The 270,837-nt window shown below is 38.1% G+C and overlaps 4 protein-coding genes across 12 annotated transcripts; 1 reads left to right on the top strand and 3 right to left on the bottom strand.

The window, feature by feature from the left end:
• Positions 1-38,993: 38,993 nt before the first annotated feature.
• Positions 38,994-47,239, bottom strand: spry4 (sprouty homolog 4 (Drosophila)). Of its 2 annotated transcripts, none has more exons than XM_015349414.2 (2): positions 47,128-47,239; positions 38,994-42,912 (listed from the first exon to the last, which is right to left on the bottom strand). In XM_015349414.2, the coding sequence occupies exon 2, from the start codon at positions 42,878-42,880 to the stop codon at positions 41,912-41,914; it is 969 nt and encodes a 322-aa protein (XP_015204900.2). In that variant the 5' UTR covers positions 42,881-42,912; positions 47,128-47,239; the 3' UTR covers positions 38,994-41,911. The 2 variants fall into 2 exon arrangements, with proteins under 2 accessions (XP_015204900.2, XP_015204899.2); XM_015349413.2 differs by lacking the exon at positions 47,128-47,239 and adding an exon at positions 45,243-45,390.
• Positions 47,240-75,802: 28,563 nt separating this feature from the next.
• On the bottom strand, positions 75,803-78,858 carry fgf1a (fibroblast growth factor 1a). The gene is made up of 3 exons (XM_006631866.3): positions 78,611-78,858; positions 77,646-77,749; positions 75,803-77,526 (listed from the first exon to the last, which is right to left on the bottom strand). Exons 1-3 carry the CDS (start codon positions 78,777-78,779, stop codon positions 77,332-77,334), a joined length of 468 nt encoding a protein of 155 aa, XP_006631929.1. The 5' UTR covers positions 78,780-78,858; the 3' UTR covers positions 75,803-77,331.
• A 10,767-nt stretch (positions 78,859-89,625) lies between these two features.
• Positions 89,626-172,528, top strand: LOC102697225 (rho GTPase-activating protein 26). 4 transcript variants are annotated; one of them, XR_011191157.1, is made up of 26 exons: positions 89,626-90,233; positions 130,240-130,335; positions 131,609-131,670; positions 132,331-132,402; positions 134,482-134,583; positions 135,419-135,529; positions 135,648-135,752; positions 137,130-137,259; positions 138,351-138,451; positions 140,625-140,719; positions 141,330-141,408; positions 143,195-143,231; positions 143,857-143,922; positions 144,017-144,091; positions 146,956-147,043; positions 149,567-149,625; positions 151,013-151,118; positions 152,722-152,881; positions 153,733-153,877; positions 154,398-154,554; positions 158,038-158,167; positions 160,492-160,539; positions 163,529-163,564; positions 165,848-165,958; positions 167,315-167,406; positions 168,682-168,773. XR_011191157.1 is itself a non-coding variant. In XM_015349451.2 (25 exons), exons 1-25 carry the CDS (start codon positions 90,080-90,082, stop codon positions 168,768-168,770), a joined length of 2,376 nt encoding a protein of 791 aa, XP_015204937.1. In that variant the 5' UTR covers positions 89,629-90,079; the 3' UTR covers positions 168,771-172,528. The 4 variants fall into 4 exon arrangements, 2 of the variants coding, with proteins under 2 accessions (XP_015204937.1, XP_015204939.1); XR_011191158.1 differs by lacking the exon at positions 160,492-160,539 and having other exon boundaries at positions 89,627-90,233; XM_015349451.2 differs by lacking the exon at positions 158,038-158,167 and having other exon boundaries at positions 89,629-90,233; positions 168,682-172,528.
• A 681-nt stretch (positions 172,529-173,209) lies between these two features.
• Positions 173,210-244,900, bottom strand: nr3c1 (nuclear receptor subfamily 3, group C, member 1 (glucocorticoid receptor)). Of its 5 annotated transcripts, none has more exons than XM_015349456.2 (10): positions 243,725-244,900; positions 239,614-240,787; positions 192,973-193,136; positions 188,603-188,629; positions 184,056-184,172; positions 181,420-181,698; positions 180,451-180,595; positions 180,112-180,242; positions 178,985-179,142; positions 173,210-178,787 (listed from the first exon to the last, which is right to left on the bottom strand). In XM_015349456.2, the coding sequence occupies exons 2-10, from the start codon at positions 240,771-240,773 to the stop codon at positions 178,635-178,637; spliced, it is 2,334 nt and encodes a 777-aa protein (XP_015204942.1). In that variant the 5' UTR covers positions 240,774-240,787; positions 243,725-244,900; the 3' UTR covers positions 173,210-178,634. The 5 variants fall into 5 exon arrangements, with proteins under 5 accessions (XP_015204942.1, XP_015204944.1, XP_015204941.1 ...); XM_015349458.2 differs by having other exon boundaries at positions 239,614-240,782; XM_015349455.2 differs by lacking the exon at positions 243,725-244,900 and adding an exon at positions 242,941-243,697.
• Positions 244,901-270,837: the final 25,937 nt, after the last annotated feature.

Genomic DNA, 270,837 nt, shown 5'->3' with positions numbered 1-270,837 from the left:
CGTAGAACTGTGCTCAACAGAGCTTGTGGTTCTACATTCTACACTCAAAACCTTTACAGGGATGAATGTGAAGAGAAAAGGTTTAAAACTATGAATAATATAATTTAAAGGAACATTATGGGAACTGAATGTCTCATCACAATCAACAAGGAAAACTAAAAAAAGCTACAAATTTAAAAAGCTACAAATACTATTGGATTTAATACTTATTTGTTGTGTATTTAATGCCTCATTGTATGTATATACATAATTGCAAAGATATGCAATTGCTCAGCACGGTACTTTGGAATCTTTCTCATTTTTGAATCACTTTTACTTGAAAAATAGTAGTACTTTAGTACCTGTTCTTCCTGAAAACTGTTAGTGTAACCAGAGCCATTGAAATATGGAAATACCAGATGTCTGCAAAAGCGTGGCACAGATGGTTTAATTCTTTTCAACTGTAAAGACTTTCAGTATAAACAGGCTGCCTGCCTGGCTGATAACATCTTCTCTGCTGAATTTCCTCTGCTGAGGAAAGCTCTGGTCCTGTGGTAAATGTGGGGAAGGTATTATGTCCTCCTTCCTGAGGCCATCGGCTTCTCAGACCTTCATTACTTTTGGGGGGTGGGGTTTAAGGAGCAACAATGTTTATAAAAAATAATTGATATCTACACCACATTTCCATTAGAGATAACTAAAGCTTTGAACCTATTGATCAGAGCTAAACCTGTGGTTTTTGTCCTGTGATCCCTAAATTCAGTCACCATTTAAAATTTAAATATTCTGCTAGGCATTGCCTGGATAATTGAGTGATATTATAAAATGATAAAATGCTCACAAGCCCTTTCTCCCTGATGCATCATTTAAGTTGCTTCTCCAACAAACAGTAGGGGGCAGAGTTGTCCTCTGCTTTCCTTGGGTTTTTAAATTGGGAATGATGGAATCTGCAATTGGATTATGCAACATTGCTCAAGCAAAGTTTCTGAACTATCAGTGTTTATTCTGTTTCTTAACACATGCAGGTGTGTCAGTAAAGTAAGGAAAAAAGGTTAAACAGCTGTTAAATATTGAATGCCCATATTAAATACCAAACACTCTTAATTAGAGAAACTGAAAAGGTAAGCATTTTTGCAACACATTTTCATATCTTAAACTGACATTTAGATGTATGACCATGTATGTCATTGCAAATAAATGATGGCATTGCATAAATACTAGCGGATGTATTGGAGATGACTTTGAAAAGAAGAATTTAACCTAGCATATTTTTTCCCCTCGATTAAGAGTTGTGAAAGGTTATTTCATTATGAAAAAAAATTGTGGAGAAGAACATCACACCCTTCCCCTAATCCTGCTCTTGCCCTTTTGTTAATCTCTTAGCACTTCCTTTTGGTGCAAGATGCAGAGTGCTTCAGTGTGAATTGGGGTGTTTTCACTCGGGGGGGGGAGTCCAGGCCTGTCTGGAATGGCTGCTTGAGGCATGATCTTTCACAGCAGGGAGGCTCTGGCTAAAACAGCATGTTCATTTCTTGGGCTCTGATTCACCTTGGATTCTCACTGCCCTGTGCCTTCCATGTGAATTCCATCTGCACTGACAGGATGGGCTGTCGATGTTGACACTCCACACTCCTCCTGTAATTGCTAGAGTGATAAGAATGACTGAGGAGTCATGTGTGCCAAGACTGTGGCTTAACTTCTTAAATTTAACAAAGAGAGCCTGGTTAGGGTGTTTAACCCTGTAGTCTTAACTATAGTGTTTAACGAAGCTCTTGTATAAGCCTTCATGTGACAAGGTTTTACTTTGCTGTTCATCATTTAAGGTTTTTTCTTTTGCATTGTGGGAGTTTGCAAATGCCGATTCAATGCAAGGGCTGTGTTACACTACTGCGTGCCAGCTTGCAGCACTCTGATTTATGTTGACATTTTATCAAAGTGGTGAAAATAAAGAATGTTAAAGGTAACCTTTCCAATCCTCAAAAAGCAGTTTATCCTGGCGAGAACGAAAGCCTGTCCTGAGAGTGGGCCTGTCTGTTGTAAAGGGACAATTTACAATGGTAAAACAAATGTAGCTGGCACATCTCTGGGAGGATGGCAGACTACCCAATGAGAGCCCTCGCAAATACATGGAGAACAATCAAATTCACCTGAGCTGTGAGGCAGTGTCCTGTAAGAGAACTTTCTGCAAAATGAAGCTTGTGTCGCATGTATATAGAAAGTATGAGAGAAATACATACACCTTTTAAATCTTCATTTTTCAACATCACACTAATGGATCATACATTTCAAGCATTGCCTTTAAGTGTTGCAGAATGCAAGACATGTTTTTGTTAAAAAGTTTCCTTTACTGTACGTTCCCCAAAGGGGCAAGGTCATTTTTGTTTGTGTTGAGCCTGTAGCAAATATTAGCTCTTAGTTGAAGCCTCCATCCAATTAATTTTTGTTGGTGCACTGAGCCATCTGTTTTCAAAGCGATGAGTTTATCACAGTTGGCGTCATGGATTAGGTTTGGCCTATTAGCACGGAGGTAATGCCGAGTTGGGGAACAATTAAATTTCCTACCTTCAGCAGCACCCCTCCCCCCTGCACCACTGTCTCCCTCAGTGGACCAGATGGTTAACGGGTTGTGCAGCTGCGTTTTGTAGAGCTAAGACTCTGAGACGTCATACATTACTTCCGCGGCGCACCGAGGGAAGCTGTCTGTATCTGCAGCCGTACAGGGCTGACTCATGCTGTTGAGGGACGCGCAGCGAGCGGGGGAGAGCTCACTTGGGGGGGTTTCAAACCTGGGCCAATCTGTCATCCTCCCTTTGCCGATATCAGGCTCCTTACTACAAATGACCTCATCACAGCCTCACTCCGGCTTGTCTCTCTCTCACTGTTTCTGTAGCTGAATGACTGAGGAAATGAATGACCGTTTTCTTCGGAACGCAGATCGGCACAGCGTCACACTTATTGTGTGTGTGTGTAGAATCTGCCTTTTTCCCTGGGAGCAGCTGGTCTGAATGGTTCTGAAATGAGTGGAGGGGGTGATCTCATCCTTTATCACACACGTAGGCAGCAGTCCTCTTGTGTGTGTGCTCCTTCCCAGTTCACTGAGGTGCTGTGTGCGAGAGCAGTCCATGAATCAGGTCAATGAACTGCGGTTACGTGTTCGGTAGTTGCTCCGTTGTGCGAGATCAGCCCTGCAGCCGTCGGCCGACTCGATTCGTGACGAAAATGAAGGAGTTTATGTAAAAAAAATGTAACATCTTACATGTATATTCATATTCACATTTTAAACATTACTGACACACAATATAGCAAATTATAACATGTTTATTTGAGAATCTTAAGAAGAAGTGATAAGAGGTCCAACATTTGGTTGCTGGTAAATTAGATGTGTTTTGAAAGAAGCAATAGTATTGACTTCAGTTTGTTCTACACTCCCAAAAACATTTGTGTTAAAGTGGCTCCTGTTTTCAGGCTCCGCTGCAGTCTTTACCGATAAAAACTAAATGGATTAAGCTCTTTTAGTCTGTCCGAGTAGGACATTCCTTTGAACCTGGGAATGTGCTATATTATTCTTCTTTACACTGATTCCAGAGGGACTAAATCTCAGTTTTCTTAATTTATAATCCCTTGATTTAAATTTTAACTTAAAAAAAATTGTCTACATCCTAATATTCTGTTTATTTTTCCATTGTGTTCCCACATTGTCTGAAAGACAAATCAAGTGTCAATAAAATTACTTGTCTTTTTTCATAAGGTGCTTCTTCAACTTCAGTGTTTTCCATTCTATGTTTGTCATCCGATTTTGCTACCTACATATCAACATTAAGTGACATCAGTTTAATGTTTACCCTGTCTCGAATTCTAACTAAATCAGTTTGAATTTCCTGTTGTAGCCTCTGCAGTGTTTGCTAATGCCCCTGTTTTGTTAACATCGGCAAATTCACTGGTTTGCTCAATCTACCAGAATCTAGGTCACTGATAGAAGTCTGAATGAGCAGTGTCCCTAATACAGATTTCTATGGACCCCTTTAATGCAAGAACAAAATGTATATGGGCAGAACATCAACATTTCTTCAGCTAATACAAAATCCTGGACAGCAAGCAAGGCTACTGGTTGGTAAGAGAAGGAATCCTATCTTGACGTCATTCTCCATTGGTAATAGCACAAAAAAGAAACCATTACATAATAGAAACCTGCTCAGGTAATTAATGAATTCAGTTTCTAAAAATTTTAAGTGTTTCAGAAATTAAGAATAAATGCTTTTAAACAAAGCCTCCGCGCTGTTAACAGCACCAAGGTTCTTGAAATTCTCGCAGTACAATAACACATTGCGCGCTTTGCTTAGAATCGAACCCGACTCAGGTATTTAATGAGTCATTTAACTGTGTTTATGTGAAGAGTCAAAATCTGAGCAGTGCAGCCTGCTCCTGCTTGGATACTCAGTGTTCCTCCTGCTTGCCAAGTCAAACATGTCCGTATGGTTTACACTGTCACATCCTGCGCTCATTTCCATAGCTGGTGCTATAATTAGTTGTTTGCATAGTTTATTGCTGGGTAGTGATCTAAACAGAGTGGATTGGAAAGTTATCAAAAGTATGCTGAGCCTCCTGTGCATGAGTAAAGCTGAGGTGGTTCAGGGTGTAGAGTGGTAGTAACCCACTTGCCGAACAGGATGGAAAAAACAATGCCTGAAATAGTTTAGCGTTCACACCCTTGGGCACCTCCTCTTGAGCTCAGACAAATAAATGTCAACATTAGTTTTATCCTATTTATGCCACAGAGGGGAAAAAATAGTTCACCCAGCCCCACACGGCAGTGCCATTAAAGTGAACTGCGTTCAAACGGAGTAAATGATTAAGTTGCCATGCATACAGTATGTGGTTAAAGTCAAATGTACAAGACCTTGAAAACTTGCTCAGACCCTTCCTGTGGCATCCCAGCTTGTTAAGGTACACATTGATGCGTACCTTTTTTTAAGTGAATATTTTCTTTAAAACCTGAATGCTCAAACTGAAGATTTCTAAGGGGGGAGATTGGTTACCATAAATGTCAACAAAAGCTATAGCAAAAAAACTGAAAGATGTGGATCGCATAAGTATTCAAACCCATGAGCTCAGTATCTAGTTGAAGTACCATTGGCAACAATTACTACAGCAAGTCTTTTTTTACACACAGCTGTGCTTTTTTATGTGTTCGACTTGGCAGATTTGCTCAAACTCTGTCAAGTTGCTTGGGGATCAGTTATAGACAGCAGTTTTGAAATCTTTCCACAGATTCTCAATAAAATTCGAGACTTGGACTGGGCCACTCAAGGACATTCACTTTCTTATTCCTAAGCCACTCCAGCCTTGTGTTTTGGATCATTGTGCTGCTGAAAAGTAAATTTGTTTCCCAGTTTTAGCTCTGAACCAGGTGTTGCTCTAGGATTTGCCAGTAGAGTTCTCCATCAAGATTTCTGTGACAAGCCTCCCAATCCCTGCAGATATGAAGCAAAACTTTAACATAATGCTGCCACTACTATGCTGACCCGTGGACATTTTCATTTCCATCTCAACCATTAAACTCTGTAACCCTTTCAGAGTTCCTGTTGGCCTGACAGTGGCATCCCTGACCAGTTTAATCCCTGCCTCACTGCTCTGTTTGGAGGCACAGCCTGATCTAGGCGGTGTTTCATTCACCATGCTCAAAGTGATATTCAGACTCTTCAAAATGTTTTATACCCTTCTTCTAATTTGTGCCTTTATAAATCTTTATCTGAATTGTTTTGAAGATTTATGGTTGAATCTTTACTTAAAAGTCACTACCTGACTGAAGGACCTTACAGAAGAACATTTACTTATTTTGAATTCATGTAAACTGCTATTACTGCATACAGACAGAATTCATTCAACAGAATTGTGTTGCTTGTTAAGGCCATTTATTGCACATAAATTAATTAAAACTTGCCACCGCAAAGGATCTGGCTGTTTATGCAATCCTGTCTTTTCTCCCCTTTTAATCTGTTATAATCTAGCTATTTTCTTCTTTTTGCTTTTTTAATTGAATTATTAGAGTTGTGTATATAATGACAATTTGTGTACACAATTGCTGTTTCACAGAGGTGTGACTGTATACAGGATGTTTTGCATTGGAATTTCTCATTAGTATAATATTTGCCTCCTCTGAACTTGCCTTTTGGTTAACATTCAAATGCCAGTACAAAACATCAGTTTCTTTCTTTCTCACAAAAGAGATGACCTGTCCCCCATGCACAGAAAGTTCACAGAATCAGAATTTGTGTTGTCTTCTGGCTCAGACCTCTTTGCTGAAAAAAATGTTTAACTGCTATTTTAAACCACTTCAGGTTCACCTTATAATCAAACAAATTTGATTTAAAGATGTAAAATATAATAAAAATATTTTTTGCTTTAAATGTGCCTTGAAGATTCCCGGAAACCAAAAATGATCACTTAAAATATACTCTTTCTGACAGAAAAAAAGAAACTGATTCATAAGATAAATGGAAAAAGCTGTAGAAGATAAAGATGTCATACGTGTGTGGAAACTAACACGGTGTCTAGGCCTAATCATAATTTAGTGTGGGATCTTATTGCACAATTTTATCTGATTGCCATGACCTGTTTTTTATGCCCTTAAGTCCAGTTTGAAGATGTGAAAAACTCTCTCTGTGTACCGTAATTCTTTCTCAGTCTCTGCTGTATTTCACACTGGGATTTTAAAAAAAAATCCATTGCACCTTTAAACCAAAATTCAGCACCCTTAAATTAATGTTCTGATTTAGATATTGAAATATCACTATTTGTTATTCTTGTTATTAACACTGGGTTTCACTCACATTGTTGGCTTGCCTAGTGTTGAATTTGAGAATCAGGAGTCTGCTAGGTCAGAGGTTGTAGTTCCTTTGCTTTCTCTTCCTCCTATCTGTGACAGAGATGCCCCTCACTGGACTGAAAAGTTCTGTTGGCCATATAAAATGTGTAGGCTGTGGGCTGACTTTATAGTTGGAATTCCTTGAATGTTGTTTGGTTTACTATATTAAGGTGAAGTAGAAGACAGTATACTTATGATTGCTTCCTGGGAAGTAAATGAATGTATTTGAGGAGCTTTGAATTTCAATCACTTTTATTTAAAGCTCTAAATAAAGTGTGATGGACTGTTATCCTGTCATGGGTGTACCCTACTTTGCGCCTGCTGCTTGCTAAAATAGGTCCCGGCACCTGTGACCCTGTCTGGGATAAAGTGGTTAGAAAGTGGAAAGTGGGTGGGCTCTGAGTTGAAAAACAAAATGTGTGAATGTTTTGCTAAAGCCAAGTGTACATTTCCTTTTTGGGTATTAAATTCCTTACACTTATAGTATATAGTGCACCAGTATGCACACCAAACATCAGTTATCAGTGGGGAGGAGCACAGAGTGATGAAGCCTGTTCATAGATGGGGATTATTAGGGGCCAGGATTGATAAAAGGTCAATGGGAAATTTGGCTAAGGCACCCCTACTCTTTTCAAGAAATGCCCTGGGATTGTTATTGACTGCAGAGAGTCAGGACCTTGGTTTTACATTTCATCTGAAGGCCAGTGCCTTTTTACAGTATAGTGTCCCTGTCGCTATGCTGGGGCATTAGGACTGCAGGCTGAGCGCCTCCTACTGGCCCCACTAACACCTCTTCCAGCAGTAACCTTGGGTTTCACAGGGGGTCTCCCATCCACGTACTGACCAGGCTCACACCTGTTAAGATTAAGTGGGTTGCCAGTTGTGAATTGCCGGGTGATATGGCTGCTGGGTAAAACAGCATTTTGGGCTAAGAGTACTCATGAGTTCAGTCAGAATGGAAAGGAATGACCTCCCTCTTTGTAAAACACAAAGGGATTTAATTAAAGAATACTACCTCTGGCCATTTCATTTTCATTGTTATTGCACAGACAACGTGTCTTATATTACCTCCAAAGATAATTTAGTTATTATTTGCATACATTTGAGTGGAAAGTTCTGTGCCAGTATCAAAAATGATTTTGACTTGACTCTCTCAAGACGGTATATATGCCATACCACATCTAGAGGGGCTTGCTTATATAAATAAAAGCATACACAAGTGTATTTTCTGTGACACATTTATTCTCCTTCCCACCGGCAATAGAGAGAGCTTTCTAGACCGTCAAAGTAAAAGACAAGCTAGATTTTGCATCACATATTTTGACTTCTTGGAAACATTCTTTTTCCATTACGTGTCAGGAGAGGAGCTGTTGTGCGCGATATCTCTGTGAGCAATCTCCTTCTGCATTTTGCTGCCGATTTGGAAAAAACTAAAAGTAGGCCACACTTCTTCATTGATTTTTTTTTGTGTATGGCTAATTTGTTTTGTTTTTTAAATAGAATGGAGAAAATGTACGAGACAACTCGATGAGTGAAACAACTGGCAGAGCTCTAGGTTGACATGCTGGCACTGAAGCCAAAAGATTGAGTAACCTAAACTGGTCATGAATGGTTCATTCTCTGCGAACTGCCTGAAGTGCTTCCTCTCTGAAGTGGTGCAGGTGCTGCAGGCCGGCAATGCAGTGTGTTTGCTGGCTGGGGGGAGGGGATGTGTTTTTAGAAGTGGAAGCAAAGGTGCAGGAAGAGTGAGGATGTGGAAGCTATTTACAAAGAGTAAGGGAGGTCTTGTCATGGAGCTTCTTGTGAAATAGGAGCCTTTGTTCTTTTATTTTTCCTGCGTGAGAGTCCTCATTGATCAGAAAAAAAAAGTTATTAATTGCCAGTGACCCCACTTGAAAAGGTGGCGATTATGCAGGTCCCTCAAACATGAGAGTGAGGAGGGGGTAACTGGGAAAGGACCCGAAACCTAAGTGGTCATGTTTAAAATCGGAATTGACCTGAAAGCTTTAAATTAGCTTCAGATAGAGAGAGAGGGAAGTTGTTGGTTTTTTTCAAGGCAGGGAGTCCTTATCTTATGGAATAAAATGTGAGTTGATCTGATTCAGTCGATTGAAATCTCGGCTTGCAATATTTTTAATATGCCCTATCAAGAGTTTACTCATCTGACTGTTTTGTAAGATCGTACTAAGTGTATATGGGAGGGATCCAAATGTTTTTGACACAAAATATTTTTCTAATTAACAAAATAACACAAAGTCCAGGATAGCTAGAATATATTTTCTAACGTATGCGTATTTTACAATGTTCCAGGAAATATAAGAGGAATATTGAAATTCCTGGATTCTGAAGCTGCTGAAAATTGTCAAAAGTTACACAAGTGAGTTCCCCTTCAGTAGAAGTGTGAAAGTGACCTTCATGCTCACAACACTCTGAAACAACATTCGTTGTGTGTGCCATATTATAAGAGAGAAGGGGCATTTGTGGGTTTTTTTTTTGTCTGCCTGTGTGATAAATTAGATGTCCTGTCAGAAAGGGTGGCCTTTAAGGGAGTATTCTGTTGATTCCACTTTGACAAAAACTTACCTGGTTGTGAGGTGCTTCAGCTAGCTGTCTTCACTTCACTAGCTTTTGAAGGATTTGTCAACCCTAATAGTACTAAAAATAAATTCTCCCTAACAGGAAGCAAATGCTGTGATTTCTCTTTTCATCAGAGCTGATGGATACGTTACAAATGGCCTTTGATTGGCATCGTTTGGGTTTGAAGTCCAAGTTCATTGAAGAACGAACAGAATGGGTTCAGCAATCAGTGTGGTGCTTGCCATTATGTCGTGTGTGAGGAAAAGAAAGACTTATGTTGCTAAAAAGAAGATGACTGTGGCGTGTTGTGGCCTATTATTAGTACTTCCTGTCCTTACCGGATAGTTATAGAGCACACCACAAGCACAGGATCTCTCTCACTCAGAGACAGGCTGTGTAAATCATCTGTTGTCTAATAGGTGAAGCAGGTGTGAAACTTTGCCAAGAAAGGTTAAGACTTTTAATCAGTTTCCGCAACTTTATTCTTCCAAACCACATGGTAGCGCCTTGTTCCTGCTTTGAAATGGCCAAGTCAAGCGTACTAGCTTTAGTGTAATGGGCTTAAGAGGCACTCTGAGCCATGGAGACTTCACAATGGCTTCTTCTGATAGGATTGTTCTTCCTGGGGACGATGGCAGGTGGCTCAGTTGGTTCTCTTTATTAGGACAGAGAAGGTCTTTAACCCCTTTTAGGCTCTGACATGAATTGCAGGACTGAACAAATAATACTTTCCCAACCGTCTGGCACAGGGGAAGACAGAGGAGAGAGAAAAATGAATAGGCTGTTTCCAAAGCAAGATTTATTCATACACAGCTGTCCAAAAGCAATGCTGTGCTTATCTGTGGGAAATCTGCAGTGAATTTTAGTCTTTCCGTGGCTTGACTACTTTTTACAGATTTTTACTTTTTCTGAATATTCCATCATTTGTATCATGCGCTGTACCGTATCTTTCTTATGGTATAACCTGGTGAAGTTTGAATACCAAATATTTATTGCTCTAGTACCATTTTGTCTCTCCCTTCAGGTGCTAAGACTTTCTCTTGTTTGTCATTGTCCTGGTTCTGTAATACCACATAATTCTCATCCTAAACCTGATAGGGGTCCACTGTAAAAGTATTCTATAGTTTTACATAATAAAAGGAAAATTGATTCTGAATACTTCACCTAGTATTATAGAGGACTTAGGTCTCTTAGGTGTATAGTTGTAGCTGTATCCTTCAACTGGGTAAGTGACTGTGGTGCCAGTGACAGAGAAGGGCCATAACGCTCAGACCCACAAAGTTTATTTTGTACGGTAAAAAGTGCTTACACTTTCAGAGAGCTCTTATAGTGCCAGAGGTTTGTAAAGAGCAGAATGTTATTGTGGATTTTATTTAAAGAAATACTTAGTGGTGTGGAAAGTGTGAATTTCGGAAATTTATACAATGTATTCTGTATGATAAATAGAACTTGGCTCTACTTAGTGCTGTTTAGATTAAGGTATTATGTGTTTTTAAGAGGTTTTATCAAGACATTATCCAATACATAAAGAAAGGAAGTGTTTCAAGAAGGGTCCCCTTATTAACACCAAGTAAAATGGCATGAAAAAGCTGGAGAGCATGAGAAGAAAAGCCTCAGCACACTGCTCATGTAATGAGGAAGAGGTTTCAGAATCAATGTCCTTGTTTGTCTCCTATGGCCAGTTGCCTGACGTGAACCCTCTTGACACTGTTGTGATTCATTCTTGATCATTTCTATGTAAACATCCAGGACTGTCTTGATCCAGGCTCTGCAAGATGAAAGAAATGCAGGATTATCATGCTGTATATATAATACACTCTGCAGATGTTACCAAAAGTGTGAGCACATATGTGGGCATTCAGCTAACTATGGATACTCTTACTCACAACTTCAGCAATGTAAGACTTTTGAATAACTGAACTTTTTAATTCCACTATTTAAAATCAAGGTGTAAGAGTCATTGTGACCAAGCATAGCATATTATCCCCCCCCCCCCAGGGTAAAACTATACCAGGTAAAATGGAAGGTATTTTTAAGATAATTGTTTTCGTAGAATTGTCGTTCATTTGGTGGGATGCAGATCCCCTCTAATCTGACATGCTTGAAATTCCTAATTTCTCACACCCACCTTCAGTTTCACTGGGGAGTCTCCATGCTTTGTTCTGGTCAAGCTGAGAGAAGCTTTGCAAAGGTTCCAGACCAGTGACACATCAATTCATGTACGTACAGACTTAGTCAGCCGCGTCTTCCTGGTGAGGAGAGTTTGTGGTGTGCCTGTTTAAGTTTTAAAAGAAACTCACACAAGATGGTGTAGTTTGTTTGTTTTTTTTTTTCCTTTAATTTCATCCACCCCAGTTCAGTCAACATTTGAAGATTATGTAAACACTGAAGGGCCAACTTAATTACTACTCTATGCTATAGTTTTTTAAATACTTCCCTTCAGCGTATTTCCACTCCAAACAATTATATTGTATACACCATAGATGGCAATAACAGCTGTTTCTCTGGTTGTTGTCTTGTTAAGTCAATCAACACATATGTACCGCATTTCAAGACAGCTAACTTAATTAACATTTGATTCTTTCGGTTTCCTGCAACGCTGATCTGATTGCCACAAGTTACTTGCCACAGTCTTTGATGTCTTGAATTACGCAATATTCTTAGGAATTTTAAATTTTGACTTTTTTATGCATCTCTGATGCATACTTAATGCATTGTAGAGGTACACTACTCAGGCTACTACAATGAATCAATTACATTTTATCTTAAACACTACCAGTTTGGGTGCCTGCTGGTCATCATTAAAGGCAGGAGAGGAGCACAGAGTATGTCAATCCACCATTTTGAAATGGCCTTGTTAGAGAGTTGTGTTAATCTTGTCTTGGACAATAATACAAAATTCAGTTCATTGTCTTGCATGTCTCTGAAAACTGTGGGTGAACTTTGTTTGTGCACTATCCTTTTCCTGTTATCAGGAAATTGAGGCTATTGCCTAAATCCATGTATTGGTTTAAATGTCCTTTCCTAGAGGCTCACCCGTGTGAGATGTGGTGCCTTCAAGCAATCGTTAAGAGACAGAGAGACAGCTAAGCCCTGAGTCATTCATTTGTGTGTGTGAGCTGTGCTCGTTGGGGGGGTTGGGCTGCGGGGGAAGTTTGAGAGATATATGAGAGAAGTTTGATGTGAGGGAAAGGTTGAGTTAAAGTTGTGCCATATTTATCCTTTCCTTCAAGCTGATGCCCTTCCCTTCTTACAGATTGCCCTGAACTATTGACAGTTTGCAAACTGCTTTTGTTGTCTTTTGGGATTGTGTTTGCAGAGCTGCAATAAAAAGGACTTAGAAATGGGATCCAAAATGGCGACAAAGGGTTAAATACAACTAAATACAGTCTCTAATAGTGAGATTTGTTTTATTTATTCTTTCAAACAAAATGGTATGCCAGAGGAAGGCTCTGTGTAGGGGACACTGTAATTACCTTTAACTATTGAATAGCTAAGACAGATGGAATTGAGCTGAAATTATTCCAACCTGTTGAATTCAGCCTGGGCCCCGGGGAAGCAAATTAATTGTTTCAGTGCAGCAGTTGTAAAGGTCTGCTGCAACACCCAGTCAGTGCATTCTGTGTGGCTCATAGCTTGCCCAGTGTGTTTTGCACTGTTATTAACGCTGCCACCCAGCCTCTAGGCTTGTGCATTCCAGATTATTGCTTCCAGGGCGGAGAATTGGAGTTGGGCCTTGGACCCTGAACAGGTGGGGGAATGCATACCAATTTAGGATGCGTTCCTCTTTGAAGGCCTTTCTGTGCCTGTGGCTACAACCCCTCACAATGGCCTTGTGTTTGGTTTCCGTCGTTGTCTATGCAAGACGTACAGGCCCTGGCCAAGGGCAAGAGAGTGGAAGACACCCCCATCCCTGAGGCAGTGAGGAAGCTCTTATGGTTAAACCAGGCTGTACACATCTGGAGTGCACAGGTGCTTGTTGCCTCAAGATCAGGCAAGCTACCTCTTGAGCTGGGATTGTGTTCAGAGGCTAACTATGAGTTTCCTCTCACTCATCTTGGCCTTGGGAATGTAATGTTTTTGGTGAGAGGTAATGCTTTCTAATGTATTTGAGGAAACGGGAGCCCCCAGAGAAAAGCCACATGAAGATAGGAAGACCATGCAAACTTCACACAGAATATGCATGAATCTGGGATTGAACCTGGGATCCAAGGATTGTGAGGCACGAGGAGTTATAGGCACGCCATGGACAAAGGGAGATGATTTGCTGAATTGTGTTTTATGAGAATAGTTGCCTGAATGAGTTGAAAGGTTATGGATTTGGCCTGGCCTCAGCAAGCCACCCAGTCAAATTTAAATTAATTAACAATCAGTTTAGGAATATTTTCTCCTTGTGTTTATAGTTCTCAATGTGTACTTTTGTGATCATACAGTATGCGTGTACCAACACTGTTGTGTATGGGCTGCATATAAATACACACGCACAAGCACATTAGTGTATTATTTTCCAGCCAGAATTTATCATGAACTTCATCAGCTGGTAAATAGAACTACCGGAAACACAAGAACACTGTATCAGCTCATTATCTTTTCTCCTGTTTATTCTTCAAATTTTATCAGTCACATGAGTTTGCCTAATCACATAAACACTGCTCTCACTCAATGTAACGCTGTTCTGTTAGAGCCCCATGTGGATTGAATGAGACAAATTTATATCAGGTTTTTTAGAATTTATCAAAATTCCATGATAAAGAAACAAAAACAGAAGCACAATGCTTTCAGCATGTCTCTGTTTTTTAAAAAAAAATTAAATGGAAATTTGAAAAGGAAAACACTTTTTCCCCTACAGAAATAAAATAGGATAGAGCTTACCATTGTACTTGCACTCATCTGAAATGCTAATGTCTTTAATTTGCTTAAAACATTATTGGTATAACTCTGATCTGTGACTTGTGTCCATAGATCTGTGGTAGAGAAGCTGAAAGAAAGTGGTGTTTAGCCAGAGGTTGTCACACTGAAACTAGGCTGAGCTAATGATTAATTCAGAATGAGACATAAAGTAGGGCCCTTGAGCAATGGCCTTTTGTGTTGTTCAGATCCCACATATAAGACCATCTCGCCTGACTTCAGTATTCTGCTAAAATCATTGCTCTCTTGAAAGATTTAGTGTTTTAATATGCACTAAATTTCAGAAGAACAGGCAGGATAAGGCATTGCACTCACATGGTGACAACATTATCTTCGAAAAAGGGTTTTTCATTTTGGGCGGACTTATTGGAAAAGAACATTTTGAACCAAAGAGCAGCAGGGCACCACAGCAGCAGTGCTGTGTGTGAAGGGCTTCTTTTTGTGAACATTTGTCTCCATTGGCACATTGCTTACGGAAATGACTTCCTAGACGGAATTAAATGTTTTATTAAACAGATACGCGAACGTTTTAAGATGACTTTGCGATAATGACGGGAAAAGGCCCACTAATTGAGCTGCATGTGATTCTCATCTTTTGAGTTGCTTTCCCTGTCATCTGTAGCAGAGCGATTTCTTTTAACAAGCTGAGCACTGGCTCACTTCCTCTTGACTGACAAGCTGTGCGCTTGTATCAGTAAATAAAGAGTGGTTGTAAAGTTAACTACAAGACAGGTCTTACAGGAATCCCTTCTGGCACTTCCTTCTCCTTAACAACCATAAACAAAGGTTAAACAAGCCCTACTGGCTCCAGCCGGTATCCCACGACAACAGGCGGGGGTCACGTTGATGATACTGGACTGCTGAAAACTCTTGACTGGAAACATGTGTGGCCATGTGGTGAGGAGGCAGTAGGGGCTACTAGCCGCGAAGAAAACTGAAATTGAAATTGGTAACTAACACAGGCAGACATGTTTATGAAAGGTATTAAAATCATTCTCACTTTGTTGTTCAAGTTTATAGTAAAATGCAGTATTCTTTGAAACTGCACCACTTCATTTATTGTCTCCATTGCTCCATCCATCTATATATTCTGCTTCCTTTATAAAATTACATTCTGGTATAAGGGCTTTGCTCTTATTTATTTATTTTTTGTACTTCTTTCATGTGTCTAAGATGTTTCTCCCCCAGTCTGGTGCCCAGTTTAACGCTAACACAGAGTGTCAGTCTCTCAGGGCAGGGCGTTCCTAAGCAGACCATAGCAGCTTCATGTACAGCAGCACAATTTAAGGAGTGACTTAAGCACCTTACCACAACCTCCAAATGGGATTATTAAATAAGAGAGCTTAACACTTTATGGCCTCTATGTTTTTGTGTAAAAAAATACATGTTTTCCTGCACGTACAATTTACTAATTTTGACTATTCTGATGTTATTAGGTCTTCAAATGATTGTTTTATACAAGGTGATCTTATATTGCTTTACTGGATACATAAAATTATATATATATATTTCAAGGATTGAAATACAATCATAGAATAATGATTCAGCTAAAAACAGTGACCCAAGAAACATTTATGTGTGATGAACCTCAGAAAAGAAAGAAAAGTTCTTTTTTCATTAATGCAAAGGAAAACTTTGCAGTGTGTGTACCTTGAAAGTTTCTGAAATTCATTTTTTGGGAGACAAACATTGGCTAGTGTCTACCTCCATTCTGCAGTCTAATGTCTTCTGATATAACTTTGTTTCCAGTAGTAAGTCCCACCAGGAAATAAAGGGTTACAGACGTCTCTCATGCAGACACAGCCATAAATATTCAAATTTGGAGGTTTCTTCCTATAGCTACACACTAATAACCTTTGGAAAATATATAAAATAGACTGTGCCAAAATACTGTAGGTAGATTAGAGCATTTTCAAAACAATGACACATGCCATATTTTATTGAGCTACTTTTTAATCTCATTAGAAGCGAAAACCTACTGTATGACAAAGAAGAGTTGCAGCTTAACTATTCAGAGTAAATTTGCCTTCTCTTGATATGATTATTTCCCTGATGTCTGCACACAGTTCTGCATGTACAGTACTATACAGCATTGCTAAAGCGTGACCCTTGAGGACCAGTTCCACAATCAAAGCAGTGCGTTTTACAGACGGTGATGTAGTTTTCCATTTTCTTAAGCTGGGCAATTGGTGTTCAACTTGTTAAATTTATGAAATGGTTCATACAGTATCATCATTCAAAATACAGAAAGTTCTGTGATTAAATAACTAAATTGTGGTTTAGACAATTCATTTTTGCAGACTCATTTGAAGATGAACTATAAAGGAGCACAAGTGTATAAAATACCTCTTGATTAATGTTTGGCCGATCTGTTCACTATTGGGATTAGTGTTAATTGTTATTGGACTGTAATTTTCAATTTTATGCTAAGGTTAAATCCTCAGACAAGTTTTGAAAAATAAGAGAGAAAAAAACTAAACATTTTGCTGTTGTTTCGAAACACAAGTTTTTCATTTGGAAGGAGTGAGAAGGACCAAAGCAGATGGTATTTATAGTCTGGTGTTCTAACCAAAATTATCAGTGTACCACAAAATAACTTCCTCAGTCCTCACCACAAATAACAGGATGCCTTCAATTGTGCGTATTTATTAATTTCAGTGAGGAATCGCCGCTTTTAAAAATAGCTTTATTCCCGCAGTACTTTAAGTGGTCCCTACTAACTTCCTTTTTATTTTTTTTATTTTTCTGCACACTTGGAACTTTTTCCATTTAAGAAAACAGGCTTCGGAATGCCCAAAGCAGTAAGGACCCGAGAGTCTACAGGCTGTCTAATGTAAACGCTACAGTTTCCCTGACCTGCCGTCTGGGGTCCATTAACCCTCCATTCTCACAGGTCAGAGGTCACAGTACATTAATGGGTGAGGTGGGGGGTCCTTTCTGCTTGGCTGGCCAGCATCACCACAGCCAGTGTTGGCCTCTGCTCTGCTCTCGAGCCAGGTGGGCTCACATGGCGTTTTGTCATTTGTCTGCTTCTCTAAACTGACTGACGTGGATTTTTCTTTCCCTGATCCTGCTGCACCAACAACCGGTGGCTTGATTACAAATGTTTGTATTTCCTAAACCCTTCAGTCTGAGGCTGGACCCCCATCTGTCTTCACCGCACTGCAGAGCCCCAGCGTCATTTTGATATCTGTTCTCTCTTGCCATTTGTATGATGATCACCGGGCATGTCTTGCTGCCAGTTGTATTTTTACTTTTAATTTGCCCAAATATTATAAATCTCATATATGAGTATATGAAACTGACAGAAAAGGGAAATTGTTCCAGAATTGTTTTTTTTTTTTGCCAAATCAAAGCCAGCTTTTATGCAAACATTTGATACTGTAGTGTATTTCCCATAGTTGAGTGTGGTTTTCACTCTTTTTTAAATTCAACAATCTTTTTAAGGAAATGTTGGCACTATTTTACCATACAACAAGACTGGCATTGGATTTGTTACATACAAACCCAGACAGGCAGCCTGGACATTTTTTTTAATAATATAAATATAATAATAATTATGTTCTATAATGTATCCCTCACTTTTACACTGATTCCATTTTTTAATAGCAAGCTAGGCATGGAACTGGACATTGTCTTCTGTGTATGCTTGAGGGACTCTGTATCATTTAATAGCTTTTGTGTTGCACAATCCCATTCTAGAATCATGAGAGTATGTTTATTCTTCCTGCTGTCACTTAAGACAAAACAAATACTAAATAGTTGGATGTTCTTTATTTTTCCTACTTCATATGGTTAGAGAGGACTTCTTGGAGCCACAGGCATAATAAAATTTTCTGTTTGGCCAGGGAATGGCATCATTTACCACCCCCCTGTAATAGTTTGGTTTGTTTGTCCCACAGAGAGGATGTAGTGTTAAAACTATGATGTCACAAGTCATTAAAAGAATCCTCTGCGAAGATTTAAAACCCTTAGAATAGTAATCTGTGTATTTAAACATTATGGAACTGGTCTGTATGTCTGTGATTAAATAAAGGGAGACAGTTATTACAGTCTAGTCTGCTGACAAAAATGTTAATTGGATGTCAGTGGTAAATAAAGGGGACACAGAAAAAAGGCACAAATGCTGAATAATTTGAACTCCAGTCTCTCTCTCTTTTGCTTTGTCATGTACAACTGAGTATCTGAATTTCTATATTTTGCACACAAATTGTGTGTATTCCAGACTACGCTTGGGAAAAGGGGACATTTAATGATAGGTCATCGTGAGGCATTTAAGTTCCGAACTTTTGTTTCTGTTGCCAAGACGACAATTTTTTTTCCTCATGGTAAAAATAACCTTCTCTGTAAAAACAAAGTAAAACATGTAATTCCTTTACCAACAGATAATTATAAAACAGTTTGCAGTACAATGAATATCTGTTTTGCCTTAATGCTGTATTTATTTATAAACGTATGAAACTATCAAACATACTCTTTATTTCTGGTGTATGTTTTGTGCCACATCCTGTCAGCTGACTGAATTTCCTTTCATGCGCAGCATTGCTGATGTCATTGCTGGAGCGGCTCTGTGATAGTTTGTGTCACACAACTAAACAACTTGCCTCACTCCAGGCCTCACGCCGTACTATTTAGCCAATTATTTGTGACCTTTGGTGCTTTCTTCTATAAGTAGCATTGAATCACATCTGTTAGCTGCCTAACTGGAATGTTTTATAAAAGAACAGGTAAAGGTTAATTCCATGCTGAAAGGTAAAGAGAAGAAACACAACATTTCAACATTTCATGTTGACGCAGCTTCTTACTTAAATATTTTATGCATATTACAGCTCAGGTTGAGATGCTGGGTAGATCTTTAACTGTCTAGTCTTTATGTAGGCTTTAAATGCTTTTATATCATTGAAATGTTTATATAAATATTTAAATGCTTTAATATCATTCTTTTATATAGCATTTTTGGTAATACACCATACAGATGACAGATTATTCCAGAATATGTGTTCAGAAATATAATTCAAGAGGAATAACAACACACAAGAATGACATGTATTGAAAAATGTTTATTGCGTGTTTTAGTCAAGGTACATTTTGCTCAACTTGCTTGTCTGAGGGCCGGCCTCCTGGCCACGGGACAAGACTGGGACACCCTGCAGAGTGAAAAGCGAACCAAGAGAGAGCCGCATAGGTGGAGGAAAAAAAGTATGAGAAGGAGAGCAGGGACGTACATGTGGTATTTATAGTTGTTTTTAAATGTAGGACATGACAACTGGCATGATTATGATTTATGACAGCTAAAACAAATTGAACTTGGCTGCTGTCATCCCTCCTGAACATTCGTTGTAAACTCCATATTTTCTGTCTGTTGCAATGTTACACCACCTTCTGTGAGGGAACAACTGCTGGAGAAGATATGGCAAGTGTTTGATGTTGCAGTTCAAATTTTAAGATATGAAAAAAAAAATGTTTTAGAAAGTCTATGGTTTGCATCATTCCAGCCTTTGGCTTTATAGCAAAAGCACTTTGCGTTGTCAGTGTTATTCTAATTGCAATGGAAGTGCACTGCAGAAGAGCCAGGCTTATTTATACCACAGCAGCACAGGGATATCCAAAAGCTTGTACCAGTCCGACAATTTACTAATAAGGAAAAATAATGAAAAATTGGCATACTGCACAAAAAACCCCACCTAAATATGTACCTTGGCAGTGGTTCAGAATTCCTCTAGGACTCATGTTTTTGTTGAAAACAGTTGTGCGGTTGCTTTCTGGATCAGTACCATGGTACAGTCTGATAAGAAACTCCAAAATATTCATCAGAAGGTTCTGTTCTTTTGCACAAAATTGGAGACATAAAGGGGCTCTTGTCCAGACACTGGCTGCATTGCTGAAAAAAAAAAAGCTTTGTTTTCTTTTCCTAAAATAATTCATTTTTACCAGTCACCTTTGATCAGCGTCTGAATGTATAATCATGAGATTAAAAAAGCTTATGTAAACAGAGAGAAGTAGGAGTGGTAGCTGATATCTGGCTGTGAAAGAGTGGCATCTCTGTTTTCAACTCTGCTTGGTGTTACAGCTTGTAATGTTTTTATCCCTTCAATGGCTGAAAGTCTCACTGTTAGGACAGTGAAAGGTAATAAATAAATAATGATAGTGCTGTACGTATTCACCCTGGAGCCAGGCATCCTGCTGACTTTATTAGGTAACCATAAAATAGACAGCCTGGTCCTGGATATGGGTTAATTATTTCCCCGTGTTAAAATTTTAGAAGGAGCAGGGGTCAGATTGCTTTTACAATTACTTACTGTGCTTAGTCTGACAAAAAAACAATCTGAGGGAATAAGCTGTATGGGCTCACATAGTTACCCCTGTTCAGATAGGATACTAAATTATGGAATTTGTTTGAGGGAGAATGATGCATAAAGCACTAAAATCAGGCCTCCAGCTTAGTGCCCTCTCCCTGATCATGATTTATTTATTTATATATTTTTTATTAGGGCTCATAGTAGCTCTGCTCTGCCATCTTGGTCAGATGGAATGAAATCTTTTCTGAAACTGAAGTGTAAAGGAGTTAAATGGGCAAATGAAAAAACTGCTTCATTTTTTTGTCGTAGCCAGAGCACTTCATCAGTAAGATGAGGGGTAAAGACTGCTTTCGATAAACCCTAGGCTAGGCAAAAAGAAACAATGTTTCATTTAGGAGTCAAACTGCAGTAGGTCTCAAAATTGTTGGGAAAACACAGAACTTGAACTATTTTTGGTCAGTGAGGAGCTTAGTACACATGCAAGAAACAAACCATAATAGAATACACTAGTGTTCAGTAACTATACATAACAAGTGGCCATATATTTATCATCAATGAATAAATGTGGAATATCTAATTAAGACACATTTACTAACTGTATGTTCAATATGAACTCAATAGGAAATCACACTGAATTAAATTGCATTGGAATTAAAGGCGTGTACTGTATTACCACTAACTCTTAGGTCTTGTAATACCGGAAGATGCTCATGTGTGGTCCTCTATAATAGCACTTCATCTCACCTCACAACTTCACAACACATTTCAGTTATGAGCTTGTCCATCACTTTAATACTATAGCCAGTCACCGAGCGGTCTACATCATTAATTACACAGAACCCCACAAAAACTTTAAAAGTGCAATTTTCCTATTAAGAGACACAAGAGATGGGAGGGCTGATATTACTTACACTTCAGAAGACTGGCCTGTCTCATGTAAAAGATTGTTTCTCATGTAGCCTGAAACAGGACTGTAGGCAGAGGTTGCATTTAATAGTACAAGGGTATTCTCTTTCTCTCTAAAATACTTGCAGGATTGCTTCTGGTTTCCACTAATGTGAATTCACATTTTCAAATGAAGGCATTTTTCCACTTTTGAAGCAAAAGCCATTAACCTGGATTTAACTCTTGCAAGCCCTTTTTCTTAGGAATATAATAGTGAGTGACTTTCTGAACTAACCCCTGACTGCCCTTGGATGTAATTAGATCCACAGGGAAATCAGAGGTCACTTTTTGCAGCGGTGTAGGATGTCAATCTATGTACTGTGGGGATGAGGCGTCTGGGTAGCAGAGCTTTTACATACAGTAATTAAGCTCCTAAATTAAGGTCCTTGTTGCTAAAATGAATTGACCTGTCCTTTCAGTGTTTCCCCTTCTCTCGGTTTTACACTTAGAAGACTCAACCTGGTCTGGCATGTTTCAGCTACATCCTATTCATTTCTGTGAGGTGTCAGGAAAGTCCTTGTGCCAGCCTTAAATTAATGTGGAAGCTTACTAAATTGTTTAGAAGAAACATTTTTCCCTTCAGTGCTTGTCTGACAACCCCACATGGTGGTGCACAACTGCTGGAGTACCACTGGGGCAGTTTCAGCCAGGTCCTGTTGGGTCCATTTGCAACCGACCAGGAATCTTCAGGCTTGCAAGGATGTCAGTGACTGACATACTGTATCACTCCTCTAGTCAATCCTAACTCTCCCTGCCGGACCTGGGGAGCCAGAATGGATGCACAGGTGGGCACACTGGTACTGGAGGAGTTGAGTCTTCTCGTCTCCTTCACTCCTGAGAGGTTTCAGAAGGCGTGTCGAGTTTAAAATCATTGGCAATTCCATGTGGGGAGGGAGTACAATAAAAAGAGGTGGTTTAAATGTTGGTTACATTCCTTTTCCAGGCGTTTTGTTACCTAATGTAAACTTTAAACAAATCAGCAGACCTCTGTGTTCTCATTTCTTGTCATATATTTTGTTCTGACGTAAGTTCATAGATTGTGGATCTCAGTGTTGAATGAAGTTATAAATGTACAGGTGAATGCCTCTGACGCAATACATCTCAAGAAGAGAGATGTTCGGAGACATTTAGGAAACGCTAAGTAACGCTAAGTGAAGCTAGGCTTTCACTCAGGCCTTTATTACCTTAGTGCTCTCAACACCAGAACAGACATGATGCCTTGGATCTGTACGGATGGTTTGGTTTGAAGTACCATCCTGCTGGAACTGCACTGAGTCATAATTTGTATAATAGTCCAGAACTCAACTTCAAACACGAAGCTCTGTGAGAGTCTGGTAAGGTGGCAACAAACAGGGCATCTGAGACACCACACTTTTTTGTTTTATGTAGACAAGCACAGGGGTTTGCATGCAGATAGCAAAAACATAAGTTTAATAACTATAAACACGAAATAGGAAATGTTGAGAGAAATGGCTACTTATAGAAAAGACTCAGGTGTTTATGTTGACAGATTGTTGACGTACACTAGAAGCTATAAAAAATAAGCAAACAAAATAAAATAAGCTTTAGTATAGAACGTAAATCAAGGTGATTTTATGTAAAAAATAGTCTAATGCACTAGTATATCCTCATTTAGAATATTGTCTACAATTTTTGTTACCATGTTCATAGTAAAGGTCTTTCTGCTCTTCTTGATTCAGTCCAGAGAAGAGTTGACATTCTAGTGTGTAAGGCGCTGTCCTACATGGATAGGCTGAAGGAACTGAACCTTTGCACTCTTGAATGGCTTGAATAGAAAGATGTGAGAGGATTTGATAGAAAAATTAAACGAATGAACATGAACCAGGGGACACAAGTGGAATCTACATGTATTATACTGTAAACAAGCGCCATCCTTCGGATGAGATGTAGAACCGAGGTCCTGACTCTCTGTGGTCATTGAAAATCCCATGGCATTTCTCGAACACAGTAGGGGTGTAACCCCGGCGTCCTGGCCAAATTTTCCATTGGCCATTACCAATCATGGCCTCCTAATAATCCCCATCTGTGAATTGGCTTCATTACTCTGTTCTCCTCCCCACTGATAGCTGATGTGTGGTGAACGTTCTGGTGCACTATGGCAGCCGTCGCATCATCCAGGTGGGGCTGCACATTGGTGGTGGTGGAGGGGAGTCCCCATTACCTGTAAAGCGCTTTGAGTGGAGTGTCCAGAAAAGCACTATATAAGTGTAAGCAATAATTATTTATATTATTACATGCATTTAATATTAATATTATTACATGCATTTAAAACTGAGAACAGATTACCCTTCTTTATCCAAGGAGTGGTTGGAGTATGCAAAAGACTGCCCAGATACCCCAGCCTCTTTCAAGAAATGGGTGAACGAGATCCTTGGATCAACTTACTCCTAACTACCAAATGAATTAAACTTGCCAAATATATATTATAAATTATGCTATATCTATTTCTTATCTTTCACCACAGTATCTTTAATATAACATGGAAAAAAATCAAAATTATTCTTTTTAAGTTTTTGGAATATCTGTTGTTTTTTCTTTTGCTATGATATAGAAACTGTTCCTCAGACCAGCTGACTCTGGTTTGTTTTGGAAGCCACTTAAACACATAACTGGGAGCAGAATATTCTAAGAAACCCACCTGCAATAAGACAGACACCAGCAGGAACAAAGTGGTTGTGGTATTCCTTAAATGACTTTAGGAAACAAGAATAAAATTCAGGAAAAGACAATGTCATGTTTCAGACACTTGGCATTGTACAATACTCCAATAGCTCAGAAGTAATTTTTCCAAGAGAATGAGAAAGAGAGAGGGAGAGGGAGGAGGAAAAATGTCTTGGTTTTCCACCATACAGTATTTCCTTAAATGCAGTTTTGCTGGATTTCCCAAGGGAAGCTTGAGGGTTAAAAAGGCCTGGCATTGCAGAGTGTGTTTGGAAAACAAGGCTGACATTGCATTCCGCTGGCTCCAGCTTGACTCCATCCTGCTGGTAAGAGAGGACAGAGACCACTAAAAGCTTCCTCCTCACTTCATAACAAACAGCAAGAGGCCAGGCCCTCGGGCTTTCCTGTGTCCCACACGCATCCCACAAATAAACACAATCGCCTTTTTTTCTCCTGATGGAAAAAAAAGAAATCACGACTTAAATTAAGAGTGTACAATTTAGAGTTAGTAAACAGTGCTTGCTCTCGCTTACTCCTCCCCTTGCCCTCTCTCTTTCTGTATCTCCACATCTCTGCCTCTTAGCTTTCCTGTCCTCCTTTATTCTCATGTTGCTGTCAACCACTCTCCCCCCACACCCTTCTCATCATCTGGTTTCATTCTGGCTTCATTTAATTTAATGCAATCATCTGCGATTCACATCTCACTGTCAAATAGTCACACGAGATGTACTCATTTGTATTTCAGTCTTGAATGTAAGATATTGCCTAGCTGACATCTAGCAAAGGGTAGAATGAAAGTCTCTACTAAAGAAGGGCACGTCTCAAAAAGTATGTAGAAAGCTTTGTTCTAAAACATACTGCGTTTTCGTTTGTTTGTTTTTTTATTCCTTGTTCATCCAAAATCTTTGCAAACCAGTTTATTAAACCAGGGTTCCCCAGGGTTCTGTGTTAGGTCCTTCTGTGTTTACTATATGTATGCCTTCAGCAGTTTAGCTTTTACTTTACAAGTTCTGAAGTTTGAATTTTTTTTTTTACTGAGAATGCTGTAGTTATTTCTAGCAAGGCTCACTATCTCAAGACAGACGGTTCTGTAGGGGATTATGAAAAGTCACAAAATCAGTTAAAAGGGTGCAGTGGTACTGTAGGCATACTGAAAAAAATCTGAGTTTGTTTCATAAAGCTCTTGATAAAATAGTGTGGCAAGCCTTTTTGGTATGAACAAAAGAGGCTGGGCTAGCAGTTACTGGCTGACTTGTGCGAACACTTTGGGAATATTAATGGGCAGTAAACAAAATAACTGCCGCATTAACCTTTAACACCACTGTAGAAATAGCCTTGGTAAATTAGACTACACCCTGAGACTGTGGCTGTCTTCCAGGCAGCAGTGTTGGGACTGGTCCTTCATAGTCAGGTCAAGTGAAGCTGGCAGAGGGGGAAGGTCACAGTCACTGGAGATCAAGAACAGCACAGACCGGATTCCTCCAAAATAGAAAACGCAGTGAGTCTAATCTGTAGAGGAAAACGGAAAAATTCGTTATCAAGGACAGTCTAAAAAACTCTAATATTTCATCCAGTTATTGTAACTCTATGTATAAATGAGATTTTATTTCCTTTTGACTATTAAGTAGTTCTATTAATCAATATGATAAGAATCAGTTTAATATTTATGTTAGAGATTTTACGTACAATTATTCTTAAATTCTCAAGAACTTGTATCTCTTTTATTTACCACGGAGAGGTATCTTCCAAAATAGTAGCTGACAAGGCCTTTTTTCTTAGTTTGGTATGTTATTGGGTTATAGTGGCCAGACAAGAAATGTGACTGCTGGGGCGCATGTTTCTGACTCATAGGTTGAAGGCAAGAGCAGACCAGACCCCCAAATGTGTCAGTTCAGACAGCCACAAGATGTCATGGAATATTAGCTCCACTGAGCACGTACGAAAAGACGCAGTTCACTGCCACCCACATCTCTGCTTCAGCTGTAGGTCCCTTATCTGACCCGTTAATAAAGGAATTCTCTAATAATTTGATAGGCTGGTAAATCTCCACACTAAAAGCACATAAAGGAGTGGATCATTTGAAGGGGGCGTGGTGAGGTCTCTTAAGTGAAGCCCTTGCACTTTCCCTCCTGCTTGGGTAATCTGTATGTCCTGAAACTAATTGGCTGTAGATAAAGTGACTGTCATTGACAAATGACCGCAGAGCGCCCAGGCTTTGCAGAGGCCTGCCATTACTCTCTGTGGACCGCAGGTTCCTGGAAAAGAAAACATGCAAGCTGAGCTAATGACTTATTCACATGTGCAGCATGGAGAAAGAAGGAGAGAGGGGCAGCGGGAGGCAGAGGGGTAGCGCATCCAACAGTGTGGGCATCTCCCTGCATGCGTGCTCGCACTTTCCTGCCCTTGCTCTGGGGGAGCACTGGAGGAGCCCATGCAGGAAACGTCTCAAGCACACAGCTCGCTGCCAGGAGCAGACGTTGTTTGTTTAAAGAAAAGCTCCCCTCCTATTAGCAATCACATTGTTTATGCCTTTGCTAATTTAGGCCAATCGCTGGGTATTATCATATAGTAAAAACTTCCTCTTTCCCTGGTGTTCATTTCCAATACCTCATCTGCATCTGATTTCTTTGGAATTTATTTAATATGTACTGTCAGTTCCTGCATGGGAAGATCACCATCCAGTGGTATTTACTTTAATATTTAATCAGTTTATGTAATACCAGCTTTATTTATTTTTGCACCGCTTGAGGCCCATCGCTACCCCAAGGAGCGTGCAGTTTGCTAAGCAATGGAGATGACACGTTTTCACCACGTGTTCACGGAGCTCTTAACACCAAAGTCCCTAATCAGACTTTGGATTGTAAGTGGTAAGAGTCTTAGGAAAACAATAGTTTTCCGAGCTCTGTCAGTTACACTTTTTCTGTTTTCTGCTTCTCAAATCTTGCCAGGTCTGCAGAGGCATATGTACCTACTTTGTTCCTGTAAAAACAGATTCTTCCACCAGAGTGCATGTACCTTGGTGGTCTGTCAAGCCTGCATGTTTTACACTCCTGTTCTCCTGTTTCACGCAGTGATGTAGTTTGAGCGAGCTCAGAGGGGAAAGGGGTAGTGTAAAGATGCCAGCTCAGTCTCCACTGAAACCTCCTCCTACTGGTGCTAAACTGGACACACCTGTCTTCATTTGCTGCTTTAGAATCCCCTGGAATTTCATTTCACAGGTGAAAAAGGGGTGCATTTGATTGGCCCTTTGGTAATACGACATTCCACAGGATCAGCAATAAGGATATAACAGCAATCAGGTGGATAGGGTAGGGAGTGTGTCTGCTCTCCTGCAGTTCAGAGAGAGAGTTTAGATAGAAGTAAAATATCTGATCCTGTAGTGTGTTTTAACTTCAGCAGCCACCCTGCAGTTCTAATTTCCAGATATAGCTTGAAGGGTTTAAGACAGTTAATGAAAGACACCTGCCAGTGTTTTATTGGTTATGGAGAGGATATGGCTAAGGGATGTTAAATCCAGAGTTAAGTAGTTTGTCTCTTGTGTATTCCTGAGTTTGTTGTATTCTGCATAGTCTTTATAGAGTTGTTTGAGTAGTAGATAAATATTATTGGAAACTGGTCACTGAGGCTTAAGCTACAGTATGTCAGGTGTGGCAGTAGGTATCTGTCGATATGAGGAATAAATATCTCCCTACTAAAGGGAAAGCCTGGCTGTTATTGAGGGGATGAACCTGGTTCAGTGTGTCAGGGGGTTCCTGGGTGTGTTATGGATAGGTTTGTTTTTTGAGGAAGAGTAATGCAGTTTGACAGGAATTGGTCAGTTCTGGCTCCTCCTGGGGGATTACAGAAGACTTGCAGAGTCAATCCATGGTAGATGGAGAGGAACAGAAGGTATTTTGTTAGTTGATACCTCTTCACTGGACTGGTTTCTGTGACTGAGCAGGCCATTGGTACATCTTAGGAGCCCAAAGCAGTTCAGCAAGCTGAGAACAGTGACAGACTGCTGAAACATCTACTGCTAATCTTGGTGATATGCTGTCTCTGGGTTACACATTGTGGCAAGGGGGTTGGCCCTCACCGCCTTCAAATTTTAGAGAGAAACTTGTGAGGTCTTAATGCTGAACAAGTTGTTTGGATGGCAGATAACTATTTGTTTTTAAAGGATATGAATTGTGTTCCCATATTCAGGATGACACAGCACCCCTGTCAGAAAAATGCATTATGGGTTTTTTTTCTGCCAGTAAACAGACTTTATAAGTTCATGCTCACGCTAGGCAAAAATCTGTTATTAATTTGATTTGACTGGTTCAGCCAATGATCCTTTCCTCTGTTTTTTTTTTTTATTGTGACAGATGGGGTTCCTTTGTTTGCCGTGGGATCTCTTTCTCTCCTTTGTAGCCTTTTAAAACATTCTTATATCAGTCAATGCAAGCATACAAGCTCTGGCAGGACTGCTACAGTTTGTAGTTTACAGATTAAGTAAGTTGTCTTATTTGATGTTACTTAGCCAACACATGTGGAAGCTGAACAGACATAATTCTAAATTAAATGATTTAGCCATGTGAGACAGAGCCTTTTCTTTGGATATTTGGACAGCTCTTATTTGCTTATGGTGCCTTTTACAAAAGTATATGTGGACGTTTAGACCTGCACCTTCTGTTGCAAAAAAAAAATGAGAAGGGTGCAAATAATTGCTTACACTTATATTGCACTTTTCTGGTTTACTCCACTCAACGTGCTTTACAGGTAAGGGGGACTCCCCTCCACCCTCAATGTGTAGCAACAAATGGATGATGGATGCAACAGCAGCCAAAGTGCACCAGTACACTCACCACAAATCAACCATCAGTGGAGAGGAGAACAGAGTGATGAAGGCAATTCTCAGGTAGCAATACATAGGAGGTCATGATTGGCAAAAGCCAGTGGGAAATTTAACCAGGGCACTGGGGTAACACTCCTACACTTTTTTTAGAATCAACCTTTGATTTTTTTTTTTAATGACCACAAAGAGACAGGCCATCAGTTTTGTTTTATCTGAAGAACAGCATCTTTTTTTAAAAAAAGGGTGATGCAATAAATATTTACTAATTGGAGATAACTTCTGATCTTTTGGCAAATATGACTTCTAAAACAAACCCTGTAGAAAAACCTAACTAAACCATATGCCAGCAATTGAGATTTCACAAAAAGTTTACAGCATAGGCCTGTATTGGGAATTCTTTGCATGAACTTTACCTGTCTTTATTGGCAACAGGATGATGGGGAAAAACAAATACTGGATTTCAAAGTTTGGGAGAAAAGGTTTGAATGATGTAATATTACCACTAAAATAAAATTTTTTAGGCAAACATGGTTGGAATACGGGAGACCATTGGGCAGAGCAAGAAATCAATAAACATGACAGGAAGAGAGAAGAGTATAGATGCGAAGAGAGGGAGAGAGAGTAACAGAGAGATAGGAATGTCCATGAAACCTGAAACAGGAACTCCAGGGAGAGGCAGACCTTCACCAAGTGGAAATTCCTTCATGCATTATTAGTAGCTGCTGCTGTTACATAAATTACACCAAGGCCGAGACCCACAGCAAGAAATCAATTCCTTCCGCAGCTTCTACTAATCAAGTGATTGATTGAATCCAGAAAAGGGGGTGAATGACAGTTCGAGCTGCTGCGCTTATGGAAGCTTCCCTGCAATTGGTCAGAACACATCAGAGGATTGGGACTGTGGCGTTTTCCCATCAGCCCTCACTGCACACACTGATGGTGATGCAACTTAATCTTCACTGAGGTGGGCTATGATCGCACAGAAAACCCTTCAATACAACCCATACCTAGCTCTGTTGTTTCATATGCTGTGTAAAAGGCATATCTTAGGTCCCCCTCTGCCACTAAAAACACTTGCACTCCAGAACAGGAGATACTGAACTGGGTGACCAACGGTTTTAAAGACTTTCTCTCTCGCCTGGATGAGGACCTTGAATGACAAGCCAGTTTCTGCTGTATTATGAAGTAGAGTGAGAGTTCTGGGACTCTGTGGTAGCTTCCCAGTGCAGCTGTTCACTGCTGCAATCACTGATGTTGGGTAATAAAAATATGATGGTAAAATATACAAATGAGCACTGCCATGGGAGGAGATGTTCTATGGTGTTTTAGAAATTGAATGCTTAAAATATTGTCAAGTTAATGCAAGCGATTTCATGTTTGTTCAACACATAAGCTCCAAAGTGCAAAGTATTTAGATAAATACATAAGGCGAATCATATTAATGTTTTAAGTGGTACATATCATCATTCATATTTGCTTCCATATTGTTTTACTTTATATTTGGTTTACTTTTGTACATTAAGTACTTTCAGAGTTATGAACAACTGAGCTTTTATAGCCTTACCTCCTCATTTATGGTTTTGTTGGAGACAATTAAAAAATGTTTTTGGGTTCTAGTGAATCTTTGCTCAAAAAGACAAAGCTTTGCAAAGCTGCTATTTACCCAGTGCAGGCTTCACTAATGAGAGTTATTGTGCACTGTGCCTGGAAAGGAAAGGCAGAGAGTATTTTGCAAAGAGGATATCTACATTTTTCTTTTACCAAATGTTGAACTAATTCCAGAGAATGACAGCTTAGTATTATGTTCGATTTTCAAGGAATATGCAGTGTATAGACAGTATGAAAAAAATGTATTCATGTGATCCAGGCCACAGAAGGAGACAGGGTTCAGAGCTTTGTACTGCAGTACAGAGGTGTCTTTGTCTCAGTGCTGCTGCCTGGCAGGTGCTTTATTCTTGCTGTGAGCTCCTGTATTGAGCTGAGGGCAGGAAGGACTTGTAATCAGGCGGATGTGTACCCTCTCCCAGCTGGCTCCAGGCCCCCCTGGGAAGGCCATTTTAATCAGCAGGCAGGAAGGACATTATTGATCAGGCTCTTATAAAGAAAGGAAATCCTCTTCAAATTAGCCGGACTTTATTAAACTGCTTTGCTGTGTTTTCTGATGCATTTCTTACCAGTGCAAGGAGAAGGGGGACAAATCAAGAGAGTGACAGGGAAAGATCAGTGCAGTAACCTGGCCTCTCTGGAGTACAAGACTATTGTATGAACTTGCAAGTAGGCACCTACAGTGACCTGCTATGTCTTGCATGTCACTGTGGCTTTAAAACACGGATCCTTGCATCCAGCTGACTCTTGTATCCAGGGCCCCTGCTGTGATTAAGTCGTAAATTTTGAGTCATTGACTCATTGTCACAAAGCTGAAAACATGATTATGCTTCAAACCACATGGACAGAACTATTTGCTATTTGCTAGGGCTACAAGGATGATCTGAGATTAGTGCAAGGACAAAAAGGTTCCCTCTGTGTGTCTTTATTCTAGATTTGAACAAGGAGGCAAACAAGGCTGCTCTAATAGGGATTGACAGAAAGGTCTTGTGTGAGGGGCAGAAGCTAAAATAGTATCTCCCAGGTGTTTGGGAATCAGATAATATCCATGCGATCACTGTGTAGTTGTCATGTAACATATTCATCAATATTTACTAAGTAATATTACACTAAGTAATCCAAACATAGTTTTACACAAGTAAACTGTAAAGATGATCATGATTGGCCCATGCCATAAATGAAAATGTTAGATTTGCTATATAAAATGTTCATTTGTTGCACTATTTAATTAAAATTTCTCTCTCTACCTGTGAGAGTCACTTGCATTTGATTTCACTGTCCCATCAGTCAGTCTACCTTAACAACCCTTCCTTTTAAATTTTGCTTGTCCTGCAGTGCACCGACTTACTAAAAATGTTGCCGCTAAAATCTTGGTTCCTGCTGCCACAATCAACGCAGTAAGACCCAGGGCACAAATCCCACTGATGGAAAAAGGAAACTAGCCTTGAGGCTGTTTTCTGATTTCTGCATATCCAAACTGAAAGTCTATTTGAGTCCGTGGAAGATAGTGATTGCCAATCTACTGAGCTAGCTTAATGTGTCCACATGAATTTGTGATGCTCGCCAAATTTAGGAATTGTGAGCAGTGAAGGTCAGAGTGTGTCAAAATGATCACGCTCAGTTCAGTCTCCCTCAGACATTATTTAACCGCAGTTTACAGTATTTCCCTGCCTCCCTCTAGCCATCAGGGACACGCTGCCTGATGTTTTGCCAAACTCTATTAAACATACCCCTCCCCAAAGAAGAGAAAAGAGCTTGTGAGACCTCTTGGAATTGTTGCCTGCAAGGTTCAGTCATCGTTCTCTTTTTATTTAATGTGTTCCAGAAAATAAATGAAGGATGGATATTTAAGTTAAAAACCTGAAGAAGGGTTGTATTAGAGGTCGAAAACACCAGCTTTTTTACATATCATATCATGTAACTGAGTTTTTCCACTGTCCTCATTTGATGCGTGTGCTGTATTTGTGAATATATTGATGTATGGTGCTTATATGTACATTTGTTATTGTGCAACATTGCTGTTGTAAGACGGGTGACAAGAATTCTGAAAGTTACCTCAGCTCTTTTATGGAGATGCACAATACCATTCACTTACAGGTATCTTATATATCCTGTTATTTCTCAATTAGCTTAATTTATGAGTTCAAAAATCAATTCCCTGTTAGCTCTTGAGTATTTACAAAACATTAGAACTCCTCTTGAAGTTGAGTCTTACAATACCTATCAGTGTGAGGAATGCTAGTTTCTGTGGAGCAGCCGATAGACTGTTGGTGTGCAATTTAACAGGAACATGTTATTTTAGACCCCATTAGGAAAAACTCTATTAAACTGCATGTATCCATAGCAACGGGTTCTTATCAGCTCTTTGGTGCTGTAGGTTACATTGACTGTTCAACTCTGTTCCCTCCGCCACAGCAGTTCAATTGTAGCAAGGACCTTGGCTCTGTAAGGCAGGAAAGAATAAGCACCGCAAAGCACAAAGCAGCCCTACACTGTATTTTTAGTTTTTTGGACAAGTCTTTATCCGAATGTTGATATTTTTTTCCTCATTGAGTTATCACTATTAAAAAGTAACTATATATTATTTTCAAGTATATAGCAGCAAATACGCAAAAGAAAAAAAGCTGTTTTTTTCCGAGTACAAAGTTTGCTTTTCACTTCGAGACACAAACCAGAAACGTTTTTTGGATCTTATCCTGAACTCATTCAACCCCAATGAAAACTGTTTTCATACCCCAGAATTAAATAAAATGTCTAATAATATGGCACATAGTCAACCACTTTTTAACCAAACAGTTTTTAATGCCTAATCTCCTTGCTGCATTCCATTTAATGTCTAAACCTGTATTTTAGACACGAAAAAGTGGCCACAACAATACAGTCCATTCACCTCCAGAATCCTCACCTTTGTACTCTCTTACAAACAGCCAAGTTACTAAGCAACAAGCCTTGCAAAGGCTTTCTTAAAAATATTAAAGCGCACAGTCTAGTAAATGGATCATGTTCTTTCTGCTTGGAAAATTGGACTGAGGTCTTTTATAAATAGCTTGCATCTTTTTGATAAGAACGCTGCTATGAAACTCCCCCTAGCCACAGTCCCCAACTACACCGGCTTCACAGTGCAGTTAAAAATTGCACTTCCTTTGTGATCCTCTGAAATTTGGCACTCCTGTGTTCCTGCAATTGTTTGTGCCACTGGACTTCCTGTAGCTATTTGATAAATATGAGCTGAAGGTCAATGGACAAACTGGTGTGAGACCCTCTATGAAATGAACAGAAAAAGTTCCCTCCCCATTTTCTGGCTTCTTGTCACCTTCATATTATTTATTTCTTTTTCTTCTTCTTCATCTTTCAACAGCTCCTTTTTCTTCTTAATTAATCTCACATTCGTATTTCCCTTCCAAGTGAGTATAATGTGTAGAATTTTAAAAGCACTGTAAGATTACTGATAATGCAATTTATGATTTATTTTTATACAGTGAATGAACAGTACTGGCTGACATTAGTTTATTGCAACTACCCTGGCGTTGCCTTAAAACTATGTAATGGAACATTGAAAAATTATGATCATTTTCTTTTGTGAGGTTTATTCATGATAGAGATTGAGACACACTGTGAATTCTAACCTTCAGAAGTCTGGGAAGACAGTCTGTATGTGAAATTTACAGTTTTCATTTTGTAATGTTCACACTGATAATTTGGTCCCTATAGTTGACTATTGGGCTTAGTTTTACAAGCTGAGTGCCTTATTTAAAAACATTGAATGACAAATATTGACACTGCTGGCTGCTTGTTTTTATTTCAGGATAGACCCTAATTTGTGGAAATTTTTCCAGGTGTGACTTTTTCCAGAATTCCTTTGCAGAGGCCTGTGAGTGTTGCAAAATGGCAGCTCATTGGCCTAGCAATTAGCCTTGCTGCCTCACGCTACATAGGTTTGATTACCATCTAGGGTATTTTTTCGTGTGGAGTTTGCGTGTTCTGTCTCCTTCTGTGTGGATTTTGTCTGGGTGCTCTATTTTCCTCCCATTTTCCATATACACGTTGGTTTGCTTAACTGGTGTGACTGAAAATGGAATGACAACTTTCCAGAGACTAGTCCTGCCTTGCTCCTGCGTTTCAAGGATAACTTGCAGGTTACCAAGCCTTTTAAGAGAAATGAATGGCTTTCAGATATTAGAAAGATGGACTGTTGCAAAAGTGATCCACACATACAGACCTGAGAGATGTAGCTAGACTGCAGCTAGAACCATTCATACAATTATCCATCTCCAAGCATGTTGCAGAGCACAGAAAATAATCAAGTGACCTAATAATTTCTGGCTAGAAGAGTAAGTGATTGTGAAAGGTTAGTTTGGTTGCTTGTCTACAATTAAGTGGTGAGCCAATCACAATACATGGATTTAAAAGGCCCCCACCACCACCCAGATGACCTGGATAACTTCTTCTATTTAGTTCTGAGGCTCTGCCAAATGAAATCACTGAATCGTGACTAATTTTGTGAACTGTGTACTGGTTTTGTAATGTGGACTAAAGTCAAATGTCAAAACCTGTAGTCCAGACATTCACAAGGGACAGGAAATCAAATTGCAATGCTTCAAAGCTCTGTACGCCAAGCAGGGAGTGTAGAGGTCAGAGTAATGCGGCTTCTTATAAAAAAAATGAATTAGTTAAACATTATTGTGGCATATTGTGTCCTGCACTGGAAGGAGCCTTGCTTTACAATGTACTTACCAGGAATGCACTGAAGTTGAGCAAGCTGAAGTTTTAATCCAAGTGGGTGTATTACTTATGGAGGTATTTTTTTAGCCAAGTTGGTTCAGCTCCAAACTTATTCTGCTGCGGAGGAAGAGCTGGGAAGGTGGAGGGGCTTGTTGTTTTTGTAGCGCAAGTACATTGGTGTGTTTTATGTATTTTAGACGTGGGGACGCTCTTTTCAAAATGGATTTTATTCCCGTCTTTCCTAAACCCTGAAACATGCAACGCATAATGCAGACATGGCAAAACCGTTGTGTTGTAAAAGAGCAAGAAAGGAAATGCCTGATTTACCCATACGAAAAGGAACAACAATATATATTTTTCTACGTGTATGGAGGTGGTTTATTAAAAGGAATTTGGGAATACTGAAATGGAAAAAGAGAACTCATTTGTAATTGATTGTGTATCAGACACGCTGTTCACAGAAATAGGAGGAAGATACGAAGGAAGATAAAAAATTGTGGAGAGGCACGAAAAAGGGAAGTGATGTCAGACAGGGGTCCTTTGTTTCAAGCTAGTGATTGGTAAGTTGCCACAGTGTAGTGAATGAGAAAACCTGGCTCCATCACAGATTTTTATCATGACTGGCAAAGGCTCAGCAGTAGTTCCTTATTCAGTGTGGAAATATGGGCACTCAGAGTGCCCTGTGATGCCCTGTGGAGCCTTCAACCCATTCCAATGTAGCTGTGCTACTTAACAAATTCCTGTTTTTTTCACTGTTTTTTTTGACACATTTGGTTTGCACATATAGTGAGGTGTATTAAGTGATGGGAAAGGGCTCTGTAATTCCCAAAGCTGAAGTCGCTGTTACATTCCAGAAGAATTTGCACAAACTGGGCCTTGAACCAGCATCTTGCACTGGTTCAAAAGTTACCTCCTGACATCAAAACAATCAGATTCCAAGTTGTCCAGTTCCCAGATGTTCGTCATTTTCTTTCTTCAGATATAACAACTGCAACGTAGAACACTTTGCCAGATGTTGTAATACTTACAATACTGGTGTATCATGCAAACACAAAGGAGATATATAGTGTGTTACATGGGTCAGAACCCCTTGGGCTCAGATATCTATTTTCCTTCTTGATAAATTATGTTCTACGTATATATGCATTTACTGTGGTGATATGCACGATACTGGAAAACAAATGTTTAGTTCAAGGTCAACAAACTGTTTGCAAGGTAGAATTGGAAAGGCCCAGATTTCTGGTCTTCACTAACAAGACTTTATTTAGCTAAAATTTCTCTCCACAGCGCTTTCCTACCACAACATTAGAATAGCAGAGTTTGAAAATCCTACCACTATAAAAGGAGTCAGTTGTTCCACAGAATTTCTGTCATACTTCTATTTTTATGAAGGTTTTGTGTCTTTACAAAAAGAACGTTTACAGGCTTTGGCCAAGCCTATGGGCGTTTCAAAGTTCCCAGAGCCAAAACAAACATCCCCCAATCATAAACTTTGTTTGTGTGCGTGCCCCATTTCCTAGTGTATCCCTGAGTGTGATTGTCAAGCTCATACAGCTTTTTGAAAAAGTGAGGAAGGGCTGACAAAAACGCCGTCTAAGGCTCCTCTTATAGATCATACAACTGAAAGGCAGGCAGCTCTTCAGATCTCACCTGCATTAAAGAAAACTGAGCCACAAACTCAGTGCTGGAAGCATGTTCTAATAATGTTAGGAAATGAGCTAACCTGCTCAATCATCTGCTTCTTAGCAGTCACAGATGGATTCACAATCACTATGTGCCTCAGGGCAACAAGCACAGGTGGGGCAAGGAAGGTTGAGGGTTGTGTTCCTGCCAGGTACAACAGAGACTAAAGCTGTTCAAGACAAGTGGAATTTTATTTAGAAAGGGAAAAAAGACATAAAACCCTCTACCCCACCACCACCCACCCCCTGACCACCCGCACACCTCCTGACCCTATTTATCTCACACGGCAAAACAACACCTGCATCACAGCTCACTTTCACATATTTTTATTTCATAACAGAAGTGGAGATGAATGAAGTTCAAAGTCATACCTGCAGCACCAGCATGCTCAATATGGTGTTAGTGTGTATCTGGTTTGCTTTGAATAGTCAGAATAGGACGAAGTCAAAAAGCAGAGGAGATTACAGGCTGTTGTGTGATTAATGACTTGAGTTGTATTTTGCGGCAAACATTTGGAAAGGAATGTGAAAATAATTGTGCAGACCTTACAATTTCTTTTTTTTTCTGCAAAAAATATTAGGTCAAGGCCTTTTTCTGCATTTGGCTGGAGTGTGGGGGTTTCCATTTTTTGGTGTATGAACAAAGTTGCCTAAACTGAGAAGGCATATATCTATATAAACATCATTAAGTATAATTTTCATAACCAGAAAGTTTCCTGCTTCCACCTCCAGCTCATAAAAATCATATTGGGATATGATTTAATTGAGAAAGATCACACAGTCTGGTGGAAATAAACATAGCAACTACTGAACATGTTAATGGCACAGAAAACTTGATCTGCACAGACTAATGATACTCTCCTTTCTCCCCACTGAAGCTGAGTTTGCTAGATTCCTAGACCCCTCCCCCCCCCGGCCTAAAACAAGCTAAAATAAATATCATATGGGGGGGGGGCAAAACTGCAGAATTATTTTGATTTTGATCAATAACTGGTTTCACTTAACACAAAGTGAATCTTTGTCACGGCTATCTGAGGTGTCCTGCACCTCTTCTGAATGCTGACAGACTACACATTACCAGGAATGGTTCTCTCCTAAACACATAGTATGTTTCTTAGTACATTGCCAAGGTCTGGTTATATTTGCACAAGTACCAGTCCTCAAGGTCAAACCATACTATTGGAGTTGCTCCTGGAGCAGGGCCATTCTAATCTAGGCACTATATCCAAGCTAAACAGTTTTTTCAGAAGTGGGGATGTCTGTAGTCTGGGCTGAGGATTGTCTGTAATTTAGCCAGACAAATAAGTGCACAAAAATGCTCACACATATAGGTCTATGAAATCCTAATGTAACAGACAATGTGGTAAATGAATGTTGACTAATTCAAATATGTGGACATTCTTGAGAAAGAAAGGGCAGTCTGGGATATTTGATGAATTTGCTTGATTGGTCATGACTGTGTTGGTGTCCATTGCATTTTGTGTAAACCAAATGATTACAAAGAAGCTTTTGCCAATGGATGTTGGAATACTTAATCCACTCGTTGGTTTCTCAAAAACCTGCTTCTTTATGAAAGAAGGGATTGTTGATTAAGAGACCATTATAGATCTATAACTACTCAAGTGAACAGAACTAGTTATGCTCTGCTAGAAACCATTGAGATTCACCAGTAATAGTTTTGTAATGAAGAGGTCCACAATTATAGAAAAGTATATTAAATGTTTTCATGACGTCCATGAATCTGTTGATATAGATGAATGGCTAGTGTCAAAAACATAACATATTATGTTCTTGACATTCGCCAGTGTTATAATCTTTTTTACTTCAAAAATCAAACCATATTCAGCTAGAAAAAAAGTGTCTAGGGTTTCTATTGCATTGTACTGAAAATAAATACGCAACACACCATATTTAATAATATATATTTTCTTATTTCATTGTACATTCTGTTTTTCAACATAAGCTTTTTAAAACATTTCTTCACAAACAATAGTAGGCATCTAAAATAAATACTATATAAAATAGAACTTCAAAATAAATATCTATAAAGGAAAACTTTTATATGTGAGTTTTTCTGTACAAGAAATAGTATAGCTTTTTCTCTCGACATTTACATTGCTAGGACAGAATTTTACAAGCCAGTTGCAAGGAAGTATTTTTGAATGGGCAAACAACCTTTGTAATGCAGTTCTGACGGCTTCACAAATGCCACAAAGCCTTCTAGTGAGTTTATTCAATATTCTTTGCAACTTTCAGAAAACATGCTTTAATCTTGAATTTGCTCTGGAAAATTGATCATTTCATCATCTGGGGACTTTTTGACTTATGAATTGCTCATTGAACTTGAAAGAGGCTGATGTTCCGTTTTTTAAACAAACGTGGAAGATGCAGACCATCTGACTGAAAAGAGAATTTGTATCTGATAGACCCTGCCTTGCTGGGTGTTGGGGGGGCACAGATTGGGGCTTTATAGATTTGAAATGTTTATGTAATGCAGCTGTATTTTGTCAATCAAGCCTGGGGTATTTGTCATGCAGCACTGGAAAATGTGACAATGAGGCCAAACAGAAATGGAAATCAGTTGTTCCAAGAAAGCTGAAATTGTATTTGTTTAGCAGTTTCCGTGAATATAAGGTTTCGGAGGTGGGAAGGAACTAAGAATTAGACATGCCTCTTCCAAGGTAATGAGGCATGAATAGCATAAACAAAGAGGTATTTTTATTACCCAGCACCGTTTTTAAATCAAGTGCTGTTAGAGATGGAAAGAGCGGTCTTGTTTTCTTAGGCTCACCAACCTTTCCTAATATTCACTATATTGTACCATGCAATTTTACAGTACATTAAAATTACTATGTTAAAAGGTTTAGGAACATACTGAAAAAAAAGTCTTTAGAACTATATACAAAAAAACACCACCTGCATAGGTCATTTCTTTAAAAAAAAAAGAAAAACTTTTGCAATTTCTTTAGAGGTGTTTAGCTTCTATTTTGGCATATACTTTAAAAATGAATTACAAAACGGAGCACTGCCACTCCGAAATACTAATGCCTCAAACATTCAAGAGATGGAACAGTGGTTTTCTCTCATTTTGACACGCTTTCTTCGGTGTATAAATACAAACATTGGCCTGTACAAACTGCAGGAGCCAGTACAGGGTAAAACGTTCTCCATTAAATGGGCATATGGAGAGACAGTATCCCTTAATGTCAAATAGGATCATTCTGCTATAAGGATACCGTACCTTTAAGAGCAATTAAAATCAAATCAGTTACCAAGTGCACCTTAAAAACTAAAATATCCCTTAAAGTAAAAAGAAAAGCAACATACTCCTTTGGCTTGAACCCTGACATACTATAGGCACTAAAACAGACTTTCTAAAAAAAAACAGGATATTTACAGCAAAACTTTAAACAATGGATACAGTTCAGCAGCAGGGGTTACAATTTGGTCGGTAGTGAAACAATGTGGTAGACATGGAAATTTATTTAGACTAATGTGAAACAGACATCATGTTCTTGTTTCTTAATACTGTGCTTGCTTTCGTTATTAGAGTTGTCTTGATCTGTAGAGGTTGCGCAAGTAACATGAGCAATTTAAATAAAGTGGTGCAGATTTACTATGCTTCTCTCTTTCTTCTTAGGAAATTGCAACCATTGATGATTTTTAATTCATTAAAGAAAATAAAGTGTAACATTTTAACGGATTCTTGAGCACGTCTGATTCGTCTACAATGCAGCCAGCTCTTCTCCTGGTGCAAAGCCTAGTAAATCAAGTCCATTGAATTTATCTTGTCTCCTTTATGAAAGCCATGTAAAAAAAAAACTCTTCTAATGACGAGTAAATTAAATCATCCCTGAGGAGTCTTTTCACTATTAAAACCATAAACAGGATTTGGCTTTCCACTTTATGACAAGTTTAGGCTTAAGGGGAAATCAACAAAGGCAATTTATCTGTGAAGGTTTTCAGAAGGACTCCATACTCCAAAATAAGGACTCTTTCAAACTCAACTGACTCCTGTCTCTCCGTTATGAGCTGCATTTATCTCCCTATAACATATGCGCTTTATTTATCATGACGCACAATAGTCTCCCATTAGATTCTTCCTTTTATTATCTATCACAAGCTTATAAATACACAGGACCCTACAGCTGATGCATAAGACAGGTACATTGGTCTCTGGACAGATTGCGTTTCTACAGAGTCGGCAATCTAAAATTATATAGAGATTGTCATAAAGAGGAGATGCGGGCAGTGTTGAGTACTTCTAATCACACACAATTCACACCAGCAAAGACTTTTGTTAATTCTGCGTTTGCTTGGGGAACCTGCAGGAGGGCAGTCCAGCAAAGTTTTTAAATCAAATTCCGGGACAGTCTTGCAGGCAGCAGGTGCAACCCCCAACCCCCTCCCCATTTCAATCGAGACAGTCTGGCTTCTTTTCAGCTACTGTGGGTTTGTTACTTTGCAGGCTTATTTAAAACATACTAATATATCATATCCTTAAGCTACAGAGACGGGTCTCATGTTGATGGGTAATAAATAGTTGAAAAATGCAGAAAGTGTTCAAAAACATAACTTGTGCCTTTCGCTTTTTTTTTTTTGCGTTGGTCTTTGTAACACGTTAAAGACGTACGTTTAAGTAGGCCTTTAAAGCCAACAGCTCTTGAAGGTTTTTTTTTTTAAATCTTCTAGCATAATAAGAACGTACAGTTTAACCCTTTAAGTACCATATTTGCTACCATCCAGCGGAAGGAGACAAGCCTTTATAGAGGCGGAAGCGTGAGGGATTCTCCGATGCCGAACACACCGGACAGGGCACCGGGCTCCATCAGGAGGGATTCCCCTGTCCGCTGCTGGCTTTCACCTTGGCCGCCTTGCAGGCCAGCGCGGGGGGTTTGCAGCGGCAGCCGGGCCGGCTGGCACTGTCGTAGCACTTCTGCGAGAGTTTGGCGCAGCCCACGGCTGGCAGGTAACACGCCAAGCATGGCAGGACCAGGGACAAGGCCCCCATGAAGGACCAGCGGGCACAGCAGTTGGAGTGGGAGCAGGAGCAGGGCCGGTCCGCGCAGGAGCCCTCGTCGTCGTCGTCGTTGGTGCAGTGGTAAAATATTCCCTTGACAAGGCACATGCACGTGGCCGAGTCCACGAGGTTCTGAGCGGAGCACAGGTACTCCTGGTTGCAGACCCAGCAGGAGGGCAGGGTTCTGGGCAAGGTGCATTCCGTGCACTTACACTTCCCACAGTCCTCGCACAGGGGTGCATGCTTTTTCGCGGCCTCCGGCGGGGCAGGGGCCTTGAGGTCCAGAGGCTGGGGGGCCAGAGACTTGGGCTGAGCGTTCACAGACCTGGGCGGGGAGGCGTGGTCCGCCACGGGGGGCGGGGCGGCGTGGTCCAGCAGCCTCTGGTCCGACGAGGTGCTGCTGCTGCTGCTGACCGAGCTGGGGCGCCCGCCGAAGGAGATCCAGGGGTGAGTGATGTCGTGGGGATCGCACCTCTGGTGGTGGTGGTGGTGGTGGTGATGCTGCTGCTGCTGCTGGTGGACCACCAGCAGAGACTCATGGGTCCCCCTCAGGCCCTTTTGACTCGTCGGCTGCTCCACCACCACTGCCGGGCTGTCGATGTAATCGTTCTTAATGTGCGTCGCCTTCATTTGGTCGATAGGGAAAATGGTCAAAGGATGCTGTAGCCTCCCGTAGGGGACTCTGCTGTCCAGCAAAGGTTGTACCATAATGGAAGAGGAGACTCCAGGGATGTGCTGTGGAACCCTTGACTCCATCTGTTGTTCTGAGACCTTCATATATCACGCACAGCGCTCAGCATCTACAGAGCCTGCAACAAGAGAGTAAGCCATGTCACACATGCAGAACCCAAACCAGGCGGTTGTCAAACTTCGCTATTGAGCAAGCCAGTGTAGAAACAATTTACTCTCACAGGACATGAAAATATCTTTGTAGTACAGACATTCGCAGATTTTAAGATCTGAAATGCAAATCGAGGTATTTTTCCAATTCAGTTTTGTTAGTTTCAGAACGCAGACGCAGGCCTCAACCTCGTCTTTAATAAAAAGGTTCATTAAATGTAAAAGTACTCTCCCTTACGTTGTTCAGTCAATTGGCAACGATTATTTTAAAAAACAGCACGTACAGACGTTGTAAGTTACGTTATCTAAAGAAGGTTTAGAAATAAATGTGTTTTTTGTAAAAAAAAAAAGTTAAATTGGTAACGTATTAAAAAAAGTCGCAAGAGTCTGCATATTTGCATTATGGGTCGTTTACATTACACGCCATGTTTTTCTGTTTAAAATATGGCGTTAAAAATATGTATATGAAAAATTACAATTATTAGCTTAATGTTCTGACTGTTTAGCAGTAGAGTGTGTATAAATTAAAAACGGTTTAAAATGTGTCAAGCTATATTATGTGTGCTGGAAAGGGCTTACCGTAAGTCATTACCTAAAAAGAATCTTCAGACACAGACCGAATGAAGGAACTATCTTTCTTCTGCTGCTGCTGCTGTCTTAATTGGAACGATTTAACTAAGAAGTATTGTTCCAGGACAACGCTATTTCCGTCACCGATTGCGGTTGTCAATCCAGATGTACCTGAACTACCTTAAGCGTTTATGCGATTCTCATATCTTCCTAAAGAGGCTTCCTGCCTCTCTGAAATTGAAGTGGAAAAAGTGCTTTGTTTGTTTATACACCCCAATTTTGTGCTAGTGGGTCCTCAACAACCTTTCATGGAATCTTTGCGTTGTTTTGGTCTTAAACCTCGGGACTCCACCGTTTAGTCATATGCAAAAATGTAAAAGATGAAAATAATGAAATTTCAAAAAGTGTTTTTCAAAAGTAAATCGAAAAGAGTTAATCAAACCGAAATTAAGCGTTTTCATCACGTCTGCAAAATTGTATTGCTATATTTAGCATTTTTTGGTCATGCTTGTCTATACCAATACAAATATAAATCTTAAATAGTGCAGAATTCTGAATTAGTGGCGAATATAGAAAAGCTATACTTTGGAAGATTTGTATGTGAATATTTAAAACTTGTTTCAACTGACAATTTAAATAGCAAACCGGTGACTGAAATAGAGGCCAATATTTAGTCTTGATCATCGTCCTATTATATCCATAAACTTATGGAATGTAAAGATTTGCGTAAAATGTGTTTTGTTATTCAATTACAAAAACGTATCCTCTCAGTAGATGTTTTAATAGTAAATATTGTTAAACCTCGAAAAGAAATTCTCGGTGGCACAACTTATGGAAAAAAATACATTTTGAAACACTAATAACCACTTTGCGCTATACTCTTATAAAAGCTTTAAATTAAACATGTAAATGGTAGACTATAACATGTACTCCATGCGATAGCGTAAACGTAGGGCAAAGAGTATTAGTCTTCAATTCGCCGCCTTTTGTCGAGGGGAAAAAATCGTAGATTTCGTAGAATCGTAGAATCGTAGAGGTTATAATTTTTTATACAAAGAGCTAGATAGAAGAGAGAATAGTTCGTATTCATTTAAAAAACATTACGAGTATCTCTTTAATGTGGCTTTCTGTGCATTCCGCATTTTGACTCATGCTGTTCAGAGAGCATAAAGAAAGGTCAGCAAGAAGACGTACAGGTTGGATTCAATAAAAAGATACGTATTTTTTCCTTATTTATACGATTTGGGATTTCAACACAAGAGAAACGACAGCTCCACCTGACTTACGCTTCGTCATAAACGACTATAAATACTGTAGATGAGAATAATGTAATGTTATCCCCAATAACATGCAAATGGTCGACTACGCCAGGTTCTGTGGGTAAAAAAAAAACCGCTCAGGATCTTACCTCGCAAAAAAAAATGAGGTTGATAAAGAGAAAGTAAAATGATTAAAGATGTAACAGAGCTTCCCATTTCGACCTGCTTGTTCATTCATCCGTGTATAGACAGTTCTAGGAATGGTAGATTCCATAGTTAAATGTTGACATAAAGCGCAAATAAGGAACAGCTTGTTCCAAATGCCGGGCGATAGATATTTAATTGAATACAAGAAACTAGAAAGAATCTGAAATGTTACCTACAATACTGCACTTTGAAATAAGGTTAGTTATCATCTCTCTTTTAAACCCTAGCGCGATTATTACCAAAAGATTTAAGAATACACTTACTTGTTAAAAAACAACGCATTCCCTTATTTGGTTGCTATGTATTCCAAAGTTATCGGTCCAAGTTAAAACCACCAAGAGAAACCCGCGATCGCAGTCGACTTGACCTGCAGTGCAGCGAGGACTCGGGCTTTTTGCTACGATGTTGCAACTGCTTGGGAAAATGGCTTTTTTATGAATGGGAGGGTGATTGCCATACTGCGCAGATGCGCTTTCAGATTTTTTGTGAATGGGAGGGCATAGCGTTTCAGCGCGCAAGTGCGGGGGCTAAATTTTTATGAATGGGAGGATCCGGATTTCATGAATGGAAGGATTGGGATCTTTCCTTCACAAGGGCAATGTCAGAGCAGATTACATGAATGGGGCGGCTATGTACCTCACGCCACGCTACTTATTTATTTATGTATTCAGCCTTTCATTCAACCCCACAGGAGCCTTTTGACCGATAATGTACGTTAATTTCCGGAAAACGAACGCGGTGTATTCAGGACGTTGTTAAACCAAATTAAACAATTAAATACATCAGCATGCTTTTGCGCGTTATTGTGTTCTGTATACATGCTATCATATTGAATCATGTCAAGATGTCTACAACGCTGTATGTGCATTCATTTGGAATTTTGTTCGCGTGCTTTTCCGCTTGAGTTTTTTTTCCCCCAATGGAAATATTTTCAAAGATTGTATCGATATGAAAAAGTATTTTATTCCAAAACTAAACGTACCGGCCTACCAAATCCTACCTCACAGGCAGCAGTTTAGGTTTTGCCAGAGTGGCAAACGCAATGCAGGACTGCAGAGCTGTTATATAACATGATCTAGAAACATCAAATCACTAGACGCGTGTAACCTGTCCGTTTCGCTGGTTTTAAAGTTGGACTGAATTTCGCAAGAAAACAAAATATTGAATTAATTCCTAGTTTGCGTTTTGGATGGACTTTAAACTCCTCAGAAGCCAATTGCTCTCCTCTTTAAACTTAAGTAGGTCAAATAAACTCTTTACATTAGGAAAGACGAATGGCTTGTACACCTCTCGTGTCATTTTAGCAGAGCCATTAACGAAAACCACGTTTTCAGCCTGCTGCACTTGATAAGCCATAGATTTTTAGTTCCCAATTGAGGCAAAACAGTTATATGCAGGTGCAATGGACTATTTCTTCTAAAAGCAGACAAAGCTGTCTTTCAAATAAAAACCACATGTCCAATTTAGTCTATAACTTAATTGCAAACCGTTACATTTCTATTATTGCAATTTAACTAGGGTAATCGCTTCTACCTTCAAAAGAGTTGTCTTCCCTTACATGCACTTTTGCAGCGATGTACTGTCATCTCTACGTGAGGTCCCCCGTTTCCTAAGCATTTCAAAATCATTCTGCATCGCTCTGAAAACTATTTCAGGCAGGCAGCTGGAACTGGAAGCGACTCTGCGGCTCACAAAAGAACAGGATGTTGTTGATTTGTAACGAAACCACACAGAGGAAATGACTGTAAATTTCCTTTAAAACATCCCACTGTCTACCCCCTCCCCCCAAGGACTATATCGCGGGTTAGATATTTCATTTGGAGAGTAACTGTCAGACGATCTTTTTAACTAATGTCAACGTTATTTAAGTTGTCACCTCACCTTTTGTTTTAAAGCTGCGGGTTTTGGGGGGGCTTAAAACGCAGGTGCAACGATTCCGATTAGGAAAGTAGCAATTGACAGCAGGGATTTCAGCTATCAGTTCTGAGAGAAAAGGCGAAATCTATAGAGGTTTCGCAAGAAGTTGCTTGATTCCCCGTTGCGAAATATCTCCTTCACAGTACTGCGTCCGAAATAGCGTTGAAATTTAAGGTGTTTTGTTATAAACCTAAAAATACGTATATAATTCTATAAATTAGGAAGTCTTACCACAATCTGAGTATTGTAACTAGGCACACCTTCTGGATTTCAAGGAAAAGGTCTTCGCTGTAACAGCTTTGGATTGTAGAAAAAGTGCCTTTAATGCTCCCAAACAAACCACCTGAGCTCATCCACCTTTTTTTTTTCTTCCTGGAAGACCCGGGTACTTTTTTAAACAGGAGGTGTCTGTCAATCACAACTCCAAAGCCAGATGGGCGGAATGGGATAGGCCTCCAATGAGGAGCGAGGTGTGAAAAAAACCAGCCCCTGTTTGGTCGCCCCAGGCAGGAGCCCTTAATAAAGTTTATTTAAACCCCCTTTTTTTTCTTAATCTGAAGCCCTGCAATGTTATGACAAATAAATTGTTGAAAAGAACACCAACAAAGCATGTTTCTGTCATTAATCATATCATAAGAATGATAACGAGACCGATTTACTTGTAGGACGCTGTATTTGAGCATAGTTATGGAATAAACAGTTACAGAAATCGCTACCTGAGCCATCGGACAAACGAGGTGTCTTGTCTTGTGGAGCAATACGCAAAATGCAACAACACAGGAAGCTTATTAACGCTGCATTTTCACACGGCTTAAGCTTCCTTTTGATCAGCTGTTGCTTCACGCAAAAAAAAAGCCTTCACCACTTTTTTTACGTTCCAGTATTTATCGGCCTCAGGACGTTCATTGAAACGACCCGCGGAGCAGGCCGGTCATTCTCTATCCAAGTCGGCGGCCTATCTAAATCAATAAATCCAGCCTCTTTGCGAGCGTTTCAGAGCTACAGGTTAAACCAAAGGTTAAAACAACTGATTTGTTTAAACGCGGTGTGATCTTAAAAAGAAGATCCGACTTAAAAATAGTGAGAGCCCTTTAGTCTTTTGTGAAACGTATGGATTCTGAAGCTGTTGCATAAAATTCTTTTTTTTTTTTTGCTCCTTATGCAACATTGTCTATTCATAGTTGATGAACAGCAATTGGGAATGGGATTAGGACTTGGGTAAACAGTGCCTTGTGTAGCAGGGACCGTCATCAAAGGCAAGGAAAGCTCTTCAGCTGTTTGTTTGTTTTTCAGTCTGAATAAACCTTTGTAGCTCCTATAAGCTTTTTCACACCATTCACGTGCTGTATGCCTCACTGAAGAGAGGTATCACCCTAGTACATAGCTGCTTATACATTCCATGCTTGTGATACACCAATTTTGGGTTTACTTTTCTGCAGCTGTCTGTCTCCCTTGCATGTGCTCCAGTTCTGCACACAGTTCAAAGCAACACTGCTGAGTGGAAGATTTTTTTAATATCCTCAGCCAAGCATAAACTTGTGAAAGGACTGCTTTTTTTCTCACTTTCTCTCTCTCTGTTGAAATGTACTACAGAAAGCACCAAATGACAAGCAACAGTGCCAAGGAACAGGGAAAGAGAAAAAGACATAAAAAGTAATGTTGAAAACAAAAATACACAGGTTTCTACACAGTAGTAACTGTGCTAGAAGAAGGAAAAAGAAACAGACCGCACATTTGGACTTTATAACTAAAGGTATTTTATTTGATAATTTAGAAAATAATGTTGTGCTAGCAAATGCTTTGCTATTGTTAGTGAAATAAAAAACAAGTAGGAAATTATATATAAAAACATCCAAGGCAAAGTCCTTTTCCGCCTTTGATAAGAAACCATAACAGCCTTGTCTTTAGCTATACTTTTAAAAGGTAATTTCCACTGAATAAAAAAGATCTTAAAAGTAAGTCAAGTAGTTCCAACTCTACAAATATTTACTTCCTGGTCCTGCAGAAAGAGAGGTTTTCAAAGTTTGTCAGAAGGTGTGTTTGTGTATTTTGCAGGGGTGTTGGGGGGGGGGGAGGGGTAGAAGGGGGCCGCAGGTTGTTTCCACTGAAATTTGTGCCCTAAAGGTGCTTAAGATTTGTGGAAAAAAATAATTTCTTTAAAATTCCCTACAGATGGTATTTGATATTTATCATATTTCGTAAGGTGCACTGCAATGAGAATATGTGATAGATGTGGGATAAAGTGGATTTGTTTTTCAGATGGAATTCTAATGAGCTCTTCTAATCTTCTAATGTTTTTTAGGAAGTATAGAATTCTTACACATCTTTCTCTGCTTAGAATTTTTGTACAAATGCAGCACTCTAGGTATTATGTCAGTAGCTCATGATGTGATTGACATTTTAAAGAGTGAGCAGCAAGTTTTATTGATTGTGTGGAGCTGCATTTTGGTTAAGAACTTGAACTGAAAACATGTGATTCCATAAATCCTCCATGTGCTCAGGATTTTTGAGGTGAGTTAAAATTGACACCAAATACATTTGACATCAGGATAAATAGCATTCAGAAAGACCCAATTTTAATGAATGCAAGGACAGTGAAAGATATGATCAGGCCCTACCTCAGTAATGCAGATCATCGGGTCTTCCTTATCATGCTTTGGCATGATTCAATAACTGTAATTCTCCATCTGTATGAAAATAATTTGCATTCTTGGAGAGTGTTCAGGAGCAATGTGTCGACACCTGAGAGGCTAAATCATCATAGAACATCTGAGGTGGTAGCAGGGAGGGTGGTGGAGTATTTTGTTTACTGATGAGTACTGTTTTGCTCATGATAGGCCTGATGGAGTACAGCTTGTGTGGAAACTTTGTGGTGTGCGTTATGCTGACTGTTGTGTTCACAGGGTGGTGATTGAGGGCAACCTTGCTGTTCAGAGGTTGCTGCAGTCCTTGAGCCAACAGTTTTTCCATTTCTGCAAACGGCTTTCAGAAGTGTCAATTTTCTAGCAAAGTAATGCAAGACTGCCTAGTGCTAGACTATCAGTCTCTACAGGAAAAAAAATTGGGATCTTGTTTTCCCCTTCACCTGATTCCAATACAATGTCTGTGGGACCAACACACTAATGCCTTTGGCAAGAAGAGTGGCAGAACACCTCACAGCGATCTGCCCAGAGGTGATCAGATCTATCCATCATCACTGTCAGGACTCTGTTAATGCTCTGGCATATCACCATGAATTTGAACTTTCCAATGTTTTCATCTGCACAGTGTGTCACATTTCATACAGAAAACTCTTCAGGAGTTTTGTTCACATTTTCTGTGATTGTGATTGATATTTGAGCTTTAAATATATTATTAAATCAGTTAGACCTGAGTGTTGCATTTTTTGTGCTTCAACATACTAAAAAAAGCAAGATCTGATAGACCAAAAACACTATATTCTTACATTTCTTACCTCATTGTGTTATTAAGTTTCACAGTCACACCCATGTAACTTTTATTTTCCTCTTAGCTCTTACATGGAGGAAATTAGCCAACAGCAGAGGATATTGGATATAACTGCTATTTAAAATGAAAAGTGAATTGATGCTAAATTAATTAGGGTTTGTAAACTCTAGATCTATAAACACAACATTCCTCCCAAATATACATGGATTTTACAGTCTGGAAGAGGCAAAATCAGTTTTTCTGAATATTCTCAGTTCTTTAGAATAAGTTGTATATTGTTAAGATTCTTTGGTTTCTGCATATTTTACTGTGCACCTAGTTCGAGTGTCAACATATTTTCTCCAAATATGTGAATGCAACACACATTTGTTTGTTTATTTATTGTTGCAAACAATTGAAAGAGAGCAAACTAGACCACAAAGACCAAATAATTGTACCCAGACATGACAGGTTTGTGTGAATTCCCTGGAGTTCTAGAATCAATCTACAAATAAAAGGATAAGACAAATTGTACTTTGTGATAAAACAAATCACAAGTGGAAATATCCTTTAAAACATTCTCTTGTGGTAAGTAATTAATTAGAGGGTCTTAAGATGTTCCAACAGCTTTCTTAAAAAAGGCTTTGATCTGTCAAACTTTATTTTGTCAACTGATTATTTCATTGTGTTACGGAAAGGATGGTTCTCTGGAGTAAAACACCTGGAGATCTTTTGAGAATATTTATGATAATTTAAAGCAGTGTGTATTCTAGTTCACAAACAATTTTATGTTTTCTGAGCAGGATTAATCCAGTTTTAAATATGGTATTACTGTAAATTTGGAAGGATATAAACTTACCCGTTAATTAAGATAAACTTAAATTCCTCCAGAGATTGAGCATCGGCTTAGTTTAATTCTCACTTTGAATGATCTCTTCTGAAAATTATTTTCATGAGGGAAACTCCTTGGTGGAGATCTTGGGCTGTCTTGGAGCATATACTATATACAAGTTAGCCACTGGATTGACGCTGCCCAGTCTCCCCTGCAGTTGCAGAGAAAGTAAAGCCTACAAAAGAAAAAAAAAAGACCTGTGACTTTTCTTTAGGAGGGAAGACTTGTTTCTAGTGATGATGCAGGACCGTGGGTGAACTCTCACCCTAGAAAAAGACTGCAAATGAAGCATGTCCAGCATCATGAGGGTCAGGCTCGATCCAGAGCACACACATTCTGTGCATTCCATTCACTGCAGAGCAACCCTCCCATTTGTGAAAACTTTTTTTGGATACTTACAGTTTTGTCTCATATTGAGAACTTAATCACAAAGCTCCAAATTTAACATGAGGCCTGAGCGCTCTAGAAAAACTGACTCAACATTAATTATGTCAGCTCTGTGACATACTGTACAATATCAATACAAATGTTGTAAAGCACCGCCAACACCTACAGGCAAATATTTGGTACTGTCAGGAACAGAAGGCATGGCCTAGCAGACCAATTGGATTTCTTAATACAGACTTCCTGATTTGTCTGCTTTTCTCTCCAGCAGTTTGAGTTCTTCTCACTTTGCTAAAGAATTGGTAGGCTGTTTCTTTTTGTGCAGTAACGTTTATATTTACCCTCGCTAAATTGCTCTGCCTACTCTTAAAAGCAGTTGTCTCCAAGTTCCTTCCTGTTGTGCTGGGAAAATAAGTGCACAAAAGCTAGCCTGGCTTAACAAAAGTGCTGCCTTCTAACATCAATTATACAGCCCCGAGATCACAGTGTTGTCATTATCCCTTATAGAAAATTCCGTCTTTGCTCAAGGGGTCTTTAGTGTCTAGAAATCTTCATTGAGATAAAAGTATGATTCCAGCTGACCCACTAGGAAAGTGTAATCCTTTTTCTTAATTCATGTTTCACCTACATAGTCACAATACTGTAGGAACTACCACCTATTCTGCTGTATGGTAATGCGTATATTCATCACAAAGGAAGGACACTTTACTTACAATGCAGATATAAAGATGTGGATTCTAAAATTCAGGATTCTGCACAAGATAGAATGCTAAGCCTTTTCCCCAATGTGTGGAAGTGTTTAAGTAGCCTAAAAGAACAGAATTATAATGCTCGATTCCTGCACTCCTCCAACTTATATGACAATTTATTTAATATCCTGAATTGCATATAAATATTGCAGTAATGGGTAAATGAGGAAATAGTGGTAAAAGCCCTTATATGCATATTAATCAGCCATATTAAGGAGAGAGACCGGAGAGTCAATGACATTTATTAGCATATGATCATTGACACTGTACTCATTCAGCAGGACTTGGCTTATACTTAACCAGAAAAGAGAGATCAACACATTGCCTTAAAAATGCAGATTTGTTCAGAAGTAAAGAGCTGTTTCAAGCTGTAGATGACCAGAGCATACTGTATATTGAAATCAACCTGAACATCCTTAGAAGAGGAAACAATTTTTCATTTAAAGTGATGATTAATGAGCAACTCAGGACATTTAGATGACAACCAATAGACTGTAAAGATAGGAGTGAAATTGAAGGAGATTCATATTTATGACATTGCAGTGCATAGCTTTAAAATACTTCCATGTTTACATACAGGCAATGGTGTATAGTAAATTACAAAGCTTTTGCCATTTTTAATGTCAGCTTAATCATTATTATCAAGTTTTGTGGTGCAGACATCTCTGTCCTCTTACATGTAGTTCACAAATGGAAGTTTCTTTTGTTTTCACCTTCTGTACCTTCTGTGTGAGCTAATTGTTTGCAATCATCAGATTTAAGAGCCCAGCAAGTGGTAATAACGTAAGAACAACTTCAGTACTGCACCCCCACTCTCATCATTGCCTTCGAGCAAGAAAGCCTTTGATCTGGGGCTAATGAGCTGCCAACACAGGCTTGTGGGCTGCTTCCTGAGGCCAGCTGGGAGCCGGCAAGTTTGGACACCTGAAAAAACACGTAGAAAAAACCCACAGCCTCTCGTTAGAGCATCACACCTCCTTGGCATCAGCTTTTACGGTGGGACATCACATGGAGATAGACTGCTGACAGCAGTTCATACATGAGAGTGCCATTTGTCTTCTGTTTAATGTTGATTCTAGCATCACAGGCACATGTGGTATGTGAGCCCTCTAGCTTCTAAAAATGTGACTCACTGCCGCTATTTTAAAGGTTCCCTTGCTAAATTAAACTATGAAAATATTTCCTATGTCTTTCTTGCCAATTTTGAGTTTCAACCTTTTCCCTCAGTTCCAAAGAGAAATGTGTTCATCTGTTAACATGTGTTGCTACATGCAGCTGAGTCTGGATGTGCATTTGGGTTTCATGCTAAGTATTCAAGGAAGTTGGGAAGCAGTGAGTTGCTTGCTTCTTTTAAACCACACATATTTTGCAGCACTAACTTCAGGTGAAACCATGAGTCATAATTATTTACTTTTCCCTTACTTTGCACTGTTGGGACCACATCTTCCCCTTCATCTGTATTTAACAGCTGTTGCAGCACATTTCTAGAGTGTGATTGTGGTATAATCCATGTCTGAAAAAGAAGGGCCATAGAAGATTTAAAATCATAGGTCATATCCCGTAATACATGACGTATAATTATATTTCAGAATTCAGAAATACAGCATGCTATTCTCAATAATACACAAAAATCCAGAGCTAAGAAGATATACAATAAACTCAATTGAAGTAAAATTTTTGAAATTGTCACCATTTCCCACAGCCTCTCAGCCTTGCATTTCACAGATCGGTCAGTGACAGTTTATTTTGTTCACCTTATCAGCCAGGTAAAAGCCTGGGAAAGTGGGAGCGGATATTTGTTCTCGTCTGTGATACAACATTTCCCTTTATTGAGGGAGAGCTTGGGAAGGTGGGTAGCCAAATAGCAGGGCCTTTGATGGATAAGCTAACTGTATGATATGGGACACTTCCTCTACTGAATGGGTCTCTGACACATGACGCCTGAAACAACAAACCCTATCCCGGCTCTGTGCCAGAGTGGCAAATCACCTTTCCTTGTTATTTGTAAAAAAGAACAACCAGGTCAGACTTTCTTTTCAGTACAGCGCCAAGTTATATAGTGCCCATGCTTTGAGAATCAGTAGTAAGACATCAGTTGACTCTTATTCATGAACAACTTTACCAGTATCCCAGCATGGTTTGCAGAGAGACAAAAAAAGCGACTTAATGTTTTGACCACTCATCAGTAAACACCAAGAAGAAATTCTTGTCGGTACATTTGGACCCCTACATCTTACTGTGCTGCTTTTGTGCTCTACAATGTGCTGGCAAAAACAGCTGTAGGGTTCACGTTTTCTAATTCAGGAGGACTGTTGCTTAAATAATTATTTCCCTAGATTTGCAGGACTTAATAATTTGTGCAGCACATGAGGCCTCTCCTAGTGCTTTTGTGTAGTATTTAGATAATACAGTGATCTTCAGAGGCAAGAGTCTTTCTCTGGCATCTCTAATAGCGAAGGAATGTGGAACAACGATGCTTAACACTTCCTGTTGTCACTGCTGTGTCTCATGCCTATTAATGAACCATAAAGTAATAAGCCAGAAGGTATTCAAAGAATGTTGAGGGATGTTCCATTTGTTTCCAACCCACTTGCTATGAACACGAAAAAAAACCAACAACAAACAAATTTAAGGGAACCAACCACAGTCATGCCTCCAAAACTGTGATCACGACAGGAAACATGAACAACATTTCAAGGGAATTGCAATAATATTTCCACGTCACCACATAGGCCACTGTGGTGGTACCCCCCAGTGTGCTTGCAGAACACTGAACTGGGCTTCACAGCCTGTCTGACTGGCCCTGTTCTGCCTTTCTGTTGCATGAACTTGCCTTCCTGTGAAGGTTCGAACTCTTCATAAAGTGACAATCTCATCAAAGAGAAGAGGCTCAATAAAGTGCTTTTTTATGACTTTCCTTCAAAGAGCAGTCGAGTTCAAAGCACGGAGAGAAAGAGAATGGAAAGATCAGAATCAGACAGCAAGAGTGAGATGAAAAAAGAGCAAAAATCCTCAAAGGGGATTTGATGTCTTTCATGAAAGACTCTGCTTAACCCGTCTCATTTTGTATTCTGTTCCACTGCCATTTGAAAACAAGGGACTTTCTCACTCGCCATAGCTGAGCACTGTGCTACATGTAATTTGTGTGTATCGTGTCCTTTGTTCTGGAGAGCAGAGGAAATACCAAACATCGTTCCATCAGAAACTAGGATTTTGGGAGGGGGTCATTTTCAGTTCCTTAAAAAACAAAAGGTTACAGCACACTTGCTGACACTACAGAGAACTTTCAGTCTATGTACAGTTGTATCAATTGTAAAATAGTTTTAGCTATCTGCTGCTATGGATTTTGGATATGGATTGGTATGTAGGCATGATGTTGCTTATCCTAGCTGAAAAAATAGCGTACAGTAGGTCTGATGCACAGCTATGTACAGTACAGAGGAATAATATCACGTCCCTGCGTTGTTCCTTCCTTTTAATTCAAGTTTACAAATCTTTAATCCACTGTTAATGCTGAACATTGGCTTTTCTCTCATTTTCACTTCACCAATGTACCTTATCTGAAGGTATAAATATGGAGAACTATTATTCTTATTTGTTATTTTGTAGTCACCTGAGGTTTTTTTTCCACCTCACATACTTTAATAATGTTTCAACCTTAGTCAGCTTTTTCACTGACTGGTTACAAAATGGATTGCAGTTACACTTTGTATAGAGGACATCTCATCTGACAGCACAATAATAATCCCTGTTTTCGTAACAGGAAATGAAGTAGCAAGTCCAAAGAAGGATGCCAGTGGTTCTAACCTGAAATTACCAATACGTTTAACTAATTATTTACTTGACTCTTGGATGATTTCCTTTCACATTGCATAAGACAAACAAAACAGCATATTTAGAAAAAGTCCTGAAATCTACAACAGTACATCTTTCCTACCATAAATCAGACAATTAAGGAAACTTTTAAGACATTACCTACCATTTTGAACATGATTGAAGAACTTGACAGAAGGTATGCAAACATTTCTTTACTGCTATTGGTGATGAATGGACCATTAAAGCCCTGTCAATACTTTGTTCTGTGTGCGATCTATATTAGTAATCTTGTTTACTCATAATATATTGTATTTTATTCAATATGTAGTATGTTACTGCCTTTCAGTAAAGCTCATTAGACTTTTATCTTACACACTATCACCTTAACATTTTTAAACTCCCTTTCACAAATTTACTCTCGTTTGTTGACGTTAATGTATTTTTAAGTGGCCCATCATATAATTTTTTAAATAATAATAATAATAATAATAATAATAATAATAATAATAATAATAATAATAATAATTGCTTACACTTATAGCGCTTTTCTGGACACTCCACTCAAAGCGCTTTTACAGGTAATGGGGACTCCCCTCCACCACCACCAATGTGCAGTTAAATTTGGCAAATAAAAATAGAATTACCATTAAAAATTAACAGCAAAAAACTACACAAGCCCCTAACAGTTGAGCAAAGAACAGTCATGTAATCTAATATGTGCATGTGACTCACACAAGATCAAGACCACAGTTCCAAGTAAGAATTGGTCTTAAACCCCTTGAGGTAGCAGATGTCCTTTTAGAGCAGATTGACAGGAAGTTTTTATATTTCATCTGGGAATCTCAGGATATTCTTCACTATCTGTAAGACTGACCACGCAACTTCCACTGTGGGTTCAGAACAAAAAGCCTATCAGTGCATGACAGATGGAGACACTTTATACAGCATTTATTTGTGATGGCTGTGCTTCAGTAGTTTCCCTGCAACAGTGCAACATAGAAAAACAAAATCAGTCTCATGTTAATGATCTGTATTTTACATATTGCTATTCATCGTACCATTCAAAACAAAGTAAAACAAAGCAAAACAAATCCAATTAAAAAAACAAAAGCAAAAAAAATTAGAAACACACAAATTCACCATTAAATACAACAAATGCCCTCAATTTAGGCATTTCACACCATATTATATCAATGTTCATTTTAAATTGTTCAAGTTAGATTGCGTTGTTTCCTTATATGAAACTGATGGCAATGATATTTCATATTCTGTATATGAATATTAATAATATTCTTCATAGTGCACTTCCTTCTAATGTTTAACGTATAACTCATAAGGATGCTTATTATGTCAGGGTTTTTTTTGCTTTTGTACTACTAAGCTAGTCTTGTGGGCAAGCCCTTTTTTACTCATTTTGGATCAGAGCTGTTATCTATCTTTGCCTAGTTACTTTCATCCCACACAGCCAGTGTGAGGAGACTGAGGAATAATTGAGCCTTGATGTCTGGGATAGGTGTTGAAGCATATAAAGGGAAAGTCAGTTTGCAGTGGAAGAAGTGGCTTCCCTGGGCTCCACTGTGGGAATCTTGTTAGAACCAGAAGCCCCTTATCAGCAGACCAATTTCCCGCTTCTGTGGGGTCATGGCTGGGCGATGAAGTGCAAGGGCAGACAGAACTTTGTCTCGGAGAAATAAAAGCTGAGGGATTCTGTCAGAGCCATAGCGTGTACCTGAATGAAAAGAATAATTTAAAAAATAACAATCTGTTTCTTTTACGAGAGTGGAAGAGAACCCTGCTCTGGAATCCCTGTATCACCTTTTATGACAAGCACTTTGGCTTTTTTGTCACCCCATGACAATTAATAAAAACAATCAAAGATGCTTAACATTGAGGTGAGCTAAAAAAAATTGGCCAAATGCATAACGGAAAAATTATGAATAAATGCTAATAAAACTCAGAGTGTTTTTTTTCGGTTCATTGAACAATACCCGTGATTTTGATTTGTTTGGTGAACAGAAGCTACTGTTTTACCATTCATTAGGCACAGCAGAAACTGCCATTCAGGTGGTTTGACTAGTGTGTCACCACGCCTGTTCTACAGTCGAACAATATCACATTACCAAGATTGTATAAATAGTATAAATGATTTCCGCTTCCAGATATATAATGCAGGTATCTTTTTACAAAGCCCCTGCTTCAGCCTGGCTGAATGCCTGTGCAGTGCCTCAGAAATCCCACAGCCCTTAATCCCCCTAGCAACAAAGGTCTGTTTCTTTGCTTAGCATGAAGTAGGCCTCAGAGGCCTAGTGTGTGCCTTGGCCTGTAGGCCAAAAGCCTCCTGTTTACAATTTCCCTATTCCTGTTTTTAATGTTGCTCTGAGAGCAGCCACAAAGGGCTGGTTTTGTCCAGCAGGAACAAGGGAGCCATTAGAGAGGGATGGAGGAAGGAAGGAAGGGAGATTCGAGGGGAAAGCCCAGGGGGATTAACTGCCACAGCTGTTCCCTGAGGGACATGACTTTATAGGGGTTTTTATACTTGCAACAGCACCATTTGAGGACAAGTAGGATGGACAGGGAAAAGTAATATTTTGAATGCGGTGTCTTCACTTTTCTTTCAATGTTATTTGTGCATTTCATGTTCAGTTAAACTTTTAGTCACCAGCTCCTTTACTGTACGTCTCTGCCTGTTCAGACCCGCATTGATAGATAACAACATCCATTAGCAAAAGCTTGATCATTTTTGATAATGCACATCAGTGACAGTTCCCGCATAACAAGTGCACAGTACGCACTGTGCGTTATTAGAAACTTCTTGTCCCCCCATTAGGAAGACACTCTGGTGTGTTCTGGAAAACATACCCACAACTGTTAAGAACTCAGCAAGAGAGGAGGGTTTTTACTTTTCTATCACTTTTCATACATGATATTGAAGTTTCAGTCAGCTTTTCACCATGATGGGTAATTAGCCAGATTAAGTAAGCCAGGCACAGATGACATAGACTACTTGTCCAGCTCCAGTTAAATCAGACAAAGTTTCTCTCTGGATATTAAAATGTTGTTCTATAAGTCTGGGGACTAAGCACCTGTGGTCTCATTCCCATCTCACTTAAAGCTCTCAGTTCATTGTATTTTTTTATTACTGATCTCTCTAATCCTCAGAGTGGGGGGAATGAAAAGCAGCTGCACACTGCTTCGTGTTAACCGTTAAAGCGACTTTAGTGCAGATCCCCAGCTCTTCTGATAGCCCTTTACTAAGAGAAGCCATGTCTGCTGAACACAAATACACTGCACTCAGTTCACAACACTCATTAGTTCAATTCCAAAAGACAAATAAAACAATAGAAAAACAAATCTCCAAAGGATATTTTAAACTGGTATATAATTAAATAAGAAAACCAGTTGTAAGCAGAGAACCATCTTTACTTCTCCATATGGCAACCATTTGTCTAGAGGAGGTCTTCCAGACATAAATAATACTGAAAGAAGCTGCAGAATGCATTTCTTCTGCAGGGATTGTCTCTCTGGAGGGTTAGTGTCCTTCATATCAGCTAGCATTAGGGCTCTTTAACTGCAGGAGATGGGGCAGATTGGAATATAGTTACAGCAAAAATAACCACATAGGCAGATAATAAGACAATATAATTTACTTTTTGGTAAAACAGGACAAAAATAAAAAAACAGCTGTCTTGTTACGTGATGCACAGTAACAGATTTCACTTTAAAATAATCAAATATATTAAAGATTGTAATGGTAACATGTTAGGATAAAGTTAGGTAGGTTACCTCTTCGGTAGGTTTTGGTAGTGGCATAATTTCATTATTTTAAAGTTGTTTCCAAAATTTGAAAGTCATGGGTGGTAAAGGCCACTTGATGCATTCACTCCATGTGCTCCTGCACTAGTGACCCAAAGGTGTTTGGCAATATACTTGTATACCCAAAATTGTCCTACAGGTCCTACCGTGGGTTAAGATCCAGATGTCAATCAAGTCACTGGATTACATTAATTTCAGATTGAAGCCAAAGATCCTGAGTGAAAACAGCTATTTGTAGATCACGCTGAGAACCCAAGGTATTATTAGTGTATATAAAGCGGTGTAGATTTAATAAAGCAAGGCAACCGTGAGCTAACTCCCTGAGCTGGCTTTTATAGTCTCCTTCGTTATCCCATACAGATCTTAATGAACAGTTGCGCTTTCTCTCATAACATGTTCTGCCATGACCAAATGAAATGGCGAACTAGGATTCATCGGTTATCCGGTATCCATGGACAGGATAGTAATCTAACAGCTTGGTGACACTGAGTTATGATGTTAAGACTGTAGATGCATGGATTACCAACTGGAATGTTGTGTCTTCATGATGAGCTGGTGCTTCATCAGCCATAGTTGTTGCTATGGAGAAATGAGCCCTCAAGTAACCCCTCTCAGGGTGTTACACATGATTGACTGAGTCTGGGTGGATCATGGATTCTTTAAGACTTGATGTTGCTACATTTTTGCCTGCAACATTCCCAGAGTGCCTTTCTTCACTTTTTCACTTGGTTAGTATTTTTAAAGTTGGCAGACCTGCAGACATGTTATGCATTCACACAAGAGCTTTCCACATTCGAGTACAGATTCCTTGCCGTACATGTGCTGTAGCGTCATATTGTTTTCATTTCATATTGAGCGAGTAAAAAAAAAAAGGACAAGAGTTGAAACTTGGAGGTTAAAAAAAAACCACATTGTAAGCCTCTGAAACATAAAACTGAATCAGTAGCTCTATTCCTGACAAAGACTCGGCCTGTTTAATTGTCCTTTTTATTGCGCCGTAGAAGGGTAAGTAATCTTAAGTGAATCTGCTATGAAGAGAGGGGAGGGAATGATCTCTTCATTCAGACCATACTGGGATTTTAGTCTTTGCTTTTGCTCGCTCTGTCTGATGCCTGTCAGAGCTGTACTGAGGCTTAAAACAGCGTCCAGACTGTGCTCTGTCAGTGTGTGTGAGAGAGATCATGATTAACATTCATTCAATTCACTCGGGGACTCGCATTCTAAGCCCTTCCTTCCTGCTCCAAGTGGAATTCTCATTAACTCATAACTACTTTTCAAGAGCAGCATTCTTCCTCGGAATATGGGGTTCTTCCAAGAGCTTAGCTTACTTATTCTCTTAAATGGAAATCAATAGCAAAAATGTAACAGCACGATGATTCGCAGATTTATCTTGAAAATCTAGTGCAAATCAATTAGATAAAAGACCAAGAGGGAAAGGGGCAGCTTCCGGGAAAAGAGGTCTTTTTCTTTATGTGCAAAATGATTCACTTACCAAAAAAAAAAAAACACATTTAAAACAGCAGAGTCATAGGGTGTTAGTGCGTGAGATATTTGAATTTCTCAGCATCTGATGCATCGGAGGCTTAAACTCTGCAGCTTCTCCCAGATGTGAGTGTCACGCTGTAACTGTAAGATTCAAGGTGAACTCAGTCTGTTGTTCCTGATTCTGAATGTCTTACTTTTATTGCACAACACATGGCAAAGCACTTTGAAATGAATAAAAAGTGTAGTGAAAATGCACTACATAAAATGAAGAAGAAGCAATGGGCATTATTTTACAATCTCTCTGAGCGGAAAGGCAGATTTAGGTGTCTCCTGATTCCCTGGCCTTTTCATTTGCTCTCACAATTATTTCAGACAGCAAACACAGTCTATTTGAGGCTCACTTACAAGGAATGAATGCGTTTGGTGGAATTAATTCGGTATGGTGCCCCTCTCTTTGCCCCCTCAATTAGTAATTTGTCTGGTTCCTTTCCTTTTGTTACCATTTCCTTTTGGTTGTAAAACGATAGCAGGTAACTCCCCCCCCCGACACCCCCCCCCCAAGAAATGATAGTAATCTCCCATGAGTTGTTAACAAAAAGGTAGAAAAAGCACAAAAGTGGAGGCACTTAGCCTTTCTTTTCAAACAGAATGTCGAATCTGCTCAGAAGCAAAAGGACCTTTTACTTAATGAAAAAGCCATGTAACATAGCATATAAGGTTTCCTGTAAAATGCAAGAATGTTACATGAGAAAATAATTATGTTTTTTTTAAGGGTAAGAAAACCCTACAGTGCCTGGGTTCCTTATTTGACCATTACACATCTTAAAGTTTAATTTGCAACAAAATACAGAATAACTAAGAACTAACAAGGGGGTGAGCTATATATAAGAAAGGATACATAAACACAATTATATAGTAGTATAATGATGTATATGGTTAAATTATTGATTTGGTTAGAAAGGTTTGGAATCCAGCATCATATATCAGAACAGGTGGATTCTGTAGTAATAATGATTAATTATTTTATGTCAATATTCAATTTTTAGTCTCAAATAACAGGCAGTTTGAAACAAAAAAAGCACTCTTAAACCTCGTTTCAGACAGCATAGTGTCTCTTTTTTTTCTTGCCCTGCTTCTTTAAAGAAAAACACAGAGACACTGACTGTGCGGTCCCCTGACTCCAGCCCGCAACTGCACTGTCACTGCGGGGGAGTCAGGCAGGGGAAGTCAGAGGCACACTCAGGGCTTGTAGATGTGGGAGATAACCATTGTATGCTGTTATGGTTGGCTGATTGCTCCCATTCATGTCCTGAGCTGCTTATGAAACCCATGCAGGAGCTTTAAATAATGGATTTTTTTTGTGAAGGTTGCATCTGTACAATCAGGCTCATTTCCAAGCATAGTCTCCCTTCCCCCTTCCCCCTCTATTATTCCCCTAAAACTAGTACAGTCACGCCTCCCCACTGGACTTTATTGAGTGTTGCCAGTTTTATCGTGCTGTGTTGGTTAGCAGGCAGTGACAGTGAATTCTGGTGTTTTAAAATCATAAAGGCACCTCGCTGAAAAAAAAATCCCCTTTTTAAATGAACTCCTCTAAAACCTCTGAGCAGTATTACAGTTGTAATTAGTGTGGAAAAACAAAGTGTGTGTATCAGAACTGCATTCCTTTTTATGAAACTGATCTTTTGGTTTAGATGTGTTATAAAGAACAGAGAGAGGTCACTGTAGGAACCATGATATGCTAAGGTGCAAGAGAGTATAAGCACAGAAAAACCCAGAAAGAACTACAAAATGGTGATGGTAACTTTACATAAAGAATGGATCCAGGTTTGTGCTCATTGTTGAGATGAGTAAGTGTATTGCACCATCCAGAAGACACTTCCTATGGTTTAAATCAGGGAACGGACAAGTAATACCATGCTACTCAATGGGCTCCCAGTAGCTACTACAGATCTCCAGGTGGCTGAAGTCAGCACATCACACCTTGCATTATGAAAATCCCAACAGGAAAAGGGCACAGCATGACCAAGTATCAAAACAAACAGAGATGGAGTGCGGATTAGCCGTTTTGAGTCTTGCCCCTTGATGTTTTTTTCTTCAGCAGGTGGATGTCTTTCTATCTTATCACCCTAAACCCCCTAGTAATTCTTCTTTCCTTGTTTGCATACTGTTGTTAAAACCAGGCCAGGCCCCGTCTTCTGTCAAACTGCTGAGTTTACTTTAAGCAGAAATGAATTTGGCATTTTAGAAAATTGGTTTCAATCTTAGCAGGTCTCCCTTAATCTGTAAAAGAGAGGGAGCAGGCATTTATTTTAATGACAATAAGATATGACCGCTCATTGAGATACTGCCATTGAGTCATCATGAAAGAATTGATTTCTAGAGATTTTGTACTGGATATTTTGCACACTGTTTCTTTTTTGTTTACAGCAGTTATTATTTTTAGAGAGTAAATAGTTATGATATTGGAGATCCACTCACCAAGTGGGCATTCAAGCAAACTAAGCAAAACAACAAGCATAGCTGTGTTGGGCTAATTCATTTTTTCCTTTACTTCCTTACTTCCTTTTCTTAAAGCCTTTTCTTCCTTTACAAACCTTTGCAAAATGTGGACAGAATTGTAGCTGTGACTGATTAGAGTGGTTTTAATGAAGCTTTCCCTCTTTTGACTGAATTTCTTAGACAGACAGAAATAATCCTAAACGTACACAATAATATCAAGGTTAAAATGGATGTGTGAGTTGAGGCAAACCATGTATCAAAGCTAGATGCCTTGTCCTAGGCCACATCAATTCAATAAATTAAGATTTGCTGCAGAACTATGTTGGATGTAGATGAAAGGAATTGCTACTTTCATTTGAACCATTATTATACAAATGGTTGAGTAAATATGGTCATCAATAGAATGACTAGCCAACGCACAGTGACCAGATCCTTGTGGAACTTTGTATAAGGTTGTAGAAAAGTCTTAATTACAACAAACTGAATCCCAGTTTCTGTATTTCATTGAATCAGGTTTGCATTAGGATGCATCAAGAGTTACAAACAATGATCAGAGGTTTTTGGCCACACAGCATGACAGAAACTGGCTTGTAGCTTTCAAGAGCTGGAATATTATGGTATTTGTCATAATAATTCTGAATACAGAAATAAAGAAAACAGAGTAGGCTCCCTCACTGTTTGAAAGATGAAAAAGTAAAGTAATGGCGGTGTGTGGGCACTGGGCAATGTTACTAATCCTCTATTGCTCTGAAGGGTACTTGTGCAAACAGGAGATCTAACACTGACTGATAATAGCAGCTCCACTGACTGCACCTCTGACAGCATCTCTTATCAGACTAGCATGACTGAAGTGGGCTATTCAGCACTGCAATTACCATAGGTGACAACTTACAGAGTATCCTTAGGGCGGAACTCTTTATTGATTTTAAACATAGCAAGGAAAGCATTGTACATGTTCGAGACACTCAAAAAGATCATTAAAACATAAATATAAACAGTGCAGTGGCTCTGTGATTGAGGATCTACACCTGTGGCTGGAAGGTAGCTGGTTCGTATCCTGCGGCTGGCAAAATAAACCTTTTCCGTTGGGCCCCTGAACAAGGCCCTTAACTCCCACTGCTCCAGGAACGCCGTATAAATGGCTGATCCTGCGTTCTAACCCCAAGATTCTCTCCCTGTCTCATGGTGACAAGTTTGGGTATGCGAAAAGACAAATTCCTAATACAAGAAATTGTATATAGCCAATACAGTGATCTTATAAGAACGTTTTGCAAACCAAAGGAGGGAATTCAACCCACTTAACTTATTTGGTATTTAATAGGTTCTGGGGATCTCGTCTAGGCTTTTCTTGAAAGAAGCAGTGATTTGGCTGGGCATCTTGTTCCATATATTCACAGTCCTTTGTGTGCTCTTTTCAGTAATTTAATTAAATATTTGTCCGCTTGGAAGTTTTTGTGGCTAGCTTTATAAGTATTCGTATTTTGTAACCTCAATTACTTACCTTTACATTGAAAAAGCCTCTGACCATATTTAAATGAAACGGAAAAAAAGCATAAAACTTTCAAAACCTTATTTACAGGAATTGACCATTTTAAGATTAATTTAATTAAGACTAATAGGAACAACTCTGCAACATTTTATTTTAAATGATCCTGTTATAGATGCATGGTTCCAATACCGTTGTGTTCATTTGTGTATTTCTTCCACAACGTACATAGGGGAGGATATGCATTTGAAAACCCATCTTTCAAGTTTTTGTACAGAGGCAGTAGGCTACTGGAAACAACTGATTCAATAATCCTGTTTTATGTTTTGCTCGATACTGCACTGAAGCAGTTTATTGTTACTTCTTTATAACTTAGGTTAACTCACATGACAGACTCGACTCTTTTTTTCCACTTTGTTAAGCTATGTGTTTTTTAAAAAGGAAACCATTATTTTTAATTAAACAGACAAGCGTAAAGCACATCAATACCAAGTTAAATGTCATCTGGAAGCTAAAGGAAAAGATGAAACACAGAAGAACAGGAAGTGTGATAATTGCATCAGTTCTTCTGACCTTATCACTGTCTCCTGATTAGAGCAAGAAAATATTTCCTCTTTGTTCAGCATACCTAAAATTAATTTACTGATCTGTGCATATTTTGGCGAATGTAGTGATCTGTTTCTTTTTTAAAAAAACAAGTTACTTGCTTGTCATTGTCAACAATTCTTGAAGCAAGACACTGCTTGATCAGTCATTTTAATATCCACTTTTTCTTAAAAACGTATGTAAAGATTATTTTTACTGTATATCTTCAGTAGACTCTATAAGATGTTCAATACCAATGTCCAATGGTGTAATAAGTCAATACTTTATTTCATTGTCTTTTCATGTGTAACGTTTTACATTTCCAAATATGTTGTGAACCCCAAAAATGTAGAATCATACTTTTAGATAACAAAATGCTAAAACCACAGATCACGGATGTGTTTATCATGAAGATTAACTTTTATAAATCTCTGGAGCATGAATCACAGGACATTGCTTACATGATGTTCAGTTTCCAAGTCTTACTCTTCTTTTGTTTTCTCAACAAAACCTCTATTACCAAAGCCCCCTGGGCAGAGCAGCAAGCTCACCCTTCTCCCAGGAATGGAGCTATCAGCCCCCAGATCGGAGGAGGGGAAAGAGACGTGCAGGTGGCGCAGAAGAAGGAGCTGGAGGCCTATGCTTGTGATAAGAAGGTGTGGCCAGACATTTCAGCTGTTTTGTTAACCAGGTGCTTAATAACAGAGAGCAGTGAATCTCTCCTGTAGCTGGATGCTCCATGTGTCTTAGTGTTAAAGTTGTATATTTACCAACTTCTGCCATCAGTTAAGACTTTCTATGTTGTAACTTTCTATGTTGGGCAGGTTGGCACAAAGGTAATTCAAATGTGATTTCAATTGTACATGTGTATAAATGTTAATGTGATGCTTAAATCCTTTTAAAATGTACCGACTTTACCACATTTCCACATTCGAATTCTGATATTTTTCCAGAGGCTCTGCAATTCTAGCAATCCTGATATCTAATCTGGAATCTCCTAATTCATACCATCACAAGTTGAAGCTGACCCAGCTGAGATTTAGTGTACTTCTCAAGTCTTTCAAAATAGTTCCAATAACTGACATCTCATAATTAAAAGACCTAATTGCAGTAAAAGAAAGAATAAATAGAAATGCTTTGTCTGAGTGGGAAAAATGCAATTTAGACTGCAAAAAAATATTTCCAGGAGTTACATGTATATAACAAGAATGAGAAATTTACTTACAGCTTCCATTAATGTTACTGTAATATAACACCTTCATCTTCAAGCTTAGATTGGATGAGATAATATCAATCTTGCCTTTTAAAAGTCTCGAATTCACAATAATCAGAATCTTCAAAAACCTGATCACAGTAAACACAAACATGTATGAACAGTCTATACAAAGTGTGGTAGTTTCTAATCCATTACATTTCCTAACTAAATCAAATTGACACATTGTGAGGTGTTCCTCACAGTTAACTTAATTTCTTCCAAACCCATACAAATAAATTATTTATTTTTTGGACTTCAAAAAACACAGATTTATCAGGATTACCTTATTACCTTAAAACAAAATGGCTTAGGTTTCAGTGGAAGATCGCTACAGAACATATTGTACCTTCATAAGAAAGAAGGAAAAGAAAAGACCAATAAACAATGTTTACCACATTGACACAACAATGTATGAATATTTTAAATCAGTTTCTGGATAGAAGGAAGCTTATTGTACAAATAAAACAAAAAACGTAAAGAGCAGAATGAAGTGGAAGTCATTGGTTTTCCCCTATGTCCCTAATTTCCCCAAGCATAGATCATAAAAACGTCTCGAATATTATACTTTCCTTTAATTCAAGCACTTTAAAAAACATGTTGTATTTTAAAAGTTGGAGCAGTTACGGTTTTATATGTTCTGCATTCTGTGAGGCAAACAGGCGGAAGGCTATTATGTTATATAAAGCTGAAATGCATTCCAGACAGTGATGAAAAATCCAGGCTTACACTCGGAGTGCAGGCTGGAAAATGCTAAGCCAGTGCCAAGTGTCCTGTCCAGAATCCTCTGAAGGCTGCCAGACAGCCTGCTTTGCAACGATAAAAGCTGCCCCACAGGCTCTCACGTCTGCACTCCTTATATCAAAGTGCCATTCCGGCTGGATTCAAGATTGCCTCACTCTCTGTGAGCTGGCAGGTGAAATTGAATTTGCACAGAAACTATCTAAAAGCAGGAAACAGAGTACTACTTGTCTTGCATGCATAGGCTGTATGTAGTGTAAAGGTACACCATAACTTTTATACACTGCATGGCATGACTTTCTTATGTATGTTTCCAAAACGGAAGGGGATTCTCCCATCATGGCTTCTTACAAGAGTTTAACAATTTTGGCAAATATTAAAGAAATCCCCTCCAGTAAACTAAAAATGACCAATTTAGAGACTCTTAGCATCTCCTTGGCTTTTTATCTGTGGCAGGATGGGTATAGTATGGAGGCAGTTTTTTAAAAGTCTGCGATTATAGCTAATCCTATACATATTTACCTCTGTCAAACGTCTTGCACTTAGAAGTGGGTACAGGTTGCATGTTAAAGACCTGACACAACCTGGTTCTCAACCCAACAAGTCTGCAAACTAAGTTTTTTTTTCCCTCCACATTAACACTTGCAAGTGGATGAGAAAAGTGTTTAATTTTTCAGTACTAGTTTTTAGTGCAGTTAATTGTGTTCCAGGTTTTTTTTTTCTCAGTGGAAAACGTAATGGAAAAACAAGCCAAATTCCACAGATGCCCGTGTTTCTAAAAATGAGAAAGTTTTGCACAATTAGGAAAGAGTGGTGTAAATATCTCATGACCACTTGATTGTTAGAAGTGCATCGTTATAGATTGTATTGTTATATTATCTAGCTACCACCTACTTAATACATTACATAGCGAGGCATAGTGCCTTGAACTGTATAATGTTGAAAGTAGTTGACCCCCCTCCAGTAGAAATCAAAGAGCTGCCTCATGCCTCTTTGTAAAGACGATATTCTGTGCTTTCTTTAAAGTATGGATGGGTACAGGTCTATAATAAATCAGATGTCAGAAAACTGAGTAAAGTGCTTGGGGGGAAAGAGAAGACACTAGGAAAGTTGTGCGAAATAATCAGAATGATCTTAGTCGGAAACAAATGAACTGGAAAATGAGATAGATGATTGGATTATTTATGGCATCCTCTGCGATTTGAACAAGTGTTTTTCATTTCAGCTTTTTTTTGGCTACATGAAGAGAGATTTAATTCTAGTGGAATATAATCATTAGTGGAAAAAATTGAGAAAATGATTTTGTGGGTTTCCTCTCCTTTTGGTAACTTCTCTTCTCTTAGACTCAGTGAGCAATGTGGACAATAGGATAAAACCAGGATCATTTAAGAGATTTGCAACTATGTTTGTGTGGCATGCAACTTGAAAGCACTCTTAGGGCCTCTGAAAGGGCTTAATTTTCCTTAAGATACCACATGACATAAACTCATCTTGCCCTGTTATGAAATTCCCATATAAAAATTAAACCTTCATCAAAAGACAACGCAGCCAACCAAACAACACTGTATCAACAATTTTGCACTTCACTTACAACCACAGAAAAGCATGACATTGTGGTAGCACACATTTGTAGACTCCAGTGGAGGTTATCAAAACATTGTAAAACAATGTCATCAAATGATATTCAGACAACCACATGGTCAAATTCCTAGGAAACACTGCATTTCAGGCTGCCTGTGTGTGCCAGTATCTTTAATCAGGGCCATGTTTTCTTCCTAACAAGAAAAAAAAACAGGTTAAAAGGAATGTAAGACGAAGATGGACAACTGTAATGTTGGTTGGTAACATGGACGTAAAAAATGTGTGTTACTTGGAATGTCTCTTTGGGTGGGAGAATATGTCACATGAGTAGGAATTGCTAAACAACAGACAGGATGCTCTGCAAAAACAACAGCATTTTTGAAGTTCTTTTCACGGTGACAACTGCAGACTTTGAAAGCTCTATACTCTGACATTCTTGTGAATGAGGCATAATGGTAGGAACTGGTGAGCTCAGCCGCGGGAAAGGAGGAAATAAAAAGGAAAGGGCTAATATCCTGCAGAGCTGGCATTCAAAAAAGGATGCCTCAGTTTGGAATGCGAGATATTTGCCATAAATAGGTTCATCATACTTGTGCCTGTTTGTTTGCTTAAGTAGATGTTCACATACCATCTAAACCTCTTTAGTATGTTTCAGCTTTTTCCCACTGAGAACAAGAGGAAAAGGAAGAGGTAGAGACAATGACTAAAGCCGAGTAAAGACACTACGCATCCTAGAAACGTCAAGTAAGATATTGCTGATCTGAGAAGGGACGCACATGATGTTTGTCCTTTGTTCAGTCCTGAAATAGACACCAACTGTGAAAATATGGGGGGAAATCATTCTGATATTTTTAGCTGCATGATTTTTCACATGTTAGTAATGCCATCAGAATGATATCCCGACCACTTTTGTTTTTAAAAAAGGAAGTGTTACACAAAGTAACAGAAGTAACCCACTAAGCCCCGCCAACGTGTCATAGTGGCTGGTGAATTTTTCCTTATGATTATTCACAGAACAGATTTGTCATTTCCATTTTGGGAGCCATATATTTTTTTTATTAACTGGATAACATAGGACCATTGCCTATACTAGTGTCCTAGGAGAATATAATAATAATAATTTGCTTATACTTATATAGCTCTTTTCTGGATACTCCACTTAAAGCACTTTACAAGTAATGTAAACCAGCAATGTGCATCACCCACCTGGATGACGTGACGGCAGCCATAGTGCGCCAGTACGATCACCACACATCAGCTATCAGTGGGGAGGAGAACGGATCAAATAAGCAAGCTCAAAGATTGGGATTACTAGGAGGCCATGACTTACTAGGAGGCCAGGGAGAAATTTGGCCAGGACACCAGGGTAACACCCCTACTCTTTTTGAGAAAAACCCTGGTATTTTTAATGACCACAGAGAGTCAGGACCTCAGTTTTAAGTCTCATACGAAGGACAGCACCTATTTTACAGTCTAGTGTCCCCATCACTACTGGGGACACTAGACATACTGGGGCATTAGGACCCACACAGACTGCAGGTTGAGCACCCCTTGCTGATCCCACTAACACCTCTTCCAGCAGCAACCTTAGTTTTTCCTAGGAGGTCTCAAATCCAGGTACTGTCCAGGCTCACACCTGCTTAGCTTCAGAGGGTTGTCAGTTGTGAGCTGCAGGGTGATATTGCTGCTTTCTTTATGAAAAAATCCAATTACTGAAACGTATTACCAAATGCGAGCATGTGTTTTTTTTCCCAAGCTCTTTACCCTTTAAAGCTTTTTTCAAGGTACTATCTGACCCATAATGAGATTTCGTCAACAGAAACTAATGCATGTTTAAGTGCTATCCATGTCCAGGAATGGACAAGGAAATTACCTTCCTAAGAAGCTAAGACAAAGGAACCATTGCACATGGAAGCATTTTCCATTCCTGTGTGTCCTGCATGTTTCCTGATTACATCTCCACAATATTTTCACGTAAGCACTATGGTAGAGTGCGAGTAAGCAGGATGCAGGATGACAAAGCTCTTTGTGTCGACAAGCCATTGACACAAGCTGTAAGAACTGGACAGCATCCAGAAGGACTGTTCTTGATCCAGTAGATGAGAGCTCTCACAGACCTGCCGGGGTGGAGTTGTCTGAGCTGGTCTGTAAATGAGTTTCACCTGGTCCCCAAACTACCCAGATGTTTAAGTGATAAACAGCCAGGAAACCTCACAATGTAGTAATCTGTTCCCAGTCTCTTAAATGATAGCAAGCTACTCCTAAAGGGTGAGTAGTGTTTAAAGCTCTGGACTTGAATTAGGAAGGTTGTAGGCGACTGAATCCTGGGTGAGAGACTGTGTTGCACCATTTAGCAAATAATTCACTGACATTACCCCAGTGAAATTATAATCTCCTGCTATATGAATGTATACCAAAAGGAATAACTTTGCATGCAGGTTGATTCACTAACTCAGTATGTAATAATAACTCATGTCTATCACATATTATATTATATATAGGGATTCATGAACCAAAACAGTATAAAACGTTATGGCTTATTTTTTAAAGTTACTTTTAGACATTTGCTTGTGTTAAAACGTCCTATTTGCTCCCGCCATTTGCGATATTCAGAAGGCGCGCTGTAGTGAAATGTAAAGGGGACTTGAAAAAGTAATATACAAGTGGAATGATTTAACAGTTGGACATTAAAAAAATGTGTCCACGCAGCACAATTTTTCAATTAAAAACACTGGGATCCCGAAACGTCTTCTATAGCCAGGCCACAAGCACGAGCCAGACCCAGAAGAATTCTCTGTGCTGTGAGTTCTGTTAGATTACCTCTTTTTGCAGTGATCGCATTTCTGGGGACACTGCAAAGCGTTTGACCAGATGGAAACCAGTGTCTTTAATTATGGTTCAATTTATTGAAATGCATCCTTCTTCCTGATGTGACTGGCAGGCACAAAAAAATCCTGCTTTTTGCAGTTCGCCTCTGCTTTAATAACAGGGTGAAATGTAAGCCACAGTACCCCTCCAGAGGATTTGGAGGGAGGGGGTGATACTTTGGGATCTGATGAGAGCCAAACATTTGCTGTTGTGTTGGGGGCTCAGGTTGGGATGGGGTGGGGTTGCCGGGGGGTGTTGGGGGGGAGGTGGGATGGACAGAGGAGTGTTTGTGCAATTCACTGATGATTTGTCTTCCTCTCTGACACTGGTCTGTCAAAGTGTTTTATTGCAGCGGGGTCCTGGCTACAGTTCCTGCTCTTCAGAAAACAGGCAGTCCCAGAGGAAGCTATAGCTTGTTCAGTTTTATAGTTAATAGCCCCCTTCCTGCTCCTGTTGTGGCCTAGGGCTGAGGGCAGGCTGAAGGCTTGCACAGTCTCTCCCAGGCTGCACACATCACCTTCCTCACTTGGGAAAGGAAGGGAGAGGAAACCCAGCTTCACATATGGCTGTCCAGCTGACATTCCTGAAACTGTGCCAACAGGTCGCATGTCAAAATTGCCTTGCAAATGTGTCAGAATCTACTGGTGTCCCTGACTCAATTATTTGAGCAATCCCTCATCCCAAAAAGAACCATTTCCATTTTAAATAAAATATAATTAAAATACATAAACGTATCTATTCTAGATCCAATAATTTATATTTTAAAAAAGTCCTTTTTAACTTAAAAAGTTGCCTAATTTCCTGCAGAAAGTAATTTTAATGTAGTAAATGTAAACATATGTATTCTTTGAATTCAGAGTTCATTATTCATTATTAATGGAGCGTGCTTTCCTCTCTTCATTCTAGTATACTGCATGCAGAGTCACAGGGGAATTGAAAACAAACTGCGTTTCCCACATCTTTTAAAACACTATGTCCGTCAAAAATTAATTTAGTCATTTTTTGTAGTTACGCACTTTGCATAATTATACATACAAAGATCGTGTCAACAGGCTTCTGTTGTAGCGGAAAAACCTGAAAAAATATGAGCAGAGCCCCGGGAGCAAGCGAACCCAAGAAACTAAGAATGGCATATAAAATCCGTTGTTAAATGAAGCACTCCAAATCCTTTGAAATAACAAATGTTTTTAAGTAAAAAAGGGATCATACATGTTTGCTGAAAACATGTGCGAAAGCCAACACAATATGTCAGTTTTAATCGTGCAACTAAGCATGAAGGGGAAACATTTCGAAAAACGAAGTCTGGAGGTTGTCGCGAAATTGTTTTGGGTTGCTTGCATGCGAGTCTATGCTGACACCTTGTGGGCACACCCAAACAGCCAGAATATAGTGCAATAGGATATTTTTCCACACCAAAGCTTCTACACATACACTGCATGTATCAATAAACGAAAATTCAATTGAAGAAAATTACGAAACTATGACTGATTGTAAAACACTTTACATTGAAGTCTGCTATGACAAGAAACAATACAAAATAATGAATAGTTTTGTTTCTTACATTGCGTGTATACTGTGTTATACAGTATACACTGTACTCATACAGTGGTTATCAAAAGTATTCACCCCCCTTGGACTTTGTCACATTGTATTGTGTTACAACATGGGATCATAATGTATTAAATTGGGATTTTATTTGCCATTGATCAACAATACTACAGTACTATAATGTCAAAGCGAAAACTAAATTCTCCAGATCCTCCTAAAGTAATTACAGATATAAAACAGAAAATAAGTGTTTGCATAAGTATTCACCCCCTCTCCTATTAAACACCTAAATACCCCATTTGCCTTTAGAAGTCATATAATTAGTTGAATGGAGCCCACCTGTGTGCAATTAAAATGTTTCACATGAAACACACCCACAGTGCAGTCCATAAATATTTGGAAAGTGACACAATTTTATGTTGTTTTGGCTCTGTACTCCAGCACATTGGCTTTGAAATGAAACGGTGACTATGAGTTTAAAGTGCAGGATGTCTGCTTTAATTTGAGGGTATTTACATCTATATTGGGTGAACCATATAGGAATCCCAGCCCTTTATATACACAGTCCTCCCATTTTAGGGGACCAAAAGTAATTGGACAATTGGCTGCTCAGTTATTTCTTGGCCAGCTGTGTGTTGTTGCATCATTAGTTCACGCACAAGAGAGCTAACAAAAGGTCTAGAGTTGATTCTAGATGTGGCATTTGCAACTGGAGTCTGTTGCTGTTGTCTCTCAACATGAGGACCAAAGAATTGTCAATGCCATTAAAGCAGGCAGTCATGAGGCTGAAAAATCAGAATAAATCAGAGACATATCCAAAGGTGTGTCAAAATCAACTGTTTGGTACATTGTTTAGAAGCAAGAATGCACTGGTGAGCTCAGCAATAGCAAACAACCTAGTAGACCACGGAAGACCACAGTTGTGGATGACTGAAGAATACTTTCAATCATGACAAAAAAAAAACCTTTTTGACTGTTGAACACATCAGGAACACTCTCCAGGGTGTAGGCAGAGATGTGTCAAAAGGAACAAGTAATAGGTTTATTCCATGCTGAAAAGAGAAGACCGAAAAACACAACGTTTTGGCTGTGACTTCTTCAGGTGTGTCACACCTGAACGTTGTATTTTCTCTCTTCTCTTTTCAGCATTGGAATAAACCTATTACTTGTTCCTTTGCAGACTATGCATCCTGACGCAGCTACCTGAACTACTATAGATGTGTCAAAGACTACCATAAAGAGAAGAATACACCAGCATAATCTCAGAGGGATCACCACAAGATGCAAACCACTGGTAAGAAAGGCCAGGTTACAGTTTGCTAAAAAGTGAGGAGTTTGCTGTCATTTGGATATGACATTAAACCAAAGTTATATACATAATGGTTTGTAAGAGTAAGGGTAATAATCTAGTGTCCTGGTTAAAACTCCACTCTTAATTCAAGTAATGAAACAATTTCAGTTCTCCACATGTAGGGTTGCTGACAGAATGTCTGCTGCACATCACCCCAGGTGTTCATTGGTGGAGAGTGTGGGATTCTACCTCAATGTAAAATGTCCTGAATGCTTTTACTTTTATCTATACAATGTTTTATTGTTATTCCATGCAAGTAATGAAAACACGCTTCACAAGAACTGACTGTAGTTTATGGTCTTCACCCATGGTCTGGGGTTCAATGGTTCTTGTTAATTCTTTTGTGACAGCTCCCTTTTTACTGTAAAATGAGCTTAAGGTCTAAGCAATATCAAAGCAGAGGTAGAAGAAATGTAACAGTGAAAAGCTCGGTAAAAAGAGTTTATTTTATTTCTTATTAATAATTAGGCACATTTCAACAAGAATTTGTAGTTCCCTTTATAACAACCACCCATAGGAAATCAAAGGTATGTGGTTTCTAAATCACCGGCATGGCTCATATTCAAATCAAACTGGAACAGGGTGTATTCCCCAGCAGGTTATACTACTAACCGTAGCTCATCCAGATGAATAAAATAATAACAATTAGAATATATTGATTTAGAATGTACTGTGTACATTTAAAGTCACAGAAACAGGCACAGATGACAGTTGATAGATATGTTATATTTGTTAACTAAAAGAAATAAAAGCAATAAAAAAATTCTGAATGCTTCAGTTAAATATACATTTTACAATCTTGTAACCGTCAAAAACAGTTGCCAAAGCAGCACAAAATAGCATTGTAGCGCCCTCGTTGGGTGACGAAGCGGAGGCGCCGCGGTGCTGGCTGTGAACTGTAGCCAGGAGTCTGAGTGTCCACAGAGTGACCACTAGGTCACTTTCCCTATGTAAATTGCAGATGATTGTTTACTCCTGTTTTGCCCCTTTCTCTTGTAACAACCCTAAACTGTGTACGTGGTCCATTTATTACCCTTGTGTGCATTAAGGCGGTTGGTAACCACTGTTTCTGTTGCCTAACTGCTGGCTGACGAAGCGCTGTTAATAAAGAAAGTTTGTGTGCCATCGAGAACGTTGTCTTAATTTCGCCCGAGCCCCACGTCCGCTGGGGTGAGCTGTGGGATGAGATGAACAACGATCGGCACCGTCTTCCAGCCTCTGCGAAAGGCCCACTGACTCCGAAGATGAGCGAGTTCGTGGAGGGCTTTCTGGGAGCGAGCAACAGCGAACGTCGGGAGGCTGAGCAACTCCCTGGCGCCACAGCCCTTTGAAGGGCTGCCAAGCATGGTCCTCCAGCGGAGCCTGAGCGACTGGCTCAGCCACCTGGTTTCGGCGCTGGAGAGAAGAGCCTGCGAGGCGCTCCTCGACATCCCCATCGCCCGACGACATGACTACACGGCGCTGACACGCCCTGTCGCCGCGGATATAAGCCACCTCGTCCGCCTGGGCTACCTTTCCTTCCCCAAAGCAGCGCAACGGGAGATGGCCCTTCCAGGGAGGAACTGCGGCACATGCATTTGCCGGGTGCTCCTCCGCTTCGTCACCCCGCGAGGGCGCTACACTATCACGTTTCATATTCGTCCCATTCCCCCCCGTCCTGTCATCCATTCACATCTCTTAAAAATACCCAATGTTTCTCAATGTAAGAAAAGAGAATAATTACGTTGTTAAAAAAATAAAACGATTCACTCTTGAAAAACCTCTTGATCGCTCTTCACGTCCGTCATGATACAGAAAAGTAAGAATCATTTAATTGTGTAGTATATATTGTATTGTGTTGAACAATTAAAGGTCTAATTGTAAATTATAACTGCAAGGTTAAGAACACAATTAGAGCAAAATACAAATCAGCAGCACAAACGGGTATGGAAAACCTTCTCTAGGCATTCTCCGGGACTAACTGTCGTCTACAGACAGAGGCAGGAAATAAACAGCCTTCTGACCAATGCGAGTCCTCGCTCCTGCCTTGGGGTGCCCATTTTTCTTGATCCCCACGTACCAGTTCCGGTCTTGGTACTTTTGAGATTTGTACGTGTTGTAGTGGTTTTCTTCGATGGTTTCAACAAAGAGGCATTCATCTGTTAGTGTCCGCTAAAAATGAGAAAAACAAAACAGGAACACATAAGTACACGTTTAAGAATTTTGGTAACGCACATCAGTGGAGTGACAGCAGGCTGCTCTACATCTCCCAGTAACAAGGACGCACTTACCGAGCCATACAGCTGTCCACCTGTGCTCATTGCTAAGTATTGCCCGGCTTCGGTTCCCTTTATATACACCACTCCCACGCTCACTGCTTGGACCTGCAGCTCATCTGCGCGGAAATAGAAAGTTAAATTCTCGAACGATTACTGGGATTACATGAAGCGCAAGAGGGACATATTTTTAGAATTCCCAGAATCAGTGTTCTGGGAAGCTCCTGGGAAATTGAAAAAAGTGATAGGCTCAACCCAGCCATTCACTGTTGCTCTTTCAACAATTTTAGGAATTAAAACTAATCCTAGAAATTTTACATGTTCTTGTCTAAGTAATAATAGTCAGGGTGGGTTCAAACAATTATAGGGAAGAAATAATCAGCGCAGTGTTTATTTTAGGTTTTAACTCCACTGCGTGTTACACAGTAAATCCATTATGTGAAAAATACACAAACATATCAGAGAACATCTTCCTCCTTGTTTATATACTTCAGTAATTTCACAGAATTCTCAGTTATCTTGACAGGAAATAGTTATTTGCAAAGATGAAAAATGTAATGGAAACAAGTTGTTAAACCCACCTTCAGATTAAAAAAAAAAACATGACCGAAAATCTTTATCTCTCCCAGATCACAAACAGCGTTGTGCGTGTCGCTTCATTTTAACCTAGTAGTTATGTGAAGCAGTACTCTTATCAGGTAATCTGAACAATTTATTACTTATGGTTCTATTTTGTAACTGATAAAAAAAGATAAATCCTTCCTTTCGGTTTGTGAATTTCTAGAAACTTTGCCAATGTTTTGGATAAAACGCCTCCCCCCAGAATGAAAAAGGAGTAACAGACTACTCCTTGCCTAACTTCCTTTTTCTTTTTACATTGCAAATGTTATCTGTTCTAAAATGCATCTATGTCTAGACATTCGTTTCGTATATCCATCTTTAAAAGGCATTTCTTTATAAACGGATTTTCTCGTCCTTACTGTATTTGTTATTCTTTTCTCTGTCGCCTTCCACTTGTCCTCCCTGGAGTATCTGAAGAAAGTAACCACCATTCATACAGTACAGCAGCCTAGGTTTCTTGTAATTCTGCAGGTCAAGGTCAAATTTTTCAGGCTGCAGTGAGAACACCGTTACTTTGCCTTCCGTCATGTTGCGGTTTGCTGCTTGGTCCCAGGTCTCACCGAGTGCCCTCACGCTTGAAAGGCAGTCAGCAGGCACATACCATTGTCTGTGAAGAGGGAGTACAGATTGTCGTCTCGTTTTACAGCGAATTAGGGTAAGAAACACCATTATTTACTAAAGGCCAGTAACCACTCCCGTGTTTATAAATCCGTAATCTCTCTCTCTCTAATTAAATAAACAATGATCCAGCAAATGTTAAATATGTTACGAAGGAATCAACAGAACTGGGGTAAGGGTCTGTGTCTGAACATGTGCTGGCTTGTTTTCCTAAAAGAAATTAAAACAAAAAACAAAACATGACATACCGGTCCTGCGATCATTTTTGTAATTTCCTAACCCACTGTTTCAGCCATTGTTATTTTCTATCCCCGACCAAACGTTTCTCACAAAAATGCTACTTTTGGCTGTCCCCTTAGAATTTCACACATATATAAAACAGCATTGTGGAATTGCAAAATGACATAGAAGAAAATGCGCACTTGATTTAAGTGTAGCCTAGGGTAATACAATAATTGATTTTAGTACGGCAGTAGAGTTTTTACTGTTCCCTTTTGAAGATTCTCCAAGGACTCTCACATGATTTCACCCATTTTCTTTAAATACAGTACAATGAATTGATTATAAAAAAGTACTCTGAAAACGGAAAATATAAACAGAATTTCTTACTGTGTGAATGCACAACAATGGCAACGTTTATTAGCGGTACTATTTTTAGTATTAGATGGGACCTACAGAACATTACTAATGTTTTTATGTATTTTTTGAGAATTACTTTTCAGAGTTTCAACAAAACAATTGACATTATCAAAATAATGTTTACAATGTGTTCATGATGGAATATGAACTTAATTCCTTAATTCCCTAATAAACGAAAATCAGCACAATATGCCACTATTCTGTAGTCCAAAGAAGAGAAAAGACCAAAAACAAGCATCTGGGGAACTTTGGTGTTACAGCTGTCTACAGCTGTTGTACAAGGTTCCTTTAAATTAAATGGAGATGGACAGGAGAACAGCAGCCAGATGTCTGAGTTATCATTAGAAACCACTACTCTTTAAAAACCCAAGCCAGCCTCCATATCTGGGAAGCACTAGAATAGTTCTCAGATTAAGAGGGAATATTTCTTAGAATTAAATTGTATTTCATGATGGATGCCTAATAACATCATTATCTCTTTCCAGCCCAGCAAACATAACTTTTCCTCCATATCCTATGTAACAGAGACTTACTGAAAAGAAATAATAAAGATAAGAAATGCCTGCTTACTGAAATAGCACAGTACATGTCCTGGGAGTAGAATTTTGCTGTGAAATGATAATATATTTTTTCTAAAAAGGCTTCTTCTTTAACATTGTGTTCAAAAGGTAACACCACAGAAATGAATACATTGATTTAGTACTCTACATTTCATTTCATGTATGGCCTTTTATTGCAGCTTGTAATTTGCTAATTTCTCTACATCCTAAACCTAAACTAAATTCACAGTTTAATTTGTGTAATTAAAAACAAATTCATTTAAAATACTAATTAAAAAGACAAAATCTGTATAGAATGTTCTTGTAATAGAAATAATTATACTCTTACTAATTTTCACATTTTTGTATTTCAGATACCTTTTGCAGCAGCTATATAGTTTGTATTTTTATTTCCTTTTCCCCTTCTTTTTGTGATATTTATGTTGTATTTGATCTATTTTTGTATAAGTATTAGTTATGTATTCTAACAGGATGTTCTTGAAAACGAGATGATACATCTCAAAGGGTTTTATCCTCTCAATAAACTTTGAAAAACAGATCTGGCAGGAGTGTGTCAGAGGTTAAAAGAGATGCCTGTTTCACTTCCTGAATACAGTATCTCTAATGGATGTTGAGGAGACATTTCAATTCCATATGTTTGCCTGAAGACACCACTATTCACACAGTACTGCATAACTTCCTACACTAAACCTAGCAAAGCTATAAACACGTTATAATAAGGGTTATACAGCAATGGAAAATGTTTTAAGAGGCCTACTTACCCACTCTTTTCAGTCTTGTCCAAACATTTTTTTCTGTGAATGCCTTCTCCACTTTGAGCTTGAAAGTGCATGGCATCCTGGATTGTTACTGCCTATACAGTATGTCTCACCCACTATCAATGAGGATATCGTTTCACTCCACCATGCTGTGTCATAGGCCTATATTTGCAATTTTATCTAATCTTATGTCATTATTTTTGCCTAAGGATGATCACAAACCAGTTGGCTAGACCTGAAGAAATCATTTTGAACAGAATGCATCACTTTCCTCTTAGATCACTATGAACATGAAAAAGCATGCAAAATCTTACTTAAGGAAGAACATGTGAGGACAGTCTACAGTATCTTACTCACCTTTTTAGGTTATTTTGTGGGTTTCCAATGCTCTTTTTAATATACCAAATGGAAAAAGAGACCTTGCTTCTATGGAAGTAGAAAAACACACACATGCAGCAATGAAAACAAGGGAAAGAACAGTCTCCACCTAGCTCTTTACAGTGTACTTGTTATGCAAGTGCGTTATGGGACGAGTCTCTGAAAAGTGGAGCTAAGATGTCAAAACTTGGCAGCACCTGTAAATCACTTGCCAGAAAGTAAGACTTTGGGAGAGGTTGCAAATTATGAAGTTGTGGAGACTGGTAAGATTATTTATTTAGTTAATTAAAAACAAAAATAACTAATACAACCTAGCAACTCACTTTTTCTTGTTGTTATGGGAATAGTCTGTCTTGTCATTGAGAAACAGTATCTGTGAAACAAGTTTATTATGTTTTATTGACAGGTAGAACATAGCGACAGACACTGATTACTACATTATATATTTATGTTTGTTTTTCTCCGGACTTAGCAAAAAGACCCCACTATTGTATTGCTGAGCAGACTGTTTCAGTAAATGAGCCCTACTGCATACATTGGTTCAAAAGTAACTTTAAAAGCAGAGCCTTAATAAATCAGTATTTAAAGGTGATTGTTAACAAATCTGTCATTTTAAAATAATGTAATGTATTTTGTTATTAATACAAAATTAACAAGCAGTGATGCAAAAAAACCCATTTAACAACTCTTTACTCTGAGTCAAGTTTTTGATGTCTGTTCAACTCAGATATTTCCAAAAACAGGTTTCTTACAAGTATTTTTTTAAATATACATGTTAAAAGCTTGATCTTTAAAGGCAACACCCAGATTCATTTAAAAAGACATGGAAGTGAGAGAGGCGTGGGAGTGATTGAAGTTGTCAGCCTTTTGATAGCAGAAAATAAGGAAGAAGGATGAGGAAGTGAAGCATTTTTAAACCACCGAGAAAGGTTTTAATAGATACCATGCATCATAAAGTTCTTCAGTAATTTCATTTCTTTCCTGTTTTCAAGTCTTTCTATGATGGTTATAATCCTCCTGCAGTTTCTTTTGTATAGTCTACAGGAGCCTTTAAGAACTATACATTCACAAATCATATTACATGTTTGGCAAACATTTTTTGTCCAATTATTCATGATCTGAGGAATCAACTGAGTTTTTCAATGTTAAAGTTTCAGATCAAACAGGGTCTGTGCTATGGTTAGGATTTGAATTTCTAGATTAGAATTAGAATTTTAAAGTTAAAGGAGTGAGAAAGCAACATTTGGCTTTTAACTAGGATTTTGTATATACTGTAAACTGGTGTGATATGTTAGTCCTGCCTTGATTATTTTGTGGGCTTGCATGTGGGACAGGTTTAGTATGAACCTCAAAAAGCGTCAGAACCCCAAAGTGGCTGGTCTAATTTTCATTGCATAGTCTGTGTCAGTGCTTGAGCAAAACTCATCTTAGACCACACCCTCTTTTAATGTGAACATGTTACATAGCACCGCAACACTGAGTTAAAAGTTAGTGGTGAATGTATTGTTCTAGTGAATGAGTGTATTGTTCTAGTTAGGTCCATGTACAGTACATGTGGCATACAGTAAATCACCACATATATCCTAACCTAGAGCTTTCCTAACCTAGAGCTTTTTGTGAGCTTGTTTAGTTTCAGGCCAAAGAAGAGCCAGCCCCAGATTAGGCCTATTTCAACATCAATTATGAAAACCAGTCTGGATTGCATTTTAATTTAAGCATTTAAAATTGCCTGCAGCCTTGTCACCCTGCAACTCAATCTGGCAATCCACTGAAACCTGAATGGGAGACCTCCTGGGAAAAACTAACGTTGCTGCTGGAAGAGGTGTTAGTGGGGCCAGCAATGGGTCTCACACTTCGGTCTATGTGGGTCCTAATGCTCCAGTATAGTGACACTATACTGTAAAAAGGCACTGTCCTTTGGATAAGATGTAAAACCAAGGTCCTGACTCTCTGTTGTCATTAAAAATCCCAGGGCATTTCTCGAAAAGAGTAGGGGTGTAACCCTGGTGTCCTGGACAAATTTCCCCTCTGTCTTTACCAGTCATGACCTTCTAATAATCCTCATCTATGAATTGGCTTCATCACTCTGTTCTCCTCCCCAGTGATAGCTGATGTGTGGTGAGCATACTGGTGTACTATGGTTGCCGTTGCATCATCCAGGTGGTGCTGTACATTGGTGGTGGTGGAGGAGAGTCCCCAATACCAGTAAAGTGCTTTGAGTGGAGTGTCCAGAAAAGTGCTATATACAATAAGTGTAAGCAATTATTATTGTTATTAAATACAACTGTAACACTAATTCACTTAAAGTTAGTTGGCATTTCTGATCCTAAAGCTAGGTTTACCACAACCCCAGCTTCAGTTTCAATTTTGTTGAGATAATGAGAAAAACGAAATATTAGGCCATCTGTTTCTTCAATGTGAAAAATGTTTTTCATTGAAAAAAGGAACTTGATTTCCTGGGAAACTAGCATATAAAAAGCTGTAGTATACTTGTTTAACGCCAGATGGCGATATTGACCACACTTTGTTCAAGCTTGGCTAAGCATCTTACTGTTAATACTTGTTGAAAAAGGAATTTCCATCACAGCTCAGCGCTGTGCAGCACACATTTTCTTCCAGGTGATTCTATTACCACAATTTTAAAATTGAACAAGAATTAATCAAATGTGTGTACTGTCAAATTAGATGGTTCTGTATGGGCCTGAGTTTAAGTTGACTAAGGTACCAATGTAAAACTTACCTATTTAATTCATGGCTTTTCTAGATCTCTCTTCACCAGAAGTCCTTATCACCTCACCTCTGAACTGATCGGATACTATCTCACCTTGGGTTTGAGTCACTATAGACGTTTGCCTACCTTAAATCAGACCACAGATAACCTAGCCTTGTGAAGCCACAGACTGCTTTCCCATTTTTCTTGCATTTGGCTCAGTATCGTGCTTTTCCTTCTCCTGATATTCCTCTGTTGCATAACATGTTGGTTATACCAGGACTGGGCTTTGCCACTGAATAAAAAACTATATAAATGTTAAAAAACTATATATTTTTAATATTAAAATAGAAAATAAGTTTAGTTTAAGAAAGACACAGAGAGGGGGGTTTAGCACTGTCCTTCACAGGTATCACCTTGGGCATGCTAGGACACAGCCCAGTCTGCAATGCTCATCTTAGCAAGGAGACTACCAGTAAAAACTGGTTCAAAGCACATGCAATGATCTTTTGCTACCTGACAGAAATCTCCCCGTAAACTCTGATTGGAATGCAGATTTGAGATTTTTAATGAGTTTTCCTTCGTAATGCCCTTGGGGGAGAAGCTAAAATGATCCAACTTTGACAAAGTGGGAAGTGAAAGAATTCCCTGATGGATCCTGACTCTTGCAGGCCTCTTGCAGGTCACAATTCTATTAACCATAGAAAAAGCCTATTTTTGTCCAAATATAAAACAAACAGGCTTTAGACAAACAGAGCCAGTCTACTCCTGATAGCTGGCACATTTTAATTTAAGAGGAATATTTTTTATGGATCACCATAGCGACAATAATTTGTGTTTGACAACTATTAGAATTTGTACTTCTCTAGGGGCTCTGTAGAAGCAGCTCTGTCTTTGTGCTGCTTACTTGCATTAATAAACAAAATAATATTACAGTTACAATAAAACATCTCTACACAATCAAATATGTCTATACCCTTACATTAGTAGAATTAATACATTCTGTGGAGGACACATCTCTTTATAAACGTACAGACCCCAATATATATAGAAGGTTATGCTTATGATGTACACTATTATAAAAATGGGAGGAAATCCAATATAAGCTGCACAATTTCTGTAGGTTTGGAATAAAATGTGCATCATTTTTGTGTTCATAAACATGTACAATGATTACATTTTAAAGCACAAATGTAATACTGCATTTTAGTTCAAATTCTTGTGCATAACAGAAGATTAAGAATGGTGTTTTTTATTTTTACTTAATTACTTTAGAATTTTTGATAGCTGACATTGATGTAACATTTACCAAAGCAGCAGAGTCTATAATAATCAAGGTGAGTTTCAATTACTGGTTGGACCAAACATTTTGAAACCAGGTTCACTGTTAGCCAGGAGGTAGAATACACCCTGGATGCACTATGAATGCAAACTGATCATTGCAGGGTATACACACACGGGGGGCAGATACCCTTTACCCTAGCTAGGATGAATTTGGACTGTGGGAGGACCTTGGTGCACCCATCTAAAAACCCATGTATTCACAGGGAGAACACGCAAGCTTTACACAGACATCCCAACAGGCTATAAATAAGCCAAAAAGCTGGCTGTCACCATGTTGTATAAGGTACAAAATTAAGCTGCTAAATCATCAGACATTGTAGTGCTTTTGATACAGTAGTGACCATGAAGATTAAACTAAGGACTCATCAGCCTGCTCATCAAGGGATTACATACAGCAGGCATTGTAGATAAAATCTGTGAAAGTTTCTAACTGATCCAGTTCAGGAAATAACTGGTAAAATTTAATTATGAGCTGTGGAAATAAATCAAGGAGACCTGGAAGCCCCAGAGAACCAGAGACGTCTATCTCTGGCCCAGGCAATCACTGCATCATTTGAGCGTCACAGAGGGCTAAAGGAGTGCCTCTGACTGAACATCTCACAGAAGCATGTCCAGTGCATCAACTTGAATTTCTTTTCCCTCTTCCTTTAGAGATAAAACATCTGGATTGGATTAGTCAAATATTAAAGGTATGATCGCAAGATCTGGCCCGTGGACTGTCTTTATAATCCGCTGTGAAGTCTAACTAACTTCATACTGCCAAACAAACCTTAAGTTTCATTACAGAATTATGCTGAAGGATTATAAATTTAATTTAACAGGACAATGGTGATGATAGTAGACTGACTCAAAGCTTGCAAAGTTATTGCTTTTTTTTGCCTTGGCTCTGTCTATTCATATCTAGGCTGACACTGCTGTTCTAAAACATTAGACATTAAAAAAATAAAAGGCTCTGGTGACACAAAGGGAGGAAATAAAGTCAATTTATTAAAGGAAATTGCATCTTAAGTAACTTCAATATATAACCCTAAGGAACATGTACTGCAGCTGCTGTTGACATCTCTTGTCATATCTCAAGTTTTGCTAGTGATGCAAGAAAAAAAATCTCCTTTTTAATTCTTTACCTTAATGTCTTCATAACAAATGAGTTGTATAGTATAAGTGAATAATTTTACTTCACAGGACACACATCAGATCAGCTAACTATTGACATCGATGGCAGTATTGCAGAGATCTGGTTCAGTAGGGCTCCAGGACATTTTTTGAGCACTGGCCAGTGGTAATTTTCTCACATTTCAGTGATTGCCAATGACTTGAGTCCCAGTCTGGAAAAAGTCTGAACTGGAGTTACACAATTTCCCATGTTGTTAGCTACTTGAATATAAACCCAAGATAACATTTAATAACCCCAAACACGTTTTGCATCATCATGTGGCATGAAAATCATCAAGAAGGATGTGGCACTAGTGCAAGAGTGTAATGCAAGTCTTTCAAATCAAATATTTGAAATAACATAATCATTGAAATAACACAAAAATGCCAAGGTTTTGCTTGTAGGTTCTAATCTGACCTCATGACAACAAGGACTGTATTGCAAGATACAGTCATTTTAGAGTCTTTGTTTTTCAAGATGAGGTCTGTAATAGCTCCCCAGGAAACAGGTCTAAGTTTAAAGATGCAAGTGCATGCCTCACCAAACCACACAGCAGACACTGTATATGCATTTATTTATATAATATATGTAGTAGCACAGTTTAACACAGCTCTTTTTAGAGCTTTAGATATAAAAGATTCTCTCGGATCCAGGCTGCTCAATATCTGCCCTTTAATAGATTGTCTGCTGGTGGGGCTGCAACATTTTCAGTTCTACCAAACTAGACTTTGTGCATATGGGTCCCCCTCACAACATTTTTGACTACAAGGGGGTAAAGATGGGCATTTAGTATTTAATGTTTCAGCGTTTGCCTTGCGTTTCCATTTTGTTTTCAGTGTCACCCCCTTCTCAATTTCTGGAGAAACTTTGTTTGGATACTTTAGTCAAAAACTGTACAGCTGAAAACCCTATCTGATGATGATAAACTGTGTGCACTTTTGATCGATATTCAAAGCTATACATGTGAAGAGTTTTCTTGGGACCCCAGACTTCACAGTGTATTTATTGACTTTCCCGGAATAATGTATGATTGGTACATTCTTACTGGGTGTCAGCTTCTTTCACTTTTAATGTCAAAAGCACTGATCTACTGCCCATTGTGCAAGGTTTTACAAAGGAAAATCACTGCATAATCAATGGCTCCAGATTAGCTGAAATGTGCCCATGCATAATTCCCAGAAAAATCCTAATACACTATTTGTTTTTATTCACACCTCCTTTTGAAAATCCCTTGAAAGTGTTGAGTGTTAGTTCCAGAAACTGACAGAATATGTTAAAATTCAACCCCAAATCCCAAGCAATCGACTTCATTTCACAGTCCTTCTTAATGAGACTAGACAATGTCTGAAAGCTCTATGTGCTCAAATGAATTAAGTTTGAATAATAATAGACTGACCTATCCTATGACTGGCAGCCTTCTATCTGAAGGTTTTAAAAGTAACAAGTGCTTACTAACTTGAAGAAAACCAAACTGTCCAGTTTTATGCATACTGTGTTGTTAGTCCAAATTGTGGAATAATCCTGCATTGCAAATATGTCAAATTGTCATTTTTTTCATTTAGAGTTTGTGTACATATGAACAAAGTAGTGTAATTCACAGATGAATGGCATAAAGACTTGATTAAAGTTGAGGAATAACATATCAGTAGCAAATCAGACATTTTAGCTACTGCTAAAGGATTATCTGTATTAGCTGGTCAAACAGTCAAGCATTTTTGCAACAAAACACTTGTGTACTCTCACAAACTATTAGCCTTAAATTTGTTATTAGCAATAGGACTATTTTATCAGAACCAATCAGCCTCATTATCGGTAAATTAATTAAGAATACATTGCCTCTATAAGATGAACTGTGAGTCCTGGGACTTACCAAAATTTACTTTTCATTTACATATTCCTTTCTGGAAAACTGTCAGTAGCAAAGAATTTTGTTGCACATTTTGACCTTTGACTGAAGCAGTTTATTTTGAAATTAAATAAAAGTGACAATTTGTTTTCTCAAGAGGAATTAGCCTGACATTTTTTTCCTTATGTTTTTTCCCTTCTTTTGGACTGATGTGGTACAGTAGTTCCTCTATCCTCCTCAGAGAAACACCAAACTGAATCCAGTGTTTCACGGCAATGTCATCGCCTAGCAGCCTGATCTTGTCAGATCTCAGAAGCAAAGGAAGGCCTAGCCAGTACTGGTATCAATGACTATTACAGACAAACAGGTTGTTGCTGGAGTAGCAAAGGGCTGACTGATTTATATTGAATTGGATGTAAAGTTCACATGTATCATGATTCATACCTTTGTCCACTCAGCTGTGTAAGTTACTAAAGCAGTATTTCCATCTTCTGGCCTGATCCATCTCTTATTAAGCAAGGCTGGGCCTGTACTGGGATGGATGAACTTTTCAATAGGAGTACAGTGTATAGATGAGATGTTCTAACTATATGATCATTAAAGATCCCATGGAATTGTCTGTAGCAGTAGTGGTGTTAAGCTGAGTCCTGGTGAATTCCACTAGGGGCTTGCAAAGCCTGACCCCACTTAACTAAGTGGTGAAGCAATTCCTCACTTAACCACCTGATCTGTACAGTGGGGCTGCTGTCACTTATCTGTTAGACGATCACTGCCCTTCACTGGTGTATGAAGTCCCTTCCTATATGCAAAGTACTTCTGGGTCCTGATAAAAACATCCATGGAAGTACAAGCCATAAGTTTATTAAGTTAATTATGTTAAGGTAAAATCTTAGGGGCATACAGTACAAAGGTCTTTGGACTTTTTCGATATTCAAATGACGAATGTGATGTTTAGTTTCCTGTTACTGTAAAATCATAGTATTAAATAAGTTTGAATCTGTATTATTTAGTATTATACTATGCAAGTATTGAACATAAAGCAAATGAAACTCTTTGCTACTTTTAGAAATTAAATAAATTGTAGCACATAATTCTCCCGTGATTAGTTCAGAGACCGAACCACTACTATAGGGCGATATATTAACGCGACAGAATTAAGGAGTCGAACAAAACAGCGAAATTTATTAAAGTAATTAAGAAATAAAGATGAAAGAGAAATCTGTGATTCCCCTTTAAAATGAAAAGTGACGTCCGATTTATACCGCCCTTAAAATGCGTCAGATCTCTCGACCAACCAAACTTTCTTTCCACTCCCTTGAATGATAACGGATAGGGCAACAAGCATGTGCTAACTGTTCCGAATATGTCTACGCGATTGGTTGCAATGTTCGTCCATCATTAGATTAAATGTTTCAGGGTAGGTTGGTGCGGACACTGTAACAGCGCTGATGGGCTGCTGTTAAAAACCCGGAGAAGATTCCGCAACTACCGCGGGACATTTCTTGAAAGCATGACTTTGTCATTGGAAATGCCCAGTAGTTTGCTGGATCTGTGGATCCTTGACAGTTATCGCGCTTGCATTACTTCGTTTTAATGAAAGAAATGTCCTAAATTATTTTTTTATTTTAATTTATTTTATGGGTTTTAGTTTTAAATTAAAACTACATGGGCATCGGATAGCAGTATAGGATAGCAGTTCCCTCCAAGAACTTGGTGGACGTTTATCGTTTTGCTTTTTGATTGCTCCGGTGCTTGGATTTCGCTCCATCAGTCCAAGATTTCTTCGTACTCGCATTGTTCGTGCTGTTGCTTCGGAAGAAACATGGGACTGCCCGCTTTGGAGTTTAGTGACTGTCATTTAGATAGTCCACAATTTCGAGAGAGATTGAAATCTCATGAGCTGGAACTGGAGAAGACTAACAAGTTCATCAAGGAGCTGATCAAAGACGGGAAAGCGCTTATTCAAGCCCTGAAAAGTAAGAGATGAAATTTACTTCTACAACACATCAATCTACAGCTGTTTGTGCCGTGTCGTGATTTCTAGGTCCCGTGCGTGTTGGCTGTAGATCGCCGCACATTTCTTACTAATGGCATTTTGCTTGTGCAGTGGCGATACTTGCATTTCTTTCAGTTAATATGTACTGTAAAATGACTTTATAGCTTTAGTCCATTTCCGATACGCATCTGCAGTTTGAAAGTCTAAAATCGGGGAAAATATGCAAGCGAAATATGCAAGAAGTGGTTGAGCATGCTTGTATTTTCATTTGCTTTAATCACTGTGCGTCATTTTGTCCCGAACTATAATGCTTGGTGTACTGTAGAAGAAAGGAATCTGTAAAGTCTGAGATTTGTGCATCTCCAGACACAAGCTTCATAGCCCAATGTTAGATTGTCAATACGCTGTCAGGAGCTAGTGCAGCCTCTTTGTTTATCAAGTTGTTCCATTACGCGGAAACTTAAAATGTAAGTAATAAAGATTCTTTAGTTCCTTGTTTATTTTTTAGGAAATCTTGTGCCTTCTGACGTTCATATAGACGGATATGTTGAAAGTGATAGTGCTTGAAGTTATCCCATCCCTGCCGACAGGTGTAGACTTACATGCAGTACTGTACCATGTCGTATTTGATGTGTGTGTAGTATTCATTTACAGTTGCATTCCTTGCACATATCAGAAGTACAGTTTTAAAACCATTTTTTGGTCAAAGTACAAAACTTTAGTGGTTTTCAATGAAACCACTAAACTTAAAATCAGGCTATTTAGAAGTTTTATACGACACCCTTTAGGAAAGTGAATTATGAAAGGTGCTTGAAGTTATATACCTGTAGTAGGGGTACAATCTGATTTTAAATGCACGAAGCTCTGTGACGCTAAAGCAACTGATTTTCCTATACTGTATGAGTGGTTGTTCCATATGTAAAGCAGAATGTGTGGTTATGGGAAGCCTTTTTTTTTCTATTTGTGTAAACATGATTATATTGTTTGATTAGTATTTAATCTACTTCATGAACGCAAAGACCCACAGTCCTTTTAAATGATAAAGAAGAAATTCAAGACCGTCACTGTAATTAAAAGGTTTTTGAACATTTTAATGTATTTTCCTATGGGTGCCATGAGGTAAGTCTTTGTGACACTATCAGTGCTATCAAACTTGAAAAAATCAGGAAGCTTTAACATGCCAGTAGTTTTTACAAAATAATTCTTCTGACTTCTGAGAAGTCACCTTTTCTTTCTTTACCTCTGTACAGCATGCAGCTTGCCTTCAGGATTAATGTTTAGTAAATGCATTTTGAGCCTCTCATTAGAACAAAAGAAGAAAAGCCCACCTTTTTACTTCAAAGTTTAAATGACAATAATTATGGTACTGTAATTATGGTTTACAGTTTTACAACATGTGCACGATAGGTGTTCATTTTGGTATTGAAATGAGTATGCAGTGTTTCTAAAGAGGAGGAATGATAACTGATGCAGATCTGGACAAGATGAACAAATGTTGATATGTAGTACAAAAATAAAATTCTTTATTATACACTACCGAACAACAGGTTAAAGTTGCCATAATACTGTACTTATTTTCAGTCTGATGGTGTTATCTTTAAAATGTTCAATTTGCCAGCTGGCTTAATTCAGATTTGCAGGAAGAGGTTGTACATGGCAGACAATCATGGGTCAAATGAAGGAGACACGGTTTAATGAAATGGAAAGGTCTTGTACAGGTGGTACAGTGTATAGATGAGATGTTCTAACTATATGATCATTAAAGATCCCATGGAATTGTCTGTAGCAGTAGTGGTGTTAAGCCGAGTCCTGGTGAATTCTACTAGGGGCTTGCAAAGCCTGACCTCACTTAACTAAGTGGTGAAGCAATTCCTTACTTAACCACCTGATCTGTACATTGGGGCTGCTGTCACTTATCTGTTAGACAGTCACTGCCCTTCACTGGTGTATGAAGTCCCTTCCTATATGCAAAGTACTTCTGGGTCCTGATAAAAACATCCATGGAAGTACAAGCCATAAGTTTATTAAGTTAATTATGTTAAGGTAAAATGTTAGGGGCATACAAATTCAGATTAATTCAGATTTGCAGGAAAAGGTTGTACATGGCAGACAATCATGGGTCAATTGAAGGAGACATGGTTTGATGAAATGGAAAGGTCTTGTCATTGCCAACTTTCTCAATTTTAAGAAGCCTTACTGCAGTGCAAGGCTCATTTGCAGTGCTCAAATGGCTCTCCGAATCCTCATTCCTTCCTTCATTGAAGAGTTAGCTTTGCCAAGCAGGGAATACAAAGTCCTGTCTAAAGCTTCTGGTGAGAAATAATTAACCAGAATTAAATAATTCGTGTTTCCTGAAATAGCTTATGGAAATATGCTTCCTGAAACACCTGTTCAATGACAAAGTGTGTCCCTCCCTCTTTTCAGTGGGAAGCATCAGGTAGATATTGGATACTTTTGATTTCATTCTTTTTTTATCTGTGTGATTCTGCACCATACTTTTTGGGCTTGGTCTAAGCTGTGAGTTACAAACTCAGAAAGGAGATGGTTTTTAATATATAGTGGTGGGCTAGATGATAGATCTTAGCATCTTCATTTATTGGTGCAATGCTTTGTTTTTAGAGCCATGATTTAACTTTACCCAACTTAAAACACTTTGCTTTGTTATAGGATTATACCAGGTTTAAATGGTTTATACCCTGCCGTCCATGTGGGTCCTAATGGCCCAGTATAGTGATGGGGACACTATACTGTAAACAGGCGGCGCCGTCCTTCAGATGAGACTTAAAACCAAGGTCCTGACTCTCTGTGGTCATAAAAAATCCCAGGGCGTTTCTCAAAACGAGTAGGGCCGTAGAGTAACCCCGGCGTCCTGGCAAAATTTCCCATTGGCCCTTACCAATCATGGCCTCCTAATAATCTATGAATTGGCTACATTACTCTGCTCTCCTCCTCACTGATAGCTGGTGTGTGGTGAGTGTTCTGGCGCACTATGGCTGCCGTCGTATCATCCAGGTGGATGCTGCACATTGGTGGTGGTGGAGGGGAGTCCCCATTACCTGTAAAGCACTTTGAGTGGAGTGTCCAGAAAAGTGCTATATAAATATAAGCTATTATTATTATTATTATTATTATTATTATTATTATTATTATAAATATCATCCTTTACCGTTTAACAGTAACCATTGTGTTGGGAGCCCAATAGCACAGTTTCAAACATTAAGCTCAAGGTCTAAATTTATTATAGCCTAGTTTATACTGATGGTAAATGTAGACACTTCTACCTGCACTTGTGTTATGGGTTTTCTATGGTTGCATTATTTACATAAATTCTTATGAAGGTTCATGTAGAAGTCTTAATTTTTATACCTATGCTAGAGCAAGAGTGATTTAACTAATAACTGAAACTAAAAAGTTTCTTAAAGAATTCTCATGGAAGTTCCCCTGTATTAAGTCTGGTTCCAACATTGATTATAATAATTTATGTAACCTCATGCTACATTCTGATTTGATTAAAAATAACGTTAATTTGATAATACAGTTATGCTGTGAATCTACAGATAAAATAATTATATGACAAATATCAAGTCAAGTACGCTTAGTCTCCAAAACATTTTCTTCTGGAATCTGTAATACAGTAGTTTCTTTTAGTGCTTTTGTCAGAAGAATCTTATTTCAATTATGTTTCTTTCATTTTTCAATAAAATATAGAATGTTGTTTCCATGACTGCAAACATTAACAAAGATTTCAGATTTTTTAATGTAGATGAGAATTGTGGTTGTTTACTTTCTCTTTCATTAGGTGAAGTAAGGTTTTTATGGTACTTTCATCTCCTCCTTTTATGAAATGAGTACCTCATTCTGGTAGTTGCATAAATTTGGAGTGGTTTTCTAAAAGAAAGCCCCTAAAACATTTATGCTTAGAACCGTTTCGAATTACATATGACTCAATGTCTGTTAAAGTGGCTTTGTTGTCTCTACAAAATGACATCTACAAATGAGACTTCTTAATCTTTACAATAGTTTTCTTCCCTTAAGAAATGGGAAGAAAAAGCGCATTGTAGGTTTCCCACCCAAAGGACTGCCAATTATTTGTAATAGGTTTCACAAGCACACGTTAGTTAGCACAACTGAAATGTGTATGGTATGGGAAGTAACCTCCTTAAGTTCTAACCACATTATTGTATAAATCTGTTTTTCTTATACTGTACAGTTTTTGTTGTATTGATGGAGCTCGTCAGGTCAGCAGCAGTTTGTGGGCTTTAATCATTGTGGTATTTGCTATTATGTAGTACCTACCAGAGGCTGAGAAGATATGGGAAACCCAGTTGTGGCACCTGTAGCAATCTCTCTGATGTCCTTTGTCAGAGTGGCACACCTGCAATGTCTATTCGAAGCTGCCAGCATGACTTATTTTACATTTATGATGCCAACGATGAGCAAGGGATTTCTCCAAAGTTGAGAGAGAAGAACGTTTTCTCGAATCTGCAGCAGGACCTGTGTTTTTGTTTCAGGCCAGAGCCATGTGGAATTGTACACCCTGTAATAATCCTCAGCTATTGCTTTTTTGAGCAGAAGCAGCATGATTTGCAAACCTCACTGAATGTTTTTAAAGTAGTCATTCAGCTGAAATTGTCTTTCATTTTTTTTATTTGGAGCTGCTATTTTATACACCCTAAGAGTAGTTTTTCTGGCAGCAATGAGCTTATTGGGATGCACACACATGTTCTTGTCACATGCCTACCTGACTTTTAAAAAAAAAACAGCAAGAGTCTAGCAGGAGAGCAGGGTTCTGTTGGGGGGAGGGGTGCATTTCTCTGTGATGTCACTGCAGGCCTGTGTGTACCCAGCAAGTCACAGGAGATGCAGTTCCCTGAATGGGGAGAGAGCCTAACCCTTTCCTTACAACTGTGCTGAACATGTGCCCTCAATTGTAAAATATGGGTCACAGTCAGCTAGTTCCATGTAACAAGCTCAGGCAGGTGATGTTTGTATCATAGAGCTCACAGATCAGATCACTCCATTGGCCATATTTCTTGTATTAGGAATTGGTCTTTTCGCATACCCCAATTTGTTCTCCATGAGAGACAAAAGACAGGGAGAGAAGCTTGGGGTCCGAGTGCAAGGTCAGCCCTTTATATGGTGCCCCTGGAGCAGTTGGGGTTAAGGGCCTTGCTCAGGGGCCTAACAGAGTAGGGTTCCTCTGCCAGCCGCAGGATACGAACCAACAACCTTCCAGCCACAGGCGCAGGTCCTTAGCCACAGAGCCACCACACCGCCAATGCATTGCAGATAAGTGTTTTTACTGTTTAGACCACTCGGGAGCCCCATTTTTCATAATAGCACAGCAGTTTTACCTACCTGCTGCAAAAAAAGCTAAAGAAATTCTCATCTACTTTCTGAATAAGATAAGATCACTTTATTAGCCAGATACAATTTCTTGTATTAGGAATTGGTCTTTTCATATACCCCAACTTGCTTTCCATGAGACACACAGACAGGGTGAGAAGCTTGGGGTCAGAGCGCAGGGTCAGCCATTAATAAGGCGCCCCTGGAGCAGTTGGGGTTAAGAGTCTTGCTCAGGGGCCCAACAGAGCAGGATTCCTTTGCCGGCCGCGGGATTTGAACTGGCAGCCTTCCAGCCACACGCGCAGATCCTTCGTCACACAGCCACCGCACCGCCCAATGTATGTATACATTCACGCATTTAGATGTCAATGCGAATAGAAGCATAATTGTTATATTTTTACAAAGTTCTTTGTTGCAGGCCTTATCTTAAGTGTAACCTAACAGTGAGATGTTCCTGGTCCAGGGTGTCTGTAGAAGTAACAACTACTACAAGTCCTATGACACCTGCTGTGGAAGTCTATACAGTGGCATCTGTCAGCTGGAGCACCAGCTTCTAGCCCCTTGCAGCAGCTTCTTGGCTGTTGGTATTAGTAACATGGCTCTGCCATGGTACCTCTACCTGGTACTGCAGGCCCTATTGGGAAAACTGCTGAATGGCTTCTCACTTGTATTTAGATCAATTTATTAGTGTAGCACAGATAGAATTCCTGCTAACTGGGCTGGGATAGCAGTATGTAAAATGCGTTCCCTTTACAGGCCACCAGAAAGGAAATGATGGAAGCTTATAAAACTGTTTTCTCCATCCATCCATTTTCTAAACTTTTTATCCCATGTAGGGAGCCAGAGCTCCCCAGCAAATAAGGGGAGCAAGGCAGGGTACATCCTGGACAAGCTGCCAGTCCATCACAAACACTCACAGCTAGAGCCAAATTTCCCCGAAGTCAATTAACCTACCAATATGCATCAGAGGAAACCCACCCAAACATGTGGAGAACATACAGATTCCCCTCTGATGGCACCCCAGTGCTCCAACGATGGCATTGAACCCAGTGCCCCAGCGCTATGAGGCAGCAATGATAACCACTGTGCCACCTGGAAGCTGTTCCCCAATGTATTAAAATGGCCATGTATTGTTATATTAATTGTGCTGCCCCATTACTAGGATGTTCACATTAATGTTGTCTAAATTATGCATTTATTTCAATTCAATAAAAGGGAGAAAAACAGGTGGCACAGTGGCATGGTGATTCACTTCTGGATTTTGGTGCCTGCCGTGTGAAATTTCTCATCTCTGCATTTGCGTAGGTTTCCTCCTGGTGCTTTGTTTTTCTCCCGTATTCCAAAGCTGTGTTGATGAGGATGAATGATGCGTCTATATTGTCTGTGCACATGGATTCCGAGATGTGAACTGCATTCCCGTCTATATTGGGAGGGTCCACAGTCATGGCCTGTTGTTCCCCTTTCCTTCCAGAATGAAAGCATCTTTTTAGTAAAGGATGGATGAGAAGCTTGATGATGTCACTGATCGACTAATCGGGGGGCTGGTTGGGATTACGCTGCCCTGCCTCTCTCTGTTCTCAGGCTCCCGCTTGCTTGTAGACATGTGGTGCTGTTGGTCTCTGGTACGATCCAGTTAATAGAGGAGCAGCTCAAAGCTGGGCAGGCTGGAAGAGTCCTCATTCTGTCCTGTGTAGAAACTGAGATCCAAGTAGTGGAAAACGCAATTTGGCTGTTCCAAATAGAGGGGGTCTAATGAAAATAATTAGCAATTCCAATTTTTTGTTAAAACATTCTTGACGATACGTTTTACGGGTAACTCTGTTGCATAATGTTGGCATTTCACACCATTAGAGTTTCTGGATCTTGTGAAATGTAAGGTATGATGAGTCATCGTATTAATGCCTCAGGCCATTGCTTAATTGCCATAAGATTCAGTGCAGTAAAATCGTTCAATCTGATGAGGTATTTTTAAAATCTGACAACAGCTCTTTAGTACAATGTCTTCACTGTACATCATTTCTAAATACTAGTAAAGGGGCAATTTACTAGTTTACCTAAACTATCTAAAACCTAAAAGGTCTTTGCAGCAGGGTTGAATGTTTAACGTTTCCCAACACTATGTTCAGATTTAGGTAATGAAAGTTATTTTTCAATGCTTTAGTTTTCTTCTGGTGGCTGCACTGTAATGTACTGTTCTGCTGCTAAACATCTAGCACAAACCTAGGCATCAGCACTCAGAATTGTGGTTTAGAATGTCAAAAGATGACAAAATTAGGAGGATCTGGACAGATTTGGGCAATCCTAGTCTTGGAGATCTCATCTTTTTGCAGGTTTTCAATCCAGTTGTTAAATACTTTAATCGTATCATTATTACAATACAGTAACACCTTATTGTCAGATTTCTGAGGAATTTGTTGTGCATCCAAACGGCTATGTTTTACACACACAGAGACTTACAACAAAAACCATACAATCACCACATCGAAATATTAATTAAAAATAAATATAACATTACATAAAAGACATCAGCCCATACACAGTGATTATGCGCCACTCCTACAGGAACCCACATAGATTAACAGAAACTGTAAGTTTAACTCCCCACAATCATCCTAAACCCCTATAATTGCACAATACCCCTGCATTTTTGCACATAATCACCAACTGCACTTGCTCATAAACCAATACTCTTTATTCTGAACTTATTTATTGAGTAGTGTGATTGAATCTTGGGACAAAAGAGTTCCTCATTTTGTTATGTCTGCCTTCAGGCATCAGTTGGTGGATAGAGATAGAGTTGGTAGATAGTAGAGAGAATTGCTCCCAGCTCCTCAGGTGCTGCTACTTTGAAGAGACCTAGAAATTGAATAGACACACCATCCCGTCAGGACTAGAATTGTCCTATTGCCTTTTACAGTTATGGCCTCTCTGGGGAATTCAGATTTGAACATGTTAGTGATGTGCAGTGTTCTTATAGTTTGAAGCTGGCTCTTCATTGTTTAACTTCACATTGTGTTCAATACATATTCAAGCAAATTTTGTCAGTAAATTGAATATGTTTTAAGAGGAGGGAACGGGAGATTAGGTGGGTGCCGTTTAACATGATGGTCGGCAATAACATGCAAAAGCAAGAACTGTTTAACCATGATGAGATTTACTGTCACCCTTTGAATGTAGAGGGAAAAAAAACAGAATGGCAATGGATCTAGTGTTTAGTACCGTTACCTCTGCTTGAGTGGATCTCCAAGGGGAGCACTAAGTTTCCGTGCAGTGTAAAATTAAATTCCCCAATACGCATTTAAATCATTCTTAAATCATGTCAGCCACAGTAAATATTATTGCAATAAATTAAGCAAGTGAAGCAGAGAAATGTGAGCTTCTGACAGGAGAATGTTTTGAATAACGCATACAGTGTTTTTGCTAAATAAACGCCAAGTGATCCTGGGGGACTGGTGCTTTGTGAATATGGGCCTTTTTGCTTTGTCAACAGGCAGGAGATGCAGGCGTGGTGCTTTTCATGTTTACACAACTCCCACTGTCTCAGGGGTCAGCAGGGCCCTGTGAAGACTGTGCTGTTTGACCCCTGTGTCTCCATCATACCGGGGTATTTCATGCAACAGTTTTAGTGATTGATATAATCTGTGGATATAAAGAAGGGCACGTGGGCAGTCCTTTGTCCTTCTATTCTCGGGGATATAGACATGTAGAATCTGTGGAATGATGAAATTAATGACGAAGGATTAATATCCACTGCGGCTTTTTCTGGTTTATGAAAGAGAGAGTTGTGTCAGGAACGATTGTTAGCTGGAAGAAAAGCATTACAGGATGGTGGTTGATATTGTCTGTCAATAGTTACAGAATGTGCAGAAGAGTGAAATGACGCTGTTTGCATTGTGAGGTGGACGCCGGCATTTTTTTCATGGTGATGAAGGGGGTGGGGGGTGGAGGAACATTGGAATGTACAACAGTAGTGACTTGACATAAAAGGGTCAACCAAGCTAATCTTGTTAATCTACTGTAAGTGAAGAAGGGAGAGTGGGAGGTGCTGGACAAACGTAACCCCTGGCTATTCACTCCACTCGCCTGACCCTTCGGGCACAAGACGCAAGACGCCTCACCGAGCTTTTGAAAAGGGGAACAAAGATAGAAGGGGGGATTTCCTCCCTGTCGCTGCACCGCAGACACCACACACAGAAAAACGTGGGCCAACGCCCCTACAGACATTTTCACCTTCAAGGGATCAGAAATGTAATATGTTTTGACCTCAGAGCCATTCTTTAAAGACTATCTTTAAAACCCTGTCCTGCGCACGTTGTGCAGCGGATGCCAGTTGTGCAAGACCCAGCTCCACTCAGAATGAGGTAGATGCTGTTGGCTGTATTACTGGGCCCCTGAGCGAGGCCCTTAACCTCAACTGCTCCAGGGGCGCCATACAATGGCTGAGCCTGTGCTCTGACCCCAGGCTCTCTCCCTGTCTGTGTCTCATGGAGAGCAAGCTGGGGTACGCGAAAAGACAGTTCCTAATGCAAGAAATTGTAAAGGGTTAACTCCATTAGGACAGACAATTTTTATTGATGAATTATTACAGACAGATTTGAATGTCTTGCGTATTCCACCAAAACTGCATGATTTATTAGATGTTTTTCTTTTATTCCAGAGCTTGTATAGCAAAAGCATGGTAAATACACAAGCTGTTCACAGGAACCCATTATTTACTTGAACAGAAAAAAATGTTAAAGCCTACCTTTGCTTGAAAATTTGACAGTGCAGTATATGAAAAGCATAATACAGATTAAAAGTCTGTTTGTTCTTTTTAGTTGCTTCCATTGAAACTATGCATGGCTTCATTAAAATTTCAACACTTGTCTTGTGTCTTGCATGACCACGTGAGTAGGAGAAGGAAGTGGGGTTAACTTGCACAATGTTACCGTTTATATTTTTAGCTTTTTTTTTACTTTTTAACACGGTAAATAAATGTTGCGAGAGTTTTTGCACGTCTACATTTTATACTGCAAAATCTCAATTTTTTGTCTGTCAGGATGCTTTTCAAAAAGTGAGCCTTCTGTATTTTAAAAAGAGAACTTATGCATTTCATCACACAGTTTAAAAAATGTTTTTGCAGTGTGAGATCTGTGCCAAATATGTGCTTTCACAGACATCAGGCTCTTATTTTAGGCCCTGCAAAGCTCTGTTATACATCCTTATACGTGTCTGCGCAACTATGAGGAAGGTCACAAATACTTTTTGGTTTAGGAGGTAGTGTCGGTGACAAATTAACTTTTTTAGCAATAAGCACATGTCTATTTGTGATATTTCTTGGTAGTGTTGAAGTCTTGAAGCTTTTCTTTTGCCTGCGTGCATTCAGTAGTTTAAGTTATTACCTGGTTTGGAGTAGCAAACCCTGTGGTTTTGTGTTGGGTCTCTTCCAGACACATGAGATTGGGCAGTCAATGCATAATATGATTCCAACATTAGCTAATCAATTCCAAAAATGTTATTTTCTCCATGCTAACGTGGCAGATTCTTTCCTGAAGGAGGATTTCAGGGGAGTTCTGCTGCAGAAAACACTGAAGGACACAGTCTCCTTAGAAGTCAGTGTCTTAATTTCCTCGCCTCATCCTGTTGGAGCACAATGCCTGTTTCCCTGTTTGCATTCTGTGGGATATTTTAATTTAAAAATAGATGCGTGTTCTTGGCTGAAACAGTACAATGGAAAGCAACATTGAAAGATGGGCCGAGTATCTTTTTTTTCCATAGGTTTACCCTCTGTATTGCAGGATATTTATAAAAGGGTTCCAATTGCAGTAGATTATTTTGTAACTGCAAAACCTTTGTGTTTTAGCAGTTAAAATTAAACCATCATATTTTTTGCATTAAATTAATCTAATCATTGATACTGTCATTTAGTAGTTCTCAGTTTTTAGTCTTTATCTTTTTGTACAAAGTAAAATCCTTTCTGATTACAGACGGCATAGACTTGGCTATTTTGGATCTTAAAATCATAAAATCTGATTGACATTTGACAGGTTCTAACATTCACTCATGGCTTTATCCTTTTGATCCCATCGGATAATGATATATGTACACTATAGTATAATTACCTGCACAAACAGGTCAGAAATCACAGGGGCAGACACAGACAGACACACTCACAACAGGGCCAGTTTTTCCCATTAGTCAATCTATCAGTATGGAAGAATCTGGAATATGTGGAGGAAACCCATGTGAATATGAGGATAACATAGAAACTCCATGCAGACAGCACCCCAGGAATTGAACCCAGGGCCCCACAGCTCTGAGGCAGCAATGCTAGCTACTGCACCACCATGTCACCCGGGGCAGAATTTATTATTTCTTTATACAATGGATCTCTTAATATATCTAGTGGTTGCTGTCTCTATCTGACCACTGGTTTCAGAATATTAACTGTACATGTTGATTACTTTCTTTCTAAAGAACTCTTTGTCTTTCATATGAAACAGAAATTATGTTACAGCAAGACTTTTGTTTGCCCTCTTCCCTGCCTCAAATGTAGTCAGACTGGTACAGTGAGAATAATTGAGGCATGTTTCAGGAATTCTGACCTTAAGATAGTGACTCTCAATGTCATGGCTGTGTGCTATGGTTTAAGGGTGTTAACCTGAGATTTCTGTTCTTCCCCACACTCAAATGTCCCAGTAAAAATCAAAAAGCATCAGTCCAATAATGTTACACAAATACTGTATTGGAAAAATGAATCATGCATTTTTTACTTGAATATAGTTGCTCTATTCAAGAGATCTATTCATAGTATGTCTGGACAAGGAAATCTACACTCCACACTACATGAAGAACAAACAAACCTGTTTTGACTGTACAGATGAGAATAACCCATTTTTAAGGACATACTGCTATGTTTTTTTCAAAGGAACATCTCTAAGGGATTTGACAATTAACCGCTGCAAAATTATACAGCAGTATACTAGACGAGATTCCTTCATTTGTCCTGTGTTTGGATTTGGTTGTACAACAGATCTCAGAAAGGGGACATTTTCTGTTGCGAGCATGTTACCCATTATTAATTAGGAAACAGTACATTAATTCTGAAGATCAATCGTTTAAAACGATAATCGTCAAGGTCTGACATAATTGTATATCTGAGCCTAGAGTATGTTTCGCTTAAAGAGTACTCTTAAAATTCACCCTTTGTAAATTGCTTACTTTGCTTCAACTTCTACAGGACACACAGCTTGATTGACAGTAACGAAGCCGGTGGGTGAGATAACAGTGCAGCTTTACTTGTGACTGTAGTGTGGCTCACTGCTTCCTGAACATCCGAAAGCTACCAACTTTAACAAGCTTTTACAACTGCTCTTTAATGGAAAACCATAGATGTACAGGTACCTTCCCAGAAGCAGACAAGACGATTCCTGAGCTATGATCTTGTCATAATCAACCAATGCAAAATGTGTCGTTAATGCTCTATTAAACATTACTTCATGTTTGAGTTCAAAATGGAGTTTCATATTTGTACCTGCTTTCAAATCACATCTTGGGCAAGTGCCTTTGTTAAAGGTGTGTAATACAGTGTGGCTTTCCATTTTTTTAAGGGCAACATGGTGCTAATTCCAGGGAAACGTTTTATTCTTTTTCCACTTTAAATGCTAATCCATGTCATTCTGAACATGTCACCCATTTTCTAGTATGTTTTGAGGAATGTTTGAGAACAATCCTGGAATTAATTGATGCAAAAATAGCATTCTGTACAACACTTTCTGTGGTGGTTTTACATTAAAAGCAATATTACACAGTTATGATACATAAGATTTAATTTATCTAATCTAGGAGAATGTGCAATTAGAATATAATTCGAATATTAGAATATTATTTTGTTTATAAAGTGCAAGCAGTATGTGTTTATACATTTGCTGTAATTGCTCATTGGAGCTATAGGTTATAGGTTATACTATATAGAACAGCTACATATAATGAAACATAAAAAATACACAAACAGAATGCAGTCTGTGAATTGTGAAAGAGCCATGTACACTACACATGCAGTACAGAGGCTGAAAAAATGGCAAAACTGAAATAATCATGACCGCAAAACATTAATTATCCTAATTTCTTATTGTTGTCTTTTCAAGATGCTTTTAAATTCCTGAAGTGAAGATGCCAGATTGCTTATGTTTTGGCCTATTTGTCCCGTTCCCTTCTGATTTCAGGTGGATCTCAGCCGAAGCTGCTGTGGTAGGAAATGTTCCTTTAAACAGTTTCAAAATAATTATAAGGTACTTTTGCTAGTTGTTTACTGTACTGTTTGCACTTGGGACAGCATAGTGGCCTGTCAGTTTCTATTTGCAGTAATATAGCTACAGTACATTGCTTTTTTGTGGATTGTGGTTAGAATGAAGGAAGCTCAGAACCTCTTACTAACACATGCAAAACTATTGTGTTTGTTTCACACATGGTTCTGTATAAAAGTCAAAAGTGGGAACCAGTTATAATGTCAAAGACCTGTTTTCCGAAGAGAAACAGTCTCACATGTTAATAATTGATTCTTGAGAACTGGGACAAAATGGTCTTGGTAACTTTAACCTCAAAGCAATGTCTAAGATTATTAAAAATTCTGATTATCAAGTAACAATTCAGACTGTTTTTCCAATGGGTTCATTCTTCCTAAACTCTTATGTCCTAGCAGGACACCACATGCACTTGTATTTTATTTTTCTTTTTTTAACCAGATTAATTTATATTGAATAATGTCACAACCATAACATATCAGTTGTACATGCTTTTTAAACCATGATTAAGATATGATTTAAAAACCCAATTTATATATTAATAGTTAAATCAAACTTGTTACATTAAAGTTTTTTTTAAAGAAACGTTTAATTTAATCTTTATTCTAGAGAATATGTGAAATATAATAATTGATTCTGAGACTCGTAGTGTTCTTAATAACCTAACCATTTCTTGGAATGAGCAGAATGTGGCCATTCTGTTGTACTCAATCTGTAAAACATTTCTAATGACATTGTTTCATTCTTGTAAGAATTGGGAGCTATAACCAGTGCATCTTGATGGTTTTACAAATTGGACCAGAACTGCTGTTAGATCTTCAAGAAATATTTTTGTGGTGGGATCCTGACAAATGAATGAAACAGAGATCTCTTTCAGCTAAACATAGCACTACTAATATATTAACTATTGTGTATTTCCTTTCAGTATCATGTGCCACTGCTATGATGAAGGGCTTCCTTTTAGTTTGTAAAGCTCAGATTTATTTAATTTGCTCATTAAATCAAAATAATTGAGCTCTTATTACAGTGCCATAATATGTTTACTTAGTCCAACGATTTCTGATAAATGATAATTGAAATAAATGTTTGCTGCTGTAGTTCAATACCCTTTTATTCTCAGATAAGGGAAAAATAAAAATCCTGACATTCTATTAAGTTGCAGTGTTACATGGTCAGATATTGCTCTCGGATTGACAGAGGGATAAAGGGCAGACAAGCATGTTGCTCAACAGTGATTCCAACATTTTATTATTTTATTTAATTCTGTTTTAATTTACGGTACTTAATGGCTGTACCTCCCATGAGCCTGAAAGTGCAGTCGGCAGCTCGAAAGATACAGTGTCTGGGCCTTGAGAGGATCATCAGTGCGTCTAAACATACTTTTACCTCCCGAACAATGTTCGGCAGAGCAAGAATTCAGTTACTTGTCTTTTTTCTTGCTTTGCTACAAATTCAGTTTTCCTTCATGCTTCCATTTTGCATTATGAATCGGATTCCTCTCGGCTGACTCGCTGGTATCACAAAGCTGTTTATTCTTGTTTTTTTGGGAAAAAAAAGTCATTGATCCTTTCTACAGGCCAATCTGACTTATTGCAGTCTTCTACAGCGGCGGATGAATACTGCACATTGTTAATCGGGCTTTTCTCCAGCCCAGCCTCAGAGATGAGCTTGTTGCTTTTCCCTGCGATGACCATTTTTAGTCGGCTGCTCCTCCATCGCCGAGTGTACTTGAACAAAAGCTCAGTGTGTGGCAGTTCCTGTGGACGCGCCAGTGTAAGGAGTGGACAGCTGGCTGTCATCTTTGACACCTTCTGGTTCCGCCTGTTGTTAAAGAGCTGCTACAGCTGACTGAAGAGCTGATTTTCTTTATCTGCATTTAATCGTTGAGGCGAGACGCAGCGCTCTTTATATAATCGAACATTTAATTAAGCTGTTTTCTTTCCTTCAATGACAAGAGAGGTGTTGCGGAGTAGGGCTGAAACTTGGTGCCTGCATTTTAAACTGCATTGCAGTTCACTGCCTTAGCTGCAGTATGACATAATTATCTTAGTATCTGAGAGGTTTAGCTCCATGGAGCACGTTATATTGTTCTTCAGGGAAAGGGTTACAGTAGTCTAGTTTTTATGACTCCAAATGAATTTTTTTGTAGCATTCAAGCCCATTTAATACTGTTGGAGCTGTGAGCCAGACTTAGTTTTTCCACTTTCTCAAATTGTTTTTTTTTTGCTAATAACTTGAAATGCATGCAGCGTTATACGGTATTGTGTGCTGTGTGCCAAGTGGTTATGGCATACATTGCTTTATTTTAATAAGTAACAAGGGCTTCTGAATACCCCAATAGCTAGTCTGTGTATAATTTACCCTGTAATGGAAAATATGATACTGTAAATCAAGCTTAATAGATGTACAGGTCTTTGTTATTGTACATTTCTGTCCCAGACAATACTTTAGCAAGAGCAAGGAATGTGGTACACAAGTTATTTTGCATATAAATTGCTTGCCTTTAAATCTCAAGATCACAGCTGTATATAGCCTATTGAAAAGAGGAAAATTATAAACTGAAGCGAGTCCTGGAAGCTTGAGGATGTTGACCAAATAAATCGAATTCTTACACATTTTCAGCAAAAGTGAACAATCGGTGCCTTCTCTACAATGTTATTTGACAAAGATTAGAAACTACAACATACTGTATGTGAGATGGAAAATGAATGCTGACTTTACCTGAGGCATTTAGTTGTCTTTTTTTTGGCTCACTGCCATTGATTAAATCGATAATTTAACCATGGGTTTTTATCTCTGATAAGAAAAAATAGAGTATCATTCTACTCATTGTGGAACAATAGGCTACTTTAGGGAGCTTGCCCTGATTAAGTGAAGGGGTAGTTTCAGTCTACTTCAGACTGTTGTTTAGAAATTGACTGCTGTAACTCCAGCTACAGTATGCAGTTCAGTTTACTGTTGTACAATCTCTTGAACATGTGAGTTTGCTGCTATGATCCATTATTTCATATTGTCCTCTCAAACTGCAAAGGCACAAAGAAAAGGGAGATTCTCATCAATTATTAAATTGTTCATATCATACGGTATCCTGTGTTGTCTGGTACCGAAGTATAGCCCCTGCACTTTCAGTCAAGTGGCCAATTCAAGAGTCCTCTTGGAAAAAGGACTCCCGTTCCAGAGTGTTGGATTGTCCTCTCTCTTTGATTGTACTTCACTGTGATCTGCAGTGCAAGCACTTTGGAAACTACACTATCCATTCTCTAGTCTCTGACTCCCTTTTAGGATGTCATTCAAACTACTGTGGTTTCCTTTTATTTTTGCTTTTCACAGCGCATATGCGAGGCAGGGGAGAACAGCAGATCCATAAATTAAGTTTTAAGGTTCAACTTTCATGAAATAACAATCAAATCTCCATAAAAAATCGAGAATTTCCAGTCAGTGTTCTATTTTCCCCTATGAGATAGCCCAGCATGATTTATTCTGTAGGTTCAGTATAACATGTGGGGAGCAGGGTTCTGGGTGACTGATGTGTCGTTGGGTAACACTACTGGAGAGGAAGTAAAATTGGATGGCCAGTTTTATTAACAACCCCTCATCTACTTAGACTTTAAATAGCTCTGTCAATGAAATTGATTACATTTACTTATCTTAGTAAAGGTCTTGACCATGTAAGGACTTGCATCGATTGTTTTGTATGACCTAGCTTTTCAAATAATTGTTTTTCCCCCTTGCTTGGTACGCTGCTTCTCTTTCGTCTCCCTTCCCAGACAGTAACTCAAAGAACCGAGAGTTGCCACATTTGCCGCTGGCCCAGTAAAGATTCTTGAAGATGTGTGAGGCTCATCTTGCCCCTGGCTTGAGGGAATGCAAAGCTCATGAGAACATTCCCTGTGGCTCCCTGCCCAAAATGTGTTCAGATTGGCGGAGTTGGAATTTGAAACAAGTGTGCTGCTTGATGACAAGACTCAGCCTGCACTACGTGAAGGAAACATCTGACCGAGATGGTACTGTGGACGCCCTCCCATGTGCTTTATAGGGTGCAGCAAAAGATAAAAACTAGAGCAGAATATAAAAGCTCCAGAAAAAAAAAGCAGCATTTTGAACACGCATAAAATACATTTTTTATCCAATGTAGCAGATTTAGTACAAAGCTGCTGAATTGAGTGAATTCTAAAGCCTTCCTTTTTGAGCCTACTGGGGAGTGGTGTGTTAATCTGGAGTGACGGAAATGAGTCTCATGGTGGACCAGTCACGCCAGATGGCGTGGTTCTCATTTCATGTTTACATTTTTAATTAGGCCACTCTTACAACCACTAATGAAACAAAGCGCAGGATTCTGGTGAAGTGCATCCGAGCATTTTTTTCTTTAGTATAGAGACAGCTTTCACCGCTGATCCTTAACTGGCAAGGAATGGACCTATTAAACCAGCCCCTAGCACCCTGACAGTTGACTAAGTGTGTAGACAAACTCCTGGTTCAAGTCCAGCAGCTTCAGTTTCAGCTCTTTTTATGGCTGGTTTTGAGATTTTTTTTTTAATGGCTAGTGCCAATAGGCTGTGTATGGCAGAGTCTGTCTATCCTGATGGATTGTTATGTTTTTGACAGAGTAGCATCTTACTATTGAATATTATTTATGGTTACGGCATGTTTTTATGTAATTTCTATTAACTGAATGTTCCAAGTTTGATATTAAAGGGTTAGATAAATTAAATAATTGCTTAGCTGTGAGTGAATCTTGTTGAGAGTTCCTTGGACTGCACAAAAATCAACTCAGTTGATACTCAAGGAAATAAACACAGATTGTTCATTGGAAGGATTGATAGTAATCCTAAAACTTTGGCCATTTAATGCGAAGACAGGATTCACTGGAGAAGACTCTGATGTTGGGGAAAGATTGAAGGGAAAAGAAGAGGAGGGTGGCAGAGGTAAAGATGGATAGATAGTGTTACTGAAGTAATTAATATGGATTTGCAAGAGCTCAGAGAAGCGGTTGTTGACAGACAGGTCTGGCATGCTAAAGTCCATGAGGTTACGAAGAGCCAGACTTGACTAAACAACAAATACACTGTATAGGAGAAACGGAGGAAAATCTTAAGCACGTTGTTTTGCCTGTAGTAAGCTTTCTTTTCTTCGAATGGGTTGTTCAGCTCATGCTGTGCACCTGTGGGGCTAATTACAACCTTTATCCAAATGAGCAGCAAGCAGTTTCTCTTCCTCATTTCAAACCAGTTGGCCTAATATGCATGTATCTCATCTGTAGAAACTCTAAGAGCCAGGAGCTATATTCAAAGCAGACCCTGCCTGTTTTAATATGCTACTACATAAAAGGAGTAGTGCCAGCATCTTTACCGCATGAAATAATACACCTGGGGCACTCAAGGCTTTTCTTTGAATTCTAGAGCAGTGCTTTCTCCCCTTTTTTCTTTTCATCTCAAAAATTTTGAAACCGCCAAGGATTCCAACAGAGCAGCTCCTTATTTACTCTCGCTATCTTTCTGCCCATACAAAATAGTTGGTGCTGCAGACGTGTGGTCTGGATGTTTAGTAAGACTCCTCATTTAAGATAATTTGAAAGTTATCAAAATGAATTGTAATGGCAATCATAGTATTAATTAGTATATCCAGTAGTAACCATGAGTGGTGTGACAGTTTGCGTGCTGGTTCACTACACTGGGGTACTGGATTTGATTTTGAACCGTGACATATTATATGTGGAGTTTACATGTTCTCTCACGGTTTTTTTTTCCTGTGGTTTTAAGTACACATTAGAAAAGTTAATGGAAGTCTTAAAAATGTGTGCCCAGTGATTGATTGACGTCCCGTCAGGGGTATTGACCTTTCTTGAGTTATGTGTTTCTGAGGAACGTTGGAATAAGCAGGTTTTTAGCTGAATTGATGGAAGGGTGGGTAATGGTAAAACCGATTCTGTGCAGTAGGATAATGGATTAAATAGTTCAACTCACTTGTTTTCTTGGTATTCATTCCAAATGATATTATTAAAGTCTGCTCCATGGACATGCTTGCAGTAGGTGTTGTCCATCTAAAATCAAAACTTTGAGCATAGTGCAGAGTAGCAAAACCCTCAGATATACAACAGCTAAGACAAAGCATGATTTAATTGCTTTCATTAACAATTTCCAGAAGGAAAATTTTATTTTATAACAAATGACCTGTTTGTGATAACCAAATGTTCTTTATGCGATATATTATACGTTATAGCCAGCAGCCATATCACTCACAATTGGCAACCCACTGAAGCTAAGCAGGTGTGAGCCTGGTCAGTACCTGGATGGGAGACTTCCTGGGAAAAACTAAAGTTGCTGCTGGAAGAGGTATTAGTGGGGCCAGCAGGGGGCGCTCGCCTTGCGGTCCATGTGGGTCCTAATGCCCCAGTATAGTGCTGGGGACACTATACCGTAAACAGGCGCTGTCCTTCAGATGAGACTTAAAACCAAGGTCCTGACTCTCTGTGATCATTAAAAATCCCAGGGCATTTCTCAAAAAGATTAGGGGTATTACCCCGGCATCCTGGCCAAATTTCCCATTGGCCCTTACCAATCATGGCTTCCTAATAATCTCCATCTATGAATTGGCTTCATTACTCTGCTCTCCTCCCCACTGATAGCTGATGTGTGGTGAGCGTTCTGGCGCACTATGGCTGTAGTCCATCATCCAGGTGAATGCTGTACATTGTTGGTTAGGGAGGGGAGTCACAGTTACCTGTAAAGTGGAGTGTCCAGAAAAGCGCTATATAAGTGTAAGCAATTATTATTATTATTATTATTATAGGAAATTAGTATAGTTTGTGGTTGAATTATGTACAGAATAGGTTTGCTAGCAAAATCAGAATTGTTTTAAATGAAACAACACTTTGAGATATTGGCTGTATGATTGAACCCAATGAACACGGGGAGAACATGCAAACTCCATGTAGACAGCACCCCAAGAATTGAACCCAGAGCTCCAGCATCACTGTGTGGCAGAAATGCTACTGTGCCACCATGCTGCCCTTACGGAGAAGATTTCATTCCGTAATCCAGGACAACAGGTGTGAGTGCCATTTGAAATGCTTCAACCTGCTGTCCTTTGTATGATTTAACCTGTTGAGACTACCTGTTAATTTCTCCTCTGATACCTCTAACTGTGCATGGAAAAACACCAAGTTATGCTTTTAATCAGAAATTTTAGGATCCCTCAATATAGACATAACAAAATGAGAAGTGGAATGAATGAATGTTGAATAAAGGAATTCCTCTACAAATGAGTTCATAATAAAGGAGTACCGGTGTATGGGCAAATGCAGTTGGTGGTTATTTGCAAAAATGAAGAGGTATTGTGCAACTATAGGGGCTTAGAGTGATTGTGGGGAAACAAATTTAAAGTTTCTGGTAATTTCTGGATTTCTATAGCTATGGTGTGTAAGGACTGTGTGGGGGTGATGTCTTATTTGTAATATTGTATTTATTTTCAATGTAATGTTTATTGGTATGTTGTCATCTCTGTGTGTTTAAGAAAACATTCTTGCATGCAAAACAACTTTTCTGAGAAATCAGGCTAACTATTATCATATCAAAACCAGCATTCATATGATTATAATCTGGTTCAAGACGGTGTCAGTTTCTTGGTTAAACAGTTACCATATGACACAATACCTCTTTTCTTTCGATTGTGGTCAGAAGGTTTGCTTTGCTTCTTGATTAAAACAAAGTGAGAGAGGTGGTTTTGAAAATAGCAGACCAATCAAATCCTACCACTGCCACATACTTCCTCTTTCTGTTCCTAAAATTTTATCTTTCAGTTGAGAAAAAGTGATGCTGAAGAGGTCACTCAACCTTCTCAAAAGCCTGTTCAAGCGTTTATAGTAAGACAACTGTTAAGCGTGTATTATGTCCATCCATTTTCCAACTGCTTCATTCAATTCACAGTTGTGGGGTACCTGGAGCCTATCCCAGCAAGCAACAGGAGCAAGGCAGGATGGATACACCCTGGATTGGATGCCGTTCCTTCGCAAGGCACACACACAGACACATTCTCACACCAGAGTCAATTTTCCCAGAAACCAATTAACCTACTAATATGTATTTGGACTATGCAAGGAAACCCATGTGACCGCAGGGAGAACATACAAACTCCACCCTAATAGCACCCCATGTCCTAGTGCTGCAAGGCAGCAATGCTAACCACTGCACCACTGTGCCTCCCACTGTGTCCCTAATTGGATTGACATACCATTTAAAGATGTAGCTCATTAACTATGTAGCTGAATAAACTAATGTAAAACTGAACTTGAATCTAGTTATTGAATTACTTTATCATGGATATTTAGTGTACACTATATACAGTATGCTGTGTAATGTGTTTTTTAAAAAAAGCTTGTGGCTGAATAGAGAGCATTGTTCTTGTAATATGGATTACAATTACGTTATGTTTATTTTAGGTCTTTGCTGTGTGACTTGGCCTTAAATTGCATTTCCTTATTGGCAGTTCAGTCCGTAAGAGTCAGATCGGCGATTAAAAAAGAAATCTTAAGTAAAAAAAAAAGAGATCTTGAAATTACAGTATTGTGTAGGAAATTGCAGTATTTGCTGTAATTTACTTAATTTCTCTCTAAGCAGTACAGTATTTTCCCTTACTCTCTATATACCGGTAGTGGGACAACTCCAGTCCCAAAATACGTTATCCATCCATTCATCCATATTCTAACTACTTAAACCATTACAATGGGCACAAGGCAGGATAAACCCTGATTGAGACGCCAGTCCATTGCAGGCCACACACTGGCAGACACACACTCACACCAGGAACAATTTTCACAGAAGATAATTAACCACCGGGTCTTTGGTCTGTGGGAAAAAATTGATTTTTAAGGGTAAACAAAAAGAAAAAAGTCTGTTTTCCTACTTCCCTTTTCTTTTGCAACTTCTTCAATGTTTTCTGAGTTTTACTAATTTTTTGTAAATTTTTCGGAAGTGGGTAGCCTTGCATATCTCTGAAAGCAGAAGTTCAAAAGACTTAAAATCTGGAACCAGAGGTCATGGAAACCAAGCCTAAATGGTGAGAGAGGAAATGAAAAAACAGGACCAGAGCCTTCAGAATAGTCACAAGTTGTTGGGATGGAAAACGTTTTGGAAGGCTCAAAACATCAGGCGCCTTACAGCTTCCTCAACGATTATATATAATTACATCAATGCTGTTAAGTTTAGACCCTGAATCTTATTTTTATGGGATAACCTTTTGGGAAGTTGAAACTGGAACAATAGAAAGTGATCAGAGGTTTGTTCATGCCAGGATAGACAGTTGGTAGGTAGCATGGAGAGTTGAGAGAAAGTACTAACATTAATGTGCCTTATGCAAATTGTTTCAGAAATTATATTAAAAGTTGACTTTGTAGTTCAGGTTGGGGCATGCTGCTGAGGAGATTTTTTTTTTAGTTTCACAGGGAGCCGCTAGTTTGCTTTCCTTGGCATGAAGCACAGACTTTCAGGACTAGTGAAGCAGCTGCCCACTCTTTCTTGGCGCACACGCCTCTGTAGCTTCCCAGCTCATCTCGGGTTCATTATCACCACTGCCTTAGCAGTGAGATTATTCCACTGATTTACAATTTCTCTACGCATGCGAAGTACTTCGTCAACACCTCCATACATCTGTCTCTTGGACTGTAGAGAGAGCCTTTGCAGACTGCAGTGAAGCTAATTCTGTTTCTGACCCAAAAGAATATCACCCCCTTGAAGCTGGTACTTATGATTGATTATTGAAGAACAGACCAGAGTTTTTTATTCTTGGTTTTATGTGCATTGTTTTTGGTCTCTTACTCTTTGAATGGGAAGGAGGAAGGGCAATATAAGCAGAGCTTTTTGTGCAGCAGAATTGGTAACTCCAGCATCTAAGGAATCAGTTCTAGTGCTTTAATGTTTTCCATATTCTGTTAAGTAAGTTACCATACAATTAATGGAAGCAGTTGACAAATCAACACCAAAAAAAACTGAGGACAGTTTGTGTGTGGTTTCCTCTCGGAGCCGATCAAGTCCTTGGAAATGGTCTCTCTTACTCCTCCAGTAGGCACCTCTGGGCTGAGAGGATTTCAGGTTATTGCTTTGAAGTGCTATGGTACATAGCTGACTGAATTTCAGACTTGCTCTATTACTGTTCTTTTTTGTAAGGCGTGAATTTGGGTGGAAAATGGTGCTTTTCTTTTGGAGGAGCTCTCTCCTCGTCGCGCTTGGTCCTTTCCTTGTTCTCGTTCCGCCAGGTAGCCAGAGGGAAGGGTGTTTGGATAAACATGAAAGCCATTGAGTGAGAAGCAATAATCTAACCTGATCATATAAACTAACAGTGAAACCTGTTTTTTCCCCCCACACACACCGGCTGCATTGTAGCTGACATTGTTTTAAATGTGTGTGTGTGTACAGTATGTACACATATATACGTACTGTGTATATATAACTACTCACTAGCATGAAGACATAGTGTCAAAAATACTAACATTTTCTCAGAAGTGGTCTTGACAGTCTGGGTTTGACCATATACAGTGCCTTGAGATCAAAACTGAGCCAGGGCACTATTTTACCTTTCATTTTATTTTAAGTAAGCTTCTACTAATAACCAATAATCTTTGAGAGAAATACGAATCTAATTTGAAATTGAGCTTTCACGAAACATCTGCCACAGCTTTTGCTTCTATTCGCGGTGGCGTACATGCTAATAGTGACGCATTATTTGCTAGTACTTGGGGACAGAGCCATCTTAAGCCCCCACTGAAACAAAATTCCATTACTGCTGCCTGTTTTGTGAGGTTTCTCACACAAGACGGTTTTGACGATGTGTGTAAGCAGCTTTAGACATTAATCTTCCTCAGGGATTAGTATGATTTAAGTAAGATTTTATCCTCCTATACAGTTCCTGCATTTGATTTCACTTTAAGTGTAGAAGGGAGATATGCTGTTTATAATGAGCGCCCACAGATATGCAGCCTGGCTAGCAAGCCCTACTCTGTGTTCTTAGTGGGTGCTGTCCTGTCCTCTTCAGTCTTTTTTGAGATTTCCACTTGCTCTTATGGCGCTTCCAGGCATTGTCTTGCTTTTGCTTTTTTATCTTTTTGCTGTCTAGGCAACAGAAATTATTTCTCTGTGCATTTGGTGTCTTTGCACAAAGCTTTACTGAGGTGACTCTGGTTTCCAGTCCCTGGGAGGATGTCGGCACTCATTAGCTTCTGGAATGGAGGTCCGCGATCTGAGCCAGAGGAACGTCATGTAAACTTGCAAAGAAAAATGTCACTGCAGAGTTTAAATGAAATGCCACTATCTGCGAGTATTATATTGCAGTATTCAAGAGAAAGCCAGTGGGAGGTGGTTTAATTGAAGAGCAAAGTTTCCATTTCCTTTGGGTCTTGTGCACATGAAGCATCCTGCTTAATCTTCCCTAGTCTCTAAGAGATTTAAACAAGTACAGAGCTCAGATTCACGTGGCTTTAACTTTTATGCCAAACATAAATTTTATATTTAGATGTGCACAGCAGTGCAGATCTAAGGCACTGAAATGAACTATGGTGCCGTGAATTTATCAATAAAAGGAAGGTAAAAACTGTTTTTTATCCAAATACCTCCATATGAAGGAGGTATGTAGTACCTGTATGTAGTAAGCTTGCATACTAATCATACAGGTATACATTCTTCCCTTTTAGTTTTTTTCAAAGACACTATTCCTGGCAAAAAAAATGGTCATCAGTAAATAAAAAGTAGCGATGCAACTGCCTATATTTCCTGCTAAACTCAATATAGTTTGTTCTGGTTTCATTAGAAAATGCCAGGGCATGCTTAGGCTTGCCACAGAATTTTGCTCTCAATGTCTGCTCGCATGTTTTTCATCCGCGCATATTTTTAGATTATTGCTTTGCAACTTACAAACGATCCAGTTGTTTATGCAACCCAAAAAAAGGGCCTCACCTTTTATAAAAACACATTTGCTAGCGATTTTTCACCTCATCTGGCTTTAATTAGATAAGTCCTCGCTGTCTGAATTGACGGCTGTGATGAAACGGGCTTGGGAAGGGGGTGTAGCTCTTGGCTGTCTACTTTGTGGTTAAGATGTGTGGTCGCAGTTGTTGGCCAGCGTCTTCTCTGATCACTGCAAACCCTGCAAAGTCTTGCAACATGCAAAGTTAAGGAACCTGCAGGCTATGAAATCACATGACTCATCAAAGCATTGGTGTTTTCACACCTTACGGACCGTTAACCTAGCTTTCTAACCTGTTCAAAAATGATGCCAATTTCAGGAACATTGCATTTAAAAAAACACATGTGTCAGTTACTGTTCATCATAGAGCTTTCTTTAGGTGAGAAGTGTATTGCCTGAGTGCTGCACATAAAAAGTTGTGATAGATGTGTTCAGTTTTATAGCTTGTCCTTTTGAACCACAGCTTCTTCAACTTTTAGGACTTTTTACATGCTAGGATTCTGGGGGTTCTACTTTCATCACCATGGTGATTTTATTTTCCCTTCAGTACAACCCTCCCACTCTCTCCTCAATTTTATCTGTTATTTTATTTTTTTTAACAGTGGCAGTGGTGTAACTTGCAGTAAATGTGCCACATGGGAGCCGGAATATAACAATTTAATAGTTCTGCATTACAGCTTCGTCACTACTGGGCATCCATCACAAGGTGGTCCTTCGAGGAGTGTTGAATTCCCATGTTTCTCTGGACAGCTGGAACTGCAGTTACACTCACAGGTGGCGTTGCAAGATTTCAAATAAAGGGCCATTACGTAGCTTCTAATTTTTGCTGAAAAACTGCATTTCTAGGTTGCTCCTGCAAAAGGTTTTCATTCCTGAGTGTGGGTGTCAGGGTCCCAAAGGCTATGTTTTATCTTAGAAATCTGAAAGTAGTATCAGCAGAGGATAAGATCTGTGTATATTTACATGGATATGCTTGTTTATAATAACTCAGAGATAAAAATGGAAGTTTGTTCTTGGATAGGGGTTCACTGTCAGCAAAGCTGTATGGCGGAGGTCTCTCCAGATTGAGCTAGCTTGGCCATTCGGGGTTTGTGACTGGCTTTTCCCAATACTGCAAAAGACATTGTAATACACATCTACAGTATGTTGTGAATGAAATCTGCTGACTTTTCCAGAAAATGACCTTAATCCTTAGGCATTTGATGTAAAGTGATGTAAAAGCTGTGTTAAACATTTGTTTCAGTCTTCCTGTTTTTACCATATTAGTACTCTATTTTCTGAAGTTCTTGGTTAAAGCAGGCCATTCTTCAAAACAATACTCATAGTTTTGTTGTTCTCTTTGGATCAAGACTGTTGGGTAAATACCTATGTAGTTTTGTTTAGTAAACAGTAAATTCCATTCTCAGGGGTGTCCATTACATAGCTTGCCCTGTTCTTTTAGAAAACACATGGAATCCCAAATGGAACCTTTGAGACAGGGCAGAACTTACATATTGTCTCCTAATCGAAACAAAATTATTAAACTAAGCCTAATTACTTTGTTGGTTTGTTTGTGTTAACCAAAGCTTTTACTAATCAGATGATCTGAACAGCTTATTACCATTTTTCATTTCTTGCAACGAGCCAGTGTGAATGTTTGTAGTAACAGAGGGCAAAACTAATTTATAGGACAAATAACTGCTAGAGCAGCTGGATAAAAGAAATGCAACTATAACATGTTCAAAATACAGAGTTTTATAGAGTTGTATGAAAGATGTATTTAAATGCTGTCTGGTGATAAATAAGTAACATCTGTGTGCGTTAAAAACAGATTGAAATTGTAACATGACTACAGGACAGCCCAGTTTTTCCCCATTCTAATGGGATCACATTAAAGTCTGTGATGAAGGTACAGTTTGTAGGATTAAACTGCATGAAAATGAAATTCTGTCTCATGCTATACCTACCATTCGTAAGGTTCATCTGACTGGATGTTCTTTCTTGGTCATTGAGTGTTTATTACTGTCAGTCTATGCTGGGTATTCCACACATAGTTTTTCTTTTACTTCAATGTGTAGGACACTTAGTAAAAAAGAAAGTGTTTTTGAGTGGTGTGATGAAAGTGAGAGATCTATTATTGCACTGCCGTGAATTATCCATCATTTTGAGTGGGACTTTTTGTGCCTAATGTGTGAGGCTGCAGAACTAATGAAGTGTACGGCTTTACTACAGAGTACCAGAAGTTTTTTTTTTTTATTATTCTGCAAGCAGCGTGTTTAGATTTCAGGACATGCATTGGACAAGAATAGTTAAAGTCCCACTATGTACGGAAAGGAATAGAAACGCTTATTAGTAGTTTCCAATAAGGAATGTTCTTATTGCTGTTTTGTAGCATTTGTTGTTTTTTCTTGTCCATCCCTTTTTTTCAGATTTTCACCGTTCCTTAGGATAGTGCTTAATAAACTCAGAGCAGTTTCAGAACTGGCTTGTTTGGAGTTGCTTTATGGGGAAAAATATATACAGTATTATGTGATTTGACCTACCATGAAAAATAATTTATTTCTTGTGTGAAATCCTTTGATGGATACGAAACTTTTTTTTAAGTCTAATACGTTTTTTTTTACCAGAAACCTCCATATTTTTCTGTTGCTGTGTCAGCAGGCCCATTGCTGCCAGGAGCTCTGTAAAAGAATTCAACAAGCTTTGAAAACCTCCAGTTCATCATGGCAGCCGCTTTGTACTCGTTGCTAGGAGACCACAGCTATGTGGCTGTGTATTGTGTGGTAGAAGTGGCCAGCAGAATAGGGCAGACAGGACCCAGAGAAACTGCTGGTGTTCGTGGTCGACATACTCTCACTTTGTCTTCCATCCCAGCTTTGACTTTTATGACTGCTGTAGGCCTCCAAACATATTGCTTTACGAACTATGTGTTTTTTTTTTCTTAAACAAAATTTTAAGAACCGTTGTTATCCGAAATGTATTAATTTCATTTATTGGGAGGGGGTAAAGTCATTTTGTGTAGAACAGAGTAATCTCTGTGCCACATTTGTAGAATGTTTTGTTTTTGGTAAGACTCGTGGCAGGTTGCTTTGGGTATTTTTTCCTACTGTAGTAACATTGCTTTCAACTGTTTTTGGATGTATTTTTATTGGTCATTATGACATTTGGGATTATTCTCGTGTCCTGCTGCTTCATTAATGCTGGGCCACAGGCTGTGGTGAGGTCTTACTTTTTTCTCTCTGATGAGGTTACAGTTTTCTGTGTGTTTTGTTTTTGGCTGGAAAGGAAGGATACTGTGTATTGGCAATGTAAAAAAAAAACAGTTCAGTATAAGCCCCTCCCATTCAGAATGCACTATCCTGTTTGATATGGGTGTCCACTGCTGACATATGCTCTTGTTATGAAAACCAGCTGTTCTGGTGGAACAATGGATTTGTTTATAGTTTGTTTGGCTTGTCTGTTTCATTTTAGCACTGTATTAAGGCCTGACCTTTCTGTCTATGTTTTTGACTCTGTTGAGCATTCAGGGGCCACCTGCTCCATAAAGCTGATCACTGAAATGTGATGCTCCTTGCAGCTACACCTGTGCTTTTCAAGCATGCCCCCACCCTTTTCAACAATCACAGCCAAATTCTGCATGGGGCATGATTGGAGAATGATACTGCACATTTGTATGAGGAAAAAATACATATTTCTATTTCAGGCATTTTTTAAAATGTCATCAAAAGAAATTAGGCTTTGAAATGTGTTATTACTTCAGTCATTGTTGTTTTTTTTCTTCATTGATACTTTTTTTGTGTTATCTCACCTTTATGATTTTGTTACTGAAGGTAACATGGGTACTAAATTCATTTCAGTTTGGTTCCATTTCAGCACAATTTGGGCATCAATTTCTTATCTTCTTGTTTGTGTTATCACTGCTGTAGAATTAGAATCAAAAAGCTGTTTTGAAATGTTATTTTGAGAAATTGGGATAATATTTCCTAGTTATAATGTACCTAGAATTTTGAAGGAAGCCTTTTTTTTAAAAAAAGCTGTGGTGTAGGAAGACTAAAAATTGAACACCTCTCTTTGCACCTTCCAGCCTCCTTGAGGTCATGCTCAAGGTGCTTGAGAGTCATTTACATAGCAAGCTGACAGAATGTGATTCAGGCTGTGGTAACCTGGTGTCGGTAACTGTAATCCAGTCCCTGCCTGCTCCACAACACTGGTCTAGGACTGTGTAGAAAGGTGACACCAGAAACAAAAATGTGTGTGCAAGTGGAAATAATTCACTGATGTGGAAAAGTACAATAAAAGCAAGAAGGACAATGAACATTCATTTACTCAGCATTTTGAGAGATGCTGGCAGGCAGTGGCCTGTAAAAAAAAAAAAAAAAAAAAGAAGGCATTAAAGATGCATCTCAAGTCTGTGGGAGGCAGAATGTAGGTCAGCGTGTTCCCGCAGAGAACGAGGTAGGGGTAGATCTTTGGAGCCAACCAGTGTTGATGGCACATTTGAAATCTGGAAGGTATTTGACCATGTACCAGGGCTGGCTAGTTTTGTATTGTGTTCTGGAATGGACCATGTGACCTGTCATGTCCTGTCACAACCCATAAGCTGTGTTTAGTTTTACAACAGGGTTTGAAATGAGGCAGTTTCTTGCTTCACTGACCTGACCTGCAAAAGGATTATAGTTAGAGACCCCTGTTCACCAGGAGTTAGCCAAAGCATTCATGGTCTACTAGAAATAGTTTTTTTTAGAAAAAGATATAGTACTAGAGCAGATACCTCTAAGGTCAGGGGTTATTCGCAGACTGATTACTGGTTTTCTGCCAGGCTTGAAATTCATTTCTGGCCTGTGATGACAAATGCATTATCACTATTCCCCACTCTTGTACTTAGTTATTAGAATATGATTTTAAAAAATAAAAATATGCATTTTACTCTTTTACTCCAATCCTGCCATATGTTAGTCGTTTATTTTCAAATAGCCACTATAGTTTTATTTTCAATGAATGGATATTTTCCAAAAAATGTCAGTTTGATCTTTGGTTTCTTATGGAGTTCAAGGTGGTCGTTGGCATCATGTGTGCCAGACTTCCAATGTTTTGTGGCAACCGGGCCTTATTTATAAACAGATTTAGAAAAAAAAGGCTTCACTGTGCACAATTGCACAACACAGACCTATGGTTTTGAGGACGCTGTTCAAATTTCAAGAAGTCTTATTTGTACAGCACTTTCCTTATTGCCATCAGAGCTGTTTACTGCCCACTCTTGCTCAGGGTTATTAGCACCTTCGGAGGTAGGGACAAAAATTAACCGAGCAAATGCATCACATCTGTGTTCTGAGAAAATGACCCCTGAACAGCCAGATAACTGATGAGCTGAGGTGCAGGCCCTGATCATGTCACCTTGCAAGATCGGTCCTTTTCCTGATTTCTAAAGAAGTAAACACTTTTCAATGTTCTCGAACAGCTGTTCATTTTCATCAACAGTAGTTTAAGATTGCTGATCTGCATTATTTTGTTCCTTTTTTGCAGAACATCATATAAATACATACTTAATCTCTTAACTCAAGGTGCCTTTTTGTATGAGCATTCATGGTGAATGCAGTTTTGCACTTATGTATGAACCTCATTTATAGCACTTACATGTGATGTAAAATAGCCAAGCTTCTGATTTGTCTTCTTTCCTAGTTTAGTTACTGTGACCTGCTTAAGGTGAGTTAGGAAGTGCATTGATGTTTATCAATAAAATAACCCAAATGGTGCTAAACAAACACTCGCCAGCTTCTGGGAAATTACTGAAGCAAACTAATTTGGGTGAACAGAGTCTCAAAATAAAATTATTTTTATTAGCCTTCAATGTGAAGGATGAATGAAAGAAGGTGTACGAGTTATTTATTTCCTGTGGCCACCTAACTTATTTGCTGCTCTATTTTTTCCAGTGGGTTTGGCTAATTTTGTGAGAACACATTTTATGGAGTCTTGTCTGTGCGAATATTGTTCAATAAGTAAAATGGCCTCATCTGTAATGGGCGAGTTTCTTTCAGGATGTGAAACGTGCTCGTCCCTAGGGAGTGTTGCATGTTAACACCTGCTGATACTGGCTTACTGGACAGAGTCCAAGGATGATGTACTCTAATCAAACCCCGTGAAGTGAGACAACCTTGTTTTCGCTGTCCTCTCTTGAAGGTCTGCCCCCCCTTGGCCACCTGCCTGTTTCTATATGATAAAAATAAGTTTTTTTGACCGTTACGCTTGTCTGGAGTTTTTACCTAAGGAGACTGCCGAGCTGTAGTGCTCTGCTCAAGACGAGGAACATCTCAGTGCTGCTGTGTAATTTCCTGTTTTAATCTTTTGCTTTATTGCCATGGAAATATGGCAGTTGCTTAGAGCTCGATGCTCATTCGATTTAAAGATACAATGAGACTTTAATAAAATACATATTAAAGTGACCATACTTTCATGGATGCTCCACTTGTGTGTGCTTTTCATTAAAATTCCTTAAAGGAAAGCTTATTTACACATCAAAAGAAGGCAGTGCTGTAGGCTGCTTCATAAGTAATGCCGATAGTGACTACTGCTTCACAAATAAGCTTTCTGTAATTGGCCTCTGTGGGGTTGGCTTTTGTTGTCTTTGTGCAATTAAACACCACTGTAATTAAATTTAATTTGGTTTGAAGTAAACAGATGCCCTTGAAGAGTAAAGAAAAGAAAATCTCTGGAGAAATGAGAGCCTTTGGAAAGGGTGCGGGGGGCTGCATCCCAATTTATGTGGGTTAAAATACAAGAAAAAAGTTAGCTTTAATTTGGAAGGTACACGTATTTTACTTAGAAGTGACAGTTTGGTGTGGAAAAAATGGGGAGAGAGTTTTGCAGGAAAGCGTAACGGGGGAAATAGTATCTCAATCAGTGGCTTGTTCTGTGGGCTGGTTAGAATTTCACCCTCAACCTGTGGCTGCTCCAGCTGCCAGGCTGTTAATGGAACAATAAATAGCTGATTTATTAAGATAATAAGCACTTTCCTAAGTAGTTTAAAATATCTGAAAGATGAGCCTGCTGTTTGGCTAGAGTTTATTGAGATAGCCACTCTGTTAAGGAACTTGTTTAAATATTGTAATCCTCTGTAAATTCAGAGTACATTATTCTCACCCTAGATGCCTTTGGTCTTTTAGCAGTCTGAGAAAGCAGGACTCCCTGTTGCCTCAATGTTTACCCTTCAGTTTACTGGCTCTTCTTTTGTGCTAGGCCGATGACTTAAAACGTTAACACCCGTTTTTTAATTTAGTTATTATAATCTATTATTTAGTTGAGTTGTACAGTAATAAGGCATTCTAAAGCAGCTTCGTTTTTCACATGCCTTTCTAAGGATATTCAAGGCTACCCTTTATACAAAACCAGTTGCTGTGCAGTGTGGCTTTCTTTTAATTTCTTCTTTTGTATGAAAAGGTCTTTCTTTGAGAAGAAGCAGGTCAGTTCTGCTACCTTTAGGAGCCTCTCCTTCCTAACATGTAACACTTCACCGTTTTCCCTGTCCAGCTCAGCACCGTCCAGTTAGGTTAAATGATATGTCATGTAATCCTCACCACAGCGTTACAGAATTTACCGCCAAAAGCAAAAAAAAAAAGCAATGAAAAAAGAAAACACTGTATTGCTCTATCACAACTAAACAGAAATTATTTTTTTTCACAATAATCTGATAAAGATTTCTGGCTTGGACGGACTGGGTTCAATATGCTCTCAATTTGCTGTGAAAAATGGCTCTGAGGATTTATTTATGAAATTCTTTTTTCATAGACTGCACTATACATGTGAAACAAGTGCTTTACTGTATGTGGTTGGTCTTGCTCGTGTTCTGTGCGATGGAATGTGCTGGGTCTAGGGGATGGCTTTCAGTAAATCTGAATGAACCAGCAGCATTCAGTGATGACCTTTATGGCACTAACTCATTGAACCATGCTGGATGCTCCAAAGCAGTTTTCTGGGCAATTCTGTCTCGATTTTGCTTCATCGCAGTTTCATCTGGGTCCCCGCAGATCAGGCTTCTCTGAAAAAAATGCAGCATTTGCAACATTTGGCTTTTATTTTCTTGGCCGCTTTTGGTTAGCGTTCTTAAAATAAGCATGCGTGGGGAAAGCAGCTACTCTGACACATTGCTGAGCCGAATGTTGACAAAGGAGCAGGCTTCTGTCGTGTTATGCGGTGCAGATTTCATTTCAGATTAGTTTCAACCTGTACACTTCTACTTCTTTGAGTCAGGCCATACAATATGGAGCAGATAAGAGCACCCACTAGGCCCCTATGTAAACAGCGCTACTGCATACAGACGTGTACGGAGGTCAGTTAGCAAAATGTTTTGTCCTTGAGAAAGTAATTTTACATTACTGCTAAATCTTATAGCATTTCCTTGTGGTAGCTTTACACCACACATCGCTGTTGTTATACTTGGACCTTTCAACAACACAGATATTTCTATTGAATCTGTCATCAGGGAATAAATACTTCACATCTTGAAACAAAGTTTTAACTGCTACCTAAGATTTAATGCACGTTTATTGTATTTTATTTTCCTCTCTCTAAACATTGATTTACACTGAAGGGCCATGCGTATAGTCTGGTGTTTTACAAATCCCCTTAATAAAACTCTTTCTGTTTAAACAATAGTGAGGATTTTGTTTATTGTAAAAGGTCAGTCTAGGACGTCACAGTTTATATTGTTAAACTTTGGTTTGCAGGGCTTGTCTGTTGATGGTCATTCAAAGCCTTGAATTCTTGAGTTTTTCACTTTCAGTACAGTAGCTCTGCTGCTGTTCTGGACCTATTGTATAGCGCTGAAGATCAGGAAGTGGGAGTCTATGGAAAGAATTGCATGGGATTGTGATAACGAGGAGGGGAGAGGTGGGTGGTCATTGGGGTCGTTTATTTTTAGATCTTGTCTCTTGCTATTCTTCCTTCAACCTTGATGGTGAAGTGGAAGTTCAATGTTAAACCATGCCTAGCATCTGTAGGATCCTATTAAGACACATCTTTCATGGTTTGCCTAGTAACTAGTGAATGAGCAAATAATTTTGTCCAGCACAACTTACAAAGAGCTGGGGGAGAGCTGTGCATCAGCAGCTGTAGCTGGAGAGTCACTGACAACAGGACATCAGTTTTACATGTTGTCTGAAGGATGGAGCACAGGGAAGTTAAGCAGCTTGCTCACACACTGAGTCAGGGGAAGAGTCTGGGCCTGAGCAGGGAATCTCCCCGTAAGACTCTTCCTGAACTAGCCACACACACATACACCAAATACAGATGTGGAAGTACTGTTCAGCAAAAAAGATTACAGATAAAACTTCCAAAGTTAGGAGCTTAGTAAATGGTTATAGAAACAATCTAGAAAAAAATCTTGGGAGTTTAGCTAGAAACAGAAAATGTATGTTAACACTTTGCAGTGTTTTGTAAAAGAATGTTTACAGAAGTACCCTGAATAGATTATAGTCCTGAGGCATCCAGCCATAGTCCCAACTGGAAAAAATGTTTGCAAAGCGTCATCACTGTATTCAGTTTTACTTTGAAACTGGTTTAATAGTGTTTACAGAGGACATTGATTTCTGTAAGGATCTGTTAATGAGACATGCTTTTTTAGTGTTGATGTGTAACTAGGAAGTTAAACAGGAAACAGGTGACATTTGCTGATCTGTTGCTGGGTCTGTGAAGCTCCTCTCTCAGGGTGCAGGATGGTAAATGAGGGCCAAGTAGTTGGTGACAGTGTACCATAGGAATTGTTCAAGGTAAAATAACAGGATGCCGTTTCACTGTTAGAAATCCAGAATTCTGGGAAAAATGTTTGGTTTCCATTAATCATAACCATACAGCAGAAAGAGTTTATTAAACGTCTTTCAGATGCTATGGCTTCAGGGATTGAAAACTTCTGTGATAAAAGATCCACCCCAGTAGCTTTTCAGAGTCCTGAGTTATTACTGATGTCTTTACAATAAAATATAACTTGCATTTTTTAACGTGTTGGTGAATTTGGGGAAAAAAAAAGTCATATTGCAATTTATGATTTTTGGAGTTACTGTTAAATAGTTAACAAAGAAATCTGGGATGGCTCTCTTTTGGGCTTTGTGTTACAGAGGATACATCCCTGAGCTCAACAGTTGTTAATGTTGTTTGGATTTCTTATTTAAGCGGAGTTCTCTGTCTGTTCTTGCTAGGCCTGGAGCTCTGCAAAAGTTGAGCAGACACTGTTATAATATGAACATTAAGATGCAGGCTAAACAATTAATCTTTGAATAAGGCAGTGTTAGCTTCTTTAGAATGTGATGGATGGGTGTATACGGCTTCTTCTGATGATACAAACTAATAGCTTCTACATGTTGTAATTGTTTCTCATAAATTGTCTTGAGTCACACACCATGCGGTACACAGTTCTCTATGCTTACTTCCTGTGACGAAGAATTTCTGCTGTCAATAATGCAAAATGTCCTGTTCAGAATTTGTCATGTAAATTAAACTTACATTTCTAAGTGCATAGATACTAAAGCACAATAAGCATTTCAATTGGTTAATTTGTAAGACAGGTTTAAATTGTAAAATTTTGTAAGAAGATTTTCAATATAGTGACTGCTGATTTAAAAGGTCCTCTTCTTTTTTTTTACTGTAAATTTGTGCTCAAGGGCAAAGTGAAGACGGGGTAATCGTAAATTTGAATCAACCTGCATGGGCGCTTTTGAGGGCAAATATGAACCCTTTTTCTCTATCTTGGAACAAGGTGTCAGTGATTGAAGGCATTGGTGTCTGGTTAATCCATGATAGATCTACCCTTCACTGTAGATGACTTCATGTCTTAAAAACTGTATGTGGTTCATCTGGAAATCATACATTGCAATTACAGTAGAAATGCAGGCTTTAATCTTCTTTATAGTCTTGCGCGTTTGTGACATCTTGATCTGCATCATAAATTATTTTTTTTCCAAAATATCTATTTTCCTTGGAAGAAGGCCAGACAACTGTAAATAAATTGAAGTTTACATGTAATTGTGTGCGTTTTGGGAAACATCTAACGTTCAGTGTGTCAATCACATTGCTGGAGCGCATGGCTTGTCAGTTTGTTGTAAGATTCTTGAGGATTCACTCAGCTAACTAATCACTAAACAAACCCCCTTAACCCTCCCCCATAAGTCAAACATGAAAGAAAATGTGATTTGATTCTTCATTCGTTCTTTGTTTTGGTACAGTATTTTTATCCAGGCTGCGGCTGTGGATTGTGGAGATTTAGAAAGTAACTTGGTTTTCATTAACTTGTCATGTCAAATCCTCAGTCAGCACACTGTATGAGAAAAGCTCATTTATTCCTTTGATGGCATGCAAGCTGAAATGTCGGATGATTAAATTATAATCATGCACACCCTTTGGTGCAGTTCTAAGAATGCATGTACAGTAGCAGCTGATTACTTCTGTAGGTAGTCCTGGTTTCGTGATAGGGCCATATGGCACTTTCTTTGAGCAGTGTGATTTCCAGACTGCCCCACCTCCTGCTGTTGACAGTATTTCCCAAGAGCTTGAATCATCAATCAATGATCTTGTAAGGCAAGTTATTTGAGTATGCCATCCTCGTATTAACAAAGAAAGCATTCTTTGTTTGTATTAAAATGCCGCATATCTCATTGATTGTAAATCAAGTGTGATCAATGTTTTTTTTAAACATTTTTATATCTTTCTTTTGAATGTTTTCATGACCCCTATAGCTGGGCTTGTAAAATTAAAAATAATCAAGGGAGAAAATGAAAAAAAAAACTGTCAAACAGGTCATCAGATATAATACATTACCACTTCCACTGACAACAACCTCACATTGCAGGACTTCTAAAACAAACTTTAAGAATCGAACTTACAATGTACATAAAAAGAAGTACAAAGAAAAACAAAGCAGGTGTATAATGTCTATTCTGGCAATGAATTAAAAAGAACAATAAGACCCACAGTAAAAAGATCATGCATGTAAAGTGTGGGTTTTTCCACTCTCTGGTGTTAGCCAGCTAAGAGCGTGCAATTCTCCCAGAAATACATCCAGACACCATTAGGGAGTGCCTGTTTGGAATTACAACAGGAGGTAAATTATCTTTATAAAGATAAAGAAACCCAGGCAAGCAGGGACTCCATAGCAAATAACCAAGTTTAAAATTCAGTTTTCAAGAGGTGGTCATGACAGTGAGTGATTATATTGGTCTTCTGCACTATTTGCTTGACATAGATATCTGAAAGCTGTAATTTTTTTGCACCAATAATTTTTCTGAATACCTACACAGTCCTGTTAAGTTTTTAGTGCATGTATTAAGGTTACCAAACCAGGATACCCAATTGAACATCAGGGTAGATTAATTGAAAGTTCCAACTCCAAACAGACAGCACCTCAGGGCTGGAATTGAACCCAGGGCCCCAGAGCTGCAAGGCAGCAATGCTAACCCCTGCACTGCTGAGCCACCTCTATTTACTTTCTGTAAGCCTCTAATTCTGTTGAGGAGTATACAGAACACATCCCTGAAGTGCAGGGCCCAAGGGGAACTGGTAGAAGATGACTGCTCTCCCACTGATCAGGATGCTGGTTCACCTCAGGGCTGTGGAGAATGGGATAATTTACAGTAGCTCAGTCAACACATCTTCAGGAAGTGGAAGGAAACTAGAGCACCTGGGTAAAAACACAGGTGAACAAGGAGGGTGTAATCAAACACCACAGGAAACCGGAGCTGTATCCTTGTAGCTTTAAAGCATAATAAGCACATATTCACCCTTTTGCCTTCCTGTGTATTTGAAAATAGCAGAGTAGTGATATCCTTGTATATGACAGGTGTTCCATATTTAATAAAGGAACAAAGCTTTTTCCTTTTCTCATTAAATAGAAAAAAGAGCTTGCAAAAACGAGCCATAATTGTCAGCAGCAAGAAATAACAGCATTCTAATGTCGATAGAGAATTCAATATTTGTACACGGTCATAAGGGCTGCGTATATTAGCAAATACTGTACATGAAGAACTTCAGTCCTTCTGGTTATTTAAAGGGGCTGATTGTTTACTCCTTACCAGGTTGAGCAAAACATTCAGGAGATCAGGAGGTCTGCACAGCTGGGTGCCACATAGCAAATGACTCCCCATTATCCTGCAACACCTTTGTAATCTGCAGATTCCATATGTGTCCTTTACATGTAATTACTCTGATGAAAAGTCACCAGACATATACATTTCTTTTTATTTTTTGATTGTAAGGGATGTTTCGCTTCATCCTAGCTGCTTCAGAAGGTCAGGTTCTGTCGTGGTAATTGTGAAGTTCAGCAGTAACTGGACAAATATGTAGTTTCAGAAAAAACTGGTACCACTCCACGATGCCCCCGTTTCTCGAAACGTTTCTAAAAAGTCTACTCGAATTGGCTCACAAGAAACTAGATTGTTTAGATTTAAATTGATGAAATTAGGCTTTTGTTTCATATTCCCATGTGTCGCTTTTTAACGTCGGTATTCGTTCCAGATGTAAAGTAAGAAAGGATTTTAGTTTTTATTTAAATGCTTATTGAACTGAGACTCCCATCAAGCCAATTCTTGAAGGATAGTTAAAAGTTACTGAAAATAACATTTCAGTCACGAACATTCTCCGCTTAATTGCTGTCTGCTGTAAAGAGCTGTAAAGTGAAGAGATGATCCACACAGCTCGGTACCTGTGGCATTAAAAGTCATAAAAATAAAAAAGTATGGTTCATGAAAAATGTTATTTTATGTGTTAGTCTTTGTTTATTTTGAAAAAAATGTGAAGAATACTAAAAATAGATTCCCCTGTAGAATTTGTGCATTTTTTATGTTGCTGTAGGAAATGCGCTATTTCTTTCTGCTGTCTTATCTTCTTTTTTTATATAATATCGTATTTTTCTTTTTTTCAAAATTCTCCTTTTCTCAGATTTTGAAAAAATATTCTGTGTCAGATTGCTTGGAGAAAATTGTTTACATATGATTCTTCAGAAATATGTCATCAGCTGATGAATTGTATACAGCTGGTTATGAAATGAGTGTTCACAAGTTGTTACGTATGTATTATCAAATGCAGATGCTTGTACAAAATAGCATTTATCATTATCAAAGGAGTGTGTTACTCTAAATGAAGTTTCACAGTTTAATATCTTCACTTGGATCACTGGTGTTATATCAACAGGTCAGGTCAGGTTTCTTTGTGCTTTTACTAGTGTAATAAGTGCTGTGTTCCAGAATTTGCCTGAGATGTTAGAACAGTAGTGTACTGTACTAAATGAATAAAACAAATTCTTAACTATTCCTGAATTATCACCAAATTCCTATTTTAGGTAAAGCTGAGCTTTTGCAGACTGTTGATCTATTTACTGTTTTCTGAATGTTTTAAATTTTACTATATATACAATATAGCCCACAAACAAATTGATTTTTTTTGTTCTAGATCTGTCATCAGCGAAGAGGAAGTTTGCCGAATCACTGAACGAATTCAAGTTCCAGTGTATAGGAGACGCTGAGACAGATGATGAAATATGTATTGGTAAGCAGTTCTAATATCATGTCCTTTTATTCTCCTCTCTTGATTAATAAAAATGTTGTTCTTGAAATATCCCTCCAAAAAAGCTGTTTCTCTCTCTGTAATGTTCTGGGGCTCCTTTCTGTATTTCTTCTGATAACAGAAGTTCACAAGGGAGATTCAATAAATTAAATAATGGGATCTCTCACTGTTGAACACTTATTACACCAATGGATTTAAATTTATAGAGCTCCTTCACACCAAATTCAGGGGAGAGCATCGCCTGTCCATGGTAATGTGAAGTATTAGTTTAAAGTTGAATTTTTGCAAATATGATTTGACTTGAAACAAGACTTGAAGAAAGCTGCAAGAATCATTTTTTTGTGCAAAGAGCACAACACTGGCTGAAATTCACAATCAACATATGGAGAAACATAGACCATATCCCACAGAAACAGGTGTGGGTGTGTTGTTATGCCTTTGATAGTAATAGGTCAGAGACTTCAAATGCACAGTGACCTGGGCACTGAGATGCACCTGAGCATCCCTGTCTAACTCTACCACTTTTGAAGCATGATTTAGGAAGACAGCTGTGAAAACAGTACCTTGGGTACCTGGGTCCTGTGAATGCTATTGTCCATGGGCAGTTGGGAAAGCACAAATTGTGTGCAGTCCGAGTACTGAAGCTCATAGATTATTATAGTGCATTATCCATCCCGACGCTGTCAGCTCTTCCTGTGAGCATGTCAGAGAGGTGTCAGTCAAAGTTTGAAACGGATTTGTACTACACTAGATTTAACGTGTCAGTGGCACCGAGGGAAACAGGACAGAGGGTTGAAATTATATGGGAAAGCGATATATACGATTCCCTTAATACTAGTTGGTTTCCAGCAAGAATATGTACCAATAAACAAGAAATAGATGCCATTACCGTACCTTATGTATTCAAAAGCCTTAGACCAAGTTGTACTACACAAATGATAAATTTTAAAAGTATTACTTTTTTCATTTTTCAGTTCTAATAATATAAAATTCACTTTTTGTTCTTTAATGCCGTTCATTTAAATGGTGAAACTACCCAGTGTATCTCTACAGATAAATGTATCTGCATATGCATTACTTGATCTGTAGAAAACAATGTTAAACAATTTGCCAGTGGTTGTGTGTGCACCACTTTTGCAAGTCTATACTGTGCATTGTAATGATGTTGTGAATGTTCATGGGTGTTTTTGTTAGCATTTTAGTACAAGTCTTTATTAACAGTCTTGGGGTCTTTTTTTCTCGCTGTCTTTCTTAGCAAAATCACTTCAGGAGTTTGCAGGCGTTTTAAAAAACCTGGAAGATGAGAGGACGCGGATGGTGAGTTTTTAAGACACAGGTGTCCGTGTTTAAGAAAGTAAGAGCTATGCGTTTAATCTTATCATTGCAGCTCCATCCTCCCCTCAGACTCTCAGAAGGTCCTACGTGGACATGAGCCCTGTGGTGTTAAACAGTGGAATACCACATGAATGTAATACACAGGGGCCATTGTCTTCAGTTAGATACTATATATCATAAATTCGTTACATTTTAAAGTATAAAAAATGAACTTATTCAGTTAGAATTTAATCAATTCTGTGAAAAGATTAAAATAAAAGTGCTTTGTTCATTATTTGACCTCATGTCTTGGACAGCCCTCCTTTGTTTAGAGGTTTTTAGAGAGGGTTTTTATTTTAAATGTGTGTTTTCCGTTTTAGACAACGGCCCTTTTAATACACATGTACTGCATAAAAAGCTCTAATTTTATGTGAGGAAGGGTTATTATGAATTTGTTATGTTTTTTTACAGTTATTTGAAAATAGTTTTCATTAATCTTTTCATTTATAACAGTTTTATTAATCAATGAGAAATTTAATTAATGTAGTAAAGACAATATGAGCCTTGTACAAGCCCCACAACAGCATTTGAAAGAAATGGCCTTTTCTTTGTCTACGTCGACATGCCCCTCTGTTGCCCTCTTGACCTCAGTGTCTCCTTCAGATTGAAAACGCCAGTGAAGTTTTGATCACCCCCCTGGAACGATTCCGCAAAGAGCAGATTGGTGCCGCTAAGGTAATTTGATCTAGATGTAGAGCAGGTGAGAACTGGCGGGAGTGGGCGGGTGTGTTGATGTAGTGTTTTCTCTTAAACAGGATCCTGGTTAATGAGCGACCCCTGTGGATGTTAAAACAGAAGGGTACAAAAATTCCTTTCATAATACTGCCATCTTTTGGTTGGTAGGGCAAAATGCTAGATAAGACAAATTGTTATTGAAACACAACACTGGATTCTAGGTAAATGTTGAGTTTGACAAAATTAGGGTTAATTCTCTCTGTTTTGGCTGTTAAATCTTTTTGTCATTTGTGAACAGGTTTCTGACAAAGTCCTATGCCATATGGTGGTGTGCTTTGATCCCACTTGACCACATTGAAACTGACTAATACCTCGTGCCCACCATTACAGTTCATTGTATAGACTGACATAGGTGGTGCACACAAAGAGCTCAGGATGTGCTTCCATTTAATCTGGAAAAAAATATGTTTTGGGCCTTTCAGCCAAGAAGTTAATTCATATACAAATCCAGTTGTAGGTAGTAAGGCACTGGCTGACCCTATTGATAATTCTTTAAGCACTTTACTTTCATACGGATAGATATCATAGATGTCACACAAAATTCCATCCATACTTTTTTTCTTGATTATTTATTAAGATTATTTGTTGTGAGTTCAATTACCAGTGCCTTTGGTACCATATCTTTCCCTAAGTTTCCATAACACAAAATCCTTTGGCACTGGCAGAGGTTCACCGCAAATGACTGTGCAGCTTTAGCTTTGTAAACAACATCTGTCAATGTGATACAAACCAGAAAAGTTTGGGTAAGATTATTTTTCTTAATCGGAGAGGATAAAGGGAACTTTAGCCTTTGCCAGTACTGCAAAATTAAAATCCAGCTTGGTTATGAAATTGGGTTTTTCCAAACAAGCATATGAAAAATTTTTTGTAGTTTTTAATAGATCATCCTTTTCAACGAAAACACTTCTTTAAAGGTAGATAGCAAATGTTGTGACATTCATGCCTTATAGATGGGGATGTTTGGAGTTGATTAAATCTTGTTTGGCAGCATTCTTCATTTTATATTTTAAACATAAATGTAAAAATGTCCAGTGTTTTCCATGGTTTTGAGGAGGAAAGACTCAAACAAATTCTGTAGTTTTTGTGTTGGCCATAGCCAAATTTGGTATGTGTGAAGAGATTTGGAGATTTCCAAGTGTGTGATTTCTTACTTATGGAGAAATGGCAACAGAGTGGGGAACCTGTGGTAGTTCAGATCCAATAGTGGAGATCCTGGTAGAATAAAATCTTTTTTTGGCTGTAAAATGTAGAACTCAAACATGTGAGGAATAAACACTACAGGCAATAACATTAACTGTAATGCTTTTTATAAAAAAACACTTTTATTTAAAAAGTGTGTTCTGCAGAGATGCTGCAGAACAGATTGTTACTCCATTTAGATTTATGGACTTTTATGGTAATGAGAGGCTCTAGAATGCAATGCTAGTAGGGACACTTTTTTTTTTAGTTGACGTACACTAGATGTGGTATCGATCAGAAGTATTAGCGGCATAGTTAACAGTCCTTTGCCATTACATTCATTCATTCATTCATCCATCCATTCATTCATTACTGCTTAGCAGCTAATCCCAGTGAAGGCCTTGGCAAGCTGGAGCCCATGCTGAAGCATAGCATGAGAGGCAGGACACGGCAAACATCAGCTATTGCTCTGGATGGGATGCCAGTAGGGCTCCGAGTAAAGGGACAGGTTAGAATTATCAACTGAACTACCCTGCATGTCTTTGAGAGGTGAGAGGAAAACCAAGAGAAACCCTGCTTGAAGATGGAGGAGGATGTGCAAACTCCACACAGACAAAAACAAGGCAGAACCGACCCCAGACCTCAGAACTATGAAGCAGCAACACCAACGACCATGTCCTTGTGCTGGCCTCTTTGATCACTCTGATGGGGGAGATGTTTGTAGAATGTGATCATGCAGATCACGTTAACTGTGATTTTATTTTCCCGCATTGAACTTTGGCTGTCTTTTCTGTGAAAACATTTATTGGATAGCTTTCTGTGTTCTGTCTTCCATTTCAGGAAGCAAAGAAGAAGTATGACAAGGAGACTGAGAAGTACTGCAGTGTCTTGGAGAAGCACTTAGGCCTGTCCTCTAAGAAAAAGGAGGCTCAGCTCCATGAGGTAAATAAAACGAATCTGTGAAATATCGATTTAAATTAGTGAGATATGTTTTAAGTGATTTTTGAGAAAAGTTCCTTTGCAGCCATCTTTCCACAGATGTGCAAACTGAAACCAATGTTCTGAAGAAATTAAACACTGTCCATTCTGAGCTCTAGTTTTATGTAAAGCTGTAGTAGTCCACATAGGGCAATTAATTAGCTACAAACTGTTCTGCCTTTTCTCCCAGAAAAAAGGACTGGAAATAATTATTAAATTGACAACTTGTTTTGGAAATAAGACTTACTGATGAACCTTAGGCATTATTGTAGCCACAGCACTAATGTGAGTTTGTTTTGTTTATTCTGTCAATATGGTGTTCATAGTCCTGATCAGGACCAGTGGGGTCAGTGTGTGTTAACTGTGAACTGGTCAGAGCCCCGTGGTGAGCACAGGACCAGCGAAGACAGTATGTGCTGACTGGGGACTGGCCAGAGCCCTGTGGTGAGCGCAGGGCAAGTGAAGACAGTATGTGCTGATTGGTGAGTGGTCAGAGCCCTATGGTGAGCGCACGGCCTGTGAGGTCACTATGTGCGGATTGGGGACTGGTCAGACCCCTGTTGTGTATGCACGGCCAGTGAGGTCAGTATGTGCTGATTGGGAACTGGTCAGAGCTCTGTGGTGAGCACAGGGCCAGTGAGGTCAGTATGTGCTGGTTGGGGACTGGTCAGAGCCCTGTGGTGAGTGCAGGGCCAGTGAGGTCACTATGTGCTGATTGGGGACTGGTCAGAGCCCTGTGGTGTGCGCACAGCCACTGAGGACAGTATGTGCTGATGGGAGATATTCTTTGTCCCTGCAGGCTGATGCTCAGGTGGACAATGTCAGGCAGCACTTCTACGAAGTATCTCTGGAGTACGTCTTCAAGGTGCAGGAGGTCCAGGAGAGAAAGATGTTTGAATTTGTTGAACCTGTATGTATATCCTAACCTTTTCATCACCGAATTACTATGCAAAACAGAAGAGTACAACTCTTTGAAATAATTGAGGCATCTACTAATTTTCTTCTTTCTTTCCATATTTTTGTTTCAGTTGCTAGCATTCCTTCAAGGATTGTTCACGTATTACCACCATGGTTATGAACTGGCAAAAGACTTCAACCACTTCAAAACAGACCTCACCATTAGCATCCAAAATGTAAGAGCCTAATTCCTGTAGCATGGAATATGACTAAATGTAGTTATGCTTGACACAGAGGGTGAACGTCCATTGCTCATCATTCTGGATTAAGAGAGCTCTCTTCAGTATTTCTTGACATTGTGGCTTTTGTAAATGTTCTTCAAAAATACTGTTTTTGAATTTATATATTCAGTATACAGTACCACTTGTTGGCCCTGTCAATTCTTCTTCATTCTCTCTGCAGATGAAATGGTTTATTTAATATGACACTATGGACAAAGTTCAGTGTTATCATCAAATATTTCTGCTCTTCATTGCTATCTACAACATAATAATTTATCTATATATCTTTAGAAAGTTTTCATTGCATATGTTACAGTTGTCTGATTCTGAAACATAAACCAGAAACACAGGTGGAAACTAATGTATGCATAAGTGCATTTGAAACCAAGAACAGGAGGCACTTCATTATGCAAAGAGTTGTGGGAGTCTGGAACAGCATTACCCAGCCATGTTGTTGGAGCCAATAACCTGGCTTCCTTTAAGAAACAGTTACAGTAACTTCTAACTTCCAAACTGGCCAGATGGACTGAATGGGCTCATCTCCTTTGTGACCTTTCTGTTCTTACTGTATGTAAAATACATTTCTATTGACTAATGGTTGTCTAAATTTTTTTGAAGACAGTATAGTGAGTGGCTAAGTACTTTTTAGTTGGAATCACCATTTTTTTTCTACCAAGTTTGCAATCCCACATTGTGTTTATCTTGTCTTGGCTATAAACCCTGTGACCGCACACAGGGGAAAATGCGAAAGTATAGGTAGACGTCTGTGACACACTCATCTTACCAGTAGCAGGTAGTGATAGCTCTGTAATGGTGGTCCAGCACTGATTGGTGGAAAGGCACATCCCACACAGACGGATCCACAGGACTACAGTGGTCACTGTGACACTTGAGAACTGAGACCTTCCTGGCTGACTAATCTTACCCTTGTGTAACAGGCCTCAGTGGCACTGATGTCACTCTCTTGAAACTTAGTGCTGAATTCTCCTGTGGTAAAAGACCTGGTCTTTTGGTACAGTAGAGTTCAACTCTGTCTAGGATGTAGCATTGTCTGGCTCTGAGGCCGTGAGTGACTTTGTTTCAATTCTGACAGAGGCTGAGCTCAGCCAGATACAGTTGGTTGTGTGCTGCTGCAGGGGGAATCCCAGTCGCAGTCAGCTAGTGACAGGACCGAGGCTCAAACCAGGACACCTTTATCATAGGGCTCAACCGGCGTTTGGGATGACTGTGCATTTTTTATCAGTTGAGCCACTCAGAAGGCCCATGATCAGGGTTTATCATGCAGCAGAAAGGTCCTGGTCTAGGCTGATGCGATCAACCCTTTTCCATCAGACGAGGAATCGGTTTGAAAGCACAAGGTCGGAAGTGGAGTGTCTAATGAAGAAGATGAAGGAGAACCCACACGAGCACAAGAGTGTCAGCCCCCACACCATGGAGGGATACCTGTTCGTGCAGGAGAAACGTGAGTAACCAACTTGTTTGAATGACCATGTGGGGCAGAACCTCCATCAAGAAACTAGTTCAGACCTAAACACGTGGTTTTCAGTTCTCGGAAAACTCCACTTAGTTATTTTCTGTATCAGAGATTGTCTAGGTCACCTTCAGTCACCTGTATTTTTTTTTAAGATTAGGAACGTTTGTAAGCTTTTGATAAAGTAAGTAAATCATTTCCTCAGTTAAGAGAGTTTTGAACTATATATTCTCTAAATTACTTAATTTTAAAAAATCACTTGTAACCTGATCATTACGATGGTTAAATTGCTTCAATTTAAGGTCATCCTGTACACACATCCTCTTTTAATTTAGACATTCAAAATAAATCCAGAACATGAGTTTTACTTTTACCCCAACCACCAGCTATCAGCTCAATGCATTCTCTTAGCTATTTTATCTAATGTCTAATCTAATTTTAATTCCTAAATTAAAGATAAGTTGAAGTCCAGAAAGACCTGAAGTTTACATTTGCTTTACATTTTTATGATGTAAAACCCATGTGAAGCATTTTTGGCCCTAACTGTGGCCACATACAGTGCGATCATCACATATACATATATACAGTATAAGTCAGATTCTTGAGGTTGAACTTATTCATGAGATATAATTGGAAGATTAACTGCTATAGCCCTTGTTAAACTGTTACTGCATATTTTAGTCTCTGCTGAATATAATTTTGACCATCGGTATTGCTTCCGTTACAATATTTAAGAGATCACTTTATTGGCCATATACAATTTCTTGTGTTAGGAATTTGTCTTTTCACATACCACGGCTTGCTCTCCATGAGACACACAAGATAGGGAGAGAAGCTTGGGGTCAGAGTGCAGGGTCAGCCATTTATACGGCACCCCTGGAGCAGCTGGGGTTAAGGGCCTTGCTCAGGGGCCCAACGAAGTAGGGCCAGCCGCGGGATACGAAACGGCAACCTTCCAGCCACAGACACAGATCCTTAGCCACAGAGCCACCGCAACACCCAGCCACCACACCGCCCATGATGCACTGCACCATTAAACACGAGGCTCAAATATTTAACCACAGTCTCTCGTCTCCCAACAGGTTCCTTTGTGTCCACCTGGGTGAAACATTACTGCACTTACTACCGGGAGCCCAGACGTGTGACCATGGTTCTGTTTGACCAAAAATCTGGAGGGAAGGTGGTGAGTAGGCCCGAATGCAGTGCTTCTTCTTGACAGGCGTGTATTCTTCTGTATGTCGTAATGCATTTCCAGTGTTCTGCATTGCTACAGCAGGACATTTTTTGTTGTTGCATTCTGATTCAGTATCTTTCCTGATGCAGAAAAACCTTTAAATATATATTTACCAATTTGATTTGAGATGACAGTTAATCCTGATAGCTCTGCATTTTGTAGTTTAAAAAAGTAGCTTTTTTGCTTTGTAGATGTTAATAGGGGAACAAGTAATGTTAATAAAGAGGCATATCTGACAGTGAACCAATTACATTTTGACTGGTAAATGTGACAGAATAGCTTCTGCAATGTTTCATACAGGCTGCTCAAGTTTACCTTGTTGCTGTGATCAAGGTTTTGTGGAATCTTCTCAAAAGCTACAGAAAGTGACAACCTTGTTATTTTCTATTTATGAGTTTTAATAGTCAAAAACACTAGCTGAGACCTATTTAATTGGGAACTGAGTAGATTGTTGATGCTCATAACATGCTTATTTTACGGCTGACTTCTGGTAGACAGTATGGTTCAGAAGGTGGTTCTTTTCTGCAGTAAAGACTTTATGCTGAATCAGAGTCTGCAGACCTTGTATCCTTCCAGTGATACAGGGGAAGCTATTATCAATAACATGAATGCAGCATGACCTCTTCACAGTCAAATCTCTTACATTTAGAGATACTCTTGTTCACAAGGGCACCGATATTCAATCCTGGAATGCTGGAGGTCAGCCATGTCTTCCTTCCACCCTGGCCTTTTAATGACTATTTGTATCAGTTGCTGACTTAATAGGACTATATTAGCACCGTTTCTTTTCTTATTGATAATTATAAGTGACTTATAAATCCTGTTGGACTGCTGCCCTCCAGGACCAGGATCATTGCACTAGGGCATCACTGGCTCAATTGATTTAAATAATTGCAGCTTAAGAAGAATCTTAATGCACACAGCACAGGAAACTGGCAACTTCTTGTATTGAAGGTCTACCAGTCTGTGAACTGTTTCACTGGATACAACCAAGTCATTCTTAGAGTATGAATATCTGGTATAAACCTCTAGTTGAGAGCCTTAATCAGGTGAATGCTCCCTGTTCTCGAGGAGTTTCTTACCACACTACACCAGCATTTAAAAGGAAGTAAAGAAGAAAAAAATATTTTTTTTAAGGGTGGAGTAGATCCTTTCTCCTGTTTGTTTCATACTGATATGGCCAGCAGCCATATCACCCTGCAACTCACAACTGGCAACCCACTGAAGCTAAGCAGGTGTGAGCCTGGTCAGTACCTGGATGAGAGACCTCCTGGGAAAAACTAAGGTTGCTGCTGGAGAAGGGGGTTAGTGGGGCCAGCAGGGGGCACTCACCCTGCGGTCCATGTGGGTCCTAATGCCCCAGTATAGTGATGGGGACACTATACTGTAAACAGGCGCCGTCCTTCGGATGAGACTTAAAACCGAGGTCCTGACTCGAGGTCTCTGTGGTCATTAAAAATCCCAGGGCGTTTCTCAAAAAGAGTAGGGGGTTTAACCCCGGCTTCCTGTCCAAATTTCCCATTGGCCCTTACCAATCATGGCCTCCTAATAACCCCCCTCTATGAATTGGCTACATTACTCTGCTCTCCTCCTCACTGATAGCTGATGTGTGGTGAGCATTCTGGCGCACTATGGCTGCCGTCGCATCATCCAGGTGGGGCTGCACATTGGTGGTGGTGGAGTCCCCATTACCAGTAAAGCGCTATGAGTGGAGTGTTCAGAAAAGCGCTATATAAGAGTAAGCAATTATTATTATTATTATTATATTTTCGATTTTGTGCAGAGCCTTAGATTTGGGTAGTCTGTCTGGTATGGGACAGTTGTTGATTGGGCAATCAGATTGTAAAATAATTAAAAGGTGTATTTAAAATTAATATGTGGTATTTAGCATTGTCAGATACCATCTTATGCAATTTTATTCATGTTAGCTTGAGAGCAAAGAATTTTAGGTATGGGGAGAGCCTATCTTTCTTTGAAAAGCCTCTCAAAATGTATTGATCATGTCATGCAGGCTCTTTGTCATGAAATACCTCATGAGCTACACAACTGTCAGAAAGCACTGCACATATGAATCGAATTGTTTTTCAGAAACTCTTTTTTGTTTCTTTGCTGTTTTTGCCAGGGAGAGGAAGAATCCTTCATTTTAAAGTCCTGCACTCGGAGAAAAACAGACTCCATAGAAAAGAGGTTCTGCTTTGATGTGGAGGCGGTCGATCGGTGAGTGGGGTGGCAGTGACTAGATTTTTGTCACAAGGTGGCAGTCTTGAGACTTGAATGAAAAGCCCAGTCTTGTAATTGCTTCCTAGAATGGAGTAAACACATTTGTTATAAACACTGGGATGTGGCAAATTGGCAACCACTTGTATCTCTTTAGTGTTATATTAACTATGATTGGACATGTAAACATCTTCATCACTTTCATTGTGGGCATTATAGTATGGAAAAATAAGTACAGTATAATCTTTCTTAAAATAAAACAAATCTCAGAGGTTAAGTTAAGCCAGTTAAAGACTTAAAATATTGTTTCTTACTCATGTTTCCTGTCTGGCAATTGCAGTTATTCGGTTGCAGTTATACTTTTATCAGTGAAAAAACTACAAGAGGTAGTAACAAGCAATTCAAGTAATTTATACAAATTTATTAGCAGAGAAGAGGAGACAGTATTGTGGCTGCTTCGAAAGCTGTGCCACATTTCAGTGTCCTCTCCTGTGTTTATTCCTGTGTTATTTTCTTGCTTTATCCACTCCCCCGTGCGGCCTGTAGCTTACAGTGTTGGAGGACTGCGTGGCACATGGGAGTCTCTCTCAGCGCTGTGTCTGTCTTCCAGGCCGGGGGTGATCACCATGCAGGCCCTGTCCGAGGAGGACCGCCGTCTGTGGATGGAAGCGATGGACGGGAGAGAACCGGTATGGACCTGCTGAAACGTACTCTCCTTCTCCCTCCGCATCGCATGCATTGTTGTGGGGTGTCTTTTCCTCACTCCTCTGAGGCCTCTGAGGTTTTCTTGTACTTGAAATACCCAATTTTGAACAATAATTTTTCACTGAAGCAAATTGAATAAGATTTCTGTTTTTTTCTTCTTTTTTTTTAGTGGGTGACATAAAAATATGTGACACTTTTAAAAACCTAATTTCGCTGTCTGGATTTCCGCCCTTGAGAAATGGGAGTTTTATCATTCTACAAGAAATAGCTTTTGGGGGTGACAGTTCACAATAGTTTTAATTGTTCCTCCAGGCTAGGATGTATTCCCCAGTTTGGATTAGCATTACTGTGCAAAAGTAATATGAAAGATGGGAAGACATCTTACAGTTCTCTGTCTTGGAACCAGAGGAAAGACATTTCTAGTTATGCTTTATAAATGAATGATTTTCATTAAATGTATGACAACTGTTTTCTTTCCTCCCTGGAGCATTACTGATTGTTTTGTGAAACAGGCTGTTTTTGTTTGAAGTAGTCTTTTGGCGCTGAGGCACAGCAGTAATATGAACAAGGATGTCTTCTGGATTCAAGGCTAGGCTTACAGTATGTACTACTGCTCACTAGTTAGTCATTTTTGGAGAAAATGTCAGTGATCTTATTAAATACTGTAACAGTGGCCTCTTGCATGACTCAAATCACTCAAGTTCTGATTGAAATCTTGGATTGTGGCCTCCGTGGTAATGCAAACCCAGTGTGACTGCTGTTCTCCGAGCCCTGGCACACAATTGGCTGCCCAATGCTGAGGTTATAGGGGGATTAGTTGGCCAGGGTGTTCACAGCTCGTAGCTATGAGGTTATGAGGCGTTACCAGTAAAGAGTGGCCCTCTTCTCCATTTGGTGCTGAACACTTTGGTTGAATTGTGACTTTTGAAAAGAAGTGTCTTGAAGGTGGGAAGTCAGAGGAGCAGGGTTTATAACTGTGAAGCACACTATTGGTGATTCCAAATCAGGCGGATATAACAAAAATAATGGGTACTACTAAATGAAAAAAATATTTTATTGTTTATAATAATATATTAATAAGGGAGTCTTTAATGTCAAAAAAAGCATTGGGCATTATATAACACAAATTAATCGATGGATGTTTTTTAAGAAACTCTAAGAAATTGTTGCTGGAAAGATGTAGGATAGTGTAGTGCACTCGAGAGTATGAAAGACAATGGAAAAGCTGCACTAGGAAAAGATTTTTTGTGATCTCAATTTGTTTCTAAAGGAAGCTTTGGGAAGTGAAGGAAATACTAGAAATAAATCCCATATATTCCTTTCAACCTTCCATTTTCTAACCACTTTATCCAATACAGGGTTGCGGGGGGACCAGAACCTAACCTGGCAAGCAGGGGGCACAAGTCCTTGCCCACGCAGGGCACACATAGGGCAAACATAGACACACAATCTCACATCAGGGCCTATTTTCCCAGAAGCCAATTAGTATGTTTTGAACTGTGGGAGGAAACCAGAGGAACAAGCTGAAACCCACGTGGACACGGGGAGATCATACAGATAGCACCCCAGGAATTAAACACCAGACTCCGGCAGTGCAAGGCTAGCCACTAACTGCACCAGCATGCAGTACATCCAATATGTTCCCCTCTTATCAAATAATAACTGTATACACTGAAGGAAAAATTAATAATCCATCATCATTAATTCATTGTTATTCTTGGCAAATATCCTGGGAAGTATAACCTTTACATTGAAACTTTTTATCTGCAGGTGTACAACTTGAACAAAGACAACCAGAGTGAAGGCAGTAAGTAGGACTGATTTACAGTGCCGTCGTATTTGTCTAGGCAGACAGGAAAATCCAATCTGCAAATGCGCAAAAAAGCAGACGTTATTGATTCTGTCACGTTTTCATTTTTCTTAGTCATCGCTTCTGGCTGTGTCATTTTAAGTTGGGGGGGAAAAAGAATAATTAGAGTTGCAGTGGGGTATGATGGATATTTGTGTGCAGCTGGAACGAAGTAGTTTGTGCTCTTTTTTTTTTGTTTCACCAACCCATAAAGGTTTTAATCTCTCAGCCTTGAGAATTAAATTCAGCCCCCTGATATTTGAGCTGCCAACACTGGGTTACAGATTCATAACTCTTTCTGCCTTCCTACTTGCTTCTTCTTGCTGGCATAACAGTACTGCTGATTGTACCATACATTATGTCTGGTATTGGATGCTGCTGAATCAGGGCCTGAATCAGGTGCCAACTTACAGTATAGTATTTTTTAACTATGAAATATGCCTGGTTGCAGATGTGTGCGTGTTGTTAACTTTTGAACGCAATGGTTCAGAAGGCTGAATTGGGAGATAAACGATGGGTTGGAGGTTTTGAACTTCTTTCTTGACTTTATGTGGCTTTTTTCTTGCATTGTTTCCTCTTTCAGCTGCTCAGTTGGACATCATTGGCTTTACTATTATGAAGAAATTCATTCACGCTGTGGAGACACGAGGTAAAGGGAGGCCCTTGAGTTTTTGCTCATTCAAAGTTAAAATATAACTTAGAACTTTGTTGCAAGTTATTAATTCATGAATTATACCCAACAGGAATCAATGAGCAAGGGCTGTACAGGATAGTGGGTGTCAGCTCCAGAGTTCAGAAGCTTCTCAGTCTTTTGATGGGTAAGGACACAATGCTGGAATCTTCTTTACCTCATTTTTAACGTATTGTCCTGTGTGTCCTGTGGGAGTGTGGAGCAAGCTGCTCAGCCATGTTTTAAAAGCTGATTTCAAGAAACAGCTTCTTTCAAGAAACAGCTGGAGGAGATCCTCAGATCATTACTATACTGACTTCTAAGGGAGCCTATATGGGCCTGATGGCCTCCTCTCATTTGTAAACTTCCTTATATTCTTGTGTCAGACACCTAGAAGTTTCTAGATGCGACTGAAGCCTCTTTTTCACAGATGTGATTCTAGTGAGGCACATGCTTTTAAAATTCAGTGCTGGGAGTATAAGAAAGGGAGGCTTTGGTAGGAAAAGTAGAAGGGAAACGTGGATTGTGCCTTTCCCGACTAGTTTGTGTTCCAGAGGTAATTTGAAGAAGGTGCATTTGGGCATGTTTTGTAAGACTGTCCCCCTGATTTTTACAGGAAACGATCGGTTGCTTCAGTTTGAAAGCATTGTTAAAAACGCACTGATCTCCCGAAGGGGCCTGTCTGTGAGAGACACACCAAGAGCTGGGAAGAATTGCTCATAAAAAAACGAATGGAAACACAACTGTCTTACTTTTTTCTGTTCTGTATCTGGTGTTTAGACACAATGATCTGGAACAGTTGGAGGAAATTATTATTTGTGCTGCACCCTGTGAATTACATAACACAAATTAATTGAAAAGCTCTGCAGAACAACACATATCTAATACACAACACAAGCAAGAAGTGGGGAAAAAAAACAGCAAATTGATTTTGTGAAACCAAAATATAAACTAAATTATACATTGAAATATTTAGTGAAAACACGTAAGCAAGCTCTGGAAATGGTGACAGGCACATAGAGGCATCGAGTTGCCAATTGGAATTTGGCAATGAGTTACACTGATGTGGTGCTGCACATGAGAAGGCTCTATGGTCCGTTGTGTGGAGTCTCTGATCTTTGAGAGAGTAAGAAGGCTCAAACTGGTATATATCACTGGCTAAGAGCTGATCTACGTTCATGCAAGAAATCCTTAAAATGATTTGGGTCTAGAACATTCAAGTCCACTCTAACTATCCCTGTGAGCCCTCTGCAGTTTACAGAGGATGGGTGTTATTTGCCCACAAGAGTCAAAACTTTAGCTCATGAGTTGTAGAAATATTCCAGTGAATTTAAATCCTTAAATGGGAGCACAACTATTTGGTTGACATCTATTAAACGAAAACGTGCTACGTGTCGCTTCTACACAGATTTGTTTTGTTTTTTTTCCAGATTTTGCACATCATGCTGCTTTAAAAGAGATTTAAAATAGCTAGAGCCAACTTTTGTGGTTCATTGATACTGGTATTTGCAGACACGGAGCTTGTTTGGGTGCCGAGCCAAGTCCTGCTATTCAAATAGGTGGAGAGTCAGCCTCTTGCTGCTGACCTTTTGACATTCCCCAGTAATGTGTGCCAGAGTTGCTGCTGGACTGGGATCAGACCTTCACCATTCCACAGTGGGGAGAATCAGCAGAGACCCTATTTCAGTTCCAGACAGCCAGCTACTCTGTGTGCTGCAACTGCTATAAATACCTCATTGCCCTGTGTAGTCCTGCTTACTAATAACGGGAGAAGACAGAGAGTGTTGTAGAGGCATAGAACAGATTTGACTAAATCTTCCAATTCAGTTCCTTGTTATTAGGGCCTTATTAGACTGTTTTTCTTTACACCCACTAGTCTTTGGAAATTATGTGTGATGCCCTCTTGCAGATCCTTGTGATCCCATGAGACTGGAACTGCAAAAAGCCAGAAATGGGAAATTCAGCCTCCAGCATTGACATCTTATTATTTTTTTTAATTGACAGTTGACTACTTTAAAGGTGACTGATTTGCAGTGATGTCAAAAGTGTACATTATGAAGTTCCAGTAGGGGTAGGTGTTGTGGATTTGAAGAGGTGGTGAATGGACAAGATGTCTGTGTCTCCTATGGAACAATCGGTGGATTTGGCTGGGTTACTGTGGAGTCAAAGCGGCACTGTCAGTTGGTTGAGTTGATTGTAGGATACATTCTCAGACATGATTCTGCATTCCCACAGGGGTGAAGTTGCTACCAGGTAAAACAAAAGTTGTTTTTCTTTTGCATAAACCAACCAAGAAGTGAACTGTGCCCTGGCTGTTGTATTTCTTTCTTCAATGTTATTTGTTATCTTTTGCTTCACTGGACATGATTGGTACCCAGTGCCCCAGGTCTTGGCTGTTAGCACTGGTCAAGCGCAGCAGCTCTCTGAGCCTCTGGAGGACTGTTTGCTGTGGAAGTAAACACTCAGTGCTTGTTCTTGGCGCACAGAGCAGGAAAAGATGGCAAATGAAATCAGAGATTTGGGAAACGATCGTTGGAAGTGAAAAATTGCTCCTACAAAGCTGTTGCCTTTAAACCTTAGATTTGACTATAAATCTCCCAGGTGGCCTCAGTGTACTGAATAGATTTGCAGTGTAGCCTCTAACAGTCTGTAATCTTTCTGTTCATGGTTAGTCATAAAATGAACCACTGTCTCTAGCATCTCTGCGAAGGAGAGTGGAATTCATTTAAGGGATTAATCTGAGTTTTGAGCAATTTGATTAGTATCCAGCTGCATAAGGCAACAGAAATGTGGAATTTATTATGTCTTAAAGGGAGCAGTGAGTTCATCCCTCATCTTGCCTTAACATGTTTTAACAAGTGTATAGATGGCACTGTCTGTTCTGTTTTATTAAACATAAGTGCTGTTTTAAAATCTATATATTTATATCTCTTTGTGTTACTTTGATTATAAAAAGTAGCACTTGGTAGCTGTTCATACTTTTAAAGGTTGTTTTTCCCTTTTTTTTGTCAGATCCCAAAACATCTGCAGAAGTGGATTTAGACAGTTCTGCTGAGTGGGAGATTAAAACCATCACCAGTGCACTGAAGTACTATCTAAGGTATGTGTTGACTTAATGAATTAATATCCATTTTGTATGGTTTATTTTATCATTCAAGAATTCCAAGACGTGCTGTAACAAGGCCTAGCCAAGCCACATACCATCATTGAAATGCAGCCAATTAGGAATAAGTCTGACATTCTTACCTGTCCTACAGCTGGGCCTTAAAGAGCCTGAGAGGAGGGTGGTGGTCAGAAGAAGCTGAAACATTTTTATGTCAAGTTTTTGATTTTATTTTGTGTGGCGTATGAACTCAAAGACAAGGGCAGCACATAACAGCAAAGCTATATTTTACATGTTCAACATTATTTGAAAAGAAAAATAAAAAAAATCCACTTAGTTGTATTTTTTTCCCAATATTTCTGAGGTGATGTGATGTGAGCAGTGATGTATCAGCAAAACGTGCAGTTTTGTTGTGGATTTAGGTAACTACGTTCTATAAGGTCATGGGCAACCCTGAAGCTTATTTGACATGATGGTCTTGATGAAAATTCGTTGTTCATTTAATGTTTTGACCATTAAAGAGATGAGGAATCAGTTCTTTTTAGTGCCTGTTATTATAAAAAAGGCAGAATTTCGGAATTCATTTTGAAAGTGTTTGTTATATCTCATATACAGTACAGTCATGTGAAAAAGAAAGTACACTCTTTCAATTCTATGGTTTTATAGATCAGGACATAACAAACAATCATCTGGTCCTTACCAGGTCCTAGAATTAGGTAAATCTAACCTCAAGTGACAAACAACACATAACCGATTCTACTATGGAATTATTTATTTAACAAAAAATAAGCCAACATGCAGAAACATGCAAAAAATGATTCAGGGGCTTGTAGAACCACCTTTAGCAGCAATAACTTGAAGTAATCATTTTCTGTATGAATGTATCAGTCTCTCACAACGTTTTGGAGGCTTTTGGCCCACTCTTCTTAACAACATTGCTTCAGTTCAGTGATGTTTGAGGGTATTCGTTTATGCACAGCTTTTATATGGTCCCGCCACAGCATCTCAATGGGGTTGAGGTCTGGACTTTCACTTGGCCACTCCAGTACCATTTTTTTCTTTTTCAGCCATTGTTGTAGATTTTCCAGTGTGCTTGGGACAGTGTATCATTGTCCTGTTGCATAACCCAGTTTCGGCCAAGCTGTAGCTGTCGGACAGATGGCCTCACATTTGTCTCTAGAATTATTTGGTATAAAGAGGAGTTCATGGTCGACTCGATGACTGCAAGGTGCCCAGGTCCTGTAGCTCCAAAACAAGCCCAAATCATCACCCCTCCACCACCGTGCTTGATGGTTGGTATGAGGTGTTTGTGGTGATACGCTGTGTTTGGTTTGGCCAAACATGGTGTTGTATATAATGACCAAGCATCTCCACTTTGGTCTCGTTTGTCCGAAGGACATTGTTCCAGAAATCTTGTGGTTTGTTCAGATACAACTTGGCAAACCTAAGTCATGCTGCCATGTTCTTTTTGGAGAGAAGGGGCTTCCTCCTGGCTACCCTTCCATGAAAGCCATATTTGTTCAGTCTTTTTCTGTCGTACTGTCATGAACTTTAACATTTAACATGTTAACCGAGGCCTGTAGATTCCTGGATGTAGCTCTTGGGTTCTTTGCGATTTCTCTGAGTATTATACGGTCTGACCTTGGGGTAAATTTGCTGGGATGCCCACTCCTGGGAAGATTGGCAACTGTCTTGAATGTTCTCCATTTGTAAATAATTCTTCTCACTGTAGAATGATGGATTTCAAATTGTTTGGAAATTGCCTTATAACCCTTCCCAGATTGAGCAGCAACAATGGCTTCTCTGAGTTCATTGCTGATGTTTTTTCTCCTTGGCATGGTGTTAACACACACCTGAATGCTCCAGACCACCAAAGTGCCAAAAGTTCTGCTTTTATAGAGGTGGTCACACTTCCTGATGATCAACCAATCAAGTGCATTTGGCTGCTAATTACCTTCTTAATTCCTATTGGAGCAGTAAGGGTGTACTTAATTTTTCCCACATGGTTTCTGCATTTTGGCTTACTTTTTGTTGAATAAATAATGACATAGTGAAATCTGTTGTGTTGTCTGTTATCTGAGGCTAGATTTGTCTAATTATAGAAGTTGGTGAGGACCAGACGATTGTTTTTTATGCCCTGTATGTAAAACTATTGAATTGAAAGAGGGTGTACTTTCTTTTTCACATGACTGTATGTGAAACCTTAGTTTTATTATATAGATTGTGAAGAAATAAAGCACATTATAATATGAGTGAATGTAATTTTTGGGGATATTTAATATGAAACACAAAGTAGTACAATTCTGCAGTGTGACTCTACCCCTTAAATTTAATTTTCCTTATTTCAAAGACATGTTTTCTCAAGGAATATTGGTGTGAATACATTATTTCTTCCTAAAGATTAAGATTTGTGTTACATTTGGTCTGAAATAGTTTTATGTGTATTGATGGGCTGTCCTCCAGAGAAAGAGAATCTTGAAGAATCACGCTAGTCTTCCTTTTTAAATCCTTCTTTTTCAGAATGTTGCCTGCACCTCTCATGACGTATCAGTATCAGAGAAGCTTTATCAAAGCAGCCAGTAAGTTGTTCTGTTTTTGAGTTCTTCTTGAAGGTTAAATGATTATTTTAACAGATCAAATGGTAGCTTTTTAAACCCACTGCTTGAGATGGTGTTGCATTACCTTTGTCCTCTGAGGTAGGGAAGGTTTTGCTTTGTGTTAAATTTGGCAGGTAATCGAGGAAGTGATTTAACTGTGTTGCCTCAAGTGATTGTATCACTTAAAGACAATCTTTATCTGCCAAGGCTCGTTTCATAGGGAATGAGCAATTAATTGCATGTTATTTTCTCCCTCTGGAATTGCACGGCATCCAGTAGTCACACACTCTGTGTCTGAGGTTAGCCTGTTTGAAAATGGCAAGGCAGTTGTCACACAATCACTGGTAATGTTAAATACCTGCAGTCAATCAGAGCTGTGCTGTTCAACAAACATATCTGTTTCCAGATGTTCTGTGTGAGACAGTTTCCCACCTGGACCAGATCTATGTCAGGGCATGTACTGGGAATGGCAGTGTTTGGTTTTCAGTGTAGAGGAACTTTGTTTTGTGCATTAGTTTATAGTCTATCTTTATCTAGGTCCTTCTCAAAGAGACCTGACATGTTTTTAATAGGTTCTTTGTTTGAATGGAGAATTATTTAAAAAATAGCTATTTTTTTCAGATGCAGGTGTTAATCTGACTACTTGCAATTTGAGTAAATCTGTTTGTAACCAACAACAGCGACCGGTTTATTGAATTGAATTAATGAAGGACTGACATCAATTTTTATAGAGTTCACTTCCCCCCATCCACAGATTGACCTTTCTAAATTTATGGTCACATTGCACTGAGAGTTCCCTGAGAGACACTTATCTTCTGCTTCAGCATTGCACTGCAGAGAGAATATTGGCTCTATGTCTGGCTAAGCAAACCAAACAAAGCTCACTTTAGGTTTCTTTAACTGCATAATTTTTGATGTTGTTAAATCATCTAGATGGCTTTATACATCAGACTAAACCTTTTTTGTTTTAAGATTTAGAAGATTAACATTTATCTTTAAATATCCATCTGCCCAATTCATTTTCTAACTGCTTTATTCAGGGTCACGGGGGAGCACTCTGGAAACTTTGGACGGATGGTACACATGGACACAAACACACACATGCTCACGCCAGGGCCAGTTTTCCCTACTTCTAAAAGCCAATGAATCTACCAATATATCTTTGAACTGTGGTAGGAAAATGGAGCACCCACACAAACACTGGGAGAACATACAAACTCCAGACAGATAGCACCCCAAGAGGTGAACCCAGGGCCACAATGTTTGAGACAGGAATGTTAACCGCTGTTACTCCATGCTACCCCTCCACCCTTTAATTGTCAGAATTGTTGATCTTTTTTTCCTTCATATTATTTCATTTTTATGTTAGAACTTGACAATCTGGAAGCACGCATCTCTGAGATTCACAGCATTGTTCACCGACTTCCTGAGAAAAACCGACAGATGCTGGAACTACTGATGAAGCACTTGGCCAGGTAAGAGCTGTAGATGAAGTATTTGTGTATCTACAAAATGTGCAACCCCCCCCACAAAATTCACACTTTGGTTTCCAGTGGTTTAAGTGAGTGTTATCAAGTGTTAATATGCCGGTAAGCAAGTAGGGAATATTATATTTTCTGGTTGTTTGTACAGTATGGGTAGTTTTTTCTTCTTTTTTTCATTTGATTACAATGGATACAGAAAAAATGTAAGACAAGGAGCTTTTTTGCACAATCCAGTCTGGTGTTTCACGCGTAAAAGACAACACCCTGTTTGAGTCTTTATCAACACAAAAACATAAAGAAAAAACAACAAAGAAAATTAGCTAAAAGGAAATCCAAATTTCACATGCAAAACAATTTAGCGAAATGTGGAAAACAGCTGCATGTATAAATCAGACGTCCACTTAGAATTCTGCATACATGTTGACCACATTATGCTGTAGACCCACCCTTGGAAACAAGCAAAGTACAAAAGTGCTGCATCTGTAGCACTTTTACGAGCACTTCCCGTCTCTAAATGTCATCAAGCAAGTCCTGGGCCGTGTCCAGACAGACTCTTTCCACCTCACATGAAAGAGCAGAGCAGTAGCAACAGAGATGCAGCTGGTTCTATGCATCGTTGTCATAGTGATGAGCCGACTGGTATGTCTGAAGCTCATCCCTGCCTCCCAAGATCTTGGACTCTCCCTGTTGTGTGCAGGTCCCTGAGATCTCTCAACACCACAATAAAGCCTCTCTTTCCCTTCTAGACAACCTTTAGATGGGATACCGCAGCTTCCAAGAAAATTACAGTGTAAAATTCAAGCAGAATTACAACATCATTATGCTTTAAGGAAGGGTGGAAACAATAAAGCTAGACACACCCTGATATTGTTATGGGTCTGATTGCAACTGACTGCAGAAAAGTATTTAAAATATTGGTCGAAATGTGTTTTTATTCTTATTTTCTACCTTTTATCTTTCAAATACAAATATATCTTGTATTTGTTAATAATATTTCGCAAAGAGGAGTACTGTATATGCTTTAAGTGTTTTAGTGGGTGTTTGTTGTAGAGAGTCGTAGACAAAATATTTAGTGCCTTAAGCTGTTTTCCTATTGGTTCCTTTTATAGCTCACAGAATCAAGTGATCACATTGGCAAAAAGTGTACAAAAGGTTCAAGTTGTGTTTTCAATTACAGCAAACATTTCATACAGTAACTCATATAAAAGGAATTCCCCATTTATCATTAAAATCCATCATCCTAACATTGTAAAACATATATAGTGTAGTAGTTTAAAAAATGTGCTCTTAATGGATTTATGGATATTTTTTTGTCTGATATAACACCCACATAGAAATCCATGCAGTATTTTTTGATGTAGTTATGTATTTGGTTTTACTTTATGTAATATAATGCCAAATATATTTTCTCTTAAATCTTCATGTTATTATATAGCATTCCCTTCCTCAAAATTAAATACTGTTTTGTGGTGTCAATGGGCAAAGATGGGGCAATATTCTGATCCACAAAACAGATTCTTTACAATTAGTAGAAAAATAAATATTTGGTTTCCCCATACGGTTAACATTGGATGTTTCCTTTTCCCATGTCCAGTGTGGCAGACCACCATCAGCACAATCTGATGACAGTGGCCAATCTTGGAGTGGTGTTCGGGCCCACACTGCTCAGACCCCAGGAGGAGACTGTCGCGGCCATCATGGATATCAAGTTCCAGAACATCGTAATCGAGATCCTCATCGAGAACCACGAAAAGGTGAAGGGACCAGGCTAAACTAGAGGATCGGGGCCTGTCGTGTTTGTTTGGAGATATACACGTGACAGACCTGCAGATGAAAGGCATACGCTGTAGTCATTCTTCTACCATTTATTATTGAATTTCACTTCCTTTTGAATTTAAAGTGATTTTTTTTTAAAAAAGGAATAATTTTTCTCTTGTTTTCATCAATAGTTTTTACTTCTAGTTCATTAGTTACATTCTTTCAACAACATTGAATCTGCAAGCCTGTTATTTTTAAGTGCATGGACACATTATTTTGGGCAGCACAGTGGTGCAGTGGTTAGCATTGCTCCCTTACAGCGCTGGGGCCCTGGCTTCAATTCCTGGGGTACTATCTGCATGGAGTTTGTATGCTCTTCCCTGTTGGCAAGAGATTGCTCTGGGTGCTCTAGTTTCGTCTCACAGTCCAAAAATATGCTGACAGGTTAATTGGCTTCTGGGAAAATTGGCCCCGGTGTGAGTTTGTGTATGTTTGTGTCTGTATGTGCCCTATGATGAACTGGAAGTCCTTTGCAGGGTGTTTCCTGTGTTGCGCCCATTGCTTTCAGGGAAACGCTTTGGCTCCCCCTCAACCCTGAATTGGTTAAGTGGTTAGAAAATAGATAGCTGGTTGGCAGTATTTCTGCTTGGTGACTTTTGTTTAACGGCCCTTTTTAGGACATGTCCCTCATATGTAACATGGTGCTTAGTTATGGGTCCACTTTGCTGAACGCATCACAGATTTACCTTTTTTTCTCCGCTCTGCTGTTATGTGTAACAAAGTGACACAACATAGAAAAAGATCTTATACCTTGGAAGGAGAGAGCTTATTTTTTTTCTTTTCTCAGATTTTCAGCACTGCACCCAACCCCAGTACGGCGCAGGTGAATTCGCAACATCCGCTGCCACGGCGACGCAGTGCCGAATGCAAACCGCCCTCCTGCAGTGAGAGACCCCTGACGCTTTTCCACACCCCACCGCCCACTGAGAAAGGTCAGTCCTGGGGTTAGCTCCCGAGACACTCTCTCTCTCATCTGCTAGTTTCAGAGAGGTCTGCTAATCAAAACAACCCCCAGACAGCAGTCTGCGTTTTAGTCAGTTAAGGGCATGTATGGATGACATTTTGAGGATTGAAAATCACAACAAGCCCAAAATACATGGTGAGCAGTCAGTGTTTGAGGTGTCTGAAGCGCATTATGTCCTTGCTTATTCACCCACACACCTCACGCCAGTGATAATCAATGTCACAACATGGGCTTCTGGATTCAGGTGAATGCATGGTTTGTGTGCATCCGTTTTGTTTGTTATGAATGTTTTGTGATTGTGGCCCTCATCGTCACAAACACACAAAGAGTTTGAAACCATGCATTGTATAATCGAGGGTTTGGATAATTGATGTTCTGATGTCATTATTACACTTACATGGAACAGTCTGTATTGCATGAAATTCACAACCACAACCCACCTCATAGAATCCTGCTTTGTTTATTTTTGTTTTTTATGCTGGTTGTAGAGAAAAGAGACAGCGTGTTAAACTCCAGCGCAGAGTCTATTGTGACCAACTCATCCAATAACTCCAACTGCACTCAAAAGGCCAAGCTTAACAGTCTCAACTGTAGCGACCCTGACTTGGATACAGTCATGGGGAGACAAAACAGACCCAACTCTCTGTGAGTACACTATTTCTGGTTTCTTTATTTAAGAGAGAACTCTTCTTCCCTACAGGAAAAATAAAATGAGGTAATCCTGGCCTTTTATGACTTCTTTGCTTTTTAAATAACTTCCTTCAGTTCTGAGCAGTCGTCTGAGGTCTCAAATGGTTACCTCATGAACATGTTAAGAAATTTATTCTGTGTTGCTCGCCAATTACAGTACTTGCGAAGGGCTATTTATGTGTCCTTGATTAAAACATAGCTGTGTCATGAAATAGCAAAGTAATGGATTGTGAAAACCCTGACATTGTACTTGCTTGAAATGCAATTAGTTCCATTCCATTAGGGACCGTATGAGATGAAATTGAGAAGAGTGACCCAAGGAGGCTCAGAGTAACTGAGTGTGTGTGTTATGACTTCAGTTGTATCTACAGAAAGGCTCTCATCAGCATCTGATACCCGCACCGGAGTTAATAAGAGTAAATAGCACATTCTGTAGCCCATAGCTTAAGTGGATCTTCTTCAAATCAGCATCTGTGTTCTTCAATCTTTTTTTAAGATGCTAGAAAAAAAGGTAAACCTAGATATTCTCAAAAATGACTCATCTAAAGGGTACTGTAATTTACAATGCAAAACAGTGGCCTCTTTATGGATCATTCTTGATGCATAAATAAATGAGTAGAAGTGACATTTTTTCTGTAGTGGATGTACAATATGTTGCTTAATTGTTTGACTCAATTTACTACACGCCTTTGATAAAAGTAAGACTCATTAATGTACACCAGGCTTTTTCAGTCATCTTAAGCTATCTTTGAAACACCCACAATTAAAATTTGTTTGGATGCATTTGTAGATGGACCCATACTTTCATTTTCTAACCACTTCATCCAATTCAGAGGGAGTTGGAGCCTATCCCGGCAAGCAACAGCTACAAGGCAGGCTACAATCTTGATGGGATGCCAGTCTATTGCAGAGCACAAACAGACATAAACACATACTCACACTGGGGCCAGTTTTGCTAGAAGCCAGTTACCCTACCAATATGTCTTTGGACTGTGAGAGGTAACCCACAAAAACATGAGAACTCCACGCAGAGAGTGCCCCAGGTCTGGAATTGAGCCCGAGGTCCCAGCACTAACCATGATAACCACTGCGCCACCATGCTGTTCACAATGTGACGCATGAGGCATAAATATGGGATTCTTTCACAGGACCCTTTTAATGCAAATAAATTCAATACATTTACTTTTTCAATTTTTGGCCAGATCAATGTTGCAGATGATTTACCACCAATAGGAGTCATTCTGACCCCTACAGTGCTGGGTCATGATCTGGTGCTTTAAAGTTTTCTTTTCTCATTTTAGGCGTCTTTTATATTCTATTTTGTTGTTGACATTTTAAAGGACAACTGTAAAAAATGACTTGATTTATTCCCCGGGATAAATACAAACCGGCAATAAAAGCCCCAAGTGAGTCAGCATTCCTCTGTTGTCTTGGAATCTTCTATTAAAATATTTCCTTTCCCACCGCTACACATAGAAGAGAGATGAGTCACTGTAAGGACAAATCAAGACACGTTTCCAGACGTTTAGAGAAAAATAAAAGCCTCTTGTTTTCAGTTTTGCTGTCTTTTTTTTTAAATTCCTCATTCTTGGAGCTTGCACATCCCAGACAGTGATAAAATGAAAAAGATTGTGGCTTTTCAGGCTATACACAAGGCTCATCACTAGAAATTGGGGGGATAGGAAAGAATGAAGTCTGCACTTACAAAGCAATCCCGCCCAAGAGATGCATAATGAGAATGTCTCTGACTATTAATGATCAATCACTACATCTGTAGTCTCTCTCCTTTCTGCAGAGATAGAGAAACAAGAAAGATAAAGGAAATTAGAGGACATGAGCAAAAACCACAGAACAGGAAAAACAATGTAATCTTGATGGGACAAAATATTAATTTTTAAAGATGCAGGTTTTTTTCAAAAACATTAGACACAAAATAGCATATACAACTATGTACTTGTTGTAATCTTGCCTTATACACCTTTTTGTATACATGTTTTTTGCTAACATGTCATTTCTACTGTATATCTGCTCTGAACTGGATTCATACTCTTAGCCTTTGAAAGTTTATTTTCAATTTTACAAATGTGTTATGCAGAAAAGGATAGGATGCTGCTAGAAATCAAATGCTAATCTGTTATTGGATGAATCTGTGAATCTGCTTTATCATGCAATGATTTCCAGTATTTTAAAATTCTGCAATTATATTGGACAGAATGAACAAGAGTCATATTTGTGTGCCACCCTGAGTATCAAGCATTTAAAATAATATTTTAGTATCAGGGAATTAGTTTGAGACAGCAGATTCATTGGGTTTCAGTGAAGAACTGACACCACCTAGCATTTTCTGTCTGGGACCCAGTAGTTGTGAAACAGGTATAATAAGGTAAGATTTAATTTGGCTGCAAAACAAGGTTGCACATTTAATAACGCTCTTAGGGCGCAGTGCCGAAAAGCACAAAAAGGTAAGGCTAGGTATAATTTAATGACAGTGTGAGAGATTGATGGGGACTGCTAAGCCTGAGTGTGATTTAATTATAGGTGCAGAGAAAGGTGGCAGTGGGAAGCTTAGGTTTCAGAGAAGCTGAGCAAAGTATCTGCTCGCGAAGGACGACAGAGATTATGAATTCCAATTAAAAGTCTTCAGCCGAAACTAGCTAGCGCCAAGTAAATATCTCAAAAGTATTGCCTTTTGTTTCAAGAAAAGAACCATGTCACATTTCTCTGCAACTGACAAATCATATCTGCCGAATGCAGGAGTTAAATGCAGATGAAAATAATACCTCTGAAAGCCTTTGACACTGATCATTCTAATATGTTCCATTATTAATAATGGGATATTAATAATATTGATCTTGGCACATCCTGTGGCTGTCATTAAAAACCAGACATCCCCAGTTGCTTGTGTGTGGACACCCTCACTCACAGAAGAAGCTGCAGACGTCCTATTTATAGGCGTGAACAGCAGCACTGCATGATTCTGGGGTCACTGTTACTTGACACCTTGTGTGAATGAAGTGTTGTTTGCTCTTACCTTCTAATGATCTGTAGCTGGTGTTTGTCCAGCTCTAAACTGACTTGTGGATGTAGCCAAACCTGCTGAAGATTTTCCAGCTGCTGTAACTGTACTGAGAATGGAGAAACATCTGTGGGCTTTAATAACAAACAATCTATATACGTATTTCAGGGTAATGTCTTTGGAAAAAGTAATTTGTCCTTGGGTTTCTTAACTCCTGTAGTAGACATTTTATGATGTTTTTTCCTTTCTACTCCATAATTAGTTTTTAATAAAAGTCGTGACATATACTAATATGCAGGTTTTTGGTTTATTGTACTGAATCACTCAATTGTGGGTATTTAAAGGCTTTGTCTAGGAAGTGCATTTATTCATCACCTCTTTCAATCCAATCCCCATTCCTTCACAAATATTTCCTTTCACAGTGTCGGAGTTAATACCATCCTCCAGTTTCATCAGACAGAAGAATTTTTTTACATCTTTGTGTCCAAAAAAAGGGAACTGTTTGAAAAGTGCTGTACCTGGAAGGTTCTGTGGCTGTTCTGCTTCCAGAAGGTTTGTTGTGAAGATCACTTGTTTTGACGGTCGGTGGCTGAGGGCTGTAAAAAAAAAAAAAGTTGCCAAGAAATTAGATCATTTATAGAAAATTTAAATCTCACAGAAATGAAAGTGAAGAGGGAGGGGGGGATTCATTATTTTGTTGAATCAGAAGTTTGTTTCTTTCATGAGGCAATTAAGGTTTTTGTGTTCTTTTCCTCTTGAAACACGGTGTCTACGAGGGAGAGTATGAGGGCCTGGACGAGGGTTTGTGTAGAATAGCTGGTAATCGAGGGCTGGATTTTGCCGATTTTGCACAAAAAGTAGGAAAATGCCAGGGAAGATAAGTGATTGGAGGAAGAGAGGTTCTTGGCAGTGAAGGAGGGTGATAAAGTGGTGGCAGTCAAGAAAAGTCATAAAGAGAGGTCCATAAAGGGGGAAGAATAGGAAGGTGAAAAAATGTTACATTTTGAAGATTGAGTTTAAGATGATGGGTTAATTCAGTAGGAAATGGCATTGAGACAGGCAGAGGCATTGGAGGAGGTATAAATGTTGATGGCTGGAAAGAAAAGAAAGTTTGAGTACTATATCCAACCATCCACTTTCTAACCACTTCATCCAGTTCAGGGTTGCGGGGCAGCCACAGCCTTTCCCAGGAAACAGCAAGCACAAGGCAAGATACTCCCTGGATGGGACATCAGTCCATTGGAGGACACACATTGACACACACTCAGACACACTCCCACCAGGGCCTGTTTTCCCAGAAGCCAGTTAACTTACCAATATATCTTTGGGTTATGTGAGGAAACCAGCACAACTGGAGAAAAGCCATGTGAACATGTGGTGAATGTACAAACTCCATGCAGATAGTACCCCAGGAATTGAGCCCAGGTCCCCCAGCACAGCAAGGCAGCAATGGTAACCACTGTGTCACCATGCTGCCCCATTATTCACATAAAAAATAATAACAAAAAGGAGCTGTGTTTAGAGCCCACAGGAAAGGGATTTCTCATATTAATAGGGCTACTCTTGAGCAGTTGGGCTATTGGAGTTGGTGCTAAGTAGCACAACACTTTAGTATTGTTCTGAGATAGTATCCACAGGGTCGTGGGAAAGGGGGTGAGGATAGAATATACAGTAGGAAACATCATGAATGGGACCCAGGACAGAAACCTGTGGGACACCAGTGGACAGATAATAAGAAACAGAGAGTGAGTCTCTCCAGGATGCTGTGATTCATTTCAGCCTAGTCTCATAGGTACAGTACATGAACAACACATTATGTGCCTCGTGGGTCTCAATGAATCCTATTAGTTTACCATCTATTTGTTGTCCTTGGGTAAGGTACTGAAATATGGCATCCTTACTTTTAACTTGACAGTGAGTCTGCTGCTTATTTCATGACAAAGGTTGAAAACTATGGGTTACCAAGGCTTTTCTGTCTATGCGTCTAAACCTGTGTCCATATGAACCTTGTCTTTCAGGTTACATTTATGTAGAGACCTTACATGATTAGCTTGATGTGTGTTATTAGATATGTAATCTTGTAATGAAATGACACTCAATAAATAAAATATACAGTAGTTGATTGGTAACGAGTGTGACCGCCATCAATTCTGAATCTCCTCAGGCTTACAACTTCACTGTAATGATTCAGAGATTAGGACTAGTGACCTTTCTGTATTGACATCATTACAGTTTGATGTAAATCAAGAGAATATTTATTCAGTGATCTGTAATGACATTTCTACTCTTTCACACATCGTGGTTCGCTTCCTAACAGCTGTTCTTCAGTCCCACACTTCCAGCATGCACTAGTGCTGTACACAGAACATGCCACTACTTTTGATCTCTTAGTTTATTTAGATTATTTTTTGTTGGCTGTGTCCAATGTTGGATAAGTGTGACTCATACATATGAAATGGCTCACATGTACAGTAATTTACATTCGATTTTTTCTCAAGACAGCTTTCTTCTTGTTATTTCCCATGATTCAGTCACAAAAAAAATGAAGTATCACTCTTATCACTTGGAATTACACTTGTTTTGATTAGAGTTGTGTGTTAAGTACAGTATCAAGTTGAAGTTGGCAAAAAAAATAAATGAAATGCAATTAACAGTGTGTAAGTCACGTACAGTACATACCTAACAGGGAGAACAAGCTTCAGTGAAGTCCGGGGGCCACCAAACTACTGACTTCAAGAGAAACTGGAAAATTCAGGCGTTAAAGGATGGTGGTTTTTCTTTGGCCTAAGTCAAGCCCGCAGTGGCACAGTGAAATGCAGAGGTTGATCTGCAAGTTTTTTCATGACCAATTCTCTCTTGGTTTGTCTCCTTCCCAGGGTGCTGTGGCCGAAATATGCCACGCTTTCGGGTGCCTTTCGCAAGAGGTGACAAGTAAAATTTCAGGTTTTTTTTGGGTGGAAGAGCCATGTGGCTTTCTATTTCTGCACAAAATGGTGGAGGTCACACAGCTCAGTCTTGGCTCCAGGGCCACTGCTGCTGTCTGGGGGTCTGCTTAGGCACTTTGGGCTCGTGACTGTGGCGCATCCTGGAGAGCTATAGGCATGGTGTGGGCAGATGCCTTCACATGGAAGTGTAACGTGAGTTTTCTGTGTGGGAAGCTGTGATTCATTTCAGCCTTGTCTCATTCATGTGGCAGACGAAGTTAAAGACGCAGTGTCTCTTTTCTGAGATTATTAGCCCAACCAAAAGCAGTGCAAAGGTATTAATAATTTGAGAGAGGGCTGGGGAATTTTAATTGATACTGTGATGTGAAGGCAGTGGAATTTCCTTATTAAAATTTCTAAGCCATTCTAACATTTTCATTAAAAGAAAAACTATATCCCCAGTGATCTGATTGTGATGTGTATGGATACCCTTTTGTTTCATTCATTTATCTCTGATTAATAATTGCAGTCTTTCAGAGCTGCCTGTTTCATTGCTAAACAAGTCAGGAACAGTTTATATGGCTCAGTGGTGTGGAATTTATGATCCTGGTGGATTGCACTGAGAAGATTTTTTTTATAAAACAACTGGGGAAAAATGCATGGTAAATTTATTGTCAAGCAATACTGTTATTTTACTGTGACCTTGTTCATTAATAGATAGAAAAATAAATCCAAAATGCTGTGCATAACAGTCAAAAGAGATTTAGATCTAGATCCTTTTTATAGAGCCTTAACATTTGACTGAGAAATCCAAAAGTATACTGAGCAACAAAAAATAAACTTGCCAGTCTGTGCATTGATATATATAGAAAATAAATGTTACAAGTTTTGGATATTGATTAAATGTTTTTAATTTTCAGTATGTGATCATTCTCAACTGACTGTGATACTTTAGATTGAGTTTGACAGTTGCATAAGATTTATATTACCTCATTATTAAGATAGTGATGAGGTGATTTAACCCATTACATGTTCTGCCTAGCAAAAGTCAAGAAAGAAAAACAATACGTCCCATTAATTAAGAGAGCAATGCCTTCATGCTATTGCTATGTTGTAGCAACAGAATGAATCAAGGCTTTATGTAGGTGAGACAGATGGATGTCAGCAGGTGTTGTACAGATGGGCTTGACCATATACTGTGATCATTGCTGTGTACAATAGACTGATCACTGGTGAGGTTCAAGTGTGATGACCTGGGCAGGAATGTCTAGTTGTTGCAGAACTTCACTTGTAGTGATTAAAGGCATGACATTGATCAAGCTCTGAGACACCACTTGCTTCCCTTCCTTGTGAACTGATAGTGTAACATGTGCAGAATGCTTGTGAATGCCCTGCTTGTTCCACTGAACATTTGTGGGATGTCCTAGCATGACATATGGGGCCAGTGAACCTGGACCTGCTTATCCAGGCTTTACAAGAGTAAAGGGACAGAAGCTCACAAGACAGCGTGCAAGCAGATGTACAGCTTGTGTTCCAGTGGTGCCTACACACGCTACTGGCTTGTGACTTTACAAGTAGATGCACTGTTGATGACAACTTTTGATCCGTGATTTGCAGAGTGAATTTTGTCATGTGTGTTCCAAAACATATATTTTTTTGCAGTTGTGAGAAGTTTAATTTGATGCTCTGTGTATTTTCAATTGCTCAAACATTGAAAAACAACTTTCGTGCATTTTTTGCTTTCTGCAAGGACTATTATAACAGGGCTTGACAAAGGGTATCAAGTTCTTAAATGTTTCTGCTAGAAAAAATCTTGAAGTTGACCATCAGTCACTTGTATTCACAGAGATGATTCATTAATTTGTTCTCGGATAACAGAGGAGAATGGGATGCTTTCTCAGTTCTTTGCATTGTTTGGTTTAATCAGAGGAAATGGGACACTGCTGCTTTAAGTCTTTAATACAATTCATTGAATTGAATTGGTAATCTGGGGGAATATTGTGATATTTTGCTTTGGATAATGCTCTAATTGCCAATAATGAATGCTTCTTAATCAGACATGAGTTTTAATTTTGTTGAAATGAACAGGGTGCATATGCAAAAAAAAGTTATGCCTTTGTGCAAAGACTTAGCCATTTATTTTTCTCAAGTTCATAACATGTACTTTACTGCTAAGGGCATTAAAAGAAAGGTAGGATTTAAAATTGCATTAGATTACATAGTATGTTGCGGAGCTTTGATTTTAATTTCGTTTTTCAACATTTTGGTGACATGGGAAAATGTGTTTTCTAATTTAAATTTTGGCATGACTTCTAATTTGTTAAATTGGACTCCTATGTACTGCCATGTACAAAAATAACTATTCTAAATGTCAATCCACTGGTGTCTGATGTGGCATAGAGATCTTTTTGTCACTATAGGCTCTATATTTTATAAGGTGGAATACCTACTGCTGATGACTAATGCTAAGGTCATTGTGAACGCTAGTGAATGACCTACATTGAAAGACAGGGGCCATTTTTGATAAGTACAGTGCTATTTTTACATCTGGCAGTGCACAACTGAGACTCTGCAAAAAAAAAAGCACTGAAGTTGGGACATGTCATTTGCCATCATATTAACAAAGCAGCTCATTTTCTTGGGTTTGATCTCCCGCAGCACATGGATGGTTTGTAAATACTCAAAAAACGAAACAATATCATAACAAGGCCAGTGTAGTCTTAAAGTGGTAGTGCTCTAATTTTTCAAACTTGAAATATGTGTATAAAAACAATTACATAGAGGTGAGAACTAAATATGTCGAAATACGAAATTTGTCACATCAGTGATGGGGAGGTAGCTGCCTCTTTAAAACAATTAATTTGGTAGCTGATGTTATACTGTACGTTGAAGACCACAGAGTAAAATGCACCATATGGTTAGAGCTGAGTGGAAAACTTAGTTTTACTTCTATTATTCAGTGTTAATGTGGTTTTCCTCTTCCTTTTAGGTTGAACCCAAAGAACAGATCAAGTGTCCCACTAAGGTATGACTGGTTTTGCTCACTGCTCATTAACGAACAGTACATCATCTGTCTCACACCTGAAGAAGACTCCACGGCCGAAACGTTGTGTTTTCTCTCTTTTTTTTTCAGCATGGAATAAACCTATTACTTGTTCCTTTGCAGCCTACGCATGCTGACGCAGCTACCCACCTGAACTAGTACATTATTTATGTTAATGTTCCGTTTCATTTGGGTTGTTCTTCTTGAAGGGTGCTTTAAAATAAATTGTTAGCCATCCTCAATGATTGATGTGCAAAATACCTCTTCATTCATGCGGCTGTTAAAAATGTACAAAAATGCCTTAATGTTATAATTTGGTCAGTTGCAGCGCATGCTGGGAAGTGAATTTAATTTATACTCTTGTTGGAGAAGTGTGCACATTCTCTTCTTGCTAATGATGGGTGCACAAAGCTTCTGAATGAACAGCTGCCAGTGTCAGCAAGGGTCCGGCAGACGAAGTAAGGTTCTGACTGATTTTCTAGGTTAAAAGAATTGCTTTCGCAAAACCTGAGGAGGATGTTTTAGCTACCTTGTGACAAGTCCTGAACAGTGGAGCTCCTCAGCTTGCTCAAGAGGATTGGAAGTTACACCTTCATTCTACATTCATGTCTCTTAGTTCAGCTCCCTTTATACTGCAGTTTACAGACATAGTGCTGTGCTGTCTCTCTTGAGTCCATCTGGGCTGGTCCAACTTCCTGGCCAAACCCAACGCTGGGCAACAAGGTATCGGGATATGACGTGTGAAGCAGTTTTGTTGTGCATGAGCTGCCAAGAGGTCTCGTGGGGTTTGCCTTGAATGAAATGGTTATTCCTACTCTAATGAAGTTTCTTACATCCTAGTTGTGCTTTTCAATTCTTTAGCATTGTGTCTCCCAGATACTGTAATACTGTAGCAACGAACTGAGCATAAAATAGGTTGCTGTTTCAACAGATCTAAATCCATAGAGACATTTCTTTTGAATTTATATTTCAATGTAGTGTCATACATCCACCTTAACCATACAGCCTCCTTAACCAATTGTCTTCAAAAACCTTCACACTAGACCTGTACATTTTGATTAAGTAAAGATGATAAAAAGTAGATGCCCGAAATGCAATTTCTTCTAGGTATTGCTATGGTTTTCATTTTTAACCCCTGTGTCATGCATTTCAGTGTAATCAGAAGACACTGTGTACAAAGACCCCTTTTAGTCTAATTTTGGATGGTATTTTTCAGGAGGGACAAAAATAAGATAACATCCATTTAATCTACTTTGATCCTCAAGCTTAAAATCTATATAACCTAAAGAGCATTTAAATTAGTCTGTCTGGTTTTTCTGCGCTTTGACCCATAAACATTTATTTAATTTCTTTTTACTGCTTGAATTGCTAAAATGCCGTGGGTTGTATATGACAATTAAAAGCAGTGAGAAGTATCCTTTGGACTTCCTTCTCTGGGTAGTGTTGGGGTTAATTAGAAAGGGCTAATAGCAAATACGATTCTAAGGGAAGAACAAAACTTCCTGAATATCAGTATGGGAAGTGTCCTTATCCGACATAATACAAACTTCTATAATTTGAGAGATAAGAGATCTGATTATAAAATTAGCATTGCATACTCAAACAAATGGGAAAAAATGTATTTTTTATTATACTGCTTTATAACAAAATAAATGCTGTTATAATGCTTTATAACAAAATTAACTATTTTTTTTTGTAGTTCAGTAGTATTTGTCAGGGAACCTCTAAGGTTTTGTAATGCAGGATAGAGGTTGGTATAACACTAAAAACCACTTTGGTGCTTTGAGGAAGATTGGAGGGAGCATAAAAGATGTGAATTTTGTACAGTAGGTGGCTGGAAAGGATTTCAAGGGCATTGTGTTTGATGGCAAAATACTACTCTGAAGCTTCTAACAGCAATTGGAAATAGATGCTAAAATTCAGTCATTGAGTATGTTTTAGCACAGCAGTAACAGATGCTGTTCGGGGACAATTCCCAGCTTCCTAGCTTTACGAAACCTCAGCTTTTGTTATCTTGACTGTAATGCTGCACACCACACAAGCGGTAACTATTATTACTTCTCAGCATCTTCACAAACTACCTTAGTAAAAGAGGTTTGCTCCTAAAAGTCTGAAAAAAGTTGCTGCTTGCTGTTGTTCAATTGCCGGAGTTGAAACATGCCAAGCTAAGAACGGACAAGCACCTGCATTACACTCTACGCAGGTGTACAGTGCCAAAGTGCTGTGAGGTGGTCGGTCACTCAGTGCTTTATCTGTCTCTCTCAGCCCGGTCTCTCCCAGCTCCACCTCGCCACGCTCCCCCTCCTGGCCGATGTTCTCTGCACCTTCCAGTCCGGTGCTGGCGTCTTCTACTTCCAGCGACTCCTCTCCGGTCAGGTGAGTCCCTCTGTCGTGGTACCTGGCTGCAGGGCTCTTCACAATAACTGCCATCACATGTGGTGGCCAGCTCTTCAGTCTCATCCAGGGAGACCCTGATTCAGAGTACTTAACACACATCGCGGATCAAAAACTTCTTTGTCTATTGCACCCGTCCCTCAATTTTTAAATCTTTAGATCTTTAGGAGATTAAAATTCCCTTTACTTTACATTTGTAAAGACTTGTCCTATGTTGCAGAGATGTTCAAAATCGCGCAGTTACTTGTTTTTACCCTAACAGAGCACTGCATCATCAAAGTAGGAATGCTATTGCTTGTTGGCGATTGTTAATTACCATTACCTATTAGTGTGGTTAAGATGATTAGACAAGATAAAACGTAAAGAACATACACTAGGTGCACTGAGGCACTGTAGTGGGAGGTGAGTTTATGAGGTTTGCATCTTCCATTCTGCGACAAAAGATGCACTTTTATTGTAGTAAAAATCTCTTAGTACAAAACTATACACAGAACAGTTTTGAAAAGTCACACTTTTTATAATAAAAATTCATAAATTGGGTTTTAGGGTGGAGTGTATTTATTTTCCATATTGAACATACAGTACCTGAGTGTTGCATTGTAATTTTTCGCATTTTGTTCCAAAAACTTGAATATTTACCTCAAGATAACATAATAGTAGAGCATCAAGAGAACCTAGCTTTATAGTTTATGTGAAGACAACGTTTGGCAATGTAAATGGCCACCTGCTTATTACAGAAGAGACTCTTTTCTGCCAGTGTCTGTTTTTGACATAAAATTTGAGTGGGAAATGATTGTAATCATATACTGTATTGAATGAAGAATTTTGTAATTGCACATTGGCACTTTTATTTTAAGTTATGTTCACTCTTTAGTGTTGGTAGTTTTTATTTTTACACTCCAGGGTATAATTTCTTAGTGATTCACCTTGTTGTTTATGTGGTTGATCATAGACACTTATGATGTTCTGTACTGTATTTAAACTCAGTGGTTACTTCAAATGTTTTCAGAACATTGAAATACACTCTGCCACTTCAAGTAAACCTGGCTGTGCAGATTGGGTATTTCAGATTAGCCTTTTCTCGCTTGTTCTCCCTTTAGACAAAGAAATGTATTTTTGGAGCTTAATAGTCCTGTCAATACATCCAAGCACAACAGAGCCAGAAGGCATTTCTGCAGTATACTGTTAAAATTGAATTTGTGTGTGTGGTTACCAGCTGTTTCATTTGGTACATTCCAGCTACTGGTGAATTATTTTCCAGGCATTTTTCATTCTATATAGAGATTACAAAAAATGTGAAATGTGTTAGATAGCTTCGTCTCTGTTTTGGTTTTGCAGCCCAACAGTTCGGAAGGCTCGGGCTCTGTATGCCTGTAAAGCAGAACATGACTCGGAGCTGTCTTTCACGGCGGGCACCATATTTGAAAATGGTGAGTTTCCTTGGCAGATGTGTCAAGGCCAAGAGCAGTGGTCAAACGGCTTCTTCTGCATGAACAAATATTCAGTGCCTAATTGACCTCCAGACTCTGTTGTGTAGTAGCACATTTCAAGCATATATTTCAGTTCCTGCATTTACATTTGCATTCACTTTCTCCATTAATATTTCAGCATTAGATTTTGAATTCTCTTTATAGGTCATCATTATTTTTTTGACAATATATTGTCATTTGGCATTGACCAAATGAGTCAACCCAGAGGACTTTTTAAAAAATGTACAGTGAGACATGAAACGGAGGATACAAATGAAAACTGTGTGGAAGTGTATTTAAAAGAAAAAATAGGAGGCACCTGATTACCCAGAGGGTTGTGGGAGTATGGAACTACTGTACCACAAATTGATTATCCCCTCTTCTTTGTTCAGATGCTTCCAGTCCTTAACAAAGTAAATGTTCATAAGAATTATATATTGGCACAGTATATAATTGTTAACAGCACTGGGTCAATTCCGGGGGTCCTGTCTGCGTGGAGTTTGCATGTTCTCCCTGTGTTTGTGTGAGATTCCTCTGGGTGCTCTAGTTTCCTCCCACAGTCCAAAAACATACTGGGAGATTGATTGGCTTCTGTGAAATTGGCCCCGGTATGGGTGTGTGCTTGTTTCTGTATGTGTGCCTGTCCAGGGTGTATCCCAGTTTGTGCCTGTTGCTTGCTGGGATAGGCTCTGGCTCCCCCATGATGTGTTGGATAAAGAGGCTAGAAAATTGATGGATATTCTTCTTCACTGGGCCAATTGCCATGATTCCCTATGTTACCTCTGCTCATTATTATGGGAAAGACATTATTAAAGTGGTACAGAAGCAGCATGCTGAAACTGAAGGAGCTCTGGATTGTGCCAGTGTAGTTGACCGCATGTACAGTATACAGTTATATTTGCTGAAAACAGGAGGCAGAATCCTAAACCCGGGTCCTAAATGGACTGCACACTGCGCTTGACATCCAAAGCAGTGGATTCAGTGTTAGCATGTCGCCACACTGGGACACCAAAGAGAAAAGGCGCATTTATCAAAGCAAACCTCTTCAAGAAACAGATGCCTCGTGTGAGAGAGCAACAAACGTTTTTCCAGACATTGGTTTCCTTTTTATCCTAATTGAGAACAGGCCTGACCACAAACCTGCTGTCCAGCATGCTGAAAAGTGTTTGATCTGAGTTCTGTGCTGGGCTGCATCTGAAAGCTTTCTCTGTTCTCGGGATGCTTTTTTCCCCACAGTTCATCCTTCACGTGAGCCGGGCTGGTTGGAAGGCACTCTTGAGGGGAAGACTGGATTAATACCGGAGAACTATGTGGAGTTTGTATAGCCTTAGCATTGAGCTGACACTGCTGCTGTCTCAACTGTGCTTACTGCAGTGTGGAGGAGGGAACACAACAGCAGAGGTCTGGCCTCTCCTGATGCTGCTGTAGGAGGTCTGGCCCATAGAAGAAGCACAATGGGACCAGTCTGCAGCTATATCTGCCTGTCTAGCCGAGGAAGGGAGGCTGTGTGTGAAAGAGCAAGCACACATCCAGTAATGTGCACTGCCTTTGAGGAGGTGATGCTGTAGAAGGCTCAGATTCTTCTTTAGTGGGTGGAGTGCCTGTATTTCCATTTTCTCCCGATCAGCTGAAGAGGAACTTCACAGGAGTTCTCCTTTGTCATATGTCAATGGCCTTATTTATCAGATGTGGGAGTATGGCTTCTTTCATATTTCACATGGTCAAGTCTAGGATTAGAGCAGCACAACAGAGTGACTTTTGTATCCTGAACTAAGATTTTAAAAAAAGATTTACCCTTTGATGTCCTGATTTTCAGGGTTGGCTGAAAAGCCGTCTGAAACTGGACGGGCAGACATAGACTCACACCTATGCAACTATTGGGTAGCCCCAATGTGTTCATGCAAGATGTTAAAAGCTGTGGACCTGACCTGAGCTGTTAACTGGAAGAGTATAATGTTGGATCTTGAAGTGGACTTTTGAAGGCTTTTCACATAACTGCTAGCTTGCAGTTCATTGGATCTTGAAGCCTTTTTCTGTTTTGCTTGCTTGGATTGGTTTGTTCTTGTGGCTCAGTACTGCATCACTGAAGAATCTACTAGAGCTGTCATCCCTGACAGAAGGAGAAACTCTTGACAAATCTTGGTCAAACTGTTGCATTTTGCTAGTTTTATGTTCTTATTTTCCTTTGAGGGAAATTTGGCAAGTCATGTAAGCCTTGGGTTTGTAAAAAAAAGGTGTAATAGTAAGAGTGTGGTCTTGAGATCATGTGGTGTCAGTCTCTTTTTATTTATCGTTTTTTTTATTAATATTCTGCAGGGTGGGATCCTGACAATGCTTTATTTTCTTTTATTTTGGTTTGTTTATGAAATTAACATTGTAAATAAGCAATATTTGGTAAGGAATACTTTTTTAAAGCAAAAAATATATATTTCAGATTTGTAGTATACTAATTTAATGTTTTAGCTTATCAGTGGCTCCTTTTTAATCTTCAGAAACTTTAATGTTGATCTTGCCTTAACATTGTTTCTCAATGAGATGGAGAAACTCAGATTTATAGCTTTCACCAGCATTAAAGGCCAGTAGAAAAAGGACATTAAAGAAAATTTCAAGGACCCAGATATTTGTTTAGTAATGTTGGTCTAGGTTAAAAGATCTTGTCAGAGCCTGTCAAACCAAATGTGAAAGGCAGCCAAACCAGATGTTTTTTTAAAGAAAGCATGTTTCAGCTAATTCTGTTTCTTGTACACGTGACACCATGGGAAAAGAATAACACATCATCAATTCATGTGAAGATCCTTAAATTTGGTTGGCAGTGTTTTTGACAGAAACCATGTGTGTTGTCATTTTACACTCCTGGTTTGTGGTCTGTGTTTACATCTCTCCTGAAATTCCCTACACACTGTATGGAAAATACACTAACTTATTATCAGAGTGAATATATGATATCTCCATTTTAAAGAACCTATAAACGTTTGTGTAAAGTATAGAGTTTTTTGATGTATTGAAATGTGTACAGTATACAGTATATATTACAGAGGCCATCATATCTCCAGCTCACTCTCACTCAGAATACTTCAGTCATGTTAGTGCCTATGATGTCATACAGGTGGAGTTCCAACATTTTAACAAGGAAAATTAAAGTACTTATTAGATTTCTGAACTGCAGCATTCCTTTCTTGTTACAAGGTGGTGAACTTCTTTTCTTTCGTTAAAGTACATAATTACAGGAATACACTTATCAGGAGGTGGGCAGGTTAAGGGTATTCTCCCACGACTGGAGGATGTTTACCATCTGAAATCAAACTGTTTTGTGATGTGGCAACAATACAACCTTGCCGAAATCTGACTGGTTCTTTGAAAACACAAACCCCCTGAAGTCATTATCATCTCATACAGTTTCTCCACCTTTTTGTTTTCTTTTAATGTTTCTCTTAACAGAGTGACTTGTATTGCAAAACCTGCATATGCAGCATTAATGCAAAGGAGTAATGCTAATTTCGGTAACATTCGATGATGCACAATTACACTGCCACTGGGGGGGGAATTCAGGTTCAGTGAAGGGTGGAAGCCTTAAGTACTCCCAGATGAAGGACATGTATATAGGATGACAAATCTTACTGTACCTTTGCCAAGAGATCCAGTGGCAGTAGCCATACTTTTTATACTTGAAGCAGAACTAAATCTAATTGTATGACCTACATGGCTACCAGAGTAATGGCTGTTGGTTTGGCACTAATTTTCTTAAGAGTGCCAATAAGAAAATAGTAGTAGGTACTTGTCTGGAGGGATTACTTCACCCTTTAATAGGCTTCTTCCCTTCCAACCATTCACTGAGTGACAGTTATGTAGAAAGCTGTTCTGGAAATGGTCGAGTTGCATGACATTGCTTTCCCTGAGCCGTCTGTTTTTCGCTGGAATGTGACCTTGAACCATGAGTACATGCTTTTACTTTCAGACTGAAAACCTGCACAAGATTGTGGATTATGGTTGATACTTTGTAGTTCTTAAGACATTATTACGGAAGCATCTACAGGCATTAGACTGTGTTCAGATTTTTTTTTATTTCCAATGGTGGCATTCCGAGCAAAAGGCTTACTGTTGCAAATCAACCTGCAACGGCAGTCTCCGTTTGTATGGATTTATCTCTTATGTGTCTTAAGTGTATCATGCTTTGTATGTCTTCCTGTTTGTTTTTTTACTCTGACAGTGTTTAAAGATTTATGAATAATTCCATGTGTCTCATACTACAAATGCAAATGAAATACTACCCTAAAGGGGGAAACTGAAAACATTTAATTTGCACTGCCCCTATTGAAACATAAAGAAATGTACTTGAACAATATTCAGTGAATAAGACTTGGCATGTTCATTAACCAGTAGGGAAAATTCCTGTTCACCCGTTTATAGTCAATGTAAAAGGCGATGTTCTTATTTAGGGTTTTGTTATTGAATGCACCACAGAACAATAGATGATCTCACTGGTCATGTTGATTGCTGTTCATGACTAACATTTAACTACAGAACCATAAGGTAGTTTATGCGACAGATTTGACGAACCTCGATATTCTATTCCAGCAGTTATTAAATTATTAATTGCTAATGAAATAATTTAAGAAAATGGATTTGCTGACATCTGGCAACTCTTCTCATACTTTCTGGTATGTTGACTACAGTGGTCTGTTGGAAATGCACAGTACCTACTGTACGTCTATACAGTATTTGTGTTTAAAGAGATGTATTCCCATTTAAAAATAAGGTTTGGGTTATTACCTTAATCTGGTACACTTTCAGTCAAAAGTGTTTTTTGCTTCTTGTTTTGTCCTCACTGAATTGTTCAGAACAAGGGTTCTAGCTGCACATGCTAGCTGCAAACCGTAAATCAAATTAACTTGTAAATGAGAGAATCTAATTTGCTCCTATGGTAAATCATTCCTCCTTCTAATTGTTTTTAAAGGGATTTTCGAAAGGCATTGATTTTTGTTAAAGTCTTTTGTAAATATTACACATTTCACCATTTAATGGGTATATATATTTTTGGTTGCCATTTATTGCATAGCAGAATAAAACATTTTTACCTGATTTACCCCACTGTTTTGGTATCTTTAATCCACCCATGCCAGATGTGGTCCAGTTCCTTTGATCATTCAGTTCAAATCACCACTGTCTGAAGTTCATTATTTCAATAAAGGTCAAAATAAGATTTGCTGAAGAGACAAATGTTTGTAAATGGAAACAGTTGAACGTTTTCATTAACTGTTTGAGAAAGGATGTTTTTATTTTATTGTAAAGGAGACATTCCTAAATGTGGGGTTACTCTAAAAAAAGAAGGAAAGCACATTTAAGATAATCGCAAATTCCATTCTGTTGATTTTACTTTCTGATCTCAATTTGTGAATGTCAATATCTATTTAATCTCTGAAAAAAATAAAGCAAAAGGATTGAACACCTTTTTAAATCATATGCCATTGGTGGTGTAAGAATTTTAAGAACCTTTGCAGTCAAAATTGTAAGTCATTTGTGTCATGTTTAAGGAATCTTGGTGTTCCCAGGTGTCTTGTGTGTTTTAGATGGAAATGCATTAGCGTTGCACAGCGCTCTCCTCTACCACACAAACCCCTCTAGTTTCAAAAAGTATGTTCCTAATCTACAGTAGGTTTTTAGGATTTAGTGAAGGAATGAGGACATTTAAAACGGTCTTCAGTAAACAGTTGAAGGGCACAATTTTGAACAGGTTTTAGAGTAAGTGTAATAAACAATAGCCCCATAACTGAAAAGTGCATTTTATTATTTGATTATTCAGCGTTACTTGAATAATTGTAAGTGGTTCACAGTTATTGTGAGTATAAAGATTACCACAAACAAACAAGACTTTACAGCCCAACATTTAATCAAATAGGTGAAAAGATAAACATTTACTACAGAAGAAGTATAATACAGAAGTCAGAAGTCATAGAAAACTTTTTAAAACAGACATTGTCATTTTTTTACATTGGATTACATGTACATAATTGAAATACAAACAGAACAGACTTTAATGAAAGCCATATACCATACCAGTGAAATATGATCTGCCCTTAATCATTTTTAAAGATAGTAGTTGCATGTATATTATACAAAATAGACTTTTTCAACCAGTATTACGGTAGTGCAAATTTTCAGGCTCTAGTTTGTTGATTACTTTCACACACAGTTTTTACCTTTTCTAAGTGATTGGTTAACTTCACAGTAATATACAAGAGACCAAAGCCTTAAACAATTACACTTTTAAGTACTTTCATATTTACCTTGAGTGCTACTGTATATTCTAAAATTCCCCAAATAATGTTTTGACTTTGGTCACTAAAGTTGTTGAAATATACAAAATATATTTTCCATTTAATTTTATTTTAAAACATGGCATGTTTTTTTTAGAAATTTTCCCCATCAAGATACAGAATTTACATTTATTTACAAGTAAAACAAAACTGAAAAGTCTTACTAATTATCATTCTAATATATAGTAATCATTTTCATATGGATTTGTCCAAAATCACATTTTCCTTTTGCCACACAAATCGAAACAAAACATTAGCATGTAACGAAGAATAAAAACCAAGGATTAAACTGTTATTTTTGATAACATGGAACATAGTACATTAAAGAACCAAAATGTTTTTTTTTTACTTTTCACCACAACAATGCAGAAGCTAAAATAAGCAATCATTAAAATGTATTCTATTTAAAAGATGCAATAGGTGACTTTTTGTTGTTTTTAGACTTTTTTATATAGAAATAACTCTTCAGAAAAATAAGGATTCTGCTTGCATTATTTACAGCATTAGTATTATTGCCAAATTAGAACCAAATAAAAAATAGACTACACCTTCAGACTGTATGTGAAAGTAACCTGAATGCATTGAAAAAAAATTGCATTGGAGAATGGGCAAAAATAATGAAAGCACACAAGAAAACATCTGACCGACCTGACATTTTCGAACAAGACAGGAAACGTACAACCATTCATTCGTATATAAATGTTTATATGTATAACCAAATATATAACAAACCCATTTTTCCATTTCAAAGATCAGCTGCAGTTAGAGAAGGTCTAAGCTAAAAAAATGAGACCATCAACACAGCTTTTGACATTTCTGAAGAATGCAACAATACTACAGTGCACACAAATGTGCGTCTTGCTTAAAACCTCACCCTCTTTGCGTTTCTTAAACGTTGTTGACACCTATTCCCTCTGTACAGCAAGTATACAAATGCAATGTACACACTGTGAGATACACAATACACTTTTCGTAACATTCAAGGTAAAAATTACAGAGAACTAATTTTCATATCACCGTTCATGTCCACTTTAAATTTCAGATGTTTTAATTAAAAATATCAATTTATTCATCCTTGATGTGGCTGAAGCAAAATTATACAAACCTATTAGACTACACCAAGTTTAAAAGTGGATCGATTAGCTAAAAGAAATGGCTTTTCTAAGTGTCATCTAAAATGTGAAGATATTGTTTTTACAAAACAACTCTTGGACAACTAGACCATGTGTGGTAGAGTATATTGCGGTAAGTAGTTCAAAACATTGAAGATAATTTTTTAGCAAAATCATACATAAAAAAGTAATATTTTTAATATAATATACTTTACCTGCACGGCTAAATCTGTTTCTTATCTTACAGTAATCTCTAATTTTCTATAGTGTGAAAACTACCGGCAAATATTGGTTAAAATACCCAGTCTTTCTTATCAATGTTTGTTGCTCCATTGCAAATTACATTCTGATCATTTTGCTATATGATCTTATACTGTGCATTTCAATATCTATTTATTCTTTTGAATAAATAAAGTTAAATTGTAAAAATGTTCTTCATTCATTCAACAAACTGTTAAAAGCTGTATTGGATTCTCTTGATACAGACCAAAAATGTGACAAGTATGTTAAAATGTATATTTTTACAAGAAAGCCAAGGATTTTTTTTTATCCGTTGCAAACATATTAAGCGGCCAAAAGTAAGATCTAATACTTCACGTCAAAATATATATATTGAAATACAGGCATAAAAAACACGGTTTAATTTCCATGTATACTTTGTTTTTGCTGGTACAAAAGTCCAATTTTAGTATATCAATAAAAACTATTTCTTTCATGATGTATCCTTTTCAAATTGACAGGTGCACGTAGTTACCTCTGGGGCTGTGACAGAGAACAAAATAAAATACAAACACTTTTTAGGACAATCACAGTAAAAAAAAAAAGTTTGGCACACAAAGAATAAAAAGGGGACATCTCACTATAAAGGGCCAAACTAACACAAATTCCACTTTGAAGTTCCAGAACGGCAGAGTACAGAAGATGAGATTATTATCCACTTGTTGTTATTTTTTACTTTCTACCTAGATATGAATTTTTTTTAGAGCTTTTAAGTAAGGAATCAATTCCACAATTAAACTTTGTTATTGCAGAAAAAGAAATCCTATACTGTACAAAAACAAAATCCAAATGTGCTAAAAAATGAATTTACAGTAGGAGCTGTGAAAAGCAGTGAGCATGACACAAAGGGCCAGTTTATATTCCATCGCCTGAATGCTGTTGGACAGGAAACCCAGCCAGAGCAAGTTGCTCTGCTATTGCCAAATTCGCTCATCACTGTCCCTGACCATCACGCAGTTCTCCAGAGATGTCAGAGCAGGAACGCGGAGGATCACGCGCATCGATAGTTTTTTACTTATGCTTGTTTGCTTTTATGTAAGAAGTGATTGATCGAAGCAGATGCATAATTAAACCCAGTGCTAATTAAACTAGAATCTTGGTTTTCAAAGTTGTAAATACCAAATGCTTTGCATTCTTGGGGTTTAGGATATTCTTTACTAAATGTGGGGCAGGTGATACTATCAGTAAGTTGATCATTTGTGTATATATTCTACTGTAGATATGCACTACAATGTAGCTACAAATGTTGTTACATTAGCTGCAGATAAATAAAATTGCTGCTATAGGATACAATAGTTTACTACATACTGTGCATACAGACAGTGCAGTCTATATATTATGGAAGTATATTGCCACATGTTTATCACCAAGTAAAATAAGATATGTACCGTACATAAAAAAAGTTTACATCTAAGTGCTTCTGTACTGTAGTTCTGTAATACATTGACATTTTAAACAGCTGTACTTCACATAGTTATCAGATCACTAGATGGGACAGACGTGAATATATACTGTATATATATACAGAATTCTGTTAAATCATTTATTTATATTGTGTTTGTAATTACACATTTCTTTGGAATGAAAAGCACTATATAAACGCAATTAGCAGTAATTATATCAGTCAACTCAACACAGGCACTGTCAGACCATTAGAAGCTAGAAATGCCATCTTTCTAAATTGCATAATGCAGCATAAATGCATACGAGAACATCTGATGATAGCACGTTTATAATAATAATAAGAATTATAATAATAAACTTGATTTTATATAGCTCCTTTAAAAGTAGGATCTCAAAGTGCTTTACAGTTGGTGTAAATATATATTTTTTAATATATATTTATATATAAATATATAGCTATACAACAAAGATATTGGCAACAACATTAAAGACCCCTCCAGCAGCAATCATCCTATGATGATTCTGCACTAATTTTGGTGGGTGGACCATAATATCTCTCCAATGCTATCCAGAACTGTGGAAACCTCCACTATCACCCAGTAACAAGATTACTGACTAGACCAAAGTTCAGCTGATCTGGTTCCAGGAACACAGCTAGTGACAATCATTTTCAAGCTTAGTAAATGCTGGCAAAAACTACTGTAGGTTGAGTTGTGAACACTCTGCTCTCCAGTGATGGTTAAGCAATAGAACATAAACCGGCCCTTAAAACCTCCATTAACTGACATGGTGCACTGATCTTCACTGAGAAGAACAAAACACCACATACAATATGAATCCTGTATTAGGCAACTAAATATAGTTGTTTTGTGATTCATAGTTCGTTTTGTGTTACTAAAATAACTTAATTACTTGGGGGCAACTGCTCCAGTTTTCTTTACTTAGCAATCGAGACTTCTATTAAAACAAGGAGACCTACTTCTATGCTAACTTGCACTCTAAAATGTAAAGTCATTTTCTACATTGATCATAGCTGACAAGGGAGAACTCAAACAAAGGGATTTTTCTCATATCTGATATTATATTAATAAACTTTTGGTCTGTTAACATTGCAATGTGAATTTCTTCACAAAATTTATTTTGTACAGATTTCAGAACTACTATCAGTAAAGTTTTGTTTTAGAGCCTCTTTTGCACATTGGCAGATGCAGAAAATGGACAGGTAAGGTAATGAGTTAAGATGGCAAGGGTTTATAACTGATCACATATACATCTGATTTCTTTTTGTTACAGCAAACAATTGTTTCCTGAAAGTGTGTTATATTAAATGATTGTTTTATTTAAAAAGCAGATCTTAACAGATACTGTAAGTGCTGAAATTGCATTTAAAAAATAAAAGCTCTAACTTAAGTACAACAATGTTTTGAAATCAACACGGAACTACTACTATGGGAATTTTCACGCCACGTTCTTAAGGAACACTTAATTTTAGTTCACACTTCAGAGGATTTTTGAGCTGCCCACTTCAGAAAAAACACGAACATGGCTATTTTAAAAAAAAGGAAATTGCCAGTGCAAGTAATATAAAAATACATACAATTAAGATTAAGTTTAATCATTGCGTATGCAAAATACTTGCCTTGGACTTTTACAAAAATGGCTAAAATCAGACAGCAAAGCTAAAAAAGGCACATCTTTTCCCTTTTTACTGATATACATTTGTAAACCTTTAGCTGTTTGCATGCATAAAATCAATTTCTAACTGTATAAAATATTCTTTAAAAAAAGTACAAGATTTTTTCTTTCCTGGCCAATTTAACGTTGTGTAATTAAGCAGTTTATAAGCAAAAAAAAACCCAAATGATTAAATTCTAAAGTTGTTTTGCTTTTCCTCCTTGTCAATCTCCCTGCATTTATCAGACTCACTTGGCCCTCTGAAAAAAAAACTTTCATACTTTGCATACTGTTTCAACAATCTTTTTAAATGGGATAATACCTCTTTCTCAAATACCTGACAATTTGAGGGAAAGCAATATCAGCTTGAATAATTTAAGGCATCTTCTTTCATGCGATAAGGCAGTCACTTTTGATGAAAGAGCAGTGGCTTCACACTCCCAGCTCTGAATTTTGGTAATTGATTGCTGATGATCTCAGACAGCATCTCTGGAAACTCCACACACAAAGATTTGTTCAGAAAGGTGTAGAAGCAGAAGTTCAAGAGTCCACCCACCAACTGCAGAACAAAAAATAAAATGTTTATTCTTCTGCACTTTGAAACAAAAAAGGACCGTTGGTATCGGTAGTCATTAAACAGTCTGCCAAACAAATAACTAATAGCTGGCGGAAAGTTACAAAGTGAAGATCTGGCCTTCAGTCTGTGTCTTTGTCAAGGGCTTATCAATCCAAGCTTTTTTTTTATTTTCAACTCACCTCATGCATGGAGTCAAGGAGTTTCGTCAGTTGATAAAACCTCTGCCAGTTTTGGCTGGAGTTCTCCTCACGCTTGACAATGGCTTTTCCCAGTTCCTTGATGTAGGACATCCGGATCTCATCAAAGATGCTCTGACTCCTCAACCCAGTTTTAGGAACTAGAAAGGTAGATATCACAAATTAAAAGCTAACTAGCAAAGCAGAACAGAGCATGTAGCATATTTAAGAGTTACAGATTCTGACTTTATATATGTAATATACTGAATGTACTGTTATTCCGTGCACATATTTAATCATATAACACTAACAAAACATACATTAGGCTGAACCCAGAGATTTCAAGTGACCATAAGCATTGGGACACATTCACTTCAAGTGAAAAAAAAATAGTACTTGGTAACATATTCCTTTGATGCAATAATCATTCCTTGATGTAATCATTCGAGATGCTTTGCTGCAGCCACATTTTTATAACTTCTGTAAACGTTTTCTCTCAAACATGAAAATGTATGCCTTAAAGAAGTAAGAAGCAGCAGAATCATCCTCATAATTAAATGAACCTTTAATGCAACAGAAGAGAAAGCATTCTGGCCCACTAAATTTCATCATTTAAAGTCGAACAAGACAACAAAGACAGATTCACTAAATATTTGAAGTGAGAACTGTTCTGCTCTGTGATAATGACATGAACACTAAGGAAGCCTAGTAATTTTGCAGAGGCAATTAACGAATGTCAGAATGAACAACATTCACTGAAAGTAAATTGAAAAGCGGAGATGAGAAAGTATTAAAAAAAAACATCATGCTGTACATCGTATGTCAACTGCACCTTGAAAATACGAATATGAATTAAAGGTTCAATGCGTAAGAGGTTGAGTCTACAATGACATAAACTGACGATTATGGAGGGCAGAATACTTTCTAAATTAAAAAAAAAAATCAAAATGCAGTACTCTACAATACTCACAGACACTTCAACACAGGGATCCCTACTATTTAATGCATGTTAGCTTATGTCTAATGCTATATTGACATTGTCTAAACTGAAAGTTATAACTGACGTTTTTTGGGGCAAACTTAAGAAACCCGTCATATCATGAAATATAACAACCCCTCAAATCTCCTACCTGTGCTGAGTAGCAGTAGAACTTTCATGCAGAGATATTCATCATAGGAAACCTGAAGCCTCACGAACTCATTTGAAATCTTCAGCATCTGTTCGCACTGTTCAGACATGTATGGTAACTTCATTCTCTCTCTGCAAAAATAACAAATAAAAATGGGAAAATATCCTCACAATATAAGTTTTTTTCCTTTTCTGCTACAAAATCAGACGCATACAGTATTACATCAGTGCGATTCATTAAATTAACTGATTTCCAACTGCAGCACAAAAGAAGAACCAGCTTTCCTTGTTATGTTTGAGTGATTTGCATAAAAAGACAAAAAAGTTTGAAAGCACTTACTCATTAATCACCAGGTCTGGTGCAAAACATAGCATGCTGCCATTGGACTGCTGGTAGGACCTCCATCCCAGCCCAAATGACATGAGGAACATCCAGGAACACTGCAGCAGAGTCATCTGGTCATCAAGATGCAGGTTTCTAAATCCTAGCCAAGAAGAGACAGGGAGAGTCTTGGTTTAGTAACCTTTTCCCAGTGTAATATTACACAATCCCCTCTTCCCAAAAAATATAAATTTTTCAAAATAATAATCTTACTCTATTGCATCTCAACTACTTCTTGAGAATAACTGTCTCCTGAAAACAAGGAATAATAAAAAATATGAAGAGCTAATGGGGAGGAATGGAAAAATGGAGCACTAATTTGAATTGAAGTATTTGGATAACATTTTTGCTCAGCCAGACCAGGCACACCTGAGCACATAAACGTAAGCAAACCTAAACAAACCACTGAGGTCAGACCGAATAGGCTTGCTGAAAGTGAACAGAACTTGCATGCAGTGAATTTTATTGGCCATCCTCCACTTTATGCCTTTTCTGGACAAACAAAGAAATACGGTAAGGTCACTTCTCAGCTGTCTTGCAGCTGTGTCCTGCTTGCCTTTGCTCAGAATCAACATATTGTTAATTACCATTTGGGATTGTATTACAGATGACTAAAGAAAATGTGGCAAAAATTCATGGCGTACAATACTTTTCACTCCATGAAAAACTAATTTTTCATGTATAACTTCTCCCATATAAGAGAAAAACAAAGGGATTGGCTGCCATTTGCAGATATGAGTTTTTTCAAGCCTGTCTGAAACCTGATGTGCAGCAGTCTGTCAGCTGAATTACGTTTCTCTTTGGGAAGTGTATTTGTTCCATGCTCAAATGCACTCTGTGTCTTACTGTTTCCATAAGTGACAAATGCAAAGTTCAAAAGCCCCAAATACAGTACTGGAAAATCTTCGATAAGACTCATGAACTCACCTGGGAGAGCCTTTGCCCATTTTACAGCTGAGACAACTTGCCTTCCTCCTAGACTGTTTAGGGTGCTCATGAGCCGTGTGGAGGTGTCTGGGATGGTGCTGTCATATCCCGAATAAATGATTTCTGGCTCTATGGCCTTCAGCAGAGACAGCATGGTCGGGATGAGCTGGGGCATGGATTTGGGAACCACTGCTCGCGTTTGCTCATCGGGAAGTGAAACTGGCTGCTCAACTGCTCTCCCAGGACCCTTCAACCTGTTCAGCTTCTTCGTTTTCCTCGCTGAAATCCCAAAACACACAAAACATGAATTAATGCGGCTTCTTTTTCTGTCCATGTCTGGTATTTGGCAGTTCAGTTTTGATTAGGAAAAGGAAAACAAAAAAAGGAACCAGATAATGTTCCAATCTGCAACCTTAGATATCGGACAAATTCTAGATACTTGGTCCAATGAAGCTCTCTCAAAACACTAGATGACCTAGACAACAGCTTGTAGAGCACAAAGCTGACATTCAGGCTGTATCTGATATATCTTGATTTTCCCACCTCAGCAATGCGACTCTGCAATGCATTCTAAAATTAATTTACTAAACGCATACTGTAAAAGGCAGAACATGTCATTTTTAATAAAATATTGTATTCTAATGCAGTATATTTACTTATAATAACACACTCATGCTCATATATAACTCAAATGATTTTGTGCCAATGTAATCCTACAGTAGCACTGTATGTAATGTATGTAAAGATATATGAAAGCACTTCATAAGTAGATTCTGAATATACTAACAACTCTTTTAGAAAGACATTTTGAAAACACAGTATAGATGTTATCCTGTCACAATTGACACTGTATTACCAGAAACAAAAGAAGTTATTACTATTAGAAGTTATTTAAAAATGCAGTTTGCTTTCTACCACATATTCAACCTATTCTATTTGATTTTTATCATACTTGAGAAATTTTTATTCTTGAGGATTTTTTTTCCTCTTGCCAAACATCCTGCAAATCAGAAAAGAATCACTCAAAGTACTTTACCACTTTGCTGTTGCTTTTTGAACTGGCATTACAAAAGCTAAATCAGATTCACAAGAAAGCAAGTATTCTCATTACAGAAATTAAAACTCTTATCTCCAAGACTTCACCATCTCACAGAAGAGAAATGCAGATTTTAAAATGCTCTCAACAGATTACTTGTTTCACTATGCTTTCCTGTCACACAATGATTAAAATCCCTTTCTAAAAATAGTTAAATAAACAATTAAGAATACTGCACAAGAGTAACTTCTTTAATGTGCTTTTGCTAAAACAATCGTCATACTCAACCTGCTGTAATATAGACTGTTGTTCCTCAACATCACAAAGGTTCATGATAATTTGGCTTTACATTAAAATTCTTCATCTTTATGAAATGCAAATTAAGAGAGAGTGCTGTGAGATCACTATTTTTTCCAGTTTTAGGGTTCTAACATTTCAGTTCTTATTTTGCTCCTTCAAACGGGAAAATGTCATTCATGTTCTCAGCATTATGGCTTCTTGTGGGTTTAAAAAGAGGTGACCCTTGGTTTTCACCTTTGCTTTTGTTTGTTGTCTTTCCGAGGTTAAGAGGTTAATATCAAATCCGTTTGCATTCGACAGCCTTTAGTGATTTTTTTAACCTCCTCCATTAAGGTTTCTATGGTAACTAAAAGCTTTGCTGACAGAACTCAGGGTATAGTTCTCTGCTGATAGTGTTTTTTGTTTCTTGATCTCTACAAATAAGATGTCACAATTTTATATTCTTCAGTACAAGAAATAATGTAAAAAATATTCTTGAACACAACTACTTCATTTTAGGTTTCATGCCCATAATTCCATATTAAGTTTTGTTAACAGGGTTTCCTGCCAACAGTGTGCTGTGTATTCCTGAAATAAAATATGCATTAGATGACGACAAAACCACTGTTACACAGAAAGGAAAAAGATGATGATGAAGGTGAGATTATGTTTCAAAGTAGGTTCCGTTAGTCATTGAACATTATGATGGACTCTGGATGACAATTATAATTCTCTTACATTAGCTTCAGTGACACAAATAGTTACGATTAGAGGCAATAATTCACGTTAATAGCAAAGTAAACCCCTAACCTATCATTCTTCTACATGCACCCACAAATGAAAAAAAGCTGCAAGGAAATTTAAGAAATCATTAAATTTGGGAAACTTAACCTTAAAAGTTTGTTCTCCTGCTGAGACTTCATTAAAATTGGAGGTTTAAAGACTTCTTATTTCTAAATTAAAACATAATTATTACAAAAACATTAAGAGTTAAATTTAAGGAAATGGGTTTAGAAGTAGCTATCTTTTTCTTCCATGGTTTTGGGGACACTCTTGACAGTTTTTGAGGACCCCTGGTTTGGAACCAGATTAAATGCTGCAAAGCACACCTCAGCGGGGCATTTAGAGTGGACACTCTCATTTGAACACCAGCTCAAATCACTGTCCTGGGAAGATTTCACACTTTATCCAGTCTACTTTCTTTATGGTAGTGAATAGTGGAAAATTCCCGACTGTTGCATGTTATTGGACAAGCTGTACATGTAACTCACTGGAGAACATTTATTTGCATTTAGCACGTCATGTAATACAAAATGCTTACCTTCTAAATTCATTCCAGCCTGCAGACATTTACGGAACCTGCACGCTGGACAGTTCTTCCTGCGAATCTTGTCAATGATGCAGTCATTTCTTCCCGCACACAGATAATTGTGTTGCCCTAGGAAAAGAGCAGTATCAACACAAGAGTTAAAAGATTGTCCAGCATCCCTGCCATTACCACTTGTGATTTTATTACACTTCTCTCTCAGGGACAAATACCTCAAACTTTGACTTCTTAAGATTACCAGATTCCTTGGTTACTAACAAGACTATCATTTTACATCTTGAGTTGCTACAGTAAAAGCACTGCATATGAAAGATTTCTTAGGAAAAAAATAATTGAACGAAAAATAATCAGAGGATTATCAACAACAAAATGAGCAAAACGTATTTACAAGGACCATAGGTTAACTTTCTAGAGACTTGAGGTTAGGAACAAAATCTTTTTAAATAGCAAAAGGACAAAGCATGAATCCATTCATTTATACAGTACAAAAGTAAACCTTTTTATCTTGAGATGTAACATCAGCTATACATTTTGGAGTCCACTACCCTTTGTTTCAAAGGGAAATGCAGTTAAAAGAAAAGGGACTTTCGATGGATTACAACAAAGCATTGTGAGATTCTGGAACAAGATACCCAGCCATGTTGTCGAAGGCAATATTATAATCTCTTTCAGAAAACAGATGGATAAGTTCTTTACGTAATCAACAAAATAAACCATTAAAACAGGAACACTTTTGAAAACCAGAATTAGCTCTTTTGCATTATGAGAGATTAGCAATTACATCCATGACTTCAGCTAAAGCAGATGTTCTCAGGATGATCTATAAAAGTCATTTTGTTTGTCACACAGTGGACCTCAAGTTCAAATTCAACAATGAAAGGAAACTATGCATAGTGGAATGATTCCTGGTCTAGTCAGCATACCAATCCCAAGTATACAGTACTATATTAAACTGAGAAAAGACAACAAACCATCCTTTCTGAGAGTACACAGCCAAGAAAACCACATCTGTACATTTGGGACACAGTAAGTTATTATCACATAATACACTCTGGTTACCTTGAAGCAGTGCCTTTTATAGTGAGACAATGTAGGATATTTAACCATGCCAGTTTGTAAAGCACATGAACATGTCACAGAGACCCATGTCTACCTACAATCACAGCTCTTGCTAATCTTCTGCCAGTTCACAGTATTATTACATTTTGTTCTGCTACAGGAAACATGTAAGCCTAACTGATTTCTCCCTTTATCGCTCAATATCACAGCTCTAGGGGGAATAAAGTCAGAGGTAAACGGATTAAACGATAAAACGATTTTCTATTTCATTCATTTACAATCAAAAAGGATGTTTTATGAGCAACTGCAATGTTTTTCCCTGCTGCTAATAAAATGAGTGTATGTTTCCCCTTGTAGAACATTTACTGCTTCAGGATGACACTATTTGAACAGCCTGCTGGAGGAAATGGGCAAGAACCTTAACGGCTCTTTGAAGGATTGACTGCCAAGTGTCATTTAAAAAAAAATAAAAATGTGAAACACATGGTCGAAGCGAAAGTGCCGAGACAAATGTCTACACTGTTCATTATCAAAGGTTCAGACTGACATACATTTTTTAAATAAACATGCTCCTTGCTGTCATCGCCCCCACTGCAGGTTCCTGACCTCTTCCTTCTGGTTACTAACGTAAGGCGGATTAATCTCTGTGGTTAAGCACACGATAAAAAGAGGTTTTAAGATCCCAGAGACTTCAATCTTCTCTTGTATACCAACCAGTCAAAAGTGACACTGACACCCAATGAGAAGAGCTCTTACAGACTAAGTCTATAAATTTACTAAGAAAGTGAATCAGAATTGCTGTGAATTACACTGTGCAGAAGGAATGCATATGGAGAAAAAATGAAGATAATAGATAAACTACATTATTCCAGAAAATGCAGCTGTCTTACGATTGTAAACATACTAGGTGAGGTTCCTGCAGTGTTCTTTTTGTTCAGGAATTGCTGCATTTGTTTTAAGAATTACCTGGAATTTAATTTATTCTGACTTTTGTATCCATTTGAGTGAACGAAGACAATCACTAGTTGAGGTTTAAAACTAAATTAATGTGCATGTCTGTGTGTTTTACTTTAATAACGTTTATACTGAAATGAGATTAGTTAAGAAAGTCAAGATAAATCGTCCATATTAACATTTTGGACTGTTTATTCTCTGAGCAACTGAAAACTATCTTTCAATTAATGAACAACTCAGACCATATAGATGTGTGCCAGGAAAAGTTAATGAAAGACTGTATTTCCAAGATTACTCCAACTATTTTGAGGCTGGATTAAATTTTCCAGGCTCAGAGTAGATTGAAGGTTTACATTTTTCACCCTGTGGAGTAAATGTTGAGAAGACAAGTTTTTTAAAGCTCCATTACATTAGGGTTTTAAGTATCATGACTGACATAGTGTAGTCCGCAAAGGTTCTCTTTCCGAGTGCAAGTGGAGATCTATGGCCCAGATGTCACGGGTGGAGCCATGTCACCAGCTGTTTCTGGCCAGAATGTCCTAAACAATGGAGCAGATTGGGTCAAGTGCTGCCGAGGAGAAAAGGCCTGTCATTATTCACACAGGGCTCTCCCTGCAAAACAGTGGCTCCTTCAAGTGTGTATTGACGTCAGAGACTGACGTGTCTTTCCTCCAATTTACACAACCTTCTCCTTAAAGACACTGCTGTGCATGCAGTATCAACAGAGCACTGGCTTCAGATTCACTGGCCAATACTGGAGTCTTAATAAGTTTAGATCAAAAGAAGTAATCAGTGATTCCTAACCGGGTGGGTTTCTATAAAAAAAAACTTAAATGGTTTCAATATTTTTGGTTTCATTGCCTTTTAAGCCTAAAATGTAAATTGGGAAAAATTAAAAAGCAAACTGCATTTCTAATTGGTTTTCAAGGAAATGAGATATACTGCAAGTTAGACATAAAAACCTGATAACTGACAGCTCCTTAGAGAGTCACACATCTTTTATTTTGTTTGGAGAGAAGTTGCTTTAAGTTGCAAACTGAATCAAAGTTCACTTTGAGGTGTAAAATATGAGAAATATTTGTTTTGCTTCAGAGTGCTTACCAAATGAGGGAGTGGGATTTTTGATTCAGCAGAAGGGGGTAAGTAGTGGGGACTACCACTTCAGATAATTACAGTGAATCAGAATTAACTGAAAATGAAACTTTCATTTTGAACCACAACTGGTCTCTTAAAAGCTCCATTGTCTGTGAATTTTCAGGTTTTCCTTTTTTGTCTTCCATATATATATTATAACTCTTGAACTATTTTTTATATTAAATAATATAAAATCGCTAACATTTCTTACATATTGTAAGGGAAATGTTAATCTGACTGCAATACTGTTTACTTAGAAGACTTTAAATTTAAATAACAGCTAAGCGGGTAGGGCCAGTGGGGCCAGTAGGGGGTGCTCACCCTGCGGTCTATGTGGGTAAAAAAGGTGTTGTCCTTCGAGGTAAAACCAAGGTCCTGACTCTCTGTGGTCATTAAAAATCCCAGGGCATTTCTCAAAAAGACTAGGGGTGTTACCCCAGAGTCCTGGCCGTATTTCCCTTTGGCATTTACCAATCATGGCCTCCTAATAATCCCTATCTATGAACTGTCTTCATCACTCTGTTCTCCTCCCCACTGATAGCTGGTGTGTGGTGAGTGGACTGGAGCACTAAAGCTGCTGTTGCATCATCCAGGTGGGTGCTGCAAACTGGTGGTGGTGGAGGGAAGACCCCATTACCTGTAAATCTCCTTGAGTAGAGTAGCCATAGAAGAGTTACATTATATAAGTGTAAGGAATGTATTATTATTATAAATTGGAGTAAACTGTGCTTCTTGCATAGCCTTCTCATGCATAATGTGTTTTCCTCTATAACATTTTATAGCTCAAGTTTTGTGTTTCTATTTGATCAGTAGAAGAATTGCAAGCAAAAGAAAACAATTTCCCTTATTTTTCCATGCCAATTTTAGGTTGAAATATCCCTTGACTAGGTGTGAATTAATAGCAACCTCTCAGATCTGATGATCAAAGTCTAATGTTGCAACATGGGATGAGATTTCACCTATGAGCTCTAAGGTGTCATGCTGGTATATCCTGTGACAGTCTAAACTCTTTTCATAAAGAGTTATTTCTGTTCACGAATAAGAATTTATTACATTTAAATTTGCAGATACCTCGAAAATGATTTCTTCACCAAAGAAACTATGCTCATTCACATTGGAAACATCTTAAACAGTGTAAGACGTAACTTTATTCAAATGGTTTGCCTTAATTCTTGATAAAATTCCAGGATTGTAAAAAACAATCCAAAGAAGAGTTTGATTCAGTCGAACAGATTGGATGATTAGGCTTACTTTTAGAATCTGAAACCCATGCATTTTAAAGCACAGAAAGAGAGGAGCACCATTCTGTCGGTTTGAGATTTGCAAAAAATATTTATTCCCAAAAGAATATACGGACATGGATTTAACAGCGATATTAAGTTAAATTTATTTACCATCAGCGTTTTGTCGAGCTCTCCATCCTTCATCAAAGCGAGAACAACCGCAGAATGGGGAAAAGAAAAGAATAACAGGTATAACTTCTTGATGCCAAAAGGTAGCTCATTTCATACAAAACACTGGTCACATAATTCTATCTAGTCATACCTTCAAGTGCCCAATTCAGGCCAGGTAAATAATGTATAAAAAACAGAATAGTGCCTGTTATGTTTTCACATGCTTGTTCTTTTAGTCCTCAGACTGACAAAGTGAGAGCTGCTCTTATAATCCCATGTTTTGTTGGGATTAAAACAAACATAAAATTGCACAAAATCTCCCTTTGTCAGCAGAACATTTTCTTTTCACTCTGCTTCTTGTGTACCTCTATGGACCTCTGGAGGGGACAATCTCAAGAATCTCAAGACCACTGCGACCTTTTGTGCTTGCACAGCATTGCTAAAATGGAATTTCTACCACAAAATGGATATGGAAATCAGTCACCTTGGTCGCTAATTATATCATTTACACTTTTACATGCTTATCGAAGACTTTTCCTTTTATTGTGATTACACAATCTGTATCAAAGGGCTCAATTATTCTTCCTAATTCCTACTAAAAAACCATGCCCTTCAATCATGTTTCTCATAATGAGAAAAAAATGGGGGGAATAAATGCTCAAATTATTTGGAAAAGAATTAACAGATTTTAAGATGAGTCTTTCCTTTCAAATATGTCCATCCTTAGTCATCTGGATTTCAGGAAAAGGAAAACCTTTGTTTGGTACATGGAAGTGCTAAAACAAAAAACTAAGTATGATATGGTTTATCAATTTCCACCCCATCACGTTGCAAGATCTTGAGAAATAAATTTGAATCTCTTCTGTATTTAAATTATCCAGAACTCTTACTGCATCACTATACATTCATAATAGAAATGGATTTCTTGCACATTTTTTCATATGAATAAAAGTTCTGATTTCTTATGAATACTGTAATAAGAAACCGGCAGACATATCGTTTATTAACGTTAACATTCTTCACTCAGTGTTATCACAGGTTTCACCCGCAGCTTACCAGTGGGTAAAAATGTTGCAAGTTAGAAACTGCTGAGGGCTTGTGGCGGCAAAGTAAATAAGCTGGCATCACACATAGATAGGCTTACATTCTTAGCATATTGTTTTCTTGGAAACCACTAAAAGTACCCTCTGTATGAGGATATCAGTTATCAATCAGGATGATTACTTAAAGAAATCACTCCATCTAAGGCTGTAATGTAATACAGTATATGCGGGTCAACACAGCTCAGGAACTACCTTGAACTTCTGTTCTGATGATTTCACAGATTCATAATTTCATTTGGTCGTACTTTTTGGAGTGAGCCCTGTGTAAGCTGCCGAGAAGATGGTTTATAATTTTCCGTTCTGTTATGTGGCAAGGGATTGAGAAATAAAGAAAAATGGGAATCATATTCTCCAAAACATCTATTGCATCTGCTTATAACACTCTACCTTCATAATATCAACTGATTTCTTGCACATTATTTTCAAATAAACAAAATTCTGATTTCTTCTAATTACTCATTAACAAAATGGCAGACATATCGTTCCATTAATGAAGTTATGCAGTTATGCACAGCTACTGACCTTTTGCATTTTAGCATTAAAGTGGAGATTGATGAGCAACTATGACTTAAAAAAAATCAATCTTCTCCTTTCTAATGTGAAAAGATTAGTTCAGCCAAGTTGTTCACGGTGCAGAACCTATCTTTCTGGTATTCTACCTTCTGGCACAAAGTTCACTCCCATTCACATTCATTTGGATTTTTGCCACTCGCTCTTAAAATATGCACTTTCAACAGCTTTATTTGTCAAAGGTGAATTAAGGTTTTGCCTTAAAATCTCTGCACATTTGTATACAACTACTTCATATCCAAAATATACTAGATATACTGGCTATAAGGATTTGTAACATATTCGACTTAATGTTGTTCACATCGTTGGACTAATTCAGAAAACTGCAATAGCAGTATTCTGTACCTTTTTCTCTTGGTCCAGTACTAAATGTTTATGATCTAAATAATCCCTTCTATGCAGATGATAGTCAAATCTTTGACCACATTAATTATCTAACAACCACATCCACACTAATTTTCCGATACCGAGATAGCCATTTCAATACTCTGATTTTCTAACACTTTGGATAATAATCTGGGTAGTTGCAGAGCAAATTGTTTCCAACACCCTGTACGGCGGACTGTGACCAAGTGTGTTAACGTGAGAAGTAATTTCTCCTCATGTAAGAAATGGTATATATTTGAACTGCATTTAACCTTAAACGCACAAATGAGAAACAACTTTCTGTGCTTCCTGTTCTAGAAATCTAGAAATAGCCTATGTTGCTTGTAGTGGAAAAACTGGTTCATGCTTTTGTTTTTCAAGGATAAGTTAAACACCCTTCTTGCAGTAGACTCTAAAATTACTTCAGCTACAATACGCTTAGAATTAGGTAGCTAGGATCCTGACTATGTTCCCGTCAAGATTCATGTTGATCTTCAATTCCTTCTGCTTACTTTCATGGCTCCTCAGTATCTGTCCGATGTGTTATCTGCTTGCACCCCTCCAAGCGACCTTCGCTCAGTTGATTCAGGTTTACTATGTGTTCCCACTACTAGTCTACACTCCATGGCTAACAGGCCCTTTTCCGGCTGTGCCCCAAACCTCTGGAAAGCCATTCCAAAAGAAATCAGGGACTCAGCCACATCTAGCTTGAAAATATATTGTACATTTTCAGAAAGTCTTTTCTGGAAGGTTATCTTCTCTATCTACTTCATTTTACTTTTATTTTTACTGGTGCATTTTGTGTATTGCAAAGTACTTGGCGGTGACTGCTTTTAAAGGTGTTACATAAAATCAAGTTTATTTATTGTTATGGTGAATCACAGTATAAGTAGTGTATTCACAGAAAATAGCTCTCTCAATTGAGGACTGAGATTAAGAGTTGCTTGACATTTAGGCTGGTATGCTGAAAAGAGAAAATAAATTGCGTTACCTGACAATACATTGTCTGTTTCACACTTTACTTTTCAGCATAAAATTAACCTATGTTTATTTCTGTTCTGTCTGACAAGTTCAGGGTCTAAATTCACAAGTATGCTGGCTTTTACATTTGATCCAGTTAGTTACAGAACAAAAAACAGAACTGAAAATCGACTAAGCGTGCTATTTAAGATTGACTTCTTCGGTTGTTTTAAAAGGAAGTTCTGCGGGATGCCAGCAGTGAAGGGACCCTTTTGCTATTTTCTGTCTAAATGACAACACAAGGGGGCTGGTAAAATCCTGGTCCAGCTGGGCAGAGATTATCTTTTTTTATCCGGCAAGAAAAACAATCTTGGTTTGGTTCCAACGTGTTTTCTTCTTTGCATAAAAAAAAGTAAAGAAATGCCAGATTCTTCGCTCGGCAGGCTCCTGCAGTTGACAAACCACTTGTCTCGCCAACACACACTCCCCCTTCTTCTTTGCTTTTCTAATCGCTTGGCCTTCAGAACGGCATGTTAACCTGAAGGTTCAAAATGTGCTTTGTTTTTCCAGACCATGACAAATGTAAACTAATAAAACCACCATGGTTTCCAACAGAAAAATATTCTGTACATTACATGTTACAGGTTCGATCTTGAAAAACAAAGTAAAAAAAACAGAAGGCAATACATTGGAAAATCTACTTTTTTTTTCTAACATCACTCCATATACCTGCTAGGAAGCAGCAACTGCTTTGTACTGTACATTGTGCTTGTTTATGGAAACTCTTAATGTGCTGTTGTACCAAAGCACTTCAATCAATTATTGCTTTAATCAGCACAAACTACTTCCTATTTGAGAACATTTTCACTTTTTTACAACTCTAATTTAATGATTCCCCAGAAAAAGAAAAAGAAAATACTTTTTTTTTTGCATTAGGTTAAAAGGGATTCACATTATCACTGTCGGCATGGTAACTTTGAAAAATATTTTATACTCAAGGGTCCTAATGACATTGGCTTGAGCCTTAACAAAACCGTAAGCTGCATTTTTTGTCCAATTATCTGTCTCTGCCTCTCCGGTGGAAATCACTTTAAAGATTCATTTCCTGTGCTATATCCCATTCATGCTCTTGTTTTGCAGGACTGATAATTAGCAGCTTTTTCTAAACAAAATAGATTTTTGAAGTATGTGCATAATCAAAACCTCCTCAATGCTTTGATTAATACAATTTTACAAGTGCAGCAAGAAAAACAGCATGAGGTTAAAGGCAAAGAAGCCATAGCTTGCACATGCAGAAAAAACTTGTTAACAGAATTAGCCAATTTAAGGGGACAATGCCAATTATTACACGACAGAATTCAGACGGCTCACCTTCCACTGCTCTCTTGAAGAAGACTTTGCAGCTGCCACAGGTCAGGACACCATAGTGGCAACCTGAAGCTTCATCTGAACACACCAGGCAGATCTTGTGGGCAGGTCCGCTGGCCTTGCTGGGCACTGGCGAAGGGGTGCTAGGATCAGCCCGAGATGTCGAACTACAAGACAAAAAAAAAACAAGTCTTCAACAGGAGTCTCACCTTATCCTGGAGTGCCACGCTGTCTTCTGATTTTTTGTAGGTTCCGGCTGGGACTTAATTGGTTCCATTATTTGTCAACTTAGTTAATCTTGTTTTCCTGGTGTATCATCATGTGATATTTAAGGCTACAAAGCTTACAAGACTGTAGCTCTCCACAAAAAAGGGTTACAGACTCACACATTAACAGGTCACTATCCATTCATTTGTATACAATACTAAACTTTAATTGCACAGTATGTAGCATGTATTGGGATAGTATACAATGCTGTGCAATCAGGAGTTACAATGTACTGTATGTCATGAGCATCAACAATTAAGCCTACTAGTATTTTGTAATAATGTAATACCTTGCAAGTTATACAGCTTACTGTGGGAGAAACCAAACTCGTCAAGCAGCAGTTGTTAATTCCCATTGATCACAATCTAACCTTCAAAATCCTGATCACAACACCTCAAGGTAAATACACATGAGCAGCCAGTTTGAATGATGCTTTGGTTATAAAATAACATTCACTAATCAATGTAACTGGCTCATTGTAAGTTGTTCCTCATTATTAAATGATAATTTATTAATGGCAGCGGTCTTGGTTAAGCATACCAGTGTGCAGTAGTTAAGTTAGTGCTCTGAACATATGACTAGAAGTTGGAGGGTAAAAATCAGACAGAGCACTGCTGTGGTAGCCTTGAGAAAGGTTCTCCACTAGGACTGCTTAGGTAAAAAGCACATCCACACATTTACTTTGTAACCATTAATTTTAGATTAATTCCTGTTACCCTTCCTTTGCCCTGTTTCAGTTACTCCTATAATGTCCTAGTTACCTGTTAATGTATCATGTTCTCGCATTTCATTCCTCATGCTTATAACATTGAGATCAAATCTTTATAGAAAGGGTGTTATTTAAGTTGCCTGGGCTTACGAGATCCCACCAGAATCAGCCTACTGTATTGTGGGTTTCTTTCCTCTCAGTCCCCAACTTAAATATTTTTCAGCTATGAGAATATGCTCCTCTTGTTCCAGGGCAATATATCCCACTTGCATAGATCCCATTTATTCCTGAAGGACTCACATTGCCCCTCAAATCTAAAGCCCTTTCCTTTGTACCACTCTTTCAGACAAATCTGTACCTCCTGACAAAAAGACTACGTTACAAAGTTAGCATCAACAAAATCCTAGCAGAGATCTCATCCCCCTCTGGCCTGATTGCTGTGGGATGCTACTCCTCGTCATGCGGTTCTACAGGTTGGCTGGTTGCACTTGTGTCCTTGTTAAAGGCATTGGCGAGCTGATCCCACAGATGTTTAAGTAGGCTTCAGCTCAGATCAGGAGGAAAAGCAGATCACAGCTGGACCTCAACTCTTGTTCTGCTCAAAAAATGATAATATTAGATTAATGTCGTGCTGAAAAAGAAAACCTGTTCTCTAGGTTTTTGCCAATATAACTGAACAGTAAAGATGCAAGATGGTCAACATATTACTCCCTGATTAACTCAGGCATGAATAGTATTTTCACGCTGACAGCAGGTTAGAGGTACCCTGCCGATGTGCAGGTTATTTAATCTTAGATGCTTCCAGTCACTGTAGTTTGAAAGCACCACCCAGATGTTTTGAATGAATATGATTGTTCTGGGTTAATGTGGTGAATCTCTACACCACAGAGATTTCTGATTGTTAAATCAGAATATATAATTCTCCGGGAAACGTATCTTAACTCAAGCAGGAAATGATTGGATCTTCCTCTTTGCTTATATGTTCTTTAATGTTTCTTATTAAAAAATAGTCAAGTCTGCAAATAATACCAAAATAGGAGGATAAACAAACATAGTAGAAGCTGCTAATGTAGTACAACAGGATTTGGATAATATTCAAGACTGAGCAAACACCTGGCCCAGTGTGACATTTAATGTAGACAAAAGCAAGGTTTTGCAAGCAAATAGTAAAAAACTATAAATGCACAAGGCTACATGAGGCCACAAGGGTTTTCTCCTCATACTCCAGTTTCCTTCCACTGTCCAAAGACATGCTTCCCAGGTTAACTGGCATTTCTAAATAGTTGAATATATACACTGCAATAGACCCTATATTGGACTAGGCAGTTAATTGAAAATGGATGAATGGATGATATGAACCATACTACTGTATATAACCAACAAACCTGTATCTGTCCAAAAAGCTACTATGTTATATGATGCTCTGAGGTCCTTCCACACAAAAATAGGTACACAATGTTTGAGACATTGAGAAATGAAACATGAAAGAGAGATAACAGGAAACACATGTATGTGTGCTCTTACTTTCCCACACAGTGTACTGAAGCCTTCTTGCAGTTAGATTCAGCATAGTGTAGTTAATACAATCTTACTTGCGGCATTCAATTAATTCTGCTATGCCAAATTAAATCTTATCTTTTCAATGTATTATTAAGCATTTCTAATGCTGTCACTAAAACTTTCCATTTTTAGAGATAAGCGTTCAGATATTCTTTAACCAAAAATAAAAAGCTATTTAGAAATACTTTTTCCTTTGCATACCTATAAACAGTAACAGAAAATGGAAAGCATCTTAAAAGAGGATATCCTTTCTGATTTAATAAAGCTAAACATCTGTATTAAGCTTTAATTTATTCGACCGTATAAGAAAAAAAAAACCTTATCATTGCCTTTGTTAGGATTATAAAGGATTATGTACTGTAACTACCTTATTAACATCCAAAACAGTAAAATTATAGTGCGTTAACTGTAGAACAAATGAGCCCTGTTAACATGGAACAATAATATCATTGCTATGATGGAAAAATCACTACTTCTAACGAGACATGTCAAATTGGGGTTGTCTTACACAAGCCTTCACATTTTCTATGCATAAAATTCAAGTACAATATGTCTAGTGTGCACAGAAAGTGATTTGTATACCACAGACAAAAACATCACTATAGTGGTTTGTGAAACCAAGTCTTCTAAAAGCGGAAGTCTTCCACGGTTATAACTTTTATAAATTACCCCTTTCCTTGAGGGTAGAATACAGACTGAAATCCATCACTCTTGGTCCATCTTCCTTGCCAAATCCAAACATACATCTCTCATTGTGTGACACACGTTAGCATTAATGCAAACAGCTCTTTGTCACTTAAATTATCAGTTTACACATGGATAAAACATGAACTCCACAGCTTGCACTTCACTTTAAAAAAACTTTTGGAACGAAAGCAAAAACAGAAATAATAATACATATTATATATTAAGTATTTAAGTAAAACAAGGTGGCCATACACTCAAATACTGTACATGTGCACATCTGAGAACACACTGGCAGCAGGCTCTCTGGTCTTATAAAGTCTGAAGTCATTGGCACTTCTTTGAGTCAGAAGGAAGTGCTTATGAAAACCCACCACCAGGTGGCACTTGACTTACCAGTGCCACCATTCCAAACTTTTACTCCCTCAGAGCAGGGACATGCCTTGCAGAATCTGAAGAATTCAGAGAGGAGGTGAAGACACAGCACGCACATAAAACACCAAACTTTATTCTGCTGCGAAATGAAAAACATTTCAAAAAGCATCCAAAATAAAAAAAAACACATGGTTTCTGCACTCAGAGTCATTCATGGATTTTAAATTTAGCAGGAAAAAGACAACATGTAAGGCTTACTAATAAATACAAATAGATAAATGATTAAAGGAAGGGAAGAGGGTTAAAATACCTTCTTATCTGCTTTACAACAAAAACAACCTTAGTGGTATGTAGCAGCAACCACGTGCCATCTGTGTGATCACATACTGATGACATTTGCATTCAAGCTCTGCCTGTGATTTACAGCAGTTTCTTCACCTACTGTTACACTGGGTGCATGAGTGAACTGTCTAGAAACCCTACAGCTGCCAGTTCCAATTCTGGAAAAAAAAACTCACAGCCCTGGTTTTGAACCCGTCCACCTCTAAAAGGTCTATTTGAGAAGTGCATTCAAAAGTAAAACAGGAGACACTTCATTACACAAAAGGCTGGAGGAGTCTGGAACAAGCTACCAAGCCATGCTGTCAAAACACATACTCTGGCTTCCTGTAAGAAACTGCTGGATCCTTGGATCAGTTAGCTACAGTACTAACAACATAACAAGCGAGAGGCACTGAATGGCTTCCTCTCCTTTGTAATCTTTATTATATTTCAATGAAACACATCATTTGGATCTTATGATCATGTTAAATTAAAACTTATTGATTAAAACCTTTTTATTATATTCACAACGTATCTGCTCTATTTTATGCTGATATCAGAACAGATAGGCCTATACCTTGTTTGTAATGTAGTGCTCAAAACTGTACATGATTTCCTAAATGAGATATTGTTAGTGCATAAGTACACTGTACAATTTCAACATTACAACAGCTGTTTTAATTGTACCCTTAACTATTTATTCTAATACTGCTTTTCATTTCTTCCCACAGGTGTTAAAAAACAATGTGCCATACACAAACACCTAAGTCTTTTTCATATGTACTGTAGCTTCTTCAAGCTCTTTACATATATTTAGCTTGCTTTTATGAAAAGACAAGTGCTGTACATAAAACACTGCACTTGTCTGCATTAACCATCATCTGCCTGGTGCTTGAATTTTATCCTAAAAAACTTCCTTTAACGCTTCAACACCCTGTGCTAACCCACTTATCTTGAGATGATCTCCAAACTTATCTTACTAACTTACTTAAGTAACTCTTAAGCAACTTAGATTACTACCAGAATCTAGATGTGAATGTAAAAAGAACAGTGGTCCAAATATAGATCCCTGTAGTACTTCTCTAATTGCATCTTCCCAAATTGAGCTTTCATTACCTACTATATGTGTATTCTATTCTCTATCCATTATCAGTTCTCAATCCAGAAACATGCTTTACACTGCCTACAATTTCAGAACTGTTTTATAAAAGCATTCTGAAAATAAAAGTTTCCACAATTCAAAGAAAATTAAGAAGTGAACATTTTCATATCCATATTAACTAACTTCTAGAATCCTACTGGCATCCTCTAATTGAGTTCTAATTATAATTTCTCATAATCTTATATATGTATCAGAAGCAAGTTATATTTGTGTATAATTAATTGATTTGGATTTGTCACCCTTTTGCTGGATTGGCGCTACATTACATATTTCTAGTTTATTACCCATGTCTTGACTAAATGCTGTAGGGATTATGTTAATAGACTAAGCATCACTGGCAAACTACCATCAAAACCATAAAGATTTATCTTCAGATTTTTTAGTACCTCAAACGTGTTGCAACTTATATGCAAATATTTCTAAAAAGATAACTGTCCTTCCTCAGCCCAAAGCATGGTGTCACTGTCTTCCTTGGCAAACCCCGGAACAAAGAATTCATTTAACACATCAGCCATTTCCCTTTCATCATTTAAGATACTTCCATTATTATTGGTGCACTTTAATTAATCTTTTACTGGTTTTTATTCTAATAATGAAAAACTAAAAACTAAAATATTATTCTCTTTGCCCTCCAAATATGCTTGTGCTTGCAAATTGATATACACCTTTCCTTTAACAAGTTTATGTTCTTTTTTAATCATTTTATAAAGTGACTTCTTTCTCCTCATACTTTTAATTGCCGTGAAAAGGGTAGGCTCTACACCTATAACTTCCATGTGGTAGCAGAGTGATCTGAGATCCTTTCCTTTAGGTGCTCTTCTCATTTCCAGTGCTTTTAAAACACAGCAAGGTAACCGAGTGATTGCAGTTTTGCAGACAAGATTTTTCAAATAGTCTGGCAAAAAGGGAACAGTACAGACCACGGCTGCTGTCTTTGGCACCTGCTGGTTAGAGATAAGTTTTGTTAGGAAACAAAACTGGAGTTTCTACTGTATTTTCCATTTCCATCTTCATGGTTACAAAACTCTTTCATTAACCACATCTCCAAATGCTGTTACCTTTCAGTTTATCAGTCATTACCATACAGTTCAATCTCATTTCAGTTTTTGTTTCAGGCCACAATGAATGCAAGAGTTGATGTGTACCTTGAATCAATAAAGAAAAAAATAAACACACGGAAACACAATGCAGTGGCAACTGGGGAAACTCAAACAAATGCAAGTGCTTTAGTAAAAAATGGATCTGAAAAAGGGAAATTCATTGTAAATCTCCATAAAATCTATATCAACACAGTAGTAGTGTAATGACAGTGTGCTTAAGAAGCCTACCCAAAAGGAATCACCCTGCTTTTAGTGACAGAGAGGACAGAGTGAACTTAATATTTCAATTTCAGTCTGAGTGGGCACCAGTTTCCATGTCAACCTGGTTCATTGTCTCTCCTCCTGTCACTGCCTACATACTGTAGCTGTCCAGGTCAATTTAATTTTGTGATAAAGATGGAACGAAACAATGTGGTGATCTCATTCCTTTATTAACCTGAACCACAGCAGAACTCAGTGCTACTAGGAAGTGAAATAAAAGCTCCAAAAATGTGATTGTGCACAACTGATAGCACTGGTAACACTCCCTCATATAAACTTCAGATTAAATCAATTTAAAAACCTGAACTGAACAGCAAAGCATTGGACTTGTAAATAATTACCTTCCTGTTCGTTGCATTTTCATAATATATAATTGATATCAACAGTATCAACATCTTCCCAAATAAATGTACAATTAAATACATGCAAATAATTTGGCTCTAACTTCCAGCAAATCAAAAGATTTATTGGACAGTGGCAAACATCTGATTAGAAAGCTTCCCTTGTTTTCTGAGTCATGTGATGTATCTTGGCTATCTTTAACAGACTCACAGAGAATATTTGTTTGCATGTTAACTTAAAAAACACAACTGAAAAGCACTTAAAAGTAATTACCAAAATAACCTATATGATCTGAAACCAAAGGCACACATTACTGCCAAGCCCAATATATCATAAATGTTGCTTCTAAGCAACCACCAGTTTTACCCATACTAATACATTTTACAGACTACACTGAATGAAAGGGAGGCAGGGAAAGAGCTTAAAATGTAGTCCAGTCCATTCTCATGTAATTTATGCTGCCAGGAACTTAACGCTAGATTTCCAAATAATGATTTGATGTTAATTGTTATTATATAACACCATTTTAGGATTAATTGAACAGTTGCAATGATGACCCAGCCTAAGCAATTACAACACGAACTCTTTTGTTGCATTGAATTCTGCTCCGTTCTGATTGTGCTGCTATATTTAACTCAATGGCTTAAATTGATCTCCATCAAAATGTGTGCCACCGCCAGGTACTGTAAAGTACATGGGGGGGGAATTGAAATAGATTTTAGATTGAAGCTTTTGAAAATGATTTGAGCAAGTGCAGAGGTTTGCAGGGTGCTTTAGATGGTAGTGCGCTGAAACCTACTCTGTACAACCCAATTAACCCTGGTCCACCAAAAGTTCTGAATGAGCTATTGCTAACAAACCCTTAAAAATCACCCAGACTACATATATATGGTCAACAAGAGAGCTGTGAAAGGTAATAACTATCCAGCCACCCATTTTCTAACAGCCACTTATACTAATTCAGAGTTGCAATTTGAGCCAGGGCCTCTCTGTAAGCAACACATCCAAGCCAGGTACACCCTGGACAGGATGCACGCCACACACAGACACAAACACACACACTCACAGCAAGGCCAATTTTCCCAGAACCCAATCAACCTACTAGTATATTTTTGGACTGTGGGAGAAAACACATGCGAACACAAGAGAGAACATACGAACTCCACACCAATAGCACCCCAAGAATTTAACCCAGGGCCTCAAATGCTGCGAGGCTAAACACTGCACCACCTAGATAATAACTAGTGTTTTAAAATTAAATTGTCTCCAAATAAATGAAACAGTCCACTCCTAATACTAATGAAATGCAGTTTCCATAAAATACAGGACTTGTCATTCGTTTTATGCAATTTAGTTCTTGCAAAGCAGAAACTAGATCCAACAAGAACTAGAAAGCGGGTAGTAGCTTTGCAGGCTTCTAAGCAAGCATAACCTAGCCTATAATGTTTAACAATGACTCGGTCTGGGCAGAAAAAGCATCGCTGCAAGAGTTAATGTAGTCTATCCAGGATTTCCCGAGAGGTAGTGTGAATTTACACACAAACAATTTACACAGTGACTTCTTTACTACAGTAAATATTTCAATTTTATTTTCAAACATAAGAATGATGCCCAACAAGTTTGGAAATAATTGACCTAACAGGTTTTGCATGATAGCAGTCTATGGTATGGGAATGTATCAACGAGAAATAAAAATGTTGGTCAGGCTGTCACTTTGGATTAAGCAGGAAACCCATTTTAATCTATGTTAACTGTATTGTCACAAAGGACTGTGCAACCCGTTTCGGCTCAGGACCAGTGTTCTGAGGCAACATTCTGGTGGTGTAAAACATATCTCTGCACTCTATAAGGTCTATGTCCAAAGAAAGTTTGTGTGGTGAAAAATGTTAAGTTTCAAGTCAACTGACACAGCGATTTTCAAGGCACTATTTGAATTGTGAGAGCAAAACGGCAATCAAGCAGCCATTGCAGTATCTGTAGGAGCTATTTTACCATGTTAATTACATTGATACTAAAATGATACCTACATTATTTGGAGTTACACGACCAAACAGTTTTTAAACGGAGCAGTTCCCATTATAGCCAAGCAGTCGATTGGCTCACGACACCGACATCTTTCAATGCATCAGCCATGATAGGAAAACTGCTCTAGTTTATGTATGCTTTGTTCTCTCACAATAATTTTCTTCCCTCCAGAATGGCATTCAAACGTGATCGATCACCTCATCTCTGACGTTTATGGTTTCATCACCATCACCAGTTTAACACCATTTTGTTCTGTTTTAGAAAACAAAAAAGTTCTAAATTTCTCAATGTTTATTAAACCATGAGACCTCTGGATGTAATCACTTTGACAACTTCCTACAGGCCTTAATCACCTTTACAGATTTCCCACATTTTTACCCATGGGTCTGTAATTCATAGGCATTTGAAAACAAAAGCAGATACAATACACAATAACATGAAAAACAGTACGAGGCTTACAGCAACACTGTTGCTTGACCCTCCAATTATAAGGAAGAATGAAAACAAGGCTTCACCAGCAAATTACTATTTTATAAGCTTAAAACATACTTTTAAAGAAAATAGACTTTAACTGTGCTTGTATCAAAGATCAAAAGATATGTCAGGCACTGTACAAGTACTGTACGTCAGAGCTTTTTTCTAAAGAAAATGGAAACAGGATTCTAGAGAAGAGTGCTCCAGTTTTGCGGTAGGTAACAGCTCCCTGCTGACTGTATATCCCAAGGAAAACACTGGCATTCTATTCTGTAACAACCCACACACGCTGTATTTGGATTAAAAGTGCCAGTTCCCTTTTTCTCTCCAAGAAAATTGGTTCAACTCACTTCAAATCATACTTAAACCAGCTTGATATCAATTAACAAGGTTTAGGTCTCTGATGTCTTGTGAAGTTAAATCATTAAAAAAGATTTAGATTATAGCCAATTCATTCGACTAGAAAACCTCTAATTATCCCCCAAATTTGCAGCAAGCATACACACAACTATTTCATTTTTTTGTGTACATCATAACTTGCAAACTTCAATGGCATACTATCAAAACTGTATAACTGGAAGTAGGAATGCATCACTACTGCCACTGTAAACAGTAAGTAAACCTTTCCACGTTGTATTGAACGGATATTTTTTAATCCAACTAAATTAAACAGTCTAACAATTTCCTCTGAGAACTGGGGGACACAGTATTGTTAAATGGATATCACACAGTTCCAAGGTCTTACACCTAGCCATACTGAAATAATGCACAGATCACGTTTCTGGTGTCTATGCTGAAGTGGTGAGGTGATACAATTTTAGTACGAGACCCAAGTAGAATAAAACCTGGGGCCCCTTTCATTGCAACGGCCCCCTGTTCTCATTTTAGACAACTGACACAGAGACAAGTAACTGGACCGAGCAAGTTCAGACACTATCTGGAGTGCTTCCAGCTTCAATGGCTCAATGGCTTCAAGGGCATGGTGTTTGTTTCAGATGGAATGAGCAGCCAGGGCTGCCACAGCTGCACACAACACAGCCCTCTCTCCCCCACTTGCCACAGTCTCCACAGAAGGAGCCTGCGCACAAACAGTGTCAACGTCTTTCATATATCAGTAAAGCGAAACTTTACTGGCTTCCACAGCAAAGCAAACTCATCTGGAAGCAGCAGTTACAAAACTGGGGAGACAGTACTGTGTATTCCGATTCATTTTTATTGTGCACCACACTTGCAGACATGCAATGTCTATTTCACTTAATAGATGCATACATGAACCAGCTGGTTCAGAATTGAGTGTCCTGTATCTGCATTAATAAAATAAAATTCAAACTTTAGGTAGAGGACATCTGGTACAGGTTTCACAATGAGGTTAGCTGGGCAGAGAAGAAGCACAAAGGCTGCTAGCACTAAAGTACTGTTCTGAATGCGAAACGATATAAAGGCTTCTGGGGTTATTTAGTTCTTAACTGAAACCTAAAATAAAAATAGACTGCAATTAACTTGAAACTGTAAATTCCAAAGTGTCAGTTCTCTACTTGTGCATATCTTGCAAAATCATGTGCAGTTTCATGACTCATGCAGAATGGTCTCTTGGCGAGAGGATCATGCAAGACAATTTGTAGTTTACAACTTAGAGAAATACTGAATCATCCATTTACTGTGATTCCTATGGCTGCTAAATAGCTTTTTTTTTTGTTTTTGGTGTGTGGGAGGGGTTGCCGTTAAATGACCTGCTGTTTTATTTCCTGTAGAGGTTGGAGGGATTCTGAACAGACTCCCTATGTAGTTCCTCATCTGTATAACAAGTGACCAAACTGTCTGACTTGCAAAGACGTTATTTCATATGGTTGCTTTTAACATAAAAAGTTAGAAAATGATTTAAAAATCTCATAGATACACTTCACTTTCATCTCTCCTACAAAAAAAACATTCAGTACAAATAATAGAATAAAATTGGGGAGATAAGAGAAAAACAAATGGAAAACACTTCCTTCATCTCTATGTTTAACACTTCGGGACACTTTATAGCAGATTCTAAGAACACCTTTTTCATCATCAATTATATCTTTTAAGTAAACTTCGGTAAGTATCTGATGCCCTAAGCCCTACTTAAAATTGATTTCAGACATCTGCTTTCAAGAAAAATCGAAACTGCTTCTCCTTTGGGGCTATACATTGAATTCAAGTCCAGAGCAGCAGAACTGCAGTCTTCAAGTGAAGGACCCTTTTTCACTCTCTGCAATGTTGGCAAAATAAGCACTGGTGTACCGTATGCCATACTGTACATAACTTCAGCACATACAGAGATGGAAAGTCACCTAGTCACATGATTTCCCATGTTATAAACCTTGATAACCCCTCAAGTGCTGTTAATAATGCTTAAAAGTCTGTATCTTTGTCCAAGCTCTTTTATACTTGTTGACTACCTGAATTCTGATGCAAATGTTAACTGTACATAATGTTAATTGATATTCAGATCTTCAGGTAACAGCAAGCTGTCACATGCATATCAAATAGCCACATAGTATGATAAAATCAGTAATGATAACTGTTACATGCCACTACTGCCAAACCATACTTAAATGTCACAAAATTGGTAGCAGAAATGTTATGCCTACAAATGAAATATATAATAAAGCAACACATATGGATCCAATCTCTTCAGTCCACTACTGACTTCCTACTATTGGGCTATTGAAACTTGAGTGAAATATCCTATTAGTATGACCCTGCTTTATTATTATTTGTAATTGATTTTATTCAACATTATCTGATAGATGACTGGTAACACCAAACCAATTATGAGTAAATGTAATATTTGTTGTAAATTATTTTCATTGAAAAAAAGAGAGAAACTTAAATTTAAGTTTAAACTTCTAGATTAAGAAAGTCACATAACTCGGTGGCATAGTGGTTAGCAGCCCTAAGACTCTAGGAGACCTGGGGTGCCATCTGTATGGAGCTTGTATGTTTTCCTGTGTTCTCATGGGTTTCCATTGGGTGCTTTGGTATCCTACCATAGTCCAAACACATGGTGGATTAACTGGCTTCTGGAACACTGGCCTTAGGTGTGAGTGCGTGCGTGTCTGTACGTGCCCTGTAATGAACTAGCATCCACCCCAGGGTGTACCCTGCCTTGTGTCTGATGCTTGCCAGCATAGGCTCTAGCTCCCCTGTGGCTCTGACATGCAAGAAGAATGAATAAATGAATGAATGAGATGACATTTGGTACTATCCTTTAAAGGGACAAGCTAGAAATCGAGAATATTCAGTTTTGCGATTAAAGCAATCCTGATGCTGTGGTCAATTATTCATGCAGTAACTTGTGCCATATTGTATTTTGCCACAATGTCACACTCAAGAGTCTAATGATCCCGCCTGAGACTGTTAGGACTCAAGAAATGAGGCAGCAGCAGTGGACAAGTACAGCTGGAGCTGTGTGGGCTTTAAAGGACCTGAGTGCTCTCTGCTTGAGCCTGCTACCAGCACATACTTGCTTTGAGAGGTGGGTATGTAAGACGAACATGGCCTCATTGTCTACATATAATACAGAACTTAAAAAATTGGCATTTCCGAATGCAAACCTCAAAAACAGGCCATTTCAAATTACTTCAGTTGAAAATAGTAAACACTGTTACTGTCAATTTTAAATAACAGAAACATGACTGTGTACTGTACATATCAACTTAAAAGATTCTAATGTCAAACAGGAGTACATATATGTACATATCAACTTAAAAGATTCTAATGTCAAACAGGAGCACCCAGAGCAGTAGACTGCAGAACAGCCATTAAGATCTCATATCTGTGTTCTAGTGAACCTTGGTTTACTCCCATGAAGATCTAATTTCCACCTGTCACCCTTTCAACGATAATAAAGAGCGATACAGACTCTCGGCGCATCAACTGCAATTTCCTTGGTTCTCTAATGTGATTAGGGTTCATTTGGCACATCACTGCTAGACCACCATTGATATCATTTGCCATTTATTGCTTCTGGCTAAAGAAACCTTGGGCCAAACAACTTTGTAGTAATCTACACTTAGCTCCGGTGCAAGGAACTTCAGCACATTTTGCCCAACAGTGTTGGAGTTATTTTTTCTTCGCTCTGTAGGAGGAAAAAATAAACTGATGACCAGATAATGATGTGATTTAGATGCAATAATTACTGTTATGATAAAGTTGCATCATCCACCCAATACAATAAGTTTCTTTCTAACACTACTACCTCTATACATGAAATGATTTTAGAATCTTGGACACTTCTTAATTCATGCAGTAAATTTGACACTCGTGTGCTACTTAAAACCTCCTTTAACAGTTTCACCAAATGCCATGTAAAAGTCAGACCTATAGAAGAAATGCAACTGCAATAAATTACAGGAGAAGAAACCTACCGATTTATATAGTAAAGAAAAAAAACAGGAAATGCCCACATGTAACATTTCCTCTCCAATCCGTTTTACGCAAGGCATGATGTTACAGTGTAGCTGCAACTCCTAAAAATTCCATTCTTTATTCTAAGAATTAGCTAAGAGAAGGTCCAGTCGTTTATTTTATAGAACACAAAACTGGAACAATATTTTCAGTTACATTCCTATTCTCTATTTCACAACACAAAATTGAGAGCAAACAATTAGTATTTTACCACTAACAGCTCTACATTAATGTTTCATTGGATGAAAAAAAACAAATGAAAGCATTAATTAAGAAACACATATGATCGCTTGATACTGATAATAGATCATCTGCCTCTTTTCCCCAGTGTACAGGAAAACAAAATAAAAAAAACAAGTCAAGTCAACTGACACAGCGATTTGAGTAAATGACAGTTATGTGGCAGATATAAGTCAGGCACTAGAATTGACTCTTAAAAACATAAGCATCAATAATGACTATCATTTAATGGTATGTTGGTATGCATAATATCCTTAAGCAAATGTATAGTATGGGAGTCAGCATAATGGCTTCCTTCAAATAAAAACACAAAATAGACTAGTAAAACACTTCTTTTGTTTTTCAGTAATAAGCCATGAACACCAACTACGAGGCCCACTACTTAAGTGGATTATGATCATTTCAACTAGGTTCATCAGTCATTTCACCTATGCTTAGGTTAGGTGGTTAGGAGGTTAGGATTACCTCCAGATACTCTTTTTGGAAAATTTAAGCAGGTGATGAATTTCAGTGATCTTTGCTAGGAAACCACCACATGTCTGCTTACCCTAGAAACAATTACATGCCTGAACGGAAAGAGCTGTAATTTACACATTTTTGGAAACCTGCCATGGATAAAGAAAGAATACACAACAGGGAGTGGTGGGGTGTACAGAATGCAGTTATCCATTTTCCTGTGACAAAGGCTATGTATTTCTTATGGGTCTCAGAGTGGCTGCATATACAGTGGACACCAGAATTATTGGCATCCCTCGATAAATATGAAGAAAAAAAGTCAGAATAAAATAAACCACATAGATAATGACAGATATTTAGAATATATATGTTAGGGGATTACTTGTCCTTTTTTTCTAAAACAAATTATAGAAAACAATCAAACACATCTGAAAAAATATATACTTGTCCGAGTTCAATTTTGTCTTAAAGAACTAATGTGTGTACTTTAATGACTTCCTGTTTCCCCAGGGTATAAAAATAATGAAATGCGCACAGAAAGACATTTTGTCAACCATTAGCGTAGGGAAGGTCAAAGAGCTAACACCTTAGATGAGGCAAACCATTGTTGATCTTCGCAAAGCAAATAATGGGTTCAACAAATAAGTAAAACCTAAAAAATACCATTATTGACTGTCAGAGCAACAATTAAAAAATTAAACACCACTGGGACAGTGGATAATTTGCCAGGAAGAGGACACAAGCCCATCTTGTCCCCACGCACAGTGAGAAGGATGACGAGGGTGGCAAAGAAAAATCCAAAGGGTTCAGTTAAGGAAATACAAGGATCGGTTGCATTGCGGGGTCACCCGTCTCAAAAACGACTATAAAACAACATCACCATGCCAACAAGATATTTGGAAGGGTTACCAGAAGAAAGCCCCTACCGTTGCGGAGGAACAAATTGAAGCGCATTGAGCTGGCCAAACGCCATTGGCACTTAGACTGGGACCGGGTGCTGTGGATAGTTAAATAAAATAGAATTTTTTGGCCACAGTCATCACCGGTATAAGAAGAGGGAGGCATATACTGAAAAGAGCATCATACCTACTGTGAAATATGGTGGGGGATCTTTGATGCTCTGGAACTGCTTTGCCGCCAGTGGTTCTGGGGCCCTTGTTAAGATCCATGCCTTCATGAATTCTCAAAAGTAACAGGATATTTTGGCCAAAAACCTGGTGGCCTCTGCCAGGAGGCTGCGTCTTGGCCGAAGATGGATCGTTCAACATGACAATGATCCAAAACACACTTCACAATCAACAACAAAATGGTTGACAGAAAAGAAAATCAGCTTTTTGCCATGGCCATCTCAGTCCCCTGACTTGAACCCTATCGAAAACCTGTGGTCTCAGCTGAAGAGGGCTGTCCATAAGCGCACACCTACAAATCTGGAAAGGTTCTGCATCGAGGAATGGTCTAGGATCCCACCCAATGTGTTCACCAACCTGATAAAGCATTACAGGAAAAGACTTACTGCCATTATCCTTGCCAAGGGAGGCTCCACCAAGTACTAAAAACAGGGGTGCCAATAATTGTGTCTCTTTTAATTTGGGGAAAATAATTTATATGTTTTGTTTTTGTCTTGGTTGATTCCATTGAACCCTTAATTCAGGATAATCACTTTCTTATGTTTGAAATATATTTCAGTGCTTAACGAACTCATTACTTTTTTTATACTACTTTTTTTTTTTCAAATTCATCAAGGTGTGCCAATAATTCTGGAGTCCACTGTACATACAGCTGTTTTGAAGACGCATACTGGCACAGTGGTAAAATGGCTAAGGCCAAGCTTCACATGTCTCAAGTTTTAGATGAATTGATTATGATGGTTATGAACTGATCGATATCTTTAATGAATAAGAATAACTTGCTACAGTCAATGCATAATTTCCTTATCTGTACAAGTTCTGCATTCTTTCAAATGAATAGCTGCTACAAGTATCTGTTGATAATTTATCCATGGAAAAAAATTAAAAAAATGTTGTCGGTTTTTAAGGCTTAAACGTCCCTATCCCTTCAGTATTAAAATGTTATGCGTGGGAGAACAGATTATTTCTTGTTTATAACTCAAGTGTGCTAAAACTGATAGGAAAATAACTACTACAAGGATTCCGTCCTGTGACTAATTCAATTTCCCAGAAATGCCAGGACTCTGCCAGAAACTGTTCACTCCATTGCTGTAAGGATGATGGTGAAGTAAAATTAAAAAAACACTACACACTGAGTGCTCAATACAGAATATTTTCTTTTCAGTTTCTTGGGGTTAAGTAACTAGTGGCAGCAGTTTAACATCACAAAAAACTTTACTCTGCATTTCCAAAATCATAATGAAAACATTTACGTGTACATAAACAGCACAAAGCACCAGCTTTGTGGTAAGCGCATTGATAGCACTTTATGAAGAAAACAGCCATATGTACAGTACTTTAGACACACCTTTCACACAGTAATCCACAGGCTCAAATCCAGCAGCCGGGTGCTAAATATTTGAGGGCAATAGAGTCCTCCTCTTTTTTCTCTTCTCTCTCCCTCATTTTACAGTTTACTTTCTTGGTTGAGCAGGTAGGTCCTTGATCATTTATCTGGATATTTATTACATTCCCTTTAAAGACACACTTCCCATAATACAGTCTGATCTGGCAAGCTCTCTTATATCATAAACAGAGATGGCTTTGCACATCAGACACCGACACGGATTTGTCAAACTGATTCAGTACAATTCAGTTCTAGATTAATAAACACGAGATAAAGGTTAAAGGACTTCGAGGGGTACATCTTTACTGAGTATTTCTGCTCAACCTGCAGTTTACAAGAAGAAAAAAGTAGGTCACGCCTGAAAATAATTTAATATTGCAAGAACACTCAAAATACCACATACATAACTTGATTTATGCCCGTTTCTAATTGCTGACTTCAAAGATTACTATGTCAGAGGAACCTTTGCATTGCTTGCAGAGCCTGATGTAGATTAAGACCTTGCAAGGATGCAAGTCTACTACTGTGGCTATAGGTCTTCAGCAATTTCGGACATTTTTCATTTAAATTGTATTTTACCCTTTTGCATGTTTAACAACACAGAAATGTTGCAAGCAGATTTAAAATGCACTTGTATGACTGTCAAATCTAAGACTTTGCTCTGCACACACTAGTATGTAGGTCAGTGTGCCTATTTTAAACCATTGTAAGGGTACACAGACACAATGCTGTCAGGTCAAGGTAACTTCAAACCACTAGGTTGCAGCCCAGAGGAGAACAAATGGACTTTTCTTACTATACAACATCATTCTTCTTAGTTATGTGTATTCCAAATGTTCTTGATAGATAATCACAGAAATGGCAACAATGAGAACATGTCAGGGATAGCTTGGCTTTCAGGCATGTCAAAGTGTCGCTTCCTATTTATAACGTCTCTAAAACCGCAAACAGCTGTTTTTCAACTCTGTAAACATTATTATCAAAGGGAATACCTGGCTAGTGACAACATTTTTCTCACAAACTACTAAGTCCCATATTTTATATGCAAATTGCAAAGAACCAAAGTGAAGTAAAAGTTATAACTCCAAACATGACTAAAATAAAGGCAGTGTTGAGCATGCAAAACTTAAAACTACAAAGAACAATGCTCTAGTCTTATGGGTGTACAGTACACCTGCTGATAAAGCATTATCCTTAAATTACACGCAGAAGACAATTAAGGCAATGCATGTCTACGGATAAAGAACTGGTTAAATGGATAGTAAACAGTATACCAATAAGGGGTGAATAATAAAACTGAAGTGATGTCATTAATTGAGTACCGCAGGGAACTGAATTAACACCATTGCCTTTTTAAATACAAATCAATTAGCTAAATTCTGGTAATGTTAGTAACAATAATTAAACAATCAGCACAACAATCGTGGTAATCTGTAATTAATTGCTAAGATGTTTATCTGTCCAGGTTATTGCTACTCTCTTTATTTTATTAGTAATCCCCAATCAACACAAATAGTCACAGGTGTTCTGATGCTTAATTACAGTCACATGGCATTTACAGTATGTAGCCTCTCCTAGAACAGGGCTAGTCTTTTGTTTGCTGGTGCCTTCAAACAAAGTTTGGTAGTGGGACTGGTTGTATGCCACTGTGGGTCATGGCTTGGGAGACTGAAAGTTGGTGTGAGCCAAATCAGGAACTGGATCAGGATTGCAAAATCAACAGGTGCAAGATTCAAGTTTGGATTACAAACCCTTCCTAAATGATATTCCTAAATGGATCTTGAAGCATAGGATTTTTCCTAACAATTATAAATGGAAGCAGAAAGATCTTGGAACATGAGTGTTTCTCATTGTCTTGAAATTTGTTTTTTAATTCCTGATGCAGCTACAGATTGAAAATTGATGGTGCTTGTGCATATAAAGGCAATCTAAACTTACCAGAGATCCGATTTCAGGGCACAAAGTGTTGTTTGCTGTAAACCTATCAGGGGTGTTAGTTATTTTTATGTTAAAGTTTTAAGTCTTGGCCAAAGTCTTTATAAACCTTTATCATTTTTATCTGACTTACCTACAAAGGTTTTCAGCTCTGATGTTTACAAACTAATCATATGCAACCCTACCACAATAAAGAACAAGCTGCAAAGGGAATCCACTTTGTAAAATTCAATACTGGAAAACACCTTAGCATTAATCAAGTATAGGGCATTAAATAGAGGTAGTAGAGAAACAAATGACTGATATAAGATGATTAAGACAGTCTGAAAAAGCTACCTGAAAATGATTCAAGTGTCTACTCATTTTTACTTCTAAAGAGGGGAAGGTATACAAAAGGTAAATATTGTTAAATTGAGCAAATTACTGTCAAAATGCATTTTGACAGATCACTTATCATTAAATGATGGTCCCCTGGAATATTTACAGAAAACTGACCAGATATATTCCTGAAATTAGAGAAATATCCTACCCTGACTGGTTCTAAATAGATTCTCACAGACAGCACATGACTCACAATCCTGAAAGACCTTAAATCCGGAGGGCTTTTTCGGAATGAAAAGTGAAATAGTGAACCATGGGACACAAGAAGAAACTACAAGGGCATGCATGTAAAACTAAGACCAGCAGATATTTTCCTTACATGAAATTGTGTAGGAGTCTGGCACAAGCTAGAAGCTATTTTTTTTAAAAATTGATGCTCTTTTCTCTTTCCAGAAGCTATTCGATGAAAACCTGATTACTTAGCAACTGGCAATAGAATGAGCTAGGTGGAGTAAATAAGCTCCTTTCATTTCTAACCTTTCAATTATTTAACTCTGTCATTAATTAAATTCTTAAGATTGAGAAAATTAAATTAGACATCCACTTTTCACAGGTTGCTTAATTCATTCAAGTATCTTATCTTTATTTAGTAAGGAATACCTTCAGATTAATAGAAAAATGAAAAGATTAATGGTTGTGCTATACATTACACATAATTACAACACAATGCCACAAAAATGGGTTATGTGTTGTCCATTACTGAAGCCACAATTGGTTTTCTAAGCCAATACAGGTGATGGTCTCTGGAAATGCTACAGGGTTCAGTAAAGTTAGTTAAAATGAAAGCCAGTATTTCTGCTTTGCACATTATTAACTTAATGCCAGTGGTAACTGTCCAGAATGACACAATGTGGTCAAGCTGTTTTTTTTCCACTTATAGTAGCTGTTTCTTCTAGCAAATGGAAATTTCCATTATGCTGCAGTATCTTGCCAAAAATATCGCAGCAGCAGCTTAAAAGAAGCTATCCCACCTACACATTGAGTCACACTGATTCACTAATTATGGATACTTCAAGCCTTATAAAATGCCAAAATCAAGCCGACAGGAGGAAAGATCACATTTAGCTGGGTCCAGATTTATTGCTTTACCTCTTATTGAATGCATGTGAAAAATCTGTATTCTAAGATGTGAAGCAAAACACAAAAAACATTTTGCAGGCAAAGCTCACTACAGAAGCAGTAAGGTCAATACAGACCTCCCTCTTGATGTGTCCCCTGACTGGTTTTATTAATTATAAACAATCTGCACAGGAACCACTTGCTGTGATATCACATCTTCTTCTCTGCGGAGTCCTGTTAGCAGAGACCACAGCAACACACTGAAATCCTTCTTCTACGACTGTGCCAAACAACAGGAGTTAGTCACAAAAACGTCAAGCCAAAAATGAAGGGGGGAGGAATTGTTCACTTTGTCTTTATCTTAAAATGACCGCACTTCTTGTCACAGACCAAAGATACACAGAAGAGAACATCAGTCTTGCAAAGTAGCAAAGACTTTATATCTTGCTGCAATTACGTCTCAACTTGACATATGTAAGAAATCTTTAAATCTATATAACAGGTCTCATTTACTTCACAAAGCTTACTTGCTGGAGTGCAGCAAAATTGTAAAAAAAAACAATACCCTGAGCTTTCATGGATGAAATCTCAATTACCACGGCTCTCGTAAACGGTGCAAGCTAGACCTTAGCCATGGTTTCCAACGCTGATGAGTCACAATTTTATATTGAAGACTAGGAGGGGGGCAGGGGCTTGCATGGACACAGAGTGCGATTTCAAAATCTATACAAGCAAAAAAACACAGTGTTCCGGGAAAGTACAGACATTCTCAGAACCATAGGACCATATGGGGTCAAAAAAATCCCTACACAGGTACAGCCTTTGTTATCCACACTCAGGCTGTAAAAGTGAATTTCTGTTCAGTGGCTTCAGATTTCCCTTCTGTACACAGTAAGTAATGCAGTAAGGTGTGAACAGTTGAATGGCCCTCACTATCACCCTGGAGAGGGTGTTGTAAGCAAATGACCACCTTCACTGGGGTGAGAGGATGTTTTCTGCTATAAATCATTATACACCTCAAAGAGATACAAGCCTTAAAATGAAGGCTACATATCTTTATACATGGCCAATAACTGCCCACGCTCCAATTGCTATAACCTACAAAATTCTGATTTAAGAGCCTTAAGAATAAAACAACCCAGGAAAACACTGTTTAAAACAGTAAAGTTAATAATAATAATAATAATAATAATAATAATAATAAACTTTATTTTATATAGCGCCTTTAAAGGTGGCTTCTCAAAGCGCTTTACAGGATGACAACAACAATAAATAAGAAGAATACACAAGATAAAACACAATAACAATATAAAGAGGAGACCGTGGATGGTGGGACTAAGAAAGCAGAGGGGTGAAGAATGGAACCAGTTAAGTAAAGGCTTTTCTGAAAAATAGGGTTTTGAGTTTGGATTTGAAGGAGTTTAGGGAAGGTGACTCTCTGATATCCTTGGGGAGAGAGTTCCAGAGCTTGGGGGCATAACAGGAGAAGGCCCTGTCACCCATACAATGTAGATGGGCTTGGGGGACAGAAAGGAGAGCAGAATTAGAAGAGCGAAGGTTGCGAGGTGGGGAGTAGGGCGATAATAGTTCAGACAGGTACTGAGGTGCCAAGCCATGCAGAGCCTTATAGGTGAGCATGAGGATTTTAAAGTCTGCACGGAATTTGACCAGAAGCCAGTGCAAATACTCCAGGATAGGAGTAATGTGAACACTTGCACTAGACCTGGTCAGGATTCTGGCTGCTGATTTTTGGACATACTGCAGTTTGTTCAGAGTAGATTTAGATACCCCAGCCAGTAGAGCATTACAGTAGTCAATTCGAGAGAACACAAATATCTTGATCACATTTCTTTAAGGTGGTTACTTTTTACTGCGGCTTAGATATCCTTATGGAAAAATTATGTGACTCAGTTGCAAATAAGGTAAGGTATGAAGAATCCCCCAAAATTGCTTATTTTTCACAGGCCGGTGAGTTTAACATAATTATGTTTTGTTCCAAAATAGAACGGAAACGTGGTGAGGTCAGTCAGCAGAAGAACAGTGTTTGGATTTTTTTTGCAGACCACACATACTTCCTTAAAATGCAGCTATATACAGTAGTTTCCTCAACAGTATTTCTACATTTATGAATGCCTCAATGAATTTAAATACGTACCAGCTGATGATTGTATCACTAAACAGCAATCAACTGCTATTTTACTTTTAATATCAGGTCAGCCAGATACCCATATGGCATTTTCATGTCAATAGCTTATTTAAAAGCATTACAACACTTGACGTATGTATGTGGTCTAACTGCGACATTAAAAAAGAGGAACTGTGGTATATCTCAATATACTTGACTTCAGTTTTTTTTTCCCCAAACAATTTTTCATATATCTTACATCCTTATCAAAAGGTACCAGCTCAAAGATTAACAGAGATATGGCACAAATCGATAGTCCAGTAGTTTGGGAATATAAATGTGAATGTTACAGCCCTAGACTGGAAATCCCAGATGTTGATAGTGTGCTATGAAGTAAATAGCAAGTCCAGAGAATCTGTATCATGCAGAGGTACCCATCTAAACTAGTTCTGCATTTCTGTAATGCAGTCCCTTGACATTGGTAAAAAAAATGCAGTAGAAGCCTAATATTGCATAATCCACAATTTCTGGGATATCATGAATTATGTATGAGAAAATGTTACCTAGAACATTAGTTGATGGTGTTATTCACAAAGAAATCACGTAGAAAGGTCACTATCTGTCCCAGTGAAATACTCTCCATACCACTGGGTAACTTAACCACACTTCAGTTAAGTTCATGGTCAAAGCCAGTCTCTCATGTCATGCAAAGGTATCACTGATCATAACTCATCATCCTACAAATTAATCTTGCAATGTGATGAAGAGGAATATATTGTTTATTAAGATTAATTTGTTCATATTTGTTCTAAACTATAAAATATATGCATTGCTCATCGACTGCATGTGACGCAAATCTGGAAATGGTGATAAGGCCACCATTTCCAACTGGATTATTCTTTACTCAAATGCCAATCAAAAAAAAAACTGCCTGGGCCAAGTTTTACATACAATTTTCACCAACTATTTACATATAACATTGGTTGGTTTACCTCATCTGAACAGCCTACACTCTTGGTCACTGGTCAGAATGGATATTCTTAATATTCTAATCATTCAGACCAGTATTTGCATATTAATAACATAAAAATTGTATTATTTAACAGTTTACCCATTCTCATGGATTTAATTCTGTCGCCTATTTTTTACATTTTAAACAAAATATGAATATATGGATCTTTGGACACAAGATTAAGACAGTCGACTTGAACTCTTCATATATGCAAAACAACTCTCAAGCTTTTCAAATGCTCTCAAGATCTACAATACAATAGGGGCATCTTTATGAAAGAATAGCTAGACTCTCAGACTCTCCTGTGATTGGTCCATGACGCTTATATTAAAATCAAAGAATTTGTGTCTATTCATAGTTTGCTAATAGAGGCAGACATAACTGTTTAACAACAGTAAAGGAAACTATAGTTAAAAAAAACTAACATTCAAGCGCTAACAAAGACAGGCTTTCCTTTACATGTCTACATTTTCCTGTGCACACGTTCTAAACATCCCACCATATAGGGTGTTTCATGGCAAGGGAACACAGAATATCCGAGTCAAACTCAACATGACCTTCAGGCTGATGTATCTATTTATAATATTGACCAGAGGGCCAAGAGCTCACTAAAGCACAATATATGCTAATTTCGCATACACAAAAGCTTGGCGGCAGAACAGTTTGTACATATACATTTTCCATTTTTGTCGGTTTTATTGAAACAGCTAAACCACATTAAAAGCAAATGAGGGTTTGAAAGGAAGCCATATGACCTATCGCATCGAAAAATGCACAATGCAAAAACTGCTGTAAGAGCCTCTCCATAGCAACCAATGCAGAAGAACTCCTGCACAAAAATCAATGCCGTACATTCAGCAGAACATCTTGCAGCAAGCGATGGCACAGGCTGCTCACTGCCAATGGAGAGCTCGACTTCCTAGCATGATAATCTGCTAATGAAAAGCTAGTCTCGGTTTTATTCGTCAATTAAATCAACAGGCCAGTAAGACGAATAAACCACTTCCCCCGGCCACGATGTCTTTTCTAAGAACAGGCTACCACACTACCTAGTATTTTATTCTCCAGATAGACCTACGGTATACTAGCATTAACTATCTAAGACTCTTCATTGGAGATCATACATAGGATGACTGAAAAGCTCTTAAGAAGCAGGATGGTCAGATAATTCTAAAACACGGTTGCATTAACATGCTAATTACAGGGTTCATTATTTCCTTATGCACATATTAATAAAAAAGACACTTAAGAGTAGTCTTCACAAAAGCCTATTGCACAGGAACACTGTATTTGTTCAAATGTAGGTCAAAATGAAAACTAAAGAACGATTCTGTGTCACATAAAACAATTTATTTTAGTAGCTATCTGCAGAAACAAATGCAGTATACAATTTTTTTAACAGGATCTTCAATCTGGCATAACCTCTACACGGCAAGCGAGATGCAAATCTGTGGCTAACCCTGCAAAATTTCCCCCGTCAAGCCGCTCGAGGAGACGCAAGACTGCAAGTACCAACAAGTCTCTTTAACTGACTGAACTAAAAAGGCAGGAAAGAAACGGAAAAAAACCGTTGATCAGGAAGAGAGCTGTGGAGCTGGACGAGCCGGAAAACTATGTAGATTCAAAGAAAGAGGCTCTTACTGTAGAAAAAATACATTAAAATTATAAATGTAAGGGCTTTAGATGGGAAAAGTTAAAATCTCACGCACGTGCTACATGATTTGTTTGAACAACCATGAAAATATACTTTTCATCCACTAAGTGCATTGGAAAAGTCCGCAGGTAATGCAGGCGTAACTCTGACCAATACCGCACTATCATGCAAATACTGACAACGTCCCGCGAGACTTAGTTAATCCTCACTGCCAAACAAACTGCCTGTGAAAATCGCGCGATACTTCACGTTATGTAAACGACGGCTTTCCTTCTTATACTTGTATAAAGTATCAATGCATTTTACTTTTATTGTATGGTGCTTATATGTTTATGTGGGCTACACTTTAGTTCTTTATTGATTTTATTATTAAAATCATCACTCAAAAATCCTGATATTATCATTGAATGTGACAGAGGAAGTGCCCAAAATGACAAAATACAACAGATCAACTCGCTGGTAAAAACAGTGGTATTTACAAACATCACCCAGTACAAGTAAAAAAATACAGTAATATTTACAAATATAACACCGTTTATAACTGAGAAAGTATCACTTTTACTTTTAACTTGTATAAATGCATTAAGCTCTATTTTATGCTGTTACTGCTTTGACGAATTTCTAAATGCTCGCAATTTTTTTTAATAATTGACGTTATTTCTAGATCCAAAGCATATAGACAATGTAATTAACGAAACATCATATTTGAGTAGAAAATAAATGTCTCGCATTAATATTATCTAAGGTACTAAAATAATAATAGATCTAAAATGCTAGGTTGCATCTTGTTATCCCTACAAACAACCAACCAGACATTACTGTACAAAAAGTGCTGGAATTTTTCAGCCCAAAAAGCCGAGACGCGAAACTTCTACATGAAATATCGCGGGATCTTTAGAGCAGTCGCGATACTTTGCAGTGCTCATGAAGGAACTTCGGCTGGGGTGAGATTTGGCAGGAGAGCACTGGGTGGTTTGCGAGAAAATAATCTTCTGATTTAGTGAGAGGACTGCAATCCCCAAAACATCAGATAATGGGGAAAAAAAAGTCAAAACACTTGAAAATAGTTACAATAGCTGCCACTGTACTTGTAAGAATCTATACGTACAAAGCAGTTTAGTTTAACACACGATGCAGTGTGCATATTTCAGCCCCCCCAAAGTATTTCTAAATAAAGAGCTTTATGTGTAGCTAATGGTTTGCAAAAATAATCCGACTAATTAGAAAAAAATAAAAACATCAAAATATGAATACATAGTAACTGTAATGTGTGCAATTTACATAATGGCCTCAAAATATTATTAAAGGAATGATCACATACTGGTAAATAATCTATTAATAATCTTGACATTCAGATACTTTACTGACAACCTCCAGCTCTAATAATGGTATTCACGTAAGTGTAATACATATTGTTTACTAAATTATTTTATAATGTATTTTATAATAAGATGCATGAATAAACATTTATCCTACCAAGTTGTCAGTTGTTGAGATTTCTAGTTAAGACACGGGGTGTAAAAACGTATTTATGCATCTCTAAGAGAAATACGTTCGTTAAGGTGAGCTGTGACTCTTCAGTAAATACTGACAATTTTAGAAGCTGTTTATTCAATAAAGTAACCCCCCAAAAAAATCTTACTTAACCAAAATGTTCAAAACAAGAAACACAACAGTAAAAAAAAGAAAAAATCCTGCAAAACAGATAAATAATGCAACATATAAAGTGAAGGAATTATTTAACCTTGAGAGTGAAGTAAAGCTGAAACTTTTATCCAGCTGGCACTCTGCCCACTTACAGTAAATTGTTTACTCCGTGTCAACCAATGATATTCATGGGAAGGAAGGCACGCCATGCTGTTTGCCAAAAGAAAATGCAACCACTCCTGCTGCAGTAAAAGCCACTGTTAAGTCCTCAGCAGCAACAAAACGACTCCAATGACGTTAAGCATTAAAGATCAAGGATTTCAGAAACACCAACATCCCAATTTGCACATCTCTCTCCTTCATTTAATACTTTTTCCACATTCTCAGCCAAAATATGGAGTGAAAAAAACACAAAATGCTTCAAATTACCATTTAAAGTATGGTAACCATACCAGACATCTTGTGACAGTTATTCGCTATCACAACAGAAGTAAAAACAAATACTTTGGCACTGGCTTTTAATGTGAAGTGGAAGGATAAAATCATGAGTTATTGCTGTTTGTACAGTACTGTACAGTACTTGGCAGACGCTGGTCCCCAGGAATCTCAGCCATGCCTGCCAGAAAACCAGTTAAAGGACTAACAGAATGCAGAAGGGAAAGCAGATTTGGCTTTGATTGAATTTCATCACTTTTGCTGTGAACACACAGGCCCAACTTTTAATTTTAAGCAATTAGGCTGGTTATTTAAAAACAGTTTTGATGCTAATGCATTTTAAACTAAACCAGGAAGCTTCATTCCCACCTAAACCCACCCCAGAAATGTATACTCTATCAAAAATGAAAACTGAATTGAAATGAACACCCTTTATTGGAAAATTACTGTGAGAATTGTCAGAAAAAGTCCATGTCTAAATCCATGACACATTACAGTTCAACATGTAATCTTTGATTGAATAATCATAAAAGATCTCTTACTAAGTACATCTTTACTTTGGATTTTGCGAGATTTAATTTGAACCCACTGAATTATGATAGGTTTAGACTTCAGGGGAATCGCCTCTGAAGAATCAACATATCAAAAATGTTAAAGAGTCTTTGCTTTTCAATTTCCCTCCCCTCTGAATCTTGAAAAGCAGCAATGCCAAAAATAAAGTTATTTGAGCTTTAATCAAAATTAAAAAACCTTGGGGTTATATTTGATTCTGGCTTAACATTCGACCCACATGTGCAGCATACGGTCAAAACATCTTTTTTTCACCTCAGAAATATCGCTAGACCACGCCCTATGCTATCACTAACTGTGGCTGAAAAGCTGATCAACACATTTGTGTTCTCTCGAATTGACTACTATAATGCTCTACTCGCTGGGGTATCTAAATCTATTCTGAACAAAATGCAGTATGTCCAAAAATCAGCAGCCAAAATCCTGACCAGGTCGTGTGCAAGTGTTCACATTACTCCTATCCTGGAGTCCTTGCACTGGCTTCTGGTCAAATTCCGTGTAGACTTTAAAATCCTCATGCTCACCTATAAGGCTCTGCATGGCTTGGCACCTCAGTACCTGTCTGAACTATTATCGCCCTACTCCCCACCTCGCAACCTTCGCTCCTCTAATTCTGCTCTCCTTTCTGTCCCCCAAGCCCATCTACATTGTATGGGTGACAGGGCCTTCTCCTGCTATGCCCCCAAGCTCTGGAACTCTCTCCCCAAGGATATCAGAGAGTCACCTTCTCTAAACTCCTTCAAATCCAGACTCAAAACCTTCTTCTTCAGAAAAGCCTTAACTTAACTGGTTCCATTCTTCACCCCTCTGCTTTTCTTAGTACCACCATCCACGGTCTCCTCTATATATTGTTATTGTGTTTTATCTTGTGTATTCTTCTTATTTACTGTTGTTGTCATCCTGTAAAGCGCTTTGAGAAGACACCTTTAAAGGCGCTATATAAAATGAAGTTTTTTATTATTATTATTATTATTATTATTATTATTGTTGTTGTTGTTGTTATTATTATTATTATTTCCCTGAATTTATACATGGCTTTTCATTCCAAAAGATTTCAAAAGGTGCTTATGTATAGGAGGAGATCCTTCTCTTCCTCTACCAGCAAAGAGCAATGCCCACCTGGGGGATGTGTGGCAGATGTAATGCACCAGTAGTCGTGGGGAGAGAAGTGACAGACTTCTTCACCAACTTTGGATGCTGCACATTGGTGGTGGTGGAGGGGAGTCCCCATTACCTGGAAAGCGCTTTGAGTGGAGTGTCCAGAAAAGTGTTATATAAGTATAACAATTATTATTATTATTATTATTATTATTATTAACTTTAAGGGAACTCAGACTGTAAAAGCCGAAAACAGAATCCCTTCAAAAAGAAATCTTTAATTGCCAAGAGGTCAGGACTTTGGTTTAGTGCCGTGTCAAAAGAATGCAGCTCCTACTGCATAGTACACAAAATAATGGGATAACAATTTGGAAACCACATATTTTTCCAATCACATCACTTACAGCAGGAATCTGGTTTTCCTTAGAGGTCCAGTACTGACAAGGCCCAGCCTTGCTGAGCTTCTGAGATCTTGAGGAGTTCAGGCTACAAGGTATCTAGACAATACTGGATTCAACCAGTTCCCACCATATGGTTTTTTGAGCTGGGTCCTCTTTCTCACTAAAAATCTCAAATCTTGGGAAAATCTGTTCTATGGGAAGAACACTGTTTGTTGTTTTGTGTATTTACACATCATGCAATCACAACTCAGAAATGATGTATACCAGGTTATTCAATATTAAAACAACAAAAAAAACATCCATAAATAAAAATAAGAAACAGACGGTTTTAAAAGGCAGATGTGCAGGAAATCAAAGATGACCATTTTCATTTTAATGTGATTTTTAATTTTTAAACAACTAGGCACTCGGCATCAAATAAGAAAAAAAGTGTTTTTAGCAATTATCAGTAGTGCTTTGGAAAAACAACAGATAAGGAACCAGCATGGGATGACTTGGACAGATTTGTTTATTGTTGGTTACAAAATGCAGGGCGTGCCATCTGCATAACTTATCAGGATACTGGTCCTGCCTGCCAGGGACATGCAGGTGGACTGCCAGGGTTAACGGGCAACAGAGCGCACCTCCCAGCAGGGAGGGCATCGCCTGATTTTTTCAGCGGACGCCAGTTTTAGCCACTTCTTTCTGAGTGGCTCTTCATTTTCAACATGTCGCAGTGGAAGCGCTCTGCAGCGCAGTGATCGACAAAGGCCGTTTTACAACAAAGTGTTAATAGCACCACATATCGCAACACCACTCTGGAGTGCACCCAACACTTGACAAAGTATATAAACTCTCCACTGCCGTATCTTTTAATTAAAACCATTAACCTTTGGATTATGCTTTATTATTACTGTTGTTTAGCAGAACTGTTTTAAGATATGAGTCAAACTATTCTGTGTTGACAGGAAATAGCTAGAGCAAGGCAGATGGAATTTGATTTGAGCATTCTGAAAAAGGCTGCCCCACCACATTCTTTTTGGCAGGTTTGGCAGGTACATGGAAGGTTAAAAGCTTTTAAAAGGCAAGTTCATTTGTCACCTTTAGCTGTATAAAACCTGTATAGAACAGCCCAGAAAAATCAAATTTTGACAAATCATTGAAGGCTGCAACCCATGTCCTTTCTAAATTCTTAACGGCACAATTTAATTTATTTATTTTTTAAAAAAATACACAAGTTATATACAATATACAATACGTTCAGCCGTAAATAAAGCACCTTTTGTGCAGTGGGAGTAGGGAGGGAAATAACAATGTTCTTGTTTTGAAGTATGAAACAGTATGTTAGGATCACTTTATTGACATTCACACTTATTAGCTCCCTGTTGGTCAGGAATCAGTTTGCGCTTGTGACACGCTAACATCGCGTCCGTTCTTCTAAATGAAACACAGCAGTAAACGGAACTGTGAATAGGTTTTATGGACCTTTTGCAACACCGTTATATTAATCTAAATTGATAAAGCGCCTACAAGAGCAAACACAGTTTTTTTACTTACAGTATTATCACAACAGCCCGGGCATCTACAACATGGATTAATTTAAGTAACATTAACTCAGCATCCTTTGGATTGTTTATGCGCAGTTAATAGTGTCATAGCTCAATTTCTAACATTTATTCACCATTAAAAATGGCTGCTAATGCCAACGTTTATATGCCTGCTTACATTCGGTTCTGTGATAACTGCACTTCACAATTAGCACAGATTAAATATGAATTCACATTAATTCCTATGACACCATCTGTAATGTAATACTCTACTAAACTTACCCAAAATAAACAAATGGCTTCTCAACTCAATTAGAAAACGGTGTTCACTGCCTGACTAAGAACTCAACTGATTTATGTATTCCTATAGTATGAATGCACACTAGCAAAGGAAGATACAGCCATCTACCGTATGCAAAATACAAAGCAACATAGGATAGGTTTAGAGACCAAGTTTTCTAAATCTAATTTGTTAAAGAGGTACGAAACCTTGATCCTCTAAGGAAAATTATCATTATCAGATATTAATGAAGCTGATATTTTACCAGCAGTGAAACTTCAATCCTACCAATAAAACGTCACAAACTTTAGCTATATAATCAGAGGGTCTTAGCATAAAGTGCCAGACTAAAAACAATAATTCATAAAGCCTCTAACTCTTCAGGTGAAAATACCAAGACTGTATTTTGTCTTGTTTTACTTGGAACACAAACCTCTTTGCAGTGTTCATGTCATTATGAGAAAGTGTTGTGAAACAAAATCAAGGGATAGGATTAAGCTACCGTGTCATTTGCAGAATAACCAGCCAAAAAATATATCCGCCTTCACAATTCCCGGTGCCACTCTGTGATTACAGTCAAAGCTTTAAACCCAGGGGATTTGTCCAACACTAGATTAGCATCACAGGAGATTTGTTACCTGTTTTTGGATTTGTCGAAGTGTGGTTAGATGCCTTGGCTGGGAGCTGCGTGGCTCAGACTCAAGTGTGATAGGAGCAGGACGCAGAAGCCTAGGCAATTCTCCTGGGAGGTAAATAAACTTACAAAGTGTTAGAAAAAATAACCCAGCCGCAGGAGGCTGTTAATCATGGTACCTGGCATGTCAGCACAGGCTGGGGACGAACCAACCTGGTCAGACCTAAATCTAATTAAATTAATGAGATTTTACATAAAATACCTATTAACCCAGATGTGTTACTGTTCACCTTCCATGCCATTTATATTCAGGCATCCTGACAAAACCAGGATCAGTCATCCACCCCTCCCTTCCAAAATAGAAAAAAACATCTGCATAAAATTGTCAAGATTTGCCCAGGCATGCCTTATACTTTCTGATACTGCAAAACCCCTGTTCTTCATTAGCTTTTTCTTGCCCAGACCATTATAACAATCTTTTTTCTTCATTTGGGAAGTTGTGGAGACATCTCTTATTCACACCACAATCAAGCCACACCCTGAATGTGTTTAGTACATCAGCAATAGTCTGGACTTATATTTAATTCCTTACCACAGCCTGGTCAATGTTTATTTTTGGACTTTTTATTTCTGTATAATAAGTATGTTTTCTTAGGATTTTTTTGAACTGTACAAGTAATCTAAAAACTAATCTAGTAATGCACTAGCCTGGGTACCCATCCAATCACAACAAATACTGCATCCAACAAATAACCATCCATAACAAATACTGCAAAGACATTTAAGCAACATTAACATTTGCAGCTCTGCACCAACATTATACATCTGCTGTATAAAAAATGCTCTAAAAGGTTACTCTGACAATGATATCTCACCTACTATTCAATCATATAGTTCTGTTGACACAGACTATCTCTGCCAATGCAATACAAGCACCCACATTCACCACAGATTAGAAATACTGTAACTCCTGTGTATTCTTCACAGATCACTGTAAATAAACCACAATAAAACATGTGATGCTCATTTTCACTTCCTGAAATGAATATTAAGTTTCAAGTTTCCGGTACGACTTTCAATTCAAAGCATGGGCTTCTTTAAAGGCAGATGACTACTTTAGTTACAAAACCAACTGAAATGATCAAACGTCTGTGTGGGGGTGAGGTGATCCAGAATCATAGATGTGGGCAGCCCTCAGTGAAGCATACTGTATGCCTCAACTTGACAGCACTGCAAGTCACAATAAGAGAGCAGACAATGGCAGTGGAAACCAAATGGTTCCCTGCTACTACAGGAGACTTTGTACACCTTTGCCATTTATCAGCTGAAGTCACAGAATGCAGATATAGCTGAATCACACTGCTTAACTTGTTGGTTAGAAAAACGAAAGAAAGGAATCTGCTACAGAAGAACAGATCATTTTAACAAAACAGTGTCGGCCCGTCCCACGCATAATATAAAAACTACTGTGAAACTAAAGAACTGAGTTGAAAGGGTATAGAGAGACTACAGTTGAAGAACGCAAGTGGGGGAATGTAGTTAAATCTTACATTCACCAAACAGAACATGAGACCCTTCCAACCTGCCCATCTTTTCTGCAGTGGAAAATGAAAAGGTTCAACTGTGTTTGTGGTCCACTTTTTATGCCAAAGCAAAAAGTTTACAGTACAGTACATCACTGGGTGAAATACTGTGGGTGTGCAATAGGTCGGCAGGGTTGGGCAGTACTTTCAAAACTTCAGCGGAGGTCTTCTGATACCTGCTGTCAAATCACAGTTTTATAGCACCATAACCTCAGTCTTCACATTTTATCACAACTGTGATCATAATTAGGCATCCATGGTAGAATGCAAAGGAACAAGTAATAGGTTTATTCCATGCTGAAAAGAGGAGGAAAAAAAAACACGTTTCGGCTGTGGAGCCTTCTTGTCCCTGGTAGAATGTTTGCAAAGTATCCTGCAAGATCCTGAATTAAATGACAGATACAATTTTTAAAGTAATTTGGGAAACTTGATTGCATAGTCATGTTAAACATTACTATTCTTTTTTTGCTGTGCAGACATTTTCTTATAGAGAGACTCACTTAGAGGTAATACCAAAGTACAGCACCAATGCATGAATTCCATTTATTTCATTTCTGAAAGATTTTAAGATTCCTAAACATCTATAGACTGCGCTTCAGCCAACAGAACTGAGATCATGCAAAAAGTAATCGTCAGAAAAACACTGATGTTGGATTTTATACAGATTATTCCAGCAAACCCATCTATTTTAAACGGTAACCTTGGGGGGTTAGGAACACCGGTAAAAGCAAGCTGCTTTGAATAAAAGCCAACAAAATAATATACAGATTACTGACAGGAACCTATCTCTTTTATAAATGTGAAGTAGAGAGGACAAAACACAATACCTGAGTGGAAATGAAACATCAAGATTTTGAAAGATCTTATGGGACCATGCAGAAATCCCACTGCTGCAGAAGAGTCAAAAATAGAATTATGATGTAAGTGTGGTGAGCTAGCCTATTCTAAGTGCCTGTCCTACATTAGTTAAGTATTATTGTGGCTGTCCATTCATGCATGTGACAGGTATAGCATCCATAAAGACAGTGGAAAAACAATCCCATCCTTCATGAACTCTGAATAGTCAACCTACCATAAGCCTTTTATTTTTTTCTTAAAATAAATCTCTTAGTTATATCTGTCAGCATTTCACATTGATAGTTCAAGTGCAATAAACTTCACATTGTTGACAAAATGGAGGTTGTGTAGCACCAGACAAAGTCATTCTAGTATCCTCATCATAATATAAAGGACCAAAAAAAGCCTGTATCTATTTTTCTTATTTCAAATACTAAGCTTTGAAGCCTAACAAACTGCACTGACGATGTAAGCATAAAGGCTCATATTATAAAGTGAATCCTTACTCAGTAAATCTTCAGCTGCAGTTTTTTAAACCTTGGTAAATATGAGAGATGGAAAAGGAAAAATACATTATTCATTTCTGACAATGCACTGTGTATGTTTTGTGCTTCTCTACATCATACTTGTATAAGAAGTACCTTAAAAAGTGCGAGTAAATATTCACTCACAGACTGTCAATTACCTTCATTAGAAATGTAATAACATTATAATATATCAAATACTATTATTAATGGAGGGCAATTGATGACAACTAGACCCTTTTCATGGTACCAGATATTAATATGGATATTTTGTTTAGAATCAAGTAAAGACAGGTGATGCAAAATAACATTTCACAAGCAGTAATTAGTACAATTACAAAGAAGAACTGATTACGAGTTCACTCTTGAGGCCTTGGTTGATTTAAGGATGATTAAATATGCCATAACTAACTTATATATATCAAAAAGACGGACACCTCTGAATTAAGCAGGTGTCTGTCAGAATTGAGATTTAACTAATAAGCTACAAGTCCATTTGGCTTTTTTTGAGTTTGAAATTTTATCAACTACCTTAAAGCCGATAAGCAAGGAAAGATCATGGGCAAATAATTCTCTATAGTATGTACACAACAGGCTTGTACCTCAAACACAGCACACATTTCACTAATCCAGGTACATCCTTACTGCTGACACCTTCTGAGTTAGTCTGGGCCTCTTCCATCTAACATGGTTAAAGTTGGTTAAATACAATATAGAGAACCATCCATGACAATCACAGACAACGGAAGCAAAAAGCTTCAGTTATGCCACATTTCTGCAATCTGAAAAAAGTGTTCAGTTTACTCCCTGTACACAGTGCGTAAATGAGGCAGAAAGCTTAAAACCGAAACCTGTCATAGTTTAGACTTCTAAACCACCAATCTGTACATGCAACTTGGAAGATGTTTTTTTTTTCTTGTGTGCTAACCGAATGACGGAAAGGAGAGCATGTTCACACCTCCTGTGCTCTTTTTAGAGTCTTAATACTTATTTACAAAAGGCTTTATGTGACATGATGCAGAGGTTTGAACAGGGAGCTGTGTCAGCCTGCAGGCTACAAAGAATCAATAAAAATGAGAAAACATTTGTTTTTTTCTTCTTTTGAGGATGAATTTAAAATTGAGTTTTGTAAAGGGGGTTTTATGCTAACAATTACACAATTGAAAGGTCTAAAACAGAGATGAAGCCGGGGCAACGTGGCGTGTGTGAGGAAACTGACGATGTTTCTTCACCAGGTCTGGAGCACAACTGGAGTGAAAACGGACTTTGTAGATTGATTGCATATCCCTACATACCAATGTTCTTTACATTAACAGCCCTCGGTGTGAAAAGTTCAACTCATAATCCAAAGCAGTTTTTGGAACCCATGATTAAAATAGAATTGGGTGGGGTGTGGCAAAACAAATCAAGCTTAACATTACAACTTCAGATGAAACCAGCCAAGTGAAACTCAAGCATTTAAACCAGACTACTTGAAATCCAAGATGCCATCTTACATGTAAAGGTGATATTTATAAGTATTATAGACAAATAAGAGTGAGAATGCATTAGGGCTTAAGGAAAAAAAAAAAGCTGCTTCAGGGAGCTAATGAAACTGGAAGTGAAAAATAAGCCTTAAGAAAATTGCTGAAAACATAAAAGGGCCAGTGAGCCTTGTGATTTAACACTCTAGCGTGAGAATGGATTGACTCTGCGTGAAAGGCTTGTCTATGGTGCCCTAATACCACCTCCATCAACCCAAGTAAGAGCTCAGTACAAACTAGCAGTGAGCCTCTAAATGTCACATACTTAGGAGGTCCACTCACACATAACACAAGCTGCACAATGTTAATCTCAAATTTGCATCACAATTTACCTGACCAAAATTAGTAAATCCATCTCAACTAATCAGTTATTACCTCCGAACTATAATCCTCCTGAAGATCAGTAACTGTACTCTCTGTAAAAGTAATACTTTTACACCTATTGCAAACCTGATACTAATCTTCGGCTTCGACTTCATCCAGATAGTCTATATGCAGTATATGTCCTGCTTGTATTTAATTACTCTCCCCCAGAGTGAGAACAAAATATTTTAAATTCTCTGTGTCAGTACGCTTACTCTCTTTACATTAATGGGCTATTACTTCATATTCCTATATTTAATATCAACTCAGTCACACTGAAAATGTATTGATAACAACAGATTAATAATTTAATAATTTAAATCTTGTTAATTATAAACCAATACCAATATCACAATAATAAGCATTTCTTAAAGCATGAGACTAAGCTATACAGTTGCTTAAAGAGATCTAAAATTTGGATTGCATATAATATCATGAATATAGCAAAGAAATGTAGGTCAGAACATCATTAAATGTCAGTAATTAACTACAGATTTCCTTCTCAGAGATTATGGGATCACTTCTAATATAAACGTAACTGATGTTGTGTGCTGTTTGGCAACAAATTTCAGGTTTTTTATTTGCTTTGTTTAATGTTGTTTCTTCCTATCTGGCTTTGCATCACTTCATTCAATATAAAGTGAAAGGTTTTCATTGTTTTGATGAGAAAGTAAAAAAAAAGTCTATGTAATTTCTGCAAGAGGCAAAGTACTAAAAACTGAATTATACAAAAGCTGAAAGACTAGCATTACAAACATTTGTATTTCCGTAAATAGTCCCATTTTAAGCTGCATAATTTACCCAGGCAATGATTAGAATATTACCTAGTGCTGCAAATAAAAAACAATTTTCCACCTGCCTTTTTTAAATTTCAACAAGCATCTTCTGCAGTTCATTAGCTGTACATATCTGAAATATCCTCTAGCAGAAGCTTTCTAATTTACTTTCTTTGGTACATAGGTTTTTGCAGCTTAGTGTGACACATGTTGTCCAACAGGCTAAATTTCTCTGTGAACAACTAGCTGAAGGGTTTTTCTGACTCAAACAAAGCAAGGAGGGGGTTACTTTCTCAGGCAGTGAACTCAGGCATGGCATTAATAATGAGTGTGATGAATGTACAGTAATTAAAGACTTTAAAACTGTAATGATTTAATCCATGGAGAAAAAGATGTCAATGCACTCAATAAATACTTCAAAAACATTTTACAAAATGGAAAGATATCAAAAACCTTATACCTACAACTGTATAAAATATTCAGAATCCAAACAAAAGTTTTGCACTATCACTACAACTTGTGCTAAAAAGCAGTCTTGTTCCAATTCAGCTTGACTAACTTGACTAAATTGGATAATCATGCACATAATGTCTGTCATTAGTCCCAAAATTAAATTGCAGTAAATAGCAAATATTTGCTAGGACAACAGCGTATACTACAATTATTTATTTCAATAGTGTATGTCACAATTTAAAACATGACAATGAAAAATCTTTCAATAATATAGGCATATTTACTATATAAATCAGTTCCAGTTAATAAACATGCTGCTTTTAGCTGGTAAGATTATGATTAACATGCATATTACAGCCTCATATTACACATCTAGAATTGAAAATGAATTAATTTAAATAGTGCACCATACATGACCTCTTTCAAGTTTTGGAGATAACCCCTATGCTAACATATCTATGCTAACAATCAAAGTTCCTTAGCAAGACATCAACACAAAAGCAGAAGCTAAACCAAAGAAAGATGCAGCTTTTATATGAAATAAAACAAAAGATTCTAAACCATCCAGCCCATCTAGCTGGTTGGGTTAATAATGTCCAACTGATGCAAAAATGGCTTTTCATGAAAGACTAAAGTATTCAGCTTTGACACGACTAGGTATCTTCTTGCATATGTACTCCTGCAGCTCTTAGTGCAAATAAGTACTAGTGATGCACTCTGCAAAAATATTTTTAGTGATGTTCCCACTGTTTGATGCCTTTTTTAAAGACTAAAATATACCTTGCACCACTTTTTATTTTCCATTCAAATAGCTCATCTGCCAATAATAAAAGCTACATGCCGTTCAGGACAGTCTGCCCCAGAGTAGGCCGCAGTCAGCGTGCACGGGGTTTTGCTGCAGACACCTGCACCGCAGCCACGTCAGTGACATCACATGCTGCTGCAGCTGACAAACAAACTCAGCCAGGGAAAGGTCACGGGGGAGAAAGGCTGAACTGCAGCGCTCCTCTGAATCCCTCACAGGATCTTCACAGCCCAGTGCTGGAAACAGGCTGGCCTTGCATTCTTTCATAAGAAAAAAAAAACACAGTGGAGCTCAAGGCAGTTTTCTTTACAATACAAAGTAAAACTGATAGAAGAAATCGCTCAAAACCGCATGCTCCAGAGATAGAGTAGATAGAATCGACACTTTCGTAAAACAAAGTAGGCCTATATTACACAAAAGTTACAAAGGGCCTGTAACTTATTGTAGCAAAATGCAAATTTGCAACATTTTAAAATAAAGCTGTTGGTAAAATATGAAACTATATCCTTTTGTGTATTCATTTTACTAATACACCGCTTCTAAATTTGGGAAAGATCACCTGTGACACAGTTACACACAAGTGCAAGAAACAATCTCCACTTATAGCTATGTGCTGTACAGAAGTTGGTCCAGAGCCAGGGGAACAGTAATCTTACTATCGGAATCCCAAGGGGGAACCAGATAACTGTTTTAACTGTTTGGTCCTATTAACCACAACACACTGATTATATGGATTTCCTTTTTAACACAAAACCATTCCCTCCCATCTGTGCAGAACATCTGTGAGAGTCAAGTGCCCCTTCAGAAGGTACCCAGTAACAGAAAAGAAAGAAATAATCCAATTAAAACAAAGCTGGAAATTGCTGTTTTGTCATGACTGCAGAAAACATTTTTACTGTGTAGTTCTTATAAGTTAGGAGAAAAAACACTCCTGAAAAAGGAATTGCCAAAACCTTCCACCTCAGTGATGTTCTTCTTAAAAAGCTTAATTGGTTTAAAAGAGAGGATACAGATAATAGGAAAAGTACAGAAAAAAAGAAAATTGCATTGGTTTCATTAATATTCAAAGAGTAGAGCTGTAAGGCACCTGTTGTCTCACACAATTCCATCTGTGTTAAGGTGCATTCAGGTTTTTTTTTTTATATTTAAGTTAATTTGTTAGCAAGCTCACTGAAATTTGATGAAATTTCATGTTTAATTTCCTTTAATACTTGAATCAGAAGGACAAAACAGATTTAAAAGACTTTAAACTCCATTCTTTAAATGAAGGGGAGCATAGAGAAACAGACAGAATAAGCAGCACCTAGGCCAGAATTAAACTTAAGACACTTCATCGTTCAACAGCTCTTAGCACTCAGATTGTTAACTAAAATGAATATCTACAAACTAGACACTGGACCCACACTGCACTAGCTGGGACCAATGAAATGTAACCCTAGCTGCAACCACTGCATACCTCCAAGACTAGAGTTTCAGATGAACAGCCATTACATCAACCACATCATAGCTCCAAAGAAAAAAGAAATAGCAAATCACGTTGTCTAGAAAATATGAAGTTTGCAGTTCCTCATTTAAAAGACTCTGGATACTTAGGAAATACCTAGGAGGCTTGTATTCGAACTCCGTGGAGATTTAGGCCACAGCAGGAAATTCCACTCTGTGACTAGATTACAAACGAGTTTAAACAAAGCAAAGAATTCAAAGAAAAAAATCAATACAACGTAATCAGATAAGTAGAATCCATATTTGACCCATTTCATAAAGTATACCATTCATCACCACACCAAAACTCACGGCAAAGGTACGGATCACTACGCTAACACAGGACAGAAAAGTCTTCTGTAGAGCAGCACAGTAAAAACATGAATATTTGCTGTGATAGACCGCATACGCTGTCTTTTGTGCTCATGAAAGACTTGCAGACATAAAGACTTAAAGTGTTAAGAAAAAAAATAGGCAACATTTGGTACCACATACAATACGTCATACTGTAAGAATGGACGATTGGTGCAGGATCATCTTTGAAGACAAAAATGAAAATGATTTGAAAATGTCTTAAATCCTCAACAGACTGATTCTATTGCACTGAGATGAGCAACAGCTGCACTGACAAAATTCTGTTTATTTTTTCCAGCTTTAATTTTAAAAAGTGCCTTAGTGATTATTTTAGGGAATTTGTTTTTATTTTCTCTTTTTTAAGAATCAGTCGTGTCTGTGCAGTTACTCTGCCCAGAAAAAAATGGGAGAGTTGCGTGTGATGTTTAAATCCTTTAAGATACTTAAGATTTTCAATACATCCAATACTGTTTCCCTATTACACAAATTTCACCAGAAATTCAAGCTGCTTCTTATTTTCACTTTAAGCAGTAAAGTCTTATTGTTAACCTATTTTCAGTCACATATTGCAGTGATTAACTCTTTTAAACATATTTGCTTTCAAATGTTCTGGAAAACACAAATACGGATTATACTGGCTTTGCAAACTAGATCTTCCTTAAAACAGTTCATGTCTTTTTCAAGTGATCCTGAATGTGTGTACAATTTTATCATTAATTCCAAATGCTTTATAATTAAGCCTAACAGTATAAAAATACTGTTCAATACAGTGAACACTGATCATCCATTACATTCGGGCTTGTTATACTAGCTATATTGTGGTAATTCAACATCAGATGTGTTGAAATAGTTACATGAATTAGGAACATCACGTGGAGATTCCTACATTTTCCTGTTATATTATTCACAAAGGGTAAGTTTAAAAAAGTGATAAAGGATACGAAACGCTTTGAATGTATGATTCATTCTAGTGGCATTATTCTGTAGATATTAGCAGTCCCTAACAAATTCTTTTTTTGACTTAATATGACCATTGGGTAATGACACAAATGCTAAGCCAATGCTTTTCTCACTCAGGGGATGTCTAAGGAAAAAGTATTTTGAAGAGAACTGGATACACATTCCACTAACGTTTTCCTACGAACACCAGCTGAGTAGGTGAAAGGTGTTCAGTCACAGATTTGCCAGTAACCGGGTCTGAACCTGGTTTTTATTTTCGATTTCTACCCCTGTTTTACTGATAACTTCTTTAGCTCTTCGAGGATATCTTTGTGGAGGTTTTTGAGTCATGTCAGGAGTGAAATGTGCACTGGAAACCTTGATTGAGTGCTTAGTCATGGGAGGATCTGGCTTAATCCACTTGGCCGAGAGCCAGCCCCCTGACCACAAGATGAAGACACTCGAAGCGAGACGTTCACCAAGGGAGGAGCCGCAAAGGTAGAAACAGTGTGGAGAAGGGATACAAAACATGAATAAGATGAAGAAAGGCTTATTCATGATATTTATAGCTTTCGGGGAAATTATGTCAGGGACGATATCAAGTTAGGGCAGCTGATGCAAAGGTGAACTTAGTTGTCATCACTCCCAGACAATCGTTGTAAACTCCTTATAAAAAAAGATATTATGAACGATGGACCTGTTCACACTGAACTGAAAACTGGGGGTTAGGGATCCGCTTAGTTTCTTTTGTGTGCGAACTGTAGCTGCGTGATTGCTTTTAAACTGCCCGACTTTGAGAATGAACTGCGCTGGATTCCTCCTCAGCTGAGCCAGGGACGGTTTCAAGTCAACACTAGTTTGCTTCTCTGGTGCACACTCTGATCTCAAACAAACATTTCTGACATTTCACACCTGCCAAAATGAACCGTTCTCGGATGCCAAATGAACTCTGAACTAAATCAGCCTCTCCAAGCATTCTAGGAACTAAAGCCCCCTAAGACTATAATATGTTTTTTTTTACATGTACTGTATTTTTCATTAAATTATTTTAATGGCATAATTTTACATTTTACATTATGCCTGTGTTCTGTTTAGATTTGACTTACTTGATGATATACAGTAGACAATGCACAACATTTACAACTGAAATCCTAAACAAGTGTTTTCAACACAAAAATAACAGAGAACATAAACTTTGCTGCTTATGAAACCACAAAAACCATCATAGTATCATAGCTCAAAAACATGAAAAGCCAATAAAAACAAATAATGGAAACAAAACGTGATGAAACAATGTAGTATTACAGTCCAGCACATTTTCTAGTCTTACAGGATTGCTTACAATCATCAATTTGTAAAGACATGGAACATGTGATTTTTTTTGTCAGTTAATTTGTTAAATTGTTTCCGTTAAGTCAGCAATGACCAGCTCTGGTCTTTGAGAGTGACCGAGTTGGAATTTGCATTGCAAATGAGCTCTTGACTACTAAATTGATTGAATTGCCTGCTTAGGTGATTTGCATTTCCACATTCTTTTGCACAAAGAACCTGATGCGGTGATAAAGAAGATTAATAGGTGCAGAGGTTACAATCATATCTTAGCTTTAGAATAAGGCCTTATTTTTAAAGATAAATAGCTAAATTGTGTAATGCACGCAACAGTAATAAGCACCAGGATGATCAATTTTGTCCAACTAAAATGTCAATGTCTGAGGTGATACAAATTTTGGGATTCCATTTTATTAATATTCCAACATAGAAATAATCCAACTTTTCACAGTTGATGTAGCCTCATTTCACTGATATACCCAGAAAGTGAAAACTACAAAGGGAATCACTTTTTTACGCCCGCAAAGTTCTCTGCCATTATCTGCGAATCTGACATCAACCAAAATGACGCAATTCATTTAGAAAAAATGAAAAATTGCCTGTATCAAACTGATGAAACAAAAACTTGGGTCATCCCACAGCAAATAAAAACCTGAAACTGATATCATGAGGAAAGCACAATGTAACTGTTTAGCTACTGCAGATTTATTTTTGCAGCAACTGAAAGATAATTACTGGAAGATAAAGGTCTTAATTATCTTCCTAAAATTGAAAAAAAAACACCTGATTCGCATGTAGATGCCATTTCTCTTATTACTTTTAACATTTCACCCTGATGCAATTTGCAACGGACACACTGATGCTGGAAGCCTTGCATATGTATTCTGCAAATGGTAATGACAGTATGCTTGTGTTAAGATATGCCAGATATTAGTCATCACGATGCATGTGCTGTGAACCCTTGCTGATTCACCATGTAGAGGTGTGAGATCAGACTATGATTCTCACACCTCTAACTTTTTAAGAAAGGGCCAGACTTTTCAATGAGAAGTGCAGAAGCAGGATAGGATTCTATAACAGAATATTCACACATGCAACAATCAAGAACTTCCACTCCGTTTGGCAATGCACAGGGCCCCCACGTCTACTCCGCTGGAAAATGAGACTTCTGAAAAACCATTTCACAATGGCGTAGGCACTTTTCCCACAGTGAAAATAAGGAACATAACCTCATCTGCTTGTTTATTAAGTAAGTGTTAGAGGTTGAGCTACTGTGCACCACAAGTTGAAAACTACTCAGAGATAAATGTGAAGAATCAGCCACACCCTTATTAAACAATGCAACAAAGTAAGGCTTAAGTATGCTACAAAGGTGAAAGAATCCTATAAGAATTGTGCCTGCAGTGAAGAAAGCATGGGCAATGAACATCTGAATACACATCTGCATTGCATAAGTGCTACACAAAAGTCAAGAGATGCCTCTGGGATTTCAGAAAGAGACACAACCCCCACAATTGCACCAAAACACAAATACACCCTCCTATGGATACTAACGTATTTGACGGCCCCACAACAGTCACAATGCCACTATTCACTCTGAATGCTACAGGTTCTCAATTAACCTCACAACAATTCATGCAAGTGTCACTAATTTGGCACAGGACACACAATCTAGTGATTTGGCAAAACCTCAAAAGGCACGTGTAAATAAAGTATCAGGCTATTAACACAGTAAGAGTTGTGTCTTTTACTGCATAATAGATTTATTCAGTTCAATTTATTTAAAATGCATATTTTCAAATTCATCGTGCTGCAGATATCAGGTCAGGCCTAAAGAAGAAGAACTTAGCGCTCTTTACTGAGCTATAACACTGCAAAGGTGCCTGCAGAAGAACACTACTGAACAATACAGCTGTGCTATAATACATTATCCGACTTGTTGAGACTAAAAACAATGGCCAAACACCAGCTTCCCTAAAGCGTTCGTTTTACAGCTAGGATGTGCACCCAGCAGAAAGAGCACAAGGTCATTAACTGAGCAGGAAATGCTGCTCCTCAGCTTGCTGATTCTGATTTGAACAGCGTTTCCTGTACAGTATTTTAAAATACATGCACTGTATGCAGAAAAAAAAAGCCTTACTGTATACAGCAGTATCATTATCATGATATCAAGACTGCAAGACAAGGGCACTTGAAATGGCTGAGACAGCAAATGTATAGAACAGGGGTTAAACAGCACATGGGTTAGCTAGATAGGACACCAAAGTGTCCCCCTCACATTGGTAACCTTTCTGAACTAAATGTGTTGGCCAAGCCCTCTACCCTGCAATATCAGTGACTTTACAACATTTTTCAGATTCCACTTTTTCCCTCTTCAATGGATGAATTCTGCAGTGTTTTTTGGATGGATGCACACTGAGGCAAAGGCTCAGACTTGGTCTGTAAGGCTTTGTACACGTGGCCTGCCAGTTATGAAACCATGTGACCCCATTAATTTTTCATTTTTGTTTCTCTGCATAAATTCGGCAGCAATGTAGAATGGCAGTTAGGGCTCTAGACTAGTGACCAGAAGGTACTTCACTCACAAGGCTTCAGTATAATGCCCGAAGTAAAAACGGGAGCGAATGTAAGTTTCTTTGGATAAAAGTATCAGCCACATAAATTAATAATAATAAAATATGCCCTCAAACAAAGATTACCCTGGGCAGTACCAGCTATAGGGTTCAGTTCGATCTAAGACCTCTTCTGACCTCTTATGCAAACTTAAATGGCATAACACAAAAGACAAAAGGGCTGTATGTCAGGACTGTGTGCCTTAGGTTCCATCTTTGAATTGCTGTGCCGATACAAGCTGCATCACGCAGCTTATACACCAAGCCATTCTGATCTATTATCGCATTCCCTCCTTTAAAAAAATTACCATATTGCAAAATGCAATATGAGATATCAACTGATCTCTTTCGCCAAATCCTTCTCCTTAAGTTAAATCTTTAAGTTGAAAAAACGAACAGCACATTCAATTGTCTCCTGTTCTTGAACAAATTTGGTGGGAATCTTGCACTGCACACAAAATGTGTGACACAAAAGCATCAATCAGATCATTGTGTTCTTCACTACAGAAAAGTAATTTAATCTGACCAGATAACCACTGGAACTGACAGCTCTGAAGCGAGTGATAATAAAATGCATCATTTTTAATATCTGGCACACTTTGATTAAGCTAGTATTAAGGTGCTTTAAGAAAAGCAGACTAATAAAGGTTTCACAGTTTTATTCCTCGACCAGACAAACCCAGTACTGTATAATATTTCACAATACATCAGTATTCAATTGTACCTATTCCCAGGAAAATGGAAAGAAGGTCACAGTAGTTTGCACCTTGTTACAAAAAATAAGAATGAGTAGTTTCTACAAGGTGCACTTTGCATTGTCATGAATAGATTACAGGGAGTCATTTGTTAAGAAAAGTCATGACATGTCACACAAAACATCCCCCTGTTGCAATGCAAGCAAAAATATTAATACACTGTTCAAACGCTGTCCAGCTGAAGTACTGGTTTCAAGAAACTGTCTATAGAACAGAATCTAACCAAAGCAAAAATGGGCAACAACAAAACAATACCTGGGGGTTCTGTAGACAGTATGAAGCACCGCAAGAAAACAGATGGAGTGTCTCACAAAAAACAGACATTTGAGTAATTTTTAAATGTATACTTTAAGTTCTAATGACAAGTGTCAGAAAACACCATAATAAAAAATGCTGAGCCTCTTAGACATACAGTACGAGAGACATACAGCTTTAGGCTGGGATTCAGCTATAGCAGCACTGCACATACCCTGATCCACACATCATGAACGAGACGTGATGACAGAACAGGCACAAACGCACTTCACTGCCTTCAAATACACTAAAGGAACTGCAACTCTCACCAATACGACAATCAGTACTTCTGATTTGTGCCGACACCGGTTGCTTTATCTTTTTTCCTTACCCGGCGTAGTTGGCAGAGAAACCAGGTGCGCCCGCAAATGTTTCGCTGCCCCTCTGCATCCCCGCGGCATCCCCAAATGTTTGGCCTCGGTTCCAGGAATCGCCCACAGCAGCAAGCGATGGGTACAAGTTAAAAACAGGCTTCTGATCTTGCTGCTGTAAATTAAGTGTGGGTGAGGCGTTAACTCCATAGTGGTAGCTCTGGCCACTTGAGGTGCTCACACCGCAGATGGAAATGGGGGAACTCACGGGACCTGGCAAGTCGGGAACCGCGCCACTCATTTGACAGTATTTTCTGTCTGCAGTTTCCTGCTTAATAACCCCAGGGGTGCACAGCTGGATGTAACTCTCCTTTTCCATTTTAACGGAGGCCAAAGGGGTGCTCTGATCAAGCATCTGCTGATCTGTGCCATTGACACCCGTGCAGTTACTGTTGTTCACGACCGGCTTGGTGTCTTTAGACGTATTGACGTCCATCAGGAAGGTTTCATCTGTGGCCAAGGAGGTCAGCAAGGCTGCTTCGTCTCCATCGTAGAACTCGGTGAAGTTCCACGGGCTCCCGTTCATTTCTCCTTTCGGAGAGCCGGGGAGGTCCAGCTCCTGTAAGATGTCGAGGGTGTTTTGGTCCTCGCCGAAAAGCCGGGGGTTAATGTCGGAGTCTTTCTCCCCCTGCCCAAACGAATCCTGCTCCAAATCAAGTTCGCTTTTATCCATGGCTGTAAAATCCTCCGCCTTGAGCGAAAACGGATCCGATCCGGACGGGAGGGCATCTGCGGATGTGGAGGACCTGTTCAGGTTTGCGATGCTCTCCTCCAGAAGAGAGAAATTGGTTTCTCCTAACATAAAAGAGCTGGGAGTTTGCTGCTGCTGCAGCTTTAAGTCATTTCCTGCTACTTTTGAGTCGGTCTCCTCCATGTAAAGTCCCATGGAGGCTGAAACAGCTGTGGTAAGCTCTTGCTGGGGTGCGCTGGTGCCTAATCCATTAGTAATGTCTCCAGGAACTGGCGGTATTCTGGGGCTAGGCTGAGCCACTGTTGAAGTTGTGGAAGCTGCCATTGTGCTCCCTCCACCCCCGAAAGCTCCTTCCCCTCTTCCACTGTACTCCACAAATTTCACACTCTCATCACGGTTATTGCTCTGGTGCAGACCTCCTTGTTCCATGTCTTGTCCCTGCTCTTACAGAACAAAAATAAAAACAAAATCAAATAAAATACCAGTCATGCCTTTCTCTAGATTTCACTGTGAATAAAAAGTGCTGTTAAGATGGGTTGCAGGAAATGGATGCACAACATACCATGGCTTGCTTTCAAAATTAGATACAAGGGATTCATAGAGAGATTTTAATTATACTAAAGAAATACTAAATATGCTGAAAAAATAAATAAACCCCAGTCTGTTTTATGAATCAAGAGTGCTGTAATTCTAGTCTTACACAAACTACCAAAAACAGCCTCCCACCCCCCTCGGTTTAATAATATTAAAGGGGGTCATTCAAACCAAGGCTGAGAGATTCATTATGTGGCTGCCTTGTGTCAATTTAAGAACGATACATAAGTAAATTCATACCCCAAATCTACAGAATGGGATAGTTCTGAACTTTCAGTAGACAATTCTTCATTTCTTAAGTGAACTTCCCACGGAACTGTTTTCTAAATCTTTTCAGAAGTTGTGCTACTGTAAATGTTAAACCAAATCAAAAAGATAAAAAAAGTCTTTATTCTGGTATTTACTGGACTGTAAGCACAGCATGAGCTACAGAATGAGACTTTACCTTTTATAGAATATACATTATCTAAATACAGGGTCATCAGCAAAATGGTTTATCTTAAAAACTTTACTCCATCCATTCTCTGAAAACTGGTTCTAACTGGTTAAGGCGGCAGCAACCAAACGCCTGTCTTGGAAACACAGGGCACAAGGCGTGAACTACACTATGGACAATATGCCAGTCCATTGCAGGGAGCACACAGGGACAGTTTAGTGGCACCAAATAACCACATATTTGGAAAACGGAATTCCCAAATTATATAGAAATCAACAATGGTACAAAAATACATGTTTGCATTGAATGCAAATAGTCCTCTTTAGGTGTTTGACAACAATGACATAAGAGTTCAGAGGTGACTGACTGTTATACAGGTTCATTTAACACTGTCAGTTAATGTTTTTGTTTTTGTTATATAAATGTGCAAACTTTGTGCTGTTTGATTATTTTGGAAAGGAGAACACTTTTTAAATTCCCTTAGATGAGGAAGACATAAAGGCTAGCCACGACGTAAATATATTAAGACACGAAACCACAAATCGTCTCCCATATATGTTTATATAACATGCAGCTCTTTTTTGGAGGCTTGCTTATCCTACACCATTATAAAAAACGGGTAAGAAAAAGCACCCCTTTCACACCTCTCATTGAAACACGACGACACGATTCTAACCAACCACGTGAGAAATGGGGGAAAGGTCCTGTCCAACAAACTTCAAAACTGTTTCTTAATAATAATTGACATAACGTTAAGTGTGACCATTTTGTTTCTAGTTTATTATCTTATTGTAGGCCTTTGGTAGGACAATATCGATAATTTCTGCCTAATTTCACCGCTTTACCGTCGGTTCATGACGTATTGCCTGCACACATTTTTCTAAATCGGTAAATGTAGTATTATTATTCTAGACTGAAGGCCTAAATCTATACAGCACGACTTCTGTCCAGGAGCTGCATAAACGACTGAAAGGGAAAAAAACGTTTATTTATTACACGATTAACAATATTAACAAAAAGAGAGATCAGTAGTCATTTTTTCACTAAGACTTATTTTTGCAAAAACGAAATGCATATTTATATGAATGCTACATTTTTACACTTTATGAAAGATGAATTATTTGAAACACAGTTACATTAAAAATAAATTACTCTTATTTGTCTTAATTTGACAAGTGTCATGGAAGTCAAACATCCCATATCTCTCTACACAGAAGTCAAGTTTCAACTTTAAACCCAATAAACTGACCATTTTGTTTTGTTTGGCAGTGTTAAAAACAATAACAAAAATAGTTTTATGACAGTGTGAATCAGTACGCATACCAATCAATAATTATCATCTCAACATCTAAAATCAGCAGTGAGTTATTAATATTTTATGTAAAAATTATTGTGTTAAAAACATGCAATATTTCAAGTTTTAAAATAAGTTTTTTCCCTTTCATAAAAACACACATCGTCGGATCTTCAAACATTGAGATAATAGTTGAGGGAAGAGACGATCACCTTAAAAGGATATTTTAGAAATAAGCACTTAAAAGCAACAACAAAAAAACTTCAGCCTACCGTTCAGAAGCATATGTATTAGAGAGTGTCATTTTCTTAAAACTGTCATCTCTCACGATATCACTCAGCACGGGAGTGGAAGACTTTATCTCCTCTGTAGACTCGAAAGCCAAGAATAGCTTTTCAGTCTGTTGTTGTCTATATTTTCGTCCGCTGTCTACGTCTCGATACGCGGGTTGTTGACGGGCAAAAAAAAACACGCTAAAAAAATGTTGTACTCCAAAGTATTTCTTTCTATACTCCTACGCGAAAAAAGATCCCCAGCTATTCCGCCTTGAAATGCACAAAATGGAGCTTCCAAATGCTCGCATGTATATTATAACCCCGCGCTGTCCTACGAAGAGAGGATTTTACTACAGTGGTGCAACCTGTTGGCAGTAAGCAGATACTGCACTTTAACTTCCTTATTTGTATAGAAAACACAACTACAACAAAGTTATTATTTATTTTTTTATTCTGGGAGGAGGAGTTATACCTTATTTTTTTTAAAATAAAATGACACCTATATTATTTTTTTTCCCGAAACGAATGTGCCAGACCGCATATTTCGGCTCTCAACGCTAATTTCAGATTTTCCCAACACAGCCTGACCATGTGATGAGATTACCGTAACATACTATCGCTACCGTTTAAACTATACACCGTAGTATTTAATGTTGGCATTTAAAGAAACCGAAAGACCACAATGCTCCCGAAATAAGCACTTTGACTAAGAGAAACAGGAGTGAAGTGGTGGTGGTTGTATGTTGGGAGGTGGTGGGTAGAAACAGAAACGTAGACAAACCTGTTTTCAATTCTTCAACATTAAAAAAAAAATCAGACCATTCTGAAGCCCGGGTTGACTGGTATCCTGTAGTCCGTCTTCTGCAAAATCGTTTTCAGGAGCTGCATTCCCAGCACGATGAAGTTAAGCAACGTTTCTAAACTACCCACACAGTGAAAGAAATTGGCATGCAATCGCACGAAATAGTGACACAAAAAATCCGTGATCCTTTCAGTCAAGTGAACACAAACGTGTTGCTCTCAGAATCTTCCGAGAGTGTCATAGCATAATGATGTATTCATCTACAAAATATGGTTGTAGCTATATGTATACTGTAAATGTGATACTACCCACCCCCTACGTATACAGAGGGTGCATGATAGTATAAACCTTCAAATTCTAACTTCTTTATTCTCATGGTACACGCCCCAATGACAAAAACAAAAAGTGCAACAGCAGTCTTTTCTTTTTCAACGGATCCGACGAAATCCGGTCTGGAAAAGTTTTTTTTTTTATGGCTTATAAGTGTTATGCAAACGATGCCCGCGTGTACGTGTGTTGACTGTTTACTGGACCTTAAATTAATTTACGCTGCTCGGGTCTAGCAAGTAGTCTGACAGCTGGTCCTAAACCGAAAATACATAAATAAACCTGCACAGGAGAAGGGCGTGCGCTGGTCATTCACAGCCGACTGTTGCCAAAACGAAAGCTTTTCACTTCAGGAGCAACGCTAGCAGTGCAACTTCCTCGTAAGGACAAGACAAAAAAATAAATGAAAAACAAGAACTGTTTGAAAAATCCTTGGCGCTTTGGATCTAGATCATGTAACACAATGGATACGTATAGCTTTCAAATCCCTCCAGATATAAAAAGAAAGTTTCAAGGCAGGTCTGCGATAACCTGACGCGCAGGATTTCAATGACGCACTACTCTCGGTAGGCAAAAGGACACCGGGCACGTTCACATTCGCCACTGGAAACCAGCAGGACACATACGGACTGTCCGATAATCCCACACAGAAGGCGATATTTTCCCTGAAACAGCTGATTTTTAGCAGCCCCTTATCTTCTTTCGGCCTCCTCTGCCCCAGCAGCGCACACAAAATCTATGTAGACGCCATGAGTATGGAAACGAACCAAGCATTTACAGCCGAGAGACTTTGAACCGCTGCGAATGGACCCTTGCGAATTCGCCAGGCTGTGACATGCGCAGTATGGGGTCGCCGGCTTTGTGCAAGTGGTTAGTCCAAGCCAAGTGAGCGACATTTGTACATTGATGCTAATAACATAAAATCAACTATAATTTTGGGACTTAAACGTTTGGTTTTTAGCACATCCGCCCCCATTCAGCTTGCTAATGATCAGCCTAGAACTTATTTTACGTCAATAGTTGGAGCAGACAATGCTATTCACAGTTAATCTGAGTTTTACACGATTTTACAGTTGCTTATATTAAAACAGCGTATACAAATATAATAATTACTACTTTTGTCTGTTGTCACTGTTGCTTTTAAATCAGTAAGTCTTCATCTTAGTCGCTTAATGTAGCAATCTATTGTATATGGGGTAGTCTAAACATTCTGTGTAAAATTGTGTCTAAAAGCGTGTCTACATACAAATAACCCAAGAATTCAGAAAATAACATAAATTAAATATCGATATAAAAACTGACAATACATTTAAAAATATAGCGACATGAAAATAAATTTATTTTATTGTAAGCGTGCTTGAGTAGCAATAAATGGGCCGACATTTTCATGTCACTATACATATACTTTAATATAATAAGACGTTATTCTCTTGATGAACTAATTACATGTATGTAAATAAATTTACATAAGTATCAGAAATATACAAACAGAAGACACCTTAGTCAAACAAATATAAGTATGTCAGTTGTCTTGGTATGCTGTTTTGTAATTTAATTTTTCAAAACCTGCTCGGGAGAAGGTTAACAAATAAAACAGCACTGCTATGGGGGTATTGCAAGGTCCCTGCTGCTGTGTATGCTTTCTAGGAACCATAATCCTATTGGAATGGATTTATGAAGGTACTTCTGCAGTTAACACTTAAAATTACAATTGACCAGTTAATACTGTTAATACCGCAGTTCTCTGGTTATAGATTATTCAACACTGGTCCATGTGATAGGATTTTTGCTTTGGTGGATTACTGCTCAGTGCAGTTGCAGACTGCTGCTGTCAATGAGTTGTGGAACTACTGAATAGAAACCTTTTAGGCACTTAATCGTAAGTTTTATTTGAAGTTTCCCACTTACAAATACAGGTACAACCCAAAATATTATATACTGTACTAATGTCTTAAGGCGAGGATAGATTGAAGAAAGCAGTAACACAATTGACAAAAATCAGTAACTGTGCTAAATTCCTGAGTTTCTAAATACCCAGATACAGTATGTGCATAATGCCTAATATCATTACTATTTTTCTTGTAATTCTGTAAGGTTCTTGTAAAATGAGTATCCTCATTATTACTAATCATCACAAGAAACATAATTCATTATGACAATGCTGCACAAATAAATACAGATTTTGAGTGATATTTGTTGTTTGAATTACAGCACTTTGTTACTGATATACACTAATCATTTTACTTTATTAAAGCCTACAAAGTAATTTATTTAAAAAGTAATTTATTTTTCTGTGAAAGACCAAAAGACATTAATGGTGACAAACATCATTGTTACATAAAATATTTTGTTTGCAAGGAGAATAACCAGATTTCCATTCACAGTGCTTTTTTCTGTTAGTTATTCATTGTTATTTAAACACTTTCAGGATGTATCTACAACTCCTCTCCTTCTAATTGATAAAAGATGACCAGAAATCACAAAAACAAATACAGTGGATCAGATTGCTTCATATTATGATGAATAATTGCACCTGGATTCTGCAATATTTCTGTTTGTAATCCAAAATGAGACAGGAACATTAATGCCTTCAGAATACCCAGTTGCATTCTTACTCACATTACTAGACTCATCAATATTCAAATTTTAACCTTATGTTTGGCTCTTCTGTGCTCAAGCTAGATGCATAGCACTGACCTTTCTTTCATTTCAATCTGTAAAACATTAGTCAGGCTTCATTCGATCCTGAAAGCGAGGTTGTTTTTGATTTTATATTAGATTGGTTAAAGCACGATATTCGAGAATGTATGAAATGCAGTTTTCCTAATATACCATAATGGCAAAGGTGTGTACATGTAAGATGTGGGTATTTTTCTTTATTTTTACAGAGAAAAGGTTCTGTGTTTTTGTTTTTCATGAGGAGCAAAATATAGAGGAGCAACGTTACAGCCAAACCAGCTGTCGGAAGAGTTCCTTTAACTTGGTATGGATGAAAAGATTTCAGACAAGAGCTCTTTCATTATTTATGGAAGATGGCTAAAATACACTATGCTAGCACAACAGCTACTTCAATTCCCACAGACTAGCTGAATAAAGAGCTCTCAGACCTCAGCCTAATTTCAGCCAACAGTGCAGGTACCATAGAGCAGCAAATGAAGGGAGTCCTCCTACTGGTTTGGATAGAACATTTTGCATAGCATTATATCCTCAACAGTCCCCATACCACCTTGGCGAGGATTAAATGTCTGTGGACAAACCCATAGCATAGATGAAGCAGCTTTAAGATTTGTTTTGTAAGAAATTAAAAAAAAAACACAAAATCATCCAAGAGCAGCTGCGTGAACTAAAACAAAATTTCAGGACATTTAACCCCAAGAAGCTTTGCAGATCTCATTATCTGTCTGCTGCCGTAATTGCCTGGTGTGAATGCACAGATAGTTCATCCTATGACAGAATAATTATTCAAGAGGAAATTTGAATCCCTGACATATTTAGCTGGAAAATGATTGAAAAACATTGTGACATGATGATAACATTCCTCTTTTTGCAATTATTTAAAATAAGAGAGCCGTACGAGTCTCAAAGATCCAATCTCAGAGCACGAAGCTAGAAGATATCGACATCTCTAAAGACGCTTGGAGGAATTGCCACGTGAAGAACTGTGGAAGAAACATTGTGAACAGTTAACAGTGGATGTATACTGTATACAGTATGCTACAATTCTTGCATTCCTTTTTTTCCTGCCTTGGTAACCTCTACAAATGGAGCATGATCAAAGCTTCCATGTTAAGTTCTTTCCAAAATGTGCATTTTATTTAACAATACCTGTTTTGACAACCCTGCTTTGGCTACCTGTGAGTTACAGAATGGACTTTTGCTGACTTTTACATGTGTTCAGGGAACTGCTCCTTTTCTCTCTCCCAAAGCTCTAGGTCTACTTCCAAAATTAAACTCTTCATTCCATAGACTTGGCTGTCTTTTGTTCCATTGCTTCCTGTCTCTGGAATGACCTGCACCATGATATTAAAGCAAGCTAGTCCTTTGCAACATTTAAATCAAGAGTTAAAAGATACAGTGTCTGTCCAACAAAGCCTTTGTTGTTGTAACATTTTAACATTGCTGAGTGTAAGGTTAGAAACAAACAGGGCTCAAGTAAAACAACTGAGAAGCTTTTAACCAGTCAATATTGAAGTACACAATCTTCTACACCATCAGGCTCACAGAGTGGAAGATATCTTGTCAGCTCTGCATGAGAAAAAGCTAGCGCAGCTTCCAGTAAATCACACCTTCGATGCATTTATTTCTGTAGTATTTTATCAATTTATGAAGAGCTGTGTGCACTGAATTTGTTGACTTTGTGTTTATTTTCTTAACATGATTCGAACTTTTAATTGTATTCACTTGCCTTTCTTGAGATGAAAAGCATAATATTCATAAAAATGACGACTGAACAAATGGACAAATACGCTATACATGCAAGCATTTAATTTACTGTAAATGTAAATTTATTTAAACCATTTGTAATATTTAGTCATTCGGTTGCATTTCTACAAGGTTTTAGGGGAGATTATGTCATCAGTCCCTGCCTCTTCACTGCCTTGTCAGTAAAGATGAGGCTCAGTGCTACCAATTATGGAAAATAAGATTATTATTAAAAGATTGACTGCAAGAATGCAAGTCTTCCCATTCAGCATGCATTGATGCAGTAAAATTGGTATTTGTATTTTTGGAGCATATGCTTTGAATTAATCTTGCTACAGTACATGATTTGAAAAATTGAGAAAATCCAAATCCCTTTCCTGGTGATGCTTAAGAGTGGTGTCTTGGATTGAGGCCAAGGAAGAATGCTGCCCATTAGAAGTAATATGAAGTCTCAAGCACAGAGTCTGAAATGCCTTCTCAACAACAGCTGCATTCTGCTGCTTTCTGAACACAAAAAGTAAATTGAACTGCCAGGTGTAATCTGCCCAAACAATTACAAAAGCTAGAATTACAATAATGTTTTTTGTGTGGGCCATGTTAGTGCTTCAACCTCAGTTTACAAAGGCTATCACTGATGAATATTTCATCTCAGCTAAGAGATAGTAGTAGTCAGAGGTCAAAGGTTAAAGAGGATTAGAGTTATATTTAGGCCCTCAGTGATGTTTTGAGCTTCATGCAGAGGCCATCCTAGGCATTTGTGACCAGAAAATAAAAAAGGCAGCAAATAATAAAAATAAATGTCAGAAAAAAAACAAAATCATTTAGATTTTGAACATAATTTTAATGCAGACATTTTCAACAGCATTTAGTCATGACTAAAATGCTAAATTACTAAAATATAAATACTACTCCTTTAAATGACTATAAATGTTACCCGCATCTTTCCAAAACATGTTGGAGTGTTTCTGTGTTCTGTAAATGCACCGATGAATTCACATTGTTTCAAGAAATGTCTCTTTGAGGGCATTCCAGGGCTTGATTTTACTTTTATTGTTACTCCACAAACCTGAATAGCGAAGTGGGGTGTTGTAAAGTAAAATGCAGTGCCAAGTTGTAATGAAAACCCGGTAGTGGCAATGCAGAGTGTAATACTGTCAGCACATTCCTCTGCGAGTTTGTTCCTGTTTTTCTCCTCAGTCCTGATACCATTGCTCTACTTAATCTGTAATCATTATTACTGTTGTTGTTGAGCAAAACAGACACCAATCGTATGAATGTAATTACCAAACGCCTACAAACACTGATAAACCCTTTGTGAAAATTGCCCGAGCTGGCTGTGACTTACATGACTGAGTTGGAGGGACACATTGCGTACTGTGTTTTTGTTGCTTTGCTCGTGTTAATCGGAGGAAATTATTAAATAAATTGAAAAAGGCCATCCGTGTTAACCAGCATTAAGGGGTCCAAAATGATACAAATATTGATAATGCATAAAGGAGAAAAATCATGTCCTGGGACTATGTTATTAAATTAATGTGAAAAACTGCTGTCTTCATATTTAAGAGAATCTCATGGGGAAGCAGTGATAATCCAGACATGAGGGCCAATGCAAATGCAGTCATTAGGAAGCAGTGTGCATGGCAGGGGCATGTGGATATCTAGTTAAGTATGAATGCAGCTGGAGAAGGCCAAGAGCATCTGGATGCCTCATGGGCATTTAAAAAAAAATCTTTCAGTTCCTTATGCCAGCTATTTTTTTCCCCGTAAAATATAATTTCTTGTAAGTGGAAAAGAAAGTACGGGGAATAATGCAGGATCCCTTGAATGGCAAGGGAACAGGGAGATCAGAGGAGCACCTGCAACACAAAATGCCTCAGGGGAAATGGCTTAAATGAAGAATACGATGTCTAACTTCCAATTGTTCACTGCCAGCAAATCCTGTAAGTGGAGATGTAAGATCGAGGGGTGTGTTATTACAGTGTGATATCCATTGAAGTAGGTGTGCTCTGGGTACTGAAGACCGTCATGGCTGATCATGGAGAAGATGAGCACTTATTTTACTACTCTGAATCATCCAATGCATCCTCCCACTTTGAATGGTAGCTCTTTTTCTGCTGTTTTCCAGACTCAGCTCCTTCAGGCCAGGTCTGCACTTGTGCACCAACCACAACAGCAGTGGATGCAGCACTCTCTTTCAGTTAATGTCCCAGTGCTGTTGGCTGCTGGTAACAGAAATCCAGTCTTTGAAATTGTGCTGTCTGGAGTACAACCAACGGGATAACATTAAGATGAGGATTATGCCATCCATTAAAAGCAAGGGATACTGTAGATAATCTTTACAGATTTAATAAACTCCACTGATCTATATAATTAATTGTTAGCTTAACCACCAAAAGATTTTTGGATATGTGTCATTCAGAGTCATTGCAGTATGCATAATTAGACTGCTTGTTTGTTTTTTCAGATGTATTGTTTCAATTAAGAAGTATCATATACTGATAATCTGTCCGTTAGAATCATGCATTTATATGTGGGTGGAATAAGAACTGAGTGGAATTATGTTCTGTCAAATGTTTATACCCGTCTGCAGTACTATTGAAAGCAAGCATTAACAAAACCACCTTTTAAGGCTATCTATGCATAATTAATTTTAGATAAAACCCTAAAAACCATACAGTGCTTTTTGTCCACTACTTTCAACATTTATTATTTAAGGAATATTTTTTCTTCATGCTCTAATGAAAATGCTGCCTACAAGGCACCGTTCAGTACTTTACATAAGTGAATCATTTTGAATCAGCGTCCTCATTTACATTTGAGTCAACTAGCTAGTAACATTCAAATCTAAAATAGGATTAAATACAACAAATACCTTTTAATTTCTAAAGTTTTCAATATAAATTGCAAAAAAAAGCAAAAAAGAATTAAGATTTTAAGAAACAGTTGCTGCCTAATTACCAAAAGCACTCTTACTGTTTTTCTTAGCAAGAAAGAACTTGCTAAGAAATAAGAACTTCAGATGCAGTTTACGTTTTCAGAGTTAAGTTACTTTTAATAAAATGCCAACAACAGCTTCACTCTTCCTGAAACCACATTCTTTTACTGTATAACCCATTCCTTTGCATTGCGTTTTGAGAGGGTATGTACAGGGTAGTTTTCCCTGATTCCATGAAGGTGATTAAACTAACCATGAAACTAAACACATCAACATCTTTGTCAAATTGAAAAATACTTATTAAAACCAACAAAGCAGCTTTTCCACTGTAACAGAAAGAGAATATTGTAAAATTGTGTTGAAAGGAGAAATCACTGTTTTTATAAACGAGGGTGTCCTGTTACCACAAATGACTTTAGCCTTGGTTCTGTTACATGATCAAAATGTGTTGATCAAATCTAAAATGTTGTTCCTTTGTATGGTCTGTTGATCTTATGGGTATTAATTGGTTATTGTTATAACAGGAACAAGTAAAGTTTATTCCATGCTGAAAAGAGAACGTTTTAATCTGTGGAACTTTCTTCTGCTGTGGACCTGTGCATGCTGAAGCAGCTATCTACTTCAACTACTATTGCTACTGTATAACATTCCAATGTATAGCAAGCATACTTTATGTTTTACACTTTGTGTCTTAGGCAAAAATTGAGTCAAATCTTTTTTTAAAAAGATGCCAATAAGAAAGTATGTGATAGTTGTCTGGAGACAGTTACTTATTCACTCATTTACTGTACTGTATATTCATTTCCGATAAGCTGTATTTATTTTTAGTATTGTTTTCAACTCAACAATATATGACAAATAGACTGATGACAAAACTAATTTTAAGTTAGGAAAGGCAATTTCCTATCAGCACTGACTTGAAGTGAAAACCAATAGACTCTTTGTTACACCTTATTTAAAAGACCTGAGTAAGGGGTCAAAAGTCTCAAGACTGTTGACATATGAAATCTTTAAAAACAAACTTTTCCCTTTTATTAATGATTGAGGGAGAGGATCCTCCACTTGTTCTCCAAAAAGATCATTTTAATTAATCACTCCAATAATGGATTAAAGGATCAACAACACACTATCAGGAAAACACAGGCTCACTTGCACACAGATGGAAAAAAAAAAACAATAATATAGAAAATTGTCTGATATGGTATTTTTGGAAAAAGAAACATATTGTATGCATGAACACATTTAATTTTTGCTAAGGATAAGGTATATACTCTATAGTTAATGAGATTGATGGGCCTTTTTCACAGTGGAAAAAATATTTGAAAAAATCCCTGAAAAAATAAACAATCAAATATGTGAAATGTGTGATTTGCCTGAACAAAAAACGTTTACATGATAAATCTATATCTGTTCATTTGTGTATTAGTTCACTTGTTAAAGGAAAGTATGAGCATAATACAGAAAGGAGATCTTTCAGTGTTGGCAGAACCAATTTCCTGACAAAGACAGGAGTCCTGCTTATCTCTCAAAATACAGTGCAAAGTCCAATAAATGTATCTTGCTGTGTTTTCCTTTAACTGCCTGTGTCATGTGCCTAAATAAGAGATTTTTTTTGTAACAAATGTATTAGGAATTGCAGAAGAGCAAAGCTTTTAAGAATCTAAGATATACAGTACATTAATTCAAAAATAGCAGTTTGGTTTAAATCTAAAATTGATGCACCTTTCACCTCAACAGTATCACGTTTTAAGGTTTTGTCTTTATTAAAATGTTCCTTTTAGCCACAAACAAATTTCAAGTTTATTTTGATGCAGACACAGTAACTGTACTGTGTTATGACCACTATATCACTGTAATGAAGGTGCCAGGGAGTCTGTTTTATTAGTCAGCAAACAGATTAAGATATCAGGTTGTATGGTATTGGAACAGTTCTTCTCCATATCCAGACAACTGTCTCTGCATTATTTGTTTAACATTCCAGGAGAAAATTGTAAACACATTTCCTTTCAAAACTCTCATCACTTTCCAAATACAAAACATGTGTCGGCAAAACAAACCTGTGAAAAGATGACCTAAAAGATAAATCTGTAAAAACTAAGTTGGACCCAAGCTGGTACTATAAAATAAATATAACTCGACACATTTACTTATATGAGTGCCTGTAGCAAGCCTAGCCATTAAACTAAAAAGATCAGCTATAATCAGATAGCTATTTATTGGCCAACACCACAGTATGATATACACTAGATACTCACTCTTAAGTGTACTGTAACTCAAAACACTTACAACAAGCTTTTCAGAACTCGATTAACTTGTCATATATTAGATAAAGTTCTTTGCATTGGTTTTTCAGATTTAAAAAAGTATTAATATTTTATGCTTTTAGACATTACACATGAAATGGCATGTATGTATGTGGTTCTAAGCACAAACACATTCTCAATTCAAGTCTAGCAAACTAAATGTGACTATATACTGTAAATAAGACAACTATAAATCTTAACGGAGTCCAGAAAAATTTAGGTTAAATGTTTTGCAGTATAATTAAAGGAAGTGTGGGATGGCAGAACAGGGATTACATCTTTAAGTGGATGCAGTTTGATTTAATCTTGAGATAAAGCTCAGGTTTAGGTATGTTGTATACTGTACCTGTATTAATCAAAGCTGGATCAAACCTTAGAGTTGATGAGCTAGAAGGTTTTTAAGGCTGCATTAGTTCCAAAAGTCACAGTGTTGCCAAGTGTAAGGATTTGACTCACACAGTACAATTTTTCTCTTTTGAGCAGCAAATTGTGTTTTTAGTTTGAGAACATTCTAATTGATTAACCTATTCTGAAAAAATGACATGTATTTGCACATAGAGGAGCACTATCACCAACAATGTCAAATGAAGGCAGTTAGCTTTGGAAGGAAAATTAACTATTTTCTTTCTCATTATTTGTCAGTTGCAATGAATACTGAACTATGATTAGCTGAAAACAACTTCTTAATTAGCTTTGAACTCTGTTATGGATCTCTCCTGCAAAATAAACAGAAATAATCTGACATCCACATTTAAAGTTGATAACTAAGCCCTTAAACATATGTTTAAGTGCAGTAATTAAGTTTGTAATAAGAACCAGTGATTATAGAGTTTATACACTTTGCATTGTTTTTAATTTCCAGGGCATTTTTTTGACAATTTTGTATTACCACACATAAATTTAAGAAAGATAATGATGTATTATTGGAGACATGCATTCAACACGCATATTCTACACAATATGTTTGAGTCTCTATTCTGGATCAGTTGATCCAAATAATTAGAATGAATGCTTCCATAATGAAATAATTGTTAACTTCTGGATTACCCAATGTCTCAGGAAAAAATATAATGATTTTTGCACATGCACATTTAGTTTATATTGTACACATCTATTACACTCAAAATACATATCACAATAAAAATAATTCAAATTCTTTATGGTTGTTACACTAAAACATCAAGTTTCAATTGCTTAAAAGTTGCTAAGAAGTTATACTGTTGATGATAAAGGTTATACTGCCACTTTACTGAAACAGAAAACCTGTCTGTCCTATTAGACTTCGAATATAAGAAGAATAGTTAAAGGAGATGCACTTTAAAAGGTAACGTACAGCCAACACTACCAGTGAGTTAATGAGACAACAGCTACAGTAAATACAAGGTATTCTTTTAGCCAAGGGTGTTTAAACTCAATATGTGATGTTTTGTCATTTGTACAGCTCCTAAAGAAGAAGAAATGTCTTCCTTAAAGAGAGTGTCATATTCTAAAAGTGTTTTATCTGTAGCTGAGAAATGGAAATCCTGCACAAAGCTAATACAACCCGATACAGAAATTTCAGTAAAGGAAGTGACAGAAGCTATCAAAGAGATGAAAGTGGGCATAGCAACTGGACCATCAGGAATAGCAGCAGAACACTTTAAGAACCTCGATGAAGAGGGGATTCAGTGGCTGACGAGATTGCTAAACAATATTGCAAAGGAAGAGAGAATTCCAGAAGAATGGACAAAAAGCAGTATGGTTACCATCTACAAGGAGAAAGGAGACCCAATGGAGTGTAAAAACTATAGAGGAATAAAACTTCTGGAACATGGATTGAAAATCCTGGAAAAAATTCTGGACAAGAGACTCAGGAAGATAATCAGGATCCACAACTCACAATTTGGATTCTCAGCGGGGAAAAGTACAACAGATGCCATTTTTGTGATGAGACAGTTACAGGAGAAGACACTAGAGAAAGGGAAAAAGGTGTATGTGGCCTTTCTGGACTTGGAGAAGGCATATGACCGTGTGCCCAGAGAGGTGGTGTATTGGTGCTTGAGGAAGAAAGGAGTACCAGAAAGCATGGTGAAGTTAGTTCAAGCAACCTATAGAGATGCAACTACGAAGATGATAACACAACAGGGAGAGACAAAAGAGTTTGAAATCACAGTTGGAGTACACCAAGGATCAGCACTAAGTCCTTTCCTTTTCATAAACATTATTGACACACTGACAGAGGAGGTAAGAACAGAAGTGCCTTGGGAACTCATCTTTGCTGATGATGTGGCACTGATGGCAGACTCAGAAGTAGAACTACAGGAGAAAGTGTTCAAATGGCAGAGGAGTCTGGAAAAGGGTGGACTGAAAATGAATGCAGAAAAATCTGAAATAATGGTAATGGAGAGAAGAAGAGATACTATGACCAATGTTGAGGAGGCAAATGGAGGAAAACTGAAACAAGTTGATGACTTTAAATACCTTGGATCAAAACTGGTAAAGGGAGGAGAAACACTGGAGGCAGTAAAACAAAGAGTGAAAGCTGGATGGAACAAGTGGAGAGAAATAACTGGAATAATCTGTGACAGGAAAATTCCCAGAAAGTTAAAGTGCAAAATGTACAAGACTGTGATTAGACCTGTACTACTATATGGAGCTGAATGCTTGGCAGTTGGAAAGAGGGAAGAGAACGTGATGAGAAGAACTGAAATGAGGATGTTGAGATGGATTCTGCAGATTTCAATGAAGGATAAGATCAGAAATGAAGAAATCCGTAGACGATGTAGGGTGGTGGATGTGGTTGAGAAGATGCGAGAGGCGAGGTTACGGTGGTATGGACATATCATGAGGAGGGACGTTGAGGAAGTAACAAAGAGGGTAATGGAATTTGAGGTGGAAGGTAACAGAGGAAGAGGCATGCCTAGAAAGAGATGGATAGATTGTGTGAGAAAAGATATGGAGGTATGTGAAGTGAGTGAGGAAGATGTGCTCGACAGAGACAAATGGAGAAGAGCAACCAAAGCAGCTGACCCCAGGACAGTCTGGGACTAAGGCTGTGAAAAAGAAGAAGAAGAAGACAGAATCACATACCTGTATTGATCTATTTAATCTTCCAAGCATCCTCTGTGCACTGTACAAACTATAACAGAAAGTTCATTGGCAAGTTATACTTCAGACACATAACAGCAGTAAAACAAAGAATCTGGAGATTTAGCATTCCTTTGGTCAATTAGAATGAAGCTCTTCAGACAGGACAGTTGAAGGCTCTCTCCCCACTTGATTAAGACATTGATTTGGAGCAGCCCAGAGATCTGCTTAAAACATACAGTTCTTATTGCAGACAGACAGGAGTTCTGTGTACTGGAACTACTTTAGACATAACACCTACAGCATATTCAATCAAACTCCTTAGAGGTGGTCAATATTTTCACATTCGGAATATTACTTAACATATCAATTACATGCAAAGCATGAAAATAAAGAATGTTGCATTATTCTGTTCCAGTCATATGTTTCAATCATGTCCATGAATTTTGCAGATTAGTAAAACATAGGAATAATGATATGTTATGATCTGATATTTCTGTCCCTTTCCACATCTGAAACAATTAATTCACTTCAGGTTTTCTGGGAACACAATAATAAGAAATCACTGATAGTTGGTGATTCTATATATCTAAGTCATTTTTACTAAAAAAAAATCAAGCCCAATCCACCAATACCTGTATAATAAACTGTTATGTCAACTCCAATACAATAAGGGCTCAGGATCAATAATAGAGTCAACAGTGTTTGCATTTCTGAGCTGAGCAAGGAGCTCAATAAGCCTGCCTGACCCCTTTTGTTTAGTCACTCCTGGATTAATTATTTGCAGAACACTGACTATCTCCAAATCAACACCTCTGGCTCTGTCTAAAAGGAGAATCTTAGGAAGGATGACTAATTAAACTTGAGCTGGTCTGTGCATAAGAACTGTAATTTTGGTGAAGCTGTATGGTTTGCATCCCTTATGTTGCGTTCTGAAACCCTGATGCTCAAGGAGTACAAGTGACAGTACAAGTTAAACAAAGGTACTAATCTCTGGCTGGCAGCATAAAATGCTTGTTGGTTCAAACAATCATCCCAAAATAAATGTCAATTTTTTATGTAACTGATATATAACTTACTGGATGATCCAATTGAAAAAGTTTTCATTCTCTTACAGGTACTCCCTTTTTGCAAGGTAAAACAAATCCTTGTGCAGCTGGTAGAACTATTAAACGTTCTCCAACATACAATCTCATAAAGCTCCATTTTTCCATTAGGTTCCTATCTTTACTCCATCTGTCCCTTCTGTCACCTTCCTTAAGCAGCTAGCCCTCAGGCATCAATCACTTTGGACAGATTCCCTCTGAGACAGAGAGGGGAGGGGATTGGCTGCCCAGACCTTTCTTACTGATCTAATTCACACGCCATCATTGCTCTGACCTTGTAAGTATCTTCCCCAGCATGGCAGCAAGAGACTTAACCTCAGCAGCATAACCTCAACAGTACTTCACGGACAGACGTAAATGGAAGACAACTATCTGTTTTTGGTTGGCGGCAGACAGGTTCGTAACCTTTTCCACCACATCCCAGACCATAGCCAAGAATTTCTACAAAAATGCCCTCATGTTTCCCTACTTGATTTGCATTGGATTCTGCACTGATTTCCTGTCTGACCTCTCACAACTTGTCTATATAAGTAGGTGTGAGGGACCCCTAAGGCAACAGCATTATTATCCACTTAATGAAATAAATTGTCGCAAACCTTTAACCTTAAGCATTGAGAGCTTTATGCTGTATTGAGAAGTGTGATCATCCATCAATTTTCTAACCTCTTTTCCAATTCAGTGTTGCGATGGAGCAAGAAACCATCCAGGCTCCTGGTAAGCAACAGGCATGAGGCAGGATACACCCTGGATGGGATGGCAGTCCATCTTAGGGTGGACACACAAACACAAACCAGACAAGCAGGCAATTAACCTTCCATTATGTTTTTGCACTCTGGGAGGAAACCAGAGCATCTGGAGGAAACCTATTGTATACAAACACCACACAGATAGCACCCCAAGTCTGAATTTGAACCCAGAACTCCAGCACTACCAGACGGCAATGCTAAGCAGTGTGCCACTCGAGAAGTTGCATACAGTACATCATAAATTCAGTTAAGAGAATTCAGGAGTGAGGTGGAACATCTTACAAGATGTTGCCTTGACAACAATCTGGCTCTGAATGTCAACAAGACATTGTGGACTTCAGGAGACCCAGAGGGAGTCACACCCCAGCCAGCATCGACGGTAGCCAGTCTGAAAGAGGCACAACAGTGCCTGCTTAAAGAAATGCAGTATGGGGAATCAGCTCCCCATGAACATTTTACTGCAGCACCACAGAAATTGTCCTCATTGGTAGTATGACTGTGTGACAGTACAGCAATAATATCATGTATGACAAAAACACAATACAAAGGGTTGTGGCAACAGCACAGAGGATTATAGGATGTGATTTACCATCAGCTGGTTTGATACATTCCGCTGTCGGAAAAAAATTCAGGATCCCAGCCATCCTGGCCACAAACTGTTCTCCCCCTGCACTCTGGCAATCAGTACTGAACCATTAACGCACAGACCACTAGACTTAACAGCTTTTTCCCTACTGCAGTATGCATCCTTTACAGCTAACTGCAATGCCTCAGACTCAATACACATCTGTACTTTTTTGCATGGTCTATCATGTTTTTTTTCTCACTGCAACATATATATTGTCCCACAACATATTAATTGTTCCCATTTTTATTTATTATGTTTGTAATGTACTGTCTACATTGTGTGGTGCTGTCTGCTGTACTGTGTATGTCCCGAGAGAAGCATGAAAAAGATTTCCAATGTACATGTACGTATAGCAATGAACTCCTCTACTCTACTGTCTACTCTACTCATGTGATTAACATCATAGACAGAGTATATTATAGTTCTTCATTTGTCTGACAGTTGCTGGAAGAGGTGTTAGTGAGCGCTCACCCTGCAGTCTGTGTGGATCCTAATCTCCCAGTACAGTGATAGAGACTCTTCTGTATATTGTATAGAAGGCGCCATCCTTCAGATGAGATGTAAAACTGATGTCCTGACTCTCCATGGTTGTTAAAAATCCAAGTGGGTTTCTCAAAAATAGTAGAGGTGTAACCCTGGCATCCTGGTCAAATTTCTCCCTGGTCTTTACCAATCACGGCCTCCTAATAATCCTCATCTGTGAACTGGCTTCATCACTCTCTTCTCCTCCCCACTGATAGCTGATGTGTGGTGAATAAACTGGTGGACTTTGGGTGCCGTTGTATCATACAGGTAGGTGAAACACTGGTGGTGGTGGAGTCCCCATTACCTGTCTCTCTTCCATTATAATCCTCACTGAATGGATGGGCTTTCTCTCAGATGTACCCTCTGCCTGTGAATAAACACTTAATGACACCGGCAGGAATAAAGCTAACAATAGTTGTCAGGTGTTTTAAGATTAAGCCACTTTGTAACTATAAGGGATAACAATGCCTATTATATGTTAGTAATGAATTATAAATATGAGAAATGCTTTATCATCCATTTGAAAAAATTTATTATAGCATATTCATTTTTTCTACAGTTTACAAGGTCTCCTCTGAATAAGGTCTGTAAATCAATTGTAATGATACACAATATTATAATTCCACAATACTTTAGTAACAGTGTAAATTACCAAGAATCAGAGGCACGGAAGATATGTATAGTATATATGGCTCAATCCTCTTAAAGTACAGCTAAAAAAGAAAATCCTCTATGAGGTTATAAAAGTGAATCTCTGAGCAAGATTTCTTTCCTTGGGAGGACGTTTAAATATTTATTTGAGTTACAAAGTAATAATTTAGGACTACATTCTAAAATGTGCACCATCCCAAAACTGATTCTGGTGGTACTGCACCATGTAGCAGGATGACACAGAGACAAGACGATACTTCTCTTAGCTGTTGAGGCTTCTGATGTTAATCTGCCTGATTTCCATGATATGAGTAATTGAAAGTAAATATCTCAGAATGGTTCAGCTCTGCACCCACATTGCTTGTTGTTGTCCAGACATACCAGGAAGAAAAGTTCAATGATGTACTGATGTGATATTGAGCTACACAAAAAAGAAGTACGAATATGCTTTTGCCCCACATGCAAGAAGGACGCACGCAAAGCTATTTACTCAGAAAGACTCGACAGACATTGTGGTTGCATTTCCTTCTTTGTAGAATGCTTGGACCTCTGCCATCAGTTTTTATTTTCATCAAACTACTTATCATTTCCATCTTCTGCAGCACTTTGTCATCATCCAGTGTGCATCTCAGCTAAAGGAAATATGCTTTTTTATATTTCACTTTTGCCTAGCCTTCACTGATATGAAAATAAAATAAATATAATATAAGAAATAATACCAATAAAGCCAAGGAAGAAATAAAAAATATGGCTCAGGCTGATACCCTGTAAGGCTTCTTTCAAGAAAGATGGTTGGATGAGATAATTTGATCAATTCAACTCAGATCACTAGCTACAACACAAGCTAGATGGAATGGGTTGAATGGTTGTTTCTTCTATGTAACATTTTTTAAGTTATAGATACTTTCTTCATAATTTACATAACAATAAAATTGGGATGATATCACTTTCCATTTTGCATAAGGAAATAGCAGTTAAGCACTTTTATAGCCTTAAGTCTTTTCTTCTAATTGTATTAATTAAGCAGGAAAAACACCAGTTGAAAAACATCCATTAAAATATTGAACTACCTTTGACCTTTACACTTTGGCTTTTCACTGGTGTGAATTACTAGATAACTTAGTTTCTAGTGATTTGAACCAGGTGTTTCATGGGTGAAGCCATAAACCATTTCAAACGACTGGAAAACATTTGTCTTTAATGACACATGAAAAGAGAGTTTTTAAGAAGTATGACATCAGATACCAAAAATAACAGCTTTTTAGACAAAAACAACTTCATTAAATCAGTGAATAAGCAGCTATATTGCTTAATTACAAGTTAAATGCTGTATGTGCTCTTGTGAAGCACTCTTTTATTTCCCATCAGCAGAACAACAGCACACATTACACTTAGTAATTGTAACAAAATGAACAGAATCATTTTAGACTGAATGAACAGAATCATTTTAGACTGAATATGCAGTCTGAGAGTTTGTGCAGACCTGCAGAAATTACTGTAGGTGTGCTAGTCTGTCCTATGTAGTTTAAACCGCAGATGTGAATCTGCACAGATTATGGCTACAGCTTGCAGTACTGGGCTTTGAAGAGCCCTGTTCTGTTACCTTTGCTGAACTTTGTAGAAGTCACCACAATTGGTCGCAGCATGTCCTGTAGGCAGGACTAATGCTATTGTTTATTGTGTAAAAGTGTTAAGGGCCCTATAAACCACTGAGAAAGGGCAATGTTTGCTTGCCAGTTTTATATCAAATAAATGTTCTTGAAAAACAGAAAAGGTCATAAATATTCACCTTTTTCTTCCATCTGCTGTGCTGTGAAACATAATATGCTTTATGCAATATGCAGGTTATTGCTCTAATGGAGTCCAACTGCAAGACGAGCTAAGGAAGGCAAGGGTTGTGTCTGTCTTTTAAAGGGCATGTCAGCAGTATATTGTGGAGAGCAAAAGTCATCTTACCTTTTCCAGATCAAATGCATTTCATTGCAAAAACAAATTACAAAAAATAAAGACTGGACTGTAAACACCACATTTTTCCAATTTTTTTTCCTGATTTGAAAAAGTATTATATAATAATGCATTATTTTTAGCAAGTATTTATTGATATTTACTCCCATAGGTCATAATGTATGTACTATAGAAACAAATAAATTCAACAATTTTATTAAGTAAAACCTGAATAAAAGTTTGGGCAATACTTACATTCATATAGAGTTATTCCTTCCACTGAACAAACTTTAGATACTCAGTGTTACTGTCAAATTACCCCGGTATAGATACTGTACACATGCAATAACTATACACAAGTTATTTTATAATAATTTCAATGTCGCAGTGGTTAGCTGGGGCCAGGGATTAATTCCCTTGGGTGCTGCCTGCGAATCTGTATGTTCTTTCTTTTGGGTGCTCCAGTTTTCTCCCAGCGTACAAAAACAGGCTGGCAGGTTAATTTACTTCTGGGAACACTAGCCCTGGTGTGAGTGTGTGCATGTCTGTATTTGTGTGTCTGCCCTGCGATGGATGGCTTCCTGTCCAGAGTGTATCTTGTCTTGGACCTGTTGCTTGCCAGAAGAGGCACCAGCTCCCCCATGACCCTGAATTGGATGAAGTGGTTAGGAAATGGGTGGATGGGTCCTGGACATGTTTCTGTGCTTGGACACATTTTTGTGTGGGTTTTTGCTACTTTAGGTACACAGGTTTACTCCCACCTCCTAGACATGTGTAAACTAGGTTTGATTAGCTCTCTTTCTCTGTGGCTCTGAGATGGACTAATGCCCCTTCCTGGTGTAGAGCAGATGTGTGATTTCAGTCCGATATTGTGCCCTCTGCCTCCTGAATAGGCTCTGATCAGCTGGGAAAGCTATCAGGATAAGCTAATCTCTGATAATTGATGGATACTAGTGAGACTTTACTGGCATAGTGGTGAATTGTAACTTTCACTGTTGTGAAAATAGGTGCTCTCAGTACACATTTATGTTGATATAGCAAATAAAAGGCATGTTATACATCTTTAATGCGGTAGTTGGATGTAATTATATCTGGGTGGCTTCTCTTTTTTACCGCAATGAAACTGACCAGTGAAAACCTATCATGATAAAACTTTTATTAACAATAGTTTTTCTTAAGCACATGTCCAGGTTCTTAATGTCCAGGTTTTCTTCTTACCTATCATCAAAAAAGACACCTTCCCCTGTACTGTTAACTTGGGACATCCTTTCTCAAGGATGTTGATAAAATTTGGTACTGTATATGTATAATTTATTAATGTGCAACAAAAATACTGAACAACAAAGTGGATAGCATTCCTAATTTACTGTAGGTTATATTTCTAATTATTAATCTAATTATTGCTAAATACTTAGAAGAACCTTTTTTCATAACTGCAGCAATTAAGTGTTTTACAAACATTTGGCCATTTTGGTAAAGACAGAGCATTAATATAACCTGTGCCATACATGGAAAAGGTCTAAATGTTGAATAGCAACATCAAATACCACCTTGCAAATGATATAGTATGTTTATAATCAGAAAACAAAACACACAATGTACAGTTAGAAGCTAAAATGTATTCAGCATAACAACAAGATCATTTATAAAGACTGCAAATCCTTCAAGTCATGATACATCTTAGAGCATGTTTGAGATTACTGTAAGAATAACATGCCTGCAAAAATGCAGAAGAGAGCAGTGTCCCATTTTGATAGAGAAATTACAGTTTTTTTCCTGCCTACAGAGGAGAAACCACTGTTGAGGTAATTTCTCGTGAATGGAGCCCAGAGTAATATAAACACTGGTGGCAATAATAGAACAACAAGCCACCTTTTCACATAATCCTAGCCTCACAATTGAAAAGCTAAGCACAATTAGATGTTCCAGTTAGTGAAAGAAAGGGATTGAGACGGTACATTTAAGCCATTCACGCTTTGCGGATTCATATTTCATCGTCTTTGACCAGACTGACATGGGAGGTTATTGTACTGCAGGATTAATAGGTTTAACTGAATATTATATACAAAAATAAGGATCCAGCTGGAGGATTATTGGTTCAGTTAAAAAAGTTAAAATGTTCTCTCAAAGACCTAGTACCTTTGAGATTAAAGCATGAAATCTTTGTTCAGTTCTGCACACCCCTACTATATTCACACAGCAATAGTAAGCACTGTAAACACTGTAAGCACTATTTCTTCGATTTTTTTTGCTTTAATTCTGCAATCTCTTCTACTTTCTTGTTATTTGGGCGAAATTGTGATTACTTGGGTGCAAGGTTGAGAGTATCGAGTCATTACCTTAATACTGGAAGGAGTGGGTAGCATCAGGAAGGTAGTGAAATGTGTTAGCCAGCTCTGAGCTACTAACATAGCCTTAAAGATTTGCTCTAAAAATGAGACCGGATATTTACCAGTTACGGAAGAAAGCATAAAAAAGCTAGTCCAGTAGCTTCTGCAACCCCATAATAAGACTAAGGTGTCGTCACCACTGTAGTGTGAAGCTCAAGGGCACATTCTGCCTGTTTTTCACAGAAAAGTTAAGCGGAATATGCAACCTCACCACTTAGAGCAAAAAGCCAAAGCATTATTATTAGTCACCACCTAGATATGTGTCAAAAGGTTTTCACGCATTACATTTGTCTTTCTTTTGTAAGATATGTTTTTAATGTTATTCTCATTATGAGAATACTGTACACTACATTGGTGTGTTGTAACAATTATTCAAATATAGTATATAAACCAACATGAAGTTTGTACTTTGTCTTCTAAAAATACATATTTGACAATATACACACTTTAGTTGGCCGTGCTATTTGTAGTACTGTATCTCTACATTGATGCATTTATGTCATATAAAACATTCATAGAATATCAAGTAAAATACAGTTACAGTAGATAACTGTCATAGTTACAATATTTAAACAAATGTTTCGTATTTAATTTAGTACTGTGAATGTTCCATAAATGTATAAACTTTTAATCTAAAAGAGTTTTAATCCCTTGATACTTACTGTACTTCTGCATATATACACTAAATTGCAAACAGGGACATACAGAAGAACCCAGGATTCGTATGAAACTTCAGCATAATTTAGCTGTTCCCTAGTCACATGTGAGGCAGGAAAACAAATTCCCTGCATTTATCACTAAGGCAGTATTCTGACTGTCCTCCTTGCAGACAGAGTTATACAGACACAGCAAAATCAGAAGTATGATGCATTCACCATATGCCTTAAAAGTTAGAAAAGCAGGCACTTTGGGGGAATGGGGACAGCTGCTAAGTGCAAAATGTTTCAAGCAAGAATGCCCAAAACAGGAAAACAAGCCTTCCAAAATTTATGCTGATTAGAAGTTGATTTGAAGGAGAGATTTCCAATGGGATTATGTTCTGTGGTGACCAAGAATTGGCCTGAGTGATGAAGAAACTGATCATGCATTGGACAAAGAACTATGGAAAGCATTCAAACCTTGGCCAACTGTGGAGGGCATGCCCAACATGTTGGACCTACTGTAGGAAGATTTCTGAGCAGCACAGGACTGAGACTCCGGTTGATAAAAAAATGATGGTATGTTTTGGCATTCTGTCTTCTCCCTGGGTTGAGTTACAGTACTTTACAGGAACCAGCAGTAGTAGTGTTGAGGTCATCGTTTGTGCAACAGGTGATATAACTGCTCTAGTAGGCAAACAGCGTTCTGACAATGTGGTTTGCGTGGAGAGGCTAGACTGCTAACAAAATGACAGCCACATTTGTCCAGTCTTTTGTGCTAAGAAGGACCATATGTGCATTAAAACAACATTAAAGTACAGTAGCTAAATAAATGAAGAACTGAATGAATTCTAAAAAGATATACTGTGGTCAAGACATCTGAACACCTTACAAAGAATGCAGTAATGTACAGTACATTCAACTTCATCTATTCTAAATCTGTGTGATCGTATTGCAGATTATGGCCTAATCTGTTTCATAATCTCAATGCTAAGGATAGAGCACAAACACTCTAGGGATCAATGAGAAAACCTTGGTCAAGGGTGCACAAAATCCTAAGTAAAAATAACTGGATAACAGGATAACTGGATATCTGCTCGGGATTGTTTAGCTGCTTTATAGGCAGCTGGAATCGAATGAAATGCAAAAACTATAAACAAAGAAACAAATGAAAAATAACTGCCTTTCTTTAGTCTGCAATATGTCACTTGCAAGGCCCAGGTCATCTATCTACGAGGCATTCTTGTTTCTATGTCTCCATTTTCTGATGATTCCATGGCAACAGCTTTCTTGGCTGCAAGTACAGCATATATGCTGTTGTTTCTGATCTCCTTTTGTACATTATTTCTAAATATTAAATTGTTAGTCTTTCTTTTATAATTGTCTACCATCTTTGGGTGGTATTGCAGTTCTGTAATGTCATACACCCACATTTGTTGTCATTAATAAATAATGAAAATAAAACTGTAATGTTCAGTCTTCTGATTTGTTTTTGAATGTACAGTATAATATATTAAAAAATAATAAACTGTGTTTATGCCATTATCTTGCATAATTTCAGAATTAAAGGGTGACCTTTAATTTGTTGTGTGTTTCCTTTCACTGTTTTTACAAATTCATAATATAGGGTTGTGTCATTGCAAGCGTTTGTCAAGCTATGATATACAGTATAAACTTGTGATGGTTGGCAGAAAAGTAATTCCTCTGCTTTTAATAAATAAAATAAAAGTTATTGATCATCATTTAATTTAGAAAAAATAATGGAAAGCAATCAAGAACCCCATCTATTTCTTGACAATCATTACTCTTTCTGAATAATTTTAAATTATATTAAAGACTTGGAAAGGATCAGTTCCTTTTTCTATAGTTCTATAAAACTATACCCTTCCTTTTGAGATCAAAGCATTAGAATTCTGAGAGCTGCTGCTATTTTCACTGAGCACAAGGTATCTTCAGTTTCCTATCTACCACTTCATCAAACACCCAAGCGTCTGTACTTGAATTGTGTTGATGGCAACTCTAACCCTATACCATTTTTATTATCTATATATTAAAATACATTGACAATGAGATAATCTTGGCAAATGGGGAATGTGTGATGATAAATCTGGCTCTAAATATCTTATAGTTGTTAACCTTTTCTATTCAAATCTGAGCCATGTATTTAAGTGGTTCCTGGCTAGGTACCAAACATTTAACTCACCCGTCTTGCATGTTTGTTAAGAACCAAGACTTATCATGTTCCTTGACTAAGAAACAAAAACAAATACATATAAAGTACTGAACAGTAATGTTTTAGCTCCTTCCTTGCTCTTCCAATAGATTAATTTTAAACTTCTGTCTCTATGGCATGTGAAAGTAGAAAAATTCAATAACCCTTAAGACAAACAGGAAAACTTTGTAGATAATTAATCTCTTAATGTGACTTTTGTGTCTGCTCCACATGATTCAAAACTAAACATATACGAAAGTTCACCAAACACAATTCTTTTTGATATGTTTGTGACTATAGGTACATGCTGCCAGAGAAGAAGAGAATGTGGTAAAGGTTCTTGAGGAAGTTGGCTTATTCCCTACAGCAGAGATTAAAATGAACTGAAATTACATAAATGTCATTGAAGCAACATCTTTTTTTTTCAGGTACAATGTCTATGTATTCAAAACCATTTGCCATTTTAATTGCTGCCCTAATATGAGATGTTCAACACAAAAGCCAAAAGGAAAAATAATGCATTTTGGCCTTATCATTCTAGATTCAGAATAACCCTTACTGTGAGTTCTGCTTATTGCACGTTATGCTCACTTTGTCTGCTATATTGCATTCATATCACATGAAGCTTTATTTAAACTATTTTGTACAGTCAAATGCTACATTAGGCAGAGCCTGTAGGTCATATTTGAACTGCCTTTCTGATCCTGGGATGAGAAAGCACATTTCTTTTATGCATTAATCAAATTTAAGCCCAAACAATAACCTCTAAGAAGGCATAACATTTTGCCATCACATTTTTTGCTTATGGGTGAATATGATTGTACTAATTGGGCAATTTACATTCACCTTTTGCTGAGGAATAAACATGGGTTTACTGATTAGAATCTCCCTCAGCCATTATTGTTATTTATAATGTGAGTCACACTACACAGTATTAACTGCATTGTCCTTAATTAACCATGAAATCAATAAAAAAAGCACACAGGTGAATAATTATATGTACTGTAAGAAGATTCCAGAAATAAAGGCAAGGTTTGAAAATGTGTCAGTAGTTTTATTGGACCATAGTCTGAATCTATACAGTATTTTGTTAGACCAACATGTAGGGCTTGTTCTACCTTGGTAAACCTTCAGGCACAATGTCTATGTATTCAAAACCATTTGGTTCTACAACTCATTCCACATTTATCAATGAAATGAAAATTAAGTTATAAAAGAATATACCATTTATGATGCCACTAGGAAATTAACTGCAATAATCCATGAGCTGAAAAAGAACTCTCCTGAGACTGAGAATCAAATGTTTTTAATTGTATGACACCAATAAACAATAAAAAAACAACCTTAAAATAAAATATAATATAGGGTAAATGGTAGTTTTAGTGCATGTATTTAGAAATGCATGTTAGAAATGGTTTTGTTTGCAGGAATAATAAACCTGACAGAATGTTGATCAAACAAACACTGTGTTATCAGTCTTTATTGCTGCAGTTAAAGTCCTTAAAATAATTATTTTATTAAGACTAATTGCAAGATGGTTTATCTTTTGTAGGATCATTTGTAATGATTTGAGAAACACAGAGTGAAAGGATATTGTTGTACTGTATACCTTATAGAATTAAAATTGGAATATATAATATTAATATTTATACTATAATATTTAATATACTTATAATATTTACACAAACATTTTTAAATAAACATATTTACTTATGGAATATAACTTTCTATTTGTTTGTCCATAAATATTCCTTTTCTAAAGAGGTGCCTTCGCCTGAGCAACTTTTCAAGATAATTGTGTGCAAACAAGCTCTCAGAAGACAAAGTAATAAAGTAAGGAATGACTCAGACAGTAACAAGAATGTCATATCTCATTTACCCAGAGTTTTAGTCTTACGTTTTTCATATTTATCTTTGTTTTAGTATTACAAGATGTAACACTGGATTAAATAAAAAGTAAATTGTTTTCTCTTTCAACATTTGTACTGAAGTTTTTTTCTATGGGTATCTTCCTTTTCCTTCCTTTCTATTGCTTTTCTGTGGAAACTGTTTTTTTCAGTATGATTTATACAGGGGTGAGTAACCTCATTGTTTTATAGACCCGACAATAAATAAGTGATGCTCTCTGAACTTCTCTAACCACCATCCCAGCTAATATTTCAAGTATAAATAAATAAATCTACTGATCATGTTTAAATGCAAGAATATGAGCTACCAAAGCTTCCGTCTGTTTTCTTGTCTAGATAAAAAAAAAACAGTCTTGCTACAACCTTGCTCTTGGAAAAAGAGAAAAATGCATTCAGCTGTCTCAGCTTTCTGTAGACATTTTCCACTGTATTACAACACCAGCAATGACTCATTGTGAAGGGTTTAAAGTTTAGAAGATGGAGAGACTGGTTTTAACTCATGATTAATACACCAAGGTATATGAGAACTGTTTTAATAATGAGTAGATTGCAATTGCCATTTTATATAAAACATCAAATAGTAGCAAGGCTGCAGTTAGTTTATTTACAAGCTCTGAACTGAAAATTAAACAAAATATCTTTGCAACAAGTGCATTAGCTTGTGAAGTTGAACTTGCATGAAAAATACTCATGGACCTCAGTGCAGAACAAGCAATGAAAAACATAAACTGCATTTGTCCAGCTAATCATTATGGAAAGAGGTATCACATACAGTATAAACTATACTGTTGATGTGTTAAAAGTTTGCAAGTTGTGCAATAAGCATTCTTAAATAAGCATGTCAATTAGTAACCCTACTGTAGCTGAGAGGAATGGGCAGTTCAGGTAAACACCTCTTAGACATCATATTTTTATTTACTGGTGCGTCTCATGAATCCAGCCTTTAGCCAGGCAAGCGACGTCATTTGGATCTATAGACGCTGGCTCAGATCACAGGATGGGATCTGGTTAACAGGTGCCTGGAGGTTTGTAATGATGTCACTGCAAGACGTGACACTTCTCCAATCGGAGGAGCTCTCCAGCCTCTGTGTTCTGGCTCTGTGGCAATCGCAGCATGTCAGCTGGTGAAAGGCTCTGCAGGCACTTGTGTGAGAGAGCAGCTCTATGACGCTGTTTGCCTTCTCTCTTAGGCGGGTCCAGGAGTCATTGCCAAAGAACCGAGTATTAAAGCATTTGTCAAATTCTTATTCTTAAAGGGGGCAAATTTCAAATAATTATAATATGCGAATTCT

This window comes from Lepisosteus oculatus, chromosome 11 (genome assembly GCF_040954835.1).
Source record: "Lepisosteus oculatus isolate fLepOcu1 chromosome 11, fLepOcu1.hap2, whole genome shotgun sequence".
NCBI lineage: Eukaryota > Metazoa > Chordata > Actinopteri > Semionotiformes > Lepisosteidae > Lepisosteus > Lepisosteus oculatus.
The sequence above is the reverse complement of the archived record's forward strand: the minus strand, read 5'-3'. Positions and strand labels throughout refer to the sequence as shown.

Coding starts and splice junctions, on each gene's coding strand:
- fgf1a (XM_006631866.3), bottom strand. CDS start 78,779: ATGACGGAAGGCAAAGTAACGGTGTTCTCACTGCAGCCTGAAAAATTT. Junction 77,750..78,610: donor AGAAAAGAATAACAAATACA/GTAAGGACGAGA, acceptor ATTTCCGCGCAG/ATGAGCTGCAGGTCCAAGCA. Junction 77,527..77,645: donor GTGGACAGCTGTATGGCTCG/GTAAGTGCGTCC, acceptor TCTCATTTTTAG/CGGACACTAACAGATGAATG.
- LOC102697225 (XM_015349451.2), top strand. CDS start 90,080: ATGGGACTGCCCGCTTTGGAGTTTAGTGACTGTCATTTAGATAGTCCA. Junction 130,336..131,608: donor AGATGATGAAATATGTATTG/GTAAGCAGTTCT, acceptor TGTCTTTCTTAG/CAAAATCACTTCAGGAGTTT. Junction 143,232..143,856: donor AGACAACCAGAGTGAAGGCA/GTAAGTAGGACT, acceptor TTCCTCTTTCAG/CTGCTCAGTTGGACATCATT.
- spry4 (XM_015349414.2), bottom strand. CDS start 42,880: ATGAAGGTCTCAGAACAACAGATGGAGTCAAGGGTTCCACAGCACATC.
- nr3c1 (XM_015349455.2), bottom strand. Junction 188,630..192,972: donor CTTCAAGAGAGCAGTGGAAG/GTGAGCCGTCTG, acceptor GCTTTGATGAAG/GATGGAGAGCTCGACAAAAC. Junction 184,173..188,602: donor AGCTCGACAAAACGCTGATG/GTAAATAAATTT, acceptor CTCTTTTCCTAG/GGCAACACAATTATCTGTGT.